Here is a 288,358-nt window from a genome sequence, read left to right as displayed (position 1 = left end):
AAACACTATTGACAGTGTGTACTGTATTCTAACCCTGGGCGTAGTGTGCGGAGTGGGGCTCCGTGGAGCTACGCAAAGTGGGCACACAACTAAGCCCAGCCGCGCACTCCGCGTAGCCCCACTCCGCGCCGCCTGCCTCCCTCCCGCCCTCCCTAAATACATAAATAAAACTATAAAAAGCTTTTAAAAACACTTACCTTGTCTGCCACGTCCCCGGGGCTCCCTCTCGCCGTCCCGCGATTCGCGCCGCCACCGATTCGGATCCTAATGCACCTGCGCGGGCGGCCGCGCATGCACATTCCTCATGAGAAATGCGCATGCGCGGCCGCCCGCGCATGCGCATTAGGATCTGAAATGGCGGCGCGAATCGCGGGACGGCGAGAGGGAGCCTCGGGGACGCGGCAGACAAGGTAAGTGTTTTTAAAAGCTTTTTATACTTTTATTTATGTATTTAGGAAGGGCGGGAGGGAGGCGGGTGGCGGCCGGCTACGCACCGTCTGCGGAGCGCGCGTAGTGCCGCCTGGCTACGCCTGCTACGCAAAATGCGTAGGAGACGGCACTCCGTGCACTCCGTGTACGGAGCGTAGCTGGCCGCCCACCCTTACTGTAGTCATTCAAACATACTATACTGACAATGTGTACAATATACATTCAAACATACACTACTGACTGTGTACTGTATACACTCAAGCATACACTACTAACAGTGTGTGTACTGTATACACTCAAGCATATACTACTGACAGTGTGTGTACTGTACACTGGAGCAAACACTACTGACAGTGTATACTGTATTCATTCAAACATACTCTACTGACAATGTGTACAATATACATTCAAAAATACACTACTGACAGTGTGTACTGTATACACCCAAGCATACACTACTAACAGTGTGTGTACTGTTTACACTCAAGCATATACTACTGACAGTGTGTGTACTGTATACACTCAAGTAAACAGTACAGACAGTGTGTACTGTATACACTCAATCATACTCTACTAACAGTGTGTACAATATACATTCAAACATACACTAGTGAGAGTGTGTACTTTATGCACTCAAACATACACTAACAGTGTGTGTACAATATACATTCAAACATACACTAGTGACAGTGTGTACTGTATACACTCAAACATACACTACTAACAGTGTGTGTGTAATGTATACACTCAGGAATACACTACTAACAGTGTGTACAATATACATTTGAGCACACACCACTGGCAGTGTGTACTGTGTACACTCAACCATAAACTACTGACAGTGTGTACTGTATACACTCAAGCATACACTACTAACAGTGTATGTACTGTATGCATTAAAAGCATACACTATGCACGCAGCTTGACACTTGGATTAGGCCGGCAGACCTTCACAAATATACATTAAGGGAGTGGTCAGAGAAACAAAATACAAACAACGTGAATGTCCACAATCTTTGTAAGTACTCTAAGTAATGATGCAAAGCATTTCTAATGTGTATCTGAATGTGTAATTTATACTTGAAGGATCCAGGCAGCAGTGGTTCAGTAAGTGTGAAAAATTGCAGAAAATAATATTTAAATCGTAGAGTGGGTGTAGAAATGCAGGGAAGGTAATGTGAACATTTGTTTTTAAAAACAAGGTAGCCGAATCACAAAAGTAATCTGAGATAAAATCCTAACTTTAAGACTGTTGGTATTCACAAAAGGCATTTAGGAGTAGTAAAAGTTAAAATTCCTAACTTTACTATTCCTAAACTGAGACAAAATCCTAACTTTTTGTGTCTAAGATTACTTTTGTGAATCTGGCTCAAGGAAATTAATAGAGAAAAGTGAGTTTTTGCCACAGTCATCAGAATCAGGGTGTGCACATCAGTTAGGAAAATCCTCCAGCACACATGCAACGAGGTCAAATCCTCCATGCATTGCTTTTGTGAAGGGAGACATCCCTTCTTGCACAAAAACAATCCTGCCAGCAATGCAGAACAAGGGTACCTGTGTTGGCGGTAGGCATCAGATTGTGCACCGTCGCTTGCTGAAAGCACAGGAATGCACCATATCTAATAGATACGGTGTATTCCTGCTTTTTTGATTTGGCATAGGGCAACACAGAAAAAAGACGTGCGGTGCTTCCCTACACCAAATCTTTGTAAAAGAGGCCCTTAGTGCAAGCAAGGGTGAGAGAACCCTTCAAGAAGAAGCTCATTGGAATTCAAACCAAGGATTACGCCCACCACTTTTAACGGGCATCAGCCGACACTGCAAGCGCCCCCAAATTAGGGTAGTGTCTAGCACATTTCATTTATTTATATAGTGTGTTTTGTATAGCGCACGGCTACCCCAACGGGGTGTCCCGGCGCTCCTGAGAGTGTAAATGAATCTTACTCCTGAGGGAATTAGCAAAAGAGGAATGTTTTTAGTGCCTTACGGAAAGGAAGCTCGTCCTGGATCATCCGGATGGCAAGAGGGAGTTTGTTCCAGTGGGATGCGGCGCAAGCTTGGAAGGTTTTCCCCCCCAGAACGTATCTTTTTTAAATCTAGGGGTGGTGAGAAGATTTTTGGAACTGGAACGAAGAGATCTGATATTCTTGTAAGGGCGCAGACAGGAGGAGAGGTAAGCAGAGCCCTTCCCCTTAATTGCCCTGTGAGCCAGTGTGAGGGCTTTGAATTCAGCCCTCTTCTGTATTGGCAGCCAGTGGAGCGAGCGCCGGTGTGGAGAGATGTGCTCTCTGAGGGAGACGCCGTATACTAGTCGGACTGCTGCGTTTTGAACTGTTTGTAGTCGATGGCAGAGGCCTGCGGCCAGACCAATATACAGACCATTGGCATAGTCCAGGTGAGATGTAATCAGCGCTTGGACTATGGTTTTCCTGGTGTTATTAGGGAGAAAGTTGATACATTTTTTAACCATCCTTATTTTGGAAAAGCAGGCTGCTGAGACTGTCTGAACTTGCATGTGAAAGGAAAGGTTGGAGTCCCATCTGACTCCAAGGTTTTTTACGGATTCCTTAGGAGAGGGGGGTGGGCTCAGATCGAGTGGCCACCAAAGGTTGGAGTCCATGGGGGACGGCTGGTGGAAGAAAAGGACCTCCTTTTTCCCAGCGAAAAGTCGGAGGCAGTTGTTATCCATCCAGCATGCAATTTTACACAGACAGTCTTTTAAAGGGTCAAAGGAGGACTGTGAGGGACTGTCATAGGAGAATAGAAGTTGGATGTCATCCGCGTATGAGGTGGCTTTAATTCCAGACTGGGCAATCATCTCAGCCAGCGGGGAGAAATAAACGTTAAAAAGAAGGGGGCTTAAGGAGGAGCCCTGAGGGACTCCTCACTTTAATGGACGGCTTTCGGAAGTATACGGGGGGGTAAAAACCGCCTGAGTCCTGTTAGATAAAAAAGAGGACAGCCACTTCAAGGCCTGACCTTGAATGCCCTTGGAGTGAAGACGATCAAGGAGGACAGAGTGAGAGACGGTGTCGAATGCTGCCAACAAGTCCAGCAGCACCAACACCGCCCTCGATCCTACGTCTAGTTTCCAACGAACAGCATCGGCCATCTCTATCATGGCCGATTCCGTGCTGTAACCTTGTCTAAATCCATGTTGTGAGTCGTGGAATGACCCGTGGGTTTCAAAGAAGCTCGCCTGCTGTTGTTGCACTAGTTTTTCCAGTACCTTAGCTGGAGCCGGTAACAGGGAGATGGGTCTGTAGTTAGCCGGCTCATTGGGGTCAGCGTTAGTCTTTTTAAGAATAGGGACTAGTCGTGCGTGCTTGCACGAGTCTGGAAAGGTACCAGTCCGGAGAGAGTCATTCCAGATGCTGTTCAGGACAGGGTTGAGGAGTGGGGCCAAGGCTTTATATTGTTTAGCCGGCCATGGGTCGGTTGGCGAGCCAGATCTGCATTTAGATAGTTCTGCTGGAGAGAGATCAAGGGAAATTTCTTCAAAGTTAGATAAGACCTGGGAAGGTTCTGGGCCGGGTTTTGTATGAGCTGTAAGATTGTAGGTGAGGTCAGAGCGATTTTTTCTGGGAAAGGAGTCGTAGATAATGGCAATTTTTTCCTCAAAGTAATCTGATAGACGATTGCAGACGGATTGTGATACAGGGGACTGTCGTTTGAGGGCCATAGGGTCAGTAAATGATCTCACAGAGTTAAAAATTTCCCTCGCGGAGCCTTGGGCTCTGTTAATTTTTTCCTCTAAGTAGATTCTTTTGTGATCTATGATCTTTTTCCTATACATTTTGAGGGCTGATTTATATTCTATTTTACTATCAGGGGAGTATGAAAGTCTCCAGCGTCTTTCCAAAAGTTTACAGGAAGACTGCGTAGTTCTTCTGAGAACCAAGGTGAGGAGGGGGCAGAACGGAATGTTTTAATGGGCCTGATGGGGGCGATTGAATCAATAGCAGAGGAAATCCAGCAATTAAAGTTGTTCAACCTGGAGTCTAGATTGGTGGCATCCCTAGGGGCAGTGGAGCCCAGATAAGCTCCAAGGCTATCTGGAGAGATATTGCTCCAGTTGCGCCCGAAAGTTTTGGCCTGAACATGAGGTCTTTCTTGGTGGAATAAACAAATGGAGAACGGGATGAAGAAATGGTCAGACCAAATCACTGGGTAAGGGTCACTAGTAACTAAATCTGGCAAATTGGAGCATATCAGGTCAAGAGTATGTCCGGCCTTGTGGGTGGGACTAGAGATCCATTGCTTTAGACCTCCGTCTGAAAGAGTGGAGAGAAAATTGGTGCTCGTGGGGTGAGAGGTGTCCTCCACATGGAGGTTAAAGTCTCCGAGTAAGGTGAAATTCGCGTAGCGCGAGCTGGCCTGAAGGACATAATCTAGAAATTCCGGAAGGGAGGAGGTCTTGGATTTAGGGGGTTGGTAGACTAGTAGACCTGAGAGGGTTATGTTTGCTGGAAAATGGATGCAGAATGGGAGAGCCTCAATGGATTCTATTTGAGTATAGGGAAAGGAGGAGATGGTCCATACTGATCTATAAATTATGGCAATGCCTCCGCCGTGATTGCGACTTTGTCTGTTCGCACAGTGAATATTGTAACCAGAAGAGATGGCCAGGGATAGGGTGGGATTGGTTTCCTCCCCTAGCCAGGTTTCCGTCAAGAAGAGAATATCCCAATTATTGTCTGATAGGGATAAAGCTATATCAAGCGAGTGTTTTACTAGCGAGCGACAGTTAATGAGGCCCGCTTTGATCGTGACATTTTTATTAGTAAGTAAAGACCGCTTGGGGTTCAGTCGGAGGGGGCAGTGAGACACAGAGATGCTATCTGCCTGATCAAGGTTACAAGGCATACATGGGAAGGTGGGGGTTGTAATGTCAGAGGGAAGAGAATACGAGAAGGCACAGTGCGATTGGCTTCGGTTAAGTAATGTCTTTACATCATACCTATGAATGGAAGGTGCAGCATGGTCTCTGGCCTTGGCCACGTCCTGGTCGCGGACGGGCGCAGACGGGCAGGACTCTGGCACGACTCCGGCGCAGATACGGCGCGTCCGCTGTACGCGTCCGCTGCATGGAGACATGCCTTTCCCTTTTTATACTCTCCGCTAGAGTGCGTGAGTAGGCTTCCCCAAACAAAGATGGCCGCAAAAGAATTCAGCCCGCCCGGGACACCGCTGACTCAGCCCTGAGTCGGCTGATGTAGGTCTGGGTCACAAGGGGGTGCGGGGGAGAGTCAGTAAGCTCACCGTGCTTCTCCTAATCAAGCAGGCGGCAGCTGGAGTAAATGGTGAAACCGCTTTCAATTTAAGCGGATAGGCGAGGGACACAGTGATAAAATTAAAAGCTTAGTAGTCAAGCGAAATAAAGTGCAATTTTTAAAACAGAGCTAAAAGTTAAAATACACAGAGCACAAAGTGACACAACCTCGAGGCTTCCGCCTCAGGAGGGAATAAGTACACAGCTAGGATCATTTGTACCAGTGCTTTATACCAGTATTTATTTATTTATAAAATTTCTATAGCGCGCAAATACCTTCCGGTGTCTCGGCGCTAGAGCTTACAGACTGCAAAAGGGTTCCTATTGGGAGTTTGCTGATTAAAAAGCCAGGTTTTAAGATGTTTTCGGAATGTTAGCAGTGATGGGCTAAGTTTAATGTAGGGAGGGAGCAGGTTCCACAGTTTAGAAGCGGCAACCACAAAGCGTTTGTCTCCCCATGTGGCTTTTTTGTGCGTGGGATTTGAAGCTGTTGGGCTGCAGATGAACGTAATGTTTGACTAGGCGTGTAAACACAAATAGCCTTTTAAAAAAATTCCGGTCCAATGTTGTTCAATGCCTTATATGTGATACACAAGGCCTTAAACTTTGTACAGCTTCTAACCGGCAACCAATGTAGTTGACGAATGATGGGAGAAATAGATTAATACTTCGGTGTGCCGGTTAGAATCCTTGCAGCAGCATTTTGAACAAGCTGTAGTTTGTTCAAAACTTGCTCCTGCGCGTTCAACAATAGGCCATTACAATAGTCCACCTTAGACAATACCAAAGTGGACATTAGGGTCTTGCCTGCATTTGGGGGAAGAAATGGAAGCAATTTCTTTACCATTCTTAGGGTAAAAAAGGAGGCTGAGACCACTGCGTTGGCATGGCTGACAAAAGCTAGCTTGTTGTCGAATAGAACCTCCTGATTCCTAACTTTGGATACTGGTGATGGAGGGGTTCCTAACTCTGAAGGCCACCAAACTGGGGACCAGGACGGGGTCAGCTCACCAAATACCATGACCTCAGTCTTGTCAGAATTTAACTTTAGACAATTCTGATCCATCCAGGTACTGATGGCTCTCATACCCTCCTGGAAATTAGCGGCCACTGCTCCTCCATTTTTGTGGATCGCCAGGACCAGCTGGGTGTCATCAGCGTATGAGGTCAGTCCAATACCAAATGACTTGATCACCCTCGCCAAGTCCGACACGTAGATGTTAAAAAGTGTCGGACTTAGCGAGGAGCCTTGGGGGACTCCACAAGGCAGAGTGAAATCAGGAGAGTAATAACTCCCCATCTTCACAGACTGCTCTCTATCAGCCAGGAAGGATGCCAGGAGTGCTTTGGCTTTGCCCTGAATGCCTATTGCAGCGACACGGTCGATCAAGATGGTATGATCGACCATGTCGAAGGCTGCAGACAAATCTAACAGTAGAAGGAGGGGGCCCAATGATGAAGCATGCCAACCATTGGGTGTGTGAAGGTTTCCTTAAAGTAAATGACTAAAGTCCTACAACCCCTTTTCAGATGTTATTAGACTCGTCACACCCCAGCAACAAGTACTTCTGTGCAATGATGATTTGTATCGGAGGATGTTCATCCTTGAATTGTGTTTTTCCTCCTCCTTTCATGAAAATATGATTTAGCCCAAATAGTGTAGTCTTGGAGCATTTCTTCGTATTGCATTGCAATCAAACTCTCCCTTGGTGGTGTAGGGGATTCTCAGATCTCCTGCAGCTCAAGGCAACTGTCCACAACCTGACACAATGCGCCTGCCTCATTATTTCTATCGGTGTGAGATTGGGCGATTGACTCTTTGCAAACAGTTGTTAATGCTGAGATGAAGACCTGAATGGGACCTCAAACAATATCTCAGCATTGGCCTTCACAATATCAGCATTGCAATCCATGTCCTTTAAAGGAATGGAAGTTGTGAAGCAGCAGCCAAGGGCACATTGTCAAGCAGACACTGGGGACAGCATGAGATGGTCTGTGACACAGATCTCTGCTCTTCACGATCTGTCCAGTTTGTTTTGGCTCATAATTGCAAAGCATGTTATGCTCCAGGTCCCAAATGTGTTGTTGAAGGAGTTTCTATTGTGTTTTTCTACAATTCATTTTTTTGAAGATTTTTTTTCTTGGAAATGACTTTACGCTTTTAATGAGATCTAAAATGGCTGAAACCCAAATATCGTGAGGTGGGAGGTTATGTCATCTGTTTCCTTTATCTGGACCACCCATTGGCCTCAAGCCAGGACAACACAAAGGGCCTCGTTTATGAAAAGTGATGCATCGCTGCGTGAAAACAGCAATGAGTCACTTTTCATTGTGCCTTCCTTGCGACACCAATGATGCATCATATTTACGGTATGAAGCATCATGTTGCAAGGAGTTACAGATACGTCAGTATTTCTGACGTACATGTAGGCGCAGAAATGACGCATTGCTGGAGTGTGTCACGAAAGTGACGCAACTCCAGCAATGGGTCATTACACATGGGCAAGCCCCATTTCAAATGTGCCTGCGTCAGTCTTACGCCTGCCTCAAGATATTGACGCATTTGCGTCCTAGAAGTGATGCAGTGAAATCTCATAGATTCCACTGCTTCACTTTTACGAGGCTTACTTGCATCAGAACACCCACCCTGGCAGGTCGCTCCCCATGATGCTGCACGACTCTGCCTGCATTGATTTTGCCTAATCTTGTATTTTTCCCCTATGCCTAACTTGCTTTCTTGCCCAGACTTGCTTTATGCCTCTGTGCCTATACTTGCGTTCGTGCCCTGGCCACTGAGAGAAATACATCCCGGCAGTTCATACCTCAGCACGTTCATAGTTCAGCAGTCACAGAGGTAGGGATTCTCGAAACACATCCGGGCAGTTCATACCGCAGCACACTCATAGTTCAGAAGTCACAGAGGTAGGGATCCTAGAAACACATCCCAGCAGTTCATAGCAACAGTAGGTTCACAGTTCAGCAGGGACAGAGGTAGGGATTCTAGAAACACATCCCGGCAGTTCATACCGCAGCACGCTCATAGTTCAGAAGTCACAGAGGTAGGGATTCTAGAAACACATCCCGGCAGTTCATACCGCAGCACACTCATAGTTCAGAAGTCACAGAGGTACGGATCCTAGAAACAAATCCCGGCAGTTCATACCGCTGCAGGCTCATAGTTCAGAAGTCACAGAGGTAGGGATTCTCGAAACACATCCCGGCAGTTCATACCGCAGCACACTCATAGTTCAGAAGTCACAGAGGTAGGGATCCTAGAAACACATACCGGCAGTTCATACCGCAGCACGCTCATAGTTCAGAAGTCACAGAGGTAGGGATCCTAGAAACACATTCCGGCAGTTCATACCGCAGCACGCTCATAGTTCAGAAGTCACAGAGGTAGGGATTCTAGAAACACATCCCGGCAGTTCATACCGCAGCACACTCATAGTTCAGAAGTCACAGAGGTACGGATCCTAGAAACAAATCCCGGCAGTTCATACCGCTGCAGGCTCATAGTTCAGAAGTCACAGAGGTAGGGATTCTCGAAACACATCCCGGCAGTTCATACCGCAGCACACTCATAGTTCAGAAGTCACAGAGGTAGGGATCCTAGAAACACATACCGGCAGTTCATACCGCAGCACGCTCATAGTTCAGAAGTCACAGAGGTAGGGATTCTAGAAACACATCCCGGCAGTTCATACCGCAGCACACTCATAGTCATAGTCATAGGCTCATAGTCAATCCCTTCACAGATGTAGCGGTTCTAGAAACCCCACCAATTCATATTGCAGGCAGGCACACATCCCAGCAGTTCCTGGAGCAGGAAAGCACACAACCTACCTACCTTCCTGCACAAAAACAATCAAACAATCCTGCATGCAACGCAGACACAGACACCCTTTCCCCATGGTCCAAGGGTGTCTGCGTTGGTGCTAGGCAGCCCATTGTTTGCCAGTGCGAGGAGAAAGGACAGGAATGCACCGTATTGCATAAACAAGGTGCATTCCTGACTGTTCACTTTGGCATGGGACAGTGCAGCGCGAAGGCTTGCAGCGGTGACCTGAGCCAATTCCCCATACATGAGGTCCATAGCTTTGCAGTTATTCTGGTAAAAAGAAATCTGCAAAAAAGCCATACACCATCTCTAACACCCCCTACTCCCCATGACTGTGGTGTGGGTTGGCTTAAAGAGTGAAAGACATTTCAAATATGCAAGTATTAGACGAAGAGGGCTTACCCAACGCCCTTCTATTTATGTTTTTATGTATGTTGTATTCGTATTACTAAAACCTTGCTAACACGTAGCAGTGAGCTGTACAGTGCCAAATCCAAAGATAAACTCAACAAGTGACAAGAGAGGTAGCTGGCTTCTGGGAGCAATCGGGGACTGTCACTGCATCATAATGTAGCGTCCTTCAAAGAGCAGCATCTGTCGAAAGAATGTCTGATGTGCAATTTTGGTAACACTATTGGGGATTTAATTTTTTAATGATGCATATAGTCGTCATCAATGAATTAAAAATGTTGCGCTTGAAAAGATTTGATTAATTTGGTCAGAGGTGTGATTAATACTGAAGTACAGTTATATAAAATGTTCGCGTTGAACACCATTTATTTAAAATGGAGGCCCTTTCTGGTGTTCAGCTCACCTAGCTCCTGTCGTTCCCCCTCCCAATCATTGCCCCGCTGCAAGTCATATCTCCCCAAAGTCTCCGCGGAGCGCGGAATATTATGGTGTAAAAGCGAGCAATTGCATTAGAAAGTGTGTAATGTGAATGAAGCTTTCCATCATGTACCTAGTATATCATTTTGAAGGATTTCTTCTGGAAGTTCCAATGCAGGTGTGCAAATGAACATCATTCTATGAGCTACTGTATGAAAAATATTCCATATTATGTTGTACATCTCCGGGGTGCAGTTGCTGAGGAAGCAAGAGGAAGACTTCTCTTACCTTAAGAAATGGGTTTTTGGTAAAATACATTATTGATTGCAGGTTTGTTTTGGAGTAGCCAATGTTACCTTACCATAATCATACCATGTGGAATTGGCAGCTTTATTAATAGTTATGCATAAATAGTGAATAAAAACCACTGCTATTCAGAACTCATGGGTGACTTTCCTTTCTTCTCCTGAGACACTGTCGGATTATTTTGAAACGTTTCCTCCCTTGGATGCTGTTACTCTTACCCAGTTTGATATTTAGAATCTCTTTAGATGTATTTGCTTAAATAGGGATCTTTACCATGTTTTGTGATTCTTTATTTCCGTATCTAAGCCTTCATGGCTGATTTGTGCATTCCTTTGTATCGTGTTTGTGAATAATTCTGCAATAAAGCTGTTTTCCTTATTTTGATCTAGAACTCAGGTATTAATAGATTCTAGTTTTATTCTGACTTTATCTCTGCTGCAATTAATGTTTAGTGGATGGGGAGGGTAGTCTCTTACCACTAGATCAATGCGAGATGAGGATCTGAACAGCCTAAGGTAAAAATTAGGGTGTTTAAATATTAGAGTTCTGCTATTGTTAGGGTTTGACTGCCACAAATCATCAGTCCATTATTACATTAGGTCAGGGTTGAGATAGTCCTGATGGATACAAATGTGTTGTTCGATATCCCGGATGGTACTCCTGGATACAGGGCGTTGCTCCAGATCCTGGGTGGTCCTCATGGATACGAGGCGTTGCTCCAGATTCTGGGTGGTCCTCATGGATACGGGGCATTGCTCCAGATTCTGGGTGATCCTCATGGATACGGGACGTTGCTCCAGATCCTGGGTTGTCCTCCTGGATTCAGGGCGTTGCTCCAGATTCTGGGTGGTCCTCATGGATACACGGCATTGCTCCAGATGCTGGGTGGTACTCATGGATATGGGAGGTTGCTCTAGATTCTGGGTGGTCCTCGTGGATACAGGATGTTGCTCCATTCTGGGTGGCCCTCATGGTTACAGGGTGTTGCTCCAGATCCTGGGTGGTCCTCATGGATACAGGACGTTGCTGCAGATTCTGGGTGGTCCTCATATATACGGGACGTTGCTCCAGATCCTGGGTGGTCCTCATGGATACGGGACGTTGCTCCAGATTCTGGGTGGTCCTCATGGATACGGGGCATTGCTCCAGATTCTGGATGGTCCTCATGGATACGGGACGTTGCTCCAGATCCTGGGTTGTCCTCGTGGATACACGGCGTTGCTCCAGATCCTGGGTGGTACTCATGGATATGGGAGGTTGCTCTAGATACTGGGTGGTCCTCGTGGATACAGGACGTTGCTCCATTCTGGGTGGCCCTCATGGTTACAGGGTGTTGCTCCAGATCCTGGGTGGTCCTCATGGATACAGGACGTTGCTGCAGATTCTGGGTGGTCCTCATGGATACGGGACATTGCTCCAGATCCTGGGTGGTCCTCATGAATACAGGGCGTTGCTCCAGATTCTGGGTGGTCCTCATGGATACGGGACGTTGCTCCAGATTCTGGGTGGATTTCATGCATACAGGATGTTGCTCCAGATTCTTGGTGGTCCTCGTGGACAAGGGACGTTGCTCCAAATTCTCGTTGCATAAATGGACAAGGCCTTTTGTCCTGTGTTTTTTATTTGTGCTCTTCTTTGCTTCCAGTCTGATGCTGTCCTGTCTGTGAATTGCCCAGAGTCACTGGAGATGGTCAGTTTGTCAGCCAGATGTGCGTGAGTGCAGTTCATGATAGTTTTGTGTGTTGTTATTTTATGTTAAGTCAATTTGTTGAGTGCACTTGTCACCTGTGAGGGTATCCAGGCACTTGAGCAGGTGTGTAGGTCAAGCAGGAGTGGTTGTGTGCCATCTGGAAGAGACCTGCGGGTTTGTACATGCTGCACCAGATTTTGAAGATAGTGAAGGGGCAGTATACCTATTTTGCTTGATTGTGTGAGGTTCTGATAGCCAGCTGAGCATTTCGAGCCAGACCTAAAACAAATACTCTATTGATGATTCAGAGTCCTGGGATTAGGGTGGGGCTGTCCGGTGGGGAGTGGGGGTGCAGTCAGATGAGTCATATTAAATTTACCCAAAATGTGCCTTGCCGGGCTGCAGAACTGCTGCCCGGCGTCTCATCATTTCCCCAATTTCCACCGGTTTTAGGTGCCTTATATGGGGCACTTCCAGCCTCTTAGTCAAACAAATGAATAAACATATTAAAGATGCAACATTTTTATTCGACGAATTGGCATTTGGGGCTAACCTGAATGCCATTGGAAATGGAAGACCCTAGGACCCAAAACTATTGACAATCTCTTTAGCATGCACTACAACCATTAACGCCTTGTGGCGCCTTACGCTACAGTGCTTTACGAGGCTACGCCAGATGAACCAAGCATCTCTGAATGCACCCAGAAGGAGCAGGGCGATGCTCTGGCACCGGGCGTGGGCTGTAATGATGCTTTCAGCGCCTAACGACTCCTGACTAGGACACGCATTCATTTCAGGGCACTGATCGTCTAATGATGGGCTTTTTAATAAAAGTAGACTGAATTAAATATTTCTAATCAAGAGAAGAGAGTGAGCACAGGCCTCTTGCCTTCCTATTTGGTATAAAAAGCAGCTCCCATAGGGATTGGCCAGAGTGTTACAGTACAGTTAACCCTAATCTTACATTTTACCCTCGTTAAGCCGCAGAACATTCTCTTACCTGATGGACAGCTCAGCGGGTTGCGCTGTGACTGCTATTAGCTGGCAGGGTGCAGAGTAGAGCTATTAAACGTCATTACCCAAACACGAGGCACTGTCTAACCAGTGGGTTTCAGAGCAGGGCACAGTACAGAAACAGCATTAACTCAAATTTTTGATGACACCCTGATATCCCTTGATCAAAATATCCCTTGTCTTCTGATCCTTTTTGACCTGTCCTCAGCACTTGACACCATCAAACATGAAAACATGATTGCTCTTCTTCAGCATAGGATGGATCTCTGGGCCCGGTCTTCAATTGGTTTTTCTCTTTCTTACATAACTGCACGCAAAGAATCAAAGTTAACCATTCCCTTGCAACCAGTACCCCTGTCATGATTGGAGTACCTTAAGGATCCGCACTGTCGCCCACTCTTTTCAACCTTTGTTATCGAACCACTTACTGATATTCTGAACCGTTCTAATATTCATTACCACATGTATGCTGATGACATGCAACTGTACTTGAAGATCTCCTCTCCGGAGGACATTAAAACCTTAAATGATGCACTCTTACAAACTCAACAATGGCTAGCCCGGAACCATCTTTTGTTGAATATCCTCAAAACAGAATTCTTTCTGATTGCCCCCACAACCAATCTGCACCTTCCCTGAACTGGCCTAAACAACTCACTGCTCTCAACTGCACCACTCATGTGGTTGCCTCTGCTAAATCGTTAGGGATTACCTTGGACAAATACCTAAATATGCATGCTCACATCAGTGCAACTATTAGTGGAGCCCATTTTCAGCTCAACACCCATAAGAAAATCAAGCCTTTCCTTCCACCTGAGGACACCCGACCTGCAGTTCAATCCCTGGTTATCTCTTGATCGGAATATGGTTTGGTGACTCTTGCTGGGCTACATAAAGCTAGTTTGGCTCCGCTCAGAGCCACTCTAAATTAATCTGACAGGGTCATCACAGGCTCCAGAAAGCATGACCACATCTCCCCCGACCTTTTGCAACTACATTGGCTGTCCATCAAAGCTAGGATACGCTTCGAGATAGCTTGCTTGACGCATAAAGCCATACATTACAACACCCTGGTTTACTTGGCTAAAAAGCTTGAACTATCAGGCTCATGTCGGAACATAAGAAGGACGTCCTCCCTTCTTTTGAAACCTCCCAAATTCAACAAGCATTTGCAATGCAATAGGTCTCGCATTAGGAAAGTTTGAGCTATTGGTATTGTAAATGGCAAAGTTTTTATTTATGTTTCTTTTTTTTTTAAATAGCTAAATTAATAGCTTCGTCATTTACAATGCCAATAGTTATAACTTTCGCAAATGTGATACCTATAGCATTTGTAATGCAATATGTTTTGTATTTACAAACCGCGTGAGGACAAAAAAAAGCTCCGGACCACCGCCTCCTCCCAGGCCTTCAAAAGGGACCTCAAAGTTCTCCTCCTCCAGAGACACCTGCAAAAGTAATTCACGTCCTCTTGCTATTTGTGAGGAAGACTTCCCACTACTGATAATTTCTACTTTCCATGACCATGGAAGTGCCTTCCCAGTGTATGCCTGTGATTGGAGGGTCTGCCTTTTTGCAGTATTTTCCATGTACTGGTGTTCGGTGCCCTTTTCTAACATGCACACACCACTCTGCCCTTGCATCACACGGCTGCTACCTCTCACATGTCTTTGCCTTTGATACTTGCACAAGTGCCACCTTGCCCATGTAACGCTTGTTCCTGAGCCTGAGTGTCTAGCACTTATTGCAGGACTATACCTCTAATTATACTCTGTTTTCTCTTATAACTGCACACTTGTCACTTTCATTTCCTCTTGTGCACTTTTGACTACCTCATGTATTTTGGTTGCTCACAATTTTTACTCAAGTATTTTGTTTGCTCACGATTGTCACTATTACCTTTACTACCCATGTATTCTGGTTGCTCACAATTTTTACTCAAGTATTTTGTTTGCTCACGATTGTCACTATTACCTTTACTACCTCATGTATTTTTGGTTGCTCATAGTTTTTACTACCTCGTGTATTTTGTTTGCTCACAATTGTCACTATTACCTTATGTAAGTAACGTATGTTTTTGCAACCTGTTCTTTTGTAATGTTTCTCATTATGTTTCATTTCTGTTCCTAATGTGAAGCGCTCTGACGCCTTCGGGTAAAGTCCGCACTATATAAAAATGCATAAATACATAAATAAATAAATACCGCCTTCGGGTAAAGTCCGCGCTATATAAAAATGCATAAATACATAAATAAATAAATACTGCCTTCGGGTAAAGTCCGCGCTATATAAAAATGCATCAATAAATAAATAAATAATTACCGCAAATCAAACATCCTCGTCACTCTGCCGGCCTGCGACCAGGAAGTCAGGCAGGCCGGCGCGACAACCGGAAACAGGAAGTAGGAGGGCGGGAGCCTACCCCGCCTCCCACGGAAGAGCCGCGATTGTTTGGAGCACCGGAGCAGGCAGGAGCCTACCCTGCGCCCCGGTGCCGAAGGAGGGAAGAAGAGTCCTGCTGCCGGGCCCTGCAGCTGAGGAGAGCCGCCGCACGAAGGAAGCCGGTGAGTGGGTTGCGGAGCTGCGGGGGAGGAGGGGGAGCATGTGTGTGCGTGCGCGCGCGCGGGGGGGGCGGGCTGTGTATGTGTGTGTGCGTGCGTGTGTGTGTATGTGTCTTGGAGTGCGTGTGTGTGACTGTGGGGGAGGGGGTGTGTGTGTGAGCGAGTGTCTGTCTGCGCGCGCATGTGTACGGCGCGGGACGCGGCGTGCGCGTTCGCGCACACGAATCCAGCCTGAAAAAGCTCGTACACCCTCTTGTCCTCCTTCCCCCCAGACTGATCGCTATACGTCTCCAGCTGGACACATGCATCCTTGCGGATGCATTTTGCCAGCGAGACCCAAAAAGGAAAGAAGTTACAATCGTGCCTTCAGCGATATTGTTCCAAGAATTTGGAACGCTCTTCCTCCCGAGATCAGATCCAACCCATCCACTGCATCTTTCACGAAAAATGTCAAATGGATAATCTTGAGTGATAATTGACAGCATTAACTGTACTCCTTCTGAAGCCCCCCTCTTTCTAAAGATGTAATACTTATTTTATACAGTTTGTTCGATTTATTTTATGCTTGTCTGTTCACTTCTTATCTTGTTCTTTTTACCTTCTGAAACTGTACTGGGCCCTCCAGACTGGCTGACTCCCCTGCCCTGGACCTTGATTGTTTCCCCCCTTTTGTTTGCCAGTTTGTTTATTTAACTACATCATTTGTGTCATTGTGTTGGTTTATTCGTGCTGTCGCCACTTTGTACAGTGCTCTGATACCCGTAAGGGTCATGTTCGTGCTTTATAAAACTTTTCAAATAAATAAATAAATGAAATAGACTCCAACTGGTGCAAAAATCAAGCAGCTAGAATTATTTTCCAACAGCTGCGACACTGCCACATCAAACCTCTAATGAAGAAACTTCACTGGCTTCCAGTGACTCAACATGCCATGTTCAAAATAGGCTGCATTATATGCAAAGCACTCCATAACAAATGTCCCAAGTTCATAATCACCAAAGTCCAAAAATGTTTTCCGAAACGTAGCCTTAGGTCTTCTCGAATGAATCTTCTCACGATCCCAAGGTTCAAATGAAACAGACTAGGAGGGCTCCGCTTCTAAGTTCAAGGTCCTCAGGCCTGGAAGTCATTTCCCACTGCAATTCGACGGGCAGAAAACTACATGAGTTTTAGAAGAATGCTGAAAACCTGGCTCTTCTGTCAGGCTCATAGTAGCTAATCAGTTGAGAAGATGAGAGCTCCTATACTAGCGCCAAGAGACCTTCTGGTGAACGTTCACTGTATAAATAACAGGCCTGGGCGTAGTTCGCTGAGTTTTGCTATGCAGAACTCTGCAAAGTTCCTAAAAAACTCAGCGAAGTTCCGCAAGTGGCGGAGTGCAGTGCGAACTGCAGTTTGTGCTGGTATTCCTGCCGCTCGGGTAGAAATTGTACTGGGGCTGGGAGCTCGCGCTCGAGAACTTACCGTTCACACTTGCGAACTTACTGTTCACGATCGCGAACCGGGAAAAAAACTACGCGGCACATCGCGATGCCTACGAGAAGCAAGAAGGGAAGAAAAACTCAGTCCCTTCTGAGATGCCTGCACATTTAAAAGGAAAACTGAAAGACATGCCTCCTCATGCCTGCCACCCAAACATTTGAAACAAATGCCAGAGGACAGAACCGCCACCCCCGGATCTACACACCTTCCACCAATAGCCCTTCCGGCGCCACCTTTCCTAGCTTCCCTGGGTCCATGTAGTTCTCTGGCACCTGCCCTCCTCTGGGGCTGAGGTTTGATGTACCTGTGGGATTCTATGTAAACATCCTGGTGCCCCTGTGGCTAGGGCGGGTCTTTGGAAGTACCATAAATAAAAAGAAAAAAAATAGCTTCTCATGTCATAAGATGATGTAACAAGTCACCACATTGAATAATAGACTATTGTATTAAAACAAAGCACTGCATAATTTACTATTCGTAGCATGACCTAACATAACATAACCTAGCCACCCATACCTTTTACAAAACCTAAAGTAAGAGACCGTTTCTATGGCTTACTGGGCCCCTGTTGAGGGCCCCTATTGTAACAGCTGAGGTCGTTTACTCCTGAGGCCCTGGAGACACAAGCTGTTGACCACGTTCTCCCCACTAGCCCTTGACTCTCAGGGTCAGGGGGTCGAGCAGTCCAGGCCTAACTCAAGGGGATGGTCCAGATTTAGAGACAGAATAAAGTCTGACACTTGGGTAACAGGGTCAATAGGTTCAATATCAGGTCAGTTCCTCACTCTTAAAACGATAATGCCTTTAATGTGAATAAAGATTACAATGCTGCATACAGAGTGAATCAAACAGAGGAAACTAGACGTGTATGGAAGTTTCCTAGCCAGAGTTGTGACTTCAAACATAACATAATATAACATTGCATAAGATCACATCTGTGTGCGCCTCTCAGTTTGGTCTTTCTGCAGGCCTTCACAGTTCTTTGATGCTGGGTGCGCCTAGGAATCAAATGCATGTAATTTAAACAACAGAGTAGGATAATGTAGAAACATTAATTCATTTGCATATACACGGCGCATGCATATTTTTCCTAACCTGCATATCTATTTTTTCCCTTAGTCTACTAATGTATTCAATTTACACAGCTGACGGGGTTATTCAAACAGCCCCTGTGTGGGATAAAAGCTCCCTGATGGGACAGTTCAAGGCGCTTCCGTGCCAGTCTCCTCTGCAGACGCGACCCCTCTCCAGTCCCACCCCTGGAACAGACATGGCTCGTGTGATGAGGCTTCTGCTAACAGCCAATCACCGGACGTCAGTGAACCAAGGCTTTAATTAACACCACCTTTCTATCAGACCCCGCATCAGACAGACTAATGGATGTTCACGCCTCGCCCCTGCGTTTCTCTGAGCAGAGAATTAATTAGGAGGCCTGGGACCCCCGAACAGCAGCTCGGAGGAGCGTCTCTCCTTGCAGAGCCGTTTAGGTATGTTTATTCCCGAAGAGAGCTTTGTCAGGGTTATGAGACCCCAGTGGGTATGAAGCGGGGTGTCTCAGGTGCAGCGCGCCCCAATAAAGTGCTGCAGGCGGCCCCTCCATCTCCCCCCGTGGACCATGAAGTTCATCTGGGAAACAGAGGGGTGCATGATCCAAAGTGACCCCTAAACTCCAGAGTGGGTGGCCTGGGGGTGACCTCTGGGAGGGGGGCATCCCCATTGGCCTCTCCACCCTTTATCCAAGGTGGCACCCCACCTTAACTGTACTCTGGCTGGTGGAAGCACGTTTGTAGTTTTGGGGTGCCCATCTGTTCCAAGGGGAGCTGCATACTGGGTTTCCATTGTAAAATGAAGTCCTGGAGATTGGGCCACGGGGGCTCTTTATTCATATATCATTTTCCTTCTCAGATAAAGCACTGGTGCATTCAAAATATGACAAACAGTTGCAAACATTACCTGTGTACTCAAGTTACTGTAACTTCAAATCAAATCAAAACAGCTTTATTCGGTATGAGGTAAACAACCATAAAGGCATACTAATAGTCTTTTCTGACTCAAAATGTTACAGTGTTACATGATCCTATAAAACATTTTAAAAGAGATACACAGCATTAAAAAGAGATGAAAATAGGATGACGATATTCCATAATCAGTCTATTCGTCAAACTGTAAGCCTGGTTAGGTTGACTAATAGACATTGCTTAAAGTGCAGTGTGCAAAGCAGCCTACAACGTAAAGTGCTAAAGAGGAGGCCTATATCATAATGATTCATAATGTGCCCAATGGGAAAATAAAACTTAGTAAATAAGTCGCAATTCATACTAGCGTAAACATCGCTGTAGATAGACATAAGAAATAGGATATTAATGTATGTTTTGGCTAAAAACTACACAATATGGTTTGCCTAGTCAAAACATAAGTGGTAACTCCAAAATCATTCCTCCAAATTTTCAAATGTGAGCGCGTCCAGATGTGAAAGATCCCTTCTTCTTCTAATGGCCCTTTGTATAAAAACGATAACTGAGTTTATAATTTTTAAGTTGTCCAAACTACATATAAAATTATTAGCATATTTATAATGGAAGAGCATATTCGATAAAAAGAGTGGTTTTAAAACTGACTTCCGAACGTCCTTATAAAAACAGCAAAAGAGCATAAAGTGCATTGTGGACTGGAGGGTTATTCCATCTCATGGGCATCGGGGTAGAGTATTGGACCACTTTAGAGTTCTAGGGAATGCTATTAAGTCGTGTAGAGTAGCAAACCTTAATCTGGTTAAATAAAATCTGTGTTGCGTATTTCTTACCAAGATTAAGTATGTTTGTCTTCCCGACTCAAGTGGGCGTTCACAGTATGCGACAACACTTCGCTTACTGCCAGCAACATCCATTCTTGCGCTTTCCCCAGCAGTAATATATAAAAGTTTCAGGTCACTTTTGCTGTGCTCCAGAATGTGTGTTGGGTTCTTCCTATCCAGATCTATTGTTTTGTATGTGTTCTAGCCACGGTATTCTCTTGCTATGATCGAGGGCCAGGCAATCCATAATTAAGTCTTTAGTGAATTTGGTTTCATCTTTTGCCCATACCCCCCGCCAGAAAGTAAGTCCCGCGATGTGGATAGAGTCACTTAGATTTGGAACAGACAATTCTTTATGCACCGTGTAGTTAGCTGTAGAGCTTGGAACTGCCAGTAAGCTTTTTAAAAATTTATTTTCTTGAGTTTAACCCCTTAAGTGCTGCCGTCGGCCATTGGACGTCGCGAGCACTACCTTCGTAGTGCTGCACACGTCCAACGGCCGACGCGGCCCTGCCCGTTTTGCGGAAGTGCCGCACTGCCACGAAACGCGGCAAACGGGTTAACTTACTTGTAATGTTTGTGAACATTTTCTTCCTGATGTGACAGTGGTGTTGGAATGGGGGAGGGGAATGCTGCCCACAGTAGGACAATAACAACCCACGTGCCGTCTTCATGCTGAGCCTTTGTTTCAGAAGAGGAAACCAAATTGGTTCCCACCAGAGAAGTCAGTGGTTGGTTCAAATGGAGCCCCTGCGTGGAGGCAGAGATGCTTGCTACGGATGGGGTCCCCAGACCGCAGGATGAATTGCGTTTTTTGCAGCTTACTGAACCGTAAATCCCATGCACCCTGTACCTCACTCAACCTGCAGCTCCTGACCCTGCTGTTCACTGAACCTGGAGCTACTGGACATTACAGCTATAGGTAGATATAGGTATACTATATCTAAGTAAGGGGTGCTTACACCACCTCACCCAGGCTGCAAGTGCAGGCCTGTGGTGCCATTTTGGAAGGCTAACCAGGGGTGGCATAATACATGCTTCAGCCCCTGGTAGGCCTCTGGGGTACCTATGCCCTTGGTACCTAAGGTACCATATACTAGGGGCTCACCCTAATCTGGTATGTACCTAATGTACATGGAATCAATCTAGAGAGAGAACAGCTAGGCTGTGTTCCTGATTAGCAGGGCCACAGCCAGACTAAAGTCGAAAGACCAGTGAAACACAGCAAAAAGTGGGGGTAACCATAGGAAGCAGACCCTACTCTCCTACACTGGACATTAAAGCTCACTGAACCTTGCAGCTCGCTGAACCCTGCAGCTCACTAAACCCTCCAGCTCACTGAATCCTGTTGCTCACTGAATCCTGCTGCTCACTGAACCTGCAGCTCACTGAACCGTGCAGCTCGCTGAACCTGCAGCTCGCTGAACATGCAGTTCACTGAACCCTCCAGCTCACTGAATCCTGTTGCTCACTGAACCCTGCAGCTCACTAAACCCTCCAGCTCACTGAATCCTGTTGCTCACTGAACCCTGCAGCTCGCTGAACCTGCAGCTCGCTGAACCATGCAGTTCACTGAACCCTCCAGCTCACTGAATCCTGCTGCTCACTGAATCCTGCTGCTCACTGAACCCTGCAGCTCGCTGAACCTGCAGCTCGCTGAACCCTCCAGCTCACTGGATCCTGCTGCTCACTGAATCCTGCTGCTCACTGAACCGTGCAGCTCACTAAACCCTCCAGCTCACTGAATCCTGTTGCTCACTGAACCATGGAGCTCACTAAACCCTCCAGCTCACTGGATCCTGCTGCTCACTGAATCCTGCTGCTCACTGAACCGTGCAGCTCACTAAACCCTCCAGCTCACTGAATCCTGTTGCTCACTGAATCCTGCTGCTCACTGAACCCTGCAGCTCGCTGAACCCTGGCTGCCACTTACTGACCAGTTCCAGGACTTGGACCTGCCATGTCCCTTTGCTGCACAGATTCAGCCTGTGGAGCTAGGGTGCTGCAACCTTCCTGTCTTGGTTGAGCCAGTGCCCTGCTAGAGCCCTACACTCCGCACTCACTGTACTTACCCACCGTGGAAGCCCCAGCGAGCCCAAGAGACCCTGCTGGTGTTAGCAATGTTTGTTCCATTCTGTTGTAAATATGCCCTAACATTTCTCTGCAAAATGTCTATAATAGAATCTCATGCATCACCCACATACAAAATAAATTAGAATAAAATGGTATTTAAAACAATCTATTTAAGAATTATTCAAGGCCACCAGGACAAGACTCTGCAGAACAGAGCTGGCTCTTTCAGGGGCCCCTGAATGGCTGGGGCCCTGGGCCAGAGCACACTTTTCCCATGCCTTAAAACATCTCTGGCAGGATTGTCACTTTTCTTGGAGATCCGGTGGTGCAGGCCTCTCAATCATATCTAGGAGATGACGCAATGCCACCCTGCGTTCCCCTTCCTGCACAAAAACAATAATGCCAACAACACAGACATCCTTACACCATGGTGCAAGGGTGCCTGCATTGGCACTCGAGTGGACATTGTCCGTTGCTCGATGGACAGGACTGCACCGTATCGTGTAAATACGGTGCATTCCTGCTCTTACAAATTGGCATAGGGCGGCATCGCAAAATGACTTACGGCGCTGCCCTACACCAATGCTTCGTATAAGAGGCTCCAGTGTGAGTTTCAAAGGCATGGCTATCAATGGTGCAGCAGGTGCAGTAGGCCTGGGCCGCGGAGGTTAGAGACGTCCCCTATATTGCTGCCCTGTACTGCTCAGGGCTCTATTTTCTTTGCTTGCTCTAGGGCGTATCACACCATTGTTACACCGCTGGTTGAGTTATATCTCTACCACGCACATAATGCTTGAAGAGCGCCGCTGCACCTGGACAGGTAGGTGTCGTACATCATAGAGTGACGCAGAGTGTTTTATAGACTCTTAGGGGTAGATTTACAAACCCCTTGCGCCACATTTGCGTCACTTTTCCCATGTTAAAAATGACGCAAAAGTGGCGCAAGGGCCTTGTAAATAAGCCCAGCAGTTATGTAGGCTGCTGCTGACATTTGTGTAAACCCCTCCTATTTATGAAGCATAAATGCGAGTAAAAAAAACAATCGGGATGGACAAGCTGCTGTTTGCATGACATTACGCCAGGCAGCTCCCTGCTGCGCCCCTCGGAATGTTGGCGCCCCGGGCCAGGGCCCAGCTCGCCCATCCCAAGGCCGGCCCTGCCTACGTCACAATTGGCCAGATTTGTATTAAAATTCTCCTGTCCAGGATCCAGTGACTCAACCCACTGACAGCAAGGCAGAGGTTATGTGATGTCATTTCCTATGATTAAATAAGGTCAGCGATCCTGTGATGTCATTTCATGTGCTCTCATCGATACGCCCCAGGGCGTGTGAAGTCCCATCCGCTAACCCTAGCACTTTGGTGAATCAACGTCCATGATTCATTTGCTCAGTTCCCTGGTTTAGCAGTGTCTGCAGTTAGTGAAGCGCCCCCGGGGCTCGAGCAGGCGTGAGGTCAATGGGGCATATTATCAAGAACCGGTGTTACAATTATCGCCGTTTTATCGACAGGAAACTGCAGATAAAACGGCAATAATGGGCTTGATAATACGCCCTTGTTAATTCCCATAGAAGCCCATGTTCTGGTGTTAACATGGGTTTCCATGGGAATTAACAAGGGCGTATTATCAAGCCAATTATCGTCGTTTTATCGGCAGTTTCCTGCCCATAAAATGGCGATAATTTTAACACCGGTCCTTGATAATATGCAACCAATGAGACAGGGCCCCGTGTTGGGGTAATGAGCGTTTAATAGCTCTAGTCTGCACCCTGCCAGCTAAAAGCAGTCACCGCGCAACCCGCTGAGCTGATCATCAGGTAAAAGAATGTTCTGTGACTTAATGAGGACAAAATGTAAGATTTGTGTTAATTGTGCTGTAACACTCAGGCCAATCCCTGTGGGAGCTGCTTTTTATACCAAATAGGAAGGCGAGAGGCCTGTGCTCACTCTCTTCTCCTGATTAAAAATATTTTATTCAGTCTACATGTTATTAAAAAGTGCATAATTAGACGATCAGTGCCCTGAATTGAATGCGTGTCCTAGTCAAGAGTCGTTAGGCGCTGAAAGCATCATTACAGCCCACGCCCGAGGCCAGAGCATCGCCCTGCTCCTTCTGGGTTTATTTAAAGATGCTTGGTTCATCTGGTGCAGCGTCGTCTAGCACTGCAGCGTAAGGCGCCACGAGGCGTTACTGGTTATAGTGCGCGCTATAAAGATTGTCAATAGTTTTGGGTCCTATGGTCTTCCATTTCCAATGGCATTCAGGTTATCCCCAAATGCCAATTTGTCGAATAAACAGTTTGCATCTTTTATATATTTATTCATTTGTTTGACCAGGAGGCTGGAAGTGCCCCCAGTAAGGCACCTGCAACCAGTGGCAACTAGGGGGATGATGAGACGCGGCCAGGCACGTGCCAGCAGTTCTTCTGCCGAGCGGCACATTTTGGGTAAATTTGATATGACTCATCTGACTGCGCCACCACTCCCCACCGAACGGTCCCACCGTAATCCCAGGACTCTGAATCATCAATAGAGCATTTGTTTTTGGTCTGGCTCGAGACCACTCAGCTGGCTCTCAGAACCTCACACAATCAAGCAATATAGATATACTGCCCCCTCACTATCTTCAAAACCAGTTGCCGCATTTACAAACCGGCGGATCTCTTCCAGAAGGCGCACAACCACTCCTGCTTGACCTACACACCTGCTCAAGCGCCTGGATACCCTCACAAGAGACAAGTGCCCTCAACAAATTGACATAACATAACATCACACAAATCTATCATGAACTGCGCTCACGCACATCTGGCTGACAAACTGACCATCTCCAGTGACTCTGGGCACACCCACAACCAGGACAGCATCAGACTGGAGGCAAGGAAGAGCTCAAATAAAAAAACACAGGACAAAAGGCCTTCTCCATCTATGCAACCAGAATCTGGAGCAATGTCCTGTATCCATGAGGACCACCCAGAATCTGGAGCAACGTCCCATATCCATGAGGACCACCCAGGATCTGGAGCACCGTCCCGTATCCATGAGGACCACCCAGGATCTGGAGCATTGTCCCGTATCCATGAGGACCACCCAGGATCTGGAGCAATGACCCGTATCCATGAGGACCACTCAGAATCTGGAGCAATGCTCTGTATCCAGGAGGACCACCCAGGATCTGGAGCAATATCCCGTATCCATGAGGACCACCCAGGATCTGGAGCACCGTCCCGTATCCATGAGGACCACCCAGGATCTGGAGCAACGACCCGTATCCATAAGGACCACCCAGGATCTGGAGCAATGTCCCGTATCCATGAGGACCACCCAGGATCTGCAGCAACGTCCCGTATCCATGAGGACCACCCAGGATCTGGAGCAACGACCCGTATCCAGGAGTACCATCCGGGATATGGAACAACACATTTGTATCCATCAGGACTGTCTCAACCCTGACCTAATGTAATAATGAACTGATTTTTTTTTACATCAACTATGTTTCATTTCCAGATTAAAATGTAATAATAGACTGATGATTTGTGGGAGTCAAATCCTAACAATAGAGGAACCCTAATATTTTATGCACCCTCATTTTTACCTTAGGCCGTCCAGCTCCTCATCTCGCATTTGATCTAGCGGTAAGAGACTACCCTCCCCATCCACTAAACATTCATTTTAGCAGAGATGAAGTCAGAATAAAACTAGAATTTATTAATATAGGAGTTCTAAATCAAAATAAGGAAAAATAACTTTATTGCAGAATTATTCACGAAAAATATACCAACGAATGCATAAATCAGCCAAGAAGGCTTAGATACAGAAATAAAGATACACAAAGCATGGTAAAGATACATATTTAAGCAAATACATCTAAAGAGATTCTAAATATCCAACTCGGTAAGAGTACTGACAGCATCCAAGGGAGGAAAAGTTTCAAAATAATCAGACAGTGTCTCAGGAGGAAAATAGAAAGTCAATCACGAGCCCTGAAAAGAAGGGGTTTTTATTCACTATTTATACATAACTATTGATAAAGCTGCCAATTACACATGGTATGATTATGATAAGGTAACATTAGCTACTCCAAAACAAACCTGCACTCAATAATGTATTTTGCCACAAACCCATTTCTTAAGGTAAGAGAAGTCTTCCACTTGCTTCCTCAGCAACTGCACCCCGGAGATGTCAAACACAATATGGAACGATTTTCAAACAGTAGCTCATAGAATGATGTTCATGTGCACACCTGCATTTGAACTTCTAGAAGAAATCCTTCAAAATGATGCATTAGGTACATGATGGAAAGCTTCATTCACATTACACGTTTTCTAATACAATCGCCCGCTTTTACGCCATAACATTCCGTGCTCCACGGAGACTGTGGTGAGAGATGACTTGCCGCGGGGCAATGATTGGGAGGGGGAACGACAGGAGCTAGGTGAGCTGAACACCAGAAAGTGCGTTCATTTTAAATAAATGGCGTCTAACACGAAAATGTGATATAACTATACTACATTATTAATCACACCTCTGACCAAATTAATCAATTCTTTTCAAGAGCAGCATTTTTAATTCATTGATTATGACTATATGCATCATTAAAAATGTAATTCGCACATGTAAAGTGTGACCAAATTTGAACATCAGACATTCTTTTGACAGATGCTTCTCTTTGAAGAAAGCTACATCATGATGCTGTTACAGTCCCCGATTGCTCCCAGAAGCCAGCTACCTCTCTTGTCACTTGTTGGGTGTATCTTTGATTTTGACACTGTTTTTTAATACAAATACAACATACATAAAAAACATAAATAGAAGGGCTCTTCATTAACCCTGGGCGCAAGACTACGCTCCGCCCACGGAGTGTACGTAGTGTTGCTTACTTTGCATTTTGCAAAGTAGACGTAGTAGGCAACACTACGCACGCTCCGTGGACGGAGTGAAGTTGCCCGCCACCCGCCTCCCTCCCGCCCTCTTCTACAAACATAATTTTAAAGTCCCAAGTAAAGTAAAAGTATATAAAAGCACTTACCTGGTCCGCGGCGTCCCGGGGCTCCCTCTTCTATTTTGCACAGACTTCTATCGTCGAAATGCGCATGCGCGGCTGCCCGCGCATGCGCATTTCTTGCGAGAAATGCGCATACGCGGGCGGCCGCGCATGCGCATTTTGATGGGAGAAGTCTGCACAATATAGAAGAGGGAGCCCCGGGACGCCGCGGACCAGGTAAGTGCTTGTATATACTTTTACTTTACTTGGGATCTTAAAATTATGTTTGTTGAAGAGGGCGGGAGGGAGGCGCATTGTGGGGCTACGCAAAGCGCGTGAGCGGGCGTAACATCATGCCCACTTCACGTAGCTTTGCGTAGCCCCACTACGCAAACTACGCCCAGGGTTACTCTTCACTCTTTGGACCAACCCACACCACAACAAGTAAAAATACAAATATTTCTCCTCGTTATGCATGGCACTTCTCCAGGTTTACATGATTAAGTAAATCTGGAGCAGTATCAAAATCCATGGGTGTTGGGTGGGAACACCCACTGCAAAGTCCACAGAACGCCTCCCTAACACAGAGTAAGACAAGGCAGTGAATTGTGCATGCTTTGTCTTACTCCATATCTACGCGGTCATTCAAAGCCACACCAAGTGGCTTTACGTGGCCTCTTAGATGTGGTTGAGAGGTTTGCGTTGATGGTGTATCAGAAAAATGTGCTCCGGCTATGCAACCCTTACATAAATAACCCCTAAGTCTCTCTTCGAGATTGGTACTGAAGAAAAAAGAGCGTGCCCTACAAGAGTCCTACTAGTACATCTCAGGGATCCCCCCAGTCCACCAGTTGTGTCCTGCAGTGAAGCGGGTGCTAGCATTCTTGCTGTCGACCTTGTTGTTTGATGTGGCAGCCATCTTTGAACAGTATTACTGCACCAAGATGCAGCATGCCTGTTTCAAGATGGCCCCCACATTCATGTGTGCTGTTCCAAAGCCCTTTTCTACAGAACACTTCTCCTAAAGGCTGTATAAGTGATGTACCTTTCACCCCCTGAAACGGTTGCAGTGGTGGAGCTCGGCAGAGGATATGGACTTAGGACCTGATTAGGAGTTGTGCCGTACTGACAGGGTGCAAAGTCTGCACTAGTGATTACCAGTCCCAAGCTGTAGCACCATGCCAGTATCAGACACTTAGGGGTGTATTTACAAGCCTCTTGCACCACTTTTGCATAATTTTTAACATGGGAAAAGTAAAGTGCGGGTGGCGTAAGGAGCTATCTAAATAAACCCCTTAGTATTTAGATTCCTCTGAATGGGGAATAACTGTCTGGCACAAAATTATCATGTGGAGTTGGGCATGGTATTCTGTACTCTGAGTTTCAAGGCTACCATTTTGCACCTGCTCAGAGCACATCGTAAATGGTAGTCAGGGCATCTTTGCAGGGCAGGATTTGAGGGGCCGAATGGGAGTACGGGGCGGTAAAATTAGGCCCACTGTTCCAGTATACGGATACATTGATGCAGCAACACTAGGCCAACCAGAGCAGAATATTCTTTTTTTTCCAGAGTTTTATACAGTGCGAACTTGACCCGAAGGTATCAGACATCAGAGCGCTTTGCATGAGCACCAGTTGCATTACATAAGGACACTTTCATTTTTATTAGGCAAGGGGATATTAAGTGATTTGCCCAGAATCACAGAATGTTGAGCGTCGTTGCTGAGACTCGGACCCGGTTCCCCAGATTTGAGGTCGACCGCTCTAGCCGTTAGACCACATCCTCTCCCCAAGTGAATTCTGTTCCACCCTACTTGTAATTAGGGCAATACTCCACCTTTTCCTGGTACCTGGTGCTTTGGGTGGAGGTATGTAGTGTTTCCTCATTAGGTTTACACACCTCACTGACCAAGTGGAGTTCAGGATGCAAGGAACTCCAGTGCAGTAACGAGGAAAGCAAGCCTGTGGGCCTGCCCTCCATAGCCCTCACCTCCTTTGAATGAGTGATGATCCATCTGAGACTGGCTGGGGCAATGCTTGGACTAATATCAGCTGCCAGTAATTGCTTGGACTGCTTTCTATGACATCATTTTTTGCCTACTATGCCACTCTACAGAGGAACATAAAATAACATGTGTATTTGTAAAGCACACGTTCACCCAGAGGTTTCTTGGCGCTGAATAACAGATGTTTTATTGTTACCCAACTCAATGGTACTCATTTTGTCGGCCTCGGGTGGATGAAAGGCTAAGTGGACCCACCGGGATTTGAACCTGCGACCATGAGGTCAAACACAGGCCCCTGCAGTGGACGCATTAGTCCACTGAGCCAACAGACACGGCAAACCAGCTGTCAGCAACTCAGACTTGTACCTGTTGCAATAGGCACAGCCCAGATGTTGCTTCCACGCTATGTCCTCTCCTGACAGGAACAAGTGAGCCCTGGTGAAAATGTGCTTACTCTGGCGTAATCTCGTGTAATTTCCAGCATTTTGTATTACACTTAATATGCCAAAGGCCTGAGATTATACCCTGTGTAATTGATTTGTCGTTCAGGTAAAAATATGATTCTCCACTGTTTTCATAGTGTGTAATGAGTCCTTGCCCCCAAAATGTACACGAGGGTGCACTTTGAGCTGAACAATAGCACAAATGCTAGACCATCGTTTTCTATAACTCACATACTTGCATTTGGGGGATTTTCCCATAATTTCAACACAGGAAATTACACATATTTTCCCCCAGGCCCAATTATTAGATGAAAAGCAACTTAGAAGTATTGATCTTCAGGAACAAAACCTTGTCATGAAATGACTCCTGGTGGCCCTCCGAAATCGGAGCCACACCCACTCCGACAGACTTATGCCTGCAACCTTGGCATACTTGGCAAACTCACCCTGAAAAACCAGATACACGCAGTCTCCTCTGCCTGCTCCCTCACCCTTTGCGTGCTCTGTAAGATCTTCAAATGGCGAGAAGACCCGTCACTCAAGCCCTAGCCACCAGCTGGCTGGACTACAACAACGCACTCTACGTGGGAATGACCACACACCTCCTAAAAAGACCGCAGACCATACTGCCAGCCTCATCCTTGACCTCCCCAGCCGAACCCACATCACCCCCCCCATCTCATTGGCTGCCCGTTCGGAAGAAATGTCAATTTAATATGCTGATCGCACTTACACAGCCCTACACAACCAAGGACCAGCATACATCAACCACCACTTGAACTTCCATCAACCCGCCCGCCAGACACCTTCGTTCCACCTCCCTCCTCCTCGCTCACACCTCCGCAGCCACCGAAGCAAAGACGGAGGTTGCTCCTTCTCCTACCTCGCTGCCAAGGCCTTGAACAACCTCCCCTGTCATCTCCAAACGTCATTCTCACTGCTGGAGTTCAGGAAAGGACTCAAGACCTGGCCGTTCAACGGAACCCCTCCTCCTTCACAGGGTTCACAGTGCCTGGAGGCCACCACAGGTGACTAGCCCTGCTTTACAAATTCCTGCTTGATTGATTAATTGATTGACTTAAGTACTATGGCACAGTGAACATATGACCCATGTCTGGGTATATTTGTTGCACATAGGGTAGCTCACTTAGAAAAGCAAAAAAGTGATAGGTGGAATGCTTAAATCCACAGAGTTAAATTCCAGTACATTGTTTTTGCCTCCAGTATCACTCTACACCAAAACCAGCATGCTGCTGCAGTGGGAACAAGGAGGAGGAAAACAAGGGGGCGACCCAATCTGCTTTAAGGAAGTACTATTATCCTACTACTTCACCTATGCAGCTTTAAAGCAGTGTTGTCCCCTCCCCACATCCTCCACACCCTGACCTCTCCTCCATGGCCAAGCTAGCCCCTACTCACATCACTCAGTCCCAGTGAAGTCCTACATGCCCTGAATCTGTGAACCTCGAATGGCTCCCTGGATGCAATGCCTCTGTGACAAGCAAAGATATGTGCCTGGCTGCTCGGCCTATTTCAGCTGCTGACTGGCATATGTGTCTGCTTCCTGTGTGATCTGCTGGGAGGTGTACCTGACTGCTTTGTGAACTTCTGGGGTATGCACCATCATGCCTTCTGAAACGCTGCAATGCATGTCTAGCTGCTCTGACCTGCTGGCAAGTGTTTTTAGAGCCTCTACCCATGGGAACTGATGGACTATGAGCCTGCTGTGCTATGAACTGCTGGGGTGTGTTTCTGGCACCCCAACATCTGAGACTGCTGTTCCATGAACTGCTAGGATATGTTTCTGGCACCCCTACCTCTGTGAACTGATGGACTATGAGCCTGCTGCGGTATGAACAGCTCGCATGTGTGCCTGCCTGCAATATGAACTGCTGGGATGTGTTTCTGTAATCCCCACCTCTCTGAATTGCTGGACTATGTGCCTGCGGCGCTCGGAACTGCTGGGATGTGTTTCTGGCACCCCAACCTCTGTGATGGCTGCAATATGAGCTTGTCTGCTTGCTCTATGAACTGCTGGGATCTATACCTGCCTGCTCCAGGAACTGCTTGGATGTGAGCCTGCCTGCTCTATGCATTTTTGGGGCATGTGGCTAGAAACACTACCTCTTTGAAGCGATGTACTATGAGCCTGCTGTTCCATGAATTGCAAGGATGTGTTTCTACCACCCCTACCTCTGTGAACTGATGGACTATGAGCCTGCTGCGGTATGTACTGCGGGGTGTGTTTCTGGCACCCCAACATCTAAGACTGCTGTTCCATGAACTGCTAGGATATGTTTCTGGCACACCTACCTCTGTGACGACGGCTGCAATATTAGCTTGTCTGTTTGCTCTATGAACTGCTGGGATCTATACCTGCCTGCTCCCGGAACTGCTTGGATATGTGCCTGCCTGCTCTATGCATTTTGGGGCGTGTGTCTAGAAACACTACCTCTTTGAAGCGATGTACTATGGGCCTGCTGTGCCATGAACTGCTGGGATGTGTTTCTGGCACCCATAACCGAGACTCTTATAGGAAATGGGGCTGTTTTTTGGCTGGGGTGTGAGCCCTGGTCAAGCAGCAACTACAATTCTTCCCATGGTGAGGTCACAAAAAACCTTAAATTAACCTTTGCTCAGTCCTTAAGCAGCTTGGCACAGAGCAGTGAGGCTTAACTTAGAGGCAATGTATAAAGTATTTGTGCAACACTTCAAATGGTAATAAAGTCAAATCACCCCACCAACAGAATCCCAGACCAAGTTAGAAAAAAATAGAGTACAATTTAATAAGTACAAGAGCTGGAGTACAATTTAATAAATACAAGACTAATACAACAACAATCCAATCAGTAGAACCAAGGTTGTGAATTTTAAAAAAAAGTAAAACTTTTTTGGGTAAAATAGCGCCAAAAAGCACAAATCACAAATTGCAGCTTTCTGTTTGTGTGAGCACGGGAGGAAGTCACAAGTTCAGGCTGATGGTGATGGAGCACGGGTCAGATATAGGGACCAGGGTAGTCCCACTGAAAGTTACCTTCTTAGTCTAGTGCAAAGAGTTCTGTTTGCAGTGAAGGGGCTGCAAGAAGCATGGAATCGTTGCAGACGGTCATCGATGTAGTGCATAGAGCCGTATACAACCTTTACAACGAAACTTTTACAACGACCTACCATTACGACGCAACTTTTACAACGCAAACTATTACAACGCATTGCTCTGGGGGGCGCTCTAGGATAGGGAATAGGTTAATTTACTATCCAATAACCTTCCCTACTATCCACGGGGACTGGAGTTGGAATAGTGAATTAAACTATTCACTATCCAGCACCCCAAAGCGCTATGCGTTGTAATGGTATGCATGGTAAAAACCGCGTTGTAAAGATAGGCGTTGTAAAAGTATGCGTTGTAATGTCATACATCCGCATAGAGCAGGTCGGGCATAGCAGGCAGATGTCACTGTAGTGCAAAGATCCTGTTGTTGTCGTGAATGGTTGGGCCAGTGCTTCGTGGTGACACTCCACATAAGCAGTCAATGCTGTAGTGCAAAGGGTCGGGCAGACGGAACTTCCTGTTGCCGGGCTGAGCAAGTGATGAGGATTTGGTACAAACGGTCCCATTTGTGATCCAAAAGAGACCATAAACTTCAATTCCACCTCTCTAAGGCCACATCAAGTGTCCAGGACCTAAGGGGCACCACTTGAGATCAAAAGCTCGCTCCAGCTGGATCTGGAGCTTAGTATGTCCCTGTGGCTCGGAACATGAGATTAGCAAATTAGCCCTTGGAGTCACTCTGGGAGTCCTGGGTTCAGGTGCAGGTCGAAATCCCTCTGACTCAGGCAGTAGGGTAGAAGGCCAGCACAGATGTGCATTAGTTCTTCGGAGCAGCAGTCCAGTAGAGTATCAGTCCTTTCAACAGCACAGCAGTCCTTCCTGGAACAGTATCCACCGGCCCAGAAGGGTACGGAATTTCTGGTGTCTAAGATCCAGTATTTATTCCCAACTGTGCCTTTCAATTGGGGGGGGAAGCTTCTAGAGGTTTCCATTCAAAGTGTTCAGGCATCCTGATTTCTCTGTCCTGGCTCCAAACTACAGGGGATATGCAGCCCTTTGTGTGGAGTCAGGACACAGCCTATTCAAGTGCAATTAAGGCTCGGCCCAGCTCTGAGATCCTTTCCTGCCAATGATGGCCCATCCAGGCACATCTAAGCTCTCTAAAGTGTGCGGTTGTCTAGAAGGAATACACAAAGTCCAACTGTCAACTACAATCAATTCTGTGACCCAGATACAGGCTACAGGCAGTAAATGGCTAAGGTAGGAAAATGCAAACTTTCTAAAAGTGGCATTTTGAAAATTGTAATTTAAAATCCGATTTTACCATAAGAGAGGATTTTTCATTATAATTCGAAAGACACCAATTATGAACAGTCCACCTGCTCCCATTTGGAAATTACAACTTATTAAATGTAATACGGTAATTCTAATGGGATGTACGTCGTTACAACACATGCTTTTACAACGCACGCCTTTGCGATGCAAGTTTTACAACGCAAGTCGTTACAACAACTTGCGTTGGGGCGCGCTGGATAGTGAATTTTTTAATTTACTATTCCAACTCCATTCCCCGTGGATAGTAGGGAAGGTGTTGGATAGTAAATTAAAACTCGTTGCTCCATCTCTACAGGCAGGTACTGGTATAATTACTTGTTTGTTGTTCATTCTTTCTTCTGTTGTTGTTTGCCTGTCACATGCTTTGATTGTGTGTTTGTGCCACTGCCCAGGATGCTTGGCTTCTCATGCTCCCATCCCTTTCCTCACTCCATATCACCTGCAGTGATATCAAGCATGAACTATACTGTATATTTGTCTGAACTGTTTACTGAGTGGACTAAAGCATCCACTCTAGAATATTTGTTTCACCTCCCGGGAACCAATCAGACTTTTATCATTCTGAGGCCAGTGATGAGTTGGATAACAATAAATGTCTCTCAATAGTGCTGAGAGCTAATGTGATGTTAAAGGGTGCTCTACAAACAATCATACCTGTTGAGTCATATTGTCTCCCCTAGCCAAGGTGTGCACTGCAAAGACCCTTCTTTGAAATCACCACCACCTCAAAAGCAACACTGAGTATAAGTTCTGGACCTCTAACACTTCTGGACCTGAAACCTCTCGGCCAGGAACAAGAACTGCTGTGGTTAAGGACCGCCCCTCTGCTGGACTGCTAATCTAGAAGATTGCTGCCTTGCTGTGTTGTCCTGCTGCCTTTTACTCTCTCTGTCTTGGTGAAGACTGGACCTCCATCGCTGCAACCCAGAGTGAGTCCAAGGACTAGCTGACTAGCCTCTTGATTCCAAGACGAAGGGTCATAAAAGTCTTCTACCCTGCTCCCGTGCCTGGCCCATTGGAAGAGGACCCAGGTGCTGGCTCTAGTGAAACTTATGCATCCTCTGCTGTGAGAGCAGAATTGCTGCATTGGCGTTGCTACAGGAACAGAACCTGCACATTGAACTTGGAACCATTGCATCGCCATCGGAACCACCGTATCACTGCTACTGCAGAGAGACTATTGGCGCAGCCCCTCACCTGCGTGGAGAAACCAGGCACATCAGCTTCTGAACCGTTGCATCTTGGAACCGGTGCTTCATCTTCAGAACCAGCGCATCGCCATCATTGCATGCAGATAATCGATGTATTACCTCAATTGCGGGATCGCGACTGAGGCATCGCTCGGCTCCACCCCACATCTCGCTGTTGCTATCAGATTAAGTTACTTTTGTTCAGAGGGTCTTAAGGTGTCCCTCTTTCCAGCCCCCGCTTGTTCTTGATTCTTGACTTTGCCCTGGTCTAGCACGACCAGGTAACCCAATAGACACTTATTGATTCTAAGCCCTATTTTCACATTTAATCTTTAAAAATTCATATCTTGACTTCTACTTATTGGATTTTGTCATTTTGGTCTTGTTTCATTTATTAAATTAAGAGCTACTTTTCTAACTTTGTGTGGAATCTTTTTGCATTGTGTTTACATTGTTTTACTGTTTGATGTGTTGCACAAATACTGTACACATTGTCTCTTTAGTTAAGCCGGACTGCTCAGTGCCAGTGCTGCCAGAGAGTGAGCACGGGTTCATTTATGGTGTGTTTGTGACTTACCCCGATTACTTCTGCCAACCATAAACACAGGTCCTCATTTATAAAAAATGTTGCATCTCTGCGGTAAAAGAGCGATGCAACATTTCAGTGCGCCCTCTTTGCAACACCATGGATGCGCTGTATTTACTGTACTGTATATAGTGACACAACGGCGGCATAAAGGCCTCATAAATAAGGCCCCCAGGCCTTATTTATGCGGCCTTAAGCCCCCTTTGCGGTGGCATCAAAAATGCACCACCCTGCGCCATATTTAGAAAGTGACGCATTTAGGCAGATGGATCACTTTGTAAACCCCTGTGCTATTTTATACTAGTGACAGGTATAATTTATGCAGGATGTGCATTCTGGTCCAGAAAAGGCTAGTAGAAGTGTTGCAGGGAAATCTATGATATTTCACTGCAACACTTCTATGACCTCACTGCGTCAAATCCTTATGCCTGCTTTAACCCCTTGGGTGCGGCCGCGATTCTGCGCCTGTGGAGCCGTTTTGAAGAGTGGGAGGGTTGATGACGGCCCCCAGGGGGCCGTCATCAGCATGGAAGGGGTTAAGCAGCTGTAAGGGGTGATGCAGGCCTTTTCACATGGTGCTTTCCCCATGTGAAATGACACATTGCTGGATTTGGGTCCGTTTCGAGACACACTACAGCAATGCACCATTTTTGCACTGACAGACGTCTCAGGATTCTTTACGTATCTGTCAACCCTTGCGACATGGAGCACCAAACAGTAAATACAGCGCACCCATGGTATCACAAGAAGGGTGCACAGAAAAGTGTTGCATCCCTGTTTTACTGCAGCGATGCAACACTTTTCATAATTCAGGCCCCCAGTTTCTAACAGGGCAGAGGTTTTCAAGGTTTTCTAGAAAGGCCATAAAGTTTGGGTCTGTGCGGTCATCCATGTGAAAGTTAAGGTCTCTGAGGAGGATGAAGGTGCTGCCACTGATGATGAGGGGTGTAGCAAAATCTGTGATGTCACTGGTGAAATTGGAGCTGCATGCTGGTGGTCTGTAAATGGGGGTTCTGTCCAGGAAGAATTTGGCTGTGATGCATATCTTGAACGTGAGGTGTACCATGTAGCTAGGGGCGGGGGGGGTGTCCCTGCAGATGGTATAGCTGAATGTATCTTTGATTCTGTAGCCAGCAGGGATTGCTGTAGTGATGTCCAGCTTAGAGGTTGGGTGTGACCATGTTTCCAGGAGGAAAAGCAGATCCAGAGCATGGTTGTCCAGTGTGGCATATTGCATGGGTGGTGGTTGGACTGTGGAAGTGTAGATGGGTTGCTGTTTGTGTAAGTGTGAGTGGGTGTGGGGCCGGGTGCTGTTGGGATGGAGGGTGTGTAAGAGTGCTTGAAAACTTGCAGGAGTCACTTGTGAACGTTCCTTTTGTGTTGTCTGCTGCTGCGGGGCAGCAGTGAGGCGAGCAGCGGCTGGGGTTGGGAGTGCAGAGAAGTGCAGCAAGTTAGCAGCGGGTAGGAGGAGGACCTGGGTTCCCTTTATTGGACACAATCCAGGCGCTTTTGTCAGGCCAGCGACACACCCGCTGCACTTGTCTTTGTGCAATTTCTAGTGCTGGCTGAGAATCTCAAGAACAAACTGCAGTATCCTGTTACTAAAAGGCATTTCACCATAGGCTCAAAGATCTTTATATGTTTCATGCAACTGATGTAACCTGTAACTGATGTAATTTTGCAATTCTGTGGAGCTCATGATACCTTAGGGTCTAATTGGTTTTTATTCCTGAACGCTGAGACCTGAGCAACATGGCTGATGCCCGGTGGAGCTGCTAGACAGCTAAAGAGGAGTTTGGCCCTGGTATTCCCCTCGACCGTCCCCTACCCAGCTTGACATTGGACATAGTTCCCCCTCTTCTTCCTGCTTCTGGCTCCTTCCTCCTTCCCCTCCCTCTCACAAACTCTCGCAACATGATTGTTTTACTGTACGTTGCTATGCTCTTGTAACTGATGTAACTTGTAACGCAATATGCCTAAATGTAAAGCGCTCTGATGTCCCTTGGGGTCTGGTTTGCGCTATATAAAACATTAAACAATTCAACACAATACAATACCATGTCAAAATGATATTATGGGAGTGCTGCTCATCAAATAGTCAACAAGAGTTTGATAGATGGATGGAAGGAGGGACAGACAGATAGAAGACAGATAGACAGACCGAAAGATAGATAGATAAACAACAGATAGATAGATAGATAATTAGATAGATAGATAGATAGATAGATAGATTGATAGATAGATAGATAGATAGATAGATAGATAGATAGATAGATAGATAGATAGATAGATAGATAGATAGATAGATAGATAGATAGATAGATAGATAGATAGATAGATAGATAGATAGATAGTAAGGTTGGTAGATAGATAGATAGATAGATAGATAGATAGATAGATAGATAGATAGATAGATAGATAGATAGATAGATAGATAGATAGATAGATAGATAGATAGATAGATAGATAGATAGATAGATAGATAGATAGATAGATAGATAGATAGATAGATAGATAGATAGATAGATAGATAGTAAGGTTGGTAGATAGATAGATAGATAGATAGATAGATAGATAGATAGATAGATAGATAGATAGATAGATAGATAGATAGATAGATAGATAGATAGATAGATAGATAGATAGATAGATAGATAGATAGATAGATAGATAGATAGATAGAGGAGACGCCTTACCGTTTGTGCTGAAAGACGCTGTGGAGAGTTCCATTTGGCTGCTGCTTTTCCGTTTCCACAACCTCAGAACCTCAGAATCTCGCGGTACCCGCTGCGCGGGTCCCGCATCGCTCATCTTGCTGGGGCATTTATCATTGGACCGAGGCTACATCACCAGGCGACTAAGGGCATAGAGTAGAGCAGCAGGGATGCGAGCGCCAGGACAGGGACTACATTTCCCAGGAGTCCCTGCGTGCTCATCACCTGCACCTGGACGCTCTCCCTGTTTGCCCCGCCCCCCGATCGCAGAGTGAAAAGTGCTTGCCTGCTCTTGCATTGCTGGGAGACGCCTTACCGTTTGTGCTGAAAGACGCTGTGGAGAGTTCCATTTGGCTGCTGCTTTTCCGTTTCCACAACCTCAGAACCTCAGAACCTTGCGGTACCCGCTGCGCGGGTCCCGCATCGCTCATCTTGCTGGGGCATTGATCATTGGACCGAGGCAACATCACCAGGCGACTAAGGGCATAGAGTAGAGCAGCAGGGCTGCGAGCGCCAGGACAGGGACTCCATTTCCCAGGAGTCCCTGCGTGCTCATCACCTGCACCTGGACGCTCTCCCTGTTTGCCCCGCCCCCCGATCGCCGAGTGAAAAGTGCTTGCCTGCTCTTGCATTGCTGGGAGACGCCTTACTGTTTGTGCTGAAAGACACTGTGGAGAGTTCCATTTGGCTGCTGCTTTTCCGTTTCCACAACCTCAGAACCTCAGAACCTCGCGGTAACCGCTGCGCGGGTCCCGCATCGCTCATCTTGCTGGGGCATTGATCATTGGACCGAGGCTACATCACCAGGTGACTAAGGGCATAGAGTAGAGCAGCAGGACTGCGAGCGCCAGGACAGGGACTCCATTTCCCAGGAGTCCCTGCGTGCTCATCACCTGCACCTGGACGCTCTCCCTGTTTGCCCCGCCCCCCCAACCACCTCCTTCCATTATTGGGAACTGCCGTACCCCGCTGCGCGGGAGCGCGCGGGAGAAGCCCGGGAGAAGCCCGGGACAAGGGCGGGACAGTCTGCGACAGTCCGAGACAGGCAGAGACTGGACTGGGCCAAGAACGCTGCCAAAAATACTAGCCTTGAGTTGTCGTTGTTGTTATTAGTTATTATTGTGGAACCCTTGGAGTATTGCTCTCTAAACTTAGCGCGACACATTGTCCCATTTTCTCTTTTGCTTACTATCTAGTGTGTCTCCTGGGGAAAAGGTCACCTACTGTGTTTGTGTAGCATGTCAAAGTCAAAACCCCCCCTAGCAGTAAATACCCTCGACAACTATCTAGTTCAGGTGGTTGCCAAAATTAACAATGATAGAAGATCTTCACTGGGCTTGAGCTCATCCCCTTCATTGTCTATGGTAGAAAATATGCCTGTTGAAACACCCGAGCCAGATGATAGCAATGAGGTTTTCTTGCAGGATCAGCAAGATAATAATACATTAACACAGTTATTAGTGACCTTAGCAGTGTCGGACTCAGAGAATACACATGAAGAAGCGTTAGTGCTATTAGAGGACGAGCCCCCGGTGCCGGTCCCAGCTCCTAGAGGCGCCAGAGGGGGGGACAAGGGCCTCCCCAAACGTGGTGGGTTACGCTCAAGCAAGAAAAGACTAGATACCCTACCCCCCAATAAGGATATAGAAGATGAAAGAGGTCTAAATGGGGGAAAATTACTCCTGGATGATGACCAGCTCAAGAAATTAGTAAATATCCTAGATACTAAGATTAAGACCATTACAAAACCACTTCTGGCAAAAATTGACCATCTTACAGAGGAGGTGCATAGATTAGGGGGGCTCTTACAGAAGACATTAGAAGAGGTGGCAAATATCCCCACTCAAATAGCATCTAGAGTAGAGACCGAAAAGATCCCAACAGTCTCCTGTCCGGGGTCAACTGAGAATGTATCTCCCCTTCCAACTATGACTACTCATTTGGGGGGAGGGGGTCAGGATGTAGACAATGGGGTACCCCCAAGACCAGGCCCAAGGGATAAGAATGGAGATTCCAGGGCAGAGAAGGGCCCAGTAGAGCTAATTGTGGAGGCCTCCCCCTTAGTGTTGGTCTTGGCCAATGTCCCCCATTTGAAACCTGGGCAAATAGAAAACACACCCTCCCTAATGAGTAAGGCCCTGCACTGGCTATCTCAAAACATGGCATTCTCACCCGGGGGTTTGCATCAGTTGGCAGAAGAGATAGTGAAGGCAAGGAGAGTGTAATGGATTGGGGGCGGCCATAAAAAATTCAGGGGGGATTGCGTGATGCTGCACTTTACCGATCCGGAAGTCCTGCCAAACATTCTGTCGAATATATATCCTCCCCAACGCCGAACCGCTGAGATCATCCCTTTAACATTAGATTTTTTCTATGCAAGACGAGATAATATCTTGAATCCTACAATCCTAAGAACCAAATGGAACACTGTGGTAAAAAAGGGAAACACTATTGGTCCAAAAAATAGTTGGGGTGTGTCCCTTGAAAACAGATTCTCAGCCCTATCAGACCTCAATGAGTGCGACTGACTTCATGGGACAGAAGCTGCAGCTCATTACAATTCAGTCAGCCTTACAAATACTAGGTCAAGTAGTGTCGAGAAAAGGGCCAATGAGCCTGTCTTGCTTGATAGCAAAGAGAAAGATCTCGCGGATGTACATTCTGTGCATAGAGTTTCGGAAAACGTTGATGGGATCCTCGAATCTACTTCTAATAATCCCAGTAGCAACAGGACACGCAGTTTATTATCTAATTTTGGCCTAGTATCCAGTAGGCAAAATGTAGTGCCGTCCCATGATATAGCTATACCAGATAATAGAAGTCTAAACCTCCTATCATGGAACCTTGCTGGTATTTCTAACAAAATGATTTCCCCAGAATGGTGTGAATTCATAGAGCACCATGACATAGTTATGTTCCAGGAAACCTAGGCAGTGAACCCAGTCTATCGGCATGGTTTCCTAAATTTTTATGTCCCAGCAAAAAAGAACCCCAAAGGGCGGCCATCAGGGGGATTGATTATTTGGGTGCGCCAATCTTCGCATTGTAATATCCAGGAAAGATCCCTCAATAATAGTGACATACTGTCAATTACGATCACCTGGGCCAATGGCCAAGAGATGGCCATTTATAACATATATGCTAGGGGAGTTGCAGGGGGAAAAACTTCAGAGGTAATAACAGCACTTGATAATGATCTTGACCTCCTTCCATCTCATCTTTCTATCTTGGTGGGTGGAGACATGAATACGACCTTCGAACCTTTGGGCTCGGAGGACGGTGAAATGACCTTAGAAGAGGATAATAAATGGCAATCCCCCAGTTGGACCTGCCATCTGTCAAGAGATGGTCTGAGGTAGCAATTCAAACAAGAGCTTGTGCTTAGCAAGGGGCTTAAGAGCAGCTAATGGGCGCACCCCGTCTGACCGACGGGGTGTCCATACATTTGATAATGGAAGGGCAAAAAGCCGAATAGATTATATCCTAGTGGATGTGAGGGATTGGCACAGGCTGGTAGATATGAGCATCGTATCTAGATTAGAGAGTGACCACAACCCACTATGCTTGAGCATACAATTTAACCAGGAGGTGCGAGCTTCAAGCCAGGGAAGGGGCACAGTGACTTTGGATATTATCTCCACAAATAACCAAAGCCATGTAAGGTGGGGCAGACTGATAGAGAAGCCAGAGATGTTAGAAGATCTAAGGAAGTTAGTTGTCTCTGAGATTGACATTATGAAAGAACCTTGTACCGAACCCAACTTCTCCAGATTTATGGAGGAGGCACACTCTGAGTTTTTTTCTAAAATTCAGGGCTTCTTTCTAAAACCAGTAGGCCAAAAAAAGGTGGTAAAATCACCCACTAAACAGGGGTGGTATGACCAAACATGCAGAAGAGCACGTCAGAAACTTAGTTCTGAGTTAAGGAGTCAAAACAGAGAAGGAGTGAGGAAGGCCAGGGATGTCTACAGAAAAGCACAAACCAAAGCGAAAAAGCTCTGGGACGAAAATCACTGGCTTGACCTCAAATCAGCATGTGCAGCTAAGAAGCAAAAAGAGTTTTGGGCAATCGTAAAATGGGACAGGGGGGGGTAGCAGAGCATCCACAAAACAACGTTGCAAAGAACTTATGGATAGACTTCTTTAAGCCACAATATGCATGTAATCTGGACCCAAGCCATTACCTACCTCCCCCGATGGTCTCCTTTAAAGGCGAAGTGTTTACCCTGGGTGATGTAAACATAGCGTTGGATGGGGTGTCTGTGGGGAGAGCGCCAGGAATGGACAGAATACCGGCCGATGTATTCTTAAACGACCGGGCTTCATGGTGCCAATACTTTGTCTGGCTAGCAAATTCCATCGCCCATGGAGCTTCCATACCCAATTCATGGAAGGGTGCGGAGATCATCCCAGTTTTTAAAAAAGGTGATAAGACACTCCCAAGCAACTACAGACCCATCAGTCTTATCGATTCTGCACAAAAATTGATGGGTCGACTGATACAAAACAAACTACAAGCTTGGATAGATGAGAAGGATGTTCTCTCCCCCTTCCAAGCCGGATTCCGCCCCCTAACAAGTTCTATTGACCAGGTCTTCTTTTTCTAACTTTATACTGGAGAAACGTGACCTTGATCAATGGTCCATTGTATGCCGTATTTGTTGACTTAAAGTCAGCTTTTGACTTAGTCCCGCGACAAAAATTGTGGAGTCTCCTCGCGGAAATTGGTATCAGCCCCGAACTATTGACATTGTTAGTCCGCATGCATGAAAATAACTACGCTAGGATCAGGTGGGGGGCCCAGGGCGAGGTAACTGATTCTTTCCCTGTAGAGCGCGAGGTTAGACAGGGATGCGTCCTGGCTCCCACCTTATTTTCATTATATATCAATGGCATAGTGGACTACCTGAAGAAATCCCCTACTGATGCCCCAATACTGGACGGGGTTCGTGTACCAGTATTAATGTTTGCTGATGACACGTTGCTGGTATCACGAACTCCTAGTGGCCTCCAGAAGGCAATTAATGCTTTTGGGGATTTCTGCCAGATCCGGGGCTTGGAGTTAAACACTTCAAAGACTAAGTTTATGAGTATGAATCCAGCAAAGCCATTTAGGGGCACAATATCTTTTAATGGGGCTGCCTTAGAACAGGTGGAGGCTTTTACTTATCTTGGTATCTCCCCACAGGGCAATATGAAATGGAAGTCCCATATTGACTTAGCAGTTTTAAAGTTCCATCAATTAGCAGGGGCCCTAGCACTTAAACATAAATCTTCATTAACCAAACCTATCCATCCTGTGTTAGAGATTTATAGTATGAAGGTGCTAAGTGCCTGTTTGTATGGCTCAGAGTTGTGGGGTTTTGCCAACTTGAACATTTTGTCTACTGCTGAGAACAAGTTTTTGCGACGTCTGGTTGGCGTTCCACAGAGCACACCAACAATCCCCCTGTTGTATGACCTGGGGAGGAAAAAGATTGAGGACCTGGCTCGACTGCGCCCATTACTATTCTGGAGACGAATAATGTCAACCCCGGAGCTAGGTCATTATGCCTCCGCCCTCATGGACATTATTAAGAAGGACCGGTTCCATACAGTAACATGGCTCAACGAGATCCGGAACCTATTAACAAAACTCCATCTAGACCATTTAAGGACTAACACTGACCCAACTGCCTTTCCATCAAAGGAGATTGTGAAAAAAATGTACTGGGATATGACTTTGCAATCTGTTTTGACCTCTAACCCACATTCCATGTTAACATCCCGGTATTTGGAAATCAAATTTACTCCATTTTGTGAACTATACTGGGATTTTATCACAAAACCTATGTATAGAAAGTTGTACTTCCAATTTAGAGCTGGTAGTTTGCCCCTTAACGCTTTCACACAAAAGTGGTCGCCTAGCAATGTTAATATATGCAACCATTGCAAAGACTTGGTTGAGGACATCACTCACTTTCTGTTTGTCTGTCCTCTTTATGCTTCTCCAAGAAGGAGGTGGTTAAAACTAGCGTGTCAGAACTTAGGGACACGTAGGTGCCAGGAAGCACTTACAATTTTGGAATCAAACAGCTCCCCTCCTTTAGCAATTGCAGTAGCAAAATACCTGGGATGGGCATGGATCATTCGCACTCGCACTTTAGCCAGTGGAGTTAGAGGAAATGTAACATGATTTTATGTAGATTATAATTAATCATGTGTAGTGAACTTGAGTTTTTAGCAGTAAATGCGTTCCTTTCAGTCATGATTCGTCAGCGTTTTAAATTTCATGTGTGTTTTAAAAATGTGATGCTTTTATGACAATGCTGTCGAATAAAGCTTTTGAATTTGATTTGATAGATAATGATACCTTTCTGTATAGATAGCAGAGTTCTGCTGGTGAAGCAGCCAATCTGGGGTGTAGCTAACATCCGTCTTAAATGCAGACACAAACCTGAGTCCTACGTAAATGTCCTCCCCCTCTAAAGAGGCCATTCTGTGAATGATGTTTATAATACACCCCAACCCCCAGCTGACATCATCAAAGGAAGAATCTTCTGGAATAGAGAGTTAGAGATACAGGAGTGGGTGAAGAGAATAGATTTTGTTTGTGCAGCTCTGATGGATAAAAATAAACCCCGGCGCCTCATGCGTGACAGGCGGCCGCTGCAGCAGCAAGTACATGATTCATTCAAGCAGGTTATCTCTTCCCACTGGCTGGGTTTAGCAAGAGCAGCAAAGTTACAGCAGCAGAAACTTTCACAGCACCTTAACCCCTTGGCTGTGGCGGTAATTCCGCCGCAGCGCTAGGGGGGAGGGGAGGAGGGGGCGCGGCGCCGCCATGCTCGTGACGGAACCACTCCGTCACAAGCCTCGGGCCCGCTGTGCTTGTGACGGAGTGGTTCCGTCACGGCCCCGCCCACTCAATAGAACGCGCCGCGCAGGCGCGAAATCAGCGCCACGCAGGCACGGCGGCCTGGCCGTGACGGAATCACTTCGTCACCAGCACAGCGCGTCCGTGGCTGGTGACGGAGTGGTTCCGTCACCAGCATCGATGGTGTTAATGAGGGTCACTTGTGAGGTCTTCAGCGGAGTGCTAGAACATAAGACTCAGAACAGGTGGATGGGGGGATACTGGACTAACATATCTAAAGTGCTTAATTTGTAAAAAAATAATAGGTGGCAGGTCTCTCGTCAGGAGCCCACTGCAGCTCGCCATGCACTGCCATGCTGCCAATGACTGTACCAACACCACTACTAACCATCACACTGCTACAAGTGTGAAAACTCAAAACATTCCAGGCCCCTAAAGCTATTAGAATGGCTTGGGCAGCAGGTGATAGTAATTTTAATGCATATTGAATTAATAATTAACTGTTGTTATAGTCATTAATAAATTAGTTATACAGCACCACCTTGTGGCAGACTGTCATAACTGCTGGTGTTGAAAATTATGTGCCAGTGCCAGGCACTGAAAACACCGGTTCAAACTAAGCACTGCTAACACTACAGTAAGGATGCAAGGTCTGTTCGTTCAGCAGGGTTAACACTGCATGGCCTGATGTGCAAAACCCCGGGTCGCAAACCGGTTGTTGTGTAAACACAGCAATTCTTTCGAGGCAGGAGGGTCATAAGTGATGCTTATCTCCACCACTCCTGCTTGGCCTTTTACACCGCTCATGCAGAATCTAAATGAAGATGGAATCCATGAACCCGCACTCATTTGGATCGGCTCCTTTCTTAAATAACAGGCCTCAAGCAGTCTGCCGAGACTCGATGGTCTTTGGGTGTCTGAAACCTCCTCTGTGAAGTACAGTACGGCTCGTCTCTCAGCCCAACCATCTTCAATGCATATATGATCCCTCTAGCCAGCATCATCTGTGCCCATGACATTGATGTCCTTTCCTACGCTGATGGCACTCAAACCATACTCTCTCCCGGACAAGGCTCTCAACCCCAGGAACAAGTTCACTGCCTGCATAAGCGAAGATGGCACCTGGATGAACTCTAACTAGCTCAAACTCAACACCGACAAGACAGAAGTTGTGACATTTATCAAGACCCCTTGCCAGGGGACTCCCCCCAAGGGGTCAGCCGAGCTAGAATTCACCCCCAGCACCCATACAAAGAATCTCGGGCACATCATCGATAGCAACCTGGAAATGACCTGGCAAGTGAACGTGGTAACTGCATCCTACGTCCAAACTCTGAAGATGATGAGAAAAATCTTCCATTGACTCCCAAGTGATACCCACAAAACCATCAAACAAACTTTCATCATTAGCAAGCTGGAGAGTGGGAACACTGGAACCACTGAGCAACTCACCAGAAACCTATAGAACAGTAAGAACGTTGTAGCCAGAATCACCCTCAACCTCCCACGCAGCACTCACATCACACTACATGTTCACTGGCTCCCAATAAACAAGCGTGCACAGTTCAAACTCCTCGCTCACACCTTCAGAGCACTACACAACACAGGCCCTGCTTCCTTAACCCCTTCGGTGCTCATGACGGAGTGGTTCCGTCATGAGCACCGGTTGAGCTGTGCTAATGACGGAACCACTCCGTCATGGCCCCGCCCCGCCCGCCCGCTCAATAGAACCTTCAGCACATCGTGAAAATTCACGCCGCGCTGAAGAGGTTAACAGCCATTTTTCCTTTCACAAACCTTCTGAGCACCTCCACTCAGACAAACTCCTACTGGCACACATCGCACGCATGTGCAGGACCGGATCCAGAGGTCGGGCCTTCTACTTTGCTCCTAGTGCGTGGAGCTGCCTGCCACTAACCATCAGTAGTTCCTCCTCGGGCCTTGAATTCCACAAGAAGCTGAGGACCTGGCTTTTCAAATACCCCAGCAGCCTTTGGCGAGGCTAGACTCACACCTGCTCAGTGCCATTGTCTCCCAGGTGATAGTGCATTCTACAAATAAACAGAACGCAGCATTGCGCGACAGGCTTAAATTGGATCTGTCATGCTGTTCTCGACATACATCCCCTTACCTCATCTGCTTCCCTTACCCTTATCTCTTACCCCTACTGTCTTATCACCTTCCCACTCGTCTCCTTCTTTAACTCTCCCCCACTCCTCTTTTCTGTTCTCCACTGTCTGTCATTATGGCACTTCCGACAGCATATCTAGTGCCCTCCTGTATTGAATAATTAGGCTTTTACCTCAGATAACATGTTTTCTCTTTAAAAACTTCACACAGTCATGGACTATATCTGGTCTCTTTTGCATTTCCCACTTTTATGTTCTTTGTTTTTTTTTGTGATACGTCATCAGCCTGGCTACATTTGCCGTTATTGTTTTACATGCCAAGAAATACTGGGCCATATTATCAAGCAAGGGAAATACATTATTGCCGCTTTTATCGGCAGGAAACTGCTGATAATGGGCTTGATAATATGCCCTTGTGAATTCCCATAGCAGCCCAGGTTAACACCAGAACCTGGGCTGCTATGGGAAATCACAAGGGCATATTATCAAGCACATTATCGCCGCACATATGGCCCATAGTGAGCCCAATTCAAATGTAAATGTCATGGTACTTATAGAGCGCACTGTCACCAGACGGTCACCTTGCGGTGTCGCCTATTCGGCCTCCTGGCGCTGATACTCATACCGCTGTGGAACCCCTCCTGGCTTTCCCTGTGAAGTGTCCACTCCTGGGCACCCCCAGGGTGACCGCTCAGCCCTCCACAGGGCTTGGTCGCTCCACACCCTGCTGCCGCTCCTGCCTGCCTGCCGCCTCCTGACCTTCCCGCCGAACCCGGTAATCGCCGCCTGGATTTCCTGCCGCTGCCTCCCTGCGGCCCCGTCCCCCGTGATCCCATTGGCCACCCCGCTCCCGCCACCCAGCTGCTCCCCCTCCCGGCTCCTTACTTAAGGGGTCTGAAGGCGACCAAAGAGTGTGACCGCTCAGCCCTCCACAGGGCTTGGTCGCTCCACACCCTGCTGCCGCTCCTGCCTGCCTGCCGCCTCCTGACCTTCCCGCCAAACCCGCTAATCGCCGCCTGGATTTCCCGCCGCTGCCTCCCTGCGGCCCCGCCCCCCCGTGATCCCATTGGCCACCCCGCTCCCGCCACCCAGCTGCTCCCACTCCCGGCTCCTTACTTATGACGCCCCCCGAGCGACCGTGCAGCGGACGGGCGCAGCGGGAGCACCGATTGAGCGCCGAAGGTGCGCCAAAGGTAAGCCCGTTTGCGCCCGTCCGCGCCTGGACCGCGCCCAGCGCCAGGACCCCTGGCCCTCCCCGCCGAGGCAAGACGACCCGACTGACCTACGACGCCGCCACTCTCTACGCACTCAATGCCGCCCGGACCCACGCCTGCTGCCGAGCCACCCCGAGACGCACCCACGGACCCTTCACCTGCTGCACCTGCAAGTTCACCTGCCTCCGAACCTGCCCCGCACCCGCCAAGACAAACACCAGCAGCAACCACCTCAAGTGCATCCTGATCAACACCCGCTCTGTCCACAGACATGCCGTGGAACTCTGGAACCTCCTCGACGCTACATCACCGGACGTCGCCTTCCTCACGGAAACCTGGATGAACGACTCCTCTGCACCCGACATCGCCATCGCCATCCCGGACGGGTACAAGATCATCAGGAGAGACCGCATCAACCAGACCGGAGGTGGCATCGCCATCGTCCACAGGAACACCATCCGCATCACGACCGACGCCAACGACTCCTTCGCCGCAGCCGAGCATCTCCACTTCCAGATCCACACCGACCCTAAGATAACCCTCAGAGGCACCCTCGTCTACAGACACCCGGGACCACGCACACAATTCAGCGAAGACATCACAGACTTCATCAGCCCACACGCCCTCCCCTCCGCTGACTAGATCCTCCTCGGGGACCTCAACTTCCACCTGGAGAACAACAAGGACCGCAACACCACCGCCCTGCTGGAAAACCTCGCCAACCTCGGACTCAAGCAACTGGTCAACACCCCCACCCACTATGCCGGCCACACGCTTGATCCCGTCTTCTCTTCCAGCAAGTACATCACCTTCAGCCACGCCACCGGACTCCGCTGGACCGACCACAGCTGCGTCCACTTCAGCTTCAAAAGATCCACGACCCACCACCACCCGCAGCAGGTACCTCACAGGAATTGGAGCAAGATCACCGTGGACCAGCTCACCACCTCCCTCAGCCAGAGCCCACCCGCCAACACAACGGACCCCAACGAAGCAGCCCGCAACTTCACACAGTGGCTGACCGCCTGCACCGACGACCTTGCGCCACTAAAGAACCCTCCCAGCAGACCCAGAAGCAAGAAGGCATCCTGGTTCACCGACGACCTCAAGGACTCCAAGAAGACCTGCCACACCCTCGAGAAAGCCTGGCTCCTCGACCGGACCACCGACAACATGACCGCCCTCAAACACGCTACCCGCAAGCACCACCAGCTCATCCGCACCACCAAGAAGAAATCCCTGAAGGAACGACTGGACAACAACGCCCACGACAGCAAAGAGCTCTTCACCATCGTCAAGGAGTTCTCCAACCCCAGCACCGGCACCAACGACATCACTCCATCACACGACCTCTGCGACTCCCTCGCCTCGTTCTTCCACCGCAAGATCGCCGACATCCACAACAGCTTCGGCGCACCACCCACGCACCCAACCGTCGAACCAACGCCCCCCACCGCCACCCTTCGCACCTGAACCACGGTGACCACCGAAGACACAGCCCGCACGATGAACACCATCCACTCCGGATCACCGACCGACCCCTGCCCACACCACATCTTCAACAAGGCCGACTCCACCATCGCACCCCAACTCCGGAACATCATCAACGCCTCCTTCAACACCGCCACCTTCCCGGAGAGCTGGAAGCACGCCGAGCTCAGCGCCCTCCTGAAGAAACCGACAGCGGACCCCACCGACCTCAAAAACTTCCGCCCCATCTCGCTCCTCCCTTTTCCTGCTAAAGTCATTGAGAAGATCGTCAACAGACAGCTGACCGCCTTCCTCGAGACGAACGGATCCCTCGACCCCTCGCAGTCCGGCTTCAGACCCAACCACAGCACCGAGACCGCCCTCATCGCAGCCTCCGACGACATCCGGACCCTGCTCGACAAGGTGAAACAGTGGCCCTCATCCTCCTGGACCTCTCCCCTGCGTTCGACACGGTCTGCCACCGCACCCTAGTCCAGCGCCTCAGCAACATCGGTATCCAAGAGAAGGCACTGGAGTGGATCATCTCGTTCCTCGCCGGAAGGACACAAAGAGTCCACCTCCCCCCGTTTCGCTCTGAGGCCCCCGAAGTCATCTGCAGCGTCCCGCAAGGATCCTCACTCAGCCCCACCCTCTTCAATGCCTACATGAAACCTCTCGCAGCCATCGCACGCCAGCACAACCTCAACATCATCTCTTACGCCGACGACACCCAGCTGATCCTCTCCCTCACCAGAGACCCCGACACCGCCAGAACCTGCCTACACGAAGGAATGAAAGACGTCGCCGAGTGGATGAAGGACAGCCGCCTGAAACTGAACTCGGACAAGACGGAAGTCCTCATCCTGGGATCTTCGCCCTCCGCCTGGGACGACTCCTGGTGGCCCCCAGCCCTGGCCACCGCACCCAAGCCAACCGACCACGCACGCAACCAGGGCTTCATCCTGGACCCCTCCCTCTCGATGACCAGACAAGTCAACGCCGTCTCCTCATCGTGCTTCAACACCCGGCGTATGCTTCGCAAGATCTTCCGCTGGATCCCGACCGAGACCAGGAAGGCTGTCACCCAGGCACTCGTCACCAGCCGACTGGACTACGGAAACGCCCTTTACGACGGAACCACAGCCAAGCTACAGAAAAGACTCCAGCGCATCCAGAACGCCTCCGCCCGACTCATCCCGGATGTCCCCCGACGCAGCCACATCTCCAGCCACCTGAGGAACCTGCACTGGCTCCCCGTCGACAAGAGGATCACGTTCCGGTTCCTCACCCACGCACACAAGTCTCTCCACGACCTGGGCCCCAAGTACCTCAACGACCGCCTGAGCTTCTACACGCCCACCCGCCAGCTATGGTCCACCAGCCTCGCCCTCGCAGCCGTACCACGCATCCGAAGAGCCACCGCCGGAGGAAGATCCTTCTCTTACCTGGCTGCCAAGACTTGGAACTCCCTCCCCATCCACCTTCGGCTGACCCAGGACCATCTCGCCTTCAGGAAACAACTCAAGACCTGGCTGTTCGAGCAGTAGCATACCCCTCCCCCCAAGCGCCTTGAGACCCTCCCGGGTGAGTAGTGCGCTATACAAATGGTATGACTGATTGATTGATTGATTGAAGCCAGGCATCCTTAGCGCTGTTGGGGCCGGTGTGGGGGCTAAGCAAGCTATTGCCCAGAGTTGCAGCGTTGGACACGTGATTAGAATAGGCACCGAGGCAAGGAAATTGATCACGAGACCCCACCGAAGCGAGAATCGAACCCTGGTCCCTGGCGAGTAATCTGCAACAGGGTCTGCCGCTCTAACCATTGAGCCACACTCCATTCACAAAAGCAATCTGAGACGAGAAGTCTAACATCACGACTTTCGGTATTGACTTTCGGTATTCACAATGGGCATTTACGAGTCGAAAAGTTAGAATTATGTCTCAGTTAAACTTTAGTTTTGCTCTTAAGTTTAACTGAGACCAGGACTTTTGGACTCAGTTAAACTTGAGACCAAAACTTCATTTTAACTGAGTCAAAATTCTAACTTTACGAAGCCCTTTGTGAATCCAGAAAATCGTAAAGTAAGACTTTTATCCCAGTTTAAAATTGTGAATCAGGCCCAGCGTTTATGATCACTCAGCAAGAGGCGGAGCAGAATTCAGTTAGTTCTAACAAAAGCATCTGCAAAATGGATACTTCAGAAAAGAAAGGAACCCTTTTAATCAGTAGCATCCATTTCTCAGATGCTTTTCTCTGCAGTTGTTCCCAGTTCACAAACAAGCATGCCAAAGCCAGTAGGTGAAGTAGTATTGGACTTGCCACTCCTTTAACAGGTAGTTCCTTGCTTTTAAGAATACTTTCAATAGTTATCCTTACATTTATTACTTTTTTTTTTTTTTTGCGGTTTTATATAGCGCGAACTAGACCCGAACCGAATCAGGTATCAGAGCGCTTTACATATTTTTCCAGTTACGTTACATTTTTATGTTTTCCAGTTACTTTCATTTTAGGCACGGGGAGATTAAGTGATTTGCCCACAATCACAGGAGGTTTTGGCGTCGTTACCGAGACTCGAACCCAGATCCCCAGGTCCGAAGTCGAGCGCCCTAGCCGTTAGGCCAACTCCTCTCCCCATTGATTACAGAGAACAAAATAAGATGACAGCTAAGATTGAATATCAATTACCCTGAAGGAGAGATATTGAAAATTCAGTCTTGGCTTATTTACTAAGCAATAATTACTCATATTCCAAAATAATGAGCTGAAAAGTAGAAAAAGTTGTTTATGATGCTTTGGGGTTACTAAAGGTATATGGTATTTCACTTTGTAAAATTCTAAGTTATTATGTTAGTAGATATACGGAAAATACCATGTTGCTGGCACCATTCTTTTATGCACCTGAAAGGTTTGTTTATTAAGTCCTACAGCATAGTGATGAATTAAACTGAAAAAATTATAATGCACTCTATCGCCTGCCCTCGGCCAATGGAATGGAATGGAAAGAAATGTATGAAGGGTCTTATGCCAAGGCGTCAAAGCACAAGAAAGTAACAGAAAGGAGCATCTCTTAAAATCAAGAAAAAGGAGAACCTGCCATTACTGTAGAGAAAAGAGCTATGGGGCATATTATCAAGGAACGGCGCTATAATTATCGCCACTTTTGCGGCAGGAAACTGCCGCTAAAGAGGCAATAATGGGCTTGATAATATGCTCTTGAGAATTCCAATAGTAGCCCATGTTAACACCAGAACATGGATTTCTATGGGAATTCTCAAGGGCATATTATCAAGTGAATTATCGCCGCTTTAGCGGCAGTTTAATGCTGCTAAAGCGGCGATAATTTTAACGCCGTTCCTTGATAATATGCCCCCACATTTTTAATTGCTTCTGAAAGTCTGCAAAGAGTCCAGGCTATCAGTGTGAGTGGGCAGGGTGTCCCACAATTTGGCAGCCGCTACAGAAAAGCAGCAGCCGCCCCATCTACCTTTGTGAAATCTTGCATTAGTCACCTTCCTAAGGGGGGTGACCTAAGATGTCTTTTGGGGGTGTACCAATGAAAAGCTGTTCTCAGAGGCACAGACCTTTGCTGCTGTAGAGCCTGAAATACCATGCAGAGCGCCTTGAAGGCCACACGCTTTCTAACAGGAAGCCAGTGAAGGTGCGAAATACAATCTCCTTTCTTCAACACTTGACAGTCGTTCCCCAGGCCTCACCCAAGCTGTACCCCATCAGGTTGGTCTCTTGTAGTTTACATAGAAGAGCTTTATTATAAACAACATGTAATGGGGCCTGTTCACAGACTGCTTTTTGTAGTACATACAGCAGTGCTACTCACGTACAACAAAAAATACTGGGGCATATTATCGAGGAAGGGCGATAGGCAATTATCGCCGCTTTAGCGGCTGTTTTCGGCCGCTAAGCGGCGATAATTCATTTGCCCTATTAGCAAGCTGTCGCTAACTGATGTCACGGCGGCATCGGCCAGACGGGACCTCGCGGCGTGGATACTCTAAGAATTCATCATTCCCATCTATCACTGTTTTATCAGCAAGAAATACTACAAGACATCTTGCCAAGCCTCTAAAAAGGGACAATTACAGGTTGCCGATTTTTTCAGCAATCCACGCAGCGCCGACGACCTACATATAACTGTCTATTTTTAGCCCTGTTCACGACTGTAAAGAACACAGTATTTACATCACCTGACAGAACCTATTAACAAAGGAGTACCTACTCCACATTGAATCTACCGCCACGTGAACTTGAGCTACATAATTGATGTCAGACTATATCAAACAGATTTTAACGTCATCTAGGACCTATTCACTGTTTATATCCAGATACGGTGTCCACATTTTCACCAGACACTCAAGTATCTAATCATCAATTGAAAATACAGAACTCCTGATGAAGGCCACTCGCCGAAACGCGTAGGATTCAGATTCAGTTTTGTATTTGGCGACAAAAAAATCAATTGTTGATATATGTATCAGAATATATATTATGAATTATTGTAATTAGGTGTATATTTATGATTACAATTTTTATGAATTATTGTTAAAAAAGAGCGTACAAATTGTCAAAAAAAAGAAAAAAACAATACAATAATTGTGAGAAAAATGAGAAAAAAATATAATTAAAAAGAAGTTTTATAAATTCACACATCACTGTGTTCTTCAATCTTTTGAGCAACAATATGTGATAATATTTAGGAAACACACACATAACCCGGTGTCTAGGCCAGCTTTCATAGAAATGCTAACTGATGTTAGCAACAGCTTTTAGGCGATAGTGAGCAGTTTGGGGCCCGCTTTGCATGTCAGCGATGTTTATCGCTAATTACATGCAAAGTGGGCGTACTAAACCAGTGTGATGTATTCTTATAGGTTCTGTATCGATCCCCCTATTCCTGACCCTGTTCTGGTTAACAAGTTAACTAGCAGCCATCCCATGATGCAGAAACCGTTATCTGATTAAGCCACACTACGGCACAGGAACGTGTTATCTGATTAGGTCATAACGCTTGCCATCTAATTAGACAAGCGATATTCCTCCAGCCCCTGATAAGGCATACGGAGTTCTCAAAACAAATCAAACCTATGACAACCTGGGAAAAACCCTGCGGCCATTGTTTTGATTTCATCGAGAACTTCATTAAAAGAATGTGCTAACGACCAAGTCGTATGACATCCTTATTGACGTATCTATGTCCATCCTTACGTCAATCTCGGCACCTTACAGGTATAAATATTACCGGTATTGCCTTAAGCAAACACACGCGGTGGTGACGAGATCGGAGCAGCCAGACTTGCCGAAGCCCAGAGCAGAGCAGACCCCGCTGGCGCAGCCCCGCCTTCCTGACGCGCTGAGAACGAGACGCTGCTTTCTCCTGCCAAGAAATCCAGCTCCGGCGCTTCCGGGTAGCCCTCGCAGGCAGCCTGGAATATCGAGACCAGAGACGAGAGATACCATCCCTCATTCATCCTAGATTCAAGGTACGGAACTGAATAACCCCTTGCAGAGAATTCTTGAGTCAGTCACTTGGCAAAACAAACTTAACTTAAACTGCTACTTTCTATTCCCGCCCACGTATTAGGCTTAGGTCAGGTACACCGGGGTAGGCATAGTTAGAAACACCAGTTGAGTACGATTAGTCAAATGTATATGTGTATGTATCTATTTTATCCATTTTAAACCACCTTATGGCTTAGAAACCATATAAATGTTTTTACAGTATTATTTTATACTTCTGCTTTTATTGTATGCACTTTACTTAACCATAAGTATTGCGATAATATCGATCCATTTCTCTTGTATGAGAAAAGAGACTGATCAATAAATAACATCTTTTATTGAACACGCCCGTCTCTTCCTTTTCTCTACAATCTGGTGAGACTAAGAATGCACGTACTGACTGAGTAAAATAAGTTGTCTTTTGTTTTCACACGACTCTAGAGATACACTCTTGATTAGGGGAGAGCAAAGTTGTCATGTTCTATGGTTGTCAGAAACTAAATCCCTTCTTGTCTATCCAGGGAGGTTCAACTCCTCCTTGCCTATTCGAGAAAGTTTCTAGTGAACTCTGAGCTAGCTGGCAAACCCAAAACTTTAAGTCTAATATCGACAATAGAAGACCTAGTTAACGTCTGGTCTAGGCCTATACTATTGAAGGTATTATTCCAATGCGCAGAGCCTATTGGGATAATAGGAACTACACTACATGGCGCCCAAACGTTTGGAAAGGCGATAAAACTAACGCAAGACATTAGAGTAACTCAGTCGTGCTTTTTCACTCAGACCCCTTTTTTCCCATAATACTCCAAAGACGTCTGGAGTGGGTGAAAGGTCATATCCGCCAAACCTCGCAGGAGGAAACTCCTATGTATGGTTCTTGGTTTAGTCAACGTTGAAGGATACACTGTTCCAAAATATTGTGCATCTAATCTTTGTTTCCATAAGAAACCTGATCTGCAAACAAACAAAATAACCTTCCTGACAGTAGAATGTCAGACACTGAAGAAGAAAGAGAGATAGCTAGAGTAGCAGCTGAACTCGTAGCAGCTGATAATACTATGCAAGAAGCAGACCCGGATTTAATACTCATCCCGGTCAACATAAGAAAATCTATAACTTTAAAACTTATAGAAAATGGACTGACACCTACAGGTGGCACAGTCATATTCGTAATAGAGGCACACGAATATCGGCAGACAGAGGTATTCTATTCATGGATAAACTTTCCAGCAGCAAACGCTGTAACAAAGCACTTCCACCATTACAAAACAGAGGAACCTCCTGAAGAATACACTCCTTTCGAGGAGGTGGAAGTACCACTTAAATTTCAAGAGCACCTGCTCTTGTTTAATGGCGCCCTAAAACATAATAATCACATCACCAGGCTCGGTCCATTAGGTAGACCAGGAGCAACGTGGCCGGTCCTAGCCGGATACACACCACATCCAGACATCGAAAGAATGTCTGCAGCAGATCTTCTAATACAACTAAAACAATTAATAAAAGTACATAGACAATTAGTCCAATATGTAATGCGGACTTCAACAATCCAACCAGCAATTAAAATTCCACAACTGACCCCTCATCAGGGGAACACAAATAAAATTACACCACAGAACATACAGTCCTGCCTAGGTAAAGTACCAGCTATAAGGGAACAAATACCATTCTGGTTAGCACAAAAAATCACCCAAATAGAGGCGGTGTTTCCAGACACCACCCCTGTGAATAAACACAGGATTCTGACTATCTGTCTTCCAATGGGAATCGCACCACACGTGGAGGACTGTGACACTTGGGGTACAGTCTTTGCTTCCATCTACACAAAAACGCATGGTGTTCCATCCATTTCGGTAATACCAGATGTGCTAAAACAAATTCAAGACGAATACGGTCCAGAACCCGCTTTAACTCTTGGTATGAAATTACTGAAAGACTTCAAGCAGGTCTCGGCTATATTACTAGCCAATATAAAGGGAGAAGCAGCAAACGTGGCGATCCGCCAAAGGTTAAAAGAAACAGATATAGCAGACCAACCAGCTGAAATTGCCAGAATTATAGAAAAATCCTATGAGGAACTAGGTAGAGATAGTTTAGGTGGAATACCAGTAAAACCCCAACTGATTGAAAGTCCTGAAAAAATATTTATTAAAAATCATCTAAACAGTCAAAAGAAGAACTGGGATGGAAACAAACAATCCAATCCAAAAGAAAAGAGATTCCAGTCAAGAGGAAGGTCTCCTCGGCGGAGAGAAAGATCTCCGGACCAAGGACCCAAGTCTCCCCAAAGTGAGCCCTCTGTGAAAAAATACAACCTTAGAAATAGGATAATATAAAGAAACCGGATAGATATCAAGATTTTGATACACGTCCCTCTCAATCTTTTCAGACTTCCTCGCAGAAATCGGAAAGAAGAGGACGATCGGAACCCAGGGAAGGGCACGTCAAGTCCAAAGACAAGGAACCTGCTCATCCAAATAAGAAATTACAATTTCCAAAAAAGAAGGTAGCCTGTATTAAAGTAGTTAACAATGCCGAGAATACTGAGGACACAACTGAAAACCTGAGAATGGGCTCAGACAATGCTAGACAGCGCAGCAGAAGTGAGCATAGCTCGCAAAGTCCTTATGAATGATCTGGAGACAGTGGACACGAATGAATATCTTCAAGTGGAAACTGCAGACACCAGAGTTAGCAAACCTCACAAAATATATGAAATAACTTTACGTATAGAAGGGGATAAGACTAGAAAAATAAGGGGACTATTTTGGGATAATCTCTCCAAGGGCTATGACATCCTCCTAGCTGAAAAAGACTGGCCACCAGAGTTTGTCAGGGACTGCCCTCATGGCGAAGAAATAATTATGCCTGCCTTCTCAAATCATATCCCAATTCATAAAAAATACACACTTGCCAGAAAGTGGGCAGTAGCTCAAGCTCCTGCTTTATATAAAAATCACGTAGGATGGGATGAGGACTCTCCTCCTCACAAAATCCAGTTAAGAACACAACCTACTGCACAAAGACAGTACCCAATTAAGCAAGAAGCTAAAAAACAGGTAAAAGAAATCCTAGATCAACTAGAATACCAGGGGGTGATTGAAACTTGCACCTCACAAATGAACAACCCTTTGTTTCCTGTCTCCAAACCAGACAATTCATATCGTCTAGTTTTGGATTACAGACACCTTAACTCATGTTGCAAAACTTTTGCAGTGCAAAACTCGCATAGTGCAGCGCTAATGAATAACATAGTGCGCAAAAAATACAAAACAACATTAGACATCTCTAATGGATTCTTTTGTCAAAATATAGCACCAGAGAGCAGATATTTGTCCGCGTTCTCAATAAATGGCGCTCAAAAACAATTCTGTCGGTTACCCCAAGGGTTCAAGAACAGCCCAGGATTATTCTCAGCAAGAGTAACAGAGTTACTACAAACATATGATGACGAAGCATTATCGTATGTCGACGACATATACCTAACAGATGATGACTTGGATACTCACTTGAAGAGAGTGAACACCATAATACTTGGGTTCGCAGCAGAGGGTTACAAATTCAACTTTAAAAAATCTAGAATTGCCCATCTAACAGTCCTGTTCTTAGGATATGAATTATCAAGTGAAGGCAAAAGCCTGGCTGACAATTTCCTAGAGAAATGTGCCGTACTCCAAGCACCTAGAACACTAAAAAACCTACAGTCAATTCTCGGCTTCCTAAATTTCGGAAGAACATACATTGCAAATTACGCAGAAAGGGTCAAGCCCCTTTATGATCTAATAAAACCAGATTTTAAAAGAACAAATTGGACTCAAAAACACACAGAAATTCTGAGATCCTTACAAAGTGACATGTTAATAAAAACAAAATTAGAAACACGTGATAACACACGCAATCTTGTGATTCGAGTCATCCCAGGAAGATGCGGATTCACATACCTGACCTCTAACGAGGGAGAAAAGGTACCAATTGCATTCAAATCACACTTGTACACAGAAGCTGAAAAGAAATTCAGCATTAAAGAAAACATTGTTCATGCAGTTCAAACCGCAATAGCTAGAGAAAAAGATAAAGCTGACGGTAGACACATCACAGTCAGAACAGCAGAATCAGCCTTTGAGGCATTAACAACACCGTGTAATTTACCAACAACAGCATTGAATCCGGAATGGATACAATGGGTGAATTCAATTACAACGGACAAAGTAAAATACTACTTTGATCCAGAATTAAAAGAATTGAAAAATCTAGAATATGAAAGAACATTCCCTCTGCCAATCGACATTCTGCCCTTACGACAGTACGCTTGTGTAATCTATACAGACGGACATGCTCAACCCTCCGTTTGGGGAGAACAAGCATACAACCCCACATGTGAGATTACAAAAGAAGTGTGGCGCGGAGGTAAACTAAGACCTCTATTAACAAAAACACACTCAGTAGAAACCAATTCAGAACAACAGACTGAAATAATAGCATTGAAAATGGCGCTAGATAATGCAGATGGCGAATTCCCGACACTTATAGTGTCCGATTCGTATTACTGCGTCAAATCATATAACAGCGATTTGCAGAAATGGATTCAAAACGGTTACAAAGATGACACAGGTGCAACAATAAAGCAAAAACTGCTTTGGGAACAAATAGTTCTTTTACAGAAAGAACTACCAAAGACTCACGTGACACACTCACTGAGTCATCAGCGTGATGGCGGTCACGTTGCAGGGAATTCATTGGCTAAGACAGCCACAGCGGTAGCAACTAAATCGGCTTCCGTAGCTAGAAAAAAGCGTACAATGAAATACATTGACGGTCAAACAGTGCTGGCGGTAAAAACGTCATCAAAAGGCGACTGCTCAGCGCTACCGATCAACTATCCACTCAATTATACATACATAATCGATGCAAACTCCGTCCCTTTTGCTCGAATCCCTGGAGTGGGGGATAGAGTAATTCCAAACATGGACAGGAGAACTTTGTTAATTGCAGACGCACATATGGGCGAGGGTCTCAGACACCTCAAACTAAAAGATTCTCTGGAAGAACTACAATCAGTGTACTGGTGGCCAGGCATGAGCCTGCAGCATCACATTTTTGTAAAAAAATGCCCGGACTGCAACAGAGATCGCAGTGGCGAGAGAAACGGTATACTACCGTGGCGTTTCACGCCAGAAAGGATCAGCAGTAAAAAGCAAAGCGTCCGATTAACATATACAGGCTAGTTTCCACTTATAATGTAGATCCCCAGCACTCGGCTGACGTCTGGACTGTTATACAAAGATTTGCGAGTCTAAATGGCATATACGCTAGGAGCATGCTACGTTTGACCAATGTTTTCACTTTAGCCCTCAAGCTTGTGGGGAAGCACGGCCAAATGAGCATAGCGATGCGGGATTCTTCTCACTTCCTTCCTGAGGGATACGGGATGATGTAAAGAAAAAACCAAGGCATAAAGCTATCTATCAGTAAACAACAAAAAAGGGAGTTACACCTGGGACGGTGCGCTCAGCCTTACTGAAGGCGAGTTTGTGTGTTAACCACATTCCTAAATGAGGACATCCTTTGTCCTGTAGAAGACCCCTCACTCACCAACCTGGTTGGTGACATGCTTCATCATCGGGGTCCCACCCGGACAGCCGAATGCCATCCAGGTGTGCTGCGACACCTGATTACAGTGGAGCGGGTTTAGGTTTTATTATATGTGAAAAAGGGAGGAGAACTACGTGTTATTAAAATATCCGAAACTGCCCACTTACGTAATTTAGGATAGGACGCCGCTTGCACCTAAAACCGACACCGCGAGTGCTCGCGGTGTCGGTTTTAGGTGCAAGCGGCGTCCTATCCTCCTGGTACAAATCGTAACGGGAAATTAAACCAAACACGGAGTGACTCATGGAGCATTGAACATAAAGCTCCGAGTTTTTTCGGCAACTAAAGAAGAAACTTTTATTTTTGGAGACTCATTTGGTCTCTCCAATTGTGCATTACGAGGATAAGGTGCGCCTTAGCGTGCGTATACCGTCCCGTAAGCGTATCAAGGTCCTGACGAAAACCTGTTAAATATGACACATAGGTAGAAACATGTAGACCATTTTTATCCTGCACTAACATTAGTCTTTTTTCACCGATAGCCCTCCTAATTGGGCAACTGGTGCCCTCTCTTTTAATTTATATCCGCAACACCCCAGAATAAATTACGTAAGTGGGCAGTTTCGGATATTTTAATAACACGTAGTTCTCCTCCCTTTTTCACATATAATAAAACCTAAACCCGCTCCACTGTAATCAGGTGTCGCAGCACACCTGGATGGCATTCGGCTGTCCGGGTGGGACCCCGATGATGAAGCATGTCACCAACCAGGTTGGTGAGTGAGGGGTCTTCTACAGGACAAAGGATGTCCTCATTTAGGAATGTGGTTAACACACAAACTCGCCTTCAGTAAGGCTGAGCGCACCGTCCCAGGTGTAACTCCCTTTTTTGTTGTTTACTGATATATCTAAGGGGACAGGGAGTTCCTCTCCTGCCTCATAGGCAAAACCCTTTCTCTCCTTATTGGTTACCCAATAAAGCTATCTATAACAGAAAGGATATTAGGTTCGGGAGCTGGGTGGGTCAAACATCTAATAAGTGTCCAACGTAGTCTAAATAACCTGCCAAGAAATTCTCTGAAGGGATTCAGTCCGTACGAATTATTGTTTGGAACTAGGATGTTAGTCTTAGATCTTGACAGTCAGACTTCAGTGGTAAAGGAAAAAAGCTTTGATATCAAAGATCGTTTGGCTATTTTGCAGGACTTAAACAAAACAAGAAAAGACCTGAGCAACATAAAGTTGAAACAGCAGCCAACAACCACTGAAGAACCACCACCTGTCCCAGCAAGACCTGTCTGGATTCCAAAAGTCGGGGATCTAGTCAGAGAAAAGATCGCGGTAAAGAAGGAATTTGGGCCTTCTTACAGAAAAGCAGTTCCTGTCTTGTCTATCAACGGGACAAGATCAGTTGTACTACCGCCGCTTGCTGGTAAAAAGGAGAACCGAGTTGTATCCATCGACCTGGTAAAACCACAATCATGTGGCCGATAACAAACAGTAGGCCAAGTGGACTCCCGATAAGTAGTAGAACACCAAGATTTGCTACCAATACAGAGGTCCAAACTAAGAGGCTAATCACATTCGAAACGCCTACAGAAGAACAACAAGGACTATGCAACAATGCATTGGAACTTAAACCTCTGAAAACCCAAATAAAAAGATTTAGTAGAGACACACCAACCTACAATGAAGTAACAAACGAATATGCAAGAAACAGTAATCCTGAAGCAATTGGAACAATTGACAGAACTGCATCCGGCTACTTCATAAACTTCGATGATTCCTCTGAAGACCTAAGTGAATCAAAAACACAGCCATCAACAAAAACCTTTAAAGATAAAGCTAAAGAACTTTTGAAACAGCTGAAAGAAACATATCTGATTTCTCCATGGATTGAATTTTGGGTGGGCTTTGGTGCATTTATCCTCATACTTTGGCTCATCATGGTACTAACTTTGGGACGCTTCATTGAGGGAAAATATGCTAAAATGGACACAGCAAGTCAGAAAATCAACTTGATCCTCAAGCCACACACATCTTCACACGTCGAGAAAAGAGAACTTTCTTCAGTCAACTTCACAGCCAATCCTATACCGGGTGGGGTAGCATGGGACAATACTGACTACGAAATTTATGGTCCGGTTGAGATCCTGAAATATCCACACCAAATTAAGATCTCGTTGAGTGACTTTGTAAAAACAAGCTCATTTGCTGATGATTGGGACTTTGAAAGTATAAATAATTTGATGTCTGACTTAGTGATGTCTGCTAAATTTACCAAACATGATTATTTGCAGGGTTCGACTAATTATGATAGTATGTACTGTTACAACCACTATGGTAACCATTTTCTACATAAATCTGCACAACCTAGAAATGTTTTAAATTATAATCAATGGGAACATTGTGCAACCCCTCCAAAAGGAAGCTCAAGAACCTTTTACGACAAATATTCATACTTTTCAGGGTTCAACACAAGTAATGCTGAAACATTTTATTTCAAATTGTCAAATAAGACAGGGACAAAGACCATGCTAACAAACACGAAATTGATATATTCAGACTCATTTTTTGAACAAATGAATACTTTTGGTTTTGATTATTGGGACAAAAATGTTGAAGTTAAAAGTGTTTGGGGTACAAAAGAATGGCAAGTACAAGGTATAGAATCATTGTTTAGAGCCTGCATGATCCCAGAACAAATTATATTTTTAAATGACGCTGTTCAACAAACCACCTGTCTTGGCTTAGCCAAAATCAAAGACTTAAATAAACCGTCTATTCCAAAGCCAACAATGGACAGCAATAGCTCTACAGATGAAGAGATAGACGTAAACTATATATTAAACCAAAACAGAACACATCCTGATTGGAAACAGTGGTTGATCTGGCCCACAGATACTAATAACTGTCAAGACAGATTCCTGAACAAAAAACAGGGGTTCAAATTGACCAGGCCAGACCCTAGATATTCCCAAAGACAACACCCAGGGATAATAACCACCTACAGTGTGGGCAAATTATGCCTTCAATGGCTACAAACTTCCACACTGACAGAAATTAAGCAACACCTAACTTTACTTACTGATGGTGCTGACTTGTGTGATTTCATTATGGGACCGCGCAAACAGCGTCAAAAACGCTTCATAGCAGCCTCTGTATATGCAGCTTACAATGAGGCCTGGAAGGTAACTCAAATTGAGACAGCAGAAAGTATACGGGAAATTGACCGTATTAATTTGGAAAAATCACTTTCTGTAGTGGACAATGGGTTAATGACTCTGTCCTCCAGAATTTTTTCTTTGGACAGCATTGTGTCTTCAGCAATCGACATAATATCGCAAGACTTACTGTTGTTACAACACGGTCAGTCTCAATTGCGTTCTATTGTACAGCTTGACTGGACGTTACAAAATCTGCGTTCAGGCTATGTGCCTTGGCGTTTAATCAACACAACGTCACTATTCAATATCTTTAACCTTACTGATAAACAAATCAGTATGGCACAAAAGGGTGCTGATTATACAATCCTGAGCATTGAGAAACTCGAGAGATTACCAGTGACAATGTCAGAACGACCTGTCAGTGAATGGATAATACATGGGATAATTAATATTCCAATATCAACCTTCAGGTTTCAATACTGCCAAAAATATATACAGGCTGGCATGTACGAAAAATTGGGAAAAGGGTACATTAAGACAACATGGAACTTGCCCTATTCACATGCATGTGTCAGTAATAAAGGACAGAAAGTGTTTCTTAGTGGCAATAATTGTGCGATGTCACTAAGCGGTACACTTCTGTGTAATGGAATTAGTTTGCATGGAGCCTGTGAAGGGAACTCAAATAACCTTTCATGTCACCAGCTAGGCGCACCTGCAACAGAGATAGAACCATTCCTTAAAAGACTCTATAACGGGAGTTACATTCTAATTGTGGATCGCAGATGTTGTAGTCTTATGCCCGGGACTCCTTATCTCGTAACTACGACTGCGAAGGTCATGTGCTGTGGACACTCATTGTTCCCCAGCTCCTTTCCAGACAGGGAGGCAAGGGCATGGCCTAACTTGAAAATTACTTCTATTCGAATAGATACTTTAAGCAGAATGAAAACAGTGCTTCTTCAGACGCCGACCAGACTCACGTCATCAAAAGAAACGTTTGATCTCCTAGTCGCAAGGACGACTGCAGAGATTCACTCATTGTTATCAACTAATTCCCCCATACATTTCGCAGAAATCCTGAATGAAATCTTAAATATTTCTGATACCAGTGGAGTCTCAAAAGTATTTAAGACAGTATTTTCAATGGCATTAACACCATTCAAAGCCATACTGGGTATTTTTCCAGACTTCGTCCATTCGATTTTTGGCGGACTTCCCCTCATTTTAGGACTAATTGCAGGAATCCTATTCTTGGTCCTTATATTTCGTTATGGCAAACCGTGTCACAGACAAAACACCTGCGACAAGGGAAGAAACAATCCGAGCCATTGGATACCGGGACCGGATATCAAAAATCCTGGGACTATCCCGGTTTAGAGACCTGAACATGACTTGGTTTCTTTCATTTCGACCAATGTGGCATCGATGTGTTTTACCTGTATTAAGGTGCTTGCTGTGCGGAGAAGAATGCGTGTTGGACACCTGTCTGACGCTACAATCGGATGCGCCTATGGATGCAGAAACATTGTTGGGTCCGATAAAGGCTCATGCTTTGTGCTGCCCTCAACGGCTGCCAATCCTGATGACGGCATTCGTGGAAACTTCACCACTACGATTAAGGGGTAGTGGAGTTCAAGATGAAAGCAGCATCGATCAGGTACGACCTTCTGTCAGCAATACTAATCAAAACGTCAATGGAGACAATCATGCGCACGAATGCATGGTTACACCTTTTTCCGAGTTAGTGGAACTCTCCCAGGAAGCTGTTGACAGCTTTTTCGACAGTCTAAATGATATGATGTTCTCACCAGAGCAGAAATAGAGACTTTTAAGCAAGCTAGCACACGGCGTTCCCAACACCCTGAATTTGGCCTTCAACTTAATAGCAAAATAACATGAACAATTTTCCCTCCAGTTCACGGACAGCGATTTTTTCAGCAGCCCCAAAATATTTTTACGAATTTTCGGGACACTTATCTTCTGCTTAAAGTAAGAACTATTCTTAGAGTACTAAAATTTCTATTTTTAGAAACTTTATAGACATTAGCTGCCCGCTGGTATGTTCATAATTATTTTTATTCTGTGATGAAATGGTCTCGAACCTTTTTTCTTCTGTATTAAGAGCCATTTCATGTGTAAATTCTCATATACCAATTAGCAATAATGTATACATATGCGTGATTACTTTAGCATTATTCTACAGCTTGAGTGCATATAGTACATGTGAATATTTTTTCCGTATATTACATTCTTCGAAATGCATTATATGTATTTTGGGGTGGTAAGGTATACACGATACTCTACAGTATGTTTTACTATGCCTAGATTTGTAAACATGGCAATAGTTAGCGTGGAGTGGGTGTGATGTATTCTTATAGGTTCTGTATCGATCCCCCTATTCCTGACCCTGTTCTGGTTAACAAGTTAACTAGCAGCCATCCCATGATGCAGAAACCGTTATCTGATTAAGCCACACTACGGCACAGGAACGTGTTATCTGATTAGGTCATAACGCTTGCCATCTAATTAGACAAGCGATATTCCTCCAGCCCCTGATAAGGCATACGGAGTTCTCAAAACAAATCAAACCTATGACAACCTGGGAAAAACCCTGCGGCCATTGTTTTGATTTCATCGAGAACTTCAGCAAAAGAATGTGCTAACGACCAAGTCGTATGACATCCTTATTGACGTATCTATGTCCATCCTTACGTCAATCTCGGCACCTTACAGGTATAAATATTACCGGTATTGCCTTAAGCAAACACACGCGGTGGTGACGAGATCGGAGCAGCCAGACTTGCCGAAGCCCAGAGCAGAGCAGACCCCGCTGGCGCAGCCCCGCCTTCCTGACGCGCTGAGAACGAGATGCTGCTTTCTCCTGCCGAGAAATCCAGCTCCGGCGCTTCCGGGTAGCCCTCGCAGGCAGCCTGGAATATCGAGACCAGAGACGAGAGATACCATCCCTCATTCATCCTAGATTCAAGGTACGGAACTGAATAACCCCTTGCAGAGAATTCTTGAGTCAGTCACTTGGCAAAACAAACTTAACTTAAACTGCTACTTTCTATTCCCGCCCACGTATTAGGCTTAGGTCAGGTACACCGGGGTAGGCGTAGTTAGAAACACCAGTTGAGTACGATTAGTCAAATGTATATGTGTATGTATCTATTTTATCCATTTTAAACCACCTTATGGCTTAGAAACCATATAAATGTTTTTACAGTATTATTTTATACTTCTGCTTTTATTGTATGCACTTTACTTAACCATAAGTATTGCGATTATATCGATCCATTTCTCTTGTATGAGAAAAGAGACTGATCAATAAATAACATCTTTTATTGAACACGCCCGTCTCTTCCTTTTCTCTACAATCTGGTGAGACTAAGAATGCACGTACTGACTGAGTAAAATAAGTTGTCTTTTGTTTTCATACGACTCTAGAGATACACTCTTGATTAGGGGAGAGCAAAGTTGTCATGTTCTATGGTTGTCAGAAACTAAATCCCTTCTTGTCTATCCAGGGAGGTTCAACTCCTCCTTGCCTATTCGAGAAAGTTTCTAGTGAACTCTGAGCTAGCTGGCAAACCCAAAACTTTAAGTCTAATATCGACAATAGAAGACCTAGTTAACGTCTGGTCTAGGCCTATACTATTGAAGGTATTATTCCAATGCGCAGAGCCTATTGGGATAATAGGAACTACACTACACCAGTTAGCGACTGAAAGCAGTCGCTAACGTCGCTATCGCCTATTACCAAGGCCGGCGTAGCGATGCAAATATTCGCGCTCAGAGCGAATATCTCCAAATACTAACACCTGCCCAGACCAGTTCTTAGCCATGTTATCCAATGGGAGGTGGATAACATGGCTAAGAGCATTTCGTCGCTAATGCGTGAACATCGCTGTATTCTCAGTGATATTCACGCATTTCGCCGCTATCGCTGGATATTTTAGCACAATGGAGAAAAACGTTGCTAATAGCATGTTTTTTCCGCTAACATATCCAGCGATAGGCAGCGATAAAAAAAATGCGCTAAGCGCATTTAGCGATAAATATCGCTATTCCTTGGTAATATGCCCCACTGTTCGCAAACCTACGGCCGGAGACCCCCTCCCCCTCTCCTAATCCTTTCCGTGCAGATAACGGTGCCTCAATGGCAGAAATCTCCACAAATGTGCGTAAAATGTCAGAGGAACAAGGGGAAGTGGCTGGAAAATGGGGAGTACGTACAACTAAACGGGGTGGGAACGTGACGTTTAAGAATTGGTTTAAGGAGGGACATGCTAATACATACACATACCTACAAATGAATAAGATCATGCTATCCACATTCTATACTTCTAACATGACTACAGGCCTGAAAGTGTCAAAACAGGAGTAAAACTACTCTAGCCCAGCTTTGGGGTAGGACAAACAAACACGCATGGCCTCTCCGGGGTGCAGCAGCACACACCCATAGAAAACGGATGCAGAGAAATAAAATAACAATGCAAATAACATCCCACAGGAACTAATGTAAATTAATTACATTATTTGGACATTTAAAGTATACGTATATTTGTAATATTAACATAATCATACATGCTTATTCCTTATTTTATTATTTTAAAAGTTAATAAACGTAATTAAAAAAATAATCAAACCTTTAAATGTTTATTAAAAAAGAAAAATAATTTAAATTAATTAAACATGAATTTAACAAAGTGTTCTGCATATTAAATACAAATAAAAATTTTATTTGGGATTTTTTTAAATTATTGTTTAAAAATATTTCTTTATACATTATATTAATATATTTAGAACAATTATTTGATTCACATTTAATTTGACGAGATAATGTGATGTAACTTTATGTTATATGAGTTCTACTTTCAAATATAAAGATTTAATTTCCTTTTATATTTCACATTGAAATATTCTTAACATTCCTTAAAGAATAATAAACTTTAATCATTTCAGCTATACCTTCCCATATGAGATCACTGTCATAGTGGCAGAGATCTTCACCTGCATATTCGAAATTGATGGGCATATTTACAACAGAATGGCGAAGCGTGGCGCTAAGCAAACATTGCTAATGCCACACTACGGCTTTCTGAAAACACAGGCATGCGTCGTATTCACAAGAATGCGGCACACTCATGCGTTTCCCCTAGGTCTGGCGCTAAATCTAGGTGCCTAGCGCCAACGCAGGCACCCTTGAACCACGGTGCACGCGTGCCTGCGTTGAGGGAATGATTATTTATGTGCAGGAAGGTGTCCCTTCCTGCACATAAACAAACAATAATGCCGATTTGAAACTCATACGTGTGTTGCATTGTGCAGCATACATAGAAGTTGCAAAATCTAATTTAATGATTGTTTATGTGCAGGAAGGGACTGTGTGCTGCACAATGCAGCACATATAGAAACAGCAAAAACGAGAGGAAATTGACCATTTCTCCTCGTTTCACCATGTTAAGACCAGGTTTTCCATGCCAGTTTTTCCTCTTTCCGTGTGTGCTGTATTCTGCAGCACACATAGAAAGAAGAAAATGTCTCGTAGGATTGTTTTTGTGCAGGAAGGTGCTCCTGCCTGCAACGGAGGCACCCTCACACCATGGTGCAAGGGTCCCTACATTGATGCTAGGCAGCAAATTGTGCACCAACTCAGGTGGAAAGGACAGGGATGCACTCTATTTCATAAATACGGTGCATTCCTGTAGGTTTCACATTGGAGTAGGGCAGCACAGCAAGAAGATTTGCGCCGCTGCCCTATGCCATTTCCTCATAAATGAGCCAGCGTACGCTTTCCCCCTGTTCAATTTTGGCAAGTTTGATCTGCTGAAATTCAACAAACCCTGGATACGTTAAATACCCTTTAATTTGCAATTTCAAATATTGGTTTATGCACAGGCCAGAAGACACCAATCACATCATAATCAGGCATTTACCATGAGAGCCTCTGAAGCAATGAGAGTTAGAGTGGAGGCCATGTTGAAAATGCCAAGGTTGTGTAACATACCCATTGAAGGAAGTTCACATATTTGTAGCATGTAGTTCGGTGAGAGGAGGTCCGTCATCTAGCAGCAATATTTATTTATTTACTTGAGAGTCTTATATAGCATTGGCCTGACCCGAAGGTACTGGAGCGCTTTCCAACAATTATCATGACGATAATAGGCAAACCTTAGTTGAGCAAACCGCAGTGTTGTGAGTCAATTCAAGTTAAGGCCTCGGAGGGAACATAGAAGGGGGAGCAAAGGACATGGGGTGTAGGAACCCTCTTGTGTTAGGCAATTGTTTATGATCTGGACGAGAGGCCTGTAGCAGAGGTACTCTGTCGCACTGAGTGGTTGCTATCTAGTTGGTTGAGGTGTAGGTTTCGGAAGACATCCTTGAGCTGACTTTTGAAGCTTATGAAGGAAGTGTCAATCCTGATATGGACAGGGATGGAGTTTCAGATTTTAGGGGAAATTCCTGATCGGGTCAAGGTTTTTTGTTTGTGAGTTTTGGGCGGAATGAAAAGTAAGGTGATTGTGCACCTTAGATTTCTCATCCATCCGGCCTGCCATTTTGAGTTTGGATGCACAGTAAGCTGGTTTGCTGGTGTGACAGGTTTTGTGGGTGAGACATGCAGTTCTGAAGTTAGAACGTGCTTCAATATGGAGCCACTTCAGTTCTTTCAGAAAGGGTGATATATGGTTGTATTTCTTTACTCTGGTGACCTTGCTAGCAGCTGCATTTAGAGTGGTTCTGAGGGGGGCTAAGTGGGATTCTGCCGTAGCTGTGAGGGTTGCAATCCCGCATTCCAATCCGGACAGAGCCAGAGCTTGCATGGCAGATTTAAGATCAAAAGGAGGGAGGAAGGGTTTGAGGTTTTAGAAGACACTCTTCGCAGGGTTCTTTATATGTTTGCTCATGTTCAATCATGGTCCCGAGTGATCCCCAGGGATTTTGTGGAGTCAGCCAGGGTTAGATTGCCTTTAGAGCATCAATGGATTTTAGCCATTCTTTACTTTGGCGGGTCTGTTTATTGTTGGATATGTGGAGGATTTCAGTCTTATCTTGGTTGAGTTTTAGGTGGTTGTGTGATAGCCAGTGCTGGACTTCTCTGAGAGTGGCATTAAGTCTATTAATGTCATCTACTGAGTATGTTTCCCGGTAGAGCTGTGCGTCGTCAGCATAGAGGTGGAAGGGCAATGTTAAGTTTTTTAGTATGACAATCAGGGACCCATGTAAATGTTGAACAGTGAGGGGGAGAAAACTGAGCCTTGTTGGACAAGTGAATTGTTTATTTTATTTGTTGTGTGGAAGGATGTGAACCATTGTAAGACCACCCCATCCACTCCAATCCTTTCATGTAGGGAGTTCAGGAGAAGTTTGTGATCAACCGTGACAAATGCTGCTGATAGGTCATGGAGTATGAGTAGGCAGCATCCGTCTACATCGAGGGATTTGTGTGGGTCATCTATAACATTCAGGATAGCTGTCTATGTGCTGCACCCTTTTCTGAAGCCCGATTGGTGAGGGTCCAGGAGTTTGTTGCTGTCAATGTCTTGGTTGGGTTGTAGGACAACACATTTTTTGAGGATTTTGGCTAAGAAGGTTAAGTTGGAAACAGGCCTGGAATTGGTGAGGTCATTCAGGTCAGAGTCTGCTTTTTCTTAGTAATGGGTTGACTTGGCTGAGTTCAAGGCAATCTGCCATAACTCCAGTCCTCAAGGAGCTGTTTACAATCTTGGTCCAAAGAGGGGTTAGGGTGTGATTTCTCTTTTTTGCCAGGTGGGCTGGAATAGAATCAGCTACGTGGGAGGAGGGCTTAGACATATTAATCATTTCAGCGATGTCTGCTTCGAGAGGGGGTTCAATGTCTTCCCGCTCCTGAACATTGTGGAGGGCCCTTGGAGTTGGTTGCCTTTTGTGATGTCAGGAAGAGAGACCAATGGTTGTGAAACTGAGGGGTGTGTGAGTGAGCTGTTTCCTTCATTAATGCAGGTGGGCTTTCTTTGGATGACTTGCTGTGATCGTCGAGGGAACACTCAAACTTGGTGATTTTATCATTAAAGTAATTAGCAAAATTGCCAGAGAGTTCTTTGGAGACCTGCGTGATTTGTATGGGTGGCTTGTAGGTTTGCTATTTAATGATATTGGAAAACTCTTTGGGACTTCTTTTGACATTGCTTAATGCGCTGCGGAAGAAGGTGGCTTTTCCATTCCTGATGTGTTTTTTATATTTCCTGCGTTCCTTTTTGAGCTAGTCAAGGTGGGTTATGGATGAGTTAGTTCATCAAAGTCTTTCAGCAACTCTGAGTTGTCTTCTTTTAGAGTTGGCGTCTTTATTCAACGAGGACCTCGATGGGGTGTTTCTGACTCTTTTTTGTTTCAGAGGAGCTACTTGGTCTAGGATGGCTGACATCGTTGCATTGCAGTTTGTTATAAGCTCGGTTGTAGAGAGGTTATCTGAAGTGGGGGGAAGTAGTGACACCATCCTTTCTTGAAGATCCACGGGGGAAGAACAATAGTTACTAACCTGTAAACAGGTGGTTCTCCAGTATTGGTGTCTTTCATAGATTCACATGTCTGAATCATTCCCCGTCGTCGGAGTGGGAGTCCCACGGTATATATAAAAGCAATAAATGCCATAAAACTTGTAGCAAATATCAGAGATACCAAACCAGGAAGTAAAGTAGCACCAGCTACAGTAGACAAAACTTCCACATTAGTGACTATCCTAGTCGTTATGTATTAGTCCAAACTGCGGCCAATCAGGCGACAGCACCCACCAGAATGTCCTCCCCAGAGGCTCAGGCTCTCAGATTTTCTCGCACGGGAGTGAAACCCTAAAATGCCTGAGTGAGTCTCTGGGGGGAGGCGGGCGGGTTGCATGTGAATCTATGAAAGACACCAATACTGGAGAACCATCTGTTTACAGGTAAGTAACTATTGTTCTTCTCCAGTATTAGGGGTGTCTTTCATAGATTCACATGCCTGAATCAGAATAGTAAGCAGTACTCCTAACATAAGGCTCGTAGACGTCAGAGTATCAATGCATATACATATACATATAAATATATATAACAGAATACCAGTTATACAATCAGCATTGAATCTGAAAGAACGTCTAAAGAGCGTATAGAAGGAGGAGGAAACAGAGGCTCACCTTATTTGAAAAGATTACGCAGCACTGCTCTTCCAACCGAAGCATCTGCGTCGTCTGTTGAATCTAGACAGTAGTGCCTAGTAAAGGTGTGTCTGCTAGACCATGTAGCAGCTCTGCAGATCTGTCGAAGAGGCACACCAGCAAAAAGGGCAGTGGAAGAGCTAACCGCCCTTGTAGAATGTGCTCTTGGCAAGGCCTGTAAGGGCCTACCGGCCTGCTGATGACAAAGTCCAATCATAGAGGAGACCCATCTAGCAATGGTCTGTTTTGAAACTGCACAGCCCCGGCGTTGGCGCCCGTAAGCCATGAACAGTTGGTCTGTCTTGCGGATGCCAGAAGTTCTGGAGAGATAAAACTTAAGACATCTTCTAATGTCTAATGAATGTAGTGCTCTTTCAGCCGTAGACTGTGGGGCTGGAAAGAATCTCTTGAGGACAACCGGCTCATTCAGATGAAAGTCCAGAGGCACTTTAGGCATGTACGTTGGATTAGTACGCAGTACCACTGAGTCCGTGGTGAATTGGATGAACGGTGCTTTAGATGTAAATGCTTGAATATCGCTTACCCTTCTAGCAGATGTTAAGGCTAGTAACAACGACACTTTCCATGACAGAAATTTTAGGTCCACCTTATGGATCGGCTCAAAAGGGTGACGCATGAGCTGGGTTAGTACGACATTCAGATGCCATGCCGGAGGAGGTTTCCGGACAGGCGGAAACATACGAAATAACCCCTTGAAAAATTGTTGTATGATCCTTACAGGGAACAAAGAGTTTGATCCATCTTGACGAAATCTAGAAATGGCAGCCAGGAAGACTTTAAGAGTAGAATGTGCCAAACCCAATCTGGCCAAATGCAAAAAGAAAGGAAGGATTTGCTCCGGTTTTGCATGAATGGGATGTAGATCATTAGATTGGCACCATGCACAGAAACGTTTCCACTTAAGTTTGTAGGTTTTGATCGTGGATGGAGCTCTAGCTTTCGCCAGCACCTCTTGGCAATCTTGTGGAATGTTCAGGTGTGCAAATTCCATGTGCTGAGGAGCCAAGCTGACAATTTCAGCGAGTTCGGGTTCGGATGGTATACCCTGCCCTGCTGGGTGGAGAGAAGATTCAGAATGCGTGGAAGTTGGATCGGGTTGCATTCCGATAGAAGGAGTAGCTCGGTGAACCAGTATTGCCTGGGCCATCGTGGAGCGATCAGTATCAGCCGGCATGGCTGCTTCTTCATCTTCCTGATAACCTTCGGGATCAGAGGTATCGGTGGAAAAGCGTAGGCGAATATTTGATTCCAATTCAGCGAAAGGGCATCCCCGCACGATTCCTTGTGGGGAACCCAGCTTGCAAAGTATGGGCATTTCCGGTTCTGGTATGTCGCAAACAAGTCCAGATCCGGATGCCCCCATATCTGAAAGATGCGATGTAGAGATGGTAGATGTAGTTCCCACTCGTGAGTGCAGCCCCCGGACCTGCTGAGAGAGTCCGCCAACACATTTGCGATTCCCGGAACATGGACCGCTGACAAATGGATATTGTGAGTCAGGGCCCAACTCCAGATCTCTTGTGCTTGTTGCGACAACCGGGCTGATTTTGTGCCGCCCTGCTTGTTCAGATAATGCATGCAGGTGGTGTTGTCTGTCCGTATTAAAACTGTGGCACCTTGTAGAGTCGCTTGAAAGGACTTCAGGGCTAAAAATATGGCGTGCAACTCTAGCCTGTTTATGTGCCATCTCATTTGGATCTGGTTCCATGTCCCGCTGACCGTCATGCCTTGGAGGTGTGCACCCCAGCCTGTAATTGATGCGTCGGTCGTTACTATGAACCTTGGCACTTCCGTGAAGAAGGAGCATCCCACTTGTATGTTGGATCGGTGGGTCCACCATTTCATCACTTGTCGCATTCGTGGTGTAAGTTGGATGATATCCTCGAAGGATCCTGATACCTGGAGCCACTGACGACTGAGTTCTTCTTGCAAGGGCCTCATCCGAAGACGACAGTTGGGGGTGAGAAGAATGCAGGAAGAAAGCATCCCGATGAAGGACTTGAACATGCGCACTGAAACGCACTTTTTTAAAAACAGTGCCGCAGCGAATCGGTGAATCTTGTCCTGTCTTTCGTTTGAGATGAATACGTGGGCGAGCTTGGTGTCCAGTGTCGCTCCCAAGAAAGTCTTTCTTGTTGCTGGCGTGAGGTGTGACTTTTCGAAGTTTACAGAGAACCCCAGGTTTTGCATCAGTGCCAGAGTTTTTTTAACGTGATCTTGTGCCATGTCGAAAGAACTGGCCTTGATAAGGCAATCGTCCAGATATGGATATATTTGTATCGATTGCAACCAAAGATGGGCAGCCACTGGGGCCAGTATCTTCGTAAACACTCTGGGAGCTGAACGCAGTCCAAATGGAAGGACTTTGAACTGGAAGTCCCTGCCAGCCACTCTGAACCTCAGAAACTTCCGATGCCGTGGAAAAATTGGTACGTGGAAGTATGCATCCTGAAGGTCGAGTGTTGCCATAAAATCTCCCGCCGAAAGAAATTGGAGGATTTCTTGCAGTGTTAGCATCCTGAATGTGAGTTTCTTCAGGAACTTGTTTAGGGCACGCAGGTCGAGGATGGGACGCCATTCTCCCGACTTCTTGCGAATAAGGAAAAACCTTGAGTAGAAGCCTTTTCCTTTCTGATGATGAGGTACTCTTTCGATTGCTCCCTTCCGGATCATGGTGTTGATCTGGATGAACAGCTCCTTGAGGTGCGCTGGAGGGGGTCCTTTTGGGGGGCAATTTGGGGGAGTTTTCACGAATTCCAAAATGTGACCTCTGGCTACCACATCCAGGACCCATTTGTCTGTGGTAATTTTTGACCAATTTAAGTAATGTTGGGATATTTTTCCTCCAATTTGGTTCGGGTTGGCAAAAAGTGGTGGCAGGACACGTACCTCATTTCTTATTGTCTCTTCCTCGATAATTAGATTTTCCTCGGGGTTGAGAGAAATTTCCTCTTCTTTGCCCATAAGTTTGCTGCCGATATGGCTGGAATCTTTGGTTTCCCTGGGCGGAAGAATAGGAGCGCTGTTGGTTGTACCCTCCTCTATTAGAGAAATTCCCTCTTCCTTTTGCTCCACGAAAGGAAGACTTCCGGTATTGCAGAGTACCCAGCGAACGTGCCGTTTCAGTATCTTTTTTTATGGCCTCCAGAGACTCATCAACATGCTTTCCAAATAAGAATTCTCCATCAAATGGCATGTCTATAATTCTGGATTGGACCTCCTGTCGGAAGGATGTTGCTTTCAACCATCCTTGCCTCCTGAGAACAGCTGCACCCGCTAGCTGTCGAAATCCAGTGGCAGCAACGTCCACTGCAGCGTCAATCATTTCCGAGGAGACACACTCTCCTTCTTGAAGGATTTTCTTCGCTTCAGTTCGATCTGGCTCGGGCAGCTTGTCCATGTACGGCGAGATGTCCGACCACATCTGCCTATCGTATCGTCCTAGAATGGCTAGGGAGTTTGCGCTCTGATGGTCGTAGCTGCAATAGTAGAAACTTTCTTCCCGATAGAATCAAGGCGCCTCCCATCCTTGTCTGGAGGAACAGAAACGTGAGACGTAGGATTAGAAGATCTCTTCTGCGCTGCCTGTGCTACCACAGAGTCTGCTTTAGCTTGTCCGATGAGGCATGCTGGAGAAGTATTTGGCGCCCTATACTTCTTATCTACTCTTGGGAGCACTGCTGGTAAAGAATTTGGCTTGGACATGATCTTTAGTCCTTCCTTCCAGATGAACTCTATAATTGGAATGGTCCAACTTTGTTTCTGTGGTGTAGTTTTGAAATCGTACAAGAAGCAATCTTCTTGCTTTGACTCCATGGTTATCATAAACCTCCTCGTTGCTCTATCCATGATCTTGTGGAATGAGGCAATGTCCACAGGTGGTGACTCAGATGTAGTAGGTTCTGCCGGAGAGAGCGTGTTTGCATTATAATCCTCATACTCCGACGATTCTGACACATTATCCAGTTCTCCTTCCTCTTGTTCTTCGTGTTCTGAGAACTCCTCCTCCCGTGGCTTAGGAGCTGAAACTTCCGACGCAGCTAACGCTGGACGTCCGTCCTCCAACGTCATAGTAGTCACTGGTTGCGTCCGCTTAGAAAGCGGAGGCACTGTCTGAGGTCTTGGTGTAGATACTATAGATTCACCAGACTCTGAAGGTGGGAAACATCTGTAATAGTCACTGAGCATGTACTGCATATTGCGAAACAAATCATCAGGCAACTGCCTATCCGGAGCAGGCCTGTCAGCATGTGAAGTAGGCTCAGTGTCCTCCATCTCCTCCTCTACATCCTCCTGCACCTTAATCCGGAGGTCAGATGGACTTCTAGCTGCCCCAAAATTTTCATCCTCATCGGAATCCAAGAGTTTGTCTGGCACTACAAGAGTTGAAGAAATCGTCTCCGTAGTAGCTCTCTTCTGTAGCAGCGTAGCCGTAGTTGCAGGAGATGGCAATGGAATCCCTGCTGTGTGCGCTGACCAAACTTGCAAAGTAGTGCAGCTTGATAGAGGTGGCGTCGATGGAACATTCGTTTGCTGTAGAAACTGTTGTCTCGTCGACGGTATTGTCGTCTACGGGGTCGTCGACGGGGTCGTCGACGGTAGCTTCGTCGACGCGGTGCTCATCGTCGACGAGGATCTCTTCGTCGACGAGGTCGTCGACGGTAGCATCGTCGACGGGGACGCCGTCGAGGTCGTCGACGGTGGCTTCGTCGACGTGGATTTCGTCATCGGCGAGGATTGGCTTCGTCGACGGTACCAACTTCATCGTCGACGGGGATCCAACCGTCGACATCAGAGACGTAGACGAGAGACTCGTCGACGGTACCTTGGCCGTCGTCGACGGGACAATTGTCGACGACGAGATAGGCCTGATCTGGACATGAACCAGTGTAGGCGATGAAGCTGAAGACATGACAAGAGTAGGCTTTGGTGAGGAGAAAGTCATAGTGCAGGTAGTAGACGTGGCCACATGAGATGAAACACAGTCCTTTTTTGACGTTGAAATTGTCAATGGTGGCAACTGAGGAGGGGCAGATTTTGAAGATTTCTTGGGAACTGTATTTTTCCCAGACTTCTTAGAGGGCGTACTATCCCCTTTAGTAGGTGGGAGAGTTTTACTTGAAGTACTAGGCCCCGGAGCATCCTGAGAGGATTTAGCCTTCTTAACCACCTTCGCCCTTAGAGATGAAACTTCTGTTTCAGCCTTCCTCTTAGTAGAAAGAGATGAAGAACCAGAGGCAAAGCTTCCTACCTCAGACAAAGGGTCATCCTTGTCCTTGAGTCTGTTGAGCCACAGTAGCAGTCGTCCTTCTCTATCCCTGATGGTCTTAGGGGGGAAGGTCCGGCAGATCTTGCACTCTTTTGCCTTATGGTCTGGATAAAGGCAATATAAACATTTCTTGTGGGGATCTTCCTTGAAAAGTTTGGCTTCCCACAAGAATCAGAGGCCCTGAATAGGGATTTAGAAGAAGACATCTGTGAAACTTGAAGAAACTAATAATTTAGAGGAAAAACTGAGCAGAGCTCAGGGAGACTCCCTTCACACGACGTGCGGTAGAAAATCTGAGAGCCTGCACCTCTGGGGAGGACATTCTGGTGAGTGCTGTCGCCTGATTGGCCGCAGTTTGGACTAATACATAACGACTAGGATAGTCACTAATGTGGAAGTTTTGTCTACTGTAGCTGGTGCTACTTTACTTCCTGGTTTGGTATCTCTGATATTTGCTATACGTTTTATGGCATTTATTGCTTTTATATATACCGTGGGACTCCCACTCCGACGACGGGGAATGATTCAGGCATGTGAATCTATGAAAGACACCCCTAATACTGGAGAATCTGTCTTATGTTTCTCGCCCAATAGTGGGTTTTATGTGTACGGGATAGCTGAGGAGTTATATGGTTAATGTGAAAAAGAATGATGTGGTGATCTGACCAGTCGACAGGACGGATGTGGTCAATAGTTACTGTTTCTTCCTGCGCTATAATGGCGTAATGGATCGAACCTCTGTTGTGGGTTTGATCTTGCAGTGCTGGATGTGGTTATTATTGAGTAAAAGATAATTTAGGGATTGTATTAGAGTATTGTTCTCATCGTTCCAATGCTTCAATATCTCATCTTTTATTGCCATGGGGAGGTCAATCTGCCACTTCCCCAGTGCCCCAGGTATAACTGTAGGGGTCTTATCTTGCATAGTAGTAGGCAGCCTTGTGATGAGTTTGCTGGGGGAAGGGGAACCAAGGGTGTGAAGTGAGGTTGGTTCCTGTAGGAAAGAGCCATGCACTGCCCTGCTGGGGGAAACAACCTTTACAACGCAACTTTTACAACGCACTACCATTACAACGAAACTTTTACAACGCAACATCCATTACAACGCATGTTTTTACAACGCAGTCATTACAACGCATGACACTACAATGCACAACACTACAACGCATACCATTACAACGCAGTCATTACAACGCATACCATTACAACGCAAAACTTACCATCCAATACGTACCCTACTGTTGCACCCCCTGAAGTTAGAATAGTAATTTTAACCCCTACACTATCCAATATTTTCCCTCCTGTTGCACCCCCTGGAGTTAGAATAGTAATTTTAACCCCTACACTATCCAACACTTACCTTATTTGCAATGTAATGTAATGCGTTGTAATGGTATGCGTTGTAAATGTAGTATGCGTTGTAGTGGAATGCGTTGTAAAGGTATTTTTTAAGAATTCGTTGTAATGGTATGCGTTGTAAAAGTGTGCGTTGTAATGGATGTTGCGGTGTAAAAAATGCGTTGTAAAGGTATGCGTCGTAAAAGTGTGCGTTGTAACGTCATACATCCCCCTGCTGGTAGTAAAGGAATACTCTAGTAGCATGCCAGCCTCACTGGCCTGTACTTCCTGGACAGAGAGGGATTTCCACTCCGGTATAAGACTCCCAGTCGCCACAACCCATGGGATGTCAGCTGCTGGTGAGATTTGTCCTCTTCTGTCGAGGGGCAGCATCAGGTTATTGGCAAGTGGCAAGCAGCAGCGGCTGGTGTCAGGGAAAAGTAGTGGAGCAGTGCTGGGGCTAATAATAAAACAAAAAAACAAACAACAAAAAAATAACGTACCTGCCGCCAGCCGTTCTTCTGCTGTGTATAGACTGATGCTCCTAGACTCCCCTAAGGCCAATCCAGATGCTGCCCTCATGCTGATAATGCCCATGAGCAAAAATAACAACGGATGGACAGAATGCAGAACAATGTCATACATTCACCCCAGTACAGAGCTCTGGGCCTAAATCCATTTTTTATTTTATGAATGTATGACATTGTTCTGCATTCTGTCGATCAATTGTTGTTTTTGCGTTAATGCCCATGAGAGCAGCTTCTGGATTGGGGGAGAGGGCTGATTTTGTGCTCCATTTGGGAATGACAGCCTATGCCTACTGTTCTTCTCCACCCAGCAACTAGGCTGGGTTGGAGAAATGTCAGTGTGCATGTCGGTTTGGCCATCACAAGATGGCCAGCCAAACCAACATGGACACTGACAGCAGTGCCCACCACTCCTCCACCATTCTTCAAATGGTCCCGCCCCCAAGACTCGGCTCCTGCTGAAATATAAAATGATAACACAACTGTTATAATTTTATTTTTTGTTTGCCTCTACTGGCAGTGAGGCTACGCTCCTCCTCCCTAAATGAGAAACCGCCACTGGTGGCAAGACAGCGGAGTGAAGACTGTTCAGCCAGCTCCATGGTGTAAATGGTCACATGCCCAGACAGAAAACTGTTCATGTTTTGATTGGCCACGTGGTCAGCAGGCTCTCCACAGACTGCCGTTGTGAGCAGGCACGGGGAGGCGTAGTCCGTCTCTATGGCAATGTGAGGTAAGTATGCTGTGGGTAACTGTGAAAGGCGTGTTGAGCTTACCCACAGTATTAGCAGAGATCTATATCGGGAGCACTCAGCCCACCCTGTCCAAAGGGTAGGATTTCCCAGGCCAGGCGTGGCATCCAGCAAGCCCATGCCAAGTGGGACAGAAGTACTTGGAGTCTGCTTAAGAAGGCCTTGGTGATAGGTATAGGGATGAACAGGTTTAGGAACCTAGGTAGGAACACCATCTTTGCAACAGCCAGTCGTACAGCAGGAGACAGCGGTAGGCTAGTCAACACCGGGACCAACTCCTTCAGTCACGCAATCGCCTTGCAGTAGTTCTTGAGCCAGAGCTGTCTCACGTCTTGGCTGCTCCGTATTCGGAAGTACTTATCTGTGTCTTCCGCCCACTACAGAGAATATTCCATAGGGAATCGTGCTGTAGCTTCTGCTAAGGGGAATATCACCGATTTATATGGTCTGGTAATGACTCCGATGAGGGCACCGAATAGTGTAAGTTTGCACAATAGTGGATTCAGGTTTTGGACAGGGTCCCGCGCATATATGGAGCGGGGGGCGGAGCCGGGAGCTGAGCGGATGCTGATCGTCTCGGTTCCCGGTCCACGAGATGCTCTGACCCGGCCCTGGGCAGATGCAGCCCTTCATTTTGACCGCTCTTTTTTCCAGCACGAAGCGGAGCGAGTGGGGCAGGTGCGGAGCAGAAGCGATCGCTCCGAGGTTGGCAGACAGGCTCGATCTCCCGAGGTGAAGGAGGAGAGAGCGGAGGCGCTCAAGATGGCGGGCGGCACTGCACCGTGGACTCCGCTGACTGCGGCCGCCGCTGGGAGGTAGGACTGCGTCCTGCGCTACCCCGGCTGGTCGAGACTCTCGCCGCAGCAGCTGGCATAATTTCCTCTACCTTCACTTCGGTGGAGACCCCCACCGAGGGAATCCTTCCAGCGCCTGCCTGACTCTAAGATGGCGGCCGGAGGCGACTTTTGAATGGCGATCGCCGCTTCCACTGGCTCGCCACAACTTCTCCCCGGCCTCCTGCTAATCCGGCCCTCTCTTGGATTTTTGGCCTGCCTCCCGACCTGCTGCCAGTTTGGGGCCACTGCCCGTGCCGGAATGCCCTTGGGCCCTGCAACACGGGCCGGATCTCCAGACCACTCACCCTCCCCCTCCCCCCCACAGGGCACCAGTGTTCTGAATGGACTCCACACTGCTTGCGGGTGAATCCACACACAACCCACCGGCAGCCGTGCAGCGCCCCATGGCCAACGCGTGACTGTACCAACAGCGTCAACATGGCCTTCACCACCTGGCGCACTCTCTCCCCCACCGAGACGGCTGACTGCAAGCTCTCCAAGATGGTGTCGCGCCTGCGGCTGGCCTCCAGCTTCATCTCCCACCTTCACTCCTGGACTTCTTGACTTTTTGCTTTGTCCTGACCATCACTTTGCTGCTGTTTTCGGACAGTTTCGATGGACTCTAGCCCTCCTCCCATTCCCTCGTCCATCAACCCTTTTCCCCGTGGATGATCCTCAAATGTTCCCTCCCTTTTCCGCTTCCCCTTCTCTCCATACCCTTGCATCCCTCGCACCCTCCCTTTGTTCTGTGACTGCATCCACACTTATGGAACTCTGCTCTTTGACTTATTGTAATAACTCTAATCAATGGTATTTGCTTTAGACCTTGCACCATATACCTTGCCTATGTGACTCTTTAGTATATCCAGTCTTATCCCCTCCCTATGTATATAGAGATAACTCTAATCACTAGTGTATGCAGTAGACTCTCTACCATTCCTATGTGTCCATTAGAGTATATCCGGTCTTATCCCTTCCTATGTATATAGAGATAACTCTAATGACTAGTCTCCTATGTGACTTTTAGAGTATTTCCATGTGTATCCCTTCCCTATGTATATAGAGATAACTCTAATCACTAGGACATGCAGTAGTCTCTTCCATTCCTATGTGACTTTTAGAGTATATCCAGTCTTACCCCTTCCCTATGTATATAGCGATAACTCTAATCACTAGTTTATGCAGGAGTCCGCTGTGCTCTCTACCATTCCTCTGTGACTCTTAGAGTATATCCATGTGTATACCCTCCCTAAGTAGATAGTGATATCTCTAGTATATGCCTAGAGTTTATCCATTTGTATCTCCTCCTTGTGTGACTCTATCTCTTGTACATTTGCAATTTTTTCTGTTTGTACCTTTTTTTGTAACGCATGTAATCCTAAGTCCGTATGTTTTCAACTGGTTCTTATGTAAGTCAAAAATTTGCAAATCTGTTTTTCCGAATGTAACCGTCAGTCCTTATGGTTGAAACTGGGTCCTATGTAAAGCGCTCTGACACCTTCGGGTAAAGTTCGCGCTATATAAAATTGCATAAATAAATAAATAAATAAATAAATAAATATATGGTAACCTCGTATGCATAAAGCAAATTCAATTGGTGAATTTAGATTTTTGATAGTAATGCCAGGAAAATGTATTTTTATAAAGGTTGTTTATCCCTGTCTGCTTCTGGGAACCCTTCAGATTGGATGTTCACGGCTCCCCACATTTCATTACAGCATCTATAATTAGAATTAAACAATCAGAGAGAAGGTGCAATTGTCAATCAACAGCAACCTCCAATGGAACAAAAATCCATTTGTGGCAGCTGCCCATCTGAAAGGTTCATTGCAGGAAGGCACGGTGAGGTCCATACAGGGGCATCAACCCACACTGTTCAGAGGGATGTGGTTGGAAAACATTGACATCAAAATGCCACATGAATTTCAAGCAGGAACTTTAACAGTAGCATATCTGTAGGTTGGAGTGAGCCTTCTGTCGACGCGGTTCTTCAGGTGACCAGCTGAGCTCTTGTCACCAGATGTGATGGGAACGGAAGAGGTCTGGGTAGGTTTGTCGCTGGTGGGAAGAGGAGGCGGATTATGCTCATAGAACTGTTTTCTGTACAGTTAGGCGGGACAATCAAAGGCATTTGCACCAGAAAGCTGTTTAGCATCCAGTTAGGTTGTCGTTGGGCTATCAATACGAGCGATTCTTAAAACGCGTTCTGTGGGTAAGGGATTCATCCTGAGTTGACAATTGATTATATCCCAAGTCTGATAATTCTAATTCCCAACATGGCCGCCCTTTCTCAATTTTATGAATGCAGGTACCATAATAATACTGCACGCTACCTGTTGGCTGCTGAGGTCTTCATGGCACACCGATGCTGCTCATGTCCACCCCCAGCTCAGATGTTCTTTAAGACCTTTCCCACAGCGACGATGGCCGGCTATATGGCTTTGTGGCCAGAGGAGATGAGGTGTGGTACAAGCGTTGACCATGTGCTAGAAGTCCTACAGATAAGATGTTGGTCGCCAGAGATTCACCCAAAGATGGCCGATGAATGATACACGTCAGTAACATATATAGAGCTTCAATTTCAGCCCAACAGAGAACTTTTGCAAAGTCACAAAGTTGTAAAGCACGGCTGTGCAATGGTGCACCGTCACAAGTTCTACAACTAGCAGGAATGTTGTCATGTGACCCTGTGGTCACATGACTGCAGAAGCCGCGTTTAAAGGAGATATCTTACAGGCAAGACCTGGAAGAAGCTCATGAAGCTGCAGCTCAGGGTGGAGGTAAGGAGTGCAGGCAGTCGAAGCCAGAGCTCAAAGCAGAAGAAAAATGATGAACAGCTATTTAAAGAGGGAGGAAAAGGTGACATTTTGAAATATTTTGGGTCCTTAGAGGCTAAACATCTTAAAATGCCAAATTCGGGAGTCCACCTTCTCAAAAAGTTGAGGATCGCGACATTGAAGGGGCGAGGAGAATCACATCTTGGGGTCCATGTTAAATTCTGCTCTCCAGCGCCTCTGCCTGGCTATGTATAGCATTACATCCAGTGATGGTGTTTGTGCCAAACGCCATTTAATAACAGGTTTGTCCAACATACAATGCACACTTCACATTAAGTCACACAAGATAGCGCACACACACACACACACACACACACGTGTGCAGAGTCTGGAATCAGACCATCCAATGAGAGCAATAAGCTTGTCCTTTTTTTTATTTTTACGCAAAATACAGATGCTCACAGTAAACAATCCAGCTTTGGAAGTCTCAACAATCCTTCTCCAATGTCACAGTTAAAAACTAAAATGCTCAACAGAAGCAGAGCACGAAGTTCCATTTAAAGACAAAAATAAAATAAACATTTCAACCAGATGTGAAAGAAGCCATCATGCCCCAGCGCCAGGTTTGCCTCTCAATGGCCAGTCGTGCACAGCAGCATTTATTTACCCGTTGCCTACGGTGGCCCATTTTAGCCATTTAATGGCCCCGCGTACGTTAGGTCTTGCATGTCGTTTCTTTTTGCAGTGCCCTGCAATCAAACAAGCATTTCATGTTTACCCACAAATAATCATGAAGAAACCCGGTTAAAAAGCTCCAAACCACACAAACAAAGAATATTCACGTTGATATAAAGTTCACGTGAAGGTTCTGCCACGTGTGTGCTTCAAAACAAGGTATTAAAAGGTGATGACAATGGAAGGGATGTATGTCGAAACACTGAGGACAGAAATATTGGGGCATATTATCAAGGGATTTATCTCCGCTTTTTTGGCTTTAAAAGCCAAGAAAGCGGAGATAAAATGATCTCCCTATCAGCAACAGGGTGCTAACACGCAAATTTGCATGTTAGCACCCTTTTCCTCTACGCTTACCCTTGCATCTCTAATGAGATGCAAAGGGGGCGTTCCAGAGAAAAATAATAGGAGAAATGTTGTTAAGCGACATTTCTCCTATTATCAAGGATTTCGCTAACCCTGTTAGTGATAAAAAAAAAGCAGCGCTAACCGCGGTTAGCGCTGCTTTTTTTACACCAGGTATTTTCCTGACTTAGCCATGATATCCTATGGAAGGTGGATATCATGGCTAAGTTTGTGAGCCCCTATCATCAAGCTAATGCCAAACTTCGAGAGATTATCGTTGGTTTTCCAGCAAAAATCTCTCATTTGGCAGTTAGCGCGAGGATTTTTATCACTTCTGAGATAAACCTTGCTAATAGCAAGTTATCTCTGCGATAATTTCCGGCGATGCTTAGCGTTAAAAATTTTGTTGCTAAGCATCGTTAGCGATAAATATCGCTCATCGTTGGTAATATGCCCCATTGTTCTACAAAAATATTGTGGTCAAAATATTGTCCCCCAAAATAGACTGAAGGTAAGTGCATACTTTTAAGGATAGATTTACTATTCTTAGCGTCACATCTACATATCTTCAAGATATATATGTCGTCAAGGTACATATGTGGAGTGAAGTATAATCAGGGCCACTGGAATTATGCGGCAGGATCCACTAAATTATGTGGCAATAATCAGCAGATTATGCAGTCAAGTTTTGCAACAGTATTACGTCATTATTTTGCAATTATTGCACGTTGACACTGTCCAAGCAAAGGTGTCACCTCATTGGTGCCAGTTGGCATCGAAATACATCATTCATAAACTGAAAGGTGACCAGTCAACCCTTGCAAACAGTCTTCCACTGCGTGGCAACATATGTTGCCGCATTTATATCAAGTTCTGATCCGTTTGAGCTAGAAATATTTTTTTTTTGTTAAAATGTGCAGATTTTTCAGGAAATAATGGATTATGTTGCAAATGTAGTAAAACTATAATTATACAGAAAACGCAGCAGATGCAGAATTGCAGAATTCCAGTGACCCTGAGTATAATAAAACTATATTTACCTATATATCATTATTATCTAGACAATGTTTTGAAAGGCAACACTTAGGTAACGATATTTTTGGAGGACAATGGGGCATATTACCAACGTTAAGCGATATTTATTGCTAACGATGCTTAGCAACGAATTTTTTAACGCTAAGCATCGCCAGAAATTATCGCAGATAAACCTTGCTATTATCAAGGTTTATCGCAATAGCGATAAAAATCGGCCACAATGCATGAATATCGCTGAAAAATCAGCGATATTCATGGATTACCGAGCTAATGCTCTTAGCCATGTTATCCACCTCCCATTGGATAACATGGCTAAGAACTGCTCAGGGCAGGTGTTAGCTTTTGGAGATATTCGCGCTTAGCGCGAATATCTCCAAAAGTTGGTAATAGGAGATAGCGATGTTAGCGACTGTTTCCAGTCGCTAACATCTTGGCACACCCACTTTGCATGTCATTAGTGATAAATATCACTGACATGCAAAGCGGGGCCCAAGATGGTCGCTATCTCCTACTAGCTGTCGCTAACTGGTGTTAGCGACAGCTAGGTAATAGGGAGATAATTTTATCTCCGCTTTCTTGGCTTTTAAAGCCAAAAAAGCGGAGATAAACCCCCTTGATAATATGTTAAAATGTGCAGATTTTTCAGGAGATAATGGATTATGTTGCAAATGTAGTAAAATTATAATTATACAGAAAACGCAGCAGATGCAGTATTGCAGAATTCCAGTGACCCTGAGTATAATAAAACTATATTTACCTATATATCATTATTATCTAGACAATGTTTTGAAAGGCAACACTTAGGTAACGATATTTTTTTAGGACAATATTTCGTCCAAGATACTCTGGTGCTGTCCTCCTTGGGGTCAAGATAACAGCAATGTCTTGCATGTGCCTGTCTGGAGCAGCATGTAAAGGGCACAAGCGTGCAAGGAAATCTCTAGACCTGTGCAACATTTTATTTAAACTGGCGGAATTTGTCAGTTTGTGTTCTGCGAAGGTCACAAAATTATGCAAGTTTGCCACTTCACGTGATTATGCACCATTTGCTGTAAAAAATCATTGCAAAATGCACCATTTGTAGTAAACATTTACCCGAAATTCAAGGGTATAACAGCACATAAACTGCGTCCTTGTGCTGAAAATTGACACAAGGGCACACTGCATGTTAAAATATAGTGCCAATGAAGGATTTGCATGTCATGTAACTACGCGTAATTGTGTCAAAACTTTGCAAAATGATACAAAAGCAATCTACATGAATTCCACGCACTCCTAGAAATAGCCCAATTTCCTCACCAGACAGATCCCTGAAAGTTCAATAGATTCATTGACAATCACTTGACAATCTCATGACTTTCTTTGCCCAAGTCCAAGCGGTCAGAGTCTACCATCAGTCGCAAAATCGCTCGGCTTGTCCCTCTTCAATCAGCCTCATTCTTTGGAATTCTTGCAAATCGCCCTGAGCCAATGGGCTGCGCTTGTGAATCTCGAGGCCACGTATCCAGGAGGACCAGTCAGAGTTGGTGGTGGGCCATCCTTGCCATCTCTCTAAAACAGCCCCTGCTTGTGACTTCTTAGGCATCCCTAAAAACAATGCATGATTTTCTTATCCAACTCATCACAATATTGCATTTGGCAGCCAGTTCCCGCAGTCGCCAACACTTGTCATTTCACACCCTCTGCCTACATTACTCCACGCTTCTCATTGGTTCACCTGGCTACATGGGGGATTGCAAAGCGGATCCCATGAGATCCTTTGTGTGTCATTTCATGGCAGATTCCCCTGCAGATCACACGTTCATTTTATAACCCGTCCCAGCGCAGCTGTACGTGTCATGCCCCAGTGGATCCCAGAGCAGTGCACGTCATTTCATAAAGGATCCTAGGAGATTCCATGTGTGACATTTCAAAGGAGATCTCACTGCGGCATGCGTGTGACGCTTCAAGGTGGGCGCCAGGACATGTGGGTGATCTCATTGCAGATCCTACAACAGCAAAGGCTTGTCATTTATTGGGGGATCTCACGGCAGCCCTCATGTGTTCCTTTATGGCAGATCCCACTGGGTCTCAGGGGAGCCCATGTTCATGTGTTTCAATTCATAGCAAATTCCAGGACAATCCATGTTCACTGTTTCTTAGCAGATCCCTGAGCAGTCCATGTGTATCAGAGCATATCCTGGGGCCTCTATTCATGTCATGATCAGCACAGCCCATGCAGGAGAGAGCGCTGGGACAGTATGGTCGTGGGTGGGGGGGGGATTTCGACTGACGACAACGAGGGAAATGTATTATTTATTAACTTTTTTCTTGTCATCGTCTGCCAAAATCTCCCCCACCGCTCTTACCTACATGGGCCGCGGCTGGTCATGATGGACCACTAGGAAGCCTGTGTCTGTTGTTTTATCGTCGATCTGAAGGACGCCTTTGTGCGTCATTGTATAGTATATTTCAAGGGAAATCCATTCGTGTCATTTTAAAGTGGTTCCCACAGGAACTCATGTGTGCTCTTTCATTGTAAATCCCAGAGCGGCCCTTGTGTGACATTTCATAGTGGATCCCACAGCGGTCCTAGTGTAGCATTTCATAGCGGATCCCACAGCGGTCCTAGTGTAGCATTTCATAGCGGATCCCACAGCGGTCCTAGTGTAGCATTTCAAAGTGGATCCCACAGCGATCCTTGTGTATCATTTTAAAGTGGATTCCCAGGGTGGCCCTTGTGTACCATTTTGAAGTTGATCCCAGGACAGCCCTAGTGTGACATTTCATAGTGGTCCCAGAGCAGCCCTAGTGTGCCATTTCATAGTGGATCCCACAGCGGTCCTTGTGTGCCATTTCATAGTGGATCCCACAGCGGTCCTTGTGTGCCATTTCATAGTGGATCCCACAGCGGTCCTTGTGTGCCATTTCATAGTGGATCCCAGGGCGTCCTTGTGTGCCATTTCATAGTGGATCCCAAGGTGGTCCTTGAGGGCTATTTCATTTTAGATCCCAGGTTAGCCCTTGTGTAGCATTTCAAAGTGAATCCTAGGGTGACTTTTTTGTGACATTTCATAGTAGATCCCATGGTGGAGATTGTGTGACAATTCATAGTGGATCCCAGGGAGACCCTTGTGTGCAATTTTAAAGTGGTTCCCACAGCAACCAATTTGTGCTATTTCATAGTGAATCCGAGGGCTGCCGTTGTGTGACATTTTATAGTGGATCCCACAGCGGTCCTTGTGTAGCATTTCAAAGTGTATTCCATGGTGGCCCTGGTGTGCCATTTCATAGTTGATCCCGGGGCAGCCCTTGTGTGACATTTCTGAAAGTGGATCCAATACTAGGCGATGTTAGTCATTTCCTTCCTGGATCCCACCGCTGCCCCTCAAGTCATAGTTTGTAACAGCTCCGCCTGTGTTTACGTATGGGGGGGTTCTTAATCATAACCAGGCAAAGCCACTCTTTTGTTTCAAGACGGCTGATACGTTCTGATTGGAGGGGTTCGGCTCCTGAGGGCCTTGAACACCCTATTTTTCACCTATATAGTAATGACTGTGGAGCATCTATCAGACTTCGACCCTCCATTCGTTAGGAGGCTCTTCATTGCTACATCGGAATGGCATGGCACAATTGAGGAACAAATGAAAATCGAACCGAAAGCCAATTCAGGGCTTGAGCAAGCCCCACTATGGGATGAGTGGGGAATGCAATAAGCCACAGCTCTTCTGGAGGGGGCTACAAACTCTCCTGCTCAGTGTTTCCCATGCAAGAGAGGTAGTCTGACTGGTGAGAGTAGACTTTGATGCTCTGGGAATGGCCTCAATGTAAAGTAATGCCCTGGGCATGGCCGTAGAGGACAATAATGCCCTGAGCATGGCCGTAGAGGACAATAATCCCCTGGGCGTGGGGGTAGATGACAAGAAAGACTTAGGCGTGGCCATAGAGGACAATAATACCCCGGCAACAGTAGAGAACAATAATGTCTTGGTCATGGCCATAGAGGACAATAATGCCCTGGGCGTGGCAGTAGAGAACAATAATGCCCTGGGCATGGCCGTAAAAGACAATAATGACCTGGGCATGGCCGTAGATGACAATCAATCCTGGGTGTGGCTATAGTCATAGAGGACAATATTACCCTAGGCACGACCACAGAGGACAATAATACCCTGGCATGGCAGTAGAGGACAATAATGCGCTGGGCATGGCCATAGAGAACAATAATTCCCTGGGTGTGGCCGTAGAGAATAATAATGCCCTCGGCATGGCTGTAGAGAGGACAATAATGACCTAGGCATGGCCCTAAATGACAATCAACCCTGGGTGTGGCCATAGGCTTAGGGGACAATAATGCCCTGGGCATGGCCATAGAGGACAATAAGGCCTTGGGCATGGCTTTAGAGGATAATAATTACCTGGGCGTTGCCATAGAGGAGAGTAATGCCCTGGGCATGGCCTTAGGGTTCCGCGGGGGGTCCCACAGCTTAGTTTGACTCATTTGCAGACAATGGGTATTACCATAATATTCCAAAATGTAACTGCATTCACTTGTGTCACTCCATAGTGCCTACTTTCTGGTAGATCTCCTGAGGCTTGAGCTGGGAAAACACAGAGGCACTTCCCTTCGTTTAGGCACTTTGTTATTTGCACATTTTTGATTGTAAAATCAAGTGGCACTGAGTTCCGCTTTTAAACTTGCACTGAGTTCTTTTTTAAAACGCTCTTAAAATACCTGCATTACTTTGTACTTGAAGTCTATATCCCACAGGCAACTACTGGTTACAGGGGGCTGCTTTGGAGGGCTGAGTCGGCTTTGATCATGGAGGGCCGCCATCTTGGGAATGGTTTGGTTAGCAGACTAGGCTTCCCCTCGCTTACAGTTTAAAAATGAGGCTGGTGGGTGCACGCCGCCAGCACGCCAAAGGCAAGCCTGTCTGCGCCCTTCCGCACTTGGCCCGTGCTCAGCGCCAGGACCCCCGGCAATTTCAGACCGGTGAAGTCCCCCAAACGCTATTACGACAGAACCACAATGTTGGAGTTAAACGACAAGGGTAGGGGCAGGAGTGTATCTGTCTTTCCTTGGATGGGCTACAAGCTCTCTTCCCTGAAGCATGCCCCCAATGTAGAATGTCACTCCCAAAAATTCTTACGTATCCCATCTCTCCAATGATGGATAAGAAGGTAGGGCCAGTGGGAGGCGCTGACCAAATAATCAAATGCATAATGCTTAATGCTAGATCGTTGGTCGAGCATAGCCTGGCGTGCGCAAGGCTTATAGAGGAAGAGGCGATAAAAATTGCTTTTATCACAGAATCCCGGACAGATAATTCTTCAGGCACAGATATAGTTAAAGCTACCCCTCCAGCGTTTTTATGCTTCACTTTAGACAGGCCTCATAATAAAGGGGGGGATTGGCGGTGATCTATCACGGGTCAATCAAGGTAATCTTCCAGCCCATCGTTATGGAGTCATGTGAAGCGCTATCTTTTTATTTCTGTGTATCCCAACACCACACTTTCAAAGGAAGTTTACTGTACAGACCACCAGGAGCCAGAAACTCATTTATAGCCACACTTGGTAATGTACTGGAAGAAGGTTTATGTATAGATGTCTACACGGTTATGGGAGATTTCATTTTTCATTTAGAGGCACTTACTGACCCGGTCACATTGGCGATGAATGTTATGATGAATGGCTCTGACTTGAGGCAGCTGGTTGCCGGGCCCACTCACACGCAGGACACACCTTAGATGGTATCTTCCCCAACCACCCAGGTCTCAAGTTTACAGAACTACTGCCACTCGTTTGGTTGGACCATGCCGCCGTCCGAATCGAGTTGACACTGATGGGGCTGAGAATGAGGGGGCCAGTGTTCCAAAGGCCCTGTAGCCACTTAAGCATGGAATAAAATTGAAGGGACAGCTTTGCAGGAGCTTCTATCTGCCACGGCAGGTCAATTGCCAGTGGCAGTGGACGAAGTGTCTGTAGTTTATACGAATTGGCTGGACCAAGCCTGCAAGATTCCAGCTCCAGTTAAGACCCTTCGCCCTAAAAGATCGCAACCATCGGACTATGGTTTGCAGAGGATTTGAGAAATCAGAAACTCATGCGTAAACGGTTGGAGCGGAACTGGAGGGAGGGCTATGGAGAGTCTGATAAAACACTGTATAAGCACAGTCTGAAAAATTATAAACTGCTAATTTTTGTCGTCAAACAAAGGTACTTTGCAATTTGTATTGATTTGACAAAGAATTCAACAAAAGAGCTATTCAGACCTGTTTCTAATCTGGATTCTCCAGGTCCAGCCAGAGTCCAGCCCAGCCAGGAACTGTGCGAAGATATCGCCAAGTTCTTCCTGACCAAAGTAGAGTGCATCTTTTGCGCTTTCAGTGGATGGAGCTCTGAGGGGGTATATGCAACTGTTAGCAACAGTTCCCAATGTAACATTTGAGAATTTCTCACCAGTGCCTCTTGAAGACATTGAAGAGCTCCTCACGGCGCCAAACTCAGGGTCACCATATGACCTATGTCCAGTATAAGTGGCCAAGCTGGCTCCGATCCCTATCGCTTCGCTGCTATTACCAATTTATAATGGCATGTCTGCAACTGGCCTGTTTCCTACATGTTGGAAATGAACCTCTATCCCGCCCCTATTAAAAAAAACGATCTTGATCCTAACGATCCCAACAACTTCCGCTCCATTTCTAGGCTTCCACTCTCAGCGAAACTGATAGAAAAAAATATGAATACACAACTCAGTGCTTTTCTAGCAGAGACACAAGCTTTGGACTCTTCTCAATATGGCTTTAGGGAAGGCCATAGCACTGAGACTGCCCTCATTAAGGCTACAGATGAGACCAGGGGAGGTGTAGATCGGGGGGCAAGGAAGTTCTGGTGTTGTTGGATCTGTCCACTGCCTTTGATATGGTTCATCATTTATTTATTTATTTATTTTTGAGATTTATAAAGCGCGAACGTATGCCCGAGGGCGTCTTGGCACTGAAAACTCGACTCATGCCTCTTCCAGTGTAATTCCAAAATGATTTACTGAGTGAATAACCAGGTCTTTAAACCTTTACGAAAGGAGTAAAGGGACTGATTTAATCTGATTGAGAGCGGGAGTGAATTCCACAGTCTGGCTGCGGTGACTGAGAAGCGTCTGTCACCCCAGGAAACAGTCTTAGTACGGGGCACAATTAGTTGGTGCAAGGTCACAGATCTTAATTGCCTTGCTGGGAGATATGGTTTGAGCTGATTTCTAAGAAACTGGGGGCAAAGATGATGCAGTGCTTTGAACACCAGACAGAGTGTTTTGAATTCTATCCGCTTTTTAATGGGTAACCAATGATACTTCCGGATGATGTGAGCAATAGGCTTGAATTTAGGGATTTTTGATAGTACTCTAGCCGCAGCGTTTTGCACTAATTGCATTTTTTTGATGACCCGAACTTGAGCATTGGCAAAAATGCCATTGCAATAGTCAAGTGAAGATAGTACAAGAGTACTAACCAGAGTTTTGCCTGCACTGTCAGGCAAAAATGGAAGGATTTTTTTAATGAGTTTTAGCTTATAGAAAGCTGTTGCTGCTGTCTGATTAGCATGCGCGGAAAAGATGGTCATCAAACAATACCCCTAAATTCCTGACCTTTGAAAAAGGCTTGGGCAAGGTTCCGAATGATGAAGGCCACCAAATAGATGACCAGTCTGGGGAGATCTTCCCGAAGATGACCACCTCAGTCTTCTCGGAGTTAAGCTTGAGGCAGCTTGAGGACATCCAGTCTCCAATTGCTTGCATGCCCTCCTGGAATCGCTCACCACCTCTTCTCCATTGTTGGTAATAGCGAGGACTAACTGGGTGTCATCTGCATAGGAGGTGAGACCCATCCCATATTGCTTGATGACTCTAGCTAGGTCCGACACATAGATATTAAAAAGTGTCGGACTCAGGGATGAGCCTTGAGGAACCCCACAAGGTAGAGAGAGCTCGACTGATTTAAATGGTCCCAATGTGACTGTCTGAGTTGTGCCGGACAGAAAAGAGGCTAGTAAGTTTTTAGCTCCCAGTTGTACGCCCATCCTTCCGACACGGTCGATCAAGATGGAGTGATCGACCATGTCGAAGGCCGCAGAGAGGTCCAGCAGTACAAGTACTGCTGTACCCCCTTGATCCTTGATGACCCTGATGTCATCGGCGGCCTTGATGAGGGCGGTTTCCGTGCCATGGAATTTACGGAAACTAAACTGGGTGCTGTCCAACAGTTGGTGTTCATCAATATATTCAGACAGCTGCTGGTTCATTGCTTTCTCTACCACCTTGGCCAAAAAACGAAGGCTAGCTATTGGTCTAAACTTTTTCGGTTCGTCCATGGCCAGATGTTTTTTTTTAGAAGTGGTTTTAAAAGAGTACTCTTCAGAGCGTTGGGGTAGGTCCCTGAATTAAACATAGCATTGCATAATTGCAGGGCTACTGGTGCTATTAGATCCAGGATAGGCTGAAAATTTTTTGGGGGACAGGGACCTAAGGCCGATCCTGTTTTTATATTTTTAATAATGTCCATGGTTTGTTGCTCAGTTATTTCTTTGAATGAGAAAACGAGATGTCGGAGGAAGTGAAGGGAGTGGGGTATGTGGAAGATTTCATGATATTCTGATGGACCGCCTAAAGGCATGCGGGGTTTTTGGGAAAGCTTGGGACCTTTTTAAAACCTTTCTATCAGGCAGGAGACAAATTGTTGCACTTAGAGAGCATCAATCAAAACCGTTTGCACTGCCTTGCGGTGTTCCACAGGGCTCTTCTCTTAGCCCCACACTGTTTAATGTGTATGTCTCCTCTCTGGCACCTATAGTTAGGGCGTTTGGATTTGGATTGACATCATATGCGGATGACACCCAAATTGTGGTGTCTCTGCTACCCGGAGAAGAGGCTGGCTTAGACAATGATTCCAAGAGTTTATGTTATCAGTGGGGAGTTGGATGGCAGATAACTGCCTAAAACTCAACACTGGTAAAACTGAGGTCATGTTGTTTGGAAACAATATTAACTTCTGGAATCCAAATTGGTGGCCAAACTCGATGGGCTCTCTTCCCTCACCCACTAATAAGGTGAAAAACTTGGGTGTAATAATGGATGAGGGTCTTACCTTTATGCAACAGGTTAATCAGTTGTATCTAAAACCTTTTATGTAATCAAAACAATCAGTAAAATATTGCTGTTCCTGCCCCCGCCTTTTATGTAATCAAAACAATCAGTAAAATATTGCTGTTCCTGCCCCCGAGCAGCCGACAAACAGTGGTCGCAACTCTCGTTATGTCGAGATTGGACTACTGAATAAACTCCAGTCACTGCAGAATGCAGCCGCCAGACTGCTTTTGGGCACACCTCGGTTTGCGGCCATTACCACAGAAATAAACAAATTGCACTGACTACCGGCAAGAAACCGAGTATGCTTTAAAGACCTGTGTCAGGTCTTTAAGGCGCTGCATGGTTCAGTACCTGACTACTTAAAACAGTATTTCCACTGGTACACACCGAAAAGGCCACTTCATTCATTTGGGGCTAGGTTGGTCTCAGTCTCACTGCCACCCATAAAAAAAGTTTGACGGGGAGGCAGAAGTTTTACTTGCAGTGCAGCCAAGGCCTGGAAAAACCTGCCGTTCCAATTAAGATGCATCACAAACCTCTTAGCTTTCAGGAAAAGCCTAAAGACCTGGCTCATTGCCCAATGAACTTCTTCCATTTGGCCACTGGAGATATAACTTGCACCAGGACACCTTCAGGTAGCAGCTGCACTGTATAAATATCATTAACATTAACTTTAACATTAACTTGAAGGCTGGAAAGTCTGGGACAGAGCCCGTGAGGCCAAAGCTGGAATCTGGCTTCACTAAGAGACAGCGGGGTGTCGGGACACATCAGAAAGGTGTCCACAGTTGGGCGTGTTCCTTATCCATTAGCAGAATCTACGAAGTGGTATGACAGTCACTGAATACAGATGTAAGATTGAGACACAACAACAAGCCTTGGTGACTGCAGATAAGAAACTGCCATCTCCAGCAAAAGGTCAGCGTAGATGGGAGATAGTGCATCACAACGGCACCCGGTTAGGTGCCCTTTCATGTGCATGACAATGGCAAGGTGTCAGACGCCCTTTCACGCCAGAAAAGGAGTTATTATATTTTGAAATGCGTTGCAGTCGGGCATCGGAGATATGGCAGTGTTTTTTACTTGCTGCAGGAATACAACACTGAAGGGCTGCGGCGAGTCTTTTCATCAGAGCCTGACACCCTATGCAGTGTCTTCAAGGTACCAAGGCTTCTTTGTCTCGGGCGGGGGCAGCTTTTGACCACCCAGGTTTAGTTATCTTAGATGATTAACTGCAAACACAGGAGGTACGTCCCTGGTGAATATGTTGTACCATACGAGAGAGCATCTGTGTTTCTGTCAGCTCTGAAAGTCACAAAGTGAAGCACACGTCAGTGTGTGTGTGTGTGTGTGTGTGAGTAAGCGATTCATCCATTTACCATTATTCACAATCGGGGTCAGTATAGGAACACCTCTTCCTAAATAAGGACTGAGATGCTGGAGTTTGTTTGGGCCTAGACCTGTCTTGGTGCCACAGTCCTTTCTTTCTTTCTTTGGTGTTATTGACGTGTATTTGCACAGTGCTTTGAAAGTCTGTCTGCCATGCTGATGGTTGCCAGGTTCAGGATGTGGAGTGCTTTGAAAGTCTGTCTTCCATGCTGATGGTTGCCATGTTCAGGATGTGGAGTGCTTTGAAAGTCTGTCTTCCATGCTGATGGTTGCCAGGTTCAGGATATGGAGTGCTTTGAAATTCTGTCTTCCATGCTGATGGTAGCAAGGTTCAGGATGTGGAGTGCTTTGAAAGTCTTTCTTCCATGCTGATGGTTGCCAGGTTCAGGATGTGGAGTGCTTTGAAAGTCTGTCTTCCATGCTGATGGTTGCCAGGTTCAGGATGTGAAGTGCTTTGAAAGTCTGTCTTCCAAGCTGATGGTTACAGGTTCAGGAAGTGGAGTGCTTTGAAAGTCTGTCTTCCATGCTGGTGGTTGCCAGGTTCAGGATGTGAACCCTCCTCAGTGGGAGGAGGGGCAGTGCTGCCACACATAATGTTGTAACCACAATATCTGTTCTCTGCCCCTGACACCTATGGTGAATGAAGACTTTTCTGTCTTCCTCTGCAGGAGTTGGGGTTAAAGGAAGAGGCCGAGCCCAACGGTGAGTCCAGCAGTCATGGCAGAAAGGGAGTGTGGTATGGTGGGGTTCGCACAGGCAGCGTTGAGGAGGGCTGTGGTGACTGGCACTGGAAGGGTCTGGGGGCACATGGCATCAATGGTCCAGTTTGTCCGGGGTGCCAGGGGCAGCATGCAGGCACCCGCAGTCAGACTGCTGATAAATCGATCCTGTGAGCCGAATTGGTACTTTTGTCCCAGGTGTTCATCCTGGTGTGGTGACTCCTGGCTTGTTCCCGTTCATCTACAAAAAAACAGACATTAAATTGACATTAGTTCTTGTGTTAAAGTAACTTTACTTTGCAATTTAAGCAGGTAATGTGCATTTGTGAAAAGCCCATTTAAAGCCAGACCTGGGCTGTCGCGGCCAATGATGAAAGCTCAAAGTGCCTCTGTTAGGAGTTGTTTGTGGATCCTTCTGTGAGCTCAAAGTGCAGGCTTCAAGCCCGTTCACTTACAGGCAAACACAGGAAACTCTAACTTCTCTGCCTCCAATCGTACAGAAGCATATCACGCCTCAACTTTCAGAACTTTGGGATTTATTTTAGCACAAGGTACTAAAACACGACTGCCAGCAGCCCAAAAATTAAGAGGCATTTTTATGAGAGACCTGTGTCGTGTTTGCATCGGGCAACGTGGTACCTGTGTGAAGCAAACCTCTAAGTCAGATTTTTGAAGTCATGCAAAGCCAAAACAAATTTAGATTACCGCAACACAGCGCAAATTGCTGCGTTGCATTACTCTGCCCTGGAAAGGCGTTCCATGGGGGTTACGGTGGGTGTTCTCACACAACTCCCATGGATTTTGGTGCATTCCTGAAATTTATCAGTACTGGTGAACCTGTGAATGTGCCAAAAAGTTCCACCTTGCGAAGGGAGGCGTAACAAAGAGAAATATCTCTATTTCTCCGCGTTTCCTCTTTCTATGTGTGCTGCATTTTGCAGCACTCACAGAAAGCTGGAAATGACTCTCAGAGTTGTTTTTGTGCAGAAAGGCTCACCTTCCAGCACAAAAACAATCTTGCCTGTAACGAGGCACCTTTGCACCATGTTGCAAGGGTGCCTGTGTTGGCGCTAGGCAGTCAAAAGATCTCCAGCACAGGGGAAAGGACAGGACTGCACCGTATTGACTTAAATACAGCGCATTTCTACCCTTTCCCTATCGTGCAGTGACTTTCTGCACTGCACTACTCTGCACTGTGTGACTTCTTCATAAATAAGCCCCTAAGTTACAGCCTTAGCTACTCTGTAGTGGTGGAAATGCCCTGGATGCAAAGTATGTTTGATTGGCTTCATCATCTCTAGTGCTGCAAAGCAAGAAGAATCCTGTTACTTTCCTGTAACAACAGCTGTGCTCCCCATTTACACTGGCTGCTTTGCCCCATTATGATAGGCCGGGCTGAAATGTACACTCACTCATGACCGGACCAATGTAAGATAACCATAGAAAGTCATGCAAAACTGGAAGAAATATGCCAAATTTATCCTGGAGAAATGCAAAAAGTTACTTACTCAATGAACATCCCCACAATCATGAGAACTCTGCTGGACAAAGCTGGCGTCTCAAACTTTAGCCAACCAATAAAAGGTGTTTCAGAGATTTATTATTTCTATGGTTTTGCCATGTGGCAGGGGGAGTAAAGCTTTATTCAAACAGTATTGTTAGATTTCGAGTTAGTGAAGCCTTTACCTGCAGAAGTCCAAAGTTGTGGATTGAGCCTGTCTGTCTCCTAGGGGATTCTGAACAACAGCAAGCAGCTGCCCAGACCCCACCCCCAGGCCAGCAGACCATTGGCTATTCAGCTACCAGGCAAGTCCAAGCCCTCCTCTCACATCTGCCCAGGCCCCTTAAGGCCTTGCTGGGTGCACCCCAAATCATTCTCCTCCATCTTGTGATTTGCAGCCTACATGTGCCCCAGATTGCAGTGAGCAGAGTCGAGGAAGTGGTAAGGAGACAGACTAGTGCTGTCTCTTCCCAAGACAAAAAGATTTTCACTTTCTGTGTTTACTGTCTATGCCTGTGGTTGTTACAGTTAAAAATTGTAGTTTTAGCCTGCCTGTAATTGCATATTTTATCACTTGTGTTGTGTTTTAAATTTGTGGTTTTCCCTGCCCATGATTGCCTTCATTTAGTGTGTTGAATTGTGGGATTTGCAGTCCAACCTCTGTAGTTTGTCCCTCTCATTCCTTGGTGACAAATCGGTTTTCCCTCCAAATTTCTCCTTTGCTCTGTGCTTAGGCCTGTGTGCTCAAACAGTGCACCCCCAGCCACCATTTTGCGTTCACAAGCCAGTGAGGCCAGCCCCCCTGCCTCCCCCCCCCCCGCAACAGGGATTTTCTACTTCAGTGGGTGCTTCTGTGAGCTGTTTAAACTGTATTTACTGGGGCCTGTGCACTTCGTTTTTTGGCCAGCAGGGGGAGTAAAGCTTTATACAAACAGTATTGTTAGATTTCGAGTTAGTGAAGCCTTTACCTGCAGAAGTCCAAAGTTGTCGATTGAGCCTGTCTGTCTCCTAGGAGATTCTGAACAGGAGCAAGCAGCTTCCAACTCCCTGGCCAGCAAACCTTGTCTGAGGTTGCTGGGACCTTATATGGTGTGCTAGTGGTTGGCACATGTGTACACTGATTGGTGGTTGTATCTGGTGTTTCTATTGGGTTAGGGTTAATGTCCTCATTGGTTGGGCATTTGAGGGTTCTGATTGGTTTCTCGGTCTGTGATTCAATCATTGTAGGGTGGGACTAGGGCTATGGTTAAACCTTTAATTGGAAGTAGCTATTTAGGGCTTCTGGTGTGATTCGTTGTTGGACCAGTTGTGGGACTAAGCATAGGGTTAGGCTTTCTATTCGAAGTAGGGACTAGGGCTACCTGTATCATTGGCTGCTTGGACTTGGGTTGGGACTAGTGGTAGGGCTAAGGCCTTTATTGGACGTAGAGATCAGGGTTTTTGAACTGATTGGGTGCTTGGACCAGGCTTAAGATTGGCTGCAAGGTCCTGGTCTCCTATTGGTTCTAGATGTTAGGGCTAGTGTTGTGATTGGATAGTGTTAGGGCTAGGGTTCCCATTGGCTGAAGGGGTCACCTGATTACTAGGGCTACAAAAAAGGCCAGGCTTAGGGCGTCTCAGCCCGGGCGGAGAGGCGAAGGGCGGAGAGGACAAGGGTAGTTGCCTGTTTGAGCCTGTTAAGGGCGGAGAGGACAAGGGTAGTTGCCTGTTTGAGCCTGTTAAGGGCGGAGAGGACAAGGGTAGTTGCCTGTTTGAGCCTGTTCAAGACTGGTCGGTACTAGGGCCAGAAATGCTGCCCCTTTTCTCATTTAACAATACCCAGCTCACACCATCCACAACCACACACAGAGCAACACACTCACACCAAATATACACCACGCACAATACTATGCACAGATTAATGTACCAGCATGCACCACCAACCAAACTAAACCACATCTACACACCCTACTATCCCAACTACCACACAAATCCACCATCACCCACAAACAGTACACAACTCTATCCTATACCACTAACCAATACACTCATTACTAACACAACGCCAATCAACACCATACATAACTACATCGCACTCAGACACACTCTCCCTGCTGTAATTACACCTAACAGTCCACCTTTTATCACTAACAAATATATAATGATCCTTCCATCAGTTGTCCAACAAACACCCTCCTCTCCCTTCTACCATAATAACACTAACACACAACACACACACTGCACACCACCACACGTTGTAACTCTTGAAACAAACCAGTCTAAGATAAACACTCTCACCTCTACTTCATTCCCTCCTACACACAACATACACTTTACACATAAACACATCACCACCCCCTCTACGTCACAACCTCCTCTCACATACAATACTACACAACCAAATCAGGTGCATGAAACATATACATTTCTAAACTCTCCCCTCTGACTCCTTCCCTCCAAAACTCATTTTTACTCATCCAAAAGCCTCTTCCTACTGCTAAGACTTAAATTTTTTTTTTTTAAATACTTCACTCTTTTATCCCTCTTCTATCCTTTTTCAATCAAAATTAACAGACTAACATGTTCACTTCTCAAATTCCATATTCCATATTCAACTATACTAATATACTGCCCAAATAACTGAATAACATATCTACTACTCTGATTACTGCATATTTATACTATCCTAATTTTCAACACTAATCCTTTATGGGTTCCGGAGTGGCTTGCTTCTCGCCAGAAAAGCGCTTCAACACCCATCAGGGGTAACAAGTGCTATATGAATGCAAATCTTTCTTCCCCTTTTATCCATCCGCTATCCTTCTCACTCCAAGTAACAGACTAATATCCGCCACTGAAATTACCTCATATTTCACCATATTAATTCACCACTAATTCTTTATAGGCTCACTGAATAGCATGCGTCAACAAGCGAGCGATAAATAAATACACACCTTTGTCCTACTCTATCCTTCTGCTATCATTCCAAATCCAAATAACTGACTAACCTATCCACCACTTAAAATGTACTTGCATGTTTCAATATACTAATTCAACACTAATCCTCTATGGGTCCCGGAGTAGCGTGCTACCCGCCGAAAAAGCGCTTCGATGCCTCGTCAGGGGTAGTAAGCGCTATATAAATGCAATTACAATACAATTATTTTCTAGCTCATTGTAAATGAACGCAAAGCCACATATTTGTCAGGGAGAGCAAACATCATGGAAATGCTTCTAGAGGACTGTGGGAAACCAGCTTGGTACCTGGAGGAAAGCAATGGATGCACTCCCACGGGTAATCTAGCCAGTGTGTGGAAGAAAATACTGATTCCAATGAGGAGTTCTGGCCTTGCCCCTGGAAGCTGTGGCACGAGTACCATAACAACATTTAAGTTAGGAAACTATTCAAATTAGGGGCCAGATGTAGGTGGCTAAATACCAGTCGGTAACGCCAAAATTCGGTAACTTTCAGCGTTACCGACCGGTATTTAGCCATGTGCGATGTAGGTAAGGAATCGGTAAATAAGGAATCAGTAAATACCGATTCCTTAATACCGATTTCTTATTGCCCTTGCATTTAAGGAATCAGTAATGCCGACTCCTTAAATGCAATGTAGGTAGCACTAAAAACAGTGCACTTCAGCCTTAAGGAATCACTATTTACCACCAACTTCAAGTTGGTGGTAAATAGCAATTTTCTTACAAAAAGCACTTTTTTGCTTTTTTTGATGTGCCATGTGGCACACATCCATGCCTTGGGGCATATATGTGTGCCACATGTGCACACATCCGCATTTGAGGGGTGCAACAGGGTGTCCTTTGGACACCCTGGCACCCTTGAATTACCTCCCGCTATTAACAATTCGGTAATACCGAATCGCTTATAGTGAATGTCTTCCCAGTCATTCCTATGGGCCTCCTGGCCCATAGGAATGAATGGCTAGGTATTCCTTAACCGCATGCGCGCTAGCGGTTTTCCCGCTGCGCGCTGAAAATTTGAAAAACCCGCGTTACGTGACAAAGCCAGCTCGTCATGCGCGTAGCGCAGGTAACGGCCATGACGAGCTGGCTTTGTCATGAGCGCTGAAGGGGTTAATAACGAATCGGTATTACCGATTCGTTATTAGGGAATGTTAAGGCAGCGATTCCTACCTACATTGCATTTACCGATTCCTTAATAGTGATTCAGTAACAATCGCTATTAAGGAATTGATAAATGGCAGTTACCTACATCTGGCCCAAAGTTTCTTAAAAGGTCCCATAAGGTGCAGTGTCTGAAGAGTGGATTTGTACCAGCAAGTCCTGCAGAAATGCACAGGTGACATGACTGTGGTCTTGATGGCAGTACCTGTGGCTCAATGACACAGCATGTAGAAGTAACTGTGCATAGGCTCAAAGGGTGTGCACATCAAGAGACAGCGGGGTGTCCCACAGAGGCGTGTTAAAGGGTGCAGGGGGATAATATACATGAATTTATGCATGTTTAGGAAAAGGGTGCAGGGGGAATATATACATGTTTAGGAAAAGCATCACTCTGTTATTCATTTACACCCCATTTCCCCCACATCTTTCTGAAACCCTCCATCTGCATGTCTTACTTCTGCTTCACCATTGTCTTTTCACTCTGTCGTTCTACATGTACTTCATTTTGTCACCTCCCCTTCACAATGTCTTGTCTCTTTCCCACACACTATCTCTCTCACCTGTAAACACATCATTTTCTTTTCCATGTGTACTGTCCATATTTTGACAGCTGTGCACCTCCACAATTTCACATAAAATTGTATTTACAATTGACACTTGTCCGACCATTTTAATGTGCACTCTGCAAAGAGGCCAAGGATTGGATGGTCATTTAGTCTGAACAACTTAAATCACTTTTTTTGGAGGCAACTTTCATTGTGATCTCTTCTACTGTTCCCACTCTTCCTCCAACTCATTTCCTGTTCCACTCTGCTCCTTATTCAACCTCTTGAAATGGTGGATCCTGCTGGCAAGGTGTGTTGATTGAGACTGCTGCATACTGCAGTACACATATGTGTTTGGACAAAAGAGGTTTTTGTTCACTTCAGTAGTTAGGGCTCGCAAGCGAAGCGTAGCGAAAAAGCCCTTTTACTAGGGTTTCAATAATGGACCTGGAAATTCCACACAGCTAGTGCGTGTGATTTCCTAGGTCCATTTTGATTGGGTTTGGGTGCGTGCTGTTTTTTAACAGAACACGCAATAGGCCATAGGCGGTCGCGTAGTTCCGCCTATGGCCTATTGGTGTCTGTTACGCGCACCAAACCCCATGTGTCTTCAATTATCGCGGCCAGACACGGCCGGCATAATTGAAGACATATGCCTGCAGTGGCGGGCGCGCGCGCACTACTCGCTGTTTTTTTTTTTTACACAATAGCGATTGCGAAAACGATCGCTTTCAGAGCCGCTTGTTATTTAGGCCCAGATGTAGGTAAAATAGATTTACCGATTTTAAATTACCGAATCATACCGATTCGGTAATTAAAAATCGGTAAATCTAAGGGGTTGAGATGTAGGAACATCCAGATGTTCCTTTTACCGAATCGGTAAAAATCTGTATTTACAGATTCGGTAAATACCGACCGGTAATGGCCCATTCATTCCTATGGGCTTTGAAGCCCATAGGAATGAATGGGGCATTACCGGTCGGTATTTACCGAATCGGTAAATACCGATTTTGACAAGGGTGCAGGGGGTGTCACTTTGACACCCTCTAGCACCCCCAAAAAAGATTCGGGGGCCATGTGGCAGGCATACCTGCCCTAAGGGCAGGTCTGCCTGTCATATGGCACAGGTGTGCATGCACACATGTGCATGCACACCGGAATCGGTTTTTTACCATGAAGTTGGATTTCATGGTAAAATACCGATTCTGTAAGGCTTGTGGGACTCAGAAGAGTCCCACCTACATATCAAAAATACCGAATAGGTATAAATACCGATTCGGTATTTTACAGATTCGGTAAATTTACCGATCGGTAAAGTTACCGAATCTGTAAAATTCTGGGCCCTACATACCATTTACTAAATACCGGTCGGTAACGGCCGAAAATACCGATTTTCGGCCGTTACCGACCGACCTACATCGGGCCCTTAGTGCTTTGTCCCTCGTTGTGGAGCACCGAAGCGCCTTATTGAATGAGTAGCATGCTATACCATAGGAGAGTGCGTAGTTGGCAGAGGGTTGTGTTTGTTCTGATCTCATTTATGGTATGAAGCCATCAGAGCTATGGCTCAGGTCACGCCTGTTGTGCAGCTCAAGCATGAAGACAGCAGGCCTATCACTCACGTCATGCTAGTCTTGCATGTAGAGTGTGGGCAGCAGAGCTATGGCTCAGATCATACCTGTCGTGCAGCTAGAGCGTAAAGACAGCAGACCTATCACTCATGTCACGCTGGTCTTGCATGTCGAGTATAGGCAGCAGAGCTATGGCTCAGGTCACGCCTGTCGTGCAGCTAGAGCGTAAAGACAGCAGACCTATCTCTCAGGTCACGCTGGTCTTGCATGTAGTGTGCAGGCAGCAGAGCTATAGCTCAGGTCACGCCTGTCGTGTAGATAGAGCGTGAAGACAGCAGACCTATCACTCACATCACTCTGGTCTTGCATCTAGTGTGCAGGCAGCGGAGCTATGGCTCAGGTCACGCCTGTTGTGCAGCTAGAGCGTAAAGACAGCAGACCTATCCCTCACGTCACGCTGGTCTTACATGTAGTGTGCAGGCGGCAGAGCTATAGCTCAGGTCACGCCTGTCGTGCAGCTAGAGCATGAAGACAGTAGGTCTATCCCTCACGTCACGCTGGTCTTGCATATAGTGTTCAGGCAGCAGAGCTATGGCTCAGGTCACGCCTGTCGTGCAGCTAGAGCGTGAAGACAGTAGGTCTATCCCTCACGTCACGCTGGTCTTGCATGTAGTGTTCAGGCAGCAGAGCTATGAGTCAGGTCACACCTGTCGTGCCGCTAGAGCGTGAAGACAGCAGACATATCACTCACGTCACACTGGTCTTGCATGTAGAGTGTGGGCAGCAGAGCTATGGCTCAGGTCACGCCTGTCGTGCAGCTAGAGCGTGAAGACAGCAGACCTATCTCTCAGGTCATGCTGGTCTTGCATGTGAGGTGTAGGCAGCAGAGTTATGGCTCAGATCATACCTGTCGTGCAGCTAGAGCATGAAGACAGCTGGCCTATCACTCATGTCACGCTGGTCTTGCATGTCCAGTGCAGGCAGCAGAGCTATGGCTCAGGTCACGCCTGTCATGCAGCTAGAGAGTAAAGACAGCAGACCTATCACTCACCTCACACCGGTCTTGTATGTCCAGTGCAGGCAGCAGAGCTATGGCTCAGGTCACGCCTGTCATGCAGCTAGAGTGTGAAGACAGCAGGCCTATCTCTCAGGTCACGCTGGTCTTGCATGTGAGGTGTAGGCAGGAGAGCTATGGCTCAGGTCACGACTTGTCGTGCAGCTAGTGAGTAAAGACAGCAGACCTATCACTCACCTCACACCGGTCTTGCATGTCGAGTATAGGTAGAAGAGCTATGGCTCAGGTCACGCCTGTCGTACAGCTAGAGCGTGAAGAGAGCAGGCCTATCACTCAGGTCACGCTGGTCTTGCATGTCGGGTATAGGTAGAAGAGCTATGGCTCAGGTCACGCCTGTCGTACAGCTAGAGAGTGAAGAGAGCAGGCCTATCACTCAGGTCACGCTGGTCTTGCATGTAGTGTGCAGGCAGCAGAGTTATGGCTCAGGTCACATCTGTTGTGCAGCTTGAGCGTAAAGACAGCAGGTCTATCACTCAAGTCACACTGGTCTTGCATGTAGTGTGCAGGCAGCAGAGCTATGGCTCAGGTCACGCCTGTCGTGCAGCTAGAATGTAAAGACACTAGACGTGTCCCTCCGGTCACGCTGGTCTTGCATGTCCAGTGCAGGCAGCAGAGCTATGGCTCAGGTCATGCCTGTTGTGCAGCTAGGGAGTAAAGACAGCAGACCTATCTCTCAGGTCACACTGGTCTTGCATGTCCAGTGTAGGCAGGAGAGCTATGGCTCAGGTCACGCGTGTCGTGCAGCTAAAGCGTGAAGACAACAGGCCTATCACTCACGTCATGCTGGTCTTGCATTTCGAGTATAGGTAGAAGAGCTATGGCTCAGGTCACGCCTGTCGTACAGCTAGAGCGTGAAGAGAGCAGACCTATCTCTCAGGTCACGCTGGTCTTGCATGTCGGGTGTAGGTAGAAGAGCTATGGCTCAGGTCAAATCTGTTGTGCAGCTTGAGCGTAAAGACAGCAGGTCTATCACTCAAGTCACGCTGGTCTTGCATGTAGTGTGCAGGCAGCAGAGCTATGGCTCAGGTCACGCCTGTCGTGCAGCTAGAATGTAAAGACACTAGACGTATCCCTCCGGTCACGCTGGTCTTGCATGTCCAGTGCAGGCAGCAGAGCTATGGCTCAGGTCACGCCTGTTGTGCAGCTAGAGCGTGAAGACAGCAGACCTATCTCTCAGGTCATGCTGGTCTTGCATGTGAGGTGTAGGCAGCACAGTTATGGCTCAGATCATACCTGTCGTGCAGCTAGAGCGTGAAGACAGCTGGCCTATCACTCATGTCACGCTGGTCTTGCATGTCGAGTGTAGGTAGAAGAGCTATGGCTCAGGTCACGCCTTTCACACAGCTAGAGCGTGAAGAGAGCAGGCCTATCACTCATGTCACGCTGGTCTTGCATGTAGTGTGCAGGCAGCAGAGTTATGGCTCAGGTCACATCTGTTGTGCAGCTTGAGCGTAAAGACAGCAGGTCTATCACTCAAGTCACGCTGGTCTTGCATGTAGTGTGCAGGCAGCAGAGCTATGGCTCAGGTCACGCCTGTTGTGCAGCTAGAATGTAAAGACACTAGACGTATCCCTCCGGTCACGCTGGTCTTGCATGTCCAGTGCAGGCAGCAGAGCTATGGCTCAGGTCACGCCTGTTGTGCAGCTAGAGAGTAAAGACAGCAGACCTATCTCTCAGGTCACACTGGTCTTGCATGTCCAGTGTAGGCAGGAGAGCTATGGCTCAGGTCACGCCTGTCGTGCAGCTAAAGCGTGAAGACAACAGGCCTATCACTCACGTCATGCTGGTCTTGCATGTCCAGTGCAGGCAGCAGAGCTATGGCTCAGGTCACGCCTGTCGTGCAGCTAGAGAGTAAAGACAGCAGACCTATCTCTCAGGTCACGCTGGTCTTGCATGTTAGGTGTAGGCAGCAGAGCTATGGTTCAGGTTACACCTGTCGTGCAGCTAGAGAGTAAAGACAGCAGACCTATTACTCACGTCACACCGGTCTTGCATGTCGAGTATAGGTAGCAGAGCTATGGCTCAGGTCACGCCTGTCGTGCAGCTAGAGCGTGAAGACAGCTGGTCTATCACTCACGTCACGCTGGTCTTGCATGTAGTGTGCAGGCAGCAGAGCTATGGCTCAGGTCACGCCTGTCGTGCAGCTAGAGAGTAAAGACAGCAGACCTATCTCTCAGGTCACACTGGTCTTGCATGTGAGGTGTAGGCAGGAGAGCTATGGCTCAGGTCACGCCTGTCGTGCAGCTAGAGCGTGAAGACAGCAGACCTATCTCTCAGGTCATGCTGGTCTTGCATGTGAGGTGTAGGCAGCACAGTTATGGCTCAGATCATACCTGTCGTGCAGCTAGAGCGTGAAGACAGCTGGCCTATCACTCATGTCACGCTGGTCTTGCATGTCGAGTATAGGTAGAAGAGCTATGGCTCAGGTCACGCCTTTCACACAGCTAGAGCGTGAAGAGAGCAGGCCTATCACTCATGTCACGCTGGTCTTGCATGTAGTGTGCAGGCAGCAGAGTTATGGCTCAGGTCACATCTGTTGTGCAGCTTGAGCGTAAAGACAGCAGGTCTATCACTCAAGTCACGCTGGTCTTGCATGTAGTGTGCAGGCAGCAGAGCTATGGCTCAGGTCACGCCTGTCGTGCAGCTAGAATGTAAAGACACTAGACGTATCCCTCCGGTCACGCTGGTCTTGCATGTCCAGTGCAGGCAGCAGAGCTATGGCTCAGGTCACGCCTGTTGTGCAGCTAGAGAGTAAAGACAGCAGACCTATCTCTCAGGTCACACTGGTCTTGCATGTCCAGTGTAGGCAGGAGAGCTATGGCTCAGGTCACGCCTGTCGTGCAGCTAAAGCGTGAAGACAACAGGCCTATCACTCACGTCATGCTGGTCTTGCATGTCCAGTGCAGGCAGCAGAGCTATGGCTCAGGTCACGCCTGTCGTGCAGCTAGAGAGTAAAGACAGCAGACCTATCTCTCAGGTCACGCTGGTCTTGCATGTTAGGTGTAGGCAGCAGAGCTATGGTTCAGGTTACACCTGTCGTGCAGCTAGAGAGTAAAGACAGCAGACCTATTACTCACGTCACACCGGTCTTGCATGTCGAGTATAGGTAGCAGAGCTATGGCTCAGGTCACGCCTGTCGTGCAGCTAGAGCGTGAAGACAGCTGGTCTATCACTCACGTCACGCTGGTCTTGCATGTAGTGTGCAGGCAGCAGAGCTATGGCTCAGGTCACGCCTGTCGTGCAGCTAGAGAGTAAAGACAGCAGACCTATCTCTCAGGTCACACTGGTCTTGCATGTGAGGTGTAGGCAGCAGAGTTATGGCTCAGATTATACCTGTCGTGCAGCTAGAGCGTGAAGACAGCAGACCTATCACTCACGTCACGCTGGTCTTGCATGTCCAGTGCAGGCAGCAGAGCTATGGCTCAGGTCACGCCTGTCGTGCAGCTAGAGCGTAAAGACAACAGGCCTATCACTCACGTCACGCTGGTCTTGCATGTCCAGTGCAGGCAGCAGAGCTATGGCTCAGGTCACGCCTGTCATGCAGCTAGAGCGTGAAGACAACAGGCCTATCAGTCACGTCACGCTGGTCTTGCATGTCCAGTGCAGGCAGCAGAGCTATGGCTCAGGTTACACCTGTCGTGCAGCTAGAGAGTAAAGACAGCAGACCTATCACTCACGTCACACCGGTCTTGCATGTCGAGTATAGGTAGCAGAGCTATGGCTCAGGTCACGCCTGTCGTACAGCTAGAGCGTGAAGACAGCAGGTCTATCACTCACGTCACGCTGGTCTTGCATGTCCAGTGCAGGCAGCAGAGCTATGGCTCAGGTCATGCCTGTCGTGCAGCTAGAGAGTAAAGACAGCAGACCTATCACTCACGTCACGCTGGTCTTGCATGTGAGGTGTAGGCAGCAGAGTTATGGCTCAGGTCACGCCTGTCGTGCAGCTAGACCGTGAAGACAGCAGACCTATCACTCACGTCACGCTGGTCTTGCATGTAGTGTGCAGGCAGCAGAGCTATGGCTCAGGTTACGCCTGTCGTGCAGCTAGAAAGTAAAGACAGCAGACCTATCTCTCAGGTCACGCTGGTCTTGCATGTCCAGTGCAGGCAGCAGAGCTATGGCTCAGGTCACGCCTGTTGTGCAGCTAGAGAGTAAAGACAGAAGACCTATCTCTCAGGTCACACCAGTCTTGCATGTCCAGTGCAGGCAGCAGAGCTATGGCTCAGGTCACGCCTGTCGTGCAGCTAGAGCGTGAAGACAACAGGCCTATCATTCACGTCACGCTGGTCTTGCATGTCCAGTGCAGGCAGCAGAGCTATGGCTCAGGTTACACCTGTCGTGCAGCTAGAGAGTAAAGACAGCAGACCTATCACTCACGTCACACCGGTCTTGCATGTCGAGTATAGGTAGCAGAGCTATGGCTCAGGTCACGCCTGTCGTGCAGCTAGAGCGTGAAGACAGCAGGTCTATCACTCACGTCACGCTGGTCTTGCATGTAGTGTGCAGGCAGCAGAGATATGGCTCAGGTCACACCTGTCGTGTAGCTAGAGCGTGAAGACAGCAGACCTATCTCTCAGGTCACACTGGTCTTGAATGTGAGGTGTAGGCAGCAGAGCTATGGCTCAGGTCACGCCTGTCGTGCAGCTAGAGAGTAAAGACAGCAGACCTATCTCCAAGGTCACACTGGTCCTGCATGTGAGGTGTAGGCAGCAGAGTTATGGCTCAGATTATACCTGTCGTGCAGCTAGAGCAGAAAGGCAGCAGGTATATCACTCACGTCACGCTGGTCTTGCATGTGAGGTGTAGGCAGCAGATCTATGGCTCAGGTCACGCCTGTCGTGCAGCTAGAGCGTGAAGACAGCAGACCTATCTCTCAGGTCACACCGGTCTTGTATGTCCAGTGCAGGCAGCAGAGCTAAGGCTCAGGTCACGCCTGTCGTGCAGCTAGAGAGTAAAGACAGCAGACCTATCACTCACGTCACACCGGTCTTGCATGTGTGGTGTAGGCAGGAGTGGTATAGCTCAGGTGACAGAGGCCTTACAGGCAGGGTGTAGAGCGCAGAGCTATCGCTCTGGTCACACCAATCTTGCAGGTAAAATGGATGATCAATTATCTGTTTTATTGGAGTTTGCTGTTAGAGGGTGTATTTAATGCCAGTAGTGCTACATTTGACGTTTTTTGGGTTTTGCCCAATTTAGACATTTTTGGCATGATGATTTAGCCTTGACTTGGGGGGGCATTGATGCACCGTCAGAGGTATGCCACTGAATGCCTGAACACTTCCTGAACAAGAATCAAAAGTATATGTAAGGTGCCAGGCTAAACGTCTGCTCGAGGCACCGCTTGCAGCCTCTGCAGAGCTCTCTGAAGTTTGTAATCCATAATCTGTTTCACCTTTCTTCTAGCTGTACTCAGTGGCGGTTTCTTTATGGGGGCGTAGGGGCGATCCCCCCAATGTTTTTTTTGTTGCCCCAAGGTGGCCCCATAAAGTGTTTATTCCTTTCAGCGGCATCGGCATGGCCCAGCTGAATTTGCTTTTGAGAGTCAGTGAGGGTTGTGGGGTGGAGCTTGAATCTGGATTGACAGGTGGTTCATAGGTGTCTTGCTCTGCCCAGCCCGACATGCGCACTTGAACACTCGCCAACCTGCACAATGCCAGGACCCCGGGAGTTTACAGCCGCATCGGCATGGCCCCGCTGAGTTTGCTTTTGAGAGTCGGTGAGGGTTGTGAGGTGTAGCTTGAATCTGGATTGACAGGTGGTTCATGGGTGTCTTGCTCTGCCCAGCCCGACATGCGCACTCGAACCCTCGCCAACCTGCACAATGCCAGGACCCTGGGGGTTTACAGCCGCATCGGCATGGCCCCGCTGAGTTTGCCTCTGAGAGTCAGTGAGGGTTATGGGGTGGAGCTTGAATCTGGATTGACAGGTGGTTCAGCTGGGCCTGGTGTGAAGTGCGCATGTTGGGTTGTTGCTCTGCCCAGCCCGACATGCGCACTCGAACCCTCGCCAACCTGCACAATGCCAGGACCCCGGGGGTTTACAGCCGCATCGGCATGGCCCCGCTGAGTTTGCCTCTGAGAGTCAGAGAGGGTTGTGGGGTGGAGCTTGAATCTGGATTGACAGGTGGTTCAGCTGGGCCTGGTGTGAAGTGCGCATGTTGGGTTGTTGCTCTGCCTAGCCCGACATGCGCACTCGAACCTTTGCCAACCTGCACAATGCTAGGAGCCTGGGGGATTACAGCCGCAGCCCCTAAGTCTCCTAAGGAGCGTTGGCAGTGCCTGACCGAGCCAATCATTGCACTGCTCTCATGCTGTTTACTAGCATAAACAACAAGGGAGCAGCATTTCGATTGGCTCAGCAGATGCGGTGGTTGATGGAGCCAAATGCCAACCCCATGCACGCCCACAGTGGAGGCAGCAAGTCACGGTGAGAGTTCTTTTCTGTGACAACATCGGTGACTGTAAGTGTCTCACTTGCAACTTGTGTATAATTTCATTTTTGCTTTACTTTGAACCAGGGCCTCAGCTCAGATGATGGCGTTTAAGGGCAGATCCGTGTGTAAAGTATAGCTACTTGCTCCGAGGCCCCAGCGGCCTTGTGCTTTATTTCTCAGAGAAGTGTGTTTAAGCTTCCACCTCACACTTTCAGCTGTGACTCCAGAACCAATCCGACAGACCAATTCCCCTGTCATACCAAGATTGCTTTGAAATGAACCTTTGACCTGCTCTGAAAACTGGTGTCTTTAGAACATTAAATTGCTTCGCTGCAGCAGGAAATGTGTTGTCGATGGTCAGACATGATAGTAGCTGCTCGATGGTCAGTCATGTTAGAAGCTGCTCGATGGTCAGACATGTTAGAAGCCGCTCGATGGTCAGTTATGTTTGAAGCTGCTCGATGGTCAGACATGTTAGAAGCTGCTCGATGGGCAGAGATGTTAGAAGCTGCTCGATGGGAAGACATGTTAGAAGCCGCTTGATGGGAAGACATGTTAGAAGCTGCTCGATGGGCGAACATGTTAGAAGCTGCTCGATGGGAAGACATGTTAGAAGCCGCTTGATGGTCAGTCATGTTAGAAGCTGCTCGATGGGCAGACATGTTAGAAGCTGCTCGATGGGAAGACATGTTAGAAGCCGCTTGATGGTCAGTCATGTTAGAAGCTGCTCGATGGGCAGACATGTTAGAAGCCGCTTGATGGGAAGACATGTTAGAAGCTGCTCGATGGGCGAACATGTTAGAAGCTGCTCGATGGGAAGACATGTTAGAAGCCGCTTGATGGTCAGTCATGTTAGAAGCTGCTCGATGGGCAGACATGTTAGAAGCTGCTCGATGGGAAGACATGTTAGAAGCCGCTTGATGGTCAGTCATGTTAGAAGCTGCTCGATGGGCAGACATGTTAGAAGCTGCTCGATGGGCAGACATGTTAGAAGCTGCTCAATGGTCAGTCATATTAGAAGCTTCTCGATGGTCAGACATGTTAGAAGCCGCTCAATGGTCAGTCATGTTAGAAGCTGCTCGATGGTCAGACATGATAGTAGCTGCTCGATGGTCAGTCATGTTAGAAGCTGCTCGATGGTCAGACATGTTAGAAGCTGCTCGATGGTCAGACATGTTAGAAGCCGCTCGATGGTCCGACATGTTAGAAGCTGCTCGATGGTCAGTCATGTTAGAAGCTGCTCGATGGTCAGACATGTTAGAAGCCGCTCGATGGTCAGTCATGTTAGAAGCTGCTCGATCGTCCAACATGTTAATAGCTGCTCGATGGTCAGATATGTTAGAAGCTGCTCGATGGTCCAACATGTTAGAAGCTGCTCGATGGTCAGACATGTTAGAAGCTGCTCGATGGTCAGACATGCTAGAAGCCGCTTGATCGTCAGACATGTTAGAAGTTGTTTGATGGTCAGACATGTTAGAAGCCGCTCGCCAAAATATTTTAACGGAGCGGAGGTGAGACACAGCACCAAGACCCTGCTGACAGATAACAGGTGTTTCATTAACACATTACCCCAAAGACAGCCATAAGAAGGGGACAACGCATCAACGTGCTGTAAACCAAACAGCTCCCTTAAATGAAGCAGGTGGTTTTACAGCACGGTTACTGTTTATAGTGCCTGGAAGGGACGTCCATATACAGAGGCTACAGGCACGCAACTACGGCGAGTCAGATGGGGTACACCACACATGCCAATGGCATGCGTATCTGCAGCAGGCCTGAAGCAAGTATTCTGCAATAAAATACATTCTGCAAATTGCTCCTGTTACAGATTATGTAACACTATCAGGCACTAATCTATCATTTTTATGAAGGATTTGAGAGGTATTTACAAATGTGGGTTGCAAACAGTGAAAGGTTTTCTTTGCTGGTTGTCTTAGGCCTTGTGCCTTAACATTGCATTTTATAGTAAGTCACTTTGCTTTCATTGCTTTAAGCGGCAGTAACGGGCTGTGCCCAATGGGAGTTTGGGGGGCAGCTGAATGTAGAGAGGTCTGCCCCCCAGGCAGATTGGGAGGGGCGGGGCGGGCCGGATGGCTGGCCATTTTGTAGAATATTGAGCTTCATAAGTTGTAGACCAAGAATAGCCAAAATATAAGGGACAGCCGGTGCCTTTCCCACCCACAATTTCAGGTTTGGTTGACCTGGTGGCTGGGAGCTTTCTGTAGCCTAGTTAAAACTTTTCAAGATTTTTCATTTGACAGGATAGTTCCAAGAGGATAGTGGTATCTTACCTTGATTATAGAGGACTACCGGGTACTCTAGGCAATGCAGCTTCTGAGCGAGGCAGGGCAGATGGATTTGTTCATTCCGGAGGCCGAAAGCTCGTCGCACCTGATTTGGCGGGCATCAGCGGGAGTGGCTGCCGCGATTGCGGTATGTACATCCCCGTAAAAGGTGAAGGCTGATGGGGTAAGTGAAAGCCTTCCTCTCCTATGCCAGAAGAGCGGCCCCTAGAGCGTCTGTACAGGCTGAGCCCCGAGCGGTAAATGAAGCTCCCGCTAGAGGGGCGGGATCGGGGCTAGGAGGAGCCGGGGGGGAGGCGAGGCAGGGGGCAGGGGCAAGCCCAGGAAACAGGTTGAGTCTGCGCCGGGGCCTGAGATAAGCCAGCCTGGGGCCTCGGCACTGTAAAAAAGGGAGCGAAGGTTCAAAGGGAAGCAAAACTTAAAAAGACCGAGTCCCTGTCAAGTTCTGTTGCATAGAAGTATTTTTGTATAACTAACAGAAGGATCACCTGCTATATATTAGACCAGGCTAGCCAACATTTAAACAAAACAAACAATCTTTAAAATCATTCTTAGGGTCACTACACATATTGCAATCACATCTAGAAACTATGTTTAAAACTTTTTATTCATAAAAATGAATCATGTGCCTGGGGCCTCCCTAATTGTTACAGTCTAGAACAGAAATTAAAAACACTTTAATAAAATCAAAACAAGGATTTAAAAAACAGTCGGTGCGGCGTTTCGGTGTACAGTCGTTTCCACCTTCATCAGGACGTTATAGTTTCTTTATTACAATCTTATTCAATCTAGTAGGCTATGTCTTATCACTTTCATAGTCCTTGGTCCACTTCAATGGGTCACTTCAATGGTAATGTTGAAGTCTATGCCTTCATTGGTGTGTTCTTACTGATTTGTTTACGTTGGAGCCGTCTTATAGTCTATAGATAGTCAAGTGGGTTTTCGGCGCAATTTAGGTCCTATTGATTCAGTCTATTGGTATGGTTCTTTTGATTAGTGTTAGTCTATTCATCCTTTTAGACCTCAGTAACTCCTTGATCTTTCGCGGCCTCCCTGCTCCAACGTATAACCCGGTAGTCTTCGAAAGCTCAAAGGGAAGCAAGACAGGCAGGGAGAGGGGGGTGGGGTGTAGGGAGCAGGGCTCAGCGCAATGCCAGGAATAAGGCAGGTGCTGAGGCACAGGTGGAGTTTGGGAGCGAGGAGGTGGGGCAGAGGGTTATTTTACAGTGGGAGGAGGGGGGTTTGGGCCGGTTATGGCACCCCATAGAGGCAGCTCAGGGCATGCAGGGGCCACTGGGGGGCAGGAATTTTATTTCGGGAGTGGAGAGGATGGCCAGGGAATGCAGGAAGGGGGTTTTAAGCTGTTAGGCCCAGATAAAGGGGAGGAGGAGAAAATTCCTGGGGAACTGGAGCCCGCTTGGAGCATGCAAGCTTGGGAGGGTTTACATATATTTACAGCATGGAATGAGGAGGTGAGGGGTTTCGATAGGGTGGGGCAATTAGATACTTATATGGCACAGGGAGGGTCGCTCCAAGAAGGGAAAGGGATGAGAGGACAGGTGAAGTGGGACCGTAGGCGGCGGGCGGATTTCAGGTCAAGTTTGGGGGTAATGAGTGGACAGGGCAGGGCCAAGCATCGGCGTGAGTCGCGGCCATGTTGGAATGGAGTGGGGATGAAGAGGGAGGTGGCAAAGGGTTTTAAAATGGGATGGGGATGGGCAGAGGGTGGTACGTGTAAAGGTAAGAAGAGGAGGATAAACCAGGTTGGGGGTTTGCAGGGAACCAGCACACCAGACCAGACGTTTGTTTTTCAGGTGGAGGAGTAGCGCAGCGCAACAGATTTGGCAGAGCTGGAAGCGGCTTGCAGGCGCCAAGGCCAAGGGAGGGTGGAGCCCGGAACGTTGCGCCCGATATCAGTGTGGGGACCTGGTGCGGCCAGCATATGTTGGCCCATAACAGCCTTGTTGACCCCAACACCCGGCGGGCCTCATTGGACCGCAAGGACATAGGAGAACAGTTACAAGAGAGTGGTGGTGCAGGGGGATTACCGGCGTGTGCAGTCAGCCCCACCAGAAGCAGGGAGATGGGGGTCAAGTAGGGACACAAGAGTGGAAGCACGAAAGGAATGGGACCAAGAACTAGGACAGGAGGAGCTACATTTTGATGAGGAAAGCCTGAAAGAAGGCGAGTTATGAGAGGAGGATGACAGGGGAGAGGGACAAAGTAACGTGCCAACTAATTTGTTTCAGAGACCAGCAGATAGAGTGCAAAAGGTGTCAGGGCCCACGGTAAGGCCAGCAAGGACATCTACGAGCATGGGGCCACTGGCGAGGCGGACTGCAACTGCATGGGCAACCTCCTTGGAGAAAGATAAGGCCATGGGTGTAAAGGAGAAACCTGTGATGGTTTCGGTTGGAAAGGGGGGGGGAAACATGATGAGGGGGTAGGATAAGGAAGGGGAAGTACGTCACAGACTTAGGGGTAGGGGCAGACGTGATAGGGAGCGCAGGGGATAACAAAATGGAAGGGGGCAAAAACGCCGACAAAGCAGGTGAGTCAACAGAAGAAAAGAAAGGAAAGCCAGAGAGCAAAGAGTTGAAGATTAAAAAACTCCCTTACATGAGGGTAATTAAACCCGTGGGGGTACACTTGATGCTAACAACAAAAGAGTGCATCTGGAAAGGAGAATATGTAGAAATGCTTAAGCTGCTGCTAGAGAGGTGAGTTCGAAAGAAGGGTCAAAAGAAGAGGACTACGAATTGGTCAAGCGGCCGAGGGTTCCACTGACGATAGAGAATTGGACAGTGTCATTCCTGACATACGCAAGCATTTATTGTGAAAAATATCCAGAGCGTTGCTTCGCGCTATTTAAATACATGGACGTCATAAGGAAAACTTAGATTACAGGGGAGATATGCTTGGGCTCAGTATGATGAGGGATTTAGAGCGCACATGGCATCGGACGCGGAAGCTAAATGAGGGGAGTTAGACACTGATTTGTAGCAATACACCATGGGAGCAGCGAAAGGGGGAAGACAATTTTTACAGCTGGTGGTCTCCCAGTCATCTACCGGCCCTTTCAGGGGAGACCCACCAAGGGAGGGGTGGGAGGCACAGGAAGGGGTCAGCAGGGGGCAGGAGGGGCTTGTTGGGATTTCAACAAGGGTTTCTGCACACAAGAGTTTTGTAAATTCCGCCACGAATGCTCAAAGCATGGGGTCGACATTCACTGGTCAACTACTTTGGGGCAGGGGGGGTTACCATCAGGGAATCCAGCAATGTCAACAGGCAGGAGCTAACACAGGGGCAGGCACGCGGGGAGGTAGGGGTCCCGAGGGTCTGGGCCAAAAGGTTCGTACTCCGGTTAGACTGGAGAAAGTAGAGGCAGGACTGCAGGGATATGAGAATCAGGGGGCAGCACACGTTTTGAGGGACGGGTTCAGATGGGGGTTTCGTTTGGGTTACACGGGGCCGAGACACAGGAGATGGGTGGAGAACTTGCGATCAGCCACAGAGCACAAACAGATAATACAGGAGAACTGGGACACAGTAAGGGAGGGGAGGCTGGCGGGGACGTTCAAGGACTCGCCCATAGATGAGTTGATCATTTCCCCCATCAGGGTGGTTCCGAAGAAGCAGCCAGATCAATTTAGGCTGATCCAGCACTTGTCATGGCCTGAGGGGAGTTTAGTAAATTATTTTATCAGTGAAGGAGTGGCTACAGTGTCATTTTCTTCAGTTTATGTGGCCATGTCACTGGTCGTGACGGCGGGCGCAGCTGCACCAGTGGCAAAATGCGACATAAGGTCAGCTTTCCATCCAGATGACTGGGATCTTCTGGGTATCCATTTCAACAGAAAATGGTACGTGGACAAAGCATTGCCAATGGGCTTCTCCATGTCATGCGCATTATTTGAGTGTTTCAGTACATTCTCAAGTGGCTGTTTTCACAGCGCACAGGGCACCAGTTGGTGACGCATTATTTGGACGTTTTATTCTTTGTGGGCTCCGCAGAATGCCAAGAAGCACGGGAACATTTCCAACAGTTGATGGGGGAACTTGTGTTGCCTTTGGCTCCAGAAAAGACAATAGACCCCATCGCGGCACTGTCTTTTTTAGGAACCAAAACTAACTCTGTGGCAATGTGGGCGTGCTTGCCAGAAGATAAGAAAAAGAAAATGCTGGACCTGTTAAGGGACATGTTAGCACGGGACAAAGTGAAGATTAAGGAGATACAGGTCCTGTTGGGTCACCTCAACTTTGCGTGCAGAGTGGGGAGGTAAGGGAGGACTTTCTGTAGGAGATTAGAGAGGGCACTGTCGGGACAACATTTACCTCACCATCAAGTGTGGCTCTCTGCTGGTGTAAAGGAGGATTTGAGGATGTGGAAAGTGTTTTTCCAGTTCTTCAACAGGGTTCCGCTTGCAAGAGAGGAAGACTTAATGTGGGGTGTTCAAATATTTCAGATGCAGCGGGCAGCACAGGTTTTGGCTTGTCTTGTAGTGGAGGTGGTGCGCTGAACACTGGAGGGACGAGTTCAGGTGCATAGCTTTTCTAGAGTTCTTTCCTTTGGTGGTAGCAGTGACATGGTGGGGGAAACAACTGGCACACAAGCAGGTTCTGTTCCGATTAGACAAGATGTCAGTAGTAGAGATAGCGAATCGACAGTCGGCAGGGGATGAGCAGGTTTTGAAGTTGTTGAGGCTCTTTGTTCTGGGCTGTTTGTGACATGACATAGCTTTCAGGGCATCACATGTCCCGGTGTGGACAATGACATACCGGAGGCTGTGTCTCCTTCACATTGGGGGAGATTCCGTGGGCTAGCCAATGACACCAACAGGACCCCGATGCCAATCCCACCGCATTAGTGGTACGTAGGCAACACAGAATGCTACAACTGGTGGTAGGGTCACTCGCGAAATCCACCAGGGTAGCCTACAGATCAGCCTGGAGAGAGTTCTTGCTGTCGGGTAACCAGCAGGGTGTAGAGGGTTGGCAGCAGGCGGAAGACGTCATACAATTCACTCTGGACCTCATTGACAACGGCTTGTCGAAGGTCATAATTGCAGGGAAACTAGCGGGTATTGCCTTCATGAGTAAGCTATTATGGGGCTACCCACCAACAGCAGGTGAACTGGGAACGAGGATTTTAGAGGGGTGGGCAAGGGAATATAGTCTAGGGAAGCATCGGAGGAGTCCATTGTCCTACCATTTGTTGGGTTGGTGCTGGCGATACTGACGGAGATTTGTCATGATGATTTTGAGACGTCTATGTTCTCTACGCTGATGGTGTGGATGTTCTTTGGGCCCTTTAGGGTACCAGAGCTACTGGGCAATAAAAGAGGTGGGGTGTGACTTAACAGGACGTGGTCCTGCGCAGTTCGAGTGTGTAGATATAGTTGCAGAAGTCTAAAACGGACCAGAGGGGGCTGGGCAGATGGGCATTGCTACAGGCAGCTGACTGTACAACAACTTGCCCTCTTGGATGGGCATCACAATGGTGCAGTTTGTCCGGTGGGTCAGGAGGGCCAGTATTCAGACATGCTAACGGGGACAGAGAAATGGGATATCAGCTACTGGCAGTTTTGAGGAAAGCCTTAAACAAGACCCGGGTTGACGGCGCAGGTTTTGGGACCCACTCTTTCCGCATTGGTGCAGCGTCAGAAGTGAACAACAGAGGTTTGGGGCAAACAGACATTATGCAGCTGGGGCACTAGTCATCGTACTGTTAAAGGTGCTACGTAAGAAGTGGAGAAGGGATTGCAGGCGCGGTGCTTAACAATTTGTGAAATTCACGCTGATCTTTCTCGGCTCAGGTTCTGTGTCCGGCCCTCAGGCAGTGGAGATGACTATTTGGGTTGTGAGGCTCTCTTTCATGAAATGGGCCCAAGTACAGGCTCACCAGGGCTATTTCGGCCAAAATTTGGGATTTCACGAACGCCTGTTTAAAGTAGTTAAGAAAGGCAAAGGCTGCATGTGCTGAAAAGAGCTGGTCCCTTGTTTGAATAGTTTTATGGTGGGCGGCAAGTGCCCCAACATACTAGTGTTACACTTAGGGGAGAATGACCTGTGTAAAGAAAAGGGTGTTGTCTTAATATGGAGTATGAAAAAGGACTTGGCATTGACTAAAGAACAGTGGTCAGGTTGTTTTGTCATATGCAGTGAGTTTGTGCCTCGTAGAGTGTGGCGGGGAGCGGTCAACCCAGGTGCAGTGGATAGGGCCAGACAGAAATTGAACACTTAAATGGCACGTTTTTGTAGAGGTTTGGGGTTTGGCAGGATTTGCCATAAAGAAATTTATTTTAATGTGGTGGAATTCTTTAGAGGTGATGGTGTACATCTTTCTAAGTTGGGAATGGACCTATATATTTTGGAGGCCAGGGAGGTGTTGGCCAGGAAGCTACATGTGCAGAGGCATACGGGCAGAAGGCCAGTGGAGTGAACAAGAGGGGGGGCAGAAAAAGGGTTAGTGGTCACCCCAACCCCTTTTTTCTGGGTGGTGGGGTTTGAAAAGTTGGCCAAGGTTGGCAGATGTTTTGGTTTGAATTGGAAGTTGTAAACATGAGCAGGAAAAGGGTAGGCAGGTAGTTTAAGGTTCAGCTGTAGACGTTTGGCTAGTTACAGTTCAGATAGACAGGTATAGGATGTTGTTTTAATAAAAGTGAATAAGTTTTAAGTGCAATACAGTGTGATGTTTTTAATATGTTAATTGCAGGGTGGGGGCATGTAAGAGGGGATCGAAGGGGCGGGGGTGGGGTCAGTTATCGGATGTTAAGCGAGGTTTTAGTTTTGCAAGGCAGTTGCCAGGTATGTTATTGTAATGTGCACCTGTTTTTTAATAAAGCGGCCTTTTCACACACAAATTGGTCTCTGTCTGGTCTGCCCCCTGTCCTCCAATAGGGGTTTGGGGGGCAGCCAAAAGTAGAGAGGTCTGCCCCCCAGAAAGATTGGGAGGGGCGGGGCAAGCCGGATGGTCGGCCATTTTGTAGAATATCAGGCTTCATAAGTTGTTGCCCAAGAATAGCCCAACTATAAGGGACAGCCGGTGCCTTTCCCACCCACCATTTTAGGTTTGGTTGACCTGGTGACTGGAAGCTTTCTGTAGCGTACTTAAAACGTTTCCCCTCCCTCCCGTCCCAAAAGGTCATTTGGATTGTGGTGGGTATTTTTCCTGCGTGCAATGTTTGTTTTGTGTGGCTAGCGTTGATTGGGACAGGTGTGCAAGGGTTTGTTAAGTGTATTGTTGCTTGGAACAGGTACAAGGCGGGATTTGAAAAGTTGGCCAGGGTTGGCAGAAGTTTTTGGTTAGCGTTGTAAGTTGGGAATATGGGCAAGTATAGGATAGGCAGGTAGTTTAAGGTTCAGTTGTAGACGTTTGGTTAGTTACAGTTCAGACAGACAGGTAGATGTTGTTCTAATAGAAGTGCATAAGTTGTAACTGCAATACATTTTGATATTTTTAATATGTTAATGGCAGGATGGGGGCATTTTCACTGGATCGTAGGGGTGGGTCAGGGGTCAGTTATCGGATGTTTAGAGAGGTTTTAGTTTTGTAAGGCAGTTGCCAGGTATGTTTTAGTATTGTGTAGCTGTTGCAATAAAGCAGCCTTTTTCACACACAAATTGGCCTCTGTCTGGTCTGCCCCACTCTCCCAAAGTGCTGTACAGGTGGGGAGAAGTGTGAGGCGTGTCTCCTGACTGAATGGTGTGGGGCCGATTCACAGAACTAACTTAAGACAAAATCCTAAACTTAATACTTTTGGTATTCACAGATATAAGATTTTGTCTTAAGTTTGTCTTAAGACAAACTTAAGACAGACTTAAGACAGACTTAAGACAAACTTAAGACAAACTTAAGACAGACTTAAGACAGGCTTAAAACAGACTTAAAACAGATTCCTAACTTAAGTCTGTCTTAAGTCTGTCTTAAGACAAACTTAAGACAAAATCCTAACTTCTGTGAATACCAAAAGTAGTAGGTTTAGAATTTTGTCTTAAGTTATTTCTGTGTTTTTAAGTGTGACTCTTGAAGGCCGCAGTTCTCTCCAAAAAAGTGAGGTGTTCTCTATTGTTGTTGCTGGCTGAACATGTATATGACACATAAAATGGTTGCTTAATTCACATGATAAAAGATGTGCTGCAATAGAAACAAAGCCTGGAAGAGCTGCGTACGCTAATGAGCGTTCAGACCGAACAAGTCGCATAAACCAGTTTCTCGAAGATTTAGCATAACTCAAAAACAATTAGTGTCAATTTGTGGGCGGTAATCACAAGACGACTGAGCAGATTTGCGTTCCTTACTGCAGGGGAGTGTGTAATACCTTTTTACCTGACATAGAATACTTTGTGCTGATCCCATTAGTCGGTCTCTGTATACATTTCCTCCTAAGGATTTTCCACTGTGGGTGATCTGAATTCAGAGGCAGGTTGATGGGTGCACCTCTACTTGGGTGTTAATATTTTTATTGTTGATTTGCATCTGACGTTATCTTGTGTGCTATGAGCAGGTTCATGAGTTGAGTCCCTCTGCAGCGTGTGCGGCATAATTATGCGCCGCAGCAGTTTCTTTATTGGGGCGTGGCGGCGTATGTCTGAGAGCGTGTGTGTGAATTTGATTCCTAGGAGAGACTGAGCATGCTCTGTGTACTTTCTGTAAATGTAAATGTAAATTGATACTTGTATAGCGCACTACTCACCCGCAAGGGTCTCAAGGCGCTTGTACGAATACCGCTGTGGAACCCATCCTGGCTTTCCCTGTGAGGTGTCCACTCCTGGGCACCCCCAAGGTGGAGGCCAGGCATCCTTAGCGTTGTGGGGGCCGTTGTGGAGATTAAGCAAGCTATTGCCCAGAGTTGCAGAGTGGGACTCCATGATTGGAATAGGCACCGAGGCGAGAATTATCAGGTCCGAGGAATTTTGAGCCAAAGACACGCCGAGGCGGGGAATTGAACCCTGGTCCCGGGCCAGACCTCTGCATCAGGGTCTGCCGCTCTAACCATTGAGCCACACTTCTCCACAGAGTCAGACCGGCATAAGGTTATAGGGAAATCTGGCAGTGCCCGATGGGCTGGTACTACAGATCAGTGTGTGGGCTGTTTTTTATGGCTGTATGTTGGCCTGTATTGAATGCTTTTGTAGCCTGAGTTCATGTTTACTGTTGTTTTCCCTAATTCTATTACAGTAAACATTGACTACAGCAAAAACACAAATGCATGCAGTCTACCATACCGTAAAATAACTATAAACTGTTACCATGTCTTTACAAGTTTACAGTTCCCCCGATTTGCAAATGTGGGCTGGTTTGTAGCTATCTAAGGCCTGCTTTTATTTTTTCTGTCCATGCTGGAGCTTATTTTGTGTTCCAGACTGTCTGAGGCTGACCATGATGTTCAGCATGTGTTTCAGAAAATATTGGGCCTGATTCACAAAGGCGAATCGAGAGGAAAACTAACTTTACGACTTTCAGTATTCACAAGGGTCATTTACGAGTAGTAAAGTTAGACTTTTGTCTCAATTTAACTTAAGTGTTGGCCTTAAGTTGAACTGAGACTGGACTTTTTGTCTCAGTTAAACTCAAGACCAAAACTTAACTCAGAAGTCTAACTTTACAACTCATAAATGCCCTTTGTGAATACCAAAAGTCGTAAAGTTAGACATTAGTCTCAGTTTACCTTTGTGAATCGGGCCCAATGTTTGGTTGCTGGAATACGAAGTCTTTACTGAAGTGAAACTGCCTAATAATGGTACTAAAATTGTACAAGATCACAGAAGCCGCTGCCGCAGTGCTGAGGCGTGAGAGGTGCATTGCACAGCTGGATACAGAAATGATTGTTTCCAGGAACAAGTGACATGTGATCTTTGCGTTGGTTGGATACGGGTGCTGCTTAGGGGTAGAAGATATAAGAGAGGGGCTTAGAGTCAAGCGTTTTTTCTGTAACTGCCCAAAGTAGGCACCGGCCATTTTATCTTACTGTGAGTTGCAATAAGTAGGATTCAGTGTGTCATGATGTACACACCATAGAGCTGTGTTTTACATGCCACATCATCCAGAGCAATCCACTTTCCATGATCAAAGGACCTCTCAAAGGAAAACCAGAGCTGATCTGAAAGAGCAGTAGACATAAAACAGGAACTGACAAAGGAATTGGCATAAAATGAGCATTCAGAAGGCAGGGCGAGTTGAGTTCCCAGGCTTGTAAATTCAGTTTCAGTGCAGGTTGGCCCCAGAGGCGGCCTGAGTACAGGGTTGTTTGCTATGGGCCCGATTCACAGAACTAACTTAAGACAAAATCCTAAACTTACTACTTTTGGTATTCACAGAAGTTAGGATTTTGTCTTAAGTTTGTCTTAAGACAGACTTAAGACAGACTTAAGTTAGGATTTTGTCTTAAGTCTGTCTTAAGCCTGTCTTAAGTCTGTCTTAAGACAAACTTAAGACAAAATCCTAACTTCTGTGAATACCAAAAGTAGTAAGTGTAGGATTTTGTCTTAAGTTAGTTCTGTGAATCGGGCCCAGTGTGTCTGCACACATCCCAGGCGCCAGTAGGAGACAGGTGCTACTTAACTATTCCACACCGTTTCTCTGGCCTCTACATCCAGACTCAGATGGCCATAGCATCATAAAAAGTCTGAAACGTGTTTCCCTTTTATGCCACTGTGCGCCAGCATAATGCAACGCCTGTTTGCAATATCAGGGGCAATTATTATGTCTCCTCCCAGCTCCCTCAAGGCATGTCAGCACACATTGCTAGTTTGTAAAGGAAAGGGGGCAAACTTATTTAAGTAATCATAAATAAATGAAATATGCATTAATTTATAAAAAAATATATTATTTAATATGTTAATTATGTTATACTTTGTTTATTTTTATTACATTTTTATTGTTGGCTGTTATCCTTGTGGGAATTTAGAGTAGTATTTTAATTATATTGATAACATGTGTGTTAATTAATAATAATTATTAAAGTTAGTAAAGTATATGTTATTTTTAACATGTCTTACAATGAAGACATTCTATTTTGTATTTAGAATTAGTTTATTATATATATATAAATATATATATATGTATATAAAGGTTGTCATTAATCGATTATAAAACATGATGTTTCTGTGGCCAGAAAAGGTCAGTCGCAGACCTCTGCTTGCCTTAAGATCTATACTGTGTTTTGCTAGAGAAGTCTTAATTCTCAATACCCAGTAGCTCTTAAGCTCGTAAATTGCAATATGTAAATATAATTGTTTAAGCCTTTCTTAATTGCCCACCCCTCCAGCGCTGATGCTGCACAGTGTCTTAAACCCTCTATCACACTAGTGCTGGTCAAGGAAGGAAATAAATATAGTATGTATGTCTGTAAAGGTTCTGACTCTTCTTCCACTTTTGTTTTTTATTAGCATGCTGCACAACATGGAGTTACAAGGTCAATTGACATAAATCACCCCTATCCGCCAATTGCAGCACCAGGTCACTCGGCCCTCTCTACTTGCGTCATTATCATATGAAATCTCTTTATTGATGTCAACTACACTTTCAAAATTGCTTTATTATCATTCTTGCTTTCTCAATTTTGCTTGAAAATGCACCATTTGCCAACTCTTTTTTTACTAATTTTCCCAGGGGAAGAACATCCCAGAACCCCTTTTATGGCAGTGTGTCAATTGCTAGGCACACTTGCCACAGTGCACTCATCCTGAACTTTTACGCCCTACCACTTTCAAATGTCACCAGCTGCCACTGCTTGTCAGATTCATCCTGGATCTGCAGCTCCCAAACTTTATTACTAATATCCTTGTGTAATACTGATTCATCTCTACAAGTTGGCTGAAAAAGAATGCATCTGTGGTGCAAGGCTTGGCGGGTTCTGGGTGACAGGGGAATCTGGTTTGACACACACCCAAAACATGGTTAACACCCTAAAAAAGTAACTTTAATTTTTTTTTGAAATTATAGACACAAGATTATAGGATTGGCAAAGAGTGTGAATCTAAAACAGATTCATCTTGGAAAACCCCAGTTGAGATTCCCATTCAGCATTCAGTCGATCAAAGGGGAAAATATTAAAAAGCAAGCATATACAAAAACAGAAGAAAAAAAATCTTTATCACAAAGTATCAGCTACCATAGGGGATGAAACTGACACCACTTTGAGGTGATCTACTATGAAGACTAGAACAGCTTGAGCTTGGAGGGGCTTTTATTTGAAAACATTTGGATTGATTAAAAAAACGTTCACATGATTTCCATGATGAACAGAAAGACACTATGATGCATAAGTTAGTTACAATGATGACAAATATACATAAATACAGGATAAAATAATGTTCATCTGGAGTAACCGGAAGAGAAGGAGTAGGACACCATTATTGTTTGGTTGGTGGCAAACGCTGTGTAAGTGTAATGCTTTTGGGTTTTGAGATGATTGCATGGATATGGTCGGTATTCTTGTTGGAAATTATGGAAATTATATGAAAATGTAGAAGTATGTTTCATTTGAATAGTTCCTGATGAAGGGATTTGTAAGGTTTTCTAAATGCGTTGCGCTTATTATCTTGGATGATTGGATCCCTTATTCTGTGTACCTCCTGTTACTGAAAAAACGACACCCAAAATTTTAATATTACACATTCGCTTATCTGTGGAAGGGAGTATAGAAAACCACAGAGTTTGGGGAGTTGCCCGGACCCGGTAGACAAAGTAAGAAATCTGGGAATGACATTGGACATTAAGCTGTCCTTTGATGCTCAAGCAAGCAAACTTGCATCTTCAGTTTGGTATATCCTAAAGATGATAAAGAAACTACTGCCCTACATACCAGATGATACTCGGAAAACAGTGGTGACGGCACTTGCATTGTCTAGATTAGACTATGGAAATGCTTTATACGCGGGGGCCAGAAAACACATCTTATACAAGTTGCAACGTCTGCAAAATGCAGCTGCAAGGTTAGTGCTCAATGTTCCCAAATATGAGTCAATCTCATCAAAATTAAAACTCCTGCACTGGCTGCCAGTGGAAAAGAGAGTATGTTTCAAATCACTCTGCCTGGCATATAAGGCGGTCCAGGGACTAGGATCACAGTTTTTGCAAACCAACCTGAAATTGTATGAACCGGGCAGGATGCTTAGATCAAGGCAATTGAAACTGATTAGCATCCCAAAATTCAAACGAACCAATTGGGGTGGGAGAAGTTTTCTGGTATATACAGCTCGGGCATGGAACCAGCTGCCACTCAGCATAAAAGAAAGTCCAACACTAGCCATGTTTACAAAGGCAGTGAAAACCTGGCTCTTCATGGCTGATAACTAAGGAAGTACTGTTGACCATCTATGAGGCTTGCTATCTGTCCTAGCGCCAAGACGCCTTCGGGCAATCGCGCGCTGTATAAGTGGATAAATCAAATCAAATCAAATCACAGAGTGAAAAGTACACAAATAATGATTGAGAAATTCCACTTTATTTTGAAAATCTGTTTTACGCATGTGATTCTCAGTTCAGCCTTGAAAATTCTTCAGCTCCTCCCATTACCCTCTTCGTTTTCCTGTTGACAAACATTGTTCAGACACACTTGCTGCTCCTGCCCCTGGGACACACTGATGTATAGACAACCTGCATCTATTTCATTTTTTGCATGCATCCAGAACTTAATATTTCACCATCAGCAAAACCACATCATCAAATACGTTTAGTCTCAGATATGTAGCTATGTAATCCTTTTGTGCAATACAACTGCCCTCATACTCAACATATGAACAACAGGAAGGTGAATGTTGTACTTACCACATCAGAATTGAATGGTTTCACATTGATGTTATGGATGGAACTGCTGGTGAGAGACCAGACCTTGGTCTTATGCTTGAATGCAGCTCTCACCTAGAGAGGAAAAACACAATGATGACTGACAAAGTTTGTCAGTATTGGCAGATTATAGTTGGCCCATGATTGATAGGGTAGGAGAGGTGGTCTAGAAGGACAGATGTATTCATGTTGAATGCAGCGTGTTCTAGAGAAAGAAGGTGTGAGCTACTGGAAGAGATCTCAATGAAAAGTGCTCAGGTGTAATCAAGGTGTGGAGATGAAACGAGAGGGTGTAGTTTGCAGAGAAAGTGTTTGTTTATGATCCAGTGTGAAGAAGGTGGGGCCTCATTTTTGGGTGTGATCTACGTGAAATAGATGCAGTCATGTAAGAGATTTGGTCCAGTGGAGGACATGAAATGTAAAAGAGTGCAGGGTCCAATGGAGAGGGTGTGTGCAGTGGAGAGGTATGATTGTGAAAGATGTCTAGTGGTCTTTAGGGGAAGAGAAAGAAGAAATGGTTTAGTGATGGGATGTGGTGTAGTAAAGGGTGTTGTCCAAAGGTGCATTCCTGAGAACTTGCCCAGTGAAGGTGGTAAAGATGTGGTCTAATCTAATCTGTTGTCTAGTGGCGGACGTGTGATCTAGTGATGAACTAAGACAATCCTGATCACTGCCACCGACAACATCAGAACCCTCCTCGAGTGTGGAGAAACCGTGGCCCTGATCCGCCTTGACCTCTCAGCAGCATTCAATACCATATCCCACAACACCCTCATCAACAGACTCCACCACATTGGTGTCCAGGGAGATTCCCTCAAATGCATCAAATCCTTCCTCAGAGGATGAACTGGGAGCATCCGCCTATCATCCTTCTCTTCGGAACACAAGAGCATCATCTGCGGCGTCCCTCAAGGTTTATCCCTTAGCCCTACCCTGTTCAAAACTTACATGACGCCCCTGGCTGACATTGTCAGAACCCATGGCCTCAACATCATATACTATGCAGGCAACACCCAGCACATTATCTCTCTCTCTTAGAAGACCCCTCCACCACTAGAATCCAACTTCCACAATGCATGACGAGTGTCGCCGACTGGATGAAGACCAACTGCCTAAAGCTCAAAACAGAAAAGATGGAAGTGCTGGTGTTTTGGAACAACACCTATCTGTCAAAAAATACCTGGTGACTCTCTGAACTCTGACCCATGCCCACATCGACAAACCATGCCGCAAACCTGGCATCTTCCTGGATAGCAAATTCACCATGAAACGCCAGATCAATGCTCCACACTCTCCACATGCTCTGAAAGATCTTCAGATGGCTCCCCATCAACACCAGGAAAATCATGACTATAGCCCTAGTCATCAGTTGGCTTGACTACGGCAACACGCTCTAAGCAGGAATCACCACCCAACTCTTGAGGAGACTCCAGACAACACCGAACTCAGCTGCCAGACTCATCCTCGACCTCCCCAAATGGACCCACATCACCCCCACACCCCCCCGCCTCAGGAACCTCAACTGGTTCCCCATTGGGAAAAGATGCCAAATACAAGATGCTGACACATGCATACAAGGCACTCCACAACCAAGCACCAGCATGCATCAACCACCGCCTGAACTTCCACCAACCCTCCAGATACCTGCGCTACACATCCCTTGCCCTCGCAACACTCCCCGCATCTGCTGAAGCTACAGTGGAGGACACTCCTTCTCCTATCTCACTGTCAAGTCCTGGAATGACCTTCGCCTTCACCTCCAAACATCACCCTCCATCCCTAAATTCAGAAAGGGACTCAAGACCTGGCTCCTTTACTGATCCCAACAAGAATCTAGCACCAGGATACCTAGCAGGTGACTGCCACTCTTTACAAATCTGAGTTGATTGTCATACACGTGTGGTCTAGAGGAGGAGGTGTGGTTTAGCAAAGGAAGTTTGTTCTAACAGAGTATGTGTGGTCTAGTGCAGGAGATGGTGTCTAATGGAGATGCATGGTCTGGGGAGGAGAAGGTGTCTAGAGGAGCATGTGTGGCTTATTGCAGGTGGTTTGTCTAGGTAAGGAAGTTTGATTTAACAAATTTTTAGTGGTGTGGTCTAGTTAGGATAATTGGTCCAGTAAACGAGGTTCAATCTGATGCAGGAGTTGTGGCCTAGTGGAGAAGGTGTGGCCTTGAATAGGAGGTGTGATCTAGTACAGCAGGTGTTATCTAACATGGAAGGTGTGTTTTAGGGGAGTCGTGGTTTAGTAGTGGAGAATTCTAGTGCAGAAGTGTGATTTAATGGAGGAGGTTTGGTCTAGTAGAGGAGGCATGATCTCATGGACAAGTGTTGTCTAGTGAAGGATGGGTTGGCTAGCACAGAAGGATGGTCTAGTACAAGATAAGTTGTCTAGTAGAGGTTTTGAGGTCTAGTGCAGCATATATGGTCTGGTAGAGGAGATGTATTCTTGTGCTGGACATATGGTCTAGTGGATGAGGTTTTGTCTGGTGCAGGAGGAGTGATCAAGTGGAGGTGTGTTGAGGTGTTCTGCGGTGCAGGAGGAGTAGTCTAGTGCAGTAGATGTTGTCTGGTAGAGGAGGAGTTATCTAGTGCAGGAGGTGTGCATTTGCGGTGAACGTGTGGCCTAGTGGAGGAGGTGTGATCTACAGGAGGAGTGTTGTTTACTTGAGGAGGTTTGGCCTAATGCAGGAAGAGTGATCTACTGGAGGTGTGGTCTAGTCGAGGAGTTATGTACTGCTGGATATGTGCATTAGTGGTGCAGGTGTTGCTAGTGGAGGAATGGTCTAGTACAGGAGGTGTGATCTAGTGGATGAGGTGTTGCCTAATGCAGGAGCGGTGATTTAGTTGAGGTGTGGTCTAGTCAAGGAGATATGTAGTGTAGGAGGCATAGTTTACTGCAGGAGATGTTGTCTAGTAGAGGATGAGTTATCCACTGCAGGAAGTGTGGTCAGTGGTGCAGGTGTTGTCTGGTGGAGGCATAGTCTTGTAGAAGAGGTGTGATCTAGTGGAGGAGTGTTGATTAGTGGAGGAGGTGTGGTCTAATGCGGGCGGTGTGATCAAATGGATGTATGGTCTAGTCAAGGGGTTAAATTGTGCAGGAGGTCTAGGATAGTGCAGAAGGTGCCCAGTAGAGGAGGAGTTGTGTAGTGCAGGAGGTGTGCGTTAATGGTGCAGGTGTTGCTAGTGGAGACATGGTCTACTAGAAGAGATGTGATCTAGTGGAGGAGTGTTGTTTAGTGGAGGTGATGTGGTTTAATGCTGGAGGTGTGATTTAGTTGTAGTGTGATCTAGTCAAGGAGTTATAGAGTGCAGGAGGCATAGTTTAGTGCAAGAGATGTTCTCTAGTAGAAGAGGACTTGTCTAGTGAAGAAGGCGTGGTCTAGTGTAGGAAGTGTGATCTAGTGGATGAGGTGTTGTCTAACACAGGAGGAGTGATCTAGTGGAGGTGTGGTCTAGACTAGGAGTTATCTAGGGCAGGAGGTGTATGTTAGTGGTGCAGGTGTTGCTAGTGGAGGCATAGTCTAGTAGAGGAGGAGTGATCTGGTGGCAGAATGTAGGTTATTCGAGGAGCTGTATTCTAATGCGGGAAGTGTGATCTAGTGGAGGTATGGTCTAGTCAAGGAATGATGTAGTGCATAAGGTGCAGCCTAGTGCAGAAGTTGCAGAGTAGAGGAGGAGTTATGTACTTCAGAAGGTGTGTGTTAGTTGTGCAGGTGTTGCTAGTGGAGGCATGGTCTGGTAGAGGATGTGTGATCTAGTAGAGGAGTGTTGTCTAGTGGAGAAGGTGTGGTCTAGTGCAGGAAGTGTGATCTAGTGGATGATTTGTCTATTGCAGGAGGAGTGATCTAGTGGAGGTGTGCTTTAGTTAAGGAGTCATGTTGTGCAGGATGTGTGCATTAGTGTTGCTGGTGGTGTCTAGTGGAGGCATGGTCTATTAGAGGAGGTATGATCTAGTCGAGGAGTGTTGTCTAGGGGAGGAGGTGTGGTCTAATGCAGAAGGTGTGATTCTGTGGAGGCATGGTGTAGTAAAGTAAAGTATTTACTAGTGCAGGAGGTGTGGTGCAGTGCAATAGATGTTGTCTACTGAACAAGGTGTAATCCAGTGCAAGAGGCGTGATCTAGTAGAGTATGAGTTGTCTAGTTGAGGAGGCATGATGAAGTGGAGTAGATGTGTTATTTAATAGATAATGTGTGTGGTCTAGAAAATAAGGTAAAGTTCAGTGAAAAAAGGGTGGTCTTCGAAGGGAGAAATGACCTAGTGGAAGGAAGTGTGGTTTAGTGAATAAGAGGAATAGTCAATAAAATAAGATGAGGCCAAGTGGAAGGAAATGAGTTGTGCTGGAGGGCAATCAGTCTAATTGAGAAGGGGTGTGCTTTGTAAAGAAGATAAGATCTGGTGGGAGAAGGCGTAATCAAGTGGACAGAGTGGTAGTCTAGTGCAAGGGGTGTGACCAAGAGTAGAGGGAGTGGTCCAGGAAAGAAAGTGTGGCCACAAGGAAGTGAGTTCATTTCTAGGTGCTCTAACATAATGGAAGGCTAGTGTGGAGTAAGCATACTCTGAATTATTTAAAAATGAACATTTAATTATGACTCTACAGCAAATGCATTCCATTGAAAGTGACATATGTTTCAGCAGCAAAACCTACCTCTGAATTCAAAAGACAGTGAAAGAGGAAGATGAAGAATCCCTGGAGGATGAGAGTAAAAATAACCAGCATTATTAACTGAGCTGAAGAGGATGTGAATAGGTTTACACTGACGTACCAAATGATACAAGGACATGCACGCACTCTTTAAATTGGCAGGTGAGACTGTCAGGTGAAGTAAGTCAAAAGATACTTGCCATATAGTCTGCAAGTCGGCATCTGGGACATGATTTTTCCAAAGATGCTCCGGTAGGCAAAACTCTCCATCCTCTGCTTCTAAGATTGTCCAATAGAGCACCGATGTTTTAATTTTCCTTGCTTTATTCCATAAGAGTTCTTCCAAAGCCGACTTTACACCAATCTGAGCTAACTTATCCTGAGCCCAACTTTTAATTTGTAAATATTTAAACTTGGATAAGTTATTGTCTGTAAGCGTGAGGATCTCCTCCCAACTCAAAAGAACTCCTTCCGGAATTATCTGGCCCCATGCATTCAAATTTGCTGCCCGTAGAGGCAATGCTGGAGAATCTTTGGTCCATTCTGGCGAGCCTGGTGAATCCCAGATTGGAGCCATCGCAGAGTTATATGAAATATTCAACGCCCTTCTCATTCTTGTCCACACATGGGCCATATCTCTAAGGACTTTTAACCAAACTTTTTTGAAACAACGGACATCTCCGAACTTAAACAAAAATCCATGAGCTCCTTCCTGGAGCTCAGAAAGCATAATCTGGAACATATTATCTGTTTTTGTCATTACTGGAGAGTCGAATAACCTGATTCCTGCCTTGATCAGTAAAGTCCAGGAGTACAGTTTCAGATCCGGTGCACATAGCCCACCTTTACATTTACGTCTACGTAACTTCTTCCATGCGATTCTTATGCCCTTTGAGGCCCAAATAAAAGTGTTCCATTTAGCTTGAATTTTATTTAGCCGGGCTTCACTAAAGGCAAGTGGAACATTCTGAAAAATAAAGATTAATTTAGGTAACAACATCATTTTGATCATATTAACCCTACCAATCAAGGTCAAAGGAAGAAGTGCCCAGCCTTTCAATGCCTCCTCACTTTCCCGCTCTACTTTCATAAGATTTTTTTCCGCTATTAAATTTATATCCTGCGTAATTTGGATTCCCAAATATCTTATTTCCTGCTTTAAAATTGGAATATTTGGTAACGTTCTAACATTCCAAATCATGCATTCTGTTTTGGCCTGATTAATTTGATAGCCTGAAATTTGACCAAAATGAAATGCGGCACTATAAATAAATGGGATAGCATTAATTGGATCTGCTGTATATATCATCATGTCGTCAGCATATAAAGAGACTTTTTTTCCCAATTGTTGAATTTAAATGGTAAGATGCGTTGGTCTTGTCTTATATTTTCTGCCAATGACTCTATATATAGGTCGAAGAGCAAGGGTGAAAGGGGACAACCCTGTCTTGTACCTCTGTTAATTTTTATGGGAGAAGATAGATTTCCATTAATTAATACTCTAGCAGTTGGTGCTTGATAGAATGCTGCGATAGATCTACAAAAATTCCTACTTAAGTTGCACCTTTCTAAGACCCTAGTCAGGAAAACCCAATTAACACGATCAAACGCCTTGGTGGCATCTAATGTTATGACCGCGAGTGGGATTTTGTGCAGGGTAGCGAGATCGATTGAACCTACTAATGCTTGCGTTAAGTCTTGTATAGACCGCCCTCTAACAAATCCCTTTTGGTCAACGTGTAACAGGCTACCTGCTACCCCATTTATTCTCTCTGCCAATATTTTCGCCATCAATTTATAGTCAGAATTGAGCAGAGAGATGGGTCTATATGAATCACACTATGATGGTACCTTCATTGGTTTGAGAATAAGAACAACTGTAGCCTCATTCCATGAGGGAGGAATTTGACCCCCTTCCTCAAAAATATAAGTAAAAAGCTTTTGTAGAACAGGAGTAATTATAGGAGCCAAAATCTTATATACCTCCACCGGCAATCCATCCGGACCTGGAGCCTTACTTTTTTTGGCGGAATTTATTGCCCTCATTATTTCATTTGAGCTGATTCCCCTGTTTAAATTCTCCGATCATCTATCTGACGAAGAGCATATTTATCCATCCATGCCCGAATATTATCATGATCAGGGATTAGATCCTCATTATACACTGTACAAAAATGTTGAAAAAAGGCATGTTCGATATCTGTGAGGTTTTCTGTGACCTCAGCCATGGTATATGTCTGAACTCCCTTAATAGTGTTCCTCTTCTGCTCTTTCTTAGCTTTCCAAGCAAGCAACTTGCCACTAGTCTCACCATACTCAAAGTGGGCCAGAGAGCTAGCCTGCCAACGCTGTCTAAGCCTCTCATCCAAAACCTGTTCAAGTTGTAATTTACAGGCAATCAACTCTTCCTTAATATTGTCTGAAGTTGCTAAGCTTGGATCAAATAGCCCACATTCTAAAGCTTTAATATTCGTCTCAATCTGGGTAATCTTTGCTCTATATATTTTATATTTAGCAGATTGCAGAGCGATTTAAAGCGAAATCATCTCTTTTCCCTCCATAGAGTCTATTGGTCACCGGCCAGATTGGCCAAGTTTTCTAATGGCCCTATTCCATGCTGTCCAAAGTGTAAACTGGAGAAGGCGGACGATCTCCATATGTTTTTAACCTGTCCTAATTTAAAGATTTTTTGGGCCAAGATTGAAGAAGGTATGAAAACACTTTTCAATTTTGATATACAGGTTAGTATATTATTAGTTTTCTTTGGATTATTTGGTAATTATGAGGAACTCTCTCAAGATACTAACAAACTATCTTTTTATTTAATAATTGTTGCTCGCAGAGAAACATGCAAACTTTGGGTGAGTGATAAATCACCTTTGTATATTGATTGGATTAGGGCAATCAGACACACACTTAATTTAGATAAGGTTGTTTGGAAAAGAAGGAAGCATTTCTGGAACCCATGTATTAATTGGTTGAATAGGATGTGAATAACCTCGTCCAATGATTATGCCTTTTGGCAGACGGAGTTACCCTAAGATCAGTTCATGGGCCTCGATACTCGGTAGAACTGAATTGAAGCGATATAGTGCAGTTCTGCTATGGACGCACTTGGGTATCTGCAGAAAGCGCACCCATAAGGATCGTCAGAGTCTAAGAAGGGGCCCCTCTGCATTTTTGCAGAGGGTGGTTAGGATCACTGATTCTGAGAATATCCTTACGGCATATAAGGACACACAAAAAAAAAAGGACATGCACGCACTCGTTTACACTGCCATACCAAATGATAAATGGACATGCATGCACTAGTTTACACTGCCATACCAAATGATACAAGGGCATGCACGCACTCGTTTACACTGCCATACCAAATGATAAAGGACATGCACACACTCGTTTACACTGCCATACCAACTGATAAATGGACATGCATGCACTAGTTTACACTGCCGTCCCAAATGATACAAGGACATGCACGCACTCGTTCACACTGCCATACCAAATGATAAAGGACATGCACACACTCGTTTACACTGCCATACCAAATGATAAATGGACATGCATGCACTCGTTTACACTGCCATACCAAATGAGAAATGGATATGCATGCACTCGTTTACACTGCCATACCAAATGATAAAGGGCATGCACACACTTGTTTACACTGCCAAACCAGATGATACAAGGACATGCACACACTCGTTTACACTGCTATACGAAATGATAAATGAACATGCATGCACTAGTTTACACTGCTATACCAAATAATACAAGGACATACATGCACTCGTTTACACTGCCATACCAAATGAGACAAGGACATGCACACACTTGTTTACACTGCCATACCAGATGATACAAGGACTTGCACACACTTGTTTACACTGCCATACCAAATGATACAAGGACATGCACACACTTGTTTACACTGCCATACCAGATGATACAAGGACATACACACACTCGTTTACACTGCCATACCAAATGATAAATGGACATGCATGCACTAGTTTACACTGCCGTCCCAAATGATAAAGGACATGCACACACTCGTTTACACTGCCATACCAAATGATAAAGGGCATGCACACACTTGTTTACTCTGCCATACCAGATGATACAAGGACATGCACACACTCGTTTACACTGCTATACGAAATGATAAATGAACATGCATGCAATAGTTTACACTGCTATACCAAATAATACAAGGACATACATGCACTCGTTTACACTGCCATACCAAATGATAGAAGGATATGCAAGCACCCGTTTACACTGCCATACCAAATGATAGAAGGATATGAAAGCACCCGTTTACACTGCCATACCAAATGATACAAGGATATGCAAGCACCCGTTTACACTGCCATACCAAATGATACAAGGACATACAGAATTCGGTGGGCCCTCGTGTAATGTTGGGGTCGACTAGGTTGAAAAACTGAGCTTTTGGGTTAAAATTTACATTTAAAAAGTTTTTTTTAATTGTATTTTACTTTTTTTTCAAGTAAAACTTTACATGTAATCAATGCCATGTCAAAATAATGTCATTGAATAATGTCAGCAAGAAAAGGTTCACTCAAGGGTGAAGGAAATCTCAAATTATAAATGTTTTGATATTTAAAATAAGTAAAATGGAGAGCAGTACCGTGTATTCATTAATTCAAGAACCAATGCCACAAAGTGCCTTAACTAGAGTTTGGCATATGTGGGAGATCTACCCATAAAAGTGCCCTCCATGCCCTCTACATAGGGCAGACGGGATACCTGGCAACATTTGGCAGATGTCCGCAAACGCCAAACTCCAAATAAAGCATTGTGACGCTTTAAAGATGGATTATAATGGAAAGAGTTCCCTGCTCCAGATGGCACAATTGTCACCCCAGACTTTATAAAACCTATGAATTCAGCTCCTGGCTTTAGGTATCCTTCTCGGTCATAGAAATCGACCAATACTTATTTTAATTCCCCCTAACTTATAGCAGAAACTTTATTTAACTGTACAACCTCCAAGAGTATAGCACGCTGATGATGTCTGTACCAGTTGTTAAAGAACGTGCAGTCGATTTATAGGCGCAACCTAATATTCTGGCTGGTGAGTGCAACCAGGAATAAATATTTCCTCATGCTCTAAACTGGGCAGGGTCTTAAAGTTCATTTTTTGAAAAAGTTTCTTTACTCCATTGTATAAGGAGATTTGCAACACTGTAAGTTGGAGAGCTCCACTGAGGACAAATGAGGGGCTCGTGGTCATTAACAGCTGGTATCGGCCCAGTGCTCCAACACTCCAATGCTTGTCTTTCTGTTTCTCGCATTTTCATTTAGATCTTTTTACTCTCAGAGGGTGGACTGCTCTCATAACACCACGGATGTATGACGGTACAACGCGTACCGTTACAACGCGTCCCTTTACGACGCAGTTTTAACAACGCAAGTCGTTACAACGACTTGCGTTGGGGGGTGCGCTGATAGTGAATAGTTTAATTTACTATTCCAACACCAGTCCCTGTGGATAGTAGGGAAGGTTTTGGATAGTAAATTAAACTATCCCCTATCCTAGAGCGCCCTCCAGCGAAAGTCGTTGTAACGACTTTCGTTGTTAAAACTGCGTCGTAACGGTACCGCGTTGTAGCGGTTCCGTTGTAAAGGATGTTTCCCAACACCACAGTCCTCCAGTGTTGGCCTTTAGGGATGTCCTTTTCCTCGCTGTAGCCTCTCACATGGGCTTTGAGTCTGTAACTCAGTTTGAAGTTCTTGAAAAAATGAGCTAGCAGAGGGCTATAATGCTAAAGTCTTGGACGAATATCTTTCTTTCATAGAAATGTAGGCTATCTTTTCTTTAATTAATACAATTTGAGTTCATAAAATGGAAACGTGGGACTGCTAGTCCACTCCAATGTAAAATAAGATTAAGAAATCCCCCCCTTGTTTTTTGGGGGGGTTAAATATAAAATGAAACCTTAGGCATATCCTTGATCTCGAAATGTTTTCAATACATCGTCTATCCTCTACCGCTGCTGGACCCATGGGTTGTCGGCTGAAGAGCTGTGTTATTGGATTTCCTGATACGTTCTGCATACATGTGGTGACCGGCCCCTGTCGATGCAGGGCTACTTCTGTATTTTGTGTTGAACGATATAATAAAGGTTTTCAAAAAAAAAAAAAAGAAATCCCCCCCTTGTCTAACTTTGTCACTGCTCGAATTAGTTCTTGAAATCAGACTCCAAATGACTGTAAAATGGCTTGATGCATACAGGAAGAGGCAGACAACACTGTCATTTTGATGAGATTAAATTGAAATAGAAGTAGGGAACGAAGGTGGGCCATCTTTAAATAGCCTATCTTCATGACTTCTCAGAAAAACTATTTTAAAATTCCGGCCCCTGTCTGAGCACCCTTCATCTGACAGAACGTTGGATCAAATCCAAATATCTGACTGTGATTAACCAGTGTTCTGAGAAGATTTACTCTGAAGCCTGAATATTCACTGTATTCACATGCAGTGCCTTCATGCATTTGTGTCTGCAGGATCACGCCCATTCATTGTTTGCAGACTTCTGGAAATCAGAATTGATAGGTAACCTCACTTCTATTGTAGGATTTCCCTATGTCTAATATTACACTACCATGTGGTAACTATGCCTGTGTGTGGCATTTCCATACTATGCACCGAGCCAAAAGGCAGTGGAGCGTTGTACATGGTCAAAGTCAAGCTTAAGTCAACGAGCGATAGGAGAGGAAGCGGAGTGGTGAAAAGTGAACGTATTGTGATATAGCGCTTTTTAAAGAGGCGAATCTTCAACTCTTTCCTAAATGGGAGCAACATTGAGGCCGACCGGTATACAACCTTTACCACGCATCCTTTTACAACGCCTACCTTTACCACGCAATTTTTACAACGCAGGATCCATTACAACGAACTACCATTACAACGCATGTTTTTACATCGCAGATGCCTTTACAACACATGCCATTACAACGTAAGTATTGGTAAGAATATAATTTTATTAAAAATGTTATAGGTTTGGGTGCTTTTAGGGTTCAGGGCTAGGTTAGGGTTTTTGGGTAAAGGGGTATTTTTAGGGTTCAGGGCTAGGTTTGGGTTTTTGGGTACAGGGGTATTTTTAGGGTTCAGGGCTAGGTTAGGGATTTTGGGTAAAGGGGTATTTTTAGGGTTCAGGGCTAGGTTTGGGTTTTTGGGTAAAGGGGTATTTTTAGGGTTCAGGGCTAGGTTTGGGTTTTTGGGTACAGGGGTATTTTTAGGGTTCAGGGCTAGGTTTTTGGGTACAGGGTATTTTTAGGGTTCAGGGCTAGGTTTGGGTTTTTGGATACAGGGGTATTTTTAGGGTTCAGGGCTAGGTTTGGGTTTTGGGGTACAGGGGTACAGGGTAAAAATAAAGTAAAATTACATTTAAATTAAATTAAATTATATTAATTTTAATTAATTTACATTTAAAAAAATATTATATACTTACCAATACTTACGTTGTAATGGCATGTGTTGTAAAGGTATCTGCGATGTAAAAACATGCGTTGTAATGGTAGTTCGTTGTAATGGATCCTGCGTTGTAAAAATTGCGTGGTAAAGGTAGGCGTTGTAAAAGTATGCTTTGTAACGTCATACATCCAGGCCGTCCTGAAGGGTACAGGGATGTGGTTCCAGATCCCGGGTGCAAGGATGGAAAAGGCCTGCTGACTTGTCTTGTTTTTTGCTTTTTACACTTCTCAGCCTGCAGTCAAATTCTGTCCTGGCTGTGGGTGTGCAGAGAACCACCAGAGACTGTGAGTGTGTCTACATAACAAGCAGACGGTGCGTTTATCTGCAAGATAAGCAGGAGAGCTGCTCTTGATAGCTTTGTAAATGATGCAGCTGGTTTTGAAGATGTTGCGGTCCAGCTGGGGGAGCCAATGGAGTTCCATCAGGATGGGGATGATGTGATCATATTTCTTCAGTTCCTGGATGAGACGTGCTGCAGTGTGTAGGGTACCCATATATGGTGCTAGCATGGAGTCTCAGAGGCAATCCACCATCCAGATCGGAGAGTACAGGGGCTTGTACAGAAGTTATGAAAATGCTTTTTGGAAGAAACAGTTTGACTTTCTTTAGAAGACAGAGCACGTGCCAGGCCATCTTTGTTTCTGGGCAATATCTTCCTTGAGAGGTCGGTGTCCGGGTGATACCAATTTATTTGGCATTCAGTAGGAGTTGGGATTTGAAGCCATCAAGATTCATGTTTGCCCTGTATCTTGTTAGTTCTTCTTGGCCCATATAAGGAATCTTGTCTTTGTTGGGTTTTCCGGTTGGCGCTAAACGTCCATGTCTGATGATGTGCAAGTCTTTGAGGCGTTGGATGTCTAAAGCAGAGGAGACTTTTCAAGAAGTGCTGTATATCATTGGCATGTTTTCTATCTTGATTTTGTTATCAATGAGTAGAACACCAAGCGGCTCCATATAAAGGTGGGAATGGGTAATGTGACGGGTGAGGGAAACAGCGTGTTGGCGAAGCGTGAAGAGGTAAATTACGCTAAGGGGATAATTTATTCAAAAGACATAAGACACGGTGACACAGAGTGCTGGTTGGGACCGGAAGTCACGAGCGACCCCGGCCCATTTATTTATAGCTCTCTGGCCACGCCTGGCCAGAGAGTGATACATAGTGCAATCGTGTTTCCGGTGCTTCGCCCGGACGGGCTAAACAATAGAACGCTACATCCCTCACGAGGTTGGATTTTGAAAACAAATAATGTCAACATAGTCTAGCACACAAAGTCCGCTAGTTAACGATTAGGTTGTGGATTTGGCCGAAGGCCATACGTGTGGCGGTGGACATCACGTTGGACACGCGGGCTTGGATGTTTTGCGCCCGCCGCTTGTTGGTCTGAGCCAGGTGCGTCGTATACCGCTGACCTCATCGGGCAGGATGGAGCCTCAGTCTCTGCTGTCTGCTCAGCGTCATGCAGGGCCATCTCTACGGACTCTGGCTGCTCTGCCATGTTCTGATCTCTAGCGGTAAAAAAGGGGGTGGTGATGGACGGAGCATCAGAACCAATCAAACACTCACACCCAGTCAAACGATCTGGGTTTGATCCATCACCGTTCTTTAGCCCACTCTGCCACCCCAGTTCAGACATGGCTATATGCAAATCAGTCTGACCCTGTGCCTCATGAGAACAGTCCAGCCCGAACTGCCAAGCCATGCCTTCCCTGGACCGGAAACAAGCTTCCGAGGACCGGTTTCTGGCATTCCAGCCGTCTTCAGCCCGGCTTGTTTGAATCCAGTGGCAAAGTGAGCAAGGGACTCACGTCTGAGCATACCCTGCCACACTTATGGCGGCCAAAAGCGGTAAAAAAGGGGGTGGTGATGGACGGAGCATCAGAACCAATCAAACACTCACACCCAGTCAAAAGATCTGGGTTTGATCCATCACCGTTCTTTAGCCCACTCTGCCACCCCAGTTCAGACATGGCTATATGCAAATCAGTCTGACCCTGTGCCTCATGGGAACAGTCCAGCCCGAACTGCCAAGCCATGCCTTCCCTGGACCGGAAACAAGCTTCCGAGGACCGGTTTCTGGCATTCCAGCCGTCTTCAGCCCGGCTTGCTTGAATCCAGAGGCAAAGTGAGCAAGGGACTCACGTCTGAGCATACCCTGCCACACTTATGGCGACCAAAAGCGGTACAAAAGTGGGTGGTGATGAACGGAGCATCAGAACCAATCAAACACTCACACCCAGTCAAAATATCTGGGTTTGATCCATCACCGTTCTTTAGCCCACTCTGCCACCCCAGTTCAGACATGGCTATATGCAAATCAGTCTGACCCTGTGCCTCATGGGAACAGTCCATCCCGAACTGCCAAGCCATGCCTTCCCTGGACCGGAAACAAGCTTCCGAGGACCGGTTTCTGGCATTCCAGCCGTGTTCAGCCCGGCTTGCTTGAATCCAGTGGCAAAGTGAGCAAGGGACTCACGTCTGAGCATACCCTGCCACACTTATGGCGGCCAAAAGCGGTAAAAAAGGGGGTGGTGATGGACGGAGCATCAGAACCAATCAAACACTCACACCCAGTCAAAAGATCTGGGTTTGATCCATCACCGTTCTTTAGCCCACTCTGCCACCCCAGTTCAGACATGGCTATATGCAAATCAGTCTGACCCTGTGCCTCATGGGAACAGTCCAGCCCGAACTGCCAAGCCATGCCTTCCCTGGACCGGAAACAAGCTTCCGAGGACCGGTTTCTGGCATTCCAGCCGTCTTAAGCCCGGCTTGCTTGAATCCAGTGGCAAAGTGAGCGAGGGACTCACGTCTGAGCATACCCTGCCACACTTATGGCGGCCAAAAGTGGTAAAAAAGAGGGTGGTGATGGACGGAGCATCAGAACCAATCAAACACTCACACCCAGTCAAAAGATCTGGGTTTGATCCATCACCGTTCTTTAGCCCACTCTGCCACCCCAGTTCAGACATGGCTATATGCAAATCAGTCTGACCCTGTGCCTCATGGGAACAGTCCAGCCCGAACTGCCAAGCCATGCCTTCCCTGGACCGGAAACAAGCTTCCGAGGACCGGTTTCTGGCATTCCAGCCGTCTTCAGCCCGGCTTGCTTGAATCCAGAGGCAAAGTGAGCAAGGGACTCACGTCTGAGCATACCCTGCCGCACTTATGGCGACCAAAAGCGGTACAAAAGTGGGTGGTGATGAACGGAGCATCAGAACCAATCAAACACTCACACCCAGTCAAAATATCTGGGTTTGATCCATCACCGTTCTTTAGCCCACTCTGCCACCCCAGTTCAGACATGGCTATATGCAAATCAGTCTGACCCTGTGCCTCATGAGAACAGTCCAGCCCGAACTGCCAAGCCATGCCTTCCCTGGACCGGAAACAAGCTTCCGAGGACCGGTTTCTGGCATTCCAGCCGTCTTCAGCCCGGCTTGTTTGAATCCAGTGGCAAAGTGAGCAAGGGACTCACGTCTGAGCATACCCTGCCACACTTATGGCGGCCAAAAGCGGTAAAAAAGGGGGTGGTGATGGACGGAGCATCAGAACCAATCAAACACTCACACCCAGTCAAAAGATCTGGGTTTGATCCATCACCGTTCTTTAGCCCACTCTGCCACCCCAGTTCAGACATGGCTATATGCAAATCAGTCTGACCCTGTGCCTCATGGGAACAGTCCAGCCCGAACTGCCAAGCCATGCCTTCCCTGGACCGGAAACAAGCTTCCGAGGACCAGTTTCTGGCATTCCAGCCGTCTTCAGCCCGGCTTGCTTGAATCCAGAGGCAAAGTGAGCAAGGGACTCACGTCTGAGCATACCCTGCCACACTTATGGCGGCCAAAAGCGGTAAAAAAGGGGGTGGTGATGGACGGAGCATCAGAACCAATCAAACACTCACACCCAGTCAAAAGATCTGGGTTTGATCCATCACCGTTCTTTAGCCCACTCTGCCACCCCAGTTCAGACATGGCTATATGCAAATCAGTCTGACCCTGTGCCTCATGGGAACAGTCCAGCCCGAACTGCCAAGCCATGCCTTCCCTGGACCGGAAACAAGCTTCCGAGGACCGGTTTCTGGCATTCCAGCCGTCTTCAGCCCGGCTTGCTTGAATCCAGAGGCAAAGTGAGCAAGGGACTCACGTCTGAGCATACCCTGCCGCACTTATGGCGACCAAAAGCGGTACAAAAGTGGGTGGTGATGAACGGAGCATCAGAACCAATCAAACACTCACACCCAGTCAAAATATCTGGGTTTGATCCATCACCGTTCTTTAGCCCACTCTGCCACCCCAGTTCAGACATGGCTATATGCAAATCAGTCTGACCCTGTGCCTCATGGGAACAGTCCAGCCCGAACTGCCAAGCCATGCCTTCCCTGGACAGGAAACAAGCTTCCGAGGACCGGTTTCTGGCATTCCAGCCGTCTTCAGCCCGGCTTGCTTGAATCCAGAGGCAAAGTGAGCAAGGGACTCACGTCTGAGCATACCCTGCCACACTTATGGCGACCAAAAGCGGTACAAAAGTGGGTGGTGATGAACGGAGCATCAGAACCAATCAAACACTCACACCCAGTCAAAATATCTGGGTTTGATCCATCACCGTTCTTTAGCCCACTCTGCCACCCCAGTTCAGACATGGCTATATGCAAATCAGTCTGACCCTGTGCCTCATGGGAACAGTCCATCCCGAACTGCCAAGCCATGCCTTCCCTGGACCGGAAACAAGCTTCCGAGGACCGGTTTCTGGCATTCCAGCCGTGTTCAGCCCGGCTTGCTTGAATCCAGTGGCAAAGTGAGCAAGGGACTCACGTCTGAGCATACCCTGCCACACTTATGGCAGCCAAAAGCGGTAAAAAAGGGGGTGGTGATGGACGGAGCATCAGAACCAATCAAACACTCACACCCAGTCAAAAGATCTGGGTTTGATCCATCACCGTTCTTTAGCCCACTCTGCCACCCCAGTTCAGACATGGCTATATGCAAATCAGTCTGACCCTGTGCCTCATGGGAACAGTCCAGCCCGAACTGCCAAGCCATGCCTTCCCTGGACCGGAAACAAGCTTCCGAGGACCGGTTTCTGGCATTCCAGCCGTCTTCAGCCCGGCTTGCTTGAATCCAGAGGCAAAGTGAGCAAGGGACTCACGTCTGAGCATACCCTGCCACACTTATGGCGACCAAAAGCGGTACAAAAGTGGGTGGTGATGAACGGAGCATCAGAACCAATCAAACACTCACACCCAGTCAAAATATCTGGGTTTGATCCATCACCGTTCTTTAGCCCACTCTGCCACCCCAGTTCAGACATGGCTATATGCAAATCAGTCTGACCCTGTGCCTCATGGGAACAGTCCATCCCGAACTGCCAAAACATGCCTTCCCTGGACCGGAAACAAGCTTCCGAGGACCGGTTTCTGGCATTCCAGCCGTATTCAGCCCGGCTTGCTTGAATCCAGTGGCAAAGTGAGCAAGGGACTCACGTCTGAGCATACCCTGCCACACTTATGGCGGCCAAAAGCGGTAAAAAAGGGGGTGGTGATGGACGGAGCATCAGAACCAATCAAACACTCACACCCAGTCAAAAGATCTGGGTTTGATCCATCACCGTTCTTTAGCCCACTCTGCCACCCCAGTTCAGACATGGCTATATGCAAATCAGTCTGACCCTGTGCCTCATGGGAACAGTCCAGCCCGAACTGCCAAGCCATGCCTTCCCTGGACCGGAAACAAGCTTCCGAGGACCGGTTTCTGGCATTCCAGCCGTCTTCAGCCCGGCTTGCTTGAATCCAGTGGCAAAGTGAGCAAGGGACTCACGTCTGAGCATACCCTGCCACACTTATGGCGGCCAAAAGCGGTAAAAAAGGGGGTGGTGATGGACGGAGCATCAGAACCAATCAAACACTCACACCCAGTCAAAAGATCTGGGTTTGATCCATCACCGTTCTTTAGCCCACTCTGCCACCCCAGTTCAGACATGGCTATATGCAAATCAGTCTGACCCTGTGCCTCATGGGAACAGTCCAGCCCGAACTGCCAAGCCATGCCTTCCCTGGACCGGAAACAAGCTTCCGAGGACCGGTTTCTGGCATTCCAGCCGTCTTCAGCCCGGCTTGCTTGAATCCAGAGGCAAAGTGAGCAAGGGACTCACGTCTGAGCATACCCTGCCACACTTATGGCGACCAAAAGCGGTACAAAAGTGGGTGGTGATGAACGGAGCATCAGAACCAATCAAACACTCACACCCAGTCAAAATATCTGGGTTTGATCCATCACCGTTCTTTAGCCCACTCTGCCACCCCAGTTCAGACATGGCTATATGCAAATCAGTCTGACCCTGTGCCTCATGGGAACAGTCCATCCCGAACTGCCAAGCCATGCCTTCCCTGGACCGGAAACAAGCTTCCGAGGACCGGTTTCTGGCATTCCAGCCGTCTTCAGCCCGGCTTGCTTGAATCCAGTGGCAAAGTGAGCAAGGGACTCACGTCTGAGCATACCCTGCCACACTTATGGCGGCCAAGAGCGGTAAAAAAGGGGGTGGTGATGGACGGAGCATCAGAACCAATCAAACACTCACACCCAGTCAAAAGATCTGGGTTTGATCCATCACCGTTCTTTGGCCCACTCTGCCACCCCAGTTCAGACATGGCTATATGCAAATCAGTCTGACCCTGTGCCTCATAGGAACAGTCCAGCCCGAACTGCCAAGCCATGCCTTCCCTGGACCGGAAACAAGCTTCTGAGGACCGGTTTCTGGCATTCTAGCCGTCTTCATCCCGGCTTGCTTGAATCCAGTGGCAAAGTGAGCAAGGGACTCACGTCTGAGCATACCCTGCAGTATGTTCTGGCTGCGTCTGGAACTTTCTTGAACCACGAGACATTTCTTGTCACAGTCTCGCCATTTCTCTCTGCCGTGACCGCCGTTCCACTGGTTGATGTCACTACCCACACGCCTGGTTCGAAGGGAGTTCGGAACTTTTCAGTGCTCCAGCGATTTCTGATCAGCACCGAGTCTCTGGTGGTGTAGCACCCGTATTTTCGCCTTGCATCTTCTTCTCCCTTTGTCATTAGTGTCGCGTCTCCTTACTTGAGCTGTCGTGGGGTCATATGGCCTCTGTTGCCAAGCATTTGTTCTTGGAAGCAGGTCTCTCCGGGGTCCGGCCTGCATGAGTGACCACGGGGACACTTGTGTCGTGCAATGGGGTGTACTGCGATAATCTCGCAGGAATTGCTGTAGTGTACATTCTGGGTCTGTGCCTTCCACTGTGGCAATCCGCAGCACCTTGTTGATAGTCCGCTTAAATCGTTCTACTTCGCCGTTTACTTGTGGCCACTGCGGAGTCACTCGGTGGTGCTTGATCCCGTGACGTGTCAGAAAATCTCTATATTTGCTGCCCTGGAATGGGGGCCCATTGTCTGTCATGATGACATGAGGTATGCCGAACAGGGCAAAAGCTTTCTCCAGCACTGGCTGTAGGTTGTTGAATGACGTTGATGGGAGGACCTCTACAATTGGGTATTTGGTGTAGCTGTCGACCATGACAGCAGTGACCCTTCCATCTGGGAAACTTCCAAAGTCAAGACTTAGCCATTCCCATGGTGATGGCGCTGGCTCTTCGGTTATGACAGGCGCTGGGGCCTCGGTGTTTCCGGTTAGTTGGCACCCTCGGCAGTTGCGTACTACAGATTAGACGTGATCTTCCAGGTCCAGAAACCATACCTTCTCTCCCATCCAGAACTTCATCCGCCCGATGCCTTGGTGCCCTTCGTGGGCAAGGACCGTTGCTCGTTCCTACAGGCTGAGCGGCATTACGATGCGTGAGCCTCTTAGGATAACTCCGCCTTCTGTTGAACTGAGCTCTTTCCTCACTTTCCAAATTTTTCCCAGACGACTTCGATCAGCCTCACTCCATCCTTGTAGGTCTTTGAGAAAACGGTCCCACGATCCCCCTTTCACCGCGTTCAACACCCATTGGAGACAGGCGTCTTTGCCCAGGTGTTCTTTCACTTCCTCCAGCGAAAGCGCTTGGGGGCATGACCACTGTGACACCATGTTGATGAAATCTTCCGTCTGTACTTCTTGTTCCTTGTTAATCGCCGCTTCTGCCGCCGGATGGCGGGACAGGAAGTCTGCCAGATTCTTGGCTCCTGGACGGTACACCACCTTCATTTGATAATGTTGCAACTGAATTGGCCATCTCTCAATTCTTGGAGGAGTGTGCGGGGCAGTCCCTTTGAATAGTGACACGAGTGGTTGGTGATCAGTTACCACTCGAAATGGGTTTCCGCTGTCATAGAGATGAAAATGATTACAGGCCCATTTAATTGCGAGCGCTTCTCGCTCGATCTGGGAATAGCGAGTTTCAGTCGCGGTGATTGACTTGCTTGTAAACGCGAGAGAGACCCATGTCCCTGGTTCTGTCTCCTGGGTCAGCAGTGCACCCAGACCGACTGGGCTGGCGTCTATAATCAGCTCTGTGGGATGGGACATGTCAAAATATGCCATTGTCGTGCTGTCCAGTAGGGCTGTTTTCACTTGCTTGAAAGCCTTTTCTTCTGTTGCGGTCCACTTCCAAGGGTTCTCCTTTTTCGTCAGGTTGCGTAGAGGTTCCGCAATGGTTGATAGGTCCGGAATTAACCGACCACAATATGTCGCCATCCCCAGGAAGCTTCTTACTTCCGATGCATTCTTCGGTGCCAGGGCCAAGTGTATTGCTTGTGATTTTCGGGGATCCACCTTGACTCCATCGGCATTGAGAACATACCCGAAAAAGTCAATGGACCTTCTGAAGAATTGGCACTTGTCCTTGTGGAGTGTCACCCCATGCTCCGCTAGCCGCTGGAGAGTGGCTCGCAGCCGCCGGTGATGTTCTTCAATGGTTTTGGAGTGTATTAAAATATTGTCACTTACGTTGAGAACCCCACCAAGTCCAGACAGTATGTCTCGTACCGTCTTCTGAAAAATCTCTGCTGCAGACGATATCCCGAAATTTAGCCTTTTGTATCGCCTGAGTCCAAGATGTGTTGAGAACCTTGTTATGAATCTGCTTTCTTCTGCCAACATGAGCTGGTGATAGCCGGCGTTTAAATCTAGCTTTGAGAACCATTGGGCTCCATTGAGGTCAGCTAGGATGTCGTCCACCGTCGGGGTTAGATGTCTCTCCCGTTTGATTGCTTGATTTGGCATCCTCATGTCAATGCATATCCGGATCTTTCCTGGTTTCTTTGGCTTTTCAGCTATCACCATGGGTGACATCCAGGGGGTTGGGCCTGTAACCTTTTCGATGACTCCTTGTCGCTCTAGTTCTTGGAGTTCTCGCTCCACTAGTGGCCGCAGATGGAATGGTATCCGACGGTGCCTTAAGGCCACTGGCTGTATGGCTTGGTCTATATGCAACTTTACGGGTGGAATCCGTATTCTCCCTAATCCCTGGAATAACTGTGGGAACATTTCTAGGATGTCATCAGCTTGTAATAGTTTGACTGCGTTTGCAAATGAAATTAATTTCAGGTCTTCTGCAGTATGGCTTCCGACTAGTATATCAGCCTCTCGATCTACTACATGGAAAACTGTCGTCACCTCGAGGTCTTCCGCTCTCATTTGGACGGTCATTTTCCCTTTTAGCGGAAGTGGCGTCTTGCTGCCGTATGTTAAGATCTTGATTTTTGATGGTGTGAGTGTTGGTCTCGGGCTAAGTTTCTTGTAGTGTTGTGACCCCATTACGTTGACGGTTGCCCCTGTATCTATCAAACCATTTACCTTGGACCCATCAATTACAATGTTGCATTTTTGCTGTGGCCGCCGTCTCTTCTTGAGGTCCCTTGCGAAGGACACAAAATAGCATTCCTCCACATCTTCTGTGGATGAGTCATCCAGGCGTTGGGGATAACGAGTGGTGCTTCTGGGCACTTTTGGTGTTGCCGATTCTTCCAGCATCAGGTTCCTGGACATCTCCCTGTAGTGCCTCTTCATCGTGAGCTTCCTCGGCATACACTTGGGAAATGGTTCAGAATTCCATTTTAAACATGATTTTCCCCTAGCTGGGCAGCTGTCTGGGAGATGTTCTTCTCTACCACACCACCCACATGAGGTCCGTCGTGTAGTTCTCGTCGGCCACCTTCCTCTACCTCCTCGCGATGATGTTCGCCGAGCATCGGCCCGTTCCACCTTGACATTGGCTGCTTGAACATGTTGCGGAGTGAGTGCTCCCTCCATGGCCGTTGCTCTGACATCTGAGAGTTCATGTAACCGGGCAAGGATTAGTATTTCCTCTAATGTTATCCAGGGTTGGCGAAGTATCAGTGTTCGCAATGTCTAATTGTGACATCCCTGTATGAGTTGCGCTGTCACCTTTTTGATTTGGTCGTCCTCGGTACATGTGCTAGCCAGCTCCCTGAGGCATGCGTGATATGTGTCCATTGATTCTCCTTCGCGTTGTCGAGCTTGCCTGAGTTTAAATCGTTCATAATGGGGGTTGAGCTGGGGGTCAAAATGCGCGTTGAGCGCAGTGACGGCGGTGTCGTAATCATTAGCTGCACCGGTGTTCGGGAGGTGTGCAAAGAGTTTATATATTTCATCCCCTGCGAAGTGTAGCAAAAATGATCTCTTGACTGCGTTGTCTGTTTCTCGCGTTGCTACGAAATAATTGTCTAGTTGGCCAACCCATACTTTCCACCTCGGTGATGCAGTGGCTGGGTCGACGATCTCACTAAATGGTGGAAGTGCCGTAATCTGGGAGTGCACTGAGTGGGTTGCTATAGCTGGGCCTGCTGGCTGCTGGGCTGCTGCCTATGCTGCGGCTCCTGGCTGGCTCGACATGGCCCTTCCTCTCTCGACAGGAGGCCTTGCGCCTTGCAGGTTATATTCAGGACTCTGCCTGTCTTCCTCTTCAGGGATATGTTCCTTCTTTAGTCTCCTTGTCACCCCTTTGGTGTTGCTCTTCCTGTGTTATCTAGGATTTGCCAATGCTTGTTGGTCTGGACTGAGCTGTCGAGCTTCCACTTGTGTGTGTGAGACTATTGTCATAGGAAGTGGCGTGTTTCACTGCCTCTCTGGTCTTCAGCGCTATTGTTTGGTGTTGCTGGGCATTTGTATTGCCTCAGCTTGTTGTTGAAGACGTCATGCTTACTGTCTTCCTATTAGGTGAAATGTAAATATATATATATTTTTTTCCTTCCTTGCTGCCTCTTGGCTGTGGGATGTTGCCAGTCTCAATCCCCGCTCTTCGGGTTTAGTTATGGGACCTGCGGCACTCCTGGCACTCGGCCCATCAGCTCAGGGGCCTGGGTGCGGTCTTCTGTCTCCTGCGCATCCGCGCAGCGGGGGAAACATCCTTTACCACGCGGATTTTACTCCGCGTGGCCTTTACAACGCGTCCCTTACAACGCAAGTCGTTACCACGGCTTGCGCTGGAGGGCGCTAAAGGATTAAAAATAGTAAATTTACTATCCCAACACCTTCCCTAGTGTCCACGGGGACTGGTGTTAAAATAGTAAATTATACTATTCGAAATCCGCGCCCCCAACCCAAGTCGTGGTAATGACTTGCGTTGTAAGGGACGCGGTGTAAAGGGATGCGTTGTGACGGTACGCGTCGTACCGTCATACATCCGCGCAGCGGGAGGCGCTGCAGAGCTTCGCCGACGGGCCTGGGGCGCTGTAGCGGAAGCGCGCGGGCGTTCTCTCAGGCTTACCGGCAGGGACTCGCACCATCGGAGTTCGGCGCTTGGGTCATTCCGCACCTTCTGGCAGGAGGCTGTCCGTCCTTACGGGGATGCCGCGTTGCCGGGCCGGGTCCCCACACGAAGTCGTCACGGCGGGGTAAGTGGCTCGTTCTGCTTCACTGGGTTTTATCTCCACATCCCACCCTCGTCGCCAGTGTGACTGGTGAGGGAAACAGCGTGTTGGCGATACTGCGAAGCATGAAGAGGTAATTTACACTAAGGGGCTAATTTATTCAAAAGACATAAGACACGGTGACACAGAGTGCTGGTTGGGACCGGAAGTCACGAGCGACCCCGGCCCATTTATTTATAGCTCTCTGGCCACGCCTGGCCAGAGAGTGATACATAGTGCAATCGTGTTTCCGGTGCTTTGCCCGGCCGGGCTAAACACTAGAACGCTACAGGTAAAACCATTATCGAGAGCATGTTCACCTTTTGCGAATTTCTTCCAACCCATTTCCAAGTGTAAGTTACATTTACATAAGGTAACAGACTCGCATATTGGGGCCTTTCACCTTTGAATACAACTTTACACAGAAAAGATGCACAATCACTAAAAATGCAGAGAACAGTTCTTCATGCACTTACCGGCATTGAATTATGACGGAAAAATGTCGATCGCACAGTCTTTGGATCGAGTTTGGCTTGGTATGTTCTAGTAGTGTGAAAATTATCTTGCTATGGGAAAGAAATATTTTGTATTCTGCAGCAATGGCAACAGTCAGGAATTTTGTAAGTTTCCTGGGCAAACAACAAACCTCACACACCTCTGTGTGTGGGAGGGTTCGCACGGGTGGGATGGTGCACTCACACATGGGGCAACCCAGCCAGCCCTTGTAGACGTGCACCATGCCAATAAACATTTTGGGTCAGATTTACCAATTGTTAACTTAACGCAGCGCAGCGACCGAAGATGCCGCGTTACACCAATGGAAAAATAAAAACAGCGCTAAGTCTACAAAGATATGACACTGTTGTCCTTTCTCTCCTCCCAGTCCTGGCACACTGTTGGCTGCCATGCGACAATGCAGACACCTTTGCACCATAGTGCACTGTTGTGTCTGTTCTGTCAAGCATAGTTTTTTTTACTGGAAAGGGACAAAACTATGAGGTAATACTTTTCGGACTTTATATGGATGCTCAAAGCAACATGGCGCATGTCAGTAGATCAAGAATTGCGTCAAAAGCCATGGGTGGTTGCATGGAAATGGCCGTGTGCCAGCCTTAGAACACCTCCTGGATGCAGAGTGGCACCTAACTTTGTGTTTCTTTAGCTTCCATGAAACACAAATCAGGATTTGCGTAGGAAAGTAAATCACAACATTTTGTGCTGGGTTTGTGTCACTTCTGTGATGCAAACCCTGTGCAAAGAGTTGACAGATCTCCCTCTCAGTGCCTTGCGCTATCATCGCTTCCATGAATGTGTTTAGCAGGACAGTGGCACTGACCTCCTGAGTGGGCAGTTTGTGCCCCAAGCATCAAGCCAGTCATTGTGCAGTGTCTGAGACAAATATTGAGTGTTATTGTGGCAAGCACAGCACTGTACATAAGTCCCTGGGTGGGCAGGACATTTGGATGAACCATTGAGGGTCCAGTACATGTCACTGAGATGGATGCTCAGGGTGCAGCAATGTCATCACACCCCTCGGTGTGCAGTGCATGGCACCTTCATGCACACATTGCCGTGCAGTGATACACTATCATAGAGGCACAGTTTTCAGCACTATCATGTACGTGGTAGTGTATTATAAACATTACTTTCACTGAGCCATTTTGTGCAAAGTAATGAGTATTTATACTGCTCCTGGGATGGACTGCATGGTCCTATGACTAGGCCACTAGTGAATAGTGCATGGCACTATGACTGGGCCACTAGTGAACTGTGCATGGCACAGTATGACCAGGCCACAAGTGAAAACTGCATGGCCCTATGACTAGGCCACTAGTAAACAGTGCCTGGCACAATGACTGAGCCACTAGTGAACAGTGCATGACACCATGTCTGGGCCATTAGTGAACAGTGCATGGCACTATGACTGGGCCACTAGTGAACAGTGCATGGCACACATGACCAGAACACTAGTGAACAGTGCATGGCACACTATGACTGGGCCACTAGTGAACAGTGCATGGTATATAACTGGGCGACACATGAACAGTACGTGGCACTATGACTTGGCCACTAGTGAACAGTGCATGGCACACTATGACTGAGCCACTAGTGAACAGTGCATGGCACACTATGATGGGGCCATTAGTGAACAACACATGGCGCACTAAGACTGGGCCACTAGTGAACAGTGCAGGGCACTATGACTGGGCCAATAGTGACCAGTGCATGACACCAGGTCTGGGCCACTAGTGAACCATGCATGGCACAGTATGACCAGGCCACAAGTGAACACTGCATGGCCCTATGACTAGGCCACTAGTGAACAGTGCCTGGCACAATGACTGAGCCACTAGTGAACAGTGCATGAAACCATGTCTGGGCCATTAGTGAACAGTGCATGGCACTATGACTGGGCCACTAGTGAACAGTGCATGGCACACATGACCAGAACACTAGTGAACAGTGCATGGCACACTATGACTGGGCCACTAGTGAACAGTGCATGGTATATTTGTATTTGTATTTATTTATACTTATAAAGCGCCTATCACCCACGGTCTCTAAGCGCTAGGATGTTAACACAGTTCAAAATACAAATGCACTGCAGAGTCTGACAGCAGGAGGGAAAAAAAGAATTCAGGCAACCAAACAGAGGCCTCAGGTAGAGCTAACCATAGGCTTCTCTAAATAGCACAGTTTTCAAGCCCTTCCTAAACGGTAAGAGCCTGGCTTCTTTACGGAGAGTTTCAGGTAGTTTATTCCAGAGTTTGGGAGCAACTACGGAAAAGGTTCGGCCACCCAGTCTATTCCTTTAAACCGTGGGCAGACTAAGACCGTCCTGACTTGCTCAGAAGCGGTCGCTCCTCACGCTGCTCCCTGCTCAAAAATTGGTATCGTTGCGCTATACTGCCAGACTGCTCATTGCCATTTAAATCAATTGCGCATTGCTCGCATTGCTTACTGCATTTATTTGTGCATATTGATATCGTAGCGCTATACTGCTAGACTGCTCATTATTATTATTCAATTGTGCATTGATCGCTTTGCCTGCTTAAAATAATTGTGCCTGATTGTGCCGGTGCCACTGCCCATTTCATAGCGATTATTAAGGTTGTGCCCCAATCTTGTCCTGTTTCGCTTTTGGTTTTGCTGCCATTTTGTTGTTTGTTGTTGTGCCTCCCAGCCCGGCTCTCCACCCCGCTCCCGCCTCCCAGCTACTCCTCCCTCGCTCCGCCCCCCCTCCACTATCCTTTTATGTCGGAGCATCACACGCGCAGCATTCACGCGCAGAGGACGCGCCCCATGCGCGCCGAAGGTGCGCCAAAGGTAAGCCCATCTACGCCCGTCCGCACCTGGACCGCGCCCAGCGCCAAACCCCCTGGCCCCCGCAAAACCTACTCCACCCGCATAACGTACGACACCGCAACCCTCTCAGCACTCAACTCCGGCCGTCTCCCAGACTGCTACCAAGCCGCCCCAGGACACACCCATGGACCCTTCACCTGCCACTCCTGCAAGTTCGACTGCATCAAGACCCACACCAAATCCATAAACTCCAAACAGAGCTCCGTAACTAACCACCTGAAGTGTATCCTGCTCAATACCCGCTCGGTTCACAAACACGCAACTGAACTTTGGAACCTACTAGACACCACGTCGCTGGACGTCGCCTTTCTTACAGAAACCTGGATGAACGCCTCATCAGCACCCGATATCCCCATAGCCATCCCAGACGGCTACAAGATCATCCAAAAGGACCGCATCAACCAAACAGGAGGAGGCATCGCCATCGTCCATAAGAACACCATCCGCATCTCGACCAGTTCAGACGATAGCCTCTCAGCCGCCGAACACCTTCACTTTCAGATCCACACCGACCCTAAGACCACACTCAGAGGCACCCTCATCTACAGGCCACCAGGACCCCGCACACAATTCAGCGAAGACATCACTGACTTCATCAGCCCACACGCCCTCCCCTCCGAGGACTACATTCTACTGGGAGACCTCAACTTCCACCTGGAAAAGAACAACGACAGCAACACCACCACCCTTCTGGACAACCTCGCCAATCTTGAACTCAAACAACTTGTAGACACCCCCACCCACTATGCCGGGCACACGCTTGACCCAATCTTCTCCTCCAGCAAGCACATCTCCTTCAATCACGCCACAGGACTCCATTGGACAGACCACAGCTGCGTTCACTTCAACTACAAAAAGACCACGACCCACAACAACCCACAATCAATTCCCCGCAGAAACTGGAACAAAATTACCACCGACCAGCTCTTCACATCGCTTCACCAAAACCCTCCTGCCAAATCATTGGACCCAAACCAAGCAGCCACCAACCTCACACAATGGATCACCCACAGCGCTGACGAATTAGCACCCTTGAAAAACCATCACATCAAACAAGGTAGCAAAAAAGCCCCCTGGTTCAATGATGACCTTAAGAAATCCAAGAAGATCTGTCGCACCCTTGAGAAAACCTGGCGAAAAAACCCAACCACTGACAACTTGACCTCCTTCAAGAACGCCACCCGCAAACACCACCAACTGATCAGATCCACCAAGAAATCAGCATTCAAGAATCGACTCGACAACAACGCCCACAACAGCAAGGAACTATTCAACATCGTCAAAGAGTTTACCAACCCCACCGCCGGCACCAACAACATCACTCCCTCTCAAGACCTCTGCGACTCTCTAGCCTCGTTCTTCCACAACAAAATCGCTGACATACATAACAGCTTTGACGACCAGTCCACCCCACCCACCCACGAACCAAAAACCCCCACCAACAACCTTTGCGCCTGGAACCCAATCACCACTGAAGATACCATCCGCTTGATGAACTCCATCCACTCAGGATCGCCAACCGACCCATGTCCCCACCACATTTTCAACAAAGCAAACTCCATTATCGCACCCCATCTCCGAGATGTCATCAACTGCTCCCTCAACTCCGCTACCTTCCCGGAAAGCTGGAAACATGCCGAACTCAGCGCCCTCCTGAAGAAACCCACAGCAGACCCCACTGAACTTAAGAACTACCGCCCCATCTCGCTCATCCCATTCCCTGCCAAAGTCATTGAGAAAACCGTCAACAGTCAGCTCGCCACCTTCCTCGAATCCAACGGCTCCCTCGACCCATCACAGTCCGGCTTCCGAGCCAAATACAGCACCGAGACCGCCCTCATCGCAGCAACTGACGACATTCGAACTCTTCTGGACAACGGAGAAACAGCTGCCCTCATCCTACTTAACCTCTCCGCAGCCTTCGACACAGTCTGTCATAGCACCCTTAGACAACGCCTCAGCAACGTTGGAATACAAGGAAATGCATTGAACTGGATCATCTCGTTCCTCGCCGGAAGAACCCCGAGAGTCCGCCTCCCTCCTTTCAAATCGGAAGCCACTGAAGTCATCTGCGGCGTTCCACAAGGATCTTCACTCAGTCCCACCCTCTTCAACGTATACATGAGCCCCCTCGCATCCATCGCGCGCCAACACAACCTCAACATCATCTCCTACGCAGACGACACCCAACTGATCCTCTCCCTCACCAAAGACCCAAACACCGCCAAAACTAACCTACACGATGGGATGAAAGAAGTGGCCGAGTGGATGAAGAACAGCCGTTTAAAACTGAACTCGGACAAAACGGAAGTCCTCATCTTAGGATCATCCCCCTCCGCTTGGGACGACTCATGGTGGCCACCGGCCCTGGGAAAAGCACCCAAACCAATGGACCACGCACGTAACCTTGGCTTCATCCTGGACTCCTCCCTCTCCATGACCAGACAAGTCAACGCCGTCTCATCATCATGCTTCAACATCCTACGTATGCTCAAAAAAATCTTCCGTTGGATCCCCACCGAAACAAGAAAGACGGTCACCCATGCACTGGTTACAAGCCGACTGGACTACGGAAACACCCTTTACGCCGGAACCACAGCCAAACTACAGAAAAAACTCCAACGCATCCAGAACGCCTCAGCCAGACTCATCCTAGACAACCCCCGCCAAGCTCACATTTCCGGTCACCTGAAAGACCTCCACTGGCTCCCCGTCAACAAGAGAATAACGTTCCGTCTCCTCACCCACGCACACAAAGCCCTTTACGACCTAGGACCCGAATACCTCAACACGCGCCTAACCTTTTACACCCCCACCCGCCAACTACGATCGTCCAATCAAGCCCTCGCCGCGATTCCTCGCATCCAAAGATCCACCATGGGGGGAAGATCCTTCTCCTACTTAGCGGCCAAAACCTGGAATTCTCTCCCCACCCACCTCCGACTTACACAGAACCACCTCTCCTTCAGAAAACAACTAAAAACGTGGATATTCGATAAGTAACGTACCCCCCTCCCTCAAGCGCCTTGACACCCTCTGGGTGAGTAGTGCGCTATACAAATTTCGACTTGACTTGACTTGACTTGACTAAGAGACTTGAGTGTGATGAACCGAGCAAACGACTGGGTGCATAGACCTTAAGACGGTCCCTGATATATTCTGGGACTATACCATACTGTGCTTTATGTACAATACATAAAACCTTGAAATCAATTTGTTGTTTCAATGGGAGCCAATGCAGCTGCTTCAGTATTGGTGTTGCGTGAGCGCCTCTAGGTAGCATGTAAATTAACCTTGCAGCTTCATTCATGACAACCTGAAGTTTTTTGAGGAGTACCTCAGGTAGTCAGTGGAATACTGCGTTCCCACAGTCTAACCGGGAGAGAATAAGCGCGGTCACCACAGTCTGTCTAGTTGATACAGACAGCAGATGTACCCGCTTCCAGAGCTGCCGCATTAAGCCAACACAGCTCCCAACTACTGCTGAAACTTGCTGCTTTAATGAGAGGTCGGTATCCAACCTAATGCCCAGACACTTAACTACAGGTACTGGAGAGGGCACTGTGCCTAGCTCTACAGGCCAGCAACAACTAGACCAGGGTGAAGTCATTGCAGACAAAACCAGGACCTCCGTCTTATCTGGGTTTATCTTCAAAGAGTTGAAGGTCATCCAATTAGTGATGAACCGGAGGATATTCTGGACATTGACCTGAGAAGAAGCAGTATTGTCAATACGGACGATTAATTGCATGTCGTCCGCATAGTTAAAAACTTGACAGTCCGGTTTGGATAATGCCTGAATCAGTGGCTGTAGATAAATATTGAATAGATGGGGGGATAGAGCTGAGCCCTGAGGTACCCCCCACCCTAACCCTCCGGCCTTAGATGTGAATTCTCCCATCCGAACTCTCTGAGAACGATCGACCAAAAAAGAGGAAATCCAGCGGAGAGCAGTCCCCACCACTCCCAGCCGGCCGACACGGGACATCAATTTATCATGGTCCACCGTGTCGAACGCGGCTGCGAGATCTATGAGGATAAGGGCAGATGGAACCTTCCTGTCTGCTGCACAGCGCAGATCATCTAATACTGACAGCATCACCAATTCCATGCTATTGTGTGCACGAAAGCCAGCATGTATGGAATGAAGAAGGTTATTGTCTCCTATATACGATGAAAGGGTGCAGTGCACATGTTGCTCCAAGATTTTAGCCATGAAAGGGAGCTGAGAAATCGGTCGAAAGTTTTTGGGATTTTTTGCATCTGCTCCCGCATTCTTAAGCAGAGGGGTAACTAGAGCTTCCTTAAGTTTAGATGGAACTATCCCCCTGGCTAATGATGTATTTAATATAGATAGTACATCCCCTTCAAGAACAGGCATAATAGATTGAAATACTTTGGGGGGGCAAGGATCTTCGGGCGAGCCAGATTTAATTTTAGATGCAATACGAGAGAGGTCGTGAGGCTCAAGGGGAGGAAAGTCCAGCGAGAGATTATTTTGTGGCATTCGCGGTTCCTCTTCTAGCGGTGGATCGGAGGTGAGGCAGGAGTTGTTTATATTAAGAATAATGTCCCTGACTTTGGTCAGGAAAAACTGTTGCATCTTCTCACACTCAGCCTGGTCGAAGTCTGGGCTAGCAGCCAGATTCATGAAGGAAAAATCATCTCGCAAAGGGCCAGATTCTGCGAATCTGGCCCTTTGCGAGCGCTTTTTTGCATTTGGGATTCATCATCCCAAATGCAAAATTCGCAAATTCTAAAATCGCTAAATTGCGAAGAATTGCATTTAAGGAATCTCTATTTGAGATTCCTTAAATGCAATTCATGAACCATTTTAGAATTGCGAATTCGTAATCTTTGCCGCTATTTACCACGAAGTCTGACTTCGTGGTAAATAGCGAAAACTTAGAAAAATGCACTTTAGTGCATTTTTCTAAGTTGGATGTTACACACACACATGTCCTTTGGACATGTGTGTGCGCAACATCAGTGTAAATCACCATTTCAGGGGTGCTACAGGGTGTCCTTTGGACACCCTGGCACCCTTGAAATCGCTTCCTTATTTGCGATTCGCTAATTGCTAATCGCAAATAAGGATTGACTCCCAATCATTCCTATGGGCCTTTAGGCCCGTAGGAATGAATGGGAAAGTCATTCCTTATTTGCGATTAGCAATTAGCGAATCGCAAATAAGGAAGATGCAGAAATCGCTATAAATTTTGAGATTTCTACATGCATCCCGTTTTGCGAGACTTTAATAGCGATTCCTTCATAATCGCTATTAAGGACTCGCAAAAGAGGAGCATGATGAATCTGGGGGTAGGTGTTTTAGGACAGCTTAGTTCTCTGAGGACTTTAAAGGATTCCTTTTGAATATCAATTGCATCCTTAATCTTAGTTTCATAGTAGCTAGGGATGTATGACGTTACAACGCATGCTTTTACCACGCATGCCTTTACAACGCAGGTTTTACAACGCAAGTCGTTACAACGACTTGCGTTGGGGGCGCTGGATAGTGAATAGTTTAATTTACTATTCCAACTCCTGTCCCCGTGGATAGTAGGGAAGGTGTTGGATAGTAAATTCAACTATTCCCTATCCTAGAGCCCCCCCCCAGCGCAATGCATTATAATAACTTGCGTTGTAAAAGTTGCGTCGTAATGGTAGTGCGTGGTAAAAGTTGCGTCGTAAAGGATGTTCCCCAGTAGCTAGACTTAGTTTTGGTCACAGATAATTTATAAAGTGCTAATTTAGCATCATATACAGATTTGGATGCAGGATCATTAAGATGCCTCCAAAGACGCTCAGCTTTACGGATAGCTTGTTTTTCCGTTCTCAATACTGGTGTATACCAAGGTGCTCCCTTACTATTATCTGATAGTCTAATCCTTACTAACGGCACAGCATGATCAATTGCGACCAACATATCAGATACCAATTCTTTGTACATTAAATCCAAGTTGGTGGACAGATCCGGTAAATGTATAGAATCTACCAGAGCTCCGTTAGATTTAACTTCGACAAAAGCGTCTATAAATTTGGATTCATCAAGTTTTAGCCATTTGTGATTCATTTTCCACCGGGCCGGACTATATTTCAAACGTTTGTCCAGAACCAGTGTACCGTTAATGAAAAAATGGTCAGACCAGCTACAAGGGCTGTTAACAAGCTGGATAGAATATGAGGGGTTTGAGGTCCAAATCACATCCAAGATATGACCTTTATTGTGAGTGGGATAGTTTACAATTTGATGTAGCCCCGTTGTAGTCATAAGGTCATCAAAATTACTGCCCAACAAATCTCTCGGGTTTTGATCCCAGTGATAGTTAAAATCACCAAGGACCAACATTTGCTGATATTTAGAGCAAATATTAAACACGATTTCATAAAGCTGGTGATTAAAAAGGGGGGTCGGCCGTGGGGGGCGATAGACAATAATCACGGCTACACAGGCAGACACAACTCCTAGTCTAATCCCCAAAATACCTCAATGATTGTCTCTGTGCTGTAAGTATAGCGGAAAAAGAGGGCTACCCCTCCCCCTCTTTTATTCTCCTGGCAATAACTGGTATATAACTGGGCGACAAGTGAACAGTACATGGCTCTATTGAACAGTGCATGTCACACTATGACTGAGCCACTAGTGAACAGTGCTCGTCAACTACCACTGGAGTTTAGACTCACCACGGAGGAAGAACCCCTGACCCCGGTCAGGGTGGTACGTAATTTGGGGGTTATGATAGAAGACAATCTCCAGATGGAGGCTCAAGCCAATAAGACAATCAGCGTCTGTATGACTCTGCTTCGAATGCTACGGCAGGTGTTACCATTCCTTCCAAATGCGACTCGTCCCCTGGTAGTTAGAAGCTTGATACTTAGTAGACTGGACTATTGCAATGCCCTGTATTTGGGGGCTCCGCAATACATTATTCAAAACCTACAGAGAGTCCAGTCTACAGCAGCCAAAATTGCCTTGAATAAAGAGCGTCAATCCTCGACTACCTTGGCACTGAAAGAGCTACATTGGCTGCCAATTCAGGAAAGAGTCCATTTTAAATCTTTGTGTATAGTGTTCACTGGACTATACGAGTTAGGCCCAATACCACTATCAAATAGGTTTAACTGGTACAAGCCCAAGAGGATGCTGCGTTCTGCCTCTTTAAATTTAGCACAACAACAATGGGAGAGGTAGGGAAAATTAAGGACACTCTCTCAATCCCCAATTAGATACAAATAAACAAAAACAGAGAGGTCAGGTCAATCTCTGAAAACCACAAAGACGGAGTCAAATAAGAATCACACACCCACTTTGGGTGGGAAGGAAAGCCCTCACACACCGACCTAGTCAGTGTCATGCTTCATCATTGGGCCCCACCAAAGAGGCCGAGTGCCTCTTCGGTGTGCTACGACGCCAGAAAGACTGCGGAGCTGGTTGTGTGAGAAGGGCGTGCTGTGAGGTAAAATTAAAATTAAAAGTGCCTGAAAAGGTATCAAAATAACAAATTTTAATAAGTGATCCCTAAGGCACAGAACAAAGAGTATTATGTGTCTGAATTTAGCTGCCAAGGTTTTAGGATTGGTTAAATTCAGAAATACTTACATCAGTCAACATGTTTCTGCCATATGGGTGGTTTCAATTTACAAAGGCATTCATCAGGACTAGACCCCGGCGGTATGGACTCTCTAATCGTCCACCCTGACCTGGGGACGTGAAAGTGAAAATCTAAAAAAGGTGAAAAAGTGCTAAAAATAGAAGAGCGAGTTGCTCATTCCAAAAAATTCTCCAAATTGTGGAGTATCTCAGCACTTTAAAACAGGGCGCTACTTGCATCATGGGTCCCCGAAGATGGGGTCCGGTACTGAGGCAACACCCAGGTTCATAGCGGGCTGAGAGCGTTGAGGGCGATGTGCCAGGCACGCTCCAACCCCCCTCCCGAGACCCATGGTGCAAGTAGCGCCCTGTTTTAAAGTGCTGAGATACTCCACAATTTGGAGAATTTTTTGGAATGAGCAACCCGCTCTTCTATTTTTAGCACTTTTTCAACTTTTTTAGATTTTCACTTTCACGTCCCCAGGTCAGGGTGGACGATTAGAGAGTCCATACCGCCGGGGTCTAGTCCTGATGAATGCCTTGGTAAATTGAAACCACCCATATTTTATTTATTTAAAAAAAAATTAAAAATGTATAGAGCGCAGCGTATACCCATGGGTGTCTTGGCGCTATAACTTTGCTGAAGATCCCAGATTTAAGTGGTATCTACCTTAAAACGTATTGTTACTGAACAGATTATTGGTCGAATAACCAGGTTTTTACCAATTTTCTAAATTGAAGTAACGAGGGTGACAGTTTTATTTCCTTTGGAAGCATGTTCCAGATTTTGGCAGCAGCGTTAGTAAAGCTTCTATCGCCCCATGTCACCGTCCTGGTGCGTGGTACTACCAGTAGGTGTCTCTGTTCGGAGCGTAAGGATCTTTTTGGTAGATAGTAACAGAGTTTCTGTTTGAGAAATGCTGGTCCAAGACCCTTGAGGGCTTTATAGGTGAGACACAAGGTCTTGAATCTAATGCGATTTCTCACTGTTAACCAGTGGAAATTTCTTATCGCTTGCTTGGTGGACTGAAACTTAGGAATGCCAGCTAGTAGCCTTGCGGCAGCATTTTGTATGAGCTGCAGTTTGGCCACCACCCGTGCCTGGGCATTTACAAACAGTCCGTTACAGTAGTCAAGTGATGAGAGTACTAAGGAGCTCACCACTGTTTTCCTAGCACTCTCAGGGAGATAGGGCAGGATTTTTCTAATGATCTTAAGCTTGTAGAAAGCAGACGACGCAACCTGGTTGGCATGGTTGGAAAAATTAAGATTGTCGTCAAATATAATTCCTAAGTTCCTGACCTTTTTCACTGGTTCTGGGGGGGGTCCGAGAGGTGTCGGCCACCAAAGAGTGGACCACTGCGGCGATAGATTTCCAAAGATCATTACCTCGGTTTTCTCCGAGTTGAGGCGCAAGCAATTCTCAGACATCCATTCCTTGATGGCAAGCATGCCTTCTTGGAATCTCGCGGCAACCTCCTCACCATTGTTCTTAATTGCGATCACCAGTTGGGTGTCGTCGGCGTAAGAGGTAAGGCTCATCCGGTAGTTCTTAATCACCCTTGCTAAGTCCGACACATAGATGTTAAAGAGTGTCGGACTTAGGGATGAGCCTTGCGGGACGCCACATGGGAGGGCGAGCTGAGGGGATTGAAATGCGCCCAATGTCACTGCCTGCGTTCTATTGGACAGGAATGAAGCCAGAAGCTCCTTGGCCTTTGAGCAAATGCCAGAAACATGTTGACTGATGTAAGTATTTCTGAATTTAACCAATCCTAAAACCTTGGCAGCTAAATTCAGACACATAATACTCTTTGTTCTGTGCCTTAGGGATCACTTATTAAAATTTGTTATTTTGATACCTTTTCAGGCACTTTTAATTTTAATTTTACCTCACAGCACGCCCTTCTCACACAACCAGCTCCGCAGTCTTTCTGGCGTCGTAGCACACCGAAGAGGCACTCGGCCTCTTTGGTGGGGCCCGATGATGAAGCATGACACTGACTAGGTCGGTGTGTGAGGGCCTTCTAAACCACCCAAAGTGGGTGTGTGATTCTTATTTGACTCCGTCTTTGTGGTTTTCAGAGATTGACCTGATCTTTAAATTTAGCAGCAACATCCAGATTTAAACGAACTAGGATGGGGGTCGGGCTTTTAGTGTGGTGGCGGCTCGTCTCTGGAACGAGCTGCCTCTTGAAATCGGACAATCCAACACACTGACTATTTTTAGGAAAAGCCTAAAAACCGGGCTGTTTCCTAGAGGCTGTTAATTCGATCATGCGCTGCAACGGAGGCCATATGTAGAAAGCTGAGCGCCAAGATACCCGTAGGGTGAAGTTGTTGCGCTATATAAGAAATAAATACATACATACACTATGATGGGGCCATTAGTGAACAACACATGGGGCACTAAGACTGGGCCACTAGTAAACAGTGCAGGGCACTATGACTGGGCCAATAGTGACCAGTGCATGACACCATGTCTGGGCCACTAGATAACCATGCATGGCAATAGGACTGGGCCACTGGTGAACAGTGCGTGGCACACTATGACTGGGCCGTTAGAGAACAGTGCATGGCACACTATGATCGGGCCACTAGTGAACAGTGCATGGCACACTACGACTGGGCCACGTGTGAACAGTGCATGGCTAACTATGACTGGGCCAATAGTGAACAGTGCATGGCATACTATGACTGAGAAACTAGTGAACAGTGCATGGCACTATGACTTGGCCACTAGTGAACAATGTGTGACACACTATTATCGGGCCACTAGTGATCATTGCATGGCGCATTATGACCAGCCACTAGTGAACAGTGCATGCCACACTATGACTGGGCCACTAGTGAACAGTGCATGGCACTTTGACTAGGCCACTAGTGAGCAGCACATGCCACACTATGACTGGGCCACTAGAGCACAGTGCATGGCACACTATGACTGGGCCACTAGAGAACAGATCATGGAAAACTATGACTGGGCCACTAGTGAACACTGCATGGCATTTTGACTAGGCCACTAGTGAGCAGCACATGCCACACTATGACTGGGCCACTAGAGAACAGTGCATGGCACACTATGATTGGGCCACTAGAGAACAGATCATGGCACACTATGACTGGGCCACTAGTGAGCAGCACATGCCACACTTTGACTGGCCCACTAGTGAACAGTGCATGGCACACTATGACTGGGCCACTAATGAACATTGCATGGTGCATTATGACCGTCCCACTAGTAAACAGTGCATGCCACACTATGACTGGACCACTAGTGATCAGTGCAAGGCACACTATGACTGGGCCACTAGTGAGCAGCACATGCCACACTTTGACTGGGCCACTAGTGAACAGTGCATGGCACACTATGACTGGGCCACTAGAGAACAGTGCATGGCACACTATGACTGGGCCACTAGAGAACAGATCATGGCACACTATGACTGGGCCACTAGTGAGCAGCACATGCCACACTATGACTGGGCCACTAGTGAACATTGCATGGCGCATTATGACTGGCCCACTAGTAAACAGTGCATGCCACACTATGACTGGACCACTAGTGAACAGTGCATGGCACTTTGACTAGGCCACTAGTGAGCAGCACATGCCACACTATGACTGGTCCACTAGAGAACAGTGCATGGCACACTATGACTGGGCCACTAGAGAACAGATCATGGCACACTATTATCGGGCCACTAATGAACATTGCATGGCACATTATGACCGGCCCACTAGTAAACAGTGCATGCCACACTATGACTGGGCCACTAGTGAACAGTGCATGGCACTTTGACTAGGCCACTAGTGAGCAGCACATGCCACACTATGACTGGGCCACTAGAGAACAGTGCATGGCACACTGTGACTGGGCCACTAGAGAACAGATCATGGCACACTATGACTGCACCACTAGTGAACAGTGCATGGCATTTTGACTAGGCCACTAGTGAGCTGTGCATGGCACACGATGACTGGGCCACTAGAGAACAGTGCATGGCACACTATGACTGGGCCACTAAAGAACAGATCATGGCACACTATGACTGGGCCACTTCTGAGCAGCACATGCCACACTATGACTGGGCCACTAGAGAACAGTGCATGGCACACTATGACTTGGCCACTAGAGAACAGATCATGGCACACTATGATTGGGCCACTAGAGAACAGATCATGACACACTATGACTGGGCCTCTAGTGAGCAGCACATGCCACACCTTGAAAGGGCCACTAGTGAACCGTGCATGGCACACTATGATCAGGCCACTAGTAAACAGTGCATTGCACACTATGACTGGGCCACTAGTAAACAGTGCATGGCATACTATGACTGAGCCACTAGTGAACAGTGCATGGCACTATGTCTGGGCCACTAGTGAACAATGTGTGGCACACTATGATCGAGCCACTAGAGAACAGTGCATGGCACACTATGATCAGGCCACTAGTGAACAGTGCATAGCACATACGACTGGGCCACTAGTGAACAGTGCATGGCATACTATGACTGAGCCACTAGTGAACAGTGCATGGCACTATGCCTTGGCCACTAGTGAACAATGTGTGGTACACTGTGATCGAGCCACTAGTGAATAGTGAATGGCACACTATGACGGGGCCACTAGTGAACAGTGAATGGAACTTTTACTAGGCTACTAGTGATCAGTGCATTGCATATTCTTCATGCCCTCTCATCGTCAGGGCGCAGTATCTGTGGACACTCTGGACCTGGACTCACCTGCAAAGAGTTAAAGATGGCGAACATGTACTGGAAAACGATGGCCCGGTCATTGACCGCCAGCACCCCGAAGATCCAGGAACTGCCCAAAATCGGAAGCAGAACCGCCACAGCCTTGGCAGTCAGCCTGGTGGGAAGAAGCAAAGCAGAGGGGGTGTGAGGAACACAAACAGGAGGAAGAAGATGCAAGCATTACAGAGATGTGACTATGAAAAGAGAGTACGAAAAGATGTGCATTAAAAAAGCATAACAGCATTCAACAGGCTTAATATTGAAACCAAATATTCGTCACAAACAGAGCATATCTTTAAAACTAAAATGTTTAATGTACGAAAGAAGGTGGGTTTAAGAAAGAAAATGTGATATTTGAGAGGTTGATTTGATTATTAAAAATAATTTGAGTTTAAAAAGAAAATGTAAGTATCAAAACAATTTTGTAAAAAACAACATAGTATTTGAATGTTAGCAAGATCATATTGTAGTAAACATTGTCGTTAAAAAGATGAGGTGTTCCAATTAACTATAAAATGAAATACTCCAGCACTGGCTCTGGATCACAAAAAGAGAAACCTAAGGGGCATATTTACAAGGAATCGGCGGAGCGTGGCGCTGAGGCAAAATTTGCAGCGCCGCACTTTGTCATTTCCAAAACGCGGGGATTCGCTGTATTTCCCTAGTGTTGGTGCTAAAAATAGCCTCCTAGGGCCAACACAGGCTTCTTTGTGCCGAAGTACAAGGGTTCCTTCGTTGCAGGGAATATTGTCTATGTGAAATAATGGCGATTTGTTAATTCTATGTGTGCTGCAGAATACAGCACACAGAAAAGTAACACATCATCATTATGTAATGATTGTTTATATGCAGCAAGGGACACCTTCTTGCACATCAACACTCAGCGATGACGTTTTGATCTCAATATAATTAAACAATTAATAAATAAAAGTATTTCTCCTCATTTCGTCATTCTAACGCCTGCTATTGCAGATCCTTGTAAATCTGGGGCAGCTTAAAAAAGCAATGGGTGCTGCGGTGTAACACCCTCAGCAACGCTCATTGCACGCCACTTTCACGCAGATACCGACGTGTACGGGTATCATATTTACAAAGCAGCGTTATTCCCTGCACTTTGTAAATATGGAACAGGGCATTGAGCCACCAGAACACCGGTAAAAGTGATGTTTTTGGTGGGGCAATCCCCCTGTAAACATGTCCCCTAGTGTCAGCATCTCCTTAGGCAGATGTAGGCAATGTAAGCGTCGATGCTTTTTTCCGGATGAGGCTGATGTACCACAAGGGAGGACTCCATCTTAAAGACAGTAGGCCCGATTCACAGAACTAACTTAAGAAAAAATCCTAAACTTACTACCATTTCGGTATTCACAGAAGGCACTCATTTCGGAATTCACAGAAGTTAGGAGTCCTAACTTTAGGACTCCTAAATGCCTACAGTGAATACCGAAAGTCTTAAAAACAGGATTTTTCTCAGTTTAGGAGTAGTAAGGTTTGGACTCCTAAATGCCTTCTGTGAATAATGAAAGTCTCAAAGTTAGGATTTTTCTCAGTTTAGGACTCCTAACTTTACTGCTCCTAAAATGAGAAAAATCCTAACTTTAAGACTTTTGGTATTCACAGAAGGCATTTAGGAGTCCTAAAGTCAGAACTCCTAATTTCTGTGAATACCAAAATGAGTAAGTGCCTTCTGCGAATATCAAAATGGCAGTAAGTTTAGGATTGTGTCTTAAGTTAGTTCTGTGAATCGGGCCCGGAGAGGACATGTTTATCAACTGAGACGTTCCAAGAGAGGAGCATTGGCCACCAGCTCAAACCAAACCTGTGCAATGTATTGTTTCTAGAATGTTATTAGTGGACTCTCTGTGAGTCACACTTGGCCAGAACTAACGTTTCACCATTCTTTATGTACTTGTGCTCCTTGCTATTCCACCCAGGGTCACTCAGAAGGGGCGTGGCAGTGCGTCCAGTCAAAGAGCGGAGAAGACACTGGGTAGATCCAAGCCTGAATCCATCATGAAGATTGTAGTAAGGATCTTCTGTCCCAAATGTAAGGGTCACTTCTCCATCCAAACTTGGAAATGCTCCACCTTCCTGCCTGAAGTTTGGGAGGGAATCCTCTGCGGACCTCTCTGCAGTGAAAGAGGCTCCAGAAATGATACTATGGTTGATGTGTGCTCTGCAGAGTTTCTGCTGCAACAGGTGTCAATTCTTTCTGCTCACATGTGGTCCCTGTTTCCCAAAACCAGGATTGCTTCCTATTTTCAACTGTTTGTCAGGAACAGAAAGCCCTGGACTTGTGCTCTGTGCTGATGAGATGCTATTCCTCTGGTGAAACCTCTGAGAGCAGACGCGAACACGAATGGTGGTGTGGGCACAAAGCCGAGAAACCTTTGGTGGCATGGGTGAATGAGTATGTGAAACTACCCGTCTTCAATGGTGTGAGGCAATCTGCACAAGAGCAACTGTTCACTGTTTATACTTCTTGAGAACGTTGTTGTGAAATCCACAACAGGCCTCACGCCACCCGCTGTTTAGTCCCAGAAGAAATTAAGCTTCCAACTTTCAAAGGTACCTTCTTCATCAAGAGTTCGAGTTGTGTTGGAGGAGGGGAGAGACAGGTGGAGAGTTCCCTGAAAATAGTGGACAGAACCCCAATTACATATTCAGAAGGATCAACTGGTCTACAGTACTCTCCCCATCTCAGGAGGTAGCCCGGTAGTCTCCGCCATCTCAGGAGGTACCCCGGTACTCTTTCCCATCTCAGAAGGTACCCTGGTACTCTCACCAGTCTCAGGAGGTACCTTGGTACTCTTTCCCATTTCAGGAGGTACCCCGGTACTCTCCCAATCTCAGGAGGTACCCCGGTACTCTCCCCAAACTCAGGATCACTGTCTAAGGAGGTACCCCGGTACTGTCTGCCTTCTCAGGAGGTACCCTGGTACTCTCTCCCTTCTCAGGAGGTACCCTGGTACCCTCCCCATCTCAGGAGGTACCCTGGTACTCATTCCCATCTCAGGAGGTACCCCCGTACTCTCCCCCATCTCAGGAGGTACCCTGGTACTCATCCCCATCTCAGAAGGTACCCCGGTAGTCTCCGCCATCTCAGGAGGTACCCTGGTACTCTTTCCCATCTCAGAAGGTACCCTGATACTCTCCCCCGTCTCAGGAGGTACCCCGGTAGTCTCCACCATCTCAGAAGGTACCCTGGTACTCTCCCCGTCTCAGGAGGTACCCCGGTAGTCTCCGCCATCTCAGGAGGTACCCTGGTACTCTTTCCCATCTCAGAAGGTACCCTGGTACTCTCCCCCGTCTCAGGAGGTATCTTGGTACTCTTTTCCATCTCAGGAGGTACCCTGGTACTCATTCCCATCTCAGGAGGTACCCTGGTATTCTCCCCCATCACAGAAGGTACCCCAGTACTCTCCTCCGTCTCAGGCGGTACCCCGGTACTCTCCCTGTCTCTGGAGGTACTCTGGTAGTCTCCCCCATCTCAGAAGGTACCCCAGTACTCTCCTCCGTCTCAGGCGATACCCCGGTACTCTCCTCCGTCTCAGGCGGTACCCCGGTACTCTCCTCCGTCTCAGGCAGTACCCCGGTACTCTCCCTGTCTCTGGAGGTACTCTGGTAGTCTCCCCCATCCCAGAAGGTACCCTGGTACTCTCCTCCATCTCAGGCGGTACCCTGGTACTCTCCCTGCCTATGAAGGTACTCTAGTAGTCTCCCCCATCTCAGAAGGTACCCCGGTACTCTCCTCCGTCTCAGGCGGTACCCCGGTACTCTCCTCCGTCTCAGGCGGTACCCCGGTACTCTCCTCTGTCTCAGGCAGTACCCTGGTACTCTCCCTGTCTCTGGAGGTACTCTGGTAGTCTCCCCCTTCTCAGGAGGTACCCAGTACTCTCTGGTGTCTTACGAGGTACCCCGTACTCTTCCCCCTCCTCAGGAGGTACCTGGTACTCTCCACCGTCTCAGAATGATCTGGGGGGTACTGTAGAGGCAGTAGTGAATCCTGGCGGGTCCTTAACAGGAAAGTACTCTGACAGTAAGGTGGTGGGTAATTCTGAGTTCACTAAAAGGCAGGTTCCTGCTGCCTGAGTTTAAGACTTCTAATACTTGGGACATGTTATTACTGTGAATAATGTGCTGAGCCGCACGATGAAAGCGACAGACTAGGACGCACGTGGGCGTGGTTTGACAAATGGAGGAGGTGCCCAGGGATTCTCTCACCTACAGTGTAGGCAGAGAGTGACGTTGCAGCTGCTCACAATGATGGGGTATTTGGAAGCCCTGCTAAACCTACAGAGGACAAAGCATGTTGCCAGCTTTCCTATCAACCTCACCAGCTAGCCTACCCTGCACTCTGTTATTTTAATGGTGACATTGTGCTTGTTTTGCCCACATGCTCCCAGGGGTTCCTTAGGGCTAACTCTCCCCTTCCTTGAACAGGCAGAAAGTTCTACCTTCAGATGAAGTTCGGAGACTCTGGAGCCGTCATCAGTTCAGGGCTGACAGGTGGTCCTTCCAACACAGGAAAAGCATCTTTATTGCCAACATAGCATCTGGGTGGACCATTAGAATATTCATTGTGGTATAAGAACATTTACAGCCAATGGGAGATCAGTATTGCTTGGAAGAAACATATTCGCACTCGAAACGCGCCCCGCACGAACGCAAGAGGACGTTTTCCTAGTGAAGTAGGTATTGATGAAGGTAGAGGCAGAGCTAGTGATCTATACATGACTGCACTGGGTGATCAGGAGGAAATGAATTTGCCCATGCCTCCAGCTCTCTGCTGCCAGCTCTCTGCCATGAGCTGTCCACCTCGCGGTCTCCACCATCAGCCCTCCGCTGCCAGCTCTCCACCACGAGCACTCCGCCACGGGCTCTGCACCTCGAGCTCTCTGCCACTGGCTCTCCACCGCCAGCTATCTGCCATAAGCTCTCCATCTCACGCTCTCCACCATAAGATCTCTGACGTGAGTTCTACGACACGAGCTATGTGGCGCGAGCTCTCCACCATGAGACCTCCGCCACAGGTTCTGTGTCTCGAGTTCTCAGCACAATCGCTCCACTGTAAGCTGTCTGCCAAGAGCTCTCCTCCTTGCGCACTCCACCATGAGCTCTCCACTGTGAGCTCTCCGTCATGAGCTCTCAACTGTGAACGCTCAACCACGAGCTCGGTGCCGCGAGCTCTATGGCACGAGCTCTCTGCCACGAGCTCTGCGCCGTGAGCTCTCTGTCACGAGCTCTGCGCCGTGAGCTCTCTGACACGAGCTCTGCGCCGCGAGCTCTCTGCCACGAGCTCTGTGCTGTGAGCTCTCTGCCACGAGCTCTGTGCTGTGAGCTCTCTGTCACAGGCTCTGTGCTGTGAGCTCTCTGCCACGAGCTCTGCGCCGCGAGCTCTCTGCCACGAGCTCTGTGCTGTGAGCTCTCTGCCACGAGCTCTGTGCTGCGAGCTCTCTGCCACGAGCTCTGTGCTGCGAGCTCTCTGCCACAAGCTCTGTGCTGTGAGCTCTCTGCCACGAGCTCTGTGCCGCGAGCTCTCTGACACGAGCTGTCTGCCACGAGCTCTGTGCTGTGAGCTCTCTGTCACAGGCTCTGTGCTGTGAGCTCTCTGCCACGAGCTCTGTGCCGCGAGCTCTCTGACACAGTCTCTGTGCTGCGAGCTCTCTGCCACGAGCTCTGCGCCGTGAGCGCTCTGCCACGAGCTCTGTGCTGCGAGCTCTCTGCCACGAGCTCTGCGCCGTGAGCCACGAGCTCTGTGCTGTGAGCTCTCTGCCACGAGCTCTGTGCCGCGAGCTCTCTGACACGAGCTGTCTGCCACGAGCTCTATGCTGTGAGCTCTCTGCCACGAGCTCTGCGCCGTGAGCTCTCTGCCACGAGCTCTGTGCCGTGAGCTCTCTGTCACAGTCTCTGTGCTGCGAGCTCTCTGCCACGAGCTCTGCGCCGTGAGCGCTCTGTCACAGGCTCTGTGCTGTGAGCTCTCTGCCACGAGCTCTGTGCCGTGAGCTCTCTGCCACGAGCTTTGCGCCGTGAGCTCTCTGCCACGAGCTCTGTGCCGTGAGCTCTCTGCCACGAGCTCTGTGCCGCGAGCTCTCTGCCACGAGCTCTGTGCCGTGAGCTCTCTGCCATGAGCTCTGTGCCGTGGGCTCTCTGCCACGAGCTCTGTGCTGTGAGCTCTCTGTCACAGTCCCTGTGCTGCGAGCTCTCTGCCACGAGCTCTGCGCCGTGAGCGCTCTGTCACAGGCTCTGCGCTGTGAGCTCTCTGCCACGAGCTCTGTGCCGCGAGCTCTCTGACACGAGCTGTCTGCCACGAGCTCTCTGCCACGAGCTCTGTGCCGTGAGCTCTCTGTCACAGGCTCTGCGCTGCGAGCTCTGTGCCACGAGCTCTGCACTGTGAGCTCTCTGTCACAGGTTCTGTGCTGCGAGCTCTCTGCCACGAGCTCTGTGCCGTGAGCTCTCTGTCACAGGCTCTGTGCCGCGAGCTCTCTGCCACGAGCTCTGTGCCGTGAGCTCTCTGTCACAGGCTCTGTGCTGCGAGCTCTCTGCCACGAGCTCTGTGCCGTGAGCTCTCTGTCACAGTCTCTGTGCTGCGAGCTCTCTGCCACGAGCTCTCTGCCACGAGCTCTGTGCCGTGAGCTCTCTGCCACAAGCTTTGTGCCGTGAGCTCTCTGCCACAAGCTCTGTGCCGTGAGCTCTCTGCCACAAGCTCTGTGCCGTGAGCTCTCTGACACGAGCTGTCTGCCACGAGCTCTCTGCCACGAGCTCTGCGCTGCGAGCTCTCTGCCACGAGCTCTGTGCCGTGAGCTCTCTGTCACAGGCTCTGCGCTGCGAGCTGTCTGCCATGAGCTCTGTGCCGTGAGCTCTCTGTCACAGGCTCTGCGCTGCGAGCTCTCTGCCACGAGCTCTGTGCCGTGAGCTCTCTGTCACAGTCTCTGTGCTGCGAGCTCTCTGCCACGAGCTCTGAGCCGTGAGCTCTTTGCCACGAGCTCTGAGCCGTGAGCGCTCTGTCACAGGCTCTGTGCCGCAAGCTCTCTGACACAGTCTCTGTGCTGCAAGCTCTCTGCCATGAGCTCTGTGCCGTGAGCTCTCTGTCACAGGCTCTGTGCTGCGAGCTCTCTGCCATGAGCTCTGTGCCGTGAGCTCTCTGTCACAGGCTCTGCGCTGCAAGCTCTCTGCCACGAGCTCTCTGCCATGAGCTCTGTGCCGTGAGCTCTCTGTCACAGGCTCTGCGCTGCGAGCTCTCTGCCACAAGCTCTGTGCCGTGAGCTCTCTGCCACAAGCTCTGTGCCGTGAGCTCTCTGCCATGAGCTCTGCGCTGCGAGCTCTCTGCCACGAGCTCTCTGCCACGAGCTCTCTGCCACGAGCTTTGCGCCGTGAGCTCTCTGTCACAGGCTCTGCGCTGCAAGCTCTCTGCACGAGCTCTGTGCCGCGAGCTCCTTGCCACGAGCTCTGCGCTGTGAGCTCTCTGCCACGAGCTCTGCGCTGCGAGCTCTCTGCCACAAGCTCTGTGCCGTGAGCTCTCTGTCACAGGCTCTGCGCTGCGAGCTCTCTGCCATGAGCTCTGCGCCGTGAGCTCTCTGCCACGAGCTCTCTGCCACGAGCTTTGCGCCGTGAGCTCTCTGTCACAGGCTCTGCGCTGCGAGCTCTCTGTCACTGATGAAGCAAAGCTTCGCATATTTTGCGGCTTGCCGAAGTCATGAACCTCGTTTATGTGTAATAAGGTAACATAAGTATGTTCTACTAACGTTTATTTTTGTTTAGGCAAATTTTATGAAGCTTGCCTACGTGTATTTCTAATACACTTACCCCGTGTACTTTAACATGGCCGCCGCTTGTATTTTAGTTACTGCGCATGCGTCAGCCACACTCACGTGTCCTGACGCGTCTGCAGAAGTGGAGGGAAATTTATGCGCATGCGCATGCGTAATTCATAGCTGTGCTTATCATGTGGTACTGCTCGTGCCACTGCTCTTGTGCCGTATCAATATAGCTAACATTTAGAACGCATAAGTTTATTTCTTGATGATGAGTTAAAAGTACAAACCCTGTGATGTGTTTTCATGATGACATTATTATGTATTAATTTGTTTTCGCTTACTTTTCATGTACCGCGGGGAATGGGGGTCTGTCTGTACTGAAAGCCATCTTGGAGGTCCCTTCTGCGCAGATGCGACTTTCCGGGGACCTGACAACCTTGGCTGATGGAACTTAGCCAGCTGGCAGTAGTGGGCAAGATGCTCCTGAGAACTGACCTGCAAGCTCGGCTGAACGGAGTCACATGACCCTACTACGTTACAATGTTAAATTGTCATTGTGTTTCTGCACAGTTTCTCCTGGGAACCCCAAACCTGCTAGGCGGTACCCAAGTATGCTAATGAAGGCTTAAAATCTTGTATTGTGATTGGTGTGTTACCCAAATCCTACCTTAGGACCAATCGAAATTGAGGGATTCTGACACTTTGCAACATTGGGGGGTGGTACACTGTCCCCAAACTGTATATCTACCCTGGGTTCACCTAGGGAGCCGTCCGACTTGTCTGGTTTAGCTGACCTGTCACTGACCCATCGTACTCAATAGGTGACTGAAGATACAGAGCGCAGCAGAGCACTCTGTCCGAATTTGACCATAGACTAAGGTTCTACTGAACCTTAAAGTGCTGGCGAAGCACTTTGCTGGGAGTTCGCTGACCCAATCGGGGTCTTGATCGATAACTGCAGAGCGGGTGGAGCGCAGGCGTTGCTTCCAAACTGTGGGTTCCGGTCCTGTCCTGAGCGGTCCTGTCCTGAGGGTTTGCTGTCCTGTCCTGAGGTCTTGTCCTGATTCCTAATCCGAGGGTATCCTGTCCTATCCGGGGTGTCCATTCTGCACCTGCTGTCCTTTGAGGGGTATCCTTCCTTGAGGGTTTCCTGTCCTTAACTAACCCGTGGCCAGGGTTTGGTTATCACACCTTTCTAGGTAAATATTGCTCCGAACCTCTTAAATCTTGCACCTTCTGAATTTCTAACTTTTGCTTTAATAAAGTTCATCATTGCATATGTTATATTTTTCCATGTCTTTCCGCAACTACTGAAAGTCAATTTCATATTTCCATAAGTTTGTTGAAAGGGCATAAAGTGGCCCCTGACAAACTACAGTTCTGTGCAAAATCAGTGAAATATCTAGGACACCAGATAGAAAAGGGTGTCAGAAAAGTCACATCAGAAAGAGTGAGAATAATTCAAAAGATGCAGTTGCCCCGTACTCAAAAAGACGTCAGAATGTTCCTGGGAGTACTAGGATACTGCAGGCAGTGGATTCTGGGATTTGCAGTCTTAGCCAGGCCTTTGATAAAAATGACCACGAGAGGAATGCCAGACATTGTAGAATGGGACGATGAAAGCCTAATGGCTTTCACAAGACTGAAAAACTGTCTGTGTACAGCCCCTGCGCTGGGAATGCCAGATTATTCCAAAGAGTTTGCCCTATTCTGTGACACTCGCGATAATTGCGCATTGTCAGTCCTGACTCAAGAACATGGCACGACCAGAAGGCCTGTGGCCTATTTCTCTGCCACCTTGGACCCAGTAGCTGCTGGGTTACCAGGCTGTCTGAAAGCAGTAGCTGCTACCTGTGCAAGTTTGGAACAGAGTGAGTCCATAGTCATGGGACATCCTGTGACTGTGTATGTTTCACATGGAGTGGTAATTCTATTGACCAGAACTAAAACGCAGTATCTCACCCCTAGTCGGGTGACTAAATACGAGAGGATTCTTGTGGGTGCAGCAAATGTAAGCATTGTTAGGTGCGGTATTCTGAATCCTGCCACTTTACTCCCCGACTCCCTGGAAATGGAAGGTGGGGATGATGATGAACATGATTGCATTGATCTGACAGAGTTCAGCACAAAACCACGCCCAGACATAAAAGAAACGCCATTGCCTGAGCATGATAAAGAGCTGTTTGTAGATGGTTCCTGTCTAAGACATGAACTAGGAGGCCTGAGTGCTGCTTATGCAGTAGTCTCTTTAACAAAAATTGAAGAAGCAGGTTACCTATATAACATCAAGTCTGCACAAGTAGCCGAATTGATTGCTATGATAAAAGCTTGCAAAATTGGGAAGAACATACGCATAACAGTGTATACTGACAGTCAGTACTGTTATGGAGTTGTGCATGACTTTGGCCAATTGTGGCTACAGAGGGAATTCCTGACTTCCTCAGGTACTCCCATTCGGAATGCAAAAGTTGTGCATGACCTTTTAGAGGCCATCCAGTTACCCAAGGAACTGGCAGTGGTAAAATGCGGTGCTCATAAGAAGAGCATGGACAAGGTATCACTGGGAAACGATTATGCTGACCGAGTGGCCCAATGGTGCGCCAGAGATCGGTATATCGTAAATCCAAAACGAGGGGGGCCAGGAACCAGCTGCCAGCTTCAGGTGTTTGAAGAAGTGCCTACATGGGATGAAGTGAGAGAGTGGCAGGAGTCGGCTCCTTGGCAAGAAAGAGAGAAATGGAAGGAGGATGGGTGTAGACCGAGACGTGTGGATGGTGTCATCTTGGGCCCAACTGGTATGCCTGTATTACCCCGACACTTGCTTGGCACAATGGCAAGATTAATACATGAAGGATCACACATTGGTAGGGATGCCATGATTCTGGTATTTCAACAGACTTGGTATAGTAAGAAGTTCAGGAAAGTAGCAGAGTCCCTCTGCCAGAGGTGCCTGTCATGTCAACAGATGAACCCAGGCAAGAGGACAATGGTTGAACTGAGCAAAATTGGGAGATCAGGGGGTCCCTTTGTAAGGATACAGATTGATTTCATCACCATGCCCCGTTGTGAAGGGAAGCGATATGTCCTTGTCATTGTTTGCGTATTTTCCAAATGGGTAGAAGCTTACCCTACTCCCCAAAGTGACGCACTGACAGTAGCGAAGTGTTTACTAAAAGAACTGATACCTAGATTCGGGGTGCCATTCATTATTGAATCAGATAAGGGTGGACATTTCCAGAATGAAATACTGGCTGAACTCTGTAAGGCCTTTGGAATAAGGCAAAAACTTCATTGTGCATACCACCCAGAGGCTTCTGGAATAGTGGAACAAGTAAATGGAACTATCAAAAACAGACTAGCAAAGCTGACAGATGCTACTGGCATGACCTGGGTGAAGGCCCTGCCCCTGGTCCTGATGGGACTGAGAAGTGTTCCAGACCGCAAGACAGGCCTAAGTCCCCATGAAATCATTATGGGAAGAGTGATGAGACAAGCATGGGTGCCAGGAAGCAAACTGTTGAGTATTACTGATGATTTGGTGCTCGAATACTGCAGAAGATTGGGTGACCAAGTGCGTTCTATCTCTCGCCAGATTGGAGACGACGGCATCCTCAATCCAACGACTCCTCTCCACAGCTTGGTTCCAGGAGACTGGGTCAAAATAAAGAAGCACACTCGATCAAACTGTCTGGCACCAAGGTGGGGAAAGAAACGCCAAGTAATCCTGGTAACAACCACTGCAGTGAAGGTCGCAGGTATTCCCCAGTGGATCCATGCTGGCCACACCCAGAAGGTATTACCAGACAAAGAATTTGAAGAAGAAGGGCAACCAGCAGAGGACTCTGCAGGAGCCAGACCAGAAGCAGCTGACACCGAGCAGCCCAGCACCAGTCAGGCTGCAGGAACAGCCCAGGAGTAGTTGACTACGAACTGCCAAGAATCCAGCCTGCTGAAGAGGTCCAGGAAGCTGAGCCAGGAGTAGCTGATGACGAGCTGCCAAGCATATGGCCAGAAGAATGGATACCGATGATTGATCTGACTGAAGATCCTATCAGAACAAGAGAGCGACTTAGTGAAGGTAGAGAGTGGACTAGTCAGGAAAAGCAAGGCACAGGCGAAGAACCTCAGCCGCCTGAGATTCACATCAAAACTGAGGAAGGAGAAGGTCAGACAGGGACAGAACAGGTGTTCGATACACCTCCACTAACTCCTGATGCGGATAAGGGACAGCTTAGACATAGAGTGATAGTTCGAGCAGAAGAAAATCAAGAGATCGAAGTGCTTGAACAGGATCAGATAGGGTTAGAAGAACGGGTTCAGGAAACAGAAACAGAAACAGAAACAGAGACAATCGAAAGCCAAAAACAAAATATTCCTGAACTAGGCCAGATTAGTAACCAGGCAGAAGAAATTGATGATAGCCCTGGAACTAGCGAGATAAGGGAAGAAGAAGAAGAAAGTGGAGCAGAATTGCCACAAGCTAAAGAGAATAAGAGGATAAGAGAAGAAAGTGAAGTCCAAGTACCAACTAAGAGACTAAAGAAAAGAAACAACCTGGAGCCTAGGTTCATAAAGAGACTAAGGCTAAGGATAAAGACGGTGGAAGAAAAACGTGCAGAAGCAAGGAGAAGTGCACGGATAGCAGAGCAAGAAGAAAACTCTTCCAAAAGAAGAAGTGAACGAATAAAAGGACAAAACAAGAAATACAAGTCTCCTGAATGGACACTGGTTTTGGAAGAACTTGAAGATCTTGATATAACTGACGTAAGCGACGGAGAGCCCGTCCCTGAGTACTCTGCTGAAGAAGAAGACGAACCACCGTGAATTTGCACAAAGTAAGCTAGCTGTGTAAAGACACAAAGAGGGGTCAAGAAACTTCTTCTGAGCCGAAATGTCTGATTCAACTGTGAATGGTAGACCAAATTGCAGTCGTTGCAAGACGTGCTGCAAGGTGTGTATATGTAGTATAGTAGTACTGATAGTAATATGGATAGGACTAACAATCTTTATACCCTTTACTGTAAGTAAAGATACTAACATTGTCCCTACTGAAATTGTAAATACCGACAGTGAGGAATTGACAACACAGAGTGTAGCAAGACATGAGAGAGCACTGAGACAAACAAAACGAGACTTAGAAGCATCAGATGAGGGAGGACTACATTATCATGGAATTAAGAACAGGACACGCTTAAATGTTTTCGCAAACTTGTTAATACACTATGTAGAGACTATGGAAATTGAAGATTGCTATGTCTGCATGAAGCTACCTACTTCTGTGGCTGAAGGCGTGACATACCATCACTTGCCATTAACATATGGAATCTCCTGTAGCATTTTAGCTAGTTTATTTTACAAAAGAGGACCGTTACAGTACTATTACTCTAATAATGACGTAATCTTTTCTGAACTTCCTATACGTGGGAACTTGAATCCTGTACATACCAAAAGCGACACCATAAGATATATGGGAGACTACTTCTTGACTATAGGTAACATTGACATAGCAGATGCACACAGAGATAACTTGACTTGTTCTTTGCGTGAACAGGAAAAGATGTTCCTGAACATGGCAGAGAAAAGAAGAATTAAAATACAAAAGAAGGCTAATGACGAAAGTCAGAAAAAGCCAAAGTGGGCAGAGAACATGGAAGGCACCTCAAATGGTGGGGCGGGACCTGCTCTGTTGCTGGATTTTGAAAAGAAAGGCAAGCTATGTCTTCACCGCGAGAAGACTAGCTATTATAATAATGTTTTCATTGGTTCCAGTGAATGCGAACATAATTACAAGGTAATTGGAGGTTGGGGTTTCAAAAATGGGTCAGAGCCTGTGTTTCCTGGAATTTATTATATTTGTGGGGACAAGGCTTATTTCAAATTGCCGGATCACTGGTATGGAAGCTGCTATTTTGGCATTGTTTTCCCGAAAATATACCATGTGAATGGAAAAGCTGGAAGCAATGAAGATACTAATGGCTTAGTGCGTAGTAAAAGAGAAAGTATAGGTGAAATTATGGGTAGTATTTTCAGTGCACTGATACCTGGAGTGGGAGTGGTTCTGAACACTCACAGAATTTGCAAATTATCTACTATAGTGGATGTGCTGTCTACTGAAACAGCTCATGGATTTCTGCTGGTCAATACCGAAATGGTTGCGATCAGATCAATGGTTTTGCAGAATCGACTTGCTCTTGACACCTTATTAGCGAAAGAGGGCGGAGTCTGCCGGATGTTGAAGGCGCAACATTGTTGCACTTATATTCCGGATAAAAGTGTACAGATCAAAAGATATGTGAAAAACATTACTAATTTGACAAAGGAACTCAAACCACTCGAGGTTGATAGTGCCTGGAAAAGACTGGTAGATGGTCTCTCCAATGTAGGTCATTGGCTTGCTAGTGTAGGTAAAAGCTTATTGTTCAAGATACTGATGCCAATTGGTATTATAGGTCTTATTATATTTCTCATTTTTATCTGTTGTAAATGCCGCAAGCGCACCAAGAAGCACGAGGTAAATGCAAGAGGGTTGAAACGGAGTGTGGATGAGATTGAATTAGAGGAAGTGAATGATCAGATATACAAAAAGGTGAAGACTTCTCACCCTACTAGAACTGAGAGAGAAAAGTTAGAACGATTGCTGGAAGAGATAGAACTTTATAAAGTGTGAAAGAAAGTTGGCATCTGGTTCCATTTTTTGTGATGATAGTAAATATCATCAAAGAGGGGATTGATGAAGCAAAGCTTCGCATATTTTGCGGCTTGCCGAAGTCATGAACCTCGTTTATGTGTAATAAGGTAACATAAGTATGTTCTACTAACGTTTATTTTTGTTTAGGCAAATTTTATGAAGCTTGCCTACGTGTATTTCTAATACACTTACCCCGTGTACTTTAACATGGCCGCCGCTTGTATTTTAGTTACTGCGCATGCGTCAGCCACACTCACGTGTCCTGACGCGTCTGCAGAAGTGGAGGGAAATTTATGCGCATGCGTAATTCATAGCTGTGCTTATCATGTGGTACTGCTCGTGCCACTGCTCTTGTGCCGTATCAATATAGCTAACATTTAGAACGCATACGTTTATTTCTTGATGATGAGTTAAAAGTACAAACCCTGTGATGTGTTTTCATGATGACATTATTATGTATTAATTTGTTTTCGCTTACTTTTCATGTACCGCGGGGAATGGGGGTCTGTCTGTACTGAAAGCCATCTTGGAGGTCCCTTCTGCGCAGATGCGACTTTCCGGGGACCTGACAACCTTGGCTGATGGAACTTAGCCAGCTGGCAGTAGTGGGCAAGATGCTCCTGAGAACTGACCTGCATGCTCGGCTGAACGGAGTCACATGACCCTACTACGTTACAATGTTAAATTGTCATTGTGTTTCTGCACAGTTTCTCCTGGGAACCCCAAACCTGCTAGGCGGTACCCAAGTATGCTAATGAAGGCTTAAAATCTTGTATTGTGATTGGTGTGTTACCCAAATCCTACCTTAGGACCAATCGAAATTGAGGGATTCTGACACTTTGCAACATTGGGGGGTGGTACACTGTCCCCAAACTGTATATCTACCCTGGGTTCACCTAGGGAGCCGTCCGACTTGTCTGGTTTAGCTGACCTGTCACTGACCCATCGTACTCAATAGGTGACTGAAGATACAGAGCGCAGCAGAGCACTCTGTCCGAATTTGACCATAGACTAAGGTTCTACTGAACCTTAAAGTGCTGGCGAAGCACTTTGCTGGGAGTTCGCTGACCCAATCGGGGTCTTGATCGATAACTGCAGAGCGGGTGGAGCGCAGGCGTTGCTTCCAAACTGTGGGTTCCGGTCCTGTCCTGAGCGGTCCTGTCCTGAGGGTTTGCTGTCCTGTCCTGAGGTCTTGTCCTGATTCCTAATACGAGGGTATCCTGTCCTATCCGGGGTGTCCATTCTGCACCTGCTGTCCTTTGAGGGGTATCCTTCCTTGAGGGTTTCCTGTCCTTAACTAACCCGTGGCCAGGGTTTGGTTATCACACCTTTCTAGGTAAATATTGCTCCGAACCTCTTAAATCTTGCACCTTCTGAATTTCTAACTTTTGCTTTAATAAAGTTCATCATTGCATATGTTATATTTTTCCATGTCTTTCCGCAACTACTGAAAGTCAATTTCATATTTCCATAAGTTTGTTCCTATGTCTTCGCACATGTTAGAAATTATATTTTGCATTGTAGTTTGTCATTTCCTGATATGGTCTAGAACTTCATTGCCTAGACTGTTTAAAGGCCCCTTTACCTTAAGCGAAGCGTGTTACTCTTTATAGGCCCTCCTATAGTTACACATGCATAAATTGTCCATGCTTAAACCTTTCTGAGATTATATAGTATTTTTCCATTTTGCATTCCATATTACATTTGAATGATTACCTTGACTTTATTTCTTTATAGCTATATAATTTACGTTATCTTGGTTATTGATTGCCTTATTTTACTGTACCTCATGCACGAAACAAATGAACTTTAGATAAACATTTTAAAACTTTCAGTTGTCCGTGGTCATTTCAACAGAATTTTGAATGTTATTGGTTGGGTTTGTATTTTGCTGCCTTTCCTTTACAGCTAGCTCCCTGATTCATTGTGGTCATTAGGTACCCGCATCGGTGGATGGTAAGTCGGGTGCACTGAAAATTAATAGTAGGGAACACACACACAAATTGGTAGAGCTCGTGAAGTCACCTGATCGATGTATATGGTGATTTGAAAGTATATGGGCCCTGAAGCCGGAAACGGCGAAAACTATTGGTCGGGTGGCCTCGCGCGCTCTGTCACGAGCTCTGTGCCGCGAGCTCCTTGCCACGAGCTCTGCGCTGTGAGCTCTCTGCCACGAGCTCTGCGCTGCGAGCTCTCTGTCACAGGCTCTGCGCTGCGAGCTCTCTGCCATGAGCTCTGCGCCGTGAGCTCTCTGCCACGAGCTCTGCGCCGTGAGCTCTCTGTCACAGGCTCTGCGCTGCGAGCTCTCTGCCACGAGCTCTGTGACGTGAGCTCTCTGTCACAGGCTCTGCCCTGCGAGCTCTCTGCCACGAGCTCTGCGCCGTGAGCCCTCTGTCACAGGCACTGCGCTGCGAGCTCTCTGTCACAGGCTCTACCCTATGAGCTCTCTGCCACGAGCTCTGCCCTGTGAGCTCTCAGCCAAAAGCTCTGCGCAGGAAGCTCTCTGCTACGAGCTCTGCGCTGCGAGCTCTCTGACACGAGCTCTGCGCCGTGAGCTCTCTGTCACAGGTTCTGCACTGTGAGCTCTCTGCCACGAGCGCTCCACTACAAGCTGTCCACCACGAGCTCTCCGCCTTGTGTACTCCACCATCAGCTCTCCACTCTCTGCCATGAGCTCTGCACTTTAGCTCTCTGTCACAGGCTCTGCACCGCGAGCTCTCTGGCACTAGCTCTGCGCTGCGAGCTCTCTGCCATGAGCTCTGCGCTGCAAGCTATCTGTCACAGGCTCTGCACTGTGAGCTCTCTGTCACAGGCTCTGCACTGTGAGCTCTCTGTCACAGGCTCTGTGCTGAGAGCTCTCTGCCACGAGCTCTCCACTACAAGCTGTTCACCATGGGCTCTGCCCCTTGTGCACTCCACCATCAGCTCTCCACTATGAGATCTCCGTCATTAACTCTCCACTGTGAGCTCTCAGCCACGAGCTCTGTGCCGCGAGCTCTCTGTCACCGGCTCTGCGCCACAAGCTCTCTGTCACAGGCTCTGCACTGTGAGCTCTCTGTCACAGGCTCTGTGCTGAGAGCTCTCTGCCACGAGCTCTCCACTACAAGCTGTTCACCATGGGCTCTGCCCCTTGTGCACTCCACTATCAGCTCTCCACTATGAGATCTCCGTCATTAACTCTCCACTGTGAGCTCTCAGCCACGAGCTCTGTGCCGCGAGCTCTCTGTCACAGGCTCTGCGCCACAAGCTCTCTGTCACAGGATCTGCGCCACAAGCTCTCTGTCACAGGCTCTGCGCCACAAGCTCTCTGTCACAGGATCTGCGCTGTGAGCTCCCAGTCGCAGGCTCTGTGCCGCGAGCTCTCTGTCACAGGCTCTGCGCTGCGAGCCCTCTGACACAGGCTCTGCGCCGTGAGCTCTCTGTCACAGGCTCTGTGCTGCAAGCTCTCTGTCACAGGCTCTGCTCTCTGAGCTCTCTGTCACAGGCTCTGCGCTATGAGCTCTCTGTCACAGGTTCTGCACTGTGAGCTCTCCGTCACAGGCTTTGAACCACGAGCTCTCCGCCACAGGCTCTGTGCCGCGAGCTCTCTGTCACAGGCTCTGCGCCGCAAGCTCTCTGTAACAGGCTCTGCACTGCAAGCTCTCTGTCACAGGCTCTGCGCTGCGAGCTCTCTGTCACAGCCTCTGCGCCACGAGCTCTCTGTCACAGGCTCTGCGCTGCGAGCTCTCAGTCACAGGCTTTAAACCATCAGCTCTCCACTATGAGATCTCCGTCATTAACTCTCCACTGTGAGCTCTCAGCCACGAGCTCTGTGCCGCGAGCTCTCTGTCACAGGCTCTGCGCCACAAGCTCTCTGTCACAGGATCTGCGCTGCGAGCTCTCAGTCACAGGCTCTGTGCCGCGAGCTCTCTGTCACAGGCTCTGCGCTGCGAGCTCTCTGTCACAGGCTCTGCGCCGTGAGCTCTCTGTCACAGGCTCTGTGCTGCAAGCTCTCTGTCACAGGCTCTGCTCTCTGAGCCCTCTGTCACAGGCTCTGCGCTATGAGCTCTCTGTCACAGGTTCTGCACTGTGAGCTCTCCGTCACAGGCTTTGAACCACGAGCTCTCCGCCACAGGCTCTGTGCCGCGAGCTCTCTGTCACAGGCTCTGCGCCGCAAGCTCTCTGTCACAGGCTCTGCGCTGCAAGCTCTCTGTCACAGGCTCTGCGCTGTGAGCTCTCTGTCACAGGCTCTGCGCCACAAGCTCTCTGTCACAGGCTCTGCACTGCGAGCTCTCAGTCACAGGCTTTAAACCACAAGCTCTCCGCCACAGGCTCTGTGCCGCGAGCTCTCTGTCACAGGCTCTGCGCCGCGAGCTCTTTGTCACAGGCTCTGCACTGCGAGCTCTCTGCCACAGGCTCAGCACTGCGAGCTCTCTGTCACAGGCTCTGCGCCGCAAGCTCTCTGTCACTGGCTCTGCGCTGTGAGCTCTCTGTCACAGGGTCTGTGCTGAGAGCTCTCTACCACAAGCTCTGCGCTGCGAGCTCTCTGTCACAGGCTCTGCACCGCAAGCTCTCTGCCACAGGTTCTGCGAGCTCTCAGTCACAGGCTTTGAACCACGAGCTCTCAGCCACAGGCTCTGTGCTGCGAGCTGTCTGCCACGAGCTCTCTGCCACGAGCTCTGCCCTGCGAGCTCTCAGATAGCTCGCAGTGCAGAGCATGTGGCAGTCACAGACTCTGCGCTGCGAGCTCTCTGCACGAGCTCTGTGTCGTGAGCTCTCCGCCACGAGCTCTGCGCTGTGAGCTCTCTGCCACGAGCTCTGTGACGCGAGCTTTCTGTCACAGGCTCTGTGCTGCGAGCTCTCTGCCACGAGCTCTGCGCTGCAGGCTCTCTGTCGCAGGCTCTGTGCTGTGAGCTCTCTGCCACGAGCTCTGCGCTGCAGGCTCTCTGTCACAGGCTCTGTGCTGCGAGCTCTCTGTCACAGGCTGTGCGCTGGAGCTCTCTGTCACAGGCTCTGCGCTGCGAGCTCTCTGTCACAGGCTGTGTGCTGTGAGCTCTCTGTCACAGGCTCTGCGCTGCGAGCTCTCTGCCACGAGCTCTGCGCTGGGAGCTCTCTGCCACTAGCTCTACGCTGTGAGCTCTCTGCCACTAGCTCTACGCTGTGAGCTCTCTGTCACAGGCTCTGCGCTGCGAGCTCTCTGACACGAGCTCTACGCTGTGAGCTCTCTGCCACTAGCTCTACGCTGTGAGCTCTCTGCCACTAGCTCTACGCTGTGAGCTCTCTGCCACTAGCTCTACGCTGTGAGCTCTCTGTCACAGGCTCTGCGCTGCGAGCTCTCTGCCACTAGCTCTGCGCTGGGAGCTCTCTGCCACTAGCTCTACGCTGTGAGCTCTCTGCCACTAGCTCTACGCTGTGAGCTCTCTGTCACAGGCTCTGCGCTGCGAGCTCTCTGACACGAGCTCTACGCTGTGAGCTCTCTGCCACTAGCTCTACGCTGTGAGCTCTCTGCCACTAGCTCTACGCTGTGAGCTCTCTGCCACTAGCTCTACGCTGTGAGCTCTCTGCCACTAGCTCTACGCTGTGAGCTCTCTGCCACTAGCTCTACGCTGTGAGCTCTCTGTCACAGGCTCTGCGCTGCGAGCTCTCTGCCACTAGCTCTGCGCTGGGAGCTCTCTGCCACTAGCTCTACGCTGTGAGCTCTCTGCCACTAGCTCTACGCTGTGAGCTCTCTGCCACTAGCTCTACGCTGTGAGCTCTCTGTCACAGGCTCTGCGCTGCGAGCTCTCTGACACGAGCTCTACGCTGTGAGCTCTCTGCCACTAGCTCTACGCTGTGAGCTCTCTGTCACAGGCTCTGCGCCGTGAGCTCTCTGTCACAGGCTCTGTGCTGTGAGCTCTCTGCCACTAGCTCTGCGCTGGGAGCTCTCTGCCACTAGCTCTACGCTGTGAGCTCTCTGCCACTTGCTCTACGCTGTGAGCTCTCTGTCACAGGCTCTGCGCTGCGAGCTCTCTGCCACTAGCTCTGCGCTGGGAGCTCTCTGCCACTTGCTCTACGCTGTGAGCTCTCTGCCACTAGCTCTACGCTGTGAGCTCTCTGTCACAGGCTCTGCGCTGCGAGCTCTCTGACACGAGCTCTACGCTGTGAGCTCTCTGCCACTAGCTCTACGCTGTGAGCTCTCTGCCACTAGCTCTACGCTGTGAGCTCTCTGCCACTAGCTCTACGCTGTGAGCTCTCTGTCACAGGCTCTGCGCTGCGAGCTCTCTGCCACTAGCTCTGCGCTGGGAGCTCTCTGCCACTTGCTCTACGCTGTGAGCTCTCTGCCACTAGCTCTACGCTGTGATCTCTCTGCCACTAGCTCTACACTGTAAGCTCTCTGCCACTAGCTCTCCACCACAAGCTCTCTGCCTTGCACTCTACACCATCAGCTCTCCGCTGTGAGTTCTCCGCCACGGGCTCTGTGCCGTGAGCCATCCGCGACAAGCTCTCCGTGATGGGCGCTGCACCGCAAGCTCTCTTCCACGAGCTCTCTCCCACAAGCTGTCTGCCACGATCTCTTCGCCTCGTACTCTCCATCATCAGCTCTCCGCCACAAGCTCCCCGCCACAAGCTCTCCGCCATGGCAGCTTCCTCACTATTTCAGGTCTTTGTGGAGTCTCTTTTTTAAGGAACATGATTGCTGTACTGCACTGGGGAGTTCAAAGTTTGAAAACAGTTTCAAATATATATTTTTTCCTAACATTATTTTCAAAGATCCAGCTGAGCTGGCAGAGTTTATAGGCACAACAAAAAGTGATGAACTAGAATGCAAGGTTAAGAGCAGAAAAAAAGGAGAAGCGCTAGATTTAAAGGGCAGAAAAATAGGGGCAGTGAGGTGTTCAGGTTTTACATGATGCACGACTTGCACTGGAGGGCGCTCTAGGCTAAGGAATAGTAGATGTACTATTCCAACACCTGCCCTACTGTACGTAGGCTGGTGTTGGAATAGTAAATCTTACTATTCCTAGGTCCAGCACCCTACAGCGCAATTCGTGGTAACGACTTGCCTTGAAAAACCAGCGTTGTAATGGTAGTGCGGTGTGAAAACCGCGTTGTATTGACATACAACCGGATTGGAATGTGATGCTGAAGGGAGCAGGATGCTGAAGGCAGTCGGTGTTGATCTGCTGGGCCCTTCAGACCTGTATCTACTTCCATCACCTTCTCAACCAGTAAATACATATTGGCAAACCACGGGTGGAGAGCCTCATCTTTACACATTTGGTAACAAGCTTGGGCACGTTCTGGTGATTTTTTTTCTCAAGTCAAAGGACTGCTGGCCATCTCTGCATTCATACAAGGTACTGTTTTCACTTTGGTTGGGGGCCCAGATGTCGTGTAGGGGAAGGGTGCTTTTCAAATTGGAGCTGCGCTGGATTCGGCTGCATTTTGGTGTAGATTCACATTCTTTTGATTTATATGTTTAGTAAAATGTAGGTATGGGCTAACATTGAATTAAAAAAGCGCCAGTCAGTTTGGCATTGGCTGCCAGCCTCTTGCCTTTGAGAGGGAGAAAGAAAGAAATAAATAAACAAACAAACAAAGGAAGAAGGAAATAAAGAAAGAAAGAGGAAAGAAAGAAGGAAACACAGAAAGAAAGATGGAAGGAAAGAAAGAAAGAAGGAAACACAGAAAGAAATATGAAAAGAAAGAAAGAAGAAAAAAAAGTAAAGAAGAAAAAAAGAAGGGAAGAAAGAAAGAGGAAAAAACAGAGAGGTAAAAAGAAAGATAGGGCTGCAAAAAAATAGAGCACCCTCCTGAGCTTATATTCAGAGTAGAGAGTCAGATAGACAAAGGCCACTTCAAAAGTAATTTTTCAAAGCATTTCCAAGAGACAGAAACAGATAAAGGTGGAAAAGGAACTGTGCCAACATCTGGCAGACCAGGTCATGCTATCACATCAGGCACTACAAAACAAAGGCAACACTAAAGTAATATTAAAGTAAAAGATAAATACTGGCTACCTTGTGTATGGATGTGCTTTTGCAAAAGAGCTAAATGCAGTCACTGAAAGTGATATTAGACTGTGGCTTAAGTAGTCTGGACCATTGCCCCATGCTGCATGCAGGAGCAGGTGAAGCAAAGTGTGTCAGATGCAGGAACAGACCGAAGGATCAAGAGAGGTGGCTAAAAGCCCATTTAAGTAGGTATATAGTGCATGTAATTTTAGTAAAATCAGAAGGTCTTGGCTAGCACCAGACCTAACAATGTGTTTGACCTTGGGACAATGAAGGACTTAGGCCCTCATTACAATATCTCTCGGAAAGCATTCTGACCAACTCCATTGTCGTAATAGTTTCTGGCCAACTCGACTTCTGGGAGTCCAACCGACCCAGTAGCGTAACAAAACTTGAGGGGTCCCCCCTGCAGTGCTTAATTTAAGCAGGTGCTTTCAGGTGCTCAGCACCTGCACTTCTTTCACAGGGCCGGGGCTCCAATTTCTGACCCTGCAGGTGGTGGTCTCAATATTAATTGTTCAAATTCGAAATAAAAAGAATAACATACATTGCATGGTTTCTGGCTGGTAAATGTTCATAGACAGGCCAGCATTCGCCTGTCCAGGCAGGCATGATTGTGTATCATCAAGTTAGTGATGATGTCATCTCACTGATCACAAATCCAAGAAGTCATCGACAAACTATGTCTTGCATTCTATTCTCACAGTCTGCCGCATTATGCCACTGCCTGAGCCTAAGACTCCCATTGGATAATTGTAGCTGGGGGCTGGCTCGAGACGATGTTGAGGCAAGGAAGGTGTGAGAGCGCATTTGGAACTTGGAAGTGAGTGCTCTTGAGGAACAATAAACAAAAGTAAGTGTGGACTTTCCACTTGCAGTGTAGCCAGAGTAGCATATCCTGCAGCTCTGCATTGCTGCTATCCTCACGGTGCTCGAGGCGGCTGTGGCCCAACACAACTTTTTTGCGCAATGGCGTCACCTGTAGAATCTCTGCGCTGCACCCCAGCATGGTAATTGCTGAGCGTGCATGAGTCCAGTAGGCACCACAGCCATACTTACCAGCATTGGCAGCATTACGGCTGGGTACAATGCCTGTGCTGTAGCAGGCAGGGTCACAGCAAGCTGAGCAGTGGATGCCAATGCCATTGCCATCCCAGGACCTTCTAATTAGAGGCAGCACTAGTAGTGTCATCACCTGCTGTGCTCGAGCAGCTACCTGTTCTGGAAATAACCCAGTTATACAGCACTGATTAATATATGCAAAAAAAGCTTTTTCATTTGGTGTACATTTTGTTTTTGCACTTGGTGTAGGTAAGAAAGTAAAACGCATGTCATCTTCCTCTTTTTTTAGGAAAGACAACAGGAAAACGCAGAGTTTAAAATAGCAGGGACATGTACAGGCTGACGACAGGGTTCACAGGCAGCAGCAGTGTTATAGATGAGAGAGAGAGCAGGAGTAAAGAGGAGAAAGAAACAACAGGAGAGGAGAGAGATAAGACAGAGCTAAGTAGAAGAAAAGGAGAGCAAATCAGATACAAAGAGAAAGCAACCATGATGTGAAGAAGAGAGCATTAAGAAGAGAGAAGGTAGGATGAAAGGATGTAGAGGACAGGACAGAGGAAAAAAAGCAGACAAATGATAAACCGGAGACCCAGCTCATCACTGCTAGAGAGTGATAGTAAAGAGCCAATATCGAGGGGAGAGAGAGCAGAGCGTGTATAAAAGTAAAGAGGAACAAGGGCAGGGGAAGAATGAATAGAGGGCAATCAGAAATGCAGGGAATAAGGTAACACACCAGGTGTGACAAAGATGATAGAAAACAATTAGAGAGGTGAGAAGATAGACTCTTAGAGCAAAGATGAAGGGGACAGACAACAGATCAAGGTTAGAAGATAGAGACTGAGGCAGTGAGAGTGTTGAAAGTGGGGCTCACCGGAGGAAGGAGTGAGCTGTGGCCTGCTTGGCAACATTTTCAGCACCTGCACTTCTGTTTTTTACAAATTAAGCACTGCCCCCCTGAAAAGCACAATGAGGCCCCCCCCCAGTGGCCCGGCACACCACCTACCTATGTACTTTTGTGAACATTATGCACTTTATGAACATTACGTATGCTTGTGAATATCTTGTATTCTTGTGAACATGATGTATTCTTGTGAACATTATGTATTATTGTGAACATCATGTACTTTATGAACATTACGTGTGCTTGTGAACATCTTGTATTCTTGTGAACATGATGTATTCTTGTGAACATTATGTACACTTGTGAACATCATGTACTTTATGAACATTACGTATGCTTGTGAACATCTAGTATTCTTGTGAACATGATGTATTCTTGTGAACATTATGTACTCTTGTGAACATCATGTACTTTAGGACATTACGTATGCTTGTGAACATCTTGTATTCTTGTGAACATGATGTATGCTTGTGAAAATTATGTACTCTTGTGAACATCATGTACTTTAGGACATTACGTATGCTTGTGAACATCTTGTATTCTTGTGAACATGATGTATTCTTGTGAACATGATGTATTCTTGTGAACATTATGTACTCTTGTGAACATGATGTATTCTTGTGAACATTATGTATTATTGTGAACATCATGTACTTTATGAACATTACGTGTGCTTGTGAACATCTTGTATTCTTGTGAACATGATGTATTCTTGTGAACATTATGTACACTTGTGAACATCATGTACTTTATGAACATTACGTATGCTTGTGAACATCTAGTATTCTTGTGAACATGATGTATTCTTGTGAACATTATGTACTCTTGTGAACATCATGTACTTTAGGACATTACGTATGCTTGTGAACATCTTGTATTCTTGTGAACATGATGTATGCTTGTGAAAATTATGTACTCTTGTGAACATCATGTACTTTAGGACATTACGTATGCTTGTGAACATCTTGTATTCTTGTGAACATGATGTATTCTTGTGAACATGATGTATTCTTGTGAACATTATGTACTCTTGTGAACATCATGTACTTTATGAACATTACGTATGCTTGTGAACATCTAGTATTCTTGTGAACATGATGTATTCTTGTGAACATTATGTACACTTGTGAACATCATGTACTTTATGAACATTACGTATGCTTGTGAACATCTTGTATTCTTGTGAACATCTTGTATTCTTGTGAACATGATGTATTCTTGTGAACATTATGTACACTTGTGAACAACATGTACTTTATGAACATTACGTATGCTTGTGAACATCTTGTATTCTTGTGAACATCTTGTATTCTTGTGAATATGATGTATTCCTGATTTCCAGTGCCAGTTATCACTGAGATCTGGCTCCAGGGAGCAGCGGTGATTTTACCGGCAGCTTCCGGTCCATGAGCTGATGGGCACAGGGCGGGCTGATGTGTGGGGTCTGGTTTAGACCAGGGTGTCGTTCTCAGGTGCTTGGGGCATGAAGAGGGTCAGTGCCTGAACTGGTCATCTTCAGATACTTGCATCAGGCTATCTTCACCACATTGCACATACCTGCAATATGAGATACAGGCAGTGAAATGTAGCGCATTTCTAAGATTCGAACCATTTTTCGATGATTGATTAGGTGCAGAAGGGAAAGTAAAACCATGATATTGAGTTTCAAGGTCAGCAACACAACCACTAGACCACGCTACCTACAAAGCAAGCTACTGGCTTGTAACCGCTAGGAAACAGCCGCAGGAGCACTACAAACTGGTCTTTCAGGGTCCAAACCCCGAGTTTTGTCACTGCATAAAGATCCGAGGGTAACTCAAGGCGTCTCCAAAGACTGCAGCACAGGCCCCCGAAGTGAGTGCTCGGGGGCTGCCTGCACGTAGGAAGCAGCACGCTTGCAATTCCCCCCTAACCACCCCCACCCCGCCCCCCTACCGGCCTGTATGCCAGACAACTTGTCCTGTTGTAGAAATCCGTTCTTTTCAGCATTTTAGGAACATTCACCAGAATGCATTTTCCTTTTTTAATATAAAGGAATTGGTTCTGAGGGTGCGCTAAGGACATCGCCGAAGCATCTTTGGAAACAAGTCCGCCTGCCGTTTCCATGGCAACAGCAGCAGCACCACATACGGGAGACCTCTTGCACTCCTCCATCAGAGACACAGCACATTTCAGACATAATGCAGTCATGTGTTGCATAGATCTGCAAAGCCCCAGATGTAATATGCACACGTGCACATTATACAACCGCACGTGCATTTAATGTATAATGAAAGGCAGGGCTGTGCGTCAGTTGAGGCACACCAGGCCTTTTAGAAGCATCTGCTGAGCAGCGCTGGGTCTTCTTGCATCCAAGTGGCAAAGAGAGAAAATGCAAAATCAACAGGTGATGGACAGAATGCAGAACAATGTCATACATTCACCCCAGTACAGAGATCTGGGCCTAAATCTATCGTTTTTTTGCTCACCATGCCTTTCCAGTTTGAACCCAGCTATATGCAAATCAGTCTTGACCCTGTGCCTCATGGGAACAGTCCAGCTCGAACTGCCAAACCAGGTCCTCCCTGGACCGGAAACAAGCATCCAAGGACCGGTTTCGGGCTTTCAGCCCTCATCAGCCTGGATAGCTTGATTCCAGTAGCAATGAGAGAACGGGACTCACGTCAGAGCATACCTGTCCCACTCGGGGCGACAAAGCAAAGACAACAGTTGATGGACAGATTGTAGAACAATGTCATACATTCACCCCAGTACAGACATCTGGGCCTAAAGAGAGAAAATGCTCCCTCGTCCAAACAAATTATTCTATAAACACTGATGATATGAATTTGTGTGTAGTGTGGAAATTAACAGTCAAAATATTCAAAATTCCTTAGATGATTTGCACCAGACACAGTAAGCATTGGGAAAGAAAATAGGTCTCACTCATGACACCAGGGCACAGAACTATTGGCTTTGACAGTGCTTTTTTTTATCAGAAAGTTGACGTGCATGCAAACACAATGTAATGTCATGGTACTTATAGAGCGCACTGTCACCAGACGGTCACCTTGCGGTGTCGCCTATGCAGTTTCCTGGCGCTGATACTCATACCGCTCTGGAACACCTCCTGGCTTTCCCTGTGAAGTGTCCACTCCCGGGCACCCCCTGGGTGAAGCCAGGCATCCTTAGCGCTGTTGGGGCCGGTGTGGAGGCTAAGCAAGCTATTGCCCAGAGTTGCAGCGTGGGGCCCGTGATTAGAATAGGCACCGAGGCGAGAACTAACAGGTCCGATGAAATTGAGCCCGAGACCCCGCCGAGGCAGGAATCGAACCCTTGTCCCTGGCCAGAACTCTGCATCAGGGTCTGCCACTCTAACCATTGAGCCACTGTAACCTGAGCGGGACCGGGATTCACGGGGACAGAAGGGAAGGGCAACAGTCGGGTTCTGGTTACCACTGGCTTTATTGATTCCAACAAATAATCTGAACAAGTCTTTCTGTGGAGGGTGGTTCGGCGGGGAGACCGGCTTCGGGTGCTTCTCCTCTCACGGGGCTCGACTGTCAGAGTCCTACGATAGCCGGTCTGGCTTAGTCGGGGCTTGGTGTCTTCCTGGTCCGTCTTGGCGCCTCAACACACGGGACCGAAAGGAAACAAAAGAAATGCAGTACGTGGGGGGGGGGTATCCAACACGGACCGACAATCAGGGGAAGGGAGTGAGGAGTTTGACCAACCCGTGCTCCGACGCTATCTACAAGTGTGGGGACGGGGGGTGCTCAGGGTAGGGAAACCGGGACAAGGGGAAACCGCTATTTTACAACGGGACCGCCCTTCCGTCCCACCCAGCCCCTGATCGTATTACGCACCTGGGCAAGCCACACACCTCCCCCGGGTAAGTGGCTGGGTGGCTCGTGGGACTGGTGGCCTCCAGGCGTCTCCTCCGAGGACAGGACCTCTTCTCCTGTTTTTGACTTGTCTCTCCTGCTCGCTTCCTTCTTTCTCCGACCTCTCTCTTCCTCTCAGCTCCGGGTGTACAAGCACACCTCGTCTCTCTGTGCTTCCGCATTTGACGGCGTTCCGTCGTTCTGGAACCCCGCCCACTCATCCTCAGCCTGAGTGTTAAAGGGCCAGTCCCGTTCACCCTCCATGCAGGATGGAGTCTCTGATTCATACCCTCGGTAGTCCATCTGCTGAGGGAGACAAGAGGGGGTGATTGAGGGTTTTCTCCGAGCCACATGGGATTGTTCAGGGTCATTCCCTATAACGGGTATCAGATTCGGGGACACCCCGTTACAGCCACACTCCTCCAAACACAAGGCTGACTTCCTTGACGACAGCTTTTCTTAGTGTTTAAACAAAAGCTTCCCAAGATGGCCGCCATGACCGCGGAGGTCCCGGGATGGGGTTTGTATTCTGTGCCAGGTTTCGAGGCTGGGGAGGGGCTCACACACTGTTGTGCCATCTGTGTACCCTGCCCTCATGCTGTTCTTGTAATCATTATATGCCACATCTGTCCACATGTCATTACCTCCTGTGACTTGATGCCATGATTTTACACAAGCAGTGAAGATGGAAATAAAGTTTTGCTGGTTCAGAGACTGGACACAAACATTGAATTTGTGTGGCGCGGGTGGTGTGGAGACCAGATACTGCCTCTGCTGTGCGCATGCGTCCTGCACTCCACTTATCTCAATGGGTAGCAATGGATGGCGTGGAGGCCACTGCTTATGGGGAGAATTGACATTTGCGGCTGGGATAAAGAGGCAACAACTGTGATACTAATGCAGAATTGCAAACTGTCTGAGAGTGACACCATCTCCAAAGGAGATGTGACCAGACAGAAAACAGAAGATGTTTATGTACAGAGAATCCGTTTTTTTACACAAACATCTAGAACAAAACTAAGAAACTTGGAAGGAAGATAGCTCCAAGTAAGATAACGTCAAGAAAGAGTAAAGCTCACTCAAGGGAGACCAGTATGCTCCTTCAGGACCTCAGGAGAGGCACTAAGACCTGAACTGAAGAAGGTAAAGTTTAATAGCTTGACTCAGCTGATAAAAGAGCAAAAATTGTATGTGATGCTAATGGCTTATAAAACATAACAAAATACGTGTATTTGTAAAGCGCATTTTCACCCATAGGTATCTTGGCGCTGAATAACAGATGTTTCTTGTTACCCAACGTTACTCATTTTATCGACCTCAGATGGATGAAAGGCTGAGTGGACCCGCAGGGATTTGAAACCGTGACAATGAGGTTGAACACAGACCTCTTCAGTGGATGCATTAGTCCACAGAGCCACCAGACCCGGCTTGAAGAACAACACACACCTGATCCACTGTGTGGTCCTAGTTTTATGGGGGATGGAGTTATAGGATGTGAGCGGAGCCACTTCACCTGTTCTTACAAGGTGGTTGAAGCAGAGGCCCGGAGAAATGAAAGGAAGTGATGTAAACTATATCAACGGATCACCAAGCTGGTCTACTGTGATTGGTGGCCCCTTCACTGAGGGCACTTCTTGGTATTCAGTCACAGTGACACTTTAGAGTTACAAACCGCACAAGAATTCAACTTGTGGATCAACTCTCAAGTGGGAACCTTGTGGGTTCACAAGTGGTAACAATGTTCACAGTGCCGGCATCCAAGCTAGTGAATCGAAGGATGGGCGATCTACCACTCTTGGCGGACTTATAGTGATGGAGCGAGATTTGGAAATACATTTATTTCAACTCGCAAAGTTAAACTTCCATAATAAATAATAATATTAACAATGTGTGCAGTAAAAATAATTAATCAACTTAGATTAAAATCGCAGATCATTACACGCGGGATACTAATATATGTGCTCATATATGTGCTTTATGTTGCAAATGCATGTTTGTGTTAAATAATAAATTAATTTTGTCTATCGACCTTGTCAGAATTAAAAGCGGCTGTTTTATAATTGCATGTGCTTATTTCTGTGTGCTTATGTTTCGTTTTTCTGTCTTAAATGTGCACAAATCTGTTTGTTGCTTCATTTGCTTCTGCTAGGTAACATAGATTAATGGGTTAATAATTAGCAAAGGTGGGTGGGTATCAGAACAAACTTTATTTCTCACATTAATCGATGTTTTGTGTTTGTTTATATATTAGTTTTGAGAGTGGGCCTAAAGAAGATGGCTGCCAGCACTGCAGCCTTCGAGACTTGACCAGAGGGAAGTTGTCACCCATGCGCAGAATGTTTTGCTGAGCTGACAAAGTTTATGCAGAAGAAATTCTAGTCGAGTCGAATGTGTTCTTGGTGACATTTCCAAGGACAGGACGGATGCCGTTAGGCCTGCCAAGATTAGGAAGTAAAGATTCCCTGTCAAAAGTATCGTTTTGAGGAAGCAAAGAGGATGGTGAGACTAAGAACAATAAGGGCAAAGATGAAGCCCCGGACTTGGTCATAAGCGTGTAACCTCAGAATGGACTGTCGTGGCTTAACCAATGAGACGCTTAGATTAACAGAAAAAACATACGATACTGATACTTTAGTTAGTTAGAAAGGTATAAAAACTGTCCCGCTGGGAGGGAGGGCGCGCTTGCTGCTCATCTTCTCCTGACACCAGTTGGGTGTGACGTGCTGACGGACTTTCTTGGAGCACGTAAGGATCAATAGGGCTAAATGACTTTTACTTTATTCCTTTAGGTAAAGTGAGTTTTAGACAGGGACATTAGGGTTTAGGTTATGGGAAACTGTTTATTCTTCTTTGAAACATGCTGATTGATTTTGCTTGAAACTGTTGGTTCTATTTGCTAATCCTCAAACAATGATGCTTGAATAAAAAGATTCTAATAAAATGCACTTTCCTTGAATAAATAGTTAATAAATGAGATTTTTGAAAAGACAAGCTCGCCTTGTTATTTCACAAGTCGTTACCATCAGCAGATCCATTAGCCTAAGTGGCTTAATTAAATGCAAAATTGTATATAACCATGGTGAAATCATTATACTGCAGTTGTATATAAATGTATATATAATTTGTGAATAAGTTTTATTAATTAGGCCACATGATTCAGTTGCTCAAAATATGTCAAGTTAGTTTATGGGCCTTGTGAATGATCTATGATTAATGGTGAGTATTGTGAAGTTGGGTAGTGTTGCTTATGACATATTTTCTATAGGGGCGCTGGATCAATTCTCTGGTAGCAGAGTTACGGTTGCTATGGTAACTGACATGCTACATGGTAATTACATAGGATCGATGTTTAACATATGTTGAGTTTATTCACTTGTTACATGTAGTTGAAAGGTTTTTTCCTGCAGTGTGAAAAATCCTAGTTGTGCCGGCATATGAGTGGTGTGACGAAGTGAAGTTGCACAGTGCATTTGTTCTGTTTCAAAATAGTGGTATTGTTATCACTAGTGTTGTGGTCGTACAACACGAATTTAGGGATTCTGGGTGAGCAAGGTAGAATATATAGTGAGGATTGTCTATGAAATCGTAGCTTTTGAGTATAGGGACTTAGAGCCTGTTTTAAAACTCACTGCGAAAAGAGTAGTAAAATTTAATTCGAGCTTGTGTGAAGGGTAAGGTAGTGTCGTCTATTTTTACTGGCAAATGTGGATTTCTATGGCTGGTTAAAGTCCTGCCAAGATCTCATGTATGTATGGTTAGGGAAACTCTCCGTTTGGAAATGCGTAAAGATTTGTAATTTCGTTCGAGTCAAACTTTGAATTGCTACTTTATGTGCATTCAGAGGGAAACGGGTTCGAATATTACCTGTTAGAAGGGTAGAGTAAAGATTTACTTTATCAACGAATGTATATTCTGTGAGAGTAGCGTCGTCTATTCCACGCAAAAGAATACTTGAATGTTTGTAAAAACTATCACTTTATTTTAGCGAAACAGACAAATGGTTCGTTTATTTGTTGTTAATAATTGAAATCCATTGAAAAAGTGTTCTTAAATTGGCGCTGTGAAAAGTTTTTGTGAAGGAGGGGTGAGCGCTTGGAGTGAGAGACGAAAAGTTGCAGCGGCTGTGTATGTCACAGGGTTCGCGCTGTGATTGGCTAGCATACGTCACAGCTAGCGCACTGATTGGCTCACGTGACTCTGACAAGCTGTTAGCTGATTGGCTCTTTGGGAAAGCAGCAATTCTATTGGTTGAGCAAGGTGGTGACGTAGCTTAACCTGATTGGCTTGTTGGTGTGTTTCGCGCACGGATTGGCTGGTTTTGCGGAACAACCAGGAAACATTTACGATCATTTTAAATTAAGCGGATTTGATTAAAACATGAGTTATTATTATAAAAAAGAGGAGAAATAGCTTACATGGCTTCAGAAATTTAAAATTTTTATTTCACCTGATAAGAAAATTGAAACGCGAGGTGGAAAATTACTTCATAAATACAAAACACCCGCAGCCTATATGGAAGGTGAATATGGTTATCATACTTGTCTTTGGATTGACGTCTGGATGCATTATACTAAGGATGATGGTGTTCTGGCCTGGCCGGAGGATGGCTCATTTAATATGAGAATTTTGAAAAATGTAAGAGAAAAAATGATGGCTCTTGTGTCGAAGCCTAGACCAACACAATTTGAGGCTTTAGTTGAATGGGAGGATGAGATGTTTCAACTTCAGCGGGAAGCGAATGGTATGATAAGACCTCCAAAATCAAATTCTAATAGAGAAACCCATGAGGATAGAATGCGTCGGTGGAGACAGGCAGACATGTGTGATGGTCTCTATCCAGTGAGAGTAATGATTACAGAAATACCAGGTCAAAAGAATACCCAAAAGAGAAATAATATTGGAGAAAGTGATTTGGAAGATCCAGCTCTAGAAGAAATATATCTTACAAATAAAAAACAGACTCCTTTAAAACCAGCTTGTTCAAGTCTACCCCGATGGTTTCTACAGGAACCACACCGAGTGCACCTCCACTTAATGAGGAATCACCCAGATTTTACCCGAATAATACAGAAACTCCTGAAAGATTAGAAACGAGAACTAATTGTAGTGCATATGGGGAAAGCAGAAATTTTACTGAAACTCCAGTTTCAAGAAATGAGACTCTCTCCAGAGGTCTAATGGGTACCGGAGGAGATGAGGAAACTCCTAGTACTTCAGAATATTTACGATCAAAGGAAGAATTAATTTGGCAATTAACTAAAGGCATGGAAGCAGTAACGGTACCAGTAACGATTGGTCCTGTACAGCCTGTTTTTGATCAGGGAGAAATTAAACACCCAGGTTTGACTATTCCATTAAATGCAGAAATTCAGAAAGTGGTTGAAAAATTTTACTCAGAATTAACTGAAATACATCGAGAGAAAACAATGATGCCTGATTTAACTTTTAATCCAGGTTCATTATGCAGAACACCAGTGGGTGCAGAGTCAGATACAGAGTCACCAGAAAAGAGTGTTGAGAAAACAGATTCATCTTCAAAACTTGATGTCGCAAAACTTAAAGCAGATTTGGAGGAATTAATCATTGGCACAATTGGTCCTGACAGTTTGAAGCATTATCAAGATGATGAATTGTTATTCATTTGTAAAAGTGTACAGTGGAAAACGAAAAATAAATATGATCAATTAGAAGAATTGGCTGCAGAATTAGAGATTGATTTGAACAGGCAGAAACATTTGGGAAAACATTACAGATTATATTTCACTGAAAAAGACATTGAATATTTTAATACAAAGGGAAGAATTGTGCATATAAAAGATTTGATTGTGTACATTAAAAATTGGGCGACTTGAGCAAATGGAGAGTGAAGTGGACTAAGAAAAGAGAGGAGGAAAAAAGAGAAAGGCTGGCTAATCAATACCCAATTAGAGAAATTGCAGGAGGTGGTTATGTGCATGTTCCCTGGTCTAGACAGGACATTTTGATGTTCACAAATGATTTTCCTCGGCTGAGGGAAAAGCCTGTAGAATGGTATCGACAGGTGGACAGATTTATTAAAGTATCGAAAGTTCTGTGGATTGATCTTGATGGATTTTTTGACATTGTTGTCCCATCAGATCTTTGGACAGAATGTAAAATTGCTGTAAGTTGGCCAAAAGTAGAACCAGCTCGAGATACAGTGATAGGTGCTCCATCATCAGAAGTCATGGGACTGTATGACAAAGTGATTTATTGGTTAAAAGGAAAAATTGCCCCTAAAGAAGTAGATTGGGTTAAAATTGACAGAACGAATCAGGAGCCAAAAGAGTCAGTTCATTCATTCTATGAAAGACTGCTGTTTTTAAACAGTACAGTGGCTATGGAAAATTAAGTGAAAAGGACATGAGCCACTTTATATACAGATTTGTTTATGGCCTGAGACCTAAAATTGGTGATATGATCAAGAATGGTATTGTTGGATGGCAAGCACTCTCAGTTGATGACATATTAAGAAAGGCAAAATACTGCAGTTATGAGATAGACGCCAGGCAGAAGAAATTAAAGGAGAAGGCAATGTGGGCACAGGTGAAGGTAGCTGAACAGCAGATTGCAAATTTGGAGAATAAAAATGTAAATTTTAATCAAAATCAGGGTCAAGGAAAATTTAAGGGTAATTTTAACAAGCCAAAATTTAATGTTAATATTGAAGAGCTGAAGCAAAAATTGCCTTGTTTTAATTGCGCAGAAATTGGACACTGGGAGCGAGAGTGTAAAAATCCGCCCAGAAATTTTAAAAATGCATCATTAAATCCACAGATGCAGAATGATGTAAATCTGCAGCAACAGCTACAGTTAAACGAGCTGAATCTTCAGCAACAGCTACAGCGGCAGTTAGCAAATCAGCAGAGTCAGATTCCACAGCCTCCCCTTCCAAACTGTGGAGGTGGTCAGAGGTATAATTCGGAAACAGGATTCAGCGGAGGTGATCAGGTAATAAGAACACAAAGAGCTAATGTGCCAAATGTTTCTCGACAATTTTTGATGACAGAAAATGGTGGAAGTGATACTGAGGATTGTTTTTGACGGTGCCTGAGAGAGGGCGAAGAGTGTGTGCTTGGAGCCACTCTTGAGGTTGACCAGTCAGGTCCATTTATAAATGGCAAAGTGAATGATGTAGAAATCACTTTCCTTGTGGACACTGGTGCTACCCGTTCTACTATTAGATCAGTGGAAATAGAAAACCTCCCTCTCTCTGGTGAATCGATCCAAGTAGTTTTCTCAATGGGTAGCAATGGATGGCGTGGAGTCCACGACTTATGGGGAGAATTGACAATTGCAGCTGGGATAAAGGGCAACAATTGTGACACCATGCATAATTCCAAACTGTCTGAGAGTGACACCATCTCCAAAGGAGATGTGACCAAACAGAAAACAGAAGATGTTTATGTACAGAGAATCTGTTTTTTACATAAACATCTAGAATAAAACTAAGAAACTTGGAAGGAAGATAGCTCCAAGTAAGAAAACGTCAAGAAACAGTAAAGCTCACTCAAGGGAGACCAGTATGCTCCTTCAGGACCTCAGGAGAGGCACTAAGACCTGAACTGAAGAAGGTAAAGTTTAATAGCTCGACTCAGCTGTAACAAGAGCGAGAATTGTATGTGATGTTAATGGCTTATTAAACATAACAAAACATGTGTATTTGTAAAGCGCAAGTTCACCCATAGGTATCTTGGCGCTGAATAACAGATGTTTCTTGTTACCCAACAGTACTCATTTTATCGACCTCAGATGGATGAAAGGCTGAGTGGACCCGCAGGGATTTGAAACTGTGACAATGAGGTTGAACACAGACCTCTTCAGTGGATGCATTAGTCCACAGAGCCACCAGACCCAGCTTGAAGAACAACGTACACCTGATCCACTGTATGGTCCTAGTTTTATGGGGGATGGAGTTATAGGATGTGAGTGGAGCAACTTCACCTGTTCTTACAAGGTGGGTGAAGCAGAGGCCCAGAGAAATGAGAGGAAGTGATGTAAACTATATCAACGGATCACCAAGCTGGTCTAGTGTGATTGGTGGCCCCTTCACTGAGGGTACTTCTTGGTATTCAGTCACAGTGACACAAGAATTCAACTTGTGGATCAACTCTCAAGTGGGAACCTTGTGGGTTCACTAGTGGTAACAATGTTCACTGTGCCAGCATCCAAGCTAGTGAATCGAAGGATGGGCGATCTACCACTCTTGGTGGACTTATAGTGATGGAGCGAGATTTGGACATACATTTTTTTCAACTCGCAAAGTTAAACTTCCATAATAAATAATAATATTAACAATGTTTGCAGTGAAAATAATGAATCAACTTACATTAAAATCGCAGATCATTACACGCGGGATACTAATATATGTGCTCATATATGTGCTTTATGTTGCAAATGCATGTTTGTGTTAAATAATAAATTAATTTTGTCTATCGACCTTGTCAGAATTAAAAGCGGCTGTTTTATAATTGCATGTGCTTATTTCTGTGTGCTTATGTTTTGTTTTTCTGTCTTAAATGTGCACAAATCTGTTTGTTGCTTCATTTGCTTCTGCTAGGTAACATAGATTAATGGGTTAATAATCAGCAAAGGTGGGTGGGTAACAAAACGAACTTTATTTCTCACATTAATCGATGTTTTGTGTTTGTTTATATATTAGTTTTGAGAGTGGGCCTAAGGAAGATGGCTGCCAGCACTGCAGCCTTCGAGACTTGACCAGAGTTAAGTTGTTACCCATGCGCAGAATGTTTTGCTGAGCTGACAAAGTTTATGCAGAAGAAATTCTAGTCGAGTCGAATGTGTTCTTGGTGACATTTCCAAGGACAGGACGGATGCTGTTAGGCCTGCCAAGATTAGGAAGTAAAGATTCCCTGTCAAAAGTATCGTTTTGAGGAAGCAAAGAGGATGGTGAGACTAAGAACAATAAGGGCAAAGATGAAGCCCCGGACTTGGTCATAAGCGTGTAACCTCAGAATGGACTGTCGTGGCTTAACCAATGAGACGCTTAGATTAACAGAAAAAGCATACGATACTGATACTTTAGTTAGTTAGAAAGGTATAAAAACTGTCCCCCTGGGAAGGAGGGCGCGCTTGCTGCTCATCTTCTCCTGACACCAGTTGGGCATGACGTGCTGACGGACTTTCTTGGAGCACGTAAGGATCAATAGGGCTAAATGACTTTTACTTTATTCCTTTAGGTAAAGTGAGTTTTAGACAGGGACATTAGGGTTTAGGTGATGGGAAACTGTTTATTCTTCTTTGAAACATGCTGATTGATTTTGCTTGAAACTGTTGGTTCTATTTGCTAATCCTCAAACAATGATGCTTGAATAAAAAGATTCTAATAAAATGCACTTTCCTTGAATAAATAGTTAATAAATGAGATTTTTGAAAAGACAAGCTGGCCTTGTTATTTCACAAGTCGTTACCATCAGCAGATCCATTAGCCTAAGTGGCTTAATTAAATGCAAAATTTTATATAACCATGGTGAAATCATTATACTGCAGTTGTATATAAATGTATATATAATTTGTGAATAAGTTTTATTAATTAGGCCAGATGATTCAGTTGCTCAAAATATGTCACGTTCGTTTATGGGCCTTGTGAATGATCTATGATTAATGGTGAGTATTGTGAAGTTGGGTAGTGTTGCTTATGACATATTTTCTATAGAGGCGCTGGCTCAATTCTCTGGTAGCAGAGTTACGGTTGCTATGGTAACTGACATGCTACATGGTAATTACATAGGATCGATGTTTAACATATGTTGAGTTTGTTCACTTGTTACATGTAGTTGAAAGGTTTTTTCCTGCAGTGTGAAAAATCCTAGTTGTGCAGGCATATGAGTGGTGTGACGAAGTGAAGTTGCACAGTGCATTTGTTCTGTTTCAAAATAGTGGTATTGTTATCACTAGTGTTGTGGTCGTACATCACGAATTTAGGGATTCTAGGTGTGCAAGGTAGAATGTATAGTGAGGATTGTCTATGAAATCGTAGCTTTTGAGTATAGGGACTTAGAGCCTGTTTTAAAACTCACTGCGAAAATAGTAGTAGAATTTAATTCGAGCTTGTGTGAAGGGTAAGGTAGCGTCGTCTATTTTTACTGGCAAATGTGGATTTCTATGGCTGGTTAAAGTCCTGCCAAGATCTCATGTATGTATGTTTAGGGAAACTTTCCGTTTGGAAATGCGTAAAGATTTGTAATTTCGTTCGAGTCAAACTTTGAATTGCTACTTTATGTGCATTCAAAGGGAAACGGGTTCGAATATTACCTGTTAGAAGGGTAGAGTAAAGGTTTACTTTATCAACGAATGTATATTCTGTGAGAGTAGCGTCGTCTATTCCACGCAAAAGAATACTTGAATGTTTGTAAAAACTATCACTTTATTTTAGCGAAACAGACAAATGGTTTGTTTATTTGTTGTTATTAATTGAAATCCATTGAAAAAGTGTTCTTAAAATGGCGCTGTGAGAAGTTTTTGTGACGGAGGGGTGAGCGCTTGGAGTGAGAGACGAAAAGTTGCAGCGGCTGTGTACGTCACAGGGTTCGCGCTGTGATTGGCTAGCATACGTCACAGCTAGCGCACTGATTGGCTTACGTGACTCTGACGAGCTGTTAGCTGATTGGCTCTTTGGGAAAGCAGCAATTCTATTGGTTGAGCAAGGTGGTGACGTAGCTTAACCTGATTGGCTTGTTGGTGTGTTTTGCGCACGGATTGGCTGGTTTTGCGGAACAATCAGGAAACATTTACGATCATTTTAAATTAAGCGGATTTGATTAAAACATGAGTTATTATTATAAAAAAGAGGAGAAAAAGCTTACATGGCTTCAGAAATTTAAAAATGTTATTTCACCCGATAAGAAAATTGAAACGCGAGGTGGAAAATTACTTCATAAGTACAAAACACCCGCAGCCTATATGGAAGGTGAATATGGTTATCATCCTTGTGTTTGGATTGACGTCTGGATGCATTATACTAAGGATGATGGTGTTTTGGCCTGGCCGGAGGATGGCTCATTTAATATGAGAATTTTGAAAAATGTAAGAGAAAAAATGATGGCTCGTGTGCCGAAGCCAAGACCAACACAATTTGAGGCTTTAGTTGAATGGGAGGACGAGATGTTTCAACTTCAGCGGGAAGCGAATGGTATGATTAGACCTCCAAAATCAAATTCTAATAGAGAAACCCATGAGGATAGAATGCATCGGTGGAGACAGGCAGACATGTGTGATGGTCTCTATCCAGTGAGAGTAATGATTACAGAAATACCAGGTCAAAAGAATACCCGAAAGAGAAATAATATTGAAGAAAGTGATTTGGAAGATCCAGTTCTAACAGAAATATATCTTACAAATAAAAAACAGACTCCTTTAAAACCAGCTTGTTCATGGTCTACCCCGATGGTTTCTACAGGAACCACACCGAGTGCACCTCCACTTAATGAGGAATCACCCAGATTTTACCCGAATAATACAGAAACTTCTGAAAGATTAGAAACGAGAACTAATTGTAGTGCATATGGGGAAAGCAGAAATTTTACTGAAACTCCAGTTTCAAGAAATGAGACTCTCTCCAGAGGTCTAATGGGTACCGGAGGAGATGAGGAAACTCCTAGTACTTCAGAATATTTACGATCAAAGGAAGAATTAATTCGGCAATTAACTAAAGGCATGGAAGCAGTAACAGTACCAATAACGATTGGTCCTGTACAGCCTGTTTTTGATCAGGGAGAAATTAAACACCCAGGTTTGACTATTCCATTAAATGCAGAAATTCAGAAAGTGGCTGAAAAATTTTACTCAGAATTAACTGAAATACATCGAGAGAAAACAATGATGCCTGATTTAACTTTTAATCCAGGTTCATTATGCAGAACACCAATGGGTGCAGAGTCAGATACAGAGTCACCAGAAAAGAGTGTTGAGAAAACTGATTCATCTTCAAAACTTGATGTCGCAAAACTTAAAGCAGATTTGGAGGAATTAATCATTGGCACAATTGGTCCAGACAGTTTGAAGCATTATCAAGATGATGAATTGTTATTCATTTGTAAAAGTGTACAGTGGAAAACGAAAAATAAATATGATCAATTAGAAGAATTGGCTGCAGAATTAGAGATTGATTTGAACAGGCAGAAAAATTTGGGAAAACATTACAGATTGGATTTCACTGAAAAAGACATTTAAAATTTTAATACTATGGGAAGAATTGTGCATATAAAAGATTTGATTGTGTACATTAAAAAATTGGGCGACTTGAGCAAATGGAGAATGAAGTGGACTAAGAAAAGAGAGGAGGAAAAAAGAGAAAGGCTGGCTAATCAATACCCAATGAGAGAAATTGCAGGAGGTGGTTATATGCATGTTCCCTGGTCTAGACAGGACATTTTGTTGTTCACAAATGATTTTCCTCGGCTGAGAGAAAAGCCTGTAGAATGGTATCAACAGGTGGACAGATTTATTAAAGTATCGAAAGTTCTGTGGATTGATCTTGATGGATTTTTTGACATTGTTGTCCCATCAGATCTTTGGACAGAATGTAAAATTGCTGTAAGTTGGCCAAAAGTAGAACCAGCTCGAGATACAGTGACAGGTGCTCCATCATCAGAAGTCATGGGACTGTATGACAAAGTAATTTATTGGTTAAAAGGACAAATTGCCCCTAAAGAAGTAGATTGGGTTAAAATTGACAGAACGAATCAGGAGCCAAAAGAGTCAGTTCATTCATTCTATGAAAGACTTCTGTTGGTTTTTAAACAGTACAGTGGCTATGAAAAATTAAGTGAAAAGGACATGAGCCACTTTATATACAGATTTGTTTATGGCCTGAGACCTGAAATTGGTGATATGATCAAGAATGGTATTGTTGGATGGCAAGCACTCTCAGTTGATGCCATATTAAGAAAGGCAAAATACTGCAGTGATGAGATAGACGCCAGGCAGAAGAAATTAAAGGAGAAGGCAATGTGGGCACAGGTGAAGGTAGCTGAACAGCAGATTGCAAATTTGGAGAATAAAAATGTAAATTTTAATCAAAATCAGGGTCAAGGAAAATTTAAGGGTAATTTTAACAAGCCAACATTTAATGTTAATATTGAAGAGCTGAAGCAAAAATTGCCTTGTTTTAATTGCGTGGAAATTGGACACTGGAAGCGAGATTGTAAAAATCCGCCCAGAAATTTTTAAAATGCATCATTAAATCCACAGATGCAGAATGATGTAAATCTGCAGCAACAGCTACAGCGACAGTTGAACGAGCTGAATCTTCAGCAACAGCTACAGCGACAGTTAGCAAATCAGCAGAGTCACATTCCACAGCCTCCCCTTCCAAACTGTGGAGGTGGTCAGAGGTATAATTCGGAAACAGGATTCAGCGGAGGTGATCAGGTAATAAGAACACACAGAGCTAATGTGCCAAATGTTTCTCGACAATTTTTGATGACAGAAAATGGTGGAAGTAATTCTGAGGATTGTTTATGACGGTGCCTGAGAGAGGGCGAAGAGTGTGTGCTTGGAGCCACTCTTGAGGTTGACCAGTCAGGTCCATTTATAAATGGCAAAGTGAATGATGTAGAAATCACTTTCCTTGTGGACACTGGTGCTACCCGTTCTACTGTTAAATCAGTGGAAATAGAAAACCTCTCTCTCTCTGGTGAATCGATCCAAGTAGTTGGTGTAGCAAATCAGCAGATTAAAACAAGTTTGACAGAGCCTGTGAAAATTGAGATTGGCAAGTTCAAAGATAAACACAGATTTGTAGTTTGTAACAGCAGTCCTGTAAACTTGTTAGGGAGGGACATCCTTTGCAAGATGAATTGCAAAATATATTGTTCACCGGAGGGTACTGAGATTCAGACACTAGAGGAAGATGGGCTTTACAGATTAACAATGTTAATGGTTGAAGCAGAGGAAAGCAAATTATTTCCTGTATTTGACAAAGATAATCTTCCAGAGGAATTGAAAAAGACAGTTAAAGCTGAAATTTGGGATTTATCAGGAAGTGAGATCGGCCTGATGAAAAATGTTGATCCAGTTAAAGTTACAGTAAAACAGGGAATAGATTTTCCAAACATTCCACAGTACAAGATGAAAGCAGAAACAATTGAAGGTGTCATTCCTCTGATTGAAAAATTCATAAAGCAAGGTGTTTTAAAAGAAATCGAGAGTAGTCCTTGTAATTCACCGATCATGGGGATCAAAAAGCCAAACCGAACGTACAGAATTGTTCAAGATCTGAGAAAGGTTAATCAGATAGTTGTTCCTTGTTGCCCAGTTGTTCCAAACCCAGCAGTGATCCTTTACCAGATTCCGCATGATGCAAAATGGTATACAGTCATTGATCTTTGCAATGCGTTCTTTACTGTTCCATTGCACCCAGATAGTCAGCAAATTTTTGCGTTCAGGTTCCAAGGTCGGACATTAGCATGGTGTCGTATTCCTCAAGGGTATACAGAGAGTCCATCTATCTTTAATCAGTTGCTAAAGAAATCATTGGAGAATCTAAATTTACCTGGAAGATCAACATTGGTCCAATATATTGATGACTTGCTCGTAGCAGCAAAAACACGAGATAACTGTGTCACAGACACAATTACTCTTTTGAATCACCTGGCAGATGAGGGACATAAAGTGTCAATCGCAAAATTACAGTTTTGCAAACAAGAGGTAAAATACCTTGGTCACAGAATTGCAAAGGGAATCAGGCAAGTGACAATTGAGAGAATTAAAATGATTCAGGGAATGCAACCTCCAAAAACACAGAGACAGGTCAGAATGTTTTTAGGAATGGTTGGCTATTGTCGTCAATGGATTAGTGGATTTTCAGTAATTGCGAAACCATTGCAGAGATTAACAAAATCAGATATAAAAGATCCAATTGTTCTGACAGAAATTGAGATGGAAGCTTTTGAAAAATTAAAAAGAAGCCTATGTGAAGCACCTGCTTTAGGTATGCCAGATTATGAAAAGGAGTTTGAGCTGTACTGCAGTGAGAGGGAAGGATGTGCATTGTCTGTGTTGATTCAGAGACACGGAAAACTGAGAAAACCAATAGCATACTTTTCAGCAGTGCTTGATCCAGTTGCGAAAGCATTACCAGGCTGCTTGAAAGCAGTAGCTGCAACAAGTGTGAGCCTTGAGCAAAGCGAGGGAATTGTAATGGGATTTCCTGTAAAAGTCTATGTGCCCCATTCAGTTGAAATTCTTCTTACCAGAAGCAAGACACAGCACCTAACAAGTAACAGGCTTACTAAGTACGAGAAGGTTATTCTGGGATCAGATAACGTCTCAATAGCAAGATGTGTGAATTTAAATCCTTCCAGATTATTGCCTGATGGTACTGTAACTAAGCATGGGCGTAAAATCCGCTCCGATCGCGGAATTTTCGGATTTTCGGTAAATTCGCGATCCGCGAACTCTCGCGAATTTTCCGAAAATCCGCAATCCGCGAGCGGCGGATTCCTCGGTCAAAAGTTCAAGCCTAATTTACGATGGCGCCGGCAAGCTGCCAGCGCCATCCTCAAATAGTTACTTAATTAGCTTCAACAGGAAGCTCTAATAGATAAGATACAGCAGGGGCTCGAGCGCCTGCTTTATTTTACCAATTGAAGCTTCCTGTTGAAGCTAATTAAGTAACTTTTTTACGATGGCGCTGGCAGCTTGCCGGCGCCATCGTAAATTATTTACAGCAGGGGCACAAAACGGTGGTGTCTTCTTGAATAAATATGAAGGGCAGGGTTCATTCTGGCACGATGGTCCTGGCACAAAAATTAAACCTCAACAGGAAGCACTTACAGATATCAATACAGCACGTGCCCTAGTTGAAGCTTACATTCAGTGACTCATTCATCAGCCCAAAAACAATCGTGAGCGTTGTGGAGGCTGGGCAGGTGTGCCTTCTTCCCAAATATACCGTCGAAAATCAGCTGTGACGCTGGACAAAGGCCTTTGCATCTTTGACCTTCATGAGCGCAATCCCCGTGCTGTTATGTGACCACTGAGCTTCTGTCTCTACATCTACTGCTCTGATCAGTCTCTGACCTTTTATACACACAAGAGGCATGTACACTCGCATGGAAGCCCCGTCCGTTTGGCCCCGCCCACACACTCGACGAAGCCCCGCCCCCAAATCCGCCGATCCGTGAATCCGCAAATTCGTGAATCGTGGATCCGCAAAATCCGCCCATGCTTAACTGTAACTGAAATCAGAGATGAAAATGACATTGACCATGAATGCTTGGATGTTTTGGAATATTGCACCAAGCCAAGCAGGACATTAAAGATGTTCCTTTGCCGGAATCAGATTATGTTTACTTTGTTGATGGTTCTTGTGTAAGAACTGAGGAGGGCATTTTGAGAGCAGCATAATCTGCACAGTTGCTGATGTTGTTGAAGCATCATGTCTCGAAGGAATTCGTTCAGCTCAAGTAGCAGAATTGATTGCTTTGATTCGTGCATGTGAGAGAGCAATACATTTGAAAATTACGATAATAACTGACAGCCAATACGGATACGGAGTTGTGCATGGTTATGGACAGCTCTGGTCTCAAAGAGGTTATTTGACCTCTGCAGGTTCACCCATCAGAAATGCAAAATTAATTAAAAGATTGATTGATGGTATTCAATTACCAGAAAAGATTGCTGTTGTGAAATGTGCAGCACACAAAAAGGGAGAAGATTTTATTACAAAAGGAAATGCCTATGCGGATGAAGTTGCTAGGTATTGCGCCAAAAACAATTTTGCAATTAATCGGGAGAAAAATGATGAACATGTTCTAAATTCACTAATGCTAACATCAGTAGTTGAAACATGGCAGGGATTAAAAGATTTACAAGATGAAGCTGATGATGAGGAGAAAAACACATGGTTGAGAGCAGAATGTAGACAGCGAGATGAGGATGGAATTTGGACTTACAAAGATGGCAGAGTAGTTTTACCAAATAGCATGATTGCTGACATGGCCAGGATGTATCATGGTCTGGGACATATAGGAAGAGATTCTATGATTAGGCTTTTTAGACAGACCTGGTAAAATACAAAATTCAGAACTATTGCAGAATCTCTTTGTCAGAGGTGTCTGACTTGCCAACAAATGCACCCTATCAGGAAAACAGTTGTGGGAATGGGAACCATAGGACGGGAGGGTGGTCCATTCACAAGATTGCAAATGGATTTTATTGAAATGCCACAACATAACAAATTGCGTTATGTCCTTGTAATAGTTTGTTTGTTTTCAAGAAGGGTTGAAGCGTTTCCTACGCGTCATAATGATGCAATTACTGTTGCAAAATTGCTTTTAAGGGAAATAATACCTAGGTACGGTTTCCCGGTGACTCTGGAAAGTGATCGTGGAAGACATTTTGGAAACAGATTGTTACAATTGATTTGTGAAGCTTTACACATAGAGCAGAAGTTACATTGTGCATACAGACCAGAAGCAACAGGTGTTGTTGAGCAAATAAACAGAACAATTAAGAACAGACTTGCTAAGATGTGTCTAGCTACAGGTATAAAGTGGACAGATGCAATTCCACTTGTTTTGATGTCTCTGAGAAGTACACCTGATAAAAAGACAGGTTTAAGCCCACATGATATTCTTATGGGCAGAGTCATGAGACAGGTATTCATACCAGTGGGAAAATTGATGACTATTAATGATAGCGTCATTTTGGAGTACTGCAGGAACTTATCTGACGTCGTGACTTCTGTGTCCAATCAGGTGGGAACTGAAGTGCAAACAAGAGAAAAAGAGCAAGCACATGATCTGTTAGCAGGTGACTGGGTGAGGACAAAAATTCATCGAAGAAGAAATTGTTTGATACCCAGGTGGCAGAAACCAAGACAAGTCATTCTTGTTACAACAAATGCAGTGAAGTGCAAGGGTCTGAAGAGGTGGATCCATGCAAGCCATACTATTCGTGTACCTACACCTGAAAACTCTGACAAAGAAAGTGACACCACAGCTGATTCATATTCTGAAGAAGAACCTGAGAGAAATCCAGATTCTGAAGTTCGACAGGCAGGTCGACATCTGGAAAATTCAACTGTGAATGAAAAATTGAGTGAAAAAGATTTGGAAATCGTAATTGTAGACTCTGAAAATGATGAAGATCTGCTAGAAAAAGAAGCAGTAGAGGAGTCTGATCAAGTTGTGATTCAAGACCAGGAGAGTATTGAAAAGCAGAAAAGAAGCTCTGAAAGCAGGAACAGAAAAACTGAAACTGGGAAGTTGAAGTTGATTGAAGAAGAAGAAGAAGAATTACCGAGTACCCGCTATAAAGATAGAGTTCCTAACGGAGTGAAATGGCCGAGTAAAGAAGTACCTGAGTCAAGAATCTGAATTTCTGACTGCGAAACTGAAGACAGTGATGAAGAATCACAGATAAGAAATTTCAGAAAAAGGGCTTGGAGAACAGAGTGTAATGTGACCGAGCCAAAAAGAAAATTACCAAGAAAAAGTGATAACTGGCCAAGTGAAAGTGAAGGTCTGAAATTCAAATTGATAAAGAAATCAATGGAGCAAGTCAACTATAGTGGGTTTGTCCAGCTGTAATATTTGATGTGGGCCACATATTGCATATGATATATGTTTTTGACTTATTCCTTATTCATAATCCATCCTGGTTTATGTCTATTTCTAAAGCACTATCACTCGTGTGAAGCAGAGGTGCAGGTTTAGTTCAAAAGAATATTCCATGTATTCACAATAATGAAACATGCAACAACTTTTGTAGAAATGAGGCTTTTTTGTGTGTGTTTTTTTTTTTTAAATCAGAGGACTGTGCATAGCAACTCTGAATTTAATGCCCTAAACCCAGCAGAAGCTGCAGTAGGTAAATTGTGCTCATTAAGATAGAGTTTACCTTGTATTCTTGGCACTAGTTTTACCACCTCTGAGGCCAGGGGTCGAAATTAAGGCAGTGCAAGAGGTCTCAAGAGACACGTCAGGGGACTCAGCTGTGGCCTGGCCCCTGACGCCCCTAAATGACGTCCATCCAAACATTTAGGGAGTAGGGCTGCCCAAAGCTCACCTTTTTAATCGGTTCTTACTGCTCACCATTCCAAGTCAGTGAAGCCTCAACAGGCAAACACACAAAGGCGCGTATGTCCAAGCCCTTGTCGCCACGTTTCCACGGGGAAAGGGGCTTCACCTTATTTACAAGGCAGCATTAATCTGGCCTTGTAAATAAGACCCCCTTTCACACTATGCTTAGCGTGTAAGGGGTGGGCAGTGGGTGTTGGGTGGGCGTTCCACCGCAACACAGATTGATTTTGATTCTGCCCCCTATGTACAAGGGTGGGGTAAATAGGAGGCAGTGCCAAAAATTAAGACCAGGGAAAACCTGGTGGCGGCCCTACAAATCTCAGAAGGGGACACCCCACGAACCTCCGCCCAGGAAGCAGCCATTCCCCGAGTCGAACGCCCCTGAACCCCAGCCGGGGGAGGAGAACCCGAAAGAGAATAGGCCAGCACAATAACCTGCTTCAACCAACGCCCAATAGAAGAAGAAGAAGCACGGCGACCCCTGGAGACAGCACCAAAGGAGACAAACAGGGAGCCAGAAAGCCGAAAGGCACGGGTCCGGTCAACATAGACCCTCAAAGCCCGGCAAACATCCAGCAAGGACCAAGGAAGATCATCCTCGTCCACCTGAGCCGAAACCAAAGCCGGCAGGACCAGCTCCTGAGAGCGATGAAATTGGGAGGAGACCTCAGGCACGAAGGAGGAATCCAAACAAAGAACCACCCCATCAGCAGAGAAGGACAGAAAAGGCTCCCGAGCCATCAAGGGACCCAGCTCCCCCAGGCGACGAGCCGAGGTGATAGCCACCAAAAAAACAACCTTCAGGGTGACAAATTTCATATGAACCTCTTCCAAAGGCTCAAAGGGAGCAGCCACCAAAACCCTCAACATCAGGCAGGTTCCCCCAAGGCGCCCGGAAAGCCCGTATAGCAGCCCATTGAGCCCGGAGAGTAGAGACAGACAAACGCTTCTCGAACCCATCCCAAAAGAACTGAAGAACATCCGGCAAAGGACAAACCAAGGGTGACAACGCCAAGCCAAGACACCAACGCTCAAAGTTACGCCAATGCCTACCTTAGGACTGAAGGGTAGAAGGCTTCCGAGACCGTTGAATAGCCAAGGCTAAATGTTCAGGGAGGCCCCTATGCCGCCACCCCTGCCTCTCAACCGCCAAACCGACAGCCAAAGCCGACGCAGGGGCAACATCGGAGAGGACCGCAACGGGGACGGAGGGAAGGGGAAGAACCACGGATCCCGAACAGCCAACAGCTTCAGAGTGGGAAACCACGACCTGCGGGGCCAGAAAGGCACCACCACCACCACCTCCCGATCCTCCATCAGTAGGCAAGACAGGAAGCAAGAAATCAGAACCAGAGCGGGAAATGCGTAAAGCAGGCGAGCAGGCCACGGAAGGGACAGGGCATCCACCCCCCAAGACCCCTCCTGAGGAATCTGGGAGAATAACCGGGGAAGCCGCGCATTGAGCCGGGAAGCAAAGAGGTCCAGAAATGGAAGACCAAACCTCCCGCACACCAGACGAAAGGCCGCCGGAGTCGAGGCCAACTCCAGGGAGGCAGGAAAAAAATGACTGAGGGCATCCGCCACCCCATTGTCCACCCCCGGACATGAACAGCCACCACGGACAAAAGATGGCACTCCGCCCAGCAGAACAAGGGGGACACCACCTATTTCAGGGACCGAGAATGGATACCTCCCTGGTGATTCAAGTAGGCCACCGTCACCGAGTTGTCCGACCACACCAACACATGCTGGCCCAACAGAAGGAGCCGAAACCCCCGGATAGCCCGACACACAGCAGACAACTCCCGCCAGTTCGAAGAATGACGACCCTCCTGGAGGGACCACCGACCCTGAAGGCACTCCGACCCCAAAGTCGCCCCCCAGCCCAAAGCGCTGGCATCCGTCGTAAGAACCACCGGAGGAGGACACTGCAGAGGCAAGCCCCTGTCCAGATTGGACGACAGAGTCCACCAGCGCAGGGCCGGAAGGATCGACAGAGACACAGAGACCAAAAGGGACAAGTCCCCTGACAAGGGATTCCACCGAGCCAACAGGTAGGACCAAAGAGGACGAAGATGGAAACGCGCCCAAGGCACCGTGAACACCGTGGCTGCCATCAACCCCAGAAGGCGCAACCAAAGACAGACCTGAAAGGACCGACCCACCAAGCCGCTGAGCCAGGGTACACAGGGTCACAGCACGAGCCACCGGCAGGAACACCGGATTCAAATCCGAGCGGAAATGGGCCCCTATGAACTGCAAGTCCTGAGAGGGGGGGAATCTGACACTTGGGGAGGTTTAACAGGAACCCATGGTCCCGCAAGGCCGCACACACCAACCTCTGATCCACCAACAACTGCTCCGTGGAGGGAGCATGCAGGAGCCAGTCGTCCAGATATGGGTAAACCATCAACCCTTGGAGGTGCACGAAAGCCACCAAGGGAGCCACCACCTTGCTAAACACCCTGGGAGCCGACCTCAGGCCGAAAGGAAGAACAACAAACTGGTAATGGACCCCCAGAAGACAAAAGCGAAGGAAGGAACTGGATGCAGGATGGACAGGCATGTGATAATAGGCATCCTAAAGGTCCAGAGTGCACATGTAATGACCCTGGAGAACCAGGGGAATCACCCTCTGAAGAGTCTCCATCTTGAATGGAATCCGCATGACAAACTTGTTCAGGGCCTTGAGATCCAGAACAAGACAAAACCCTCCAGTCACCTTGGGCACCAGAAAAATGATGGAGTAAAACCCCGACCCAGCTCCCCTGGAGGAACCACCCGAACCGCCCCCTTGTCCAACAGAGACTGAACCCCTAGAGACAGTTCTGCACGTTTGGACGGGCAGGACGGCCAAGGAGTCGGACGGACCCCCGAGTCCGGAGGCAGGCTGGGGAACTCCACACGGTACCCCAAACGGATCACGTTCAGGACCCATAAGTCTGAACAGGAGGACATTCAGGCCGGAAGAAACAACCAAAGCCGACCTCCTACCAAGGATCCAACCTCGGACCCCAGACAGTCAGGAACGAGGCTTCGCAGGAGAGGACTTCGCCTTCTTGTCCCGACCCCGACCAGGCTGAAAACGACCACGACCCCAGGAAAACTGCCTGTGAGATGAGGGTCGAAAGAAAGGCTTTGGCTTAGAAAACGCCGGAGCAGCCGAGGGCAGCTTGAAAGAGGAGGATTGTTTCTTCTGCTTGAAAAGCCGATGAAGCTTGCCCTCCAACTCAGCCCCAAACAACATGGACCTTGAAAGGGCAACCTCAGCGCAGCAGACTTCTGGGCCGATTCAGTTTTCCAATCCTTGAGGACCAAGTTCCTACGAGCAGCCACGCAAGCACCCCGCGAGAGGACAGAAGCATGCACCACATACGTCAGAGAGAAACTCCACCTGACGCTCAATGTGGGCCAGGACATCAGAACAGTCAGTAGCATTATCCATGGACCCATACAAAGTCTTCAAGTCCGAAAGAAGGGACTGAGCAACATAAGTCCCGTAGATGCCCGCCCTAAGAGCCAGATGGGAACCAGAATAAGCCTTACGCAGCGAAGCGTCCACCCTATTGTCCACCGGGTCATCGGGTCACGCACAACAGCATCCTCGGCCAAAGAAGTGCGCCCCACTAGACTGGCCATGAAAGAATCCACAGGAACAGAGTCCGCCAAATCCTTCGCCATACCCTGAAGAGGATAGAGTTTCGCCATAAAGCGAGGAAGCAGAATACGATCAGGATCCTTCCACTCCCGATCCAAAACCTCCCGGACACAAGGATGGACAGGCAAAACCGCAGGCGCAGCGCACTGGAATTGACGAAGCAAGGACCCTCCAGAAGTACCCGGGACATCGTCAGCAGGAAATCCCATATTTGCCTTCACATGGGACAACAAATCCGGCAGCATATCCTTATCTACTTATTTGCCTTTGACAACATCATTCTCCAGATCACCATCCTCCGACCCAGAGGAAGAAGAAGAAGGAGGGCGTGGAACACCACCGGACCTGGACTTGGATCGTGACCCCTTAGACCTGGGACCCCCCCATCTCCAATAAGGTCTCCCTTATCAGCGCCCTCAATCTGGCATCACCACCATGGGTACGACACCTGGACCTCGCAGGAGAAGGAGAGGATGAAGACGAAGAAGAGGAGGACTCCTCAATATGCCTGCTCTTCTTTGAGTGCTTCCCCATGATGAACTCAGCAGAACCAGACAGCCACCAAAGACCGCCAAAGGCCAGCAGGCAAAACGCTGAAGGAAAGCACCAGCCCACAGCAAAAATTGCCTTGAGAAACACCAGGAACAGCAGAAAACGATCAGGATCCTTCCCACACAGTGGCAACAAAGCAGCAGCACCACTCGCCCCATAGAGACAAAAGAATGCAGGCACCGCAGGGGAACACACACTTTTAAAGGGGGAAACAACAAAAAAAAACGCTACGCGGTACTTACAAGGGAAGAGCCGGCAAGCCTCCAAACAAACACCGCCGGCCTTCCACTGAAACGCCTGACTTCGTGCCCCACACAAAGGAAGTCAGGCATGCCCCGGCAGGAAGCGCCCCAGCCGCACGGGAGCCGCCGCACCACCGGAGCCTCAGGAACCAGCGCTGCGTCTCTGAGCAAGCCAAGCAGGACAGAGACGGGGCCGAACACTCCCAGAGCCACCGCAGGTCCAAAACAGCAGCAAGAAAAACAGCAGCCAGGAAGAGAATCCAGGGAACCCCTCGAGCCCGGCAGGAGGGGAAAACTGGAAGACACCAGCCCCACTTGAAGCCCAGCAACAGGTAGGGTCCAGGAGCCAACCGGCTCCTGGAAATGCAGAAAAACAGTCGAAGACAGAAAAAAGAACAGGAGGCATGCTGGGTACTGTACCCTTATGAACTCCCTATAGGGAGAGGGAGGGGCGTACCAGCATTCCTGCTTTTCTTTTTTCTGTCAATGAGATAGTTAATCTCACTTGTAAGTATGAAGGGGACGAGGACAGGAGGGACCTGGGGGTAATGGCATTTAAGGATTGTTTATGTGCAGGAAGGGACACCTTTCTACACATAAACAATACTCCCCTGCACGCAGACACCCTTGCACTATGGTGCAAGGGTGCTGTGTAGTGCAAGGGTGCTGTGTTGGCGCTACACACTTAAGTGTAGCGCCAGCACAGGGGGAAATGCAAGGCTGCACCATATCCTTGTAAATATGCTGCAGCATTGCGTTTCTGCAGTGGCAGAGTGAGGCGTTAAGCCATGATGCCTAAGGGCTCACTCCACCACTTCTTTGTAAATATCCCCCAAATAATTTAAGATTTAGATAAATTACTTTGTGGAGGGGCATCACACACATATTGTGCTTTTACTCCACAGCAAGTGGTGATTGTGGGATTATAAATTCGAGGTGGGTGCTGGTCGATCTGCTCAAGGACAGGTTTTAAGTCATCGTGGTCCACTCAGGCTCCTGGCCACTGCCTAGCAAGCAGTGCCCACGCACAGCATTGTGGGAGATGCATATTTAACTGGCTCCCATGTTATAAATCGTTTATGACTTAAGAAAAGCAGCTCTGGTTGAGCTCCTCAAACCAGAAGCATAACAAGTAAACAGAATATTTCGAACATTTAAAAAGACACAATTTACAGGACTTAAGGGGAGCAAGTGTCTTTCAAAACACGTTCCACCACTGCAAGGAATGCAAACACACTAAAAATTCACTGATGCATTACTCGCCAGAGAATCTTGTTTACGCAGCTATTTCCATATAAATCATTTTTCACTCTTCAGTACAGATGTTTTATTCTTATTTACATTGTTTTTCAATAAATCTTTTTTTCTTCTTTTTGCGCGGATAGTTCGCTCATGGTTTTCAAAGAGAGGGGCCTACGTGTTCTCCTTGTAAATGAGTTCTCAGCCCCCAAGCTGGAGGCTTCCTACCGTCTGTCAGGTGAAAGTGAAAACCAGGCACTAAGCGCCGGCTGTATGACCGTTTTTAGTGGTCATAAACGGAAAATCGGGCCATTTGCAACTGCTAAAAAGGGTTGTAGTATGTACAAATCCTATTTTGCAAGTCGATAACCTATTACTGACTCGCAAAATAGGGTTTGCAAGTTATATTAGGAAGGGGCATGCCAAGGACTTTGCTTTCTTATAGTGAGTCACAGGGGGATGTACGATTGTTTTGCGACCACGACTATGGTCGCAAAACAATTGCAGTTACCACCAAAGACTTTTTCCCCTTGGTGTTTGACAGTGAAAATATTTGTAATAGCAGGCAGTGGTCCATGGAAAAAATTAGAAGAAAAGTTCATTTTTTTCTTTTAACGACATTCCGTTTTCCTTTAAGGAAAACAGGCTGCATTTGAAAAACAAACGTTGCTTTATTTAAAAAGCAAACACAGACATAGGGGTCCCTTGTTCACTTTGCCACTGGATTCAAGCTAGCCTGGCTGATGAAGGTGTTACCCCGAAACCAGTTCCAGGATGCTTGTTTCCGGTCCAGGAAAGACATGGCTTGGCCGTTCAGGCTGGACTGTTCCCATGAAGCACAGGGTCAAGACTGATTTGCATATAGCTGGGTCTGAACTGAGTTGGCGAAGTCAGCTAAAGAGCGATGATGAATTAAACCCAGATCTGTGACTGGGGTTGAGTGTCTGAAAAGTTTCAGCGCTACATCAGTCATCTCCTTGTGTTTGCTTTGTTTCCAGCAGGACACCATCCATACCTGTGATTGTAGGCCATTTCTAATGGGTCACAATATGGACCAGCCTCATGAGTATTGATGAGGCAGGTCATTTGCAACCCCAGACGTCGCCTTCCTGACGGAGACCTGGCTGAACCCCGCCTCGGCACCCGACATAGCCATAGCTGTCCCGGAAGGCTACAAGATCACCCGCAAGGACCGCACCAACAGAGCGGGAGGAGGACTCGTCATCGTCCACAGGAACACTCTCAGAGTCTCGACCAACACCGACGACACCCTCAGCACCGCCGAACACCTGCACTTCCAGATCCACACCGACCCCAACACCACCCTCAGAGGAACCCTCATCTACAGACTGCCCGGACCCCGACCACAGTTCAGGGACTCCATCGCCGACTTCGTCAGCACACACACCCTCACCTCCATGGACTACATCCTCCTCGGGGACCTGAACTTCCACCTCGAGAACAATGACGACACCAACTCCACCACCCTAATCGACAACCTAGCCACCCTCGGACTCAGACAACTCGTCACAACACCCACCCACTCTGCCAGTCACACGCTTGACCCCATCTTCTCCGCAAGCCCCCACGCCTCCTTCAACCATACCACTGAACTCCACTGGACCGACCACCGCTGCATCCACTTCACCTTCAAGAAACCCACCACGCACCACCTCACCCAACAGACGCCTCACCGCTGCTGGAGCAAAGTCACCGAAGACCAGCTAACCACCACCCTCGCCCAGAGCCCACCCGCCGACCCTGACACCGACACCGCCGCCCGCAACCTCAGACAGTGGATCAACGACTGTGCCAACACCCTCACCCCGATCAAGAAACCCTCCAACAATCATACCAACAAGAAAGCCTGCTGGTTCACTGAAGATCTCCGGGCCTCCAAGCAAACCTGCTGAAAGCTGGAGAAGATCTGGCTCTGTGAAAGAACACCGGACAGCCACGCCGCCCACAAGAATGCCACCCGCAGACACCATCACCTCATCAGATCCGCCAAAGGGGCCTCCTTCAAAGACCGCCTAGACAACAACGCGCACAACAGCAAAGAGCTCTTCAACATCGTGAAGGAACGCTCCAACACCAACGACGGCCCACCCTCGCAGGACCTGTGCGACTCGCTGGCCACCTTCTTCCACCGCAAGATCACAGACATCCACGACAGTTTCAGTGCCACAACCACCACGAAAACCACTGAGACCTCCGCCCCACGACCACCATTCGCACCAACCGCCTGCTCAACTGGAACAACATCAACGACGATGACACCATCAAGATCATGAACACCATCCACTCCGGATCTCAGTCAGATCCATGCCCACACCACATCTTCAACAAAGCCAGCACATCCATCGCACCCCATCTCCGGAAAGTCATCAATACCTTCTTCGAGACAGCAACCTTCCCGGAGATCTGGAAGCACGCAGGGATCAACGCCTTACTTAAGAAACCCAAGGCGGACCCCAAGGACCTCAAGAACTTCTGGCCCATCTCCCCGCTCCCGTTCCCGGCAAAGGTCATCGAGAAGACCATCAATGAACAACTGACCCGCTACCTCGAGGAGAACAACATCCTGGACCCTTCCCAGTCCGGGTTCCGCAGCAACACAGCACCGAGACTGCCCTCTTCGCCGCCACGGATGACATCAAGTCCTTGCTAGACAACTTAGAAACGGCGGCCCTCATCCTCCTGGACCTGTCAGCCGCCTTCGACACGGTCTGTCACCACACACTACGGACACGCCTCCACAACGCTGGGACCCAAGAGAAGGCCCTGAACTGGACCACCTCCTTCCTCTCCGGCAGATCACAGAGCGTCCGCCTTCCCCGCTTCCGCTCCGATGCCACCGAGATCATCTGCGGCGTACCCCAGGGCTCATCCCTCAGCCCAGCCCTGTTTAACATCTACATGGCAGCGCTCGCCCACGTCGCCCGTCGGCACGACCTCAACATCCTCGCCTATGCCGATGGCACCCAGCTGATACTCTCCCTCACCAAGGACCCCCATACCGCCAAAACCAACCTTTACGAAGGAATGAAGGCCGTTGCTGAATGGATGAGGAACAGCCGACTGAAGCTGAACTCGGACAAGACGGAGGTCCTCATCCCCGGATCCAACCCTTCGGCCTGGGACGACTCCTGGTGGCCGACCGCACTGGGAACCGCTCCAACACCCACCGACCACGCATGCAACCTAGGGGTCATCCTCGACTCCACCCTCTCCATGACTAAACAGGTCAACGCCGTCTCCTCCTCCTGCTTCAACACCCTCCGCATGCTCCGTAGGATCTACAAGTGGATCCCCACTGAAACGAGAAGAACAATCACACAGGCCCTTGTCAGCAGCAGGTTGGACTATGGAAACGCCCTCTACGCAGGAGCCTCGGCCAAACTCCTGAGACGGCTGCAACGCATCCAGAACGCCTCTGCACGCCTGATCCTCAGCATCCCTCGCCGCAGCCACATCACACCTTACCTGAGAGACCTGCACTGGCTCCCGGTCAACAAGAGGATAACCTTCAAGCTCCTCACCCACGCACACAAGGGAATCTACAACACTGGACCAACGTACCTCAACAGACGACTCAGCTTCTACACCCCAACCCGCCCGCTCCGCTCCGCTCCGCCGACCTCGCCCTCGCTACAGACCCCCGCTTCCGAAGAGCGACGTCAGGCGGCAGATCGTTCTCCCACCTCGCCGCCAAGACCAGGAACACCCTCCCCATCCACCTACGGCAGACCCAAGACCTGCTGACCTTCAGAAAACTCCTCAAGACCTGGCTTTTCGAGCAGTAGCAGCATTCCCCACCCCAGCACCTTGAGACCCTCATGGGTGAGTAGTGTGCTTTACAAATGATATGATTGATTGATTGATTAGGAACCGTGAAATGTGCCTGAGACACATTAGTACATTCCATTTCGCAAGTCTCAAATTGCAAGTTGCAAAAAAATGCTATTTGTGACCCACAAAACAGAATGGTCGTACATCTGGCACTTGGTGTTTGGCGGCACCAGCAGAGTGCCATGCACCGGAAACTTAGATTAGCAGCACCATTACACAGAATTTATGTGTGCAAAATTACTTTTTTAATCCTGTTGGGTGCATTCTCCCACAGATTTGTCACCTTCAGAATATCCCCTAGGAACCAGACCGTCAGAAAATATTTCACCAATCACAGTTCTCAAGGATCGCCCATTGACAGTGACAACATCCAAGTACCACTCCCAACATGCTGATGCCAGTTCCTGTTTTTCTGCACCTTAGTGAGGCGGGGAAAGAGCCCTTCTCGGAGTTTCAACATAGACTAGGTCAAATGTCTCCTCCTAAGATTTTAGGATTAAAATCTTGTTATAGGTGCCACAAGAAAATATCTTTCTCAAACACAGCAGACATCTGCATGCACGTCTTGGCTCCTCCAGGGCCTGTGACTCCTGGTCACTGATGAACTGAAAGCGACCAGGGAGCAGGAATCCAATTTAACCAAATCCCTGAAGCCTTCCACACTTCCTTCAAGTAAGCACCTTGACAGCGAACAATCTCCTAAAAGCTCGCCCACCAACAACAAAAATGCCAAAGGAAGGAGAAATACTCTTCTTCCTCGAGAAGATGGTTTCATTCCAAGGACGGTTTATAGACTCTTTGGCGGGCTCCAGTGCTGGGCTCTTCCTCATCATTGAAGCCATTTTAGATGAAGCTGTAATCCAAACTCTATTGGCTTACCACATGTCGGCTGAGACATCGCAGCTGGCTGGGCTTGTCCACTCATGCAAGCTTGCCAATCCTGATGTTGTGACCCTATGACTTTACAGACTCCCACCTTGGCACAAACCACAGCTCAGCACCCTCCAGGGTGTTGTGCCTCATGTGCTTGGGTCAGCCTCCAACACAGACGCACACCTCAAAGGGAATTCCACCACCAATGTGGAAGCCCTTCAAGATATCTGACCTCATCTGAGCGCCAAAATAAATTGTTATGCCTGTTTGATAAAGAACCTTTGGTGCAACATCTTCCTAGCATCCAGAGGTGTGCCCAGCTGGAAGACCTGTTTGGATCTAACTTTGATGAGATGCTTGACAAGGATCGTGACCGCACAGAAGAGGATGAGTGAAGGGCGGATGACCCCCTCAGGTCCTGCAACACCGATACCGGACTATATAGATCTTGACTTAAAACATGCTTCTCGGGTTTGGATATCCCTCCAGAAGCAGATAGCCCTCACCCCTAAGGGCCTCCTTCAGAATCCTTCAGAAGGTGCCTTTGTTCACTAAGATGGTACGAAAACAAGAAGAGGCACTGAGATAACCTTACTGTCTGCAGAGGTAAATGTAACATTGTGCCAGAGATGTTGCAGTCCTGCGGTCTTTCTCTGCAGCTCTGTAGCCTCTGTCTTCAAATAAGGCAGGCTGACCGCTGGTCTTGACTGCTTGAGAAAAACCCTTCTGAAGCCTAGTAGTCCACGGCAATAGCAACAGACAATAGCTAGACAACACTGAGTGGCTACCTTTGGGCACGGGAATGTCTGGTAGTCCAAGCCTCCTCTGAAAAACCGATCTAAACTGGTTTCCCTGTGGCTCCTCCAGACAACAAGTCTAAAACACTGGACTCTATGGGGCAAAATGTCTTTGCTTCTCAAAGCTCCTCGCCCTATGCACGGCCAATAACCCGTGCCTTCTAATCACTCCCATGTCCTGTGGGAGCTTGCAAAACTAACTAACTCCTCGACCACGCAGAAAAACCATTCTCCAGGCTGGTCCTACAATGGTTTGAGCGCTTCAAAACAAATCCTGAAATGAGGCCTTGTGGCTCGATCCACGGATACAGCTGTCAACCTTCACGGTCATATCTCCATGGCGAGAGGCTATTTGGTAAGAAAGGCCGACTCCTCCCTGGAATACTTCACTCGCTCACTGGACGCAGCCTCCCCAGCGAGGTAGTTCCACCAACATTGTGGGAAATATCAAGGCTATTCCAGGTCACAACACTCCAGGGAGACCAACCCTCACTGCGGATGCAAACATCACAACAGACGTATCTTCCTTCCGTGGCAGGGGTGAATCTATGTACTTATGCATGCATGTATGTGGTTTGTATGTAATGTGAACCTAGCCAGAAGGACATGGAGCAACGAAATGATCAGGATCTAGAGGATACGGTCACCAGCAACAGATCCAATCGCCAACATATTCCGCTGGCCAAACCAAACCCACCCTGATGCCCATCTCCTCCTTAAGCCACTGTCTGCTAGTAGGGGCAGGGTCTCCTTTTTTTCTCCAGCTAGAAGGCAGTCACAATGGATGGTATCCAGCCAATCCGCAAGGCAATGCCCTACCCTTCCTGTCCCTCCTTATGGACCAGCCTCCTTTCACCAGAACATGACCACACAAACATGCCTTGATTTTGCAGGTGGACGTTCTTCCCTCCTGAACCACCTGCCTGTAGAGGAGGCACCTGTAGATGAAAGGGACACATAGGATTATATCACCTTTATCTCGTAGTTCCCAAGATGGACAGATGTCTGTGACCCATCCTCCACCTAGACTTTATGAACCTGTTCATTCATCAAACAAGTTTAAGATGTTGTCCTTATCCAAGTCCTGGTGACCCTCAATGCACAGGATTGGCTGATCCTGACCCACTCCTGACCGGTGAGTATTTCTCAGCAGGTTAGTTGTGTCTTCCACTTCAGTTCCTATAAACAGAGGCTGCATGCGTGGAGATTGAGCAGTGTCAGCTAGAATCCTTTTGTCTGCCATCTGAAGCCACAGGCAGCATCTTGGCAACCAGTAAATCTGCAACAAAATCCATTTATTTGGGACACTGGAACAGATTTGTTCAGTGTTGCAAGTCAGATAGTGTAATCAATCAATCTAATAATATGGGAATTGTAAGCGCTAAGGGTGTCAAAGGCTACTGATAGGTTGAGTAGGATGAGGACTCCGGACTGGCCTTGGTTCAGGAGGGTGCGGATGTCGTCTGTGGAGGTGAGTAGGGCGGTCTCTGTGCTGTAGTTGCTTCGGAATCAGGATTGGGACAGGTCAAGGACAGCATTCTCTTCAATGAATCATGTCAGTTTCCTGTTCACTGTTTTCTCTGCAACTTTGGCTGTGATGGGGAGGAGCGAGATGGGCCGATAGTTCTTGAGGCCGGTGGGGTCAGCTGAGGGCTTCTTGAGCAGAAGTCTGACTTCTGCGAGCTTCCAGTCATCTGGGAAGGTGCCTGTTTTGAAGGTGTTGTTGATGGTGCATTGTAGTTCGGGTGCAATGGCGGTCACGGCTCTGTGGTAGATGTGAGGGGGGCAGGTGTCGGTGGGGGCCTGAGTGGATGCTTTTCATGGTCGAGGCGGTGTCTTCGGCCGTGATCGGTGTCCAGTTGGAGATGGTGGGCTGGCTAGTGTTTCTGGGTAGTGGGAGCCGTCCGTGGCGCCTGGTGGATGGTCAATGAAGATGTCGTAGAGGTTTTTGATCTTGAGGTGGAAATAGGTGCCAAGCTTGTCGCAGAGGTCTTGGGATGGGGTGATGTCTGTGGCTTCGCTGCGTGGGTTGGTGAATTCTTGAATGATACTGAAAAGTTCCTTGGAGTTGGTGGAGTTGGCCAGGTTTTTGTTGTGGATGAAGTTCCTCTTGGTGGCTCTGATCTGGTTGTGGTAGTCCGCCATGGCGTCCTTATAGGTGGTGTGGTTTTCAGTTGTCTTGGTGTTTCTCCAGTTCTTCTCCAAGCGTCTGCAGGTGCATCTGGCTTCTCTGAGAGCGGTGGTGAACCAGGCGGCTTTCCTGGGGCATTGTCTTTCAGGGTTGAGCAGCGGGGTGAGCTTGTCTGCGCAGTCGGAGATCCAGGTGAGGAGTTCTCTGGCTGCGTCGTTGGCGTCGGGTGCCCAGGTGTGGTGTCTCGGTTGAGGGTGGAGTTAAGTTGTTCGTCTGTAACCTTGCTCCAGTTCCTTCGTGGGGGGTGTGGGCTGGTTTGGGTGCCTTGGGTTTGTTGATGGCGACCTGTACGCAGTGGTGGTCGGTCCATGGCGGGTGCGTTGTGTGGCTGAATTGGACGCTGTTTCCTGCCGTAAAGATGGTGTTGAGGGTTTGTCCTGCTCTGTGGGTCAGTGTATTGACGAATTGTTTAAGTCCAATGCTGGCGAGGTTGTCACAAAGGATTGTGGAATTGGAGTCGCTGGCGTTGTCGAGGTGGAAGTTCAGGTCTCCAATGAATATGTAGTTTGCTGAGGCGATGGCGTGGGGTGTGATGAAGTCGGTGGTGGTGGTGGTGAAGGGTGTTTGGGGGCCGGGGGTATGTAGACGAGGGATCCTCGGAGAGTGGCTTTGGGTGTGGTCTGGATCTGGAGGTGCAGGTGTTCGGAAGAGGGGAAGGTTTTGCTGGAGGTGGTGAGGCGGAGGGTGCTCTTGTGGGCGATGGCGTGGCCCCCTCTTAGGTGGTTGGGGCGGTCTTTCCTCTGGATCTGGTATCCATCTGGGATGGCGGTGCTGATGTCAGGGGCGAAGGATGCATTTGTCCAGGTCTCTGTGAAGAAGGCGATGTCGGGCAAAAGAGAGTCGAGTAGGTTCCAGATTTTCATGGCATGTTTGTGTACGGAGCGTACTTTGAGGGGGTGCATTTTAGGGTGTCGCCGGTGCTGGCATTGGCAGTGTTGGAGGCCGGGGTGCCGGTGAGTGTCTGGTGGCAGTGGAGGCAGGAGAACTGGCCATGGGTCATGTTCGGCGAGGCCTGTTGGCATTCTCTAAGTCTTGCAGGATTGAGTGCGAGAAGGGTGGTGGTGTCATAGCAATGGGTGGTGGGAGGTCCAGGGTTTCTGGCGCTGGCCACAGTCGGGTCGCAGACAGGCTTGCCTTATTCAAGCCATCGGCGAGGCAGCTGTGCGACTGCCATTAAGTAGGGGAGGTGAGAGGGAGGAGAGGCTGGGAGGCAGGAGCGGGGGAATTCCGGTGGGGGAGAATTCCTGGGGCTGATTTTCAGGGGGGAGGGGCCGCAGGGTCAGCAGCGGAGTAAGGGAAAAGGAACAGGCTGGCACGAGAAAAAATAAAAGTGTTGGAATTAGAGCAAGACACAGATAGGCACAATAACAGTGGCACAGCAGGGAAAAATTAAGAAAAAAAACGGATGAGAAAGGTTACAGTGGTTGCGGGCAGTCTGGTCCCAGTTGGAGTGGGCAGCTGGCGCAGGAGCGGGCAGCAGCCTTGAACCTCCCATGGAGGAGGTCGGGTCTGGAGGCAAAAGACAGCACAGCAGAGCTGCGGGAGAGAGTGAACCTAGACTGAGGGTCGGAGGTCTTACATTTCTGGTCACACCTTTCTGATTGGCTAAGGATCACACTTTGTTGTGGCTACTGGAGAAGGCAATCTTGATACGCTATCCACCTTGATATGCCTTAAGCCATCCTTGTTTAGGCCACCCCTGGTGCAATGTTTTCTGAACGTTTTGCTTCCTTTGCTTCCTCCATTGTTTTTATTGCTCCTCAGTGGGATTTGAAGCTTCTCTTTTTTTTCTCATGGCACTTCCATTTGAGGTAAGGTACACGTGCCCTATTCGACTTTTCACCCTTAAAACTTCTTACTGACAATGAATTCACCTCTTATTGTCATAAAGTTCAGGTAAAATTAGTTTGATCACCATGCATGGTATGCTACTCGGATAAACTGGTTCCCTGCATTTGTCTGGCTTTTATGACCAAAGTGGTATTTGCTTTTCACGAGTGTCAGTCGTTCACCTTTCCATTTTTCTTCCCTCCTCCTCATCCCAACAAAAAGGAAGAGTGGAGCCAGGTATGCAATGTCCTCCTACCTCATCCACACTTGGCCGGACGGATAAAGAATGTAGGAAAGACTTGCACAGCTGGGTAAATCCGTTGTAAAGCAAAATTGGTGTCTGTGGCGTGCGCCCGGAACTACGCTGTCTGGCCAGTCAGCGTGGACACTCAAAGACTATTGCAAAGCTACCCCCCACTGGAGGAAGACTCCCGGTGCACAGCAGAGGAAAAGACTGACACGTCTTGTGTATAAGTGTAAAGTTCATCCAAAGTTAAATCATGAAAGATAAGAAAGTTCCTTAGTGTTTTTATTCCATCATGGTAATTTCCAAACGATAATTCATCAATGCTTCAAGATGCAAAACCACCAACATAGTCCATAAACGATATCATGCAATCATCACTGATCCCAATGCATTTCGGGCAGATGTAGATAGTCAGCTTTTTCTGGGTTTCTCTGGAGACAAACAAACCAATGTGTTGACATAACGTGTCATTTCACGATCTGCTTTGCCTTGGCTAAAAGCATCCTCTGGAGGGCATTCATGCTGACTCAACTAGGGCCATGGTGGTTTATATTGCTCTTGCCAGAGGTGTTCGGGTGGTTACTTATTCCAGGAGGCAACGTGTTCAGCCTTACATACTTTTTACAAGCATTGCTGCCTCACAGCTTACGCACTAGTGATGGACACGTCCCCTGAACTGTGTTGCATGATTTTCCTTGAAAAATCAGCACTACTCAGTGCCCCCCCCCCCCGAGGGTATTATTTGGGGGTCATTCATAGGATGAGAAAGGTATACAACTTTTACAACGCACTACCATTACAACGAAACTTTTATAACGCAAAATCTATTACAACGCATGCATTTACAACGCAGTCATTACAACGCATGACACTAAAACGCACACTACTACAACGCATACCATTACAAGACAGTCATTACAACGCATACCATTACAACGCAAAACTTACCATCCAACACTTACCCTACTGTTGCACCCCCTGGAGTTAGAATAGTAATTTTAACCCCTACACTATCCAACACTTTCCCTACTGTTGCACCCCCTGGAGTTAGAATAGTAATTTTAACCCCTACACTATCCAACACTTACCTTATATGCAATGTAATGTAATGCGTTGTAATGGTATGCGTTGTAAATGTAGTATGCGTTGTAGTGGAATGCGTTGTAAAAGTAGTTTCTAAGAATTCGTTGTAATGGTATGCGTTGTAATGGTGTGCGTTGTAATGGATGTTGCGGTGTAAAAAATGCATTGTAAAGGTATGCGTTGTAAAAGTGTGCGTTGTAACGTCATACATCCGATGAGAAAGCTGTAGGAAGAGGTATCCATCAGCGGAAAAGTTAAATTACCTCCAGTAACAATATTTCTGGTGATCACAAAATATTTCTGCAGATTTCTCTCAAACCTCTCTCTTCTTCTGCGATGATAGGGTGCTGTGATTTAATAAAAAATATAGCACGGTATGCAAACATGGCTATTTCATGTTATTGCCGCTGTCACTGATTCTGTCTCTGTTTGTCTTTATAAAGAATCCCTGTTGCCACATTCAGCTGCAGGGGCAGCGGGGAAAGCTTCCGGATCCAACCATGTGCCTGGAGGCAACTCATAAGGGGAGGACGTTTAAATATTCAGTAAAAATACTATTATCGCAGGTAAGTAACTCTTCCATCAGAAAAATTGGAGACACTAGAGTGTATGCATCCCCCCACAAATGCTATTGCTGAAGGTAAATGCCTCTTCTTTCAGAAACGTTTGTTTTGTGCTCATAAATGCATTATCTCACACATATATTTGAACATACATTTTATAAGCAGTGGTGGGGAGTTGCACTTAAAAGGCAGGGACCAGGGAGTTTGTAAACACTCACAAACGTGTACATTTATTATTATTATTATTATTATTATTATTAAATCGGTTTTGTATAGCGCCCGGTTACCCTGGAGCATCCCTGCGCTTAAACACTCACAAACGTGTACATTTGTAGATATTCACAAATTCATCTGAAACCCCTTTCTGCACTGGAAAGGACATACATCTGATCCTGTTAAGGGCGGGACTACAGCCCTTTTGAGGGCAGGAAGGGAAAGGGATCACCTTTTGCAATTCAGAAAGGCCTTTCTGAATCCCAACAGTGTTTTAGGACATTAAGAAATGTCCTTTTGTGGTTTCAAACGTTGTGATTTTGCGAACCACAGGGTTGGTGGTCACAAAACCATTGTATTCGTCAGCTACAAATAAGAAAAAAGACGGAGAGCTGAACCAGGGTCCAGTGAACCGCCCCATGTATTGGTGATCCTGCCTGCCATGTAAATGTAAATGTATTGCGACTTATATAGCGCACGTATCACCCGAAGGTATCAAGGAACTTGCTTAGGGAACCCGTCCTGGTATTCCCCTGTGAGATACCGTGGCAGGGTATCCACAAGGTGAAAGCCAGGCATCCCACCGCAAGGGGCCGTAGTGGAGATTAAGCAAGCTATTGCCCAGAGTCGCAGAGTGTGACCCCGTGAGTCGAGTAGGCACCAGAGCGAGAATTGTCGAGTCCGTGGAATTTTTGAGCCCGAGACCCGCCGAGGCAGGGAATCGAACCCTGGTCCACGGCCGATCTCAGCTTCCGGGTGTGCCGCCTCTAACCACTGAGCCACGCTTCTCCACTCACATCCTATTGTTCCACTAGACGCACGGGCATAACGAAAATTGAGGGGCCCTCACTACATGATACCAAGAGGGGCCCCGTCCAGGCTCAATTAGGAGCTCTCTGGCCAGATTGCAGAGCCGAGGGGGCCCACTGGAGCTGGGGGCCCCCCTGCACCGCGGGGGCTGCGGGGGCCTGTGTTACGCCCCTGACTAGTCGAACTGCGACTAGAGAAGCACATTGGTAAAAACTCCATTGACAGAGCACCGTTGATAGAGACGATTTAAGGCATGGGCAAGTGTGCAATTGACCCGGGCCCCTACCCTCAAAGGAGCTCGCTTTTCACCCTTTTCACCTACATACCTGTTTTAACCTCTGAACACAGTGGCAGCTCCTCCGCTAAGGTGGAGGAGCGTAGACCTACTACTCAAAGGGGAAAAGTAAAATATAATAACGTAACATTATTATCATTTTGCAGTCAGTATTGGGGCGGGCAGGGCTGGCCAGAGCAGGGGAGGAGTGCTGTGCCCACTTGGGCCGACCAAACAGTTCATGTGCACTTTGCATGTTCCCACCAGGATGCATTATACAGCCTGGTCAGGAACACGCACAGGCTCCTTGTTCGAGTCTGAGCGCCGATCCACGGCACTCAGACCAATCACAATGCTGCATTGCAGCATTGTGATTGGCTCTGGGGAGCCTGTCTGCCGGGTGCTTCCTGCAGCTACTGTCAGGACAGTAAGATGAAGAGGACGGAGGAGAGGCGTCGGCCGGCCTTTAAAGGTAAGTCTTTTTTTTAAATTGCATTCCTCCCCACTCCCCCCGCCACACCGCCACCGTCCGGTAGCAAGCGCTCATGTCTGTACACATCTTTGTCTGGCTTCCCCTATCTGTGAATTTCTCTAGTACTCAGTTTTCTTTTATGGATTTTTGAACCCCGAGCAAGACATATTTTAACTGTGCAATTAATTTACTGAAAGTTTAGCAATGAATAGCACATAATGAGTAATATAATTCCACGTCTTTCAGACATGCCCTCCAAGATATGTCTTGCCACAGGACCCAAACTCCTTAAGCTGACACTGACCACTGTCTGCAGAAAGTCAGTGTGGAAGCATCTTGTTAGCTCTTGTAAAACAACCCCCTGGGGATCTCCAGACAAAATGTATGCCCTGTGGAGGGGAAAGAGGTTACACTCTGCTTTGCCCCCAGCCCAGACAGCATCCACATAAGCTGACCCACAGTCACTTGTCTATGACTCTGGGCCTGAATGGCATACCAATTGCAATATGTAAGTTAAATTCCACCTAATGGAGTAGCAATTTAAGCACACGTTTTACAATATTTACAACTATCCTGGATGCAAGAATTATCCCTGATTCCTTGGAAGGCTCAATCCTTCAACCACTTTACACGTGTGACTTACGATCGAAGCTATAGTTTAATTGCATTATTGGATTTTAATGACAAATTGTGCTCCTAATTTCTATTGGGCAAATGATCAGAATGGACGAATAAAAGGGTCTGTTGAGGTTACCACAGTCTGGCTTTTGACCTGGTTCCTCTACCACTGATAGCATTACGGTACTACACTGATTAACCATTGTTGGGATAGAAAAGTGGCTCACATGGTGATGGACACGTACCCCGGGTTCCCAAGCTGCAACTATATCTGATCGCTGGTGCTGATTTTTGTTGTAATGGGCAAACACAGATCATGTGTGTGCACCATGACATAGGGCTGTCCCACAGATTATGGTCTTGTTGGACCGAAGGGGTGCCTACGTCGCTACTCCAATGATGGTGAAAAGCTACTACCTTTAACACGGATGTATGTCATGACAACGCGGGCTTTACACGGTGCTGCCATTACGACGCTGCCATTACAACGCAAGTCGTTACAACGACTTGCGCTGTAGGCGCTGGATTTTGGAATAGTATGATTTACTATTCCAACTCCAGCCTACGCAACAGTAGGGAAGGTGTTGGAATAGTAAATCTACTATTCCAAAGTCTCTAGCGCCATCCAGCGCAAGTCGTTGTAATGACTTGCGTTGTAATGGCAGCGTCGTAATGGCAGCACGGTGTAAAGCCTGCGTTGTCATGGCTGTTTCCCTTTAACACGAGTTCAATAGCACAAGTGTGGTGCTGGCAGCATGCTGTGTAGTGATCAGTTGGAGAGAAAAAGCCCTTTTACCTGCATCACTGGAGTGAGGCCTCCAGGCCTACTCATGCAAAGTTCCACTGCTGTGTGTTTGGTTGGGCCAGTAATCCCTGCATGCCCTGTGGCCTTCTGAAAACGGTGACAACCATACCCATTGATCAAGGCGGAGATAACTGCTTGTTGAATACTCCTCGGCCATCGACAAAGCAGACAAAAATCGCTTAAAGCTCAAATCACAGTCCTGGGGATTGATAAAACCCTCTTAAACTTCTTGTGAGAAATTGGGTTGTTGGTTGACTGGGGTGTGAATCCTGGTCAAGCAAGAGGCACAACCCCCCTGCACTGTGAACTACAAAAACTCATTAAATTAACCTGTGTTTTGCCCTGGGTAGCTTCACAAAAAAAGCAGTCAGGCTTAACTTAGTGGCAATGTTGAAAGAATGTATGCAACACACAAACAGGAATAAAGTGAAAACACAACACAAGAAAAATCCCAAACCAATTTAGAAAAATAGAGTATATTTTACGAAAATAGTTGACATCAAAGTTGCAAAACTCTAATCATCAGAACCGGAGTCGTGAATTTTTTAAAGTTTTTTGTGAAGTTTAGGGCCTAAAAGATCAAAGTGTCACCTGTGGACATCTGGTCACACGAGACCGGGTCAAACTCGAAAGTTATGGCCAACTGCTATGGAGAGCAGTTAAAATTCAAGAAGTGGATTGAGCCTGGCCAGCGCTTACCTTCGTACTTACAAATATTGTGAAAGAAAAATGTCTGAGACGGTAGAAGTTCAGCTGGGCAAGGCTGCAGGAGTGTCCGAAGAGGGAACGTCATCATCAGATGGCATGGAGTAAAATAGAGGAGAAGATTTTTACCTTCTGACTTACTATCCGACCTGGCAGCCAAATAACACCAGTGGGACAAAGCACAAGGCTGTAGCTGAAGATAATTACACAAGGTTGGATACCCCTTTGGTGAAGGACCGCTGAGATGAATTTGCTGCTATGGAGAAGAACGTAGCAGGTTGGTCCCGGTCTCCTCCTGGTTCTTAGAGCAAATTCTTTTTAAGTCCTCTGTTTAGAAAAGTGGCCATTTGGGCACATTTGACACCATAACCAAGGGTCCAGGAGTGGGTGGATACTTCTTGGTGGGTTTTGGACTCACCAGGCTGGGTCCAGGTGAGGGGTCAAAACGGTGGGAGCCTGTTAGATCCCTGTGGCTCTGAAGAGAAGGCCAGCAAATTAGCCCTTGGAGTCACTTCTGATTGTCCTAGGTACATATTTAGATAAAGGACTCAACAGAAGGGCTGACCTCTGAAGGATCAAGGCAGGCTCCAAGCAGCATTGCAGTCCTTCCCAGTACAGGCAGCAGTCTGGTAGAGTGCACAGCAGGTCACAGCAGCAGGCAGTTCTCTGAGAGTCCTTTCGCAGGTCCAGAAGTGAACTTAAGAGTGCATGTGAAGGTCCTATTTTTGTACCTGGTGCCCTTCTTCTGGAAGGTGGTAGAAGCTTCTGGAAAGGTCTTTGAAGTGCATGGAATGTTGTCACTTCCCTGCCCTGGCTCCAAAAATACAGGGTTGTTAGGCCTATTGTTAGGAGACAGGGTACCGCCTATTTTGCTGCAAGTTGGTCTGTGCTCAGCCCCTCCCGCAGCCTGCCAGTGATAGCCCTTTGAGGCACACCTAATCCCTCTATTGTGTGTCTGTCTGGCAGGAATTCACAAAGTCTAATTTTCAGCTACACCAGTTATGTTATCCAAGACAGGATGCAAACAAAAAGATCTGAAGGCAGGAAAATGCCAACTTTCTAAAAGTGGAAATTTTCAAAATTGTAATGGAAAATACAACTTTACTATTTAATAGTGTTTATCAGTACAATTCAATAGGTACCAAACATGATATATCTACTTCCTCTCAATTAGGACTTTCAGTTTATTAAATTAAATAAGGAATCCCCAATGTTATCCTAAGGGAAGGGCATGCCCCACAATAGTGAAAAACAATTTTGGAAGTTTTTCACTACCGGAACATGTAGAACTTAAAAGTACATGTTATACCATTTTTGTATAAATAAACTATCAATAAAAGCTTTTGAAATAAAACATAACACCCTGCCCTCCGGGCTATGTATGGTTTATCTTAGGGGTGATTTCTTTTTTTTTAAATGGGATTTGTTTTGCATAAAGTGAAACAGCTGCTACGAAAATTGCCACAACATGTGGCGTATGCAAATGTCACTTGTTGATCCATATAACGAGCGGCACAAATGTGCCCATTGTGAAAAAGGCAGTAATAAACCAAGTTATATCAATCAAAATGTCATAGCAAAGCAAACAAGCTCATGAGTCTGCATGGAAGAAGTAATGAGGTGAGGCATTTTTGAGGAGCAGGGCCGGCGCTAGGCATGGGCAGCATGGGCGGCTGCCCAGGGCCCCGAGCTCAGCCCATCAACAGGGGGCCTCCCAAAAGTGTTTCCCCACCAGCCTCGCGCCTGTGGTGAGCACTGCGTGGCCCAGGGAAGGGCTGCCTCTCCTCTGGGCTTCGCAAGCATGTGTAAGAATAGGAGAAGAGGCCCCCCTCCCCTGTGCCTTGCAACACTGGTTAATGGCTGTTAACCCCAGGGAGGGGGCCCCTTTTCCCCAGGGCTGTGCAGCCCACATGTAGTGTGAGGCCCCGTCTGCATTTCAGCTTTGACCTGCAATTGGGGACAGGGTCGGATTGCGAAGGCAAGCGGTCGAGCATTGGCCGATGGGCCGGTGCTGAAAGGTGTGACATGTGGGCCGGTTGTTAAAGGGCCTCAACTTCATTCCTGCCTCCCAGGCCATCAAACTTCTGGCTTTTGTGTGCGGGGCGAAGGTGTTAAGTGTGGCAATCAGCCTTAATTGTGGCCAGGTGTTGCTCTAAGTGTTGTGTCATTCTCCCCTCAGCCCCCCATTGGGGCCGCAAAGAAGTGTCTTGCCCCAGACCGCTCACCTGCCAGGCAATGGTGGGTGGGGGCAGGTGGGAGTATGCCGGGCCGTCACAGAGGGAGCAGGTTTCTGGCTATGGCCAATTGACACCTTAGCCTCCATCTTAGCTGCCAAGGTTTCAAATTGCTATGTGTGAAATTTTCATAATTCAGTGTCATTATGAGTGACATTTCAACGACCATGAGTGACCCTTTCTAGTACGAAAAATCAAGCAACGATGACGCGCAAAACATATAAAATATTGTGGGACCCAGCCCATACAGGGTGTGTGAAGACCCAACTGAGGCACGAAAACATCATGGACCTGCCTGGACATCTGTGTTGATGGGCAGGCCGGCAGAATCCTGTCTTCCAGCCTTTGGCGACTCGTACTGGGTTCCCTGGCTCCACCCTTGAAATTAATGATGCTGTTGTTTAGAGAATCAGTCTATCAAGGGCCTCTCCGCCACGTGGGACACAGCCCTAACAAACAACACACTCCTCCGGTGCCTACTGTTGCCGGGCGGGCGGGCCACCAGAAAAACAAAATACAGATTGCCAGCCTATGTGGTAGGCCCCCCTCCCCGCTGGCAAACTCAGGGCCTCTGACATCACGTGAGTGACCAGGGCCAACTGGGAACGGGGAAGGACCTATGTTAGAGAGGGCCCAACAACATGAATAGGTGTCATTTATATATACATTCGATCGGATCAATCCACCTATGTCACTCTACAGAGTAACAACTTTAAAGTAACACCGGCAGGAACGACTGCAGCTACCTGATGTGATTGTGCGCTACACTGGCACCATCACTGTCTATTACAAACACACACAGGCTCACAGTGCCTGGTACTTACGGTCTTGGGCCACAGCCGTAGATGAGTCTGAGTCAGTACGGAGTCCGACTGTGGCGCATGCAGGCAGTGACTCTGGTCTGCTTAGTGTACATCTGAAGGGCGTCGCTTCGCTATTTCAAGGCATTACTACACACCTATTCTTGAATTACTTTAACAGCAGGCACTTGCTCACTTTGTGAAAGGAGAGGAGCGGCAATTCAGCATGGGGCGCCTCGTGGCCGCAGCGACTTCCGCCGCAAATGTCATCTGCTCTGGCATACTTCAGTGACTCCACTAGGGCGGAGGAGCGTCACCCCACTGCTTTCTCGCAGAGCGTGAAGCAGAAATATAAAATGCAAAAACTACCATTTTATGTTTCTGCTACTCACACTGCGAGAAAGCAGAAGTGTTTGGTTGGGGGCAGGCGGGTCTGCTGTAGGGCAGGGGAGGAGTGCCTTGCCCCCTGCTAAGGGCCCTGACTGTTTGGTCGGCCCTCCGGGACCGACCTAACCAGTCATGCACACTCTGGCCTTTCTCCATCTAGGCACCAATGTACCCTACATGGAGAAAACGGCCTCCCCATAGGCGCCTGGCTGGTCGGCGTCCCAACCAATCACAATGCTGCCATTGGGGAGGGAGGCTGCCTGCTTCCTGTTCCTGCCAGAGGCAGGAAAGATAGAGAGCAGGTCAGGAGCAGAGATGACACGAGACCTGGGAAGGTAAGTTTATTTAATTTTTTAAATAACCCCTGCGAGACCTCCCACCCGCGAGTCATGCTAGCCGCGACTGGATTTTACATGCAAATCAGAGGGGCCTCACATCTTCCCTTTCGCCCGGGGCCCCAGAAGTTCTAGGACCGGCCCTGGTGAGGATGGGGGAGAAACAGCCCAGTGAAGCATAAACAAAGCGTAAACAGCAATAGTATGTCTGAACAGGCATATGAGGGTGGGAGGAGGCCCCAGCCCAGTATGGTACAGTGGATGGAGACGCCATAGATTCAGAGGGATCTGTTGTGCGCGCTGGGGGATATATGACACCCTGATCAGACAGCTACGTCGTTCAGTAGTTCCTACGTGTTGCGTGGGGGCACTCCCCCGTCACGCGCCGGCTTGCACAGCCATTAATGTTGTGTGTATATGCGCAGGCGGATGTATGACATTACAACGCATGCTTTTGCCACGCATGCCTTTACATCGCAGTTTTTACAACGCATGCTGTTACAACGCATAGCGCTTTGGGGTGCTGGATAGTGAATAGTTTAATTTACTATTCCAACTCCAGTCCCCGTGGATAGTAGGGAAGGTGTTGGATAGTAAATTAAATCTATTCCCTATCCTAGAGCGCCCCCCAGCGCAATTCCTTGTAATGACATGCGTTGTAATAGTTGCGTCGTAAAGGCACTGCGTGGTAAAAGTTGCGTTGAAAAGGATGTTCCCCGCGCAGGCTCGGGGGCGGGGGGCGTGCATCATTTTGTGGTTCCACATTCAGCAGGAAAGTCTCCAAGCATTTGCCACCAGTGTGGGAAATCCCCGCCATGCTGAGCCATTGGAGGGTGTCAGCCGCTGCTCGAGTCTATGTCAGTTGGTCACAGAGACCTCACTTGACATCAGGTGGGACAGGCGCCCTCCAAGCCATTTTTTTTTTTAACAAAACAAAAGCAAGATTGATAAATCTGTTCAAGTGCTTGTCACCCAAGCAGAAGGAAGACGTGGGAGTGAGGGAATGTGCTGCCAACTCCGCCACCATTGCGATGACACTGAGCAGTCACATACCATGTGGTAAACCCCTGCTTCTTGCAATTCGCAACTGGGGCAAGCCGGGGAGAGCATCGCAAACATACGTGTAATGCGCTGAGGAGCAAGGTAGGCCGGATGGACATAGATGAACTGTGCAAACCAAAAACCTGGGGATGCAAGGTACCCCCTTGACCATCTGAAGTGCCGGAGCCAGGCCCCATCTGACAGAGGTTGCAATAGTACCAACTCCCACCGGGTGCATGCGCCCCCCCGCCCAGTCCGATGAAGTCCCATGTAGTGCCGAATAGAAGTTGGTGATAGAATGCTGCATGCCGCCAAGATTAGGCGCTATCAAGGAACTACAGAGCTATGTTCACAAACCTGTAAAGAAGGGCCACAGTGAACCCCAGTGTCTACTACCCACCCTGAGGGCCCCTGGCTGGCACAGTACACTGAAGACCTGAAGAAGGTTTGTGAACTTGGTCGTGGTAGTGCTACTATGTCCCAGGAGTACTGATAGCACTGGATCATTCCGGGAAACATCATTTACTACAAAGGCATCACCACGCATAACGTTTACCACGGTACACTTACCACGCAAACGTTTTTTCAACGCGGGTGCCTTCCACGACCGTCTTTACCACGCAAGTACGTTCTGCGTGGGTTGGGGGAGACGTGGTATTCCTTCCAGTCGTTCTGCGTGGGCTTGGGGGGACTGGGGGGGTTTCCCCCCAAAAAAATAACAAGCGGGTTACTTAAATAAAAAAAAATGCACATTATTTTAAAAGTAAAAGGAAAGAGCCTCCCCCAAAGACGTGCCGTGTACGTCAAAATAGCAGTCCTTTTTTTTTATTTTGGTAGACGTGTTTTGACGCTTGTTTCCATGGTGGATGGAAGTAAGGGCTGCTGTTGAAAGACGTGCAGGTAAGACGTTTCTACGCGTGGTATAATCCTTCGTTGTAAATTGCAGCATGGTAAAGCCACTTGCGATGTAAAATTCGCGTGGTAAAGCCATGCGTGGTAATTGTAAGCGTGGTATAATCATATATTCGATAATTCCAGTACTGGGATTGGTCTGTTCTAGGGAGGCCTTTCCATAAAACATGTTGTCCCAGAGGACTCATCTTTAGGTCTACCATGTGGCCCTGTCCTGTCCTTCTGGTGCCAGTCAAGTGATGGGGCGCCATTTTATGTTCGCGTGGTTGGTGGGTTACACCACTCAGCCTCGGCTCGCGAGCTTTTAACTGCGCGAGCCCTAGCGAGACCATTTCTGTGCATGCGGTAACTGCAGACGCAAGACGGGAGCGCTGAAACCCCTGCATCACTCCTGGCTTTCATCGCAAGCTTGGCTGAGGCGGCCATCTTCCTAAGGAAGCCCTGGCCTAGTTAGACTCATAATAGTACATGGAACTATCAACATACAAACACATTGGCGCTTCTCGCGTGGATTCTGTGGCACTTAAAATGTGTCACAAGATACTTTTCCTTTTGTCTTAAAACTTGAGCACCTTGGCTGAACATTAATATTACTTATTTTTACGTTCCGCTCCATAACACGTTTCTGCTATTTTTTCTAAAGGTTATATATAACCAGTGCTTGATATGGGAATATACAAGTGCAGGTACTCCTTGCAGCTGAGAAGTGCCAATCCTCTCCCATTAACAGCAATGGACCAGTGATAAGAAGTGCAGATACTATCCCTTCTACGTTAAAGAAGTGCAGGTACCGAGTACCGGAGAGTACCTACCCTTTTAAAGCACTGTATATATCAGCTGTTACTATTAACCACATCAGTGGCATTCAACGTAGCAGCATTGGAAGGATGGAAGGCTGAGTCAACCACTCTAGGATCTGAATGGGCAACCTGCCAATCACAGCATGCTTCTGTGGAAAGCTTGCAGCTCACTGAGCCACCCTCCAGCTAAGGACAGGGAGTTGCTGTTAAATCATTTTTCATATATTACTCAGCTCTGAGAGATGAATTCTTTTTTCTGTAATACATGCGTTATCATCCCAGCGGTGGGGATGCAGCAGTAAGGCTGCGACTGCTGTGAAACCACAGCTGTACTGACAGGCGGTAACCAGAAGTCGCTCCTTTTCTCAGAACAAACCTAATTTATTCTCTGATGACTCGTAATGTTCCTGGTAATTATGGACTCTTTTCTTCTCTGTCACTTTTCCCCGGGCCGCAGCTGGATAACGAGTGGCTACAATACTGTTAAGACAAAAGGAAGCGCAGATGAAAGGAGGAGTCATGCCGGCTGCTGATTCCAGTCAGCGGAAGAAATACGCAATGCATGACACTTCCCCCTGACTGAGCTTTCCATCAAACCCCAGGTGGAATTTCCATTGCTGCAGGATGTCCGGGTTTTGATTGGGAATTAACACTTTCTCCAAGCAAGATCTCAGATACAGGGCTCTCCCAGGGTCTTAAACACTCCCATCAATTCACAGGGCTGTTGATTTCATCTCGAATGTGCTTCAACTTATAGCTAATGTGAATAATGTTGGATGTTTTTAGGTCTCGCCTGTCGATGCGCATGCGCATCGAGCAAGCGAGAGTATTGGGACTTATCCACTCTTTATCCACACTGCAAGGAATCGTGGCGATTCCTTGCAGTGCCCGTGACTTTTAAGCTCAATGCGCATGTGCATTGAGCTTAAAAGCGCGTGCACAGCCGCCCGCATTCCTCCGACACCTTTGAAGTGAAGCTTAGCTTCACTTCAAAGGCCCGGCTTCTTCACACCCACATGCCGCTCTCGCTCTCCCCGCTCCGCCCCCTCCCCTGCCCGCCGTGCATAACTCTTCTCTAGCTGTAGAACAGCTAAGCCGAATGTGCTGCATTAGGGCTGTTCGAGATGCTTTAGAACAGCTGAGTGATGCTGCGCGGACATAACTTGTTTTCTAATATTGTACATTGCATTGCTAGGGGTTCTTTTACACACAAAAAACATTCCAGCTGACAATATACCGCCTAGGTGTTGAAATTCGAAGCAGCTGCTCATTAGCTTCCGGGCATTGACCAAACCAGTTTTACTTGAATGGTCTGCCTGATGCTTGTTTTGTCCGTTCAGTTCATTTATAAAAAAATCGTCCTTTTTGTGCAAATTTAAAAATTGATTCTGAACAAAAAAGGGTGCTCATGCGGTAACTATATAGGGATAGCGGTCTGGAAGACCAGACTACGGTCGAGTGACTATTTGGTCAGAAGCTCAGGAAGTCTGCGCATAAATTGTGTACAGGCGCAGAACTAAAGCTCGCACTCGCTGCCTCGCCCCCTCTCTTTTCTCCCCAAAACAGAATTCGTCCTGAAACCATACGAAGGTTTACCAAGAACGGAAGATTGCGCTACATTTTTTGCTCACTCTACATTTAGCAGGTAGATGACAGACAATTGAAAAAAAACAACCTTGTCAAGGAATCCTGCGGAAATTAAGTTTAGAATTCAAGGAGTAAATTTACAGACATAAGTGTCTCAAGTGCTTCCGGGCTCGCTATAAAAAGTCGACTGAATACTTAATGACTTGCATCCTGTTGTTAATGAGGGTTAAATGCAAAAGCCATTTGATTGCTTTGGGAGTTCGTACGTTTCTCACCCCCCACGCAGAAAATAAATTCCATTTTATTGTGTACTTCGTTATGGTGCTTATAGTGTGGTTTGCAAAAGACGGGGACTACGAGTTTTGGTTTTATTTAATGCCGGTTTGCTATGTTAGTGTATTTGTAAACCAGTCGTTGCCGTGAAATCTGCCATTCAAAATACCAACTAGATTTTGCAAACGTTTCTTTTATGATCAATTCAGACCGCAGTCCATTTTGAAATCTCAGTGTTTTACCTATAAACGATTTTAGACAACTAATTTTAAAAAAGATGTTTAATAGGCGTTTTGCCAGTATTAAAAGTGTTAGCGTTTTCCGGGACTTCGAATAATTGTAAAGCCATTTTAACGAAATGCTTCTCTTGTGCTACATTTGCAGGTGAACTACCTTTTAATATGAACACTTTGAATGTTGAGTGATGTGATGTGATGCGTTTGGCACAAACACATATACCGATTCATCATTTTATACTTTCACACTGCTTAGTCCCTTGTTTTGACTGTAGTTTAGTTGTAGTTGATTTATTATTAGCAAGGATTTTCGAGAAGTTCTGAGGGTGTTCTCGGTTATCGTTTGTATTTATTACGATCGATTTCATATGTTGGGCTACTTACTGGTAACTAGGGGTCCACGTTTCATACGTTCCCTCCATTCCAGTCGCAAAATAAATTACATTTATTTAGCCTTTTCGTTTATTCTATCTCTTTGTGTAGCAACTGCAGCATTTTGGTTGTATTATTTGCAAATGAGGCATGCTTTCTTATACTTATACTTCCGCTCACTGTAGGCATTGGCTTTAGAGGTTGCTCATCTGCCCAAAGCATACTGCACCCTCACTACCCTCACTACATACTACCCTCACTCACCCACCCTCAACCCCTCACCCTCACTCACCCTCAACCCCTCACCCTCACTCACTCACCCTCAACCCCTCCCCCTCAAACCCTCACTCACCCTCCCTCACCCTCAACCCCTCACCCTCAAACCCTCACTCACCCTCAACCCCTCACTCACCCTCAACCCCTCACTCACCCTCAACCCCTCACCCTCACTCACTCACCCTCAACCCCTCACCCTCAACCCCTCACTCACCCTCACTCTCACTCACCCTCACTCAGCCTCAACTACTCCCCCTCACCCTCACTCACCCAAAACCCCTCACCCTCACTCACCCTCACTCACCCTCAACACCTCACTCACCCTCACCCTCACCCTCACTCACCCTCACCCTCACTCACCCTCACCCTCAACACCTCACCCTCAACCCCTCACTCACCCTCACTCACCCTCACTCACCCTCACTCCCTCACCCTCACTCACCCTCACTCACCCTCACTCACCCTCACCCTCACACAGTGCAATAGTTCTCAGACCATTTCAGTTAGAGCTTTTAGAAATGTTTATGGCTTTTTTTATTTGTAATACTTTAGCATTGGCTACAGGAAACAAAAATGCTAAACATTTACAAAAAAAAACCATAAACAATTCTAAAAGCACTAACTCTAATGGTGCGAGACCTATTGCATTTCCAATGCTTGTTTAGAATGTTGTACCTTAAGCAAAAAAATGAAATATATATATATATATATATATATATATATACCGTTCCACAAGTGCTCATAGCTTTAGGAAGCACTGTCACCTGGCGCAGGTATAATGTGGCGCAGGGGTTTACAAAGTGACGCATCTACCTAGATGCGTCACTTTGTAAATATGGCGCAACAAGGTGCATTTTTTACCCAGCTGGTGCGTCATAAAAAGTGACTCACCGGCGGCGTAAAAGTGACATACGGCCTCATAAATAAGCCCCCATGTTTTTTTCAGTGAATTTCAAAGGGTTTTTAAATACAAATTTCTAACTATAATGTCTGGGAAACATGTTTTTTTCAGTGTATATATATATATATATATACCGTTCCACAAGTGCGCAAAGCTTTAGGAAGCACTCTCACCTGGCGCAGGTATAATGTGGCGCAGGGGTTTACAAAGTGACGCATCTACCTAGATGCGTCCCTTTGTAAATATGGTGCAACAAGGCACATTTTGTACTCCGCTGTTGCGTCCTAAAAAGTGACGCACCGGCGGCGCAAAAGTGATGCACAGCCTCATAATTGAGCCCCCATGTTTTTTTCAGTGAATTTCAAAGGGTTTTTAAATAAAAATTTCTAACTATAACGTCTGGGAAACATGTTTTTTTCCGTGTATATATATATATATATATATATACCGTTCCACAAGTGCGCAAAGCTTTAGGAAGCACTCTCCATCTGCTTACAACAGTAATATCAGGCTGCAACACAGTCCCTCCTCTGCACAAGATCAATTGCTTTGCCATACGCGTTTCAGACATTCATTTCGTCCTTGTTCACAGGCTGAGTGGCAAAAAATAAATGGTAGAGATTTAGGATGACATCACTAGTTCCTTTAATTAGCCACAGTTGCGGGGTGGGGTATTGCAGCCTGATGTTACTGTTGTAAGCAGATGGAGAGTGCTTCCTAAAGCTTTCAGCACTTGTGGAACGGTATATATATATATATATATATATACACTGAAAAAAACATGTTTCCCAGACGTTATAGTTAGAAATTTGTATTTAAAAACCCTTTGAAATTCACTGAAAAAAACATAGGGGCTTATTTATGAGGCCTTGCATCACTTTTATGCCGCTGGTGCGTCACTTTTTATGACGCACCAGCGGAGTAAAAAATGTGCCTTGTTGCACCATATTTACAAAGTGACGCATCTAGGTAGATGCGTCACTTTGTAAACCCCTGTGCCACATTATACCTGCGCCAGGTATAATGTATGCAAGGGGGGCGTATTGACGCAAGAAAGGGTCATAGAAGTGACGCAGTGAAATCTATAAGATTTCAGTGTGCCATTTCTTGGCCGCTAATGCGTCAAAATCTAACGCCTGCCAGCGTAAGACTGACGCAGACACTAACAACATGGGACTTGCCCATGTGAAAGTACACATTGCTGGAGTTGCGTCACTTTTGTGACACACTCCAGCAATGCGTCACTTTTGCGCCTACAGATACGTCTGAAATACTGACGTATCTGTAACTCCTTGCGACATGATGCGTCATACTGTAAATATGACGCATCGTTAATGTCGCAGGGAGAGCGCAGTGAAAAGTGACGCATCGCTGTCTTTACGCAGCGATGCGTCACTTTTCATAAACGAGGCCCATGGATTTTAGGGACGTTATAGCTAGAAATTAGCATTTAAAAAACCTTAGTAATTCACTGAAAAAACACAGGTTTCAGGGACGTTATAGTTAGTTGGACATTTTACTCGTAAAAAAACTGAGAAATTCCGTTATAGTTAGTTGAGGGAACTATAACTCGCGCCCCCGCAATGCACTGCTGATGACGTCACATATGACATCACTCATGACATGGCTAGTGACATCACTGATGGTATCTCAAATGACATCAGTGATGACATTATCCACATGTTTATCTGATGCACCCCCTCACACCCTTATATAACCTTTGATACGCCCACTCTAAAATACAGACTACCATTTTCGAAACCATAGACACACCAATACCAGTTACTACATACCCACTCACTGATTCCTAGGTCTACACACACATCTACTCATGATGGCCATGGGAACTCCATCCCTTGGGGCCAGGCCTCAAGTTGGGACCATGGGGTGAGCCCCAATGCCCCCACGGTCCCTGCCGGCTCCCCGCCTTCTGTGGGATCCGGCATTGCTTTTGGGGAAGGGGAGCTGCTAACATGCAGCTCCCCTTGCCCAAAGCAATTCTGCTGTGCTTTTTGACATTGCAGGAGCCGGTCCTGGGTGGTGGGGTGTGGGGGGGGGGGTTGCGGTCCCCAGGGCCATCAAGGGCTCCAGGAGGGGGTCACGCGGCCCCCCTCCCATCATGTTTGAAGCCCCAGGGAGTTGGTGGTCCCCGGGGATTGGGGGCCCACGAGGCCCCCACCCTCGATAATCAAAAAAGCCCCGGGGAGATGGTGATCTCCGGGACTTGATGGGGCCTGCGAGGGCCCCTGCAAATAATAATGAAAGCCCCGGGGAGGTGGCAGTCCCCGGGGCCTCGGGGGGACCTGAGGCCCCCCACTAACAAATTAACAAAGCCCTGGGGAGATGGGGGTCCCCGGGGCTTGGGGGGCCTTGGAGGACCCCCCACCCTAAATTAAACAAGCCCCGGGAAGGTGGTTGTCCTCTGGGCTGCAGGGGCCTGCGTGGCCCCTCATATATATATATATATATATATATATACATATTGCTCCCGGGACCTGGCCCACCCGGGGGCTCATTAAAACAAAGCGCGGAAGCCTGCGCATCATTTTTATATTTATTTTCGCTGCCGGATTCACGCACCCAGAGCAAATTTGGCCGATTAAAAAAAGAAATGTTTCTTTTGGCGCAAGGGGCTCTTGTGGGACCCCCTGAGCAGGCCAAAGGGGTTCAGGGTGTTTCTACACTTCCCCCTTTTCTTGTTTTTTAATGTTTTTTAAACTGTTTTCTTGTGACTCAGTTACCGAGTCACAAGATGGCTGCCAACACATTCTGGTTTGGAGTGTTAGCAGTCAATCAGAATGAAGCTTGTGCTTGGGAGGGTTTGTAGCAACTCCTCGGAGCTCAGATATCAATATTTTTATATTTTTAATTTCTCAGCAAGTACTGAACAGATTTACACCATGTTGGACCCGGCCTCATGGCGTGGTCCTACCCCTCCCGCATGGCGGGCCCAGGACGACATCAGCCCTCCTCCGGACCTCGGGCGGCCCCTTCGGCCCGACCCTGCACGCCCCAACACCACCGGTCCGGCTATCATCCCGGATCCCCATCACCGGCCTGGCTCCAGCGTAGGCCCATCACGACCTAAGCACGAGGCCGTGCCCGACTCCATCTTGGGTCCCCCACGTCACGACCACGTGGCCTCGGCCCCGGCCCAGGCTCCAGCGAAGCCCCGACATCGAGGCACCAAGATCCACCCAGGTGGTCGAGTGGCCACTCGACAGATCCCAAAGGAAGAGGAGTTTCGATGGCCCTCCAGCCGTCCCCGGACGCCTGGTATCGATCGCCCTCCGGCCTCCCTGGGCGCTGGCTCCACCCCCCTGCTGGGTGTCTGGACACCATCATCCCGGCCCCTCTGACACCCAGGCGAGAGGGTCCGGACATCAAAGGACCTCCGTCCTATATCTGGGCCAGCCCCGGAGTAGGGCGCCAGTTGTATCCTGGACTGGAAGCCCTGCTGACGCTGTCACGGCCGACACCAGACAAACTCATCCTTCCTGTAACCCGACGTCCCTCTGAGAGCCTGCTGGCGCTGCCGCGGCCTACCTTGCTGAACCATCTGAGAGCCTGCTGGCGCTGCCGCGGCCTACCTTGTGAAACCATCTGAGAGCCTGCTGGCGCTGCCGCGGCCCACCTTGCTGAACCATCTGAGAGCCTGCTGGCGCTGCCGCGGCCTACCTTGCTGAACCATCTGAGAGCCTGCTGGCGCTGCCGCGGCCTACCTCGCTGTACCACCTTGCAAGCCTGCTGGCGCTGCCGCGGCTCGAACCTCTCGGAACCCCCCAGCTCGAGGATTGAGAGCTGTGCGTAGGGTATCCCTTCCCCGCCAGAGTGAGACTGTCCCGCTACCTTACCCCCATTTTCGAGCCTTTACGGATCCCTCGATCCGCCTGTATATACTACCAAGAACCCGCAACCTTTATTACTTATAAAAGCCTGAGAACTTGACCTCCTGTGTGGTGTCCGTTTGTAGTGTTGTGATTACTCTGCTGTACGATCCTAGGAGAGGGCCCTCATTCAGGAGGCCTCTCGGTAACGCTCGGCTACTTCTCTACGGAGGGGTGGACCTAGGGGTGGTCAGTCAGACATCTTCTGCCTCCCCCGGGGTCGCCTTTCTAACATTGGTGGCAAGCGCCGGGATCCGAGCCCACGCAGATCGTACAGAGAGTGATTCACTCGCTACCGAGAAAAACCCACTGCGACCATGAGCACAGAATTCCAGAAAGAGAAAATGGAAGACTACAGTCACAAGGAGCTAAAGCAATTCTGCAAAGAACTAGGCATCGCTACCACTGGCTTAAGCACCAAATAAGACTTTAAATCAGCCCTACAGGCCTGGGTGGACGCCGGAGAGGCGCCACCCCCGAATAAAGATAACCCGGGCCCGAACGGAGGCCCGGAGACCGAGACAAACCCAGCGGGAGGGAGACCTGCAACCCCAAACACGGGCCTCTCCCACGAAGACGCCCGAGAACGAGAGAGGAACCGGCTCCACGAATTGGATCTGGCTCGACTCCGACAAGAAGGAGAAATCCAACTGGCAGAAAGGAAGCTAGCCCTCGAGGAGAAAAAACTCATGCTCGAGCACGAGCGCGTCCTCAAAGAAATGGAACTTAAAGCCAAGGCAAACGAGGCCGGCACCTCCGGGGCCAAGACCTCACCCCCCCCCGGTGGACAAGAAGGTGCACATACCCAAAGATGTCGTCAAAGAGTACTATAAGAACGACGACATCCAACAGTGGTTCAAAGCCTACGAGGTCGCCATGACCGCCCATCGAGTACCCCTCAAGGACTGGGGCGCCGGCCTGTGGGGGAAGTTTATCAACGAGGGGCGAGACGCCCTACTGGAGCTCCCTGATACCGAGATGACCTCGTACGAGCACATGAAGACCGCCCTCCTCACTCGCTACGGACTCACCCCCGAGATGTACCGGCAGCGATTCCGAGACTGCAAAAAAATCCCCGGTACCACGTGGGTGGAATACGTGAACTATTACAGCAGAGCCTTCGAGGGGTGGATTCGAGGCTGCCAGGTCACCTCCTACCAGCAGTTGGTCGACCTCATTCTATGGGAGCATCTGTCCAATAACTGTTTCGTCGAACTCCGGCAGCACCTCCTCGACAGCAAATTGACTGAGCCACGAAAACTCGCTGTCGAGGCAGATAGATGGGTGAGCACCCGAGTTCCCCGGAGCCCGATGGGAGACTACGGCCGGGGATCCCCGGGGAACCACCGACCACGAGGCGGCGGAGCAGGCCAGAGCCGGGGACGGGACGCCCCCCAGGGGTCCTCCCCTACTTCCACGTCGCCATCCCTGGGCCGGAGAGGGGGCCCCCCAGCCAGACCGGGGCCCCGCCCAAACGTTACGTGTCACAGGTGCCAGCGACAAGGTCATTATGCGAATGACCCCCTCTGCCCGATGAATCAGCGACCCGGCACCACCGGGCCCCCAGCCCGCTAGATCGCGGCAGCTTCCCTGGGTGAAGAAAGAAGTGAGGAAGAGGACAACGACCACGATCAGGCCGAGTGGGAGCCCGCCGCCATGACCTTAGCATGCCTGGGTACCCACGACCTGATCCCTCGAGGTCCGATCCCCGGCAACACCCAGAAATACCGCCAGTGGGTCACCATCAATGGTCGCCGGACCGAAGCCCTCCGTGACACTGGGGCCAGCGTGACAGCGGTCCGCTGCCATCTGGTGACCCCGGAACAGATCCTTCCTAACGTCCTGTGCCCAGTCCGGTCCGCAGATAACTCAGAGACTTTGTGCCAGATGGCCCGCATCACCTTCGAGTGGGGAGGAGTGTCGGGCATGCTGAAAGTGACTGTCCGCGACGATGCCCCCGTGGACTGCCTCCTTGGGAACGACCTGGAAAGTTCCCCATGGGCTGGCGTCGAACGAAGAGAGCACCTGGGGATGCTAGGCCTTCCCGAGTGGGTCTGTGCGACCACCCGCTCCATGTCCGCCCGAGCCTCCCCCCCAGTGGGGGGAGCTCTGACCGAGGAACCAGAATGGCCCGCACCTCCGCCACCCGTGGTCCCCGAGGTCGCCGACCCCGAACATGGCCCCCAAGGGCCCGACCAAGAAGATCTCGCCGAGCTCAACCACCTCCCAGAACTCGCTCAATGGCGCCAAGAAGGTGGCCCCACCCGCGAACAGTTCCGGCAGGAACAGAAAACCTGCCCCTCCCTCGAGGGGATTCGACAGCAAGCCGCTACTCAAGCCGCGGGAGACCCCGCGGGGTCCCACTGGGTCTATTGGGACAATGACCTCCTCTACAGTGAGCAGAAGATTGCTGAGCTAGGGGCCGGCCGGGTACTGGTCGTACCCCTCCGATTCAGAGACTTCCTCCTGAACTTAGCACATGATGTGCCCCTCGCCGGGCACCTGGGGCAGGACAAAACTTACAGCTGCCTGGTGACCCATTTCTACTGGCCAAAAATGCGCACCGATGTGCATAACCACTGCAGAACCTGCCCGACCTGTCAAGCCAGCGGGAAGAGCGGGGGGAAAGTCAAAGCCCCGCTCCAGCCGTTCCCCGTGGTGACCACCCCCTTCGAGCGAGTAGGAATAGACATCGTAGGGCCCCTGGACCCTCGCACCTCGCAGGGACACCGCTTCATCCTAGTCCTGGTGGACCATGCCACCCGCTATCCTGAGGCCATCCCCCTCCGAACCATCACGGCCCCCGTGGTGGGCCGAGCCCTCATGAGCATCTTCTCCCGAGTCGGCTTCCCCCGAGAAGTCGTGAGTGATCGGGGCTCCAACTTTATCTCGAAGCATATGCGGTCCCTATGGCAACAGTGCGGGGTCGCCTATAAGTTCACCACCCCGTATCATCCCCAAGGAAATGGACTAGTGGAACGATTTAACAGAACACTGAAGGGGATGATCAAGGGCCTAGAAGAGCCACTCCGGCGCAAATGGGATGTCCTGCTGCCCTGCCTCCTGTTCGCCTACCGAGAGGTACCCCAGAAATCCCTGGGGTTCAGCCCTTTTGAACTCTTGTACGGACACCCGGTTCGAGGCCCCCTCAGCCTGGTCAAGGAAGGCTGGGAGACAGCAGTTCGAGAGGCCCCACCGGATGTCTACCGGTACCTCCTGACACTCCGCAATCAGACTCGGAAGTTCCGGGAACTTGCCGAGGCCAACCTGGAGGCTAGTCAAGAGGAGATGAAACGCTGGTATGACCAGAACGCCTCGTCAGTGCTAGGATCAGTGCTAGATCTGAGGGCAACAGAGAACCACCACAGGAATATCGGGAGCTTGCAGCAGCCTAAATGGCTCACTAGACACAGAGAGCAGAGAGGGTTCTGCAAGAGTCTAGGATTGAGGGAAGGGCTGGAGTCCACACCACAGGGTCTGAGATAGAAGCAACAGGGACAGTCGGGTGGGTCAGTGGCTACTAGTGCAGGGTGGTGCGTCACATGGGCCAGCACAAAGTGCCAAGGTGAAACAAGATGATAGAGAGGGACTGAATGCCCAATATCATACAAAGCAAAACAGCTCCTCTGAAATCCCAATCGTAATGGAGAAAGTCCGTTTGGACCTGACGGTCCATTTATGGCTGGGATTTCAGAGATACGGTAGGTAAAACTAGTGGACTCCTTCTGATGAAACTGTGACTACTGAGGGTGGTCCCTCCGACCGGACCATGAAGTCTGCACACACTTGAGCCAGGGTCACAACCAAAATGCAGGGTGGAGGTAGGAAATTCCTTGTCCCATCTATGTGTGTTAAACTATTATTATAGGAGAAGGCATCCTTTGAGCCCTGATGAATGCCTTTACCTTTTTGGCAGTAATATGGGTTGAAACATGTTGGCCCACCGTACCCAAATCATACAACATTTATTCTAACCATACCCGAGGTACCTTTGAATAAAGGGAATTCCTTAAGGTTTACCTCAAGGTATTTTTGTAGATTAGGTGGATCCCGCGTATATCCAGTTGTAGAACTCCCTCACACTGATGTGAGTCCATCCAGTTAGTATTATCTTACCACGTGGAGTGAGGAAGCTGATGACGAAGCATGCTACATAATGTGGGTGTTTTTCCCATCCAATCCGTCGTGCTCTCTAGCAGACTTTATGTCCTTAGGTAGACGCCCAGGTGAGACACGATCTGACCATCATCGCATCTTTTTGTGTTTGTTTTGACTTATCTTGGAGGATGTGCAGGGAATGTACCTTCATCTCTCTTATTGTGTTATATGTAACAATTACAGACCCTGATACTTGCACTGGTCAAGCTGAGACATTATAGTTCTATACCATTAACCCCTTGGGCGCGGCCGCGATTCTGCACCCGTTTTAATGAGTGGGCGGGTTCATGACGGCCCCCAGCCGTCATCAGCACACGCCCACCGTGATGCATGACGGACGGGGCCGTCATCAGCATGGAAGGGGTTATGGTCGACATCTGATTATCTGACAATGTTAGTCAGAATAACAATATTTCTTAATGTTACCCAGGTGTTTTTTCTACAGACTGGCACTGCCTAAAAGTAAAGTTTGAAAGAATGGGGCTGTGTAAAAGTAAACAATCAAATATTTACATTTTTTTAATTATGCTGGTGCAATTTGTGCAATTTGAGGAATTTCATGTTATGCTTGATGCACACATTTTCTGAAATTACGCCATGACGCCACTTTGCATAATTACGTTCACATTAGCAGTAAAAATGTACAGCAAGTCCCTGATTCATTGTAAAACTTTACCACGAATGCACAGGGACAGCAGGACTAGAGCGGCTGTTTGTGGTGGTTTTGTTTAAATGTGTCTTTGCACTAAAAATTTAAGTGTGGACACATTTCGGACTAAAATATAGCACAAAATGATTGATTTGCATTTACTGTATTTCTTTGTAATGGCACATACATTTGCCTTCATTTCGTGTAATTATGCAAAAGCAAACTATGGAAATTTCACATACAACTAATATTTACTCCAATAAAAATTAGAAGTGTGACCAGGCAGGACTGTCCCTTGTGTCTGATATTCTTTGCCCTGGCGGTTAAACCTCTGGCAAGGCTGTGGAGGGAATTAAACTGTAATAGGGGCATTAAATGTGGCACCTTCAGAATATTGCTCTCTCTTTATGCAGGCGTCATTCTGTTATTAGTTAAGAATCCAGAACTTAAACCAAACAGCATAATTGGTGAAATGATAGGATATAGCAAGTGATTGGGCCTATCTCTTAACTGGTCACAATTGATAATTTTGCCTGTGGTGAATGACATGGCTGCCACCAGGGGCGGCCTTAGGCGTGTGCAAGCTGTGCACCTGCACAGGGCCACCAAACCCCAGGGGCCGCCACGCCAATATATATCCTTAATATAATAATCCTCTGAGGATGGATACATATTTGCGTGGCGGCCCCTGGCAGGGATTTGGCGGCCTCCAGCTCTGTTCCACTTCCAACCACCCTGACCCCCCCCCCCTCTTCACTGCCTCCGCGCTCTACCCCGCTACGCTCCCTGCCCAGGGCCACCATGAGCCTAGAGCCGCCCCTGCCGCCAAAGTGCTACTTTACCCATTGCCAAGGCAGGTGCCCCTGGCAGATACCTGGACACGCAGTTCCACTGAGACATGGAGGTAATAATAGGTGGGTAAATGTTTAGGAGAAGATCCCCCTGTGTCATCAGATTGGGACACTGGCTATCCGGGTCGCCATATTGAAGATGGTTATCTCATCCCGGCTACCATATCCTTTCCAAAATATACTGATACAATTAACTTGTAAATTGTTTTGACCAACTACAATCCCTTATGATTCAGCTGTTGTGGGCCGGTAGAACGGATGTTTATCACTGGTTCAAATACTGATGTGGGGTATTGAATACTCAGTTGCCAAAGCGTGATTATGATGTTGGGCAGATTTACGTCCTCCTGACACCGACGCGAAAACGGGACCAACGGACCTCAGGTCAGCAGTCCCGACCACCTAATCACGATGCGACCGAACAATGTTCAGTCGCGTACTCCCATTCCCCTATCAGGGCTCATGTTACGGCCGCAAACTGGCTGTAAGATGACCTCCCATAGAGGAATGTGAGTCTGTGGTCCTCTCTGCACCGTGTGGTGGGCACCTCAGGGTGCCCGCCATACGTGCAGGGATGAACATTGGGGCACCATCGCTGCCATCTCAGCCCCAAACCTGAGGCTGCAGAGGCAAGGGGGCGGCACTACTAAGCCCGACATGGAAAGCCTGCCGGAAACTGTGCATCGTAATCCCATGGGATTACGGGCTGGCCTAATACTGGCCAACGGGTACCTTGAGCCTGTCGGAAGCCAGCAGTAATGACCAGCCGGTTTAATTTCTGACCGCCAGCAGTGTATTGAGGCGATCGGAAATTGAACCGAGGTGCAGCCCGGAAAGGCTCAGACGCATCATAATAAGGCCCAGTGTGTCTTTCAATACATTCCAGTATTCCGATAACAGTGAAAGTGCTGCAGGAAAAACACAATAGTGGTGCGCAGTGCTCACGATTAGTGTAAGTCACTAAACCGATAGGCAGCTTCAACAATAATTTTGGGGACAAAGCTTTTTGTTGTAACAATAAGGATCAAACAACATAGCTGTTGTTTAATGAATAATGGTAAGAAAACTGGTCAAACCATCAATCGTCGTACATGCACTTTCTTCCCCTGCAGAACAATTTGGTAGGGGTCTTTAACCCCTTCCGCGCTGATGACAAAGCCAGCTCGTCATGGGCGTTACCCGCGCTACGCGGATGACGAGCTGGCTTTGTAACAAACCGCGCGTTCTTCAAAAATCAGCGCACAGCGGGAAAACGCGGTAGCGCGGTAGCGCGGTAGCGCGGTAGCGGTTAACAATATATAGAGACTAAGTCAATGTGCCATAGCACTGCAATTGAAATACACCGGTGCAACTCAGATTTGAAAGGAACCCAGAAAAGGGAGAAGAGGAGATGGCAGAGGTGACAAGAATCCATAAGCGTTGGGTGTCTGGAGAAGCAGAGAGTAACACCCCTATCAGCAGAGCACACCTAACCTAAATCAGCTATGAAAGGCTGACCGTTCAGAATCTGGAGTAGTGGAGTAAAGCATTTGCCCCACAACGTGGGGGCAAATGTACAAGCCCCTTGCGCCACTTTTGCGTCACTTTTCCCATGTTAATAGTGACGCAACAGTGGCGCAAGGGGTTGTAAATTTGCCCCGTGCTCCTCAATGCCATCATTGGAATGATATCCCTCGATACAACTTTCCCCTTAAAATCACTCTTTGCTTATTTTTTAAATCAGATACAACTGATTGGAACACTGAAAAATGTTCAGGCATGTTTTTGTATGTAAAATGCATAAATATATATCAGAATAAATATTTATATGCATAGAGTTAGTTTACAAAGTTTAAGTAGGTGTGAAATGAGTAGCGTTTTATTTATCTGACTTACAAATTAGATTTCTAAATAACAATGCCAGCTGGTATGCCTTTGACAACTTAGAAGCGATGAGAGACCATGGTGATTAGCATGAAATCAATTATGGGCAGAGGTGCTGTGGCATTTTTAATATATACAACTGCACAAATGCCCCTCTAGTCACCTAAAATATAAAAACACCCACATACGTCACATCTACCTGACTGGAAGTCTTCTGTGCTGTCTTTGCTCTTGCACTGCACTTCATTCTACATGGTGACATCTATACTACTATTATAAAGAAAGAACTTTGAGGCTTTGAGGCGGGTAAACTCGGGAACCACAGCGCCAATCCACATACCCGATACATCTTTGTAATCCTCAGGGTGTGCAGATGGACATAGGCTATATAAAGTAAAAAAATACGTTATATTTAAAAAAAAATGACATAAAAAAAAAGTAGTCCCTGAGAAGTAGCGCTGGCCCCGACCTGCGTGCTCACGTCAGGAGCGCGAGGAGGAGAGGCGGACATGGCGCGGGGAGGAGCGGTGACGAGCGGCCGGTAAGGAGCAGCGGACCGGGCGGACATAACGCGGGGGAGGAGCGGTGACGAGTGGCCGGTGAGGAACAGCGGACCGGCGTGAAGAGAGAAGAGCGGCGGAGCAGTGAACTGAGGAGCGGCGGCTGAGGTAAGGCTCAGGGGGACAATGTCGGGGCAGGCGGGGGACTCAGAGCGCCTCAACACGGACAATGTCGGGGCAGGCGGGGGTCGGGGCAGGCGGGGGACGGGGACTTACAGCAAAGCAGAAGGGTCGATTTTAGATCTGGCATGGACATTTATGCAGAGCGCCTCAACACTGGGCCTTTGTGATATTTTCGTTATACTGCCATAATTGTGTACTTTTCAGCATTTCACGAGGTAAGGCTCCAGGGGACAATATCGGGGCAGGCGGGGGTCGGGGCAGGCGGGGGACATGGCGGGCGGGGGCCCAAAATGATGGACAATGTCGGAGCAGGCGGGGGTCGGGGAAGCCTGATTGCTAGAAACAGCGGACACGAGCGTGGGCAGAAGCGGCCAGGACCAACAAAACGGGAGCAAGGAAACACTGTAAGTACGCTCTGCTGCGCCTCTCCTGCTGCGATGCTGCCCCCAGCCCCCTTCTGCCCCGGTCAACGCCGGGGCAGGCTGCTAGTGAATGTATATTTGTGTCACATAAGGACACATTCCTGCCTGCTGCAACCCTATATGCTATAATATTTAGTGAAAAACCTGGTATGGCCACATACCCAGCAGCAGCATCCAAATTAATTATCATCATCATACTTTATTCTGCAATTATCGCCATAAAAGGTGCCACAGTAAAAACATGCACATATAAATACAAATAATACAAAAAGTGCAACTATAAAACCATAACCATCACTTAAAAAAAAAATAATAATAAAACTTACAGTGGGAGTAGTGCCTCTCGATTGCAAACAGCTCTTAATTCATATCCAATTATGGGAAGAATTACATATCTAATACATACAGGAACTCCAGAGCATCCTCAACAAGTGTGGGGAATCTTATACCTACCGATTCGCCCATTTTAAATTATATTAAAAATTCTTTCATAGACTCCTGTATTGCAATTAAAAATCTTCCTTTTGCACAGACATTATTTAAAAATCTCATATGTATCAACAGATTAAGAGCTTGATCCTATTAATAATGTTATACTTAATAAAAAGGGGTTTAAAACACTTTTTCCGTTCTTCTAGGAACCCCGAACAGTCCAGGGCGATGTGTGAGCCACTGCCTTTTACCTTTAGTCCACATGTGCACAAGCCCAGTTCATTTCTCATTGCAGTTTTTATCTTCCTGTCTGCATTATATGGGTTCATGCCAACTCTAAATTTCAATGTCATGTTTCTAAGCTCAGTACTCAATGTAAGGGAACATATGATCATTTCTCCACCCTTTTACCAGGAACTGAGTGGATGATTCAATTAATCAATCAATCATTTGTAAAGCGCGCTACACACCCATGAGGGACTCAAGGCGCTGAGGGGAGGGAGGGGGGGGCAGCTACTGAACAGCCAGGTCTTGAGAAGTGTCCTGAAGGTCAGCAGGTCCTGGGTCTGTCGTAGGGGGTTGGGGAGGGTGATCCATGTCTTGGTGGCCAGGTGGGATAAGGATCTGCCGCCGGTGGTCATTCGGTGGATGCGTGGAACGGTGGCAAGGACGAGGTCATCAGAGCGAAGCTGGCGGTTCGGGTGTAGAAGGTGAGTCGCTTGTTGAGGTATGCTGGTCCGTCGTCGTGAAGTGCTTTGTGAGCGTGGGTGAGGAACTTGAAGGTGATCCTCTTATTGATGGGGAGCCTGTGCAGTTCCCTCAGGTGGGCGGTTATGTGGCTGTGGCGGGGGGTGTCGAGGATGAGGCGTGCGGAGGCGTTCTGGATGCGTTGGAGTCTCTTCTGGAGTTTGTCCGTGGTTCCCTCGTAAAGGGCATTGCCGTAGTCCAGCCTGCTTGTGACGAGGGCCTAGGTGACCGTTCTTCTGGCGTTGACTTGCTGGGTCATTGACAGAGAAGAGTCCAGGATGAACCCCAGGTTGCCAGTGTGGTTAGTGGGTGTCGGCGCAGCTCCCAGTGAGGCCGGCCACCAGGAGTGGTCCCAGGCAGAGGGGAGGAGCCGAGGATGAGGACCTCCGTCTCTTCCCAATTTCCAGTTAAATTATCCCTTTCCTTTCCCCATCTACATTACCTTCGTCTTTTCTAAATTGATTGTGATGCGTTTCTTTAAACAGCAATCATGAAAAGTATGCATATTTTTTTGCAACCCCAATTCTGTCATGTCCACTATGAGTAGATTGTCAGCATACAGCAGACATTGTATGTGGGTCCCCCCAAGCCTAGGGCTTATAGTGGTCACAGGCCCATATGGTCTGCTCATTTTCCTAACTGCTGTAATCTTATGTTATGTCATAAGTATTTGTATAGACCTGTGACAGTGGCACATTTAAAGGCACAGAAATCTACAAGAAGCCAACAGACATCTGTACATATGGTGTGGAACCCAGCTAGGGCAGCAGTGGAAATAGCCATCACCACCTGATGGATAGCAGACCGCGCATCATAAATTGAGTGCCACTCTTGAGATCTATGAGTGGTATGGAAGTTGCAGGTTTAAACTCGGGCAAGAATGACTCAACCTTTCATCCTTTAGAGGTTGTTTAAATGAGTGCCAATATGAAGTGGGAAATAATATTTTGCCCAAAAATGTGCAAGTGCCATAAACAACAAATTATTAAAAATGGCTCAGATATGTGTCAGTCACCGGATGAACACAGCAGAAAAAAACAAAAAGTGATAAGGTGTAAAACTCTATCTCTCATCTGTTTGAGTTACGATGATTGTCATCAGGAATGCCAAATCTATGACTACCTCCAAAAAATCAGTACAATATGGCAGCGCACCCTGACCAATGTGATGGAATCAGGACCATACCGCCCAGAATGGATCAAGTTGTCAAACACAATTAAGGGGATTTATCCCTGAAACATGGAGATTCCTCCCACTCCCAGATATTCCCACAACAGAGTACTGTGTAACCGTTCAATCAAATCCAGAGAGGAAGATAAGGCTCTCCCTGGAATCCTGGGAAAGAGCAGAATGCAACTATGAAGACAGAATCAGAAAACCCTCCCATCTCTAGCGTGATGATCCAACACCAGTAGCTTTCCTCCAAGAAGGTGTAGGAAGGTGTCAACTGGGTCACTAGCATGGCCAGAAGATCCATGGGACTGGTTACGGTGGCGGGATCGTAGCGATGTTTGGGACCGTCCGCCATGCATGCCGCAGTCCCGCATACCCGATTAGGGTGGGACTGCCACCGCTGCGATCATATTCCGCACCATTTACATAGCAGGGGTGGCTGCTGACAGCAGCACCGCTGCGATGTCGAAAAGAGCGTGTTGTGCATTTCACTGCACTATGTGGCAGGCACTACACTGTGCCTGCCACATGGTGCAGTTAAATGCAGGGGGTACCATGGGTACCTCCTCAGTACACTCACACCTCCCCCTAACATAAGGGGGGCCCACAGCATGCCCCCGAAGACATTCCCCACCAGCCTTTCAACGGCGGTTCAACCGCTATGGAAATCATAATTCTGCGGACGGAGCCTGCTAGGCTCCCCCACCATTTTAAGCAGGCTGACAGCTTCACCCGGCAATCATAACAATTGCCTGTGGAGATTCAGTGGTGGGCAAGCTTTGCCTCCCCCGCGGTCTGGATCCCACTGCCATCGTAACATGGCAGTCGGAGAATCACGGTCCGCAGGGCCAGCGGACCTCACCGCTGGCCCAGCGGTGGCGATCAATCCGCCATCGTAATTAGCCCCCTAGACAAATGGGTGCAGTCAAAGGTCATCTACCAATATCTCAGCACTAGCACCCAAGCACCATCTCCCAAAAAATACAATTGGAACATCTGATATAGTCAGTGAGATCACTTTCCAAAATACATAAGATGTTAGTCACCCTGAAGTACACATGTGCTCTATCAACCCCCGCCCCCACCACCAAACGTAAAAGATACGCATGGTGTGCAACAAGCAACACAAGATCTCCAAATATTACCCTCACATCACTATGTGAATTGTATTTATTTATTTTCTGTCCTTTGGCGCATTATAGACAGGCAGACTTACTTGAAGGCATTAGCGTCCCCGTGAACCTTGTAGTTGTCTGTGCTGATCCGGGAGATGATCCTCGTCACTGCAATCAGGATACCAATGTTCACCTGCAAGTGAAGCACAGAGATAGAGTTAAGACAAATAAGAGCACACTGCATCAGGACAAAGTGGATAGACAAACAGGGAAATCTGGAGATATCCTAATATTATGTTGGCCCTGAAACGTCAGTGGCCCAGTGAAGAGTAATTTCTGACAGGCCCACCTTTCATGTAAGTATCCATTCCCCCATGTTTAACAGCCCTTCAGTGTCACCAGCCTATCTGAGATCATCAGTTTCCTTCTGTATTTAGGATGTTTCAACTTGCAGACCAAGAGCCATTTGCATGATTGCACCAATACTAGAGTGCACGTGCACCTCATGATGTGGTCATGTAAAGAATTTGGCTTAACCTTTATTTAAAACTGAGCAGAGAAACATAACATTGAATAATATTGTATATTTTGGAAAATGATTACTAAAGCTGGCCTTGTCTTGAAGTTAGCCCAGGAATTTACTGTCTTGGAAGTGCACTAATCGAGTGCTTGATGGTAGGTGTGAAAGAACCATTCGGTAAGTGCTGGGACAGACAATGACCCCATTACCCATGCAGAGGTCGCCTATGAGAAAAGGTGCCTTGCATGTCCTTTGACGCTTTGATGCTGACAACAGGATGCTCAGTAGAGAAGCATTTTTATAAGAAAACCTCTCAGCAGACAATCAAATTTAGCAACCTCATCCAGACAGACAATCCTGTGGCAGGGAGATGAAACCATACTCAAGCAGAAACACAATCCTGGTCAGTGTGAAGTCACAAGGAAACCCCAAATTAACCTGTGCTCATCCCTCGTGTAGCTTGGTACAGAGCAGCCAGGTTTAACCTGGAGTAATATGTAAAGTATTTGTGCAACACTTCAAACAGTAAAACAGTGAAAACATCCAATCAGTACAACAGGATATACTCAAGTTTAAAGATTTACGTGAAAATAGTCCCAAAAAGCACTAAGAGCCAGCTGTGGCTATCTGATGGCACCAGACCGGGATAAAGTCACAAGTTCAGGTTGATCGCAATGGAGCATGGGCTGGCTACAAAGACCCTATTAGGCCCGCAGAACAAAATACCTTAAATCCTGATTTGGGGAGCATTGCGAGAGTCCGCGTTGAAGACGCGTTGCATAATCGAAGCGATGCAACGGTTCTGAGATGCGGCAAGGCTGTGGTGCGAGGCCCCGCATTGTCATTGAAGATCCCATAAATGAGGGTTTGCGATGTGAAGTCCAGCGTCAAGGATGCATTGCGTAGTTGGGACAATGCGTCAGTTCAGAGGAGCAGTGAGGCTGCAATGTGGAGTTTGCTGTTGCCGTCGAGGGTGGAGTTGATGAGGAATGCGAGGGACTGCACCAAGGATGCATCTGGCAGTGGTGGTTCCGATGAGGTGAGAGGTTGTGATGTGATGTGGGACTTTTCAACAGAGAGGATCCACGCAATGGTGGCATTGTATTGGTTCTGCTCAGGGTTGCGCAGCACAGGAGATTCATTGGTTCTGCTGGATTCATAGGGGCTAGCAGAGCACCTTAGGCCCACTTCCATGGGGACAGGACTGAGGTGGCACCCCTTGGCAGGTTGGACTCACAGATGGCAGAGTCCAGGTGCTGGGGTCAAGGTTGTTGGAGCCACCCTTGTGGTCCTGGGTTCAACAGATGCAAGTCCAGTCCTTCTCATTCAAGCAAGAGGGCAGCAAGCTGTAGGTCAGCACAGCAGGGCAGCAGTCCTTCAGAGCAGCACTCCAGTTGAGTGTCAGTCCTTTCTGCAGCACAACAGCCCTTCTTTCTGGAGAGTCTTCACAGGTCCAGAAGTGTAATGAAGAATTGGTGTCTGAGGTCCAATATTTATACACAGTTCAGCCTTTGAAATTGAGAGAAGCTTTTAGGGGCTACCCTTTGAAATGAACAGGTGTCCTAACTTCCTTGTCCTGGCTCCAGACTAACTACAGGGAGTATACAGCCCTTTGTGTGGAGAGAGGACACAGCCTGTTCAAGTGTAAGTAGGTCAGTGCCCAGCTTATTTCTCCCATCCTGCCAGTGATGTCCAATACAGGCATACCTAAGCTCTCTTGTCTGTGGGGCTGTCAAGGAGGAATACACAAAGACCAATTGTCAACTACACCCAGTCATGAGACCCAGAGGCAGGCATCAGGCCCCAAATGGCTAAGGCAGGAACATGCCAAATTGTGAAAAGTGACATGTTCTAAATTGTAATAAAAAACATGAGCTGGTTACCTGTTAACATTTGAAAGTTACAGCTTATTAAAGGTAGTAAGGTAAATCCAATGTTATCCTATAGGAGAGGTCGATCTTGCAGCCGAGAAAAACAAATGTAAGCATTGTCACTACTAGGACATGTGAAACTTAAAATGAACAAACTTAAGATTACATGTCCAACCTTTTAAATGCAGTGCACCCTGCCCTCTGAGATGTGCAGGGCCTACCCTGGGGGCGACTTACATGTATTAAAAAGTAATATTTGGATTTGGGAAGAGGTTTATATTTCCAGGTCAACATGGCAGTTTAAAGCTGCAACCACAGGCTGCACTAGCAGACCTGAGACATGTTTAAAGGGCTACTGAAGTGTGTAGCGCAATAAGTGCTCGAGGCCCACTTGTAGCACTTAACCTCTTGCGCATGTGCTCATGATGGCCGGGAGCCGTCATGACCATGCCCGCGATTTGAATCTCCAGCACTGCGGCGGAATTCGCGACGCAGTGAAGAGGTTAATGTACAGGCCTGGGCACATGTAGTGCACTTTACTTGAGACTTTTAAGTAAATTAAATATGTGAGTTTAGAGTGGGTTTGGACCAATGTCATGGTACAAGACAATGGGACAGTTGACAATGTCCAAGGGTGAGGCTGTCCCCAAGAAGTGAGCTATACTCTCTCTGAATGAGACAGTTATCCAGATGTGGGACTCACATATAGTGAGTAAGTCAGTGCTCCAAGGTGGACCTTTCTGCTCAGTGAGACACACTGTTAACCAAGTTATAAGATTTGCACCAAATAAGACAGACTGAGCCAATAGAAGTGAGACTCACCCACTCAACAAGACTTTACTTTAAGGTGTGGCACTGGCACGAAATGAGGGATAAGGTACATGGAGTGCAGTGTTCAATCAATGCGAGAGACACTGCACAAAGGCATGCGACTGGTACTTAAGGAGAGACTGTGAACTTCCCTGTGAATGAAACAAAATAATCTGTTCATGTAGAAATATGTGCTGCTGACTTCAGAACCTGCCTTACAATGATTCTCATTGCTTTTGATTTCTGGAGTTGTTTATAATGTTGGCAGCACCATCTTGACTTTCTGCAGCAGAGGACAAGGGGCCTAATCATCCCACACTGGCCTTTTGACCATCCCCTGTAGGAATAGAGAGCGCTGACACACCGCCTTCAAAGGGCATGATTAATCACACAAGGAAGCCAGGATTTCCAGTAACTGCACTCTGTGAGAGCCATTACATTGGTGTATTGTCCTTTGCCCTCATGAACTATGGGTACCAGGATGGCAGATGAGGGTAGGGTCAGCATCATTCAAGAATGAATGCCACTGGTAGGTGAAGGGCGAACAGCATTATCCTTTACAGGTCTGAGCTGGGTTCTAAATCTGTACAGTAACAGCCACAAAAAAACAGAGTCAGGCTAAGAAAAAGAGCAGCTATTAATGGAGGGTTAAGAGGTGGAAACTAGCCTCAGCAACAAAGACATGGCAGGTGGCTCAAAGTCAATGGGGGGGAGCAGGGTGACAATGATAATGACCACAGCCTTTCAAATAAAAAATATATATTCTTTTTTACAAAAGACATCTGAAGAGGTCAGTTCCATAGAAAGAGCAGAGAGAGCTTGAAAGGCACTTGTTGCAGGAGGGAAGAACACAAAGTTCCACAAAGGAAGATGGTGCTTGGAAAAGAATTCAGATCAGAGAGCAGGCTGGGATGTCTTTCAGCCCATAGTAATGGCAGAATTAGAGACAAAAGTTTGAGTTAGTAAGTTCTTATAGGAAACATTATTTTGATCACTTTTATAACTTGGGACTCATTTTACAAATCACAACAAAGCTTTTACATATTATTCTTGTACCTACTTTGAATTCTAGAAAGTCCAGTGCAAATTAGACAATTGTAGAATCGTCTATAGGGTGTTTCTGATTCAAATTCTCAAACACATTTTTTCTCAACTACACTGAAAAAGTTGCTTGGTTCAAGTAAAAATCACTTGTTATTGTGTAACTCCAGCTTGTCCATGTTCTGTATGCCATGGGGGCAGACAGGGTGCAGAGCATCAGCAAAGGGCAGGCACTGCACCAGGGCCCACTTGGCACAACTGGAGGGACAAATGTTCTCAAGAAACTCACAAAAGAAATAATTGCAAACCAGGTATGATCAGAAAACCAAAGCCAAATTGTCACTGAGCGAAATTGCGATTGAAACGCGGAAATTCGCAGAATTTCGTCGTTTACGATCGCAATTTGGCTAAGTGGCATGTATGAAAGAAAAACTGCCTCGCAAAATAAGGAATCGCAAAATTTGCAATTCCTTATTTTGCGATTGCATTTAAGGAATCGCACATTTTGTGATTCCTTAAATGCAATGTAAGAAGCACAGAAAAAGTGCAATTTGGGCTTAAGGAATCGCTAAGTGCCATGTGACGCACATACATGCCCTTAAGGCATGTATGTCTGCCACATGTGGACACATGCACATTTCAGGGATGCAACAAGGTGTCCTTTTGAAACCCTGGCATCCCTGAAATCACATTCTCAATTTGCGATTCTCTAATTGAGAATCGCAAATTGAGAATGTCTTCCAATTCATTCCTATGGACCTCCAGGCCCATAGGAATGAAGGGGGAGGTATTCCTTAATTGTGAATCGAAATTTGAAATTCTCAATTAAGGAATATGTAGGATTCGCAAAATTATTTGCAAATCCTACATACATAGCGTTTTGCGATTCTCAAATAGTGATTCGGAAAAAATCATTATTTGAGAATCACAAAACCCAACTTTCATACATATGGTCGTTTGGTGGGTGATGTTACATCAAGGAAGCAAGCTTCATGGACTGGGGAGCAAAGTAACCCCCGAGATACCTGTCCCTTCATCATCTTCATCACTAGGATCCGAAGCTCCTGATACAAGATAAAACTGATGACTGAAACATTTCTCAAAGCTGAAGCAACACAGTCTTGTCCCCACTTGGATCTGAAAAGGGTAATTTACTGAAAGCCTGTGTGTTCTGCAGCTGCAGCAATGCCTGCTTTTGAAAGTGTGATTCGGATGAAATCCTTTAATTTGCTAATATATGTTAGGAAAAGACTGTAAACTTCAATTTAACTAGCGGTAGGTAACCCAACATGACACAGTCAATGGAATCACTGCAGTTAGATTGGGATTTATTCTGCGAACTGAGGTTTAAACGTTGCAAACTGAAATAGGAATGCACATGTCTGTTTGTAATTAAATATTGCATTTGTAATACAGACGTAAATGCAGCTTATGTTATCAATTGATTCACTTCATTGAAGTAAATTGCCTATTTGGTGTTGTATAATCTTACCTATTCCTTTAAAGAAGGAGTTGTATCCATTGTTTTAATTTCTGTATCAAAGGTGAAATCAATATTTTAATGATTTGTATTTTTATGACTAATCAACAGTAACATTTTGAAATCTGTATCTGTATTGTTTATCCATGTTTTGCATTTGAAATATAGGTAGGCTCTTCACAATTCCAAATCAGATAAATCCATATTTACAACGGGCTGCTGGGACTTTCGAGCTGCAGCGTGCTCTCTGTATGTCCACGTGACTTCTGCACCTCCCAGACACAGGGGAGACCTGTCACAGGGGCAGGGGACAAAATGTGAGAACCCACTGCTGTGCTGACTTTTCCTGCAGTGACAGCTTTAACGAGGGAGCTTTCATTGAGAGACCCCTCGCATTCTGTCCCCTCCGGTAAACATCACTTACAACGAAACTTTTACAACGCACTACCATTACAACGCGGTCATTACAACGCAAACTATTACAACGCATTGTGCTGGGGGGCGCTCTAGGATAGGGAATAGGTTAATTTACTATCCAATATCCTTCCCTAGTGTCCACGGGGACTGGAGTTGGAATAGTAAATTAAACTATTCACTATCCAACACCCAAAAGCGCTATGCGTTGTAATGGTATGCGATGTAAAAACCGCGTTGTAAAGGCAGGCGTTGTAATAGCCTGCGTTGTAACGTCATACATCCGTCCCCTCCAATCAGACACGAATGTCCTTCCCTCAGTACACCAATAGGGAGCTCCCAGCCAGGCCAAGAACACTGTTTATACCCAATCAAATACTGAGGCACTTTCACTTCTACAGCCCAGTGTGGCCCCAGGTCACACACTGGTGCTTTCCTAGGCATCCACCAATCAGACAAAGTGCTTTCTTTTCAGATGGTATGTCCATATGATCTATAATCCGGGGGTGGGCGGGGGAGGTCTCAAATGCATGTCTCGGTTTTGACCCACTTAGGTTCCTGGGGGCAGATTTACAAGCCCCATGCGCCACATTTACGCCGCTGTTGCGTCACTTCTGTGACGCAGCAGAGGCGTAAACCATGCGCCAAGTTGCACCTTATTTACAACGTGACGCATCTAGGGAGATGCGTCACATTGTAAAGCTACACATTTCATGTGGGCGTTCCGGTGCAGGGTGGGCGTTCCGGCGCAGGAACGCCTCGTAAAAGTGATGCTGTGAAATCTACAAGATTTCACTGAGTCACTTTTATGTCCATGTTACGTCAAAACCCTGCGCCTGCCTGAATCAGGCGTAAGGAGTGACGCAGCACGTTAGGCATAGGGCGTCCCTGAGCATTGCTGGAGCTGCGCTGCGCATGTGACACGACTCCAGCAATGCTCCGCCCTTACGCCACGGGAGGCGCCACGTCTCGCCCTATCCTTGCGCCATGGTGCGCTGCATTGTAAATGCAATGCATTCGTGGTGGCGCAGGGAGGGAATTGCGTGTTGCATCTTTTCTGGCGCCTCCCTGCTGATTTGCAGAGATGCGCCAGAACTCGTAAATCTGCCCCTGGTTTTGAGTATCAGAGCCACGCAAGCTCCTTGTCTCAGACCCTCTTCACTGCACGTCCAAGCAGACAAAATCAGTGAGTTTATTCCTCACTTGTTTAAAAGCCCCCATCCCCGTCCCAGGATTTCTCGAATCCCCTCTTCCTGCTTTATATTTTGATGTCTGTTCCACCCCTACCCCACCCCTGGTGAAAGTGTGCATTGGAAATACAGCACCGAAGGGCGTACTCACCACAATCACAAGCAGCGCGGGAGCCACAAACGCCCAAATCTGTCCTTTTTCGAGTGACAGCCAACAACTACAAGAGGGAAAAATAAAGAATTAAAATGATAAAATCTTCAAAATGCACATTAAGCCAGACATTCGGTGGTAATGCAGAGCATAGACAGGTGCGTGTGGCTGCTCTGGCCTGTTCTCAATTACCAAAGTGTGCCCTTTGACCTCTAACAGGCCTTAGGAGAGCAAAAGAGAGAGAGTAGGACACACATATACAATTTGCAATTATTTACACACAGGGCCATGGAAATAAATGCAATGCTTGAGCTGGAGCTTGGGTAACAGGCTCCACCACCTCTAGGGGCCACTACACCTTTCTGTGTCCCAGACCAGGGAGAAGGGAGAGAGGAAACAAGGTCTGAGGGGGCCTGTCCTTTCTGGCCAATGATTTTACTTGTTTATTTCTGAACTGGACTCTGCAGGGCACAGCCACTCTCAGTTTACCTTCCAGCTGAGCCACGAGCAGCCCCATGAATACCTCTGCTGCTCTGAGGCCCCCTTCTGACCTATGTTTGTTGATGCTCCAATGAAGGAGAGCTCTGGGTTGGAGGGTTTTTAGTAACTCGGGAAATGTGGTGCTCTGCTAGTAAACGTGAATATTAGTAGGTACAGAAGTGTATGGTGCAACCAGGGAAGGGGATAAACCCTATAACCCCTCAATTTTGTATAGGAAAATCCTACACGGTTACAAAGTTCAACAAAAACCTGGGCATACATAAAAGTAATTGAACAGTGTCATGGTATTCACACAATTCTAGTGAATTAGAAACAATGGTCAAATGTCCTTGTTGGTAGAAATCCACTCCTATAGCACATTACTGCCCCCACGGTCAAAGAGGGTCACACAATGAAAGAGGGAGGAGCAAACAGTGAGAGAGGGAGGGGCAAACAGTGAAAGAGGGAGGGGTTAATGGGGAAAGAGGGAGGAGCAAACAGTGAAAGAGGGAGGGGCAAACAGTGAAAGAGGGAGGGGTTAATGGGGAAAGAGGGAGGAGCAAACAGTGAAAGAGGAAGGGATTAATGGTGAAAGAGGGAGGGGCAAACAGTGAAAGGGGAGGAGCAAACAGTGAAAGAGGGAGGGGTTAATGGGGAAAGAGGGAGGACAACCCGTGAAAGAGGGAGGAGCAAACGGTTAAAGAGGGAGGGGTTAATGGTGAAAGAGGGAGGAGCAAACAGTGAAAGAGGGAGGTGAAAGCAGTGAAAGAGGGAGGAGCAAACAGTGAAAGAGGGAGGTGAAAGCAGTGAAAGAGGGAGGAGCAAACAGTGAAAGGGGGAGGAGAAAACAGTGAAAGAGGGGCAAACAATGAAAGAGGGAGAAGAAAAGAGTGAAAGAGGGAGGAGCAAACAGTGAAAAGGGAGGGGTTAATGGTGAAAGAGGGAGGAGCAAACAGTGACATGGGGAGGAGAAAACAGTGAAAGAGGGAGGAGAAAACAGTGAAAGAGGGGCAAACAATGAAAGAGGGAGGAGAAAGCTGTGAAAGAGGGAGGAGCAAACAGTGAAAAGGGAGGGTTCATGGTGAAAGAGGGAGGAGCAAACAGTGAAAGGGGAGGAGCAAACAGTGAAAGAGGGAGGAGCAAACTGTGGAAGAGGGAGGAGCAAACAGTGAAAGAGGGAGGAGCAAACGGTGGAAGAGGGAGGGGCAAACAGTGAAAGAGGGAGGAGCAAACATTGAAAGAGGGAGGAGCAAACTGTGGAAGAGGGAGGAGCAAACAGTGAAACAGGGAGGAGCAAACTGTGGAAGAGGGAGGAGCAAACAGTGAAAGAGGGAGGGGCAAACAATGAAAGAGGGAGGAGTAATCATTAAAAGAGGAGGAGAAAATGGAGAAAGAGGGAGGAGCAAACTGTGAAAGAGGGAGGAGCAAACAGTGAAAGAGGGAGGAGCAATCATTGAAAGGGGAGGAACAAACGGTGAAAGAGGAAGACGCACTGTACATTCTATGAGCGGAGAGGTGGGAGAGTGTCACAGTGCTTTGGGTGATAGGCACCCGTTAGGCCATGAGTGAGTGAGAAGCACTGTGCAGACAGTGAGGGTGGAGAGTGAGATGAGACCTGCTCAGACACTGTTGATGAGTGTGGGATTGGCTCTATGTGGACAGTCATGGGGATAAGAGGCCAACCATATGCAAATCAAACTTCTCCCTGCTCTGGTAAAATTAATAAGTTCAGAACCAGCCCGCTGCTTGTGTGTCTACGCTGGCAGTAGATGCACAGTTGTGTGCGCTGCCACAGCGGCCTGAGTTTGGAGTGGTCTTCAGGGCTTGGCAACTCTTTCCAAGGTCTGACCCTCCACATCATTAAGATCATTTTGAGGCCATTAACCAATGCAAAATTGTAACTCGTTTCAAGGAGATCAGACTGCAGAAAATTACATAGGAAAGACATGAAAGGAGACGGTTTGAGGATTGATTTAAAGAGCAAACAGAGTGGGTGCAGAGTTCACAGGGGTAGATGAAGGGTTCCAGGGTATAGAGAAAAGGGTTAGAAACCAAGATGCAGATTAAGGGTGTCTGGAAGTATATCAGAAATAACGGATGGCTGCAAACTGTGTCCTCACAAATCCTTGTCTTGGCTTTCAGCTGGAAGAGGTGATCAACTGGGAAGAAGAGTTGATGAGCTCTGAAGAAAGATGGCTGAACATACCAAATAAAATATTAAAATCTGCAGGACAATCCCTTTTTCAAAGATGAAACTGAAATATTTTTCATGAACATGCAGAAGCACATCAGTTTCCTCACCAAAGGAGCGAACTTCCAATTCAGTACTCTAAGAAAACTCAAACCTTATCTCCCTGCTCATGACCTAAAGTTTTTAGTGCAAGCATTAGTGATCTCAAACCTGGACTATGGTAGCGCAGCGCTGTTCAGCTTGCCCAGAGTGAAGACGGCTCCTCTTAGGGTGGCCCTCAATTCGGCTGCTAGGCTCTTAACTGGCACTAAAAAAATACAACCATATTTCTCCGTACTTGCGAGCCCTGAATTGGCTTCCATATGAAGCTCGGATACAGTTAAAAATTGCATGCATGGCACACAAAGCCATCCATTTCAAGACCCCGCTGTACCTCGCTCAGAAATTGGAGCTCTCATGTGGTCCGAGAGCCTCCAGACGTGCCAGTACCTTACAACTCAAACCACAAAAAATTCAAGAAAAAAAAGACCTACAATCGAGCCTTTTCTGGTACGGCTCCGAGGATCTGGAACTCACTTCCCCCCGAAGTCATGGTAAACCCTTTCACTGCCCACTTCTAAGAAGAAATCAAAGGGCTCTTGCTGAAGACATTTCTGCCTCAGTCAGGCTTCTCCCTTGGACTCTGAGCCACAGACGTTGATTTGTGGAGAAGTGTGGCTCACTGGTTAGAGGAGGCAGACCTGGAAGCAGAGGTCAGCCCGGGACCAGGGTTCAATTCCCGGCTCGGCAGGGTCTTGAGTCCAAAAATGTCCATGGACTCGACAATTCTCGCTCCGGTGCCTAATCGATTCATGGGTTCACACTCTGCGACTCTGGGCAATAGATTGCTTAATCTCCACAACGGCCCCTCGCGGCGGGATGCCTGGCTTTCACCTTGCGGATACCCTGCTGGGGTATCTCACAGGGGAATACCAGGACGGGTTCCCTAAGCAAGCGCTTAGAAACCAGTGGTGATTTGCGTTATACAAATCCATGTACATTTACATTTACATTTGTGGCCCAGCTGCCTGGTACACGAGAATGTTGGACATTATAAGACTGTGAATTTTTCGCTGTGTTGATACTGTTTTGTTTGCCTGCACCCTTCTTGATGCATAAACTGTAAAGCGCTCTGATACCCTCAGTGGTCATGTTTGCACTATATAAAAATGTCTAAATAAAACAAAATGTAGAATTGGTACTGACCCCCTCCAGGTGAGGAGCTGCTTTGGATAAGTTATGTACAAGGCTCTGGTATAATCTTCACACAAGATGGAGGAAAGAAAGCAAAGGAGAGAAACAAGAGAAACAAGAAAGAGTAAAATAAGGAGACAAAGACAGAAAGTAAAGAGAAACGTGTGAATCTCTGCAACTTTGGCAAATCTGGTTTGTTTATTTCAAAGACAAAGGCACATTTAACAAACATATATTGTTAAACATTATACAAAGTTAATACACAACTATCCAGCTAGTACAAAATACAGTCATATTCAATAATAACTACTTTCAAAAGAAACAAAGATTGTAAACAATGTTTGAAAAGTAGGTGAGTGGAAAAAAAGAAAAAGGTATGATAGAACATATAACAACAATAATAAACGATAATACAGGAAATTTGCAGATTTAATAATTACTTTAATTAGTTAGATTACACCAATTAGGAGCTAGATTTCCACAAGTAAAGAAACATGCAGGGAGAACAAAAACGCCTGAGCAGTTATTTTAGATAAAACTTACAAACTCAGTCCACATAAATGTTAAAACATGTTTTACAAGTTATAGCAAAACATGTCTAATCTAGGGTTTACCAGGGATTCTCTGTGGAAAGATACAGCCTGATTCATCATTCTCCCGTTTTGCGAGGCCCTAATAGCGATTCATAACGAATCGCTATTAAGGACTTGCAAAACGGGATTCATGTAGGAATTGCAATAAATATTGCGATTCCTACATGTTCCTTATTTGCGAGTAGCAAATTGCTAATCGCAAATAAGGAATGACTCCCCATTCATTCCTGAATGGGGAGTATTCCTTTTTTGCGATTGGCAATTAGCTAATAGCAAATAAGATAGCGATTTAAAGGGTGCCAGGGGTGTCCAAAGGACACCCTGTAGCACCCCTTAAATGCAAATAGAAACAGGTGTTGCGCACACACATGTCCAAAGGACATGTGTGTGTGCAACATGCAACTTAGAAAAATGCTTTTAAAAGCATTTTTCTAAGTTTTCGCTATTTACCACGAGGTTTGACCTCGCGGTAAATAGCGGGCCGAAATTGCGAATTCGCAATTTTTAAATGGATGATGAATTGCATTTAAGGAATCTCAAATAGAGATTCCTTAAATGTAATTCCTCGCAAAATAGCGAAATCGCTATTACCGATTTTTGCATTTGGGATGATGAATCCCAAATGCAAAAATAGCGCTCGCAAAGGGCCAGATTCTCAGAATCTGGCCCTTTGCGAGCCGATTTCGGCTTGATGAATCAGGCTGATAGTTTCTCTCCTGATTCTAATCTGCACCGTTCGTTCCCTTGTATTTAATGGTAGATTTAACAGTACATTTCAATTGCTTCTTTTTGTCCACCATAAAATCATTGTAGCTCTGGCGAGGATGTATAGATTGTTTATAGGTCTGTGTTCAGAAACTGAATAACTACAACTGTGTGCATGGGAGAGAGTTGTTTCAGTGTGTAGAAAGAGTGACTGACTGAAATCTCTCCATGAATGGAGAAGCATCTTTGTGTTCTGTAAAAATACAGTTATAGCATCAGAGTCAAAGAGGTTTAGTGTAATTCTTGTCTGAAAAGACTCATCTAGCCTGGGGTTCACACCTGCAAACTCCATGGCTTGCCAGCAATTACCAGCCGACACTGAATAGATTGTGTTTGAACAGTGGGGTAGCAGGAGTTGCACAGGCCCCAATGCAAGAAAGAAAGAGAAGTGGACCCCCGAACCCCACATCAGTCATAAACTACCACCATAATTGGAGCCTATACACACTCTTGGACCTGGGTGTCACTGCACCTCTTGCACTAATGATATCTACAGGACTCCAACTTCCTGGAGTTAGGGGAGGGGAGGGGAGGGGAGGAGAGGAGAGGAGAGGAGAGGAGAGGAGAGGAGAGGTGAGGAGGGTGGAGGGGAGGAGAGGAGGGAGAGAAGAGGGGAGGGAAGGAGAGGGGAGGATTGGAGAGGGGAGGGGAGGAGAAGGAGAGGAGAGGAGAGGGAAGGAGAGGGAAGGGGAGGGAGGGGGAGGGGAGGGGAGGAGAGGAGAGGTGAGGAGAGGAGAGGAGCGGAGAGGAGAGGAGAGGAGAGGAGAGGGAAGGAGAGGAGAGTAAAGTGGAGGGGAGGGGAGGGGAGGCGAGGGTGGAGAGGAGAGGAGAGGAGAGGAGAGGAGAGGAGAGGAGAGGAGAGGCGAGGAGAGGAGAGGAGAGGAGAGGAGAGGAGAGGAGAGGAGAGGAGAGGAGAGGCGAGGAGAGGAGAGGAGAGGAGAGAGCAGGAGAGGAGAGGAGGAGGGGGAAAGGAGAGGGGAGGGGAGGGAAGGGGAGGACAGGGGAGGATAGGAGAGGGGAGGGGAGGAGGGAGGGGAGAGGAGATGGGGGTGAGGAGGGGAGGGGAGAAAGGGGAGGGGATGAGAGAAGAGGAGATGAGAGGAGAGGAGAGGAGAGAGGAGGAGAGGAGAGGAGGAGGGGGAGAGGAGAGGGAAGGGGAGGACAGGGGAGGATAGGAGAGGGGAGAGGAGAGGAGAGGAGGAGAGAGGAGGAGGGGGAGAGGGGAGGATAGGAGAGGGGAGGGGAGAGGAGAAGGGGGTGAGGAGGGGAGAAAGGGGAGAAAGGTGAGGGGAGGGGATGAGAGAAGAGGAGAGGAGAGAAGAGGAGATGAGAGGGGAGGGGAGAGGAGAGGAGAAGGGGAAGAGGGAGGGGAGGGGAGGGGATGAGAGAAGAGGAGAGGGGAGGAGAGGGGAGGGGAAGGGGTGGGGAGGGAGATGGAGAAGGGGAGTGGAGGGAAGGGGAGGGGAGGGGAGGAGGGGAGAGGAGAGGGGGAGGGGAGGGGAGAGGAGATGGGGAAGGGGAAGGGGAGGGGATGAGAGAAGAGATGAGGGTAGGGGAGGAGATGAGATGATATGAGATGAGATGAGGAGAGGAGACGAGAGGAGAGTGGAGGGGAGTGGAGGGCAGGGGAGGGGAGGGGAGAGGAGAGGAGAGGAGAGGAGAGGAGAGGAGAGGAGACGAGAGGAGAGGAGAGGAGAGGAGAGTGATTGTGAGGGAGACGTATGTTTGCAGAGTGAGAAAAAAGGTAGCAATCCATTTCCATTCAGAGTAATGGCATGAGACATGGATGGAAAGGGCAGACATGAGTCAGAGAGACACAGAAAGAGGGAGCGGAGAGAGACACAGTGATGCATTAAAGGAAGAGTGAGTGAGTGAGTTGAGGTCATCGGCCCAACAACTGTTAGTGGTGCCAAAATGTATCTGGACCAGAAAGGGGGGACGCTCCTTTCAGGTGGTAGTGGGGAGATTATGGCCTCTCTCCCTTAGACAAGAGCAAGAGCTTCTTAGTTTCAGACGCCAACTCAAGGCCCGGCTGTTCCTGCAGTAATATTGGGGTGCAGGATTGTCAGTGCAATTTGTCTCTCTTCTCAATGGGGGACCTTTTAGCGCAGGGACACTCCTTGGAGTAGCCGTGCGCTCTACAAATTCTCCATAACATTCACATAAGGGAGTGATATAGACAGATGCAACCTAAATATTGTATTATACTATGATGTATTATCTTGTAATGAACCATACATCACTGCACTGTACCGCCTCATCTTCCATTGTATGGCATTGTATTGTAATAAAGTTTCTTTCTTTGCACTTTCTTATACGATATGGAATTATACATTAACGTCTGTAATACCAATATATAGATCTATCTCTAAATTCCTTATTAGAATCGACTTATGCCATCTCTAGTCACCTGTAATAAGAAAATGCAGATGCTCAATTGTAATACCGTAATGCAGTTAAGTTGTGATATCATAATGCCTAGTGCCAGCAGCGAAGATGAAAGGCAGGTCATGACTTGTTGTTCTTATGATGTGGTTTCTCAAATGAAAAATGATCCGCGTGTTTATTTATCCACAAAGTTCATTTTAGTAAAAACGATATCTTTGTATAGTATTATTCATTCCGAGCTACAGCCTTTTTTAAATCCGATATACATTAACTTGATTCTAATGTTCTTGCACCAAATTACCAGTTGCTGTTTGTTGTGTTTAATTTTGCAGTACAGATTCTGCTTTCGTTCTTCATGTCCGCAACCATACTATTACATACTATTGCCAGAAGGACCAGCCAGAAGAGGCAGCCGGTTCACTGCAGAGCTGAAATCCACCAGATGCAATTGCCGGCAACTAGAAAGGAGGTGGCGCACCAGCAAAGACACGGGAGATCATGCCACCTTCAAAACAGTGCTCAACCAGTACCACGTCTCCTGAAAGAAACAAAGAGCGCCCTAGCTGACCTCATAGAAGCCAGCACAAACTTCAGCAAAGAACTCTTCGCCATCATGAAAGAGTTCTCCACCCCACAGCTGCCGAGAACAACATCACCCCCCTCAAGAACTGTGTAACGCCCTGGCGTACATCTTCCATGACAAGATCTCAACCATTTACCAAAACTTCAAACTCCAACCCTCCACTGCCAACAGCATCGGCTTGCTCACACCCGTGATTACAAACCCAAACACCTGCCCACCTATTGGGACCCTCTCACAACTCAAGCAGCAATCTCCATCATGAACTCCGTGCACTCGGGGTCACCTATGGACCCTTGTACCCACCATATTTTCAACCTCGGGAGGAAGATGATTGACTCCGAGCTCAAGAAATTCCAAATCGACTACATCACCTCAGTCTCTTTCTCTGAAGATTGGAAACACGCTGAAGTAAGGCCCCTCCTGAAGAAACCTGCAACTGACCCAGCAGAACAGAAGAACTACACGGGCCATCTCCCTGCTTCCCTTTCCAGTGAAGGTTTTCGAGAAGGCAATCAACCATTAACTCACGAACACCTGGAACGCAAGCTCCTGGATGCCTCTCAATCCAGATCTTGAGCCATCCACAACACTCATACAGCCCTGATCGCAGCCACCGATGACATAAAGGCCCTCCTAGAGTATGGTGAAACAGCAGCCCTCAACTTCCTGGGGACCAGTTAGCCACCTTCAACACTGTCTCCCATCACATCTTGATCAACAGACTCCACCACATCAGAATTCAGAGAGATGGCCACACATGGATCCCCTCATACCTCATCGAAAGAACCCAGAAAATATGTCTCCCACCGTTCAACCCGGAACCCGTGAACATCATCTGTGGCATCCCCCAACGATTGTCCTTGGCCGCACCCGCTTCAATACTTTTATGACCCCTGGCCAAAAACATCAGATCGCATGGACTCAACATCATCTCGTACGTCGATGACACCCAGCTTATCCTCTCGCTGTCAGAAGACCCCTCCATCACCAGAGGCAACTTCCACAGACGTATGTTGAATGTCACCGACTGGCTGAAGGACAACTGTCTCAAGCTCAACATGGGCAAGATGGAAGTCCTCATCTTTGGGAACAAAACCCCACCATGGACTGACACTTGGTGGCCTGCTGAACTCGACTGATCCCTTGCCCGACAGACCACGGCTGCAACCTCAACATCATCTTGTAGCTATTAAGCATGGGCGGATCTAGCGGATCTCGCGTACGCGAAATTGCGGATTTACGGATTCGCAATCCGCGAAGATCCGCGAACTCTAGCGGATTTGCGGATTTTTCCGTTTTTTGTGTTGGCGCGTGTTCGCGCCGATTTTGGGACAAGTTCGCAATTGCGAACTTACTTTTCGGCTTGCAACGGCCGCGACTATGTTGTTTCTACGTCTGGTTTATCATCACAGGTTCACAGCACCCTCTGTTTCACCACTGCCACCCTCTGGGACACCCATGCCACCCTCTAGTACATCCTCACTGGCACCTATTAGGTTTATTTATCACTGTAGATTATGGTGGTTGAAAAAAGCAAGCACACCTGCCCTTCTTCAACTGCCATCAATTAATTTGTGTTTCATTAATGTGTCAGTAATTTTGAAAGTTCCAGTCTGGCTGGCACCTGCTTCCTTCCTTATCTGTAATTTGCTTTTTGTTGCAGTGAAATTTTTTTTTTACAGGACCTTTATGGTGCTATTCTATGAGCCTGCTGTTTGGGTCATAGCAGGGTCATAGAATTGTTGCAAACTCTGGAGGGGCCCATCAGGAAGCACTACCTTGAATGTTACTAATGTTAAGTTTGAACTTTTGCACCTGCTCATTGCTTTCATTTTAGCTAAAATCGTTTTTTTTGCAATTTCGCGCATTTTTTGGGGCGCGAATCCGTGCGAGATCGATTTCGGAAGCCGCGAATACGTGCGAATACAAAATTGTTTTTGTTGCGACGTGTATGTTCGCGTGATCTTGCGCGTGTTCGCGAGGCGCTTCTAGCTATTCGTTTGCCAAGTTACCCTATCGGTCGTACACGGGCGCGGCCATCTTGTTGGCGTGACGTAATTCCGTTTCCGCCCGCTATGTGTAATCTCGCAAAGTGTGCTGCTCGCTAGTACAATTTCGCGCGTACTCGCAAGGAAAATCTCGCGCGAACTTACCCACGCGGTCGTGAACGGGCGCGGCCATCTTGTTTCTCATTCATTGCTATGGTTCTGGGCATGCTTTCTGTATCCTCTCTCAATCTCTGCCATCCTTTGCTTGTTTGAAGTTTTTTTGATCTAATTTTACTTATTATCTAACCCTCTATTTTTCTAGCTCTATATTTTTGTGTTTTCTGCAGCTTTTATTTACTTTTAAACTACTTTTTTAAACTCTTTTCTTTTCTTCTTCACTATTCTATTTCTTCTTTATCATTTAAGTTTATTTCTGCCCAGACCATGGTAAAGGGAGCCGGGAAGCACCCTGAGAAGGGGAAGGGTCCCGCACCCCGTGCCCGGCTCCCGTGCGGGCGTTTAAGGGGGGAGCAAGTGGTCCCGAGGGAGATCTTCAGCGCGGAGGAAGTGGCGGCACTGATCTTCCACGTCCAGCGCCGCCTCCCCAAGACGATCCTGGGAGGCGGCAAGATCGCGACCGGCTATGGCATCCGGGAGCGCCGCCAGCGGTGGGAGAAGGTGTGCCGGGCCATGTACAAGATCTCTGGGGTCCGGCGCACATATAACCAGGCCACCCACCGCTGGACCGATGTCATGGACCGGGAGCGGGACTTGCTGGACGCGCTCGGCGTAGAGGTCCCCGGGCTTGGTGAGTAGTAGTAGTAGTACATTTACTACTCTGTTTTATCCTGCTCTGTTATTTGCAAATCTTTGTTCTTTACCAAGAGCAATAATGCTGCCGATTACATTGAGGTAAATTATATTTCAAAATCTTCTATGCATTTCATTTTCAGGTGCACTGCTCTCCTTCTCAGTAGCCTTGCTTGCTACTATGCTTCTTTGTTTTGTATGTTGTGTTCAGAAGCATTTCATTGGCCTGAGAAATTATGTATGAGTGTACTGTAAAGAAAAGAACTGCGTAATGCTAGACAGTAAGGGTCATATTTTCAATTACCGGCGCATCCCTGCAAAGTAGCAGGGATGCGGCAGTAATTGTGTGCCATGCCACCACCACCCATTGGCCCAAAACGTCACAGAAGCCTTACGCATCTGTGCCGTAAAGGCAGCGCATTGCTGGAGTTGCGTGCCAACGATGGCGCAGCTCCAGCAATGCTCTGGGGTACCCTATCTCCCCAATGCTGCATCAAGCCGTACGTCGGCTTCAAGCGCGCAGGGTTTGAGTCATGCATCATTGTCCTAAAAATGACTGATTGACATCTTGTAGATTTCCCTCAGCCACTTTTAGGATTCGTTCCTGCGCAGGTACGCCCTCCCTTGCGCCGGAACGCCCCCTGATGGCGCAGGGCTTTACAACGTGATGCATCGCCCATATGCCCATATGTGTTTTTTTTTTTAATATATACGCCGCACCAACACCATGGCGAGTCTTTTGTTCTGCCGCTGCGTCAGAAAAGGCACGCAACAATGGAGGAAAATCAGCCGCAACTTCCGCAAGGGACTTATAAATCAGCCCCAACAGACTGAAGTCCAGTCCTTCCTTTAGACAGTCACATGGCTATCAGAAGAAATAGTGGCGGTGGTGGCGGGTGGATTGATAGTTTGAGTATTCACTGATCTGCAAGCAGGATGGACTTTGTCTGTCACGTGTTGCGCACTGCTGCCTGCAGTGCCAGGCCTAGGCAAACCTCTTTAGTAGTCTGTTTATTGAGTTACATAGGAACTTTCTAAGTCAACGTTCCGCAAATCAGGCAATACGAATAACGTAGTATACCACATGAGATAGATCCCGTGGAATAGTTGTCTATCTATTTGCTATTTTTCCAAAATATGTTGTTATTGTTCTTTTGAAATGTTTGATTTGGTTGAAAAATCTCATCCATGTTTTCTGGTTTTTCTTTCTTTCATGTTGTACATCAGCTCCCCCCAAGGGCAAGAGGACACAGGAGGAGGGTGCTGAGGATGCAGGCCAGGATCGGGCAGGCGAGGGCTCCTTTGCTGGCCCCAGTAAGTTTACATTTTAATAAACAGTACATATTTTTTCCTAGCGTTCCTCATTCGATTTTTTCTAAATCGTCTTTGATCTTCTTGTAGACTGGATATAAATTCTTATCCTGCCTCGAATATGACTCCCTGTGGTATTACTAGACTATTCTTATTAGTCTGTCTGTGTAGCTAACTAAGATTGGACATTTGGCAATTCCATTGGACTCCCATTATATTCAGCAATACCTCTATGCACTGTCTCCTTACTGACTAGATAGTGTGGCAGAGTCATTCAGCTCCCGAAGTCACCGATTATAGATCCCCAATGATCTCTAGATTATCGTACGCAGGACAAGAGAGTAGTACGGAGTCACAGCACAGTCAAGAAGTGTCAGAGGCACTCATGCTTGCAAAAATTCCAAAACCTTTAGCTCATCCACTCTAGTCTAGAGGAACAAAAACCACAGAGTCTATTTAAGTGTAAAAGCTTTATTAAAAGTAAACACATTTATTAAAATCTACTTTGTCATAAAACTATTTAACTGTAAACGGAAAAGTGGTTAGTGCTGACGATTAATTGGACACATTTCTTGTGGTCGAGCCGAACTCTCACCTAGTTTGAACTTGATCCTGGTCGTGTTCTTAGGACTCAGGAGTCAAGCTTCTGTCTGTTAGGAGAAAAAGTGGTGCGTGTTAAAAATCAAAAGCAAGCATTCATCAGTTGTGCATAAAAGTGCAGCAAGACAACAGCCTTCCCTGGAAAATGGGACATTTTTACTATGGAGTAGACAGTCACAAATTATTACATTGTATTCTGTTTTTTTAACATTTCTCCTAGACCAAATATTATATAGTAGTGAGTGGTGTATTCTAACATTCTTAAATGTACTTTGTAGGTGTAACATCTGGTGACGGGGCCAGCGCGGAGGTGGCTGTGTTGGACTTGGACTCGGAGGCCTCTGGGGAGGAGGCGGCGGTAGAAGAGCTGGTGGCCGTTCCTGTGGGGGATCAAACGGTGGTGGCGGAAACAGGTAAGCTATATATTCCTTACTTATTGAGATTGAAGACTGCATAGTGTGCTTTCTGCACGGGTGTATTACAATTACAAATCAACCAGGTAGTAGCCTCCTCGAAATGTACTTCGACTTAGCTGTGAAGTTTTTGGTGAGAAGAATCCCAATAAGTTCTTAGACGAACGTGATGGATGGGATGAACGAAAAGCGAAAGAAGGGTGTAAGTAAGTGGGACGCGAACTTGTATGATGGCTGGCAAAGAAGAACGATATGTGTTTGCTTGGACCCAGAGGTGGCTGGGAAGGAAAGAATATGGTATGGTGCATGGCTGGGTCAATGATGAAGCAAGGATGGGTGGAAGGACAGCAGCCTGGGTGGGTGAAACAGAAACTGTATGTGTGCGTATACTTTGACTGAATGGATGCCTGGAGCATGGTATTCTCTGACTCTTACATAGCACATGTGTATCTAGAGAGAGTAGATGGTCGCCAGGTGAAGTAAGTGTTACCTTGAAGAGCATGTACCACCGCACCCGCACGTCCGTCCCAGTGCAGGGAAGGCAAGGAAAAGAAATTGTAAATGTGTCCAATACTACCATGAATAGTAGCAGTACTTTGTATTGCGTTTGCATTCACAGCATATATCTGGTTATTACGGTGGACACTCCGTACCTCTCTTAATAACTTTAGTTTACTTGTAGTACGTCATTCATGTGTGGGTGTATCACTGTTCACTCAATATTAAGCAAAGCACCTAAAGTCATCTCATCTGTCATTAAATACGTCCCATGTGAAGTGATAGATAATCAAATTAGTTAGCTTCTTCAGTTTCCTTTTCTAGTACTCATTTGCACTGTAGGGTGAAAGGTAAATTAATTAAGCAGTAGCCCTTGTAACAGAGTATTCTCAGTGCCACCCGTAATAGAAAAGTAATAGCTTCACCACCTGCATGTACTGGACCGGTACAGTAACGCAAGTCTGTCTCCATCATCATGGTGTGCAACTTTTTTTCTCGGGTGCAACTTCACTGTGCTGTGTCCATGTCATTCTGCCGGCTTGCATAAGATAACGTACCCATTTCCCTAAACAAGAGAGAAGAAGAAGAATAAGACTGGTGTACTGTCATAGTCGACTGTAATGGAAGTCCATAGTGGTCGTAGAATTAGTTCATTAAACTACCACTACTGTTAGAGCAAGGATGCAGAAGTGGGAGGTTACATAGATACTGTCCTCAATAGTTATGTACTGTGCTTTCAATTTGCTACTTGTACTCTGTGACCCAACTTTCGGCTCAATCACTTTGTGTTATTAATAAGGAGCATTGGTTACAGACTATGTCTTTCTTTCTTCATATAGTTGCTCCTTCCAAATCAACAACAAGGAGGGAGCAGGCTAGATTGGCCCGGCAACGGAGGCTGGAGGCCACAGTCGCCGAGTATCGGCGGCTGGTGGCCCTGGAGGAGGAGGAGGACACGCAGTCGAGCGGGGCAACATCTTCGACTGTGACCACTGCATCCTCCTCCGTGACTAAGCCAGCGGGACCGAGCCGGGCTAAGAAAGCCGACCGCCACCGCCAAGCAACCGAAATACCAGCTGCCCCCCACAGGAGCTGCAAGGAACGCCAACGCCGCCTACGAGTCCGCATGTCTAACCTGGAGCAGGAGGTCCTGAGGTATAAGACCTTGGTTAAGGGCCTCCGCTCCGAGCTTGCCACCCTCCGCAAGGAGTATGATGCCCATGCCGCATCATGCACCAGCACCAGCACCCTCCAGTAGTGGAGTGTCCCTTGCCCTTTTTTTATAGACTTTTGGGGGGTGGGATTTGGGAGTTGGGATCGTTTTGGGACGTTTCAGAGACAATCGTTGGGGTTAGGGTGGGTGAGGGAGATTATTTTGTTAGGGATAAATAAATATATTTTTCAACTTTATCTGACCATACCTGTTTTTTACTGCTTTTCAGTCTGGTGGGTGGGGGGCGGGGGTGTAACAGTAACTTTGTTTTCCTGAACAGTCGTAGGACTTTAGTAGTACAACCGTCAATCTCTTGTCTACTCCGAAATAATACTCCATTATACTACCTCCCACCAAACGCTTATCTTACCTGTAATTTGTGTTAGAAATTAGGGCTAGGCCCAGGGCTGGCTCCAGGTGAAATGGGGATTAACGTTGTCATTCCTGGGCGGGTGACATTTCCTCATTGTGGTGGTACTAGTGGTGTGACACAGTGGCAGTTGCATGCCTATGGAAAAAAAGAAAACAAAACCTTGTTTGTACTCCTTACTGTAGCATTACAACGGTTACGGTACGATCGAGAAAATAGCAGGTGACAGTACACTAGAACAGTGCCATAATGTAGCCTAACAAATGGTAAAGTATTGCAAGTATAACTAGTACTTGCGTTGAATTTATTTGACATTGGCTACTACTACTAGAAGATATAGTACTGAAGCTGAGTAAGTCTAGAAGATATCCTCGTATTCCTTCACCAGCCTGTTGCTGCTATCACCTTATCCTCCCCAGCAAGTGTGTGGAATTATTGATGTCATTTTAGTCAGACATCAAGCAAAACAACACAGCCCGGGGGAAGAGGGTTAGGGTTTGTAAAATGGATGGGAATGGGGGTTTCTTTTTGGGTAGGTTTTGTTGAGAGAAGAAAAAAAAAGCAGAGCATGGACAAACAATAATTGAAGATACAGAGTTTACAGACAATCTTTGGTTATAAACTAAAGGTAAGCACATGCAGTCACACTCATAGAATAAAAGACAACAATGGATACTGTATCTGTATTGCGTATGTTGTTGGAGTTGTCCTGTTGAAATTGGTAAGTAAGTTGCATGCAGCAAACAATTCCTCTTATTGGCGGCACTCCTCCATTCCAGCTGACGCTTCGTCCATCAATGTGGTGGTGACCACTGACAGAAGAGACACCCTGTCCACTGCCTGCCTGGCGGATGTTGACTGAAACCCGGCCTGTAATTATTGAACGGAAAACAGGAAGTGCTATTACAATACCACTGATAAATAAATAAAAGGTATGTACGCTGTGTGGTTCAAAAAGTGACACTTTGATTTCCCTAATAGACAGTACAATATTTTTGAAATTGCGTGCTCTGTCTGAGTCACCTTTTTAAGGATCAATAAGTATGGCCAAAATATTATAGCGGATCTTTCCCCTCAAGGTGGGTGTACTACTGTGTTTTAGAACAAAATTTGACCTTCCCAGCAATGCTCCCACCAAGACCCTTACTAAAGCCAGTCGCAAAAATGTAGAAGAACCCAATCATATCTCCAAAAACGATGCCTAGCAGAAAAATGGTTACAAAACGTACTTTGAAAGTAACAGTAGACCCAAATACAGACCGTGGATTGTATTCAAACCACTTGCCTGCAAGCAAAAGTATCCATAGCCAGCATCGCTCCAACAGTGCTCTACAACAACAGAACCGCGTTGCAATAGA

General features: G+C 47.0%; 1 long non-coding RNA gene across 1 annotated transcript; it reads right to left on the bottom strand.

The window, feature by feature from the left end:
- Positions 1-98,520: 98,520 nt before the first annotated feature.
- Positions 98,521-264,280, bottom strand: LOC144792785 (uncharacterized). The gene is made up of 5 exons (XR_013602618.1): positions 264,189-264,280; positions 169,607-169,733; positions 134,569-134,610; positions 129,903-129,995; positions 98,521-98,816 (listed from the first exon to the last, which is right to left on the bottom strand). It is a non-coding gene; the product is annotated as an uncharacterized LOC144792785 (long non-coding RNA).
- Positions 264,281-288,358: the final 24,078 nt, after the last annotated feature.

The sequence above is a fragment of the Lissotriton helveticus genome, chromosome 11 (genome assembly GCF_964261635.1).
Source record: "Lissotriton helveticus chromosome 11, aLisHel1.1, whole genome shotgun sequence".
Classification (NCBI taxonomy): Eukaryota; Metazoa; Chordata; class Amphibia; order Caudata; family Salamandridae; genus Lissotriton; species Lissotriton helveticus.
This window is presented reverse-complemented; position numbering and strand designations above follow the sequence as displayed.